The following is a 288,358-nucleotide window of genomic DNA, read 5'->3' as shown; positions in this document are numbered from 1 at the left end:
GCGGCCATGCGTGGAATCCAGCCAGGTGTTAGCTGCAGTCCTGCTGTGAAAATATGGATGTCAGGTTGGATGAATGTCAGGTGGTGACCTTTCGCGGAGGCCTGGGGTTTGTAACATTAAGCTGCCATCTCCACCTGGTAGACATATTTTGGCCTTGATACAGTTATGCGGAGACACACCTCATTCCTGGAGGAATACAGGGACAGAGGCATTAAAAATAAATGTAGCAGAACTGTAAAGTTATAAAGCGGTATTTGTGCAGCCCGTCTAGGAGCTGAGAATCAATATATAACATCCTCTGCTTTAAATCTGGGCTTTGTGAGAGAACTGAGAAGTCTCCGGCTACAATGTTCACAACAAAAGAGCAACATATTAAAGATGACATCTTAGTCATATGACATTTTTTCTTACAGTCACACATCATATTCATACAGTAAATATGCAGCAAACAAAACCTCATATGAAAGACTTAATAATCATTTTAAATCCTCTGTTTTTTGGTCATTGCATCCAGCTGAACTCAGAGGCCATCATAGTAAAAGATGCTCTAAACAATGTATAGATCCAGCACCATGGACAGAGACAGCAGACACTGTCCACCTGAGAGACTGAAATCCATTCAACTGAAGTCTGTAACTGACCTCTGATCTGTTTCACTGTTCATCCATAACCACAGCGGCAGAATCATATTTGACCTCAAGATATGTGAATGTAAATGGGTTATATGGGTACCCACGAGTCTCCCCTTTACAGACATGCCCACTTTATGATAATCACATGCAGTTTGGGGGCAAGTCATAGTCAAGTCAGCACACTGACACACTGACAGCTGTTGTTGCCTGTTGGGCTGCAGTTTGTTATGATTTGAGCATATTGTTTTATGCTAAATGCAGTACCTGTGAGGGTTTCTGGACAATATCTATCATTGTTTTGTGTTGTTAATTGATTTACAATAATAAATATATACATATATTTCACATAAAGCAGCATATTTGTCCACTCCCATGTTGATAAGTGTATTAAATACTTGATAAATCTCCCTTTAAGGTACATTATAAAACATAAAACTAACTATGGACAATCATGGGAGATGTGGGGAGTCTTAGCAAAAACACTAAATGTTTGCTATTAAATTCCTAATGAATGTTTTGTAGAGAAAACGGAGCAATAAAAAGTTACAGGCACAATTAAAAAGCTTAAATTGAAAGCAACTGAGTGTTTAAATGCCACATGCAGCTATTATGAGCAGACTAAATAGCCTTTTTTGGTACTTTTATCCAAACTCCAGTGCTGGAGAAAACCTTTATTAAACATCTTTTTCAGATATAAACCCAGCCGGGGATTCATCGTCAAGTATTGATCTTCTAAATTGAACATGATTTCACACATGGGGATGTTAAAACTGATCATCGCCGTGGTGAACACCCCTAGAAGTCCCACAATGCAACCTATTCTCTCTGCATGCAAAGAAAGGGAACATATGCTTGGCGAGGAACCTCCGTAAAAACAATAAGAAAGCAAAACAAGGACGGACGGAGCGGTGCTTTGAAACACATGTTCCCACCGACCTCCAAGGATACGTCAAGTCGTCACGGCTAACAGAGCAGACGAAAACACATCCTACTCCATTTACTGGACGAGATGCATGAGTAGCTGTTGTATGCAGCTTCAGAGCCTCATCAGTGGTGACCTAATGTCTTAGAGACGATGTTTAAATCTAGTTTTCTTCTTTCCCACCCTGTGAAACAGGTCTATTGAAGCACATTACACTGTCTGTATGTTTAGCTTTGACTTCCCTGTATGGCAACACACCAAATAAAGTCTTTTCCTGGTTTATCTCCATCGCTCAGGCTTCTCCTCTTCCTCCTCTTTCTGAAGATTTAACAGGTAATTTCCAGCACAACATAAGCTTTCAATTATAACTTCAGCTAGCGTGTATTGATGGGGCAAAGATTTGTTGAGCTGTTTAAAGTAAGAAGCCCCTCGGAGCTGAAATTCCATGTAATGTCTGATCTTTCACGGTACGGCCGACGTTTCTAACTAAATAACTCCGACCAGGAACTGGAGAGTTTAGTCTCATTAAAGGTGCATGCATTCATATGGTGTTGAAGGCTCACTATGTGGGATGCAGCCGGCATTAATGTTATGAAACACACCTGTGCTTTTCCTACTATGACAAGTCAAACTGTCTGCTGTGAAAAACGTCTATTGGGTCAGTTTCACCAGACAGGTATTTTTTTATTTTCAGCTACTGAACTTCTTCTTACAAGTACTTAGGTATTTCTCAATACTCAGCATGTTATGCTATACCAGGGGTCTGCAACCTGCGGCTCCGGAGCCAATAAAGTCATAATATTATAAAGTAGTAATTTTACGTGTTATTTTCTTTTTTTCTCGTAAAGTTATTACTTTATTCTCACAATATTAAAACTTTTTTTCTCAGGAAGTTATGACTTTATTCTCGTAATATTACGACTTTTTTTTTGTAAAATTATGACTTTATTCTCACAATTTTACGACTTTTTTTCTTGTAAAGTTATGACTTTATTCTCGTAATATTACGACTTTTTTTTCTTGTAAAATTATGACTTTATTCTCGTAATATTACGAATTTGTTATCATAAAGTTATGACTTTATTCTCGTAATATTACGACTTTTTTTTCGTAAAATTATGACTTTATTCTCGTAATATTACGAATTTGTTATCATAAAGTTATGACTTTATTCTCGTTGCTGACCCCTGTACTATACCACACTACCCTCCTATTTAGTATGCCAGAAAAAGATTTAGTATGTCCCAAATACATATATGTCAAATGCAGTATTGCAAAAATACCAGGATGTACTTCTACATCCGATCGCATTTTGCAGTATGCACACTGGCATGCTTTTCTGGCTATTCTGACCCACAATCCTCTGCACAGCGGATACACCGGACAACAACAATAATATCAATATCATGTGCAAAACTACTTTTTTGATTCTCATGTTCAATATCACTGTTCATGGTGTGCAATATTAATGTCCAACATGTGCAATATTACTTCATTTTCAGTTTTTTTTTAGCTTACTTTACCTTTTTTATTTTACTTATCTTATTTACTCATTTTAGTAAATGTATCTTACTTAATTGTTATTCTATTAGGCACTGGTGCTAGAAATAGTACTTTTTTTTATACACTTGTATTTTATACGCTTGAACTATATCTTATCTTATATGAACAAGAGGGTCAAAGTTCAAGGAACAATATCATGACGAATGTCCCAATTGTATGCATACTGCATGCAACAGTGCGTACTTTGTAAGGGCAGCTGCAGTATGTACTAAAAGTAAAAAAGAAAAAGTATGCTATTTGGAACGTAGCCTTCGTCTGTACAGTAAAAATGAAGCGAGCACCTGCAGCTTAGTTTAGCACAAAGACGGGAAACAGGGGGAAACAGCTAGCCTGGCTCTGTCAAAATGTGACGAAATCTGCTTTCCAGCACCTCTAAAGCTCACTTATGAACAAAAACGATGTGTACAAACGACAAGTTGGCTATTTCTTGGCCAGGTGCCGTCACTTCTTGGAGCCAAAACTGTTTTTTTCATCCAACCATCCAAACAAAAGCACACATAACATGGACTACAATGTACAACGTCTGGCAACTATTAGACAAGCTGGGGTTCACATGATAAAATATATATTGGTTTTGCATTATTGGCTGCTAGAAGATGCGGTACCGTTATATCTGTAGTCCTTTGTTTCCCTGCTTTGTGTTATTGTTGCAACATGTTGCTGAAAGAACAATGTCATCCCACTATATATACAAATGTGTATTCAGATGGTTTGACAATAAATATCTTGACTTGACATCCTTAAATCGCAAAACAGACCAAACAAGATTTTTCGAACAACTTCTTTTTTGTTAAATCTTTCATCTTGTGCATGAAAACTCCTCAGACACCTCCTCAGCCTCTCGCCTGATGGCAAACCCCACGATGGCTGCCGGTTCCCTCTGAACCTCCTCGCCAACACTCACAACCACAGACCGGCCCCGCTTGGTGATGAGCCACAAGTCTTTTATCACCTCCAGCTCGGCTTTGAAAATAATCAAATTTCCATTTCTCCTCTTGTGTTCCTCTGCTGACCGATTCCAGATGGGAGGACTCGAGAGCTCGATAAACAAACGATGAGGAGCGGAGGCGTGTCATTGCTTACAGATACGGGTGCCATGTCTTAATTGCTCGTGGTCAGGCCTGGCTTTTGTGCTTTAAACTGATTGCAGAGGGTCTTTCTTTTCCAGTGAGAGCGGGCAGCTGAAAACAAACTGACACCTTCTTATTGAGGGTTTGGCTTTCTATAAAATACGCCTCGAAATAATGCATACAACTCTTCTGTCAGTGCAGTGTGAAAACGTTTAGACACACAAACACAAAGGAATGCAGCGATCAGCTGACAGAGGTAGCGTCAGCGCCAAGACAACATCTGGGGAATGCACCTGTGTGACTATTTGCATGCATGTGTGAGTGAGTTGTTGCTGTTATTACCTGACTTTTATAAGAAAAACACTCCACCTCTACTGTTTTATCCCTTGTGCTCACACTGCAGCTGGAGCTTCTGCAGGCGAGAGTCACGAGAGATTAAAGATGCTTTTTTGGAGATGAAAAACTGGCATGTCCATTTTCAAAGGGGTCCATTGACCTCTGACCTCCAGATGTGTGAATGTAAATGGGTTCTATGGGTACCCACGAGTCTCCCCTTTACAGACATGCCCACATTATGATAATCACATGCAGTTTTGGGGCAAGTCGTAGTCAAGTCAGCACACTGACACACTGACAGCTGTTGTTGCCTGTTGGGCTGCAGTTTGTTATGATTTGAGCATATTGTTTTATGCTAAATGCAGTACCTGTGAGGGTTTCTGGACAATATCTGTCATTGTTTTGTGTTGTTAATTGATTTACAATAATCAATATATACATACATTTGCATAAAGCAGCATATTTGTCCACTCCCATGTTGATAAGAGTATTAAATACTTGGCAAATCTCCCTTTAAGGTTCATTTTGAACAGATAAACAGCCCTAGTATTTGAATATTTCTGCATACTGAGGTCCCTAAACAGTCTTGGGATTGCATACATTCTTTACAACTTGATGTCACTGTATAAAATGACCTAAAAAGCAATACAGAATGACGGAGAGGCTTACTTCTCCATTATATTCTTGTTAATATTTTGAATTGTCACCTGAATTTTGTGTTTTTCTTTACATAATTTACGACATTTCCACCATAACTTGATGCAGAAAAGACATAAAATTGGTGCATAAGAATGCAAGAAATTAAGTGTTAACGTTAAAGCGATAATTAAAGAAAGTGAGATTAATCGCGATCAACTATTTCAATCAGCTACCATATTAAAAATGCTTTTCAAATATGAGGATTTTCCGCTTTTCTTAGATTCATATGATATTAAATCAAACATCTTTGAGGTCTGGAAAAGCATGCAATACTTAGACATTACCTTGAGCTCTGAGTACTGATGATGAAGGAGAGTTTTCACTATTTTCTGACATCTCATAGACCAAACGATTTTATGTTATTACGTGTTTTTATCCTTCTTGTTTTTATCAGTACAGTTACAGTATCCTGTATCTTTCTGCAGCCCTGCTCCTAAATACACAGTATAACACGGTTTACTGTAGATGCATCTTTCTACAGTCGATGTAAAGGAATCACTTTTATAAATAAAAACATTTAGACAGCACATGTCAGACAAAGAAGTTATGAATCTCACTGCTAATAAAGCGAGCAGTGAGGTTCAAAAGAGGGCACCAAACTCTGTTTTTGACTTGGGAATTCAAGCCATCAATACTTGTATCAGTCAGTGTTGTTTACTGGTGTTTTCCCCGGACTGGAACGTGCTTCCAACGGCAACAAAGACCAAATTATTCTGACGTTTGTTGGCCGACTTAAACCCCTTTTGTACGATCGGATTTATTTTGTTTTTGGTGTAATTAATACGGGACGTTGTGCATCACGCCTGCCATTTTCCATCTACAACAGCCTCTTACTGCGTTATTCTCACAAACCACAAGTCATATTGAGAATACTCTGGACATGAAGCTGTTTTTCTTTGTCTCCCGAGCAGGTGATTTATCTCGCCTCAATCATCAAGTCTTCGCGCCACAACTCAGGTTATCACGGAGGGGAGTTTTCCTCGTCTGCTCCGGTTCCTCTGCGACCTATTTTACAGCATTCCTTCACACCTACTCGATCTCTTTGCAGGGCGAACTCCCCTTTTTTGGAGGGCGTCTGCAGCCTCAAACACGGCAGACGAAGGGTCAGCTGACATTTAGGCGGATTGAAAAGCCTCGTTTTGAGGCGGGAACACATTTGATGCCACGAGAGGAAGTGGCATCCAGATGAGTTTCAACCGCAGTGTTTGCTTACTGCTGCTCTGACCTTTGACATACACGTACGTACATGCTTACACCTCCTTCTCACTCACACACACACAGTCTAACCGACCTCTTCACCCATCTCATTGACAGATTTTCTCTCTCCTACAGCTCTGGGAACCACAAGTCACCCAATGTCTGGCCACAATTTTCATTTCAGGCAAAATATCGGAGCAGGAAGGGAATTATTTTCCTATTAGCTTTGAGTTCTGTCAAAACAGAGTATCTGGTGTCAGCGGATGACGGTTTAACAGCACTTCAGAACTAAGAAGCACTTCAGGTTTTTACTGAAGTTGTTTGGGAAGATTGCACTTTTAAATGTGAATGTTTACTCTGAAGACGTCTCGCACAGCAGGAAGGAAACACGCAGACTGTTCCAAACTTCATCCAAGTTTTGTCCTGAACGTCATGCGGTTTCGTCACTTTTTTTTCCTCTCGTATTTGCACTGGCTCTCAGAGGGACACTCCACTAGTGAATGATTATTTTTATAGGCAATAACAACGTTTTGGCCAATAATCAAATCTGATCACTCGCACTGTGTTTAAACCACAGACTCCAGCGGGGAATTGTGCAGCTGCATAAATATATTTTATGTACTGAACTGTGTAAATCAGCAGAGAGCAGCCCACACTCTGCAATGGGCCACATGTTGTCTTCTTCTGTACATAAAGTACTGCACATAAAGTACAATTTTGAAGTACTTATTGTGCTTTTTACTCCACGACAGTTATCTGATAGCTTACTATAGTTACTTTCAGATTAAGATCTTTTGTCGACTATTTTGACGACTAATCGATTAGTTGATTTAACCGACAGATCTCATAAGTTTCTTGGAAATAAAGCATAAAAAAATTACTTATCGACTGAAGAAATCTTAGTCGACTACGACCAAAACGGATGGTTTTATTAAAATCATTGCTTGAAGACCAAAAAAGTAAAAAAATATCCAGTATTTCCCAACAAATTTATAAATATAAATTAGTTTTTTTGTTCTTTCAGACCCCATTAATGATCTCACGACCCTTCAGATTTATATTGTGACTAGGGCTGTCAATTGATTCAAATATTAAATCACATTTAATCGCAAATTCAATTCAAAATGTACCATAAAGGGAGATTTGTCAAGTATTTAATACTCTTATCAACATGGGAGTAGACAAATATGCTGCTTTATGCAAATATATGTATATATTTATTATTGGAAATCAATTAACAACACAAAACAATGACACATATTGTCCAGAAACCCTCACAGGTACTGCATTTAGCATAAAACAATATGCTCAAATCATAACATGTCAAACTGTAGCCCAACAGACAACAACAGCTGTCAGTGTGTCAGTGTGCTGACTTGACTATGACTTGCCCCAAACTGCATGTGATTATCATAAAGTGGGCATGTCTGTAAAGGGGAGACTCGTGGGTACCCAGAGAACCCATTTTCATTCACATATCTTGAGGTCAGAGGTCAATGGACATCTTTGAAAATGGCCATGGCAGTTTTTCCTCGCCAGAAGCTGCAACAGTATTAACAATCTAATAATGTCATATATGATAATACATCAGTCACTCTGGGCTATTTTACTGCAAAATCACTGCTTTTACTGTTGATACTTTTAGTACATTTTGCTGTGATTACTTCTTGGTATTTCTACTTGGATAAAGGATGTGAATATTTCCTCCATCGCTGCCAATTCATCTGATAAAAGGCACAAAAATGCCAAAAAAGCTCCATCACAAATTGACCACAAATACCTTGTAAGATTTCCAACATCCCTAAAATGAATGCTTTTGGACATCAAAAATAAAGTGGGCAAACCTTCCAGAGGAGTGGTAATTGGTGAAATTTGGAGGGTGAGAGTGGTTTTAATATAAATAAACGACTGGGTGGTGATTATATGTCGCTTTGAGCGAGAGTTTTTTAAAGTTTATGACTGACTTTCACTTTGATGGTGGTTTCCCCCGGAGCGTTCTCTAACTATACGTAATGCACGGAGTGACTGGGCTTCTCGGTCGGCTGCATTTACAAACTTTTCTTACACACATATCAGTTTATTGAGATCATAAACTGGCCCGGGATCGTTTAGTCCTCGCTGCAACATGCATGCGTCGTCTGACCGGTGACAGTAATGGGATATGACGACAGTCCCGGGAAGCTTAATGCGTTATGCAGTCACACCGTAAAATACGCCACTCAGAGAAAAAATACGATCCTCCCTTTCCCTACTGTCCAGATGTTTTTGCAGTGGAGTATTTACGAGGGATAATAAGAGCTACGACTCTGTCTACTTAGGAGTTTAGATAAGAGATACTTTGCAGTAAATCTGCAGATTTTAAAGCAGTAATTCAAGAGCGGTAAACTACGATACCACACTACGACGGCTAAAGTGAGAGATTAATCGCTTGCAGAAACATGATAAACAACCGAAATGCAGTTATGAAGTGATTTATATTTCATATTCAGAGGCGTTTCTTAAGGCTGCAGTGCTCTGCACGGTAGCAGGAGAGTGTTTGGACACATGGCCTCGAGTCACAGAGGCTGCAGCTGCAGGATCAAGAGACACATTCCCTCTGAGCTACATAAACACTTCCTGTTCAGTAGGTGAGAACTGTGAGGGAGTCTGAGCGCGAGACGGAGAGAGAAAACACCGTCTAGAGACATTAACACAGTGACAAATATATAAAATCACAGACTGCTGACGGAAGCATCTGGTCCGCTCCCTGCACAGATTTTCCTTCACAGTCTGGGGATTCAAACGTGCAACTTTGACGCAGGTTTGCTTCTGCAACCGTCACCGTTTCGGCAGCTTCTGCAAGCTTTAAAAACAAACTTTAAACGAGAGACATTCACGTACTCTGAAATGCTGAGATTTTGGGAAATAAGCTTATTCACTTTCTTGCTGAGAGGTAGATGAGAGGTAATACCACTCTCCGACAAGCGGACCCGGCTGCTATTCTGTCTTTCAGAGGTTGTAGCGGGCTCAGTCTTATATACATGGTATCGTACGAAAACTAGAAAACAAAAGGAATCGATTAGTACCAAGCATGTTATGTTAGTTTGTCGGAAAGAAAGCTAAATAACGCTCCAAAGTTACGCTTAATTTTGACGAGGAAAAACAGGCATGGCCAATTTTCAAAGGGGCCCCTTGACCTCTGACCTCCAGATATGTGAATGAAACCTCTGAAATGAACAGAGTGAAAACTGTATCTGATTACACAAAACAGATGTTGCATAATTTGCAGTGGAAAAAAGGTAATAAATCGCAATACTCTAATACTCTCGATACTCAAGTATGGTGATAATATCGTATCGTGGGGCCTCTGGTGATTAAACTACCACTTAATCCACCTACCAGCACCTCTAAAGCTCACTCATAAACATATTATATCTTGTTTGTTTATTCTGCACAAAAAAATGAGACCAACATGTTCCTGACAAGCTGATTTGGTGTTTGCAGAAACATGTTAAACATCTTGGAGTTGTGAAGCCGTTCTGTTGCCAAACCTCAGAGTTCACAGGATCCAGCTACCCTCAGGCCCTTGGACACAGAAACACAACCACGCGAGTGTACTGCAATGACCATGTTTGGTGAAGACCGGCCTCCAAGATTCATTCCTGACCCTTTCGGTAACTTATATTCAAAAATGCACGCATGCATCTTGGTTGGTCCGGGCATGACACCACTGCGGATAATAACTTACACCAAATGTGCTGCCTAAACTCACAAAGCTGTAGATTTTCGGAGCTGTTTCGTGACCTCCTCACATCTGCACAGCGCTGTTTTGTGAGTTTCCACAGTGTGCTGCTATACCACACTTTGCTGATGCCAACAGTCCTCTCAGAGCAACGAGGATTACACTTATACCGTAATCAAAAACCATCAGCGACTTAATCGCGCGACTTGTTTAACCTCAGCTATGTCCGCTTAGCCACATTTTCCCCTAATTAAGAGTTTTCTCTCGAAGACGGGGAAAACATGATCGACTTTAAACTGCAGTAAAGAGCTGAAAGTTATAAACAGATGCAAGTAGTTCCCTAAAAATCTAACCGTTGTGGTGGATCTAAAGTTTTATTAAGACACTTATCACCTCAGCTCATCAGAGGCCTGTGAAGCTCATTAGCCACCTCTTCTACTCCGAAACAGATGCTATTGCGAGCTACTATTGCATGCACTTTTCCACCCACTTGCTTGTTGAACATTGTGATAAATCCACGTCGGGTGTGAAACAGGGATTCCCAACTGTTTTCCTGGCAGGTGCATACTCAGATATTCTGTTATCACGTTATAGAGAGGATAGAGAGGTGAAACATGTGGCTGCTTTGGAGCTTTTGGTCAGTTTGCATGCACACAAGTTTGTCTTTTTGAACATTAGGGGACACAAATGCCTGACTCAACTTCTACATGAGAACAGCAAAGATTGAAAGCACTCCCTTCTGCATGTTTGAGGTAGAAAGAAAGATTTCCTGAACCCCAAATTTTCCATCTCTGACTCATTTCTCAGTGCTGCCAGAAAGCCTCTCTCTAAAGCCCACTTTAATTTAATCCTGTTTTCTCTCATTTAAATGCAGGGTAGTTAAAACTACAATAACCTTAACACTGGATATTTTTCCTTCCTCAAACACTGGATGAAAAAGCGCCTCCACCTTTTTTCCCCCTCTTTGTTGAAAGACGTGCAACTAAAATCCAAAACCGAAATGTCAAGACATTCCATTAACTGGTGCTAAATCCTGTCAAGACGCTGCACCGTGCATTTATTTTAACAAGCTTAAGCCTGAGTTATACTTCCCAGGTGTCTCTTTTTGGATGTTCTTTGCATTTGGAAAACTGTTATATCTGCAGAGGCTTCTGTCAGCACAGCAGAGAGCTTTATGAATGTCTTATGAAACATTTTGGAAGGTTTTTTTTGCGCATGTTCTTTTTCCTCACGTGCATCCATCCCAAAAGAAAGAAACAGGACGTGATTTGTCCTGTTTTTCCAAGAGGAAAGGGAAAATGATCCAGTGCAATCGGACGCAAGAAAAACACATTAAAAAATAATCAAATCTAATGAGTGCTCGCTGACCTAAACATGCCAAACAAAACATCATCTAATCCAGCTGTTCCAGTGGTGATGCATCTCTTACCTTTGTGTGCTGCTGCTGCTGCTGCTGCTGCTGCTGCTGCTGCAGGGTGGAAGTATCACAACGCTTTGAGGAGTTTGGGACAGACGCTGAACAGCAGCTCTGGTTGAGGGTTTGGCTTTTATCTGCAGGTGGGTGGAGCTGAGAGAGGAGAAACACTGGATCTGTGCACGAGAAGGAGGGAGGAAAACAGAAAAGAGGATAACAGGATCTGTGTGAGAGAGAGAGAGAGAGAGAGAGAGAGAGAAACCACCACTGGAAGACGTTATTAGAGACAAACTGGAGGCCCAATCAGCTGCACAACTGTATATCACGAGGAGGAAGATTCTCGTTTGACTTGGACGTCTCGCTGCATTCTTTGCATGCAGAGAGATTTAAGGGCAGGGTCTCACTCCGCTCTGAGGTCAGAGCTGAGAGGACTACCACAGTACACACACAGTAGTTGATAAAATCAGCCAACCACGAGGCCCACTTAGAGGCTGTTCTGTGGAGTTTCCGATTGTATCTTCCTCAGGAGACGGAGTTTTCCCAGCATGTTTAAATTTCCACTTTAAGGACTATTAGGACAATATGGACGAGGGAATGAACCTTGTTATTTCAGGGTAGAGTATTACTTTACTCTCGTTCTTTCTCCCTTTATTTGAGCAGTAAAATAAGGCAAGAATGAGACAAATCCCTCAAGACAAAGAGTTTAGAGTCACGCTTTCTCTCGCAAGACTCGCTGCCGACCTTTCCTAACCTTAACTATTCAAGGTCAAAGCCTAACCTTAAGAATCTCACAACAGTTCCCCCAGTTTTCTGGTTCCCTTCTGGCCACTACTGTATATTGTTAACCATGTTCACCATCTCGGCGTGATAGCAAGGCCTGCAACTAACGATTATTTTCATTATCGATTAATCTGCCAATTACTTTCTTGATTAATCAATTAAACAATCAATTAACCGTCATCGCCATCCCTGGAGCCACTCCGGGAATGCAGGATTTGGTTCGTGCGTACATGCAGCTCTCTTGTGCAACTCCTTGGGGGTAAAATGTTGAAAATATTCATCTTTTGTCAAGTCCTCGCTGTGTGGAAGCAACAAGCCGAGGCATACTCTGAACAGCTGGTTCACATTTAGAGGAATTATTCTTTGTGTTTTTGTTTGTGTTGCTATTTCAGTTCTTTAACATGTTCTCGCCCTGCAGGAACTGCTTACAAAGAAAACATTTGGGTTTCCAGAAACCCCCTGACTGATTTTACTGAAATTCGCCGTGCTAATTTGTGCTTGTTAAAGTAATTTGCCATTCAAATAATCATGACTTCGCTCACTGGTCAGTTAACATGGACAGAAAAGAGTCATCTACAAACTTGACTACTTTTTAAATATAATATATGGACCTATTCTTAATTTTTTTATTGTCCGTCTTGCTGTCATTTTCAATTTGACAGAGTCCAGAGCAGCAAATTGTTTTCTCAACATCATACACCAGAGAGAACAACAAGCAGTCAGCTGCGTGGAAATACTGACCTCATACCTGTCTGCATGCAGACTTCCTGTTCATGTTATTAACCTGCGACTCAGATCTCAAGGCCAAGTTGCCTCAGCAACACGAAGAGCGCAGAAAACCCTGCCAATGACTCTTATTGCTCCCCGTTTCCTGTTCCTCAATCAGCTTCCTTTCATCTGTGGATTGGCAGCTCGCAGTCGTGAGTAATGCTAACAGGCTGATGCTCTGTTAAACTGTGTGTGCCCTGATTCCTCGTGATGTTTTTCATACATTGGTCAATTTTGAGATTTTGGGCTTCCTTAACATGTCTTCTTTCAGACTCGTGGATAAAAAACATCCAAAATACATATTTAAATATTTATTGTACTACTTTCTCTATTTGCGTCTGTAGATTTCTCCTAAATTCATCAAAAGTTATCATTAGATAACGCCTCATTTGCATAGGTAAACATAATATTTCAGAAAACTTGTAATTCTAAAAAGAATTGATTTAATGAAAGTAATCAACTGGGGAAGTTTCATGGTGATATCTATTAGTTACATTTTTTACCCTATTCACCTATAGTGTCTTCAAAATGTATGAAATTTTACAAAATTAGTTTTTTCTCAGACTACGAGCCAGAAATCTCCACTTCAGCAGCACTTACATCCAACAAACTTTCTAGTTTCATTCCTCTCTATATTCTGAAGGGTTGTACAGAGAGTATTGTTCATATATCATTCATAACCTGATTTACAGAACATTTTAGTCCTAAAAACATGGCGGAAATTGTTTTTTTTTAATCGCTGTATACGGTATTTTCTGATTTATGATGTGATGAAAATAGATTCCCTTATTAAAAACCTTTGACTCCAATATGTCAACAAAATGAAACATGAATTTTGAAACTGGCTTTATCCAATGTCACAATGTTTGTTCAGGAAATATATGAAAATTTGCATATATTTCACAAGATAATGCCTCATTTGCATATTTAAACATACAATTTCTTCAGTAATGCAAACTTGTAATGCAAAAAATAATTGTCTTAATGTAAGTAATCAATTAGGGAAGTTTCATGGTGATATCTATTAGTTCAACTTTTTACCCTATTCACATGGGGTGTCTTCAAAATGTATGAAATTTTACAATCCATATCTTTAAAGGCTGTTTTGTAAAATTCGTTTTTTTTCTCAGACTCTGAGCCGTAAATCTTCACATCAGTAGCACTTACATACACCACACTTTCCAATTTAATTCATATCTCTATTCCAAAGGTTTTTTCTTTTCTGGAAATGTATGAAAATTAGCGCATATTTCATAAGATAATGCCTCATTTGCATTTTTAAACATAACATTTCAGAAAACTTGTAATACAAAAAAAAAAAATCAATTAGGGAAGTTTCATGGTGATATCGACTAGTTAAACCTGGGGTGTCTTCAAAATGTATGAAATTTTACCCCATCAAAAGTTGGACATTTACATTATTTTCTGAAGTTTATCCACGGTTAACTTTTTCCTAATGTTGCAGCAGCTATGTGATCCATGTGATTGACTGAAATGTGATTAATCCAGTCATCATAGCGCGGGTTTCATCTACCATTTGGCAAAAAGCTAGAAGTATGTTAATGCTCCAAAAGCAACAAAACACTGAAATGAAGTGAAGTGGACATCGGAAAAAAACTATCAACTCTTCGTGGGCGCTCTCCTCCTTTATTTCCTTTCCTGGCACCTCTCCCTGACATGATCGTCGGAGGGTAACGGGAACATAGTCGGGGGCATTATACATGTAGTTTATCCTCGATCACCTCGCTAGAGCTTGTTTCTATTAACGGTGAGTAAAGCTGTCCAAACTAAGGCCCCAGATTTAAACCTCCACTCTGATTTGGCTGCCTCGAAAGGTTTTAGAGTTTGCATTTAACGGTTTCTTTTACATGCGGCATTAATAAACTTATTTGCGATATAAGACATTTTTTGTGAGCGTCTCTCAAAGGAAGAAAAACAAGCCACAGATGCAGGAGAAGGGAGGAGAATTCGACAGTGTACCCTGGCTCCACTCCTGTCACCACAGATTTGAGTACCACTCAGATCGCCTGACTTTCTCCCATTTAGTAGACCCACAGCTGTCGATTTTGGACCCGTCTGCTATAGAACATCTCATAAAGTCACCTAACAACTCAGAAAAATGCAGACCTTCCCTTTCCTCCGGTGCACCTCTTGGTTATTTGGTAGAGAAAGGAAATAATTGAGCATTTAGGAGAGAGGAAGGGGAAAAGATGTCTATTAAAGACTGCGTCTGGCGTTTCATTGTAGACTAGAAAAGTGTGAGAATTCAGACTGGAGCCAGTGACCTATTTCACAAGCACAGCCATTACAATCTTCTCATCAGTCGGGTTTCTGTAAAATGTGACCACTGGCTTGGCAGAAGCAAAGTGAGGAAGAGGTTTTTTTTTTTCTCTTTTTGCATTTTAGTGAGTTGAGTCTCAGTTCCTGCAGGGCCTCATTGTTACTCTTGCAAATAAAGACAATGTAATCTTTAATTTCTTGCTTGATTTATCTGCTTTAACAACCTGCAAACATGCTCGGCTAACTTAAAGTGTTTACCTCTGCTTGCTAAAACGCTAAAGGGAACTAGAATATTTGCATTTCCTGAAGAAAATACATATGATTGCTTCAAAACATATATTGCATTTTCACAGTAAGTACAAGGGACATACAGTAGGTACACTTTTGCTGAATTTGGGTACCATAGAATATTACATTAAAGAGATACGACAGTTAATAGTAGAAGTAGTAGTATGGTAGTATGGTGTTTTACTAATGGCCACAAGGTGGGGCTATTGGTGCCATGCTTAAATATGCCATGGACATGCTCAACATTATTGGTTTTATAGATATGCATTGGAAATTAACAAAGAAAAAAATACATAATTCAAAACAAAACATTAATATTGGAAAAAAAATACATAAAATAAAAATAATGAATAAATAAAAATTAAAATTAATTTAATTAAAATCCACAAAATTGTAAAAAACATCTTGTTTTACTGCTACTGTAGCGCCCCCTGCAGGTAGAACTGTGCACACACTTGTGCAACGTGGCTGTATGTACAAGATTCCCAAATTTGGTTGCAATCCAATTTAGCATTGAAGAGCTGTGGCCCGTTAAAGGTGATAAATGCGAGATTTCTATTGCCTCTTCTTGGCTCTCAACATGTCGACAGCTGAGCCGGCGGAGTCGTGTGTAGAAGGCAACCCACAAATTACGAAAACTTGCAAAAACATGCAAAAATTCTCGCGTGACTCGCTGCCCAACGACCTATCGTAAGCTTAACTATTCAAGGTCAATGCCTGACCTTAACCATCTTGCAAGAGTTTCCCAAATTGTGGGAGCTGACGGCTCATAGCTAACGAGGCTAACGATGCTTCTGCAACAGCGCCGTTGGTCGGGACGGCGTTATCAGCTGTAACCGCCGTATGAGAGCAGTGTAGAGCGGCGGCTTTGAGGCAAACTCACATGCACTAAAAGACACTTGCAGCCGGCCCGGTAATGTAAACAAAGCAGGGAGAAGATCAGATTACATATATTAATGCTCCTAACGTCATATAGAAAACCTCTAAGTGCATCAGGCCACGCCTTCAAAAGCTCAAGTTCAAAAGACAAACTCAGAAGTTTTGTTCGGGATCATCTAAGGATAGGGTGCACAGAGTTTGCTGAAGATTACATGAAATATGTGCCGATAGAGGTAAAAAACGTGCTCCAAAGTGGAGGAAGAATGTGCAGCAATCACACGATAACTATCTGAGAAACCTCCGAGTCCTCATCCATCATGCAGGACCTCGACTACGATTAGTCCCGAAGCCTCGCGGAGAGATTAATGAACTCTCTCAAGACTTTTTAAATGTTGCATACATCTTTTGTCACCTCTTTTTGGTAGCTTTTCCAACATGGAAATGTGACTTTCCTCATTGCCTTGGTAAAAAGGTCTGATGTGTGTACATGCAGTAATTTGTAACAGAGCTCTGTCTTACGTTCTGGATCTGTTTTTCGTCCGTTGCCGAGTGCTTTTGTGCTTTTTTTGGCTCGAGATGACTTTACAGATGCGACTCCTGACTGGATCAACACGAGGTCATTACATGAAACAAACTAAATACTAGTCACAGCTGCGGGGCAAGAAGACTAATGGTCCTCAGAACTCTCTGTACCAGTCACAACATACATATGGTGAACAACGTAAAGGTTCTGCATCAGTCAACACCGTCTGCAGCACTTCCTCGCTGAGAAACAAGCTGATTCCTGCTGGAACCGGTTACTTAATGCGGTGACGACTCTCTCCCTCTTTCTCTCTTTCTCTCTCTCTCTCATGACCACCTCTGAATTTTTCTGTCTGGCTGTTAATCCGCTCGTCTCAGAGGCTGCTTTGAGTCGGAGCTGCGACTCCAATGTTCCTCTCCATCTTTGGTGGATGGTTTGAGAGTTTGGCAGCCGGATACGAAAAAAAGGTTCTGGAGACGACAGATTGTCTTCATCCCTTCGCTAAAGCCAGACGGCACAAGGTCTGGCACGGACCAAGAAAATCATTCAGCCCTCTCGCTTCTCCTTTGAGCTCTCGACTGTGTTTTACTGACAATACAGTGAAGTCATAAAACAGCTTAATTGGCTGAATATAACAGCAAACGTGTAACTTCTCAGATTAATCTAAGAGGGCTGTAAGAAAATATCAAAAACATCAAGTATCGCGATATGTTTTGTGATACTGTATCGACTCCCAAGTTCACTGTATTGATTTTTAATTAATAGCGTACATGCAAAGATGAACTCAGTCAAGTTAGTTATTTCATTTGTAAAGAGATGTGAAAGTAGCTCTGTGATGTTGGATGTTACTGTGATAAATGCAGATGCAGATCTGTTCTGATTGCATAAAAAACTTTATTTTACTCAGATTTTAGGTATATGGCGGTTAGGGTTGGGTGATATGGGCATAATTTCATATCTTGATAACAATATTTATCATGATTTAGCATGTTTTATTCTTCTATTCATTTTGTTGGTATTTTTCGTTGTGATTTATTATCACTTGTTTCTCTCTATTTTTTTATTTTATTTATTTATTTATTTATTATAATTATTATTATTATTTTTTCTTTTCCCTATTTATTTTTCTCTATTTATTTTTTATTTATTTTCACTTATTATTATTATTATTATTATTATTATTATTATTTCTATTCAATTTTTTTAATTCTATTCATTTTTATTTTATTTGTATTCATTTATCTAATTAGTTTTTCTTTTTCAATTCCTTTTATATACTTATCTTCTCTTCTCTCCTAATATACAGTAAGTATAAATAAACATGTTATTTTTCAGTTCGCTTTTACTTTGAAAATGAAGGGATGAGTGAAGCAATAGCAACACGAAAACACCAGGAGCTGTTTACCTTCTTAAAGCTTGCTTCACAGGTCTTTTTCACAGCAGACATGTTGACTTGTCACAGGAGGAAAAGCACAGGTGTTACTGATTAACATTAACGACGGCTGCCATCCAATCAAGTGTCCCCAAAGTCATGACCCTGAAACTGAAGCAGTCATTTATCATTCATTTATTTTATAATTTACACCTGTTCTGTTCCTACAAAAAAAAGCTATGTTTACCTCTTTTGTGTCATTGCCAATTAATTAATCACAGCTCTTATTCCTCAGATAAACTTGATGGGCTTAAAATGAGTCTATTTTTGTGCATTAAAGTAAGAGCAAAACTCTGAACCATCTAACTCTGTGCTTTGAGTTAACAAAAACCAAAAACCCAGAGTTCAGAGACAGTGTCACAGCTGTCTCACTGCTCTGAGAAAAAATTTCCAAGAACATGCATTAAATTAAATCTCAAGAAATCTGTTTTTGATGAACCGTAACCATGTGCTCGTAATACCAAAGTGTATTTCTACGCTGGCGCGGTAACATGAGAATGAAGAAGGAAGTTTGGAAAACTCTGTGGTCACTTTATTTACTGTTTAGATCCAAAATAAGAGACATAAAAAGGCAGTAGAACAGTTTCAGAACACTTTTTCAGCTGAATCTAAGATGCATTTCTTAAACAGAATTTGCTATTTGCACACAAAATGCATGTAAAATATTACCACTTGAGCTTTAATTTACAGTTGTGCATGGTTTTGAGAAAATAAAGTGCCCTTATAAACACCAAACCTGTGCTTTAAAAAATGTTAATTGCTCTCAGTGAGTGCGTTCACCGCAGCATGCGACAGCTTGTGAAAGCATAAAACATAACAGTGGTCGTGCCACTTACATGTCGGGTTGGAAAGGCAACAGAATACTGTTTATTCATTTTGTCACCGCCTGTTTTCCTTTCGGTGAAGTCAGGCCAATTACAAACCGAAGCACGCCGGTTCCACGTGATATCACAGGAAGAGGATCATTAGACGCTGACCAACGTTTCCTGTGGTCATTAGGTCTGATGTGAGGGACAGAAATCACCTCCACTCCTGTGCTGTGCTGCTTCGTCCGTGTCACTGCGCTGGAAATATGTCGACGTGTGGAATGTGTGTGGATGTTTTCCTAAGTATGATGCAATCGTCTAGGTTTCAGGAGACCAGGAATAATGAATCGTTTCTACACCAATTTGCTGGCTGAAGTAGATGGTTGGATTAGCTTCGGCTCTGGGAGTACTGCAGTGTCATTTTTAGGGCTGTCAATCGATTAAAGTATTTAATTGAGTCCATAGTTAATCGTGATTAATCGCAAATTAATTGCACATCTGTTCTCGTAACTCGTGGGTATCAATAGAACCCATTTTCATTCACATATCTTGAGGTCAGAGGTCAAGGGTTTCTCACTTTGCTGTCAGGTAATCCATATTTGGACAAACAAGACTGGAAAAAACGGTGGTGGAAGAAGTATTAAGACCTTTTACTTCAGTAAAAATAATAATACCACAGTGAAATAATACTCTGTTACAAGGAAAATACTTTTTCTTAAGTAAAAGTACAAAAGTATTAGCATCAAAATATACTTTAAGTACCAAAAGTAAAAGTACTGGCCCATTAGAAAAAAAAAAAAATTCTATTATTGTATTATAATTATTGATGCATTAGTCAAATGCTGCAGCTAGTAAAGGTGGGGCTTATTTTTTAATTTATATATTTTATTATTGTGAATAAATAGGATATCTTTATCCATAATAATACATCATCATTTATTTGTTTATTATATATTATTATTATTATTATTATATTATTATATAATAATAATAATAATAATAATAATAATAATAATAATAATAATATTATTATTATTATTATTATTATTTATTATAAATGCAGTGCAGTAAAAAGTACAATATTTACCTCTGAAATGTAGTGGAGTAGATGTATATAAATTAGCAGAAAATGGAAATACTCAAGTAAAGTACCTCAAAATTGTACTTAAGTACAGTACTCGAGTAAATGTATTTAGTTATTTTCTACCACTGCTATACAACAACAAAACAGAAAATGCAAAATAGTAACACACTTCCATAAAGTTTTCCAGAGACAGATTTAAGACGTTGAAGCCGCTGACGTTGAGATATCTCAACTTTTACTCCCTAGTATGAGCCAAGCTGCAGAGATCCAGCATCCTACACTTCCCATAATGCAACTGTTCTGTCCTCATGAGGAGAGAGCAGTCACACGGTTCATTCACATATCTCAAAACGTCTCCATCAATAGAGCTATTGTAGAGAGTTTTACGGCCGTGTGTTAATGTGTTTCTGGGCAGGAGTGTGACGGGTTACCTTCAACAGGATTAGAGTAATCACATTATGAAATATGGTGAATATGATCCATACATGTTTACTTTTTCTGCTTCTCGGCAGTCCGTCAGTCCACTCACACACACCTGAACACACACGCCTGCCAAAAACCCTTTATAATTAAATCTGACTGCACCAGACGGTATTTAGATTAAAAGTACCGGAAAAAGATAGACAACACAAAGATATTCACTGTACAAAGATAGATGACACAAAGATATTCACTGTACAAAGATAGATTACACAAAGATATTCACTGTACAAAGATAGATTACACAAAGATATTCACTGTACAAAGATAGACGACACAAAGATATTAACTGTACAAAGATAGACGACACAGATATTCACTGTACAAAGATAGATAACACAAAGATATTCACTGTACAAAGATAGACGACACAAAGATATTCACTGTACAAAGATAGATAACACAAAGATATTAACTGTACAAAGATAGACGACACAGATATTCACTGTACAAAGATAGATAACACAAAGATATTCACTGTACAAAGATAGACAACACAAAGATATTCACTGTACAAAGATAGACGACACAGATATTCACTGTACAAAGATAGATAACACAAAGATATTCACTGTACAAAGATAGATAACACAAAGATATTCACTGTACAAAGATAGACGACACAAAGATATTCACTGTACAAAGATAGATGACACAAAGATAATCACTGTGCAAAGATAGATGACACAAAGATATTCACTGTACAAAGATAGACGACACAAAGATATTCACTGTACAAAGATACATGACACAAAGATATTCACTGTACAAAGATAGATGACACAAAGATATTCACTGTACAAAGATAGGCGACACAAAGATATTAACTGTACAAAGATAGACGACACAGATATTCACTGTACAAAGATAGACGACACAAAGATATTCACTGTACAAAGATAGACAACACAAAGATATTCAGTGTACAAAGATAGACAACACAAAGATATTCACTGTACAAAGATATATGACACAAGTATACTTATTACATGAAGTATATCTGGGAAACATACTATAATCTATCTCTGTATCTAATGTTCAAATCAGTTTAGACTTCCTTTCTTTAACTTTTCAGACTGAAGATAAAACAGTGACTGGTATGTTTTCCGCGGCATATGCACAGAATTAAACTTTCCCCACTTTCATCCCCATTATGTCAACTCTGACTCGGAGCACTCTTCTCCGACCTTGGACATGAAGGTAATCTCTGTCCGTCAAGATTACTGCATGTATACGAGAGAACACCGCAGCTTAAGGAGAGGCCTCGCTCTCCAGTGTTTTATTTATTTGGCTGCACGTTGGAGCCAAACGCTTTGGTTTTCAATTCTCCGCTGCCGTATGGGAAAGGTTCTTGAACGAGGGCCAAATATGTGTGTGACTGGAAATCACCCCGGTGTTTGATGGTGGGAAGTTAAATTAAATCAATTTTTAAGGTGGATCCAAAAAAAAAGAAGCTTGAAAAGCCGTCTGAAGTCATTGTCTGTGCATGTTGGGCTGCAGTCTGGCCAAAGTCTGGGCTCACTGGGTTTGAGTTTGCCCTTCAAGTGAAGCTTGTTTTCTTGACACCTGAAATAACTTCCAAATATAAAAGAAGACAAAGCTCTCAGTGCTGGAGAAACATTTTCTACACATGCAGTCTATTGAATTTGTTTATGTCAGAAGTTTTTAAGTTTATAAGAAGACATTTTCATTTCAGTATTTAAAAACAGAGCATGTCATACTCGGGGAAACACCAAATTAGTCTCGGTAAAGATGAACGTTACTTATTTAGAATACTCCGAATCACAGCACTGAAGCAAATAACAAATAAAAAAACTAAACCCCCAGATTCATAAAATGGAAAAGTTTAATTCAAGAAGTAAAAGTTATGGAAAAGGGAACTCACAAAATAAGGAATACGAGGATGATATATTGCAGTTTATTATCTTTTTTCAACTGTAAATCATGCAGTTTGTCAACATCTGTATCTTATCTAATATCTAATAGGATAACGTTTTCAGGTCAGAGGTCAAGGGACCCCTTTGAAAATGGTCATGCTAGTTTTTCTTCGCCAAACTTTGCAGCGTTATTTAGCGTTCTTCCGAACAAGCTAGCATGACATGGTTGGTACCAATGGAATCATCAGGTTTTCTAGTTTCATATGATACCGGTATCTTTACGACTGAGTCCGCTACAACCTCTGAAAGACAGAATAACGACCGGACTGTTGGATTGTTAAGAGGTTAATAGTTTACATAATAAAAGATCGATACTTGATCCAACTCTGTGGGAAAATATTTATTAAATATGAAAAAAAAATGCCTTTATAATGATCTAAATTTAGAAAAGAATAGGGCTGTTGAAATGATGTTTTTTCATTCATGTATCATGATTCTTGCATGCAAAATCTCTGCAGGCTCTTTAAGTGGCGTAGTTATTGTCTATAATAGCTTGGGTTAATATGTAAAGTATATAAATCTTATAAATTTACCCGAGGGGACTTTTAACATTTCCGACACATAAATAAGCAGGAGACCAGAAAGTATTAAAGGTTATAACACAAAGATGTGATTCTTTCTCCCTCATACTAGTATTTCTTTTGCAATGCTCTTATAAAACGGATCCAGACGGCATGAAACAGAACATAAACATGAGTTTAATAGCGGTGCCGCTGGGAGTGGTGGCAGAGCGGTACAGTGTGGATTCAGGAATAAGCCTGCAACAAGAAGAAGAAGAAGAAGTCATGTCCAGGGGATCGGATAAATGTTTGCTTTGAACTCCGTACAAGTGTTAAACTCTGCATTCCCACACTCAAATAAACTTAATATGGCTAAAAGTAAGATGGATTAATAACATGTTATAGCATATTTGTCTCATGGAGGCTTAGACATAGATTCAGAGTAAAGGTGAAAGTTTCCAAAATGAAATAAAAAAACTTTGGTCTGAGCCATTTTGGCCCGGTTTCTGCTTCTACTAGAGGACTTTACAGCACAACAAGCTGGAGTTTGACTTGAGTCCTACTTTCAATAAATACTTGGTCCCAATTCTGACCAAGATATGCACTCAGCGAGTGTCATGTCCCAAGTTCTGAGAGGTAAAATTACCGTTTTTCTCAGTGGAGTCTGGTGGCTCTGAGAGACAGCGATATAATGGCTTCAATACCCCGTCCTAAAGGAGTGTCTGACGGCGAGATAAACCGCCCATATCGCCCAACCCCTACGTCAGACAGCCCTGAACTGAAGCCGTAATATCGTTCTCTTCAAAGCCACCAGACTTCGTTGAGAAAAAACTTAATTTGACCTAATTTTACATTACTTCTAAAAACTACAAAACTTCAAATATAACCCTGCCTTGCTGAATAAGAAGCAACACCAACACATCTTTCCTCTTCCTCTAGTACGACCCAAACTACTTAATACATCTCCAAACGTCAGTACCAGCTGGACCACTGTGCCACTTTTGGGTGTGACCAGACAGTAATTTTATTTTCTAACGTGAACAAGCTCTCTATTCTGCAGTCAGGAAAGGCAGCTGTCTCACTGGAGGCAAAGGTATGAAATATAATAACCTAAAAACACGAGACAATGAGCCAGAACCTTGTCTCTTTTCCATGAAAACACGGCTGTCAGAGCCGTCCAGACTAATTAAAGGATCGTTTCCACATAAATGATGGATTTCTTTTCTTCCACCTATCCTGCAGGTCATGCTGTAGTCAGTGGTTGGGTGGGAATTTACAGCCACCTCTTCCACGGGCAATTTGCAGCACACATTACCCGCTTTGAACCAGGAGGAGCACCAAACCACAGGTATTTCAGCCCCATGTTGTGAAACAGTTGAAAGTATCATTAGAGAGTCTTGTCGTGTGTTTTCGGGAACATTTGTCAGAGTGATGTTGAACAGAAATACTCTTTTTTGTGCATGTGACTTTGAGCTGAATTCCTTCCTGATTGTGTGTCAGATGAAGCCACAAAGCCCTGCTTTATTTCCGCACTTGGCAAAATATTTGCATTAATATCTTCAAAAACAGGCTCACTTTTACGCCTCTCAAAACCAGACCGCCAGAAACCGAATGTTGATCCCAGATTCTGTCTATTACGGGTTCAAAAGCACACACTCAGACGTGATACAGAGACACACACAATAGACTGTTTCCATCCAAAGCTACTCAGACATCATTAAGACAAACAGGCTGCAGCCGTGACACCAAAGGGCTCTTTACAGGGTGCAGCATAAAACACAGATGCATATCTCGACAGGCAAAATAAAGGAATTTATATGTGTGTTTGCGTGTGTGCATCCAGAAACAGCAAAACTAAGCTGGGCAGTAGCAGCAGAAGTTGAAGCAGACAGTGCAAACAATTCCCAGCATTCCTCCGAGGAGCAGAGTAAACTGACCCCGGCCTTCTTCTGCCACACAGGCTGAGACACCCGCTATCACGCCAAAGCGTGTAACAGACCTGCCTGTCGACCAGAGGACAGCGTGTCAGTATCACGTTTTACCTCGCCGAGAATATTACAAGCTCGTTTGAAAGTGCATTACCAACAAAACCACTTAGGTTTAGGAAAAACGTCATGACTTAACCTCTTAGGGTGCTGCAAGGTGTGGTTCGCCTACAGACATTCCCAAAATAAATCAAGAATAGCTCCACAACTAGCAGGTCTATATGCATGATCTTGGTCTCTATGGATAGGTAAGACCTCAGAGAATTCATCCCAAGTGTGAGTAACATTGTGACTGTTACTATGCCTGAGTAAACTGTGATGAACCAAAGGAAAAATGTACATTTTAATCCTCGCCTAAAATGTTTTCTAGATTAAACAGTGAATAACTCCATTATAGCAATGATGCCATGCACAGAGATAACACTGAATTCATTCAGCAACTCCTTGACTACATCTGTGCCAAAGCAGATATAAATAACACAAAGCAGATAGATTCTACAAAGGTTTTAGTCAGGATAGGACCAGGCGGACTCTCCATTTGGCCACTTGGATACCCAAAGTGTGCCAAATGGGTTTTCTACCTCTTGAAGGGAATCTGGCTCTAAATTACTGCTGATATCCACTACAGGAGGCTATGTGCACACAATGGAGCCTTTAACCATGACATTTACCCTGTGAGTCATCACATTCTACCATTGTGCACAGTATAAAATCAATAAAAAACAACTTAATTTTGACTCCAAATGGAGCAGTTTTATTATAATAATGAAATATGATCAAGTACGAGGCGTCGCTGACGGGGTGCCTGAGCTACATGTGTGTGTAGTAAGAGATTTGGATATTCAAGGGGTATAAATTCCCATTGGATACCAAACATCCCTTAAATACTTAAAGGAATATCCCTTAAGGTTACACTGACATCTCACTGTTCTTTATTATCCAGCGAAATGACTTCCAGGCATGGAAACAGCTGAAGTCAGCCGTCTCTGGGAGACTTTATCAACTCCAATATGTCTCACAACTCAGTGCTACAGTGTTGATGTATTAATCTCAAACCTGCCTCACATCAAATTGATGTGAAGAGTGTCTGGAGCAGGAACAGAGATGAGACTGTAGACTGTAGTGTGAGAGTGAAAACAGAGACGGAGTAATAATAAGACCGTAGCCAGGCCAGAAAAGGAAAGGCAGAAGACTACTGTTGGTCTTCGCAGTGGGTCTGTGCCTCCTCGGCAGCTCGGCTCGTCTGGACCCTGTTTGTCCAGCTTCGACGGACTCTCTCTCTTCGTTTGCCAGGAGAACAAGTTTTTATTGGCTCGTTCGAGTCGCACGCAGAGCGATTACACACAGACTGTGTTGACTGAGAGGGAAGTCGCAGCCTGAGAACCGACGACGGAGGTTCGTCCAAGTTTACAGAGCTTGTCTGCCTGTCTCAGCCACATGGACCTTATTGACACATTACATTAATATCAACCTTACACACACAAAAGACGGAGTTCCTGTCCAACGTTTTGTGATTTTGGGTGATATGACCCTTTAAAATGAACTCAATTCCTTCAAAACCTGAAGACCTCCATAGTTCCCCACCATCATGTAAACACCAGTCCACCTGCAACCATCCAGTCCATTAGTGAAACACAAGAGTAACTCTACAATCTCACACTCATTGTGTTTATTATCCACTATTGCCCTCACGGCCCATCCGCCACTTTCTTTCCTCTTGATGTTGTTCGAAAGCCTGCTGCTTTTGCCAAGTGCTCATCCACAGATGGCGTTGATTTCCTCTGACAGTAACAGCAGGAAAACTGTAAGAAAAGTGAGATGCACACAAGATATGATATTTATCCTGCTCCCACAAGATAATAACTTCTGTCTTGCGCCATCTGCTGGTGTTGGTGCTCGCTGTGAATTAACCTTGAACACGTCCAACCTCACAGTTTAAGTTTAAGAGACAGCAAGCATAGTCGTGCATAACTTTATATTTAAGTTGCCAGGGTTAACCAGAATATTTTGTGCTGAGATAATAATGAGCAATAACCAATGACGACAAGCCTGTCACTGTAACCCAACGATTATAACACTAGGTGACTCCCACCCGTCCACTTTGTGTGGTTTTCTCCATCTTCTTAGATTTTACAGACGCCCAGATGCCGATTCCCAACTCAAGCAAGTAGAATGCTACCATCATTATCACACCTGGTATATGGAGAGCCATTGTTGACTAAAACTACAAAGGTCATTGGTACTTTTCCATTAATTCCCCTCTTATTGGTAGAAAGGTCAGAGTGTTTGTCAGAGTGTCCCTCTGTTGAAATTATTGGGTTGGAGTCCTGTCTAGAGGAGCCACCGTTATCTATACAGCTGTGTCTGTAGTGGGGACAGTAGAGCCAGTCGCTAGGGCAACCAGGGTCAGAGATGCCAGAGGAACGGAGTAAGTCAAAACATGATAAGGGGTAAGACACTGAGCACCAGGGAGGAAGGGCAGAGTTGTGAGGCCTTCATGCAGGGAGCACCTCAATGTGGAGACCTGACAATTGCTCCTTGATCAAGCTTCAATAAACCTTCTTTGTAAGACATCATCAGCTCCGGGACCTCTTCCTTCCTTAAGTTAACTTGTGTATCAATTATTCCATCACACTGTGTGCATGAATGCTCTACATTTACAGTTTTTAATGACCCAGATTAACTACTGCTTCCACATTACTGCCCACTAATCACAGGGGGCGGCACTGGCAGAGAAATGCTCACAGAGGCACTGTACACCATATTTCTTTATTAGGATAAAATAAAAAAAAAGGTGCTTCTGAATGCATGACAAACAGTAAGAAAACTTGGTGTACAACTGATACGCAATTTATTTGATTATTTTCCACACATTTCCATTTTTCTACAACATCAGGTTTCCTTCAATGTCAGTGCATTTCATAGGTCAGCAAGAATACCAGTAGAATCCAAAAGTCACTCAACATGAAGCACTGATTCTTAAAAGGAAACACACACAAATAATACATTTGCCTTCTGTCAGGTGGAAAACGGATGAAAACGCTGTGCTCCTTAGCTGGAAGACACACACACAAAGAGTTTGCATAAGGCACCAAGACGTGAAGGGAGTAGCTTATCAATGGCAGGGTGGAGAGAATAGGAACTGTGTCCTACTTGATGCTCGGATGCATTGAGAGTGTGAGGCTAGAGGAGAGGGATGGGAGACAAAGAAGAGTTCATCATATACATCACAGATTGGAATTAAGATGATGAAATGAGAAATGTTAACGTCTCTATACAAAATGTGGCTCTAAAAATAAGAGCAATTAAAGCGCAAAGATGGGGATAAATACGCATTCGAAGAAAATAATATTTATTTGTGTTACAAAACAAGCAAATTTGGTTAAAAGCTTTTACAACAGACGTTTATAAATTGAAGTAACGCAGACACAGGAGTAGTATACTTGCTGCAATCAATGTGAACAGAGACTTTGCCATCATGCATGTAGGAGTTTTTCCATCCACTGCAAAACCACAGGACTAAAAAAAGGAGAAGGACATAATGCATTCACGTGACTCAATCATTAGTTCAAATTTGGTTATTCATCAGCTAGTCTACGTCTTCGTCAATACACCAATATCAATATCAATCGAATAAATGAGAATTTAGAGATAAGCTGCATGACTTCAGATCAATAAGTATATCTAAATGCACACAATTTACTTTAATATCAATGATGAAATTGTCATAATCAAGGTTACCTGATGTTTAAGTGATGTCATTGGGGTGATCTGCTCTCGGGCTTGGAGACGGAAAGGCTGCGTTACAAACTGAGTGTGTGGCGGTTAACTGGCTCTCTCGCAAGTCCACCAAATTTAGGACGCATTTTTGGTGCACCGATTTCAACACATAACTTTGACATTTTGGGAATTACGTTAGACGAGAAGATCGATACCACTACGCCGAGAGATCAGATGATTGTGTGCATGTAAATGTACTCGATGACAGTGGAAGCAGCTTCTGTTTTAGTATATTCAACTGTTTTGGGGTTTAAAGTAAGGATGCACCGATACCGATACCTGGGCTTTGGGTATCGCCCGATACCGAGTACCGATCCGATACCAACGTTTAATTAATAAGCTGTAACTCCTCATTCTGTTATGTGTAAGGAAACGCCAAGCTCGACTTAAACATTGCTAATCTTAATTTGTAATTGTTATTATTTATTATTAAAATAATAAATTGCACACCAGCATGGTAGTAATATATCTTCAAAATGAACAGGAATTAAACTGTAAACCTTTTTAATGCAGCAACAAATTGGTCAAAACGTAAACAGGAATTAAAATTCCAGTATATAATGTCCAGTATATAAATATAGAATTTAATTGAATAGATTGGCCCCATTGTCACTGATACCCGATCCAGCTGTTTTGAGTCAGTATCGGTGCATCCCTAGTTTAAAGGCCCTGAAAATGTATTTTAACTTCTGACTGTGAGTGATAATGGGTTCCTACATGAACACAAAATATGAATTTTTGCTTACTTTACAATTACGATTTTAGTTTTCCCTCTTTTCTTCGTGCTCTCCTCACAGATTTGAAGTTGATGTCACATTCTTCCGTGCACCAAATCAGGATTAAACATCTGAATCTGATGGTTTGTTTGATTACAGTCAATCAAATCTGATGAAAACACAAGCATACAGTCCTGATGAAGCAGATTAGCCGAGTTATTTGTTGTTAAACTCAAAAGTTAGTACCTTAACAGTTTGTTTTTTTTATTTGATTGCTTATTTAGTCATGAATGTTTATATTTGTTAGAGAGAAATACTTTGATTTGAAGCAAAGTCTCCAGGCGGTTTAACATAGATGAAGATCATATACGGCAAATTTACATTCCAGTACACTAAATCAAATTTACAACATTTTCACAGCAGTACATTTATCAGGCAGTATTCCAATTATTTAGGTTTTTGTTAAGTTGGATATCTTATTGTAGGAAGAAACTCCTCAAAAGTCACTTGACCTTAGTGTGATACCACAAGCTTGGAACAAAAAAAGAAGAAGAAAAGATATCCAGGTTGATCAGCAGATCGTTCATCAGACTATCTTAAGGCTGTGTAAATAGAGTACCATTATTACCTGTACAAGAATATGTTTTCACCGACATTGGATTATAAAAAAACAACTGATCAGCAGTACAGAAGCTTGTACTCCTCCGAGGCTTCGTGAAAATTATGAGCGAGATTCGAGAACACTTTCTGTCATGCTGTCTCTCGGTCCTCCTCCCCATGTTGCATTCATCTGTACGTCAGTGCAGGTCATCCTCTCATTTCATGACCGTGTGTGTGCGCTCACACAGACACACACACTCTCACTCTCACTCTCACTCACACACACACACACACACATACCTGAATCTACAATATCAACATCCAAGATACGGACTGAAGAAACTAGGATTTGAATGTAGAGTTTTTCCAGAGTGGTTTGTGATAGTTCCAGCCTTCACCCTGAGAGAAGAGAAGAAGAGACTGGTGTCAAAATATTATCATTTATCAATAAGGTCTTGCTTTTTATTTTATGCAGCGAGTTAGCATGGTTATTTAATCCAATAAAGTTATATATCCCATCATGTTTAAGGTTGGAAATGATTTGTTAAAAAAGGAGAAAGAATGCTTTGCACTTTTTTGGCAATTAGGACACAACTTATAGAGTTAAATATAAAAAAAAAAGTAGAAAAAAATCTATGCCGGGAGACAAATATATCAATAATCACAGAAAACTGCTGTACAAAGTGTTGTTTATTTAAAGCTACTATGAGGAACTTTCATTTTGTGTTGATTTTGGCGGTCTCTGTGGACAAAAGCGGTCACCAGACTCCCTTTAGAAATCCTCTCATTTTACAGCAGCAGCGTCTGACAGTCTGTCCCGCTCAGTCCCGATTCTGGTTCTCCCGTGCCCCCATTAACTAAAGCGGGCCAAGCAATACGGCCTGGGTCTCCAGCAGCGTGGTGTCGCTGTTGGCTCCCAGCGGGGACCGGCGGAGCAGCGAGGTGAAGCTCTGCTCCCGGCTGGAGGAGGAGCCTCCGGTGCTCCGACTGCAGGTTGAAGGCGGCAGCGAAGGCGGATCCGGGTCTGTCCGCGGCGTGCTGGAGGCCCCGCTGGAGTCTGAGCTGAAGGAGTTGCTGGTGAACCTGCATGATTTCGTGTGATTTTGCCAGAATCGGACCCGGTGGTACCAACGACGAGCATTAAGAATAAGTATATAGAAATAGCCAAACTGTTCTTGTTTGCTGATGTAGGTCATATAGATGCATCAGTATTAAATTGACAAGTTAAAAGTTCCTCATAGTACCTTTAAGTGACCCAGATTCTTGGGAAATTGAAAATAGGATAGTGCAAGGTGAGAACACTCTGAAATGGAGAAGCTCTAACAGGAGACAGAAATTATGCTGAAGGTGATTTAAAATTTATTTAGAGTCAACACAGGTGACTTTTCACAGCCTGTGCGTCCTCATTCGTGTCTTCAGCTGCAGCATCGAGTTAGAAATGTACCAGGACCGGATTGCTTTGCAATAATAAATGTATGACAGCTCTGTTGTCAAGCATTTATGATGATAAAATAAATCACTAAAGTTGTAATTCTACTGCGGTTAACTTGCTCACCTCTCTGTCAAAGTATCTGGTCCTCCAAGCGGTTTCGGTCTCAGCCCGGTGCCTCTCCTCCGTCCTCTGCCTTTCCTCGAGAATCCTCTTGTGCTCCGTGGCTTTTTCGATATCCTTCTGCCGTAAGGACTCCGTCACGTGCTGCCACAGGCGCCTGAAATGCAGCGAAGTGAGTAAGACGTCATAGAGGCAACTGATTAACTTCCTGTTGTATGAGAGCACAAACTCTTCCCAGTCTTCCCAATAAACAACTGTTTGCATGCAACAAAATAAACCCTGCCACTATCCTGACCTGGATTCAGTCGGTCCCTGCTTCTCAGTCGGCCGAACGCTCTTCTTCGTAACAGGCAGCTTGGTGACGTCGACCACCCTCGTCTCTCCGCTGGTGTAGCTGAACTCCAGGACGCCGTTCCACTCGCCCTGCACGCGACACACCACCGCATTGGTGGTGTTGTGCTTCACCTCCCCTGTTACCCTAAACGCAGGCAGCACAGTTAAATTAATACATTTCATATTGTTTGTTATTTTAAGCGGCTGCTTGAAGGAAAAGTATTACAAAAATGTGTTCAAAATAATTTGTCCAAAAAGTGAAGGTTGCATAAACAAGAGGAACTCACTTGTGTAATTTGCCACCGTAAAATGGTTTAGTCTGGAAAGTGATGACGGCCGAGTAGCCCGACTTAGCGCAGTTGATGTTGACTTTGCCGCCCAGTTCCACCCAGGGAACAGTGAGGATGGAGCGTGCGTATGCACAAGGCAGCGTGAAAGTGTACTCTTCATCGTGCTCCAGCAAATACAGACAACCTGGAACGATAGATGAAAACAGAGACAGTCATTTTTTTTCAATGTATTACTTCTTTACCAGACTGTTCTGGCGAGGAAAAACTGTCATGGTCATTTTCAAAGGGGTCCCTTGACCTCTGACCTCCAGATATGTGAATGTAAATGGGTTCTATGGGTACCCACGAGTCTCCCCTTTACAGACATGCACACTTTATGATAATCACATGCAGTTTGGGGCAAGTCATTATGCTAAATGCAGTACCTGTGAGGGTTTCTGGACAACATTTGTCATTGTTTTGTGTTGTTAATTGACTTCCAATAATAAATATATACATATGTTTGTATAAAGCAGCATATTTGCCCACTTCCATGTTGATAAGAGTATCAAATACTTGATAAATCTCCCTTTAAGGTGCATTTTAAACAGATAAAAAATGTGTGTGGACAATCATGTAGTATGATTTTGTGTGCCCCCTTTGTAAAGCGTCTTTGGGTTTCTGAAAGGCGCTGTATAAGTCCAATTTATTATTATTATTATAATGTCATTAATGCCGATTAAATACTTTAATCGACTGACAGCCCTAATCAAATGTAATTCTTGAGATTCCTGGTTACATGCCAGTATAAAAACCATGCTGGCTTACCTTCCCCTATCATGGACACGCCGATGGACATCCCCATGAACTTGCTCTTGGTCCACACATGCGTGTTCACACACATCCGCCTCTCTTGGCATTCAGCGTAGAAGCCAGACACGGGGGGGTGGTGGGACACCTGCTCTGCCACAAAGCGCACTTGGTAGGGGTCCTGGGAGGTGGGCGGTTCGGGGCTTCCCTGCGAGGGCTCCTTGGAGTCCTCTGGACTCCTGGGCACCTTCCAGGAGCAGTGGAAGGTCTCACCGATGATGGGGTTGTAGGGCTTCTTGGCAATGGCCCCCTTGCGGCCCTCGTGGAAGGAGGTGAGGTAGTACTCCACAAACCGGACCATGCGGTCCTCCGGGCTGCTGCCGTCGGTGATGGCCACAAAGAGGTCCGGGTGGGACATGAAGTCGGCGTACATCTCCAGCAGAGAGCGCTTCTCTAGGATGAAGGTGGGGAGGACCACCTGGGAGGAGATTCAGAGTTAATATGATCACAGAAACACAGGACGCTGGGTAATGACTTCATAAAACAGCGTGCCTTCTTTTCCATTTGGTGCATTATCACATTATTCACCATCAGTGAATCAAGCAAGTGACGTACACTGAGCATGACCCCGGGCTCACGGTGTCTACTAGATCTCCGTCAGAGGTGAGCCAATGGATCCACCAGATAACTGTGATAAATCAGAAACCCAAGAGGAGGCTATCCAAATACTAGATCAAACTGACACTGGAAGATAGGATGACGATCCAGGACTCAAATCTCAGTGTTTTTTAAGTGTGTGTGTGTTTCCAAGATTAGTAATTACAAAGAAAGAAGTGCTTACTTCAGCCTGGAAGGTCATCACAAATCAGACTACAACAACCTGATCTCAGACTTTCCATTCAGACAAAGTCAATTTCAAGTGACTCTCAATGTAGTGGCCGTCAATTAGGGGCGTAACGATACATCCAATATCGTAGATGCAGGGTGAAAATATCAATACATATCGTAATCTTTAAGATATTTTCACTCAATCATTGTATATATTGTCCTTGTCCTGTGAAAACATCTCCAAAAAATACACTTTCACTGAGATTTCAACAATGTGACAGTGCATTTTCTACATAATGAGATTTAAATTGTTTATTTATTTAGAGTTTTACAATGACTTACTTTCTTCCTCCTTTGTTTTCCTTCATCGTCGTATTCAGTCATTGTTCTTACTGTTGGTTTTAGTCGTCGTTTCAATTATTTGGTTGTCTCTATACAGTGTGATCTGTTATTTGTCTTTATGTTTGTATTGGATTACGTGTTTTAGAGAGTATATGTGTTTTAGCATAACCAGGAACAAGGACTGCAAAATAGCTACGGCTAGAAGTCGAGAGAAAGACCGATTAGTCGACTAAGAGGGGGCAGTCCTAAATCTACTGACCCCTTCGTGTTTCATAGGTTAAACAATATGTTACAAACTGGATTAAATCCTACGAGCAGTGATCATCAACATCTGGAAAATACCTTTCAAACGTCTCACTATGGGATCTGAAATTACCAACATGATCCATAATCTCATAATCCTCCTCTAGTAATGACACAGAAAACCTTATCGAACACCTCGATAGTGTAGGAAGGGGGGTTGTTTTGCTGCTTGGGGGTACGTGGAACTCGACCTACCCGCGTGAGGTCCATACCCAGCTTCAGCTGGGACAGCAGGTGTAGGATGACGCTGCGCTCCTCCTCCACGGCGCCGAGGTCCTCCTCCTTGTCGGTGAAGGAGTCCTCCGCCTCATCCTCCGCATCGATGTCTTCCTGTTCCTGAGAGAGGGGAGGGAGGGGAATGTGATTCATTCAACAACCTGCTTGGGAAGTAAGTGATTGTTTATGTTTTTCAACAAGGTTAAACATATAAACTACATGGTTTTATGGCTGGATTAGAAAGCCTAAATTAAGTCAAATCAACTTCCTGATAACCAACAGGAACTCCTGGGTGTCGTCCCCGTGCTCTTACCCCAGAGAAGCTGCAGGACTCGGGGCTGCTGAGCTCCAGGCGGCTCCCCTCCAGCGCGCCCTCCCCCGTCGTGAAGCTGCCCAGGGAGCTGCTGCCGTTCTTCAGGATGTCCGGCAGCTTGGGCTCCAACCACTCGATGGTGGGTCCTGCCGTGGACGGGGAGCGCACAGCGGCAGGTTCAGAGGTGCTCATGATACTGTCCCCCCCTCCCTCCCAAGTCCCCCTGACACAACACTACTACAGGAGCTCTACACTCGGCCTACTATTCACCAAACAACCCGCCTGGCTGCTGCCTGGACAGATGGCTACTCTCTAGATGGCTGTCCTAGACCAGGAGAGTGTAACCCGACCCCTCCGACAAGCCAGGTATCAGGATACTTTGGCCCCGCCGACAGGAAACATCCCCATCCTCTGATTGGTTGTGTACGGCGTGGGCATTTTTTTATGTATGTTTAGAGGTGGGCAGATCTCATTCAAATTCACCTTGTGCGTCGTTGGACAACCTAATCTGATTGGCTGCTCCGGCCTAATGAAATATACATTGAGTAATGAGATCTGCTGTGAAAAAGTGGGGCATTAGCTGGTTGTTTTCAAATCGTCCCGCATAGAAAGTGTCCAGATATCAGCAAGTTAGACACGTCCCTTTAGGTTCTACCTAAAACTGGGATTATGTTTTTCAATATGAAGCTGATTCAGGACTGAATTCTGTCCTCAAAGCGTTGCTGATGGATATTTTAACCATCTGAGATCTCATTACCTTCGAGACAGGTGGTAAGAATAGGTACGGTTCCCTATCAATAATGCAAAATAATTCCACTGTCCGGCCAAACTGTTAGATTGGGTGCAGGCCTGCATGTACAACACTATGATTTGTTTTCAGGACCACATGTAGCCTCACTTACAGCACAGAGGCGGCTTATTTAAAAAGACACTAAATCTGCTGAGTGATAGCAGAAAAACTGACTTCTAAAAAACATTAATTAGGAAAATAAAAAACATTTTCTCCTTGACAACAACGTTAGAATAACCTGCAAGTATATAAACAAACCTAGAAAACAACAACCCCCATATTCAGACACACAATAATCACACCACCCCCTCCTCCACTGACCTCCCAGGGAGCCTCTCTGCCTGGCCACCTGCTGCAGGTGCAGGATGTGCAGGCACTCGTTGAGGCAGTTCATGGTGGCCATGGAAGTGGCCTTGAGCATCAGCAGGTCCTGGTCTAGAGGGGAGAAGCCGGGGACTGGAGGCAGGCCCTCGATGCTCTGGATCAGGTCTCGGTGTTGGCCCTGGGCCTGGCTCATCATCTGGAGGGGATTGTTTGGTTATTTAGGGCAATTTGTAATGACATAAAAATTAAAAACATGCATTCTTTCTTACCCTCTTTTCATCTTACTAAAAACTCAAACATTTGAGGAACTGTAAGAGCTGAATTGGAAGCTAATATGGAGGTCTTTAATTGTAGCTCAGCTCAAAAATGTATATCAAATCCCTTTAACTAACTGCCATGTTCTGGTTAGTACATAGGACAAATATATTGTTTTAAAAGGGAGCTGAGGAGAGAACAAAATGCTGGTATTGAGCCAAACTGTGCTGCTGTAGTCTACTGATGTGAAGGGAAAGACAACAGCACCCTCTTGTGGACAAACTAGGGCTGCACAATTAATTTAAATTTGATCTAAATCCCTCTAATATCGCAAATCATATCACAAAACTAAGTGTTAAATATTTTGAATTTACCACTCAATGTCTTGTAGGAACATATCTATCTATTATATAATTATAATAATGTTCCATCCGTATATTTGTGTGCATCTATGCTGACAGGAGTGGGAAGTGGATTTTCAAGATGTACCTGGCTACAGCTCGGTTGCATAACAGATGCATCCTCAAATCTAACAGCGTTTTGATTGGATCAGATGCAGATTTTCTTGATTTCACTGCCAAACAGCAGACTAAAAGCTTGGCAGAATGCCCTGAATTCATTTTTTTGCTTGTGTCCATTACAGGAAAGTGTGATGACGTAAGCTTTAGTGCTCAAATGTCTTTTCTTAAATTCATCTTAAATATATCTTCAGTGAAAACGTGGAAGTCTCTCTTTACAGCCAGTGTTTATCAGCCCATAACATCATGGTTAAGTGCTGGTCCTGACTTGTCTATGATATGTTAATAAGTGTTAAGAAAGGATCAGAGTCCTTCCAGTCAACAACCCATGTGTGAGTGAGTCTAACATGCTAGCAGTACCTCTCTGGCGTCCATCAGGTGGTCCGGCAGCAGAGACCTCTTGCTGGAGTAGAGTGACGAGCCCTTGTTGACCTGCGGCCAGCCGAATAAGGAGGCAGGGTTTTGGCTGGGCCGGCGCACGGACATCGGGGAACTGCCGCTGCCTTGAGACGCCATCGAGTAGCTCCGGGACTTGGGTGGGGGGTTACTCTGTGGAGTGCAAAATGATTAGTCATTTTTTTTTCCATACAGCTCCTGCCTGTTTCCAACCAACGCTAAAAAGAGTGTTTTCTGTTCTCGTGTATCTCAGGACCATTAAAATAGAATGTGGGCAGCATCGTAGTCAGTGGATCCATATCCAGATCAATACTAGATATTACTGTGCTTACACACAGGGTATAACCGGATACAGTTTTAGATAAGCATTAATATTTCACAGCTCTCCCGATTTTTGGTGCAACCAGCTACACAGCAACTCTTCAGCATAGCGTTATTACTATTACCAGTTATTTAAAGTGGAAGTTCGGAGACAGGTTTCAACCTCTTCTCTTTACGCTGTTACCGTCTATGAGGGATTGTTTTCCCCCAAAAGGGGGCGTGGTCATGTGAGCCTACTCTGGATGACGTATTGCCGGTCTGATGTATAAGATCTTTGCATATTTGCGTGCAGGCTCCATACAATACGCCTAATGCCAAGCACACCGTCTTACCTTCCCCATGGCCTCCGTGTGGTGCTGCGTGCAGATCTGCAGTCGGCTCACCCAGTGCTGTCTCTCTTTGGCGTCGGTGGCTGAGAGACACACACACAAAAGAAGGAAAAACAAGAAAGCAAAACCACGTTACTCTACTATGATGATCTTACTCAGCATCGATCCCCGTGTGCTTCTGCTTCACCAGCAGCAGATAATGGAAAACATCCAGATCAATATTGTATGAACCTGATGGATGGTGATTACAGAGGGCCTGGAGGTAAAAATGGGAGCTGACAAGCAACGATAAGATCGGTTCAGTAACAGTAAAGGGCTGAAACAACAAGCTAACATGATGCACTGTGGTCTGAGGGATGACGAGAAGAACCTACGTTAACTTTTATAAACGTTAATAAGTCAGTGTGTGCATTTAGGTACCCACCCCTGAGCTTGTACTGCTCCCCGCTGATGGCGTTGACAGTGAAGGTATGCGAGTCCTCATCACTGGGGGAGATGACGGCCCCTGCCAGGGGGAGCATGCCACGGGGCTTCTGGGACCGCGACTGCTCATTGACAAAATACTCCAGCAAGCCCGCCTCATTGTTCAAAACAAAGAACCTGAAAACAACAGCCACCACGACAACATCAGTCTCCCGTACAAACCACCATGGCATTACTTAGATTGGATTAGACTGGATTACAATAAGGAACTTGGCTTGGGAGTTCCTTGTTCACCACCACACTATACATTTTAGTTTAGATATCATCAGGGTCTGAAATTAAGCTTTTTCCTCACCTGCCACTTCTGAAATCTATGTAGAACGCTTTAGAAATGTAAACACTGAGTCAGCGGTGCCAGACCGTAGATTTATGGAGTATATGATGTAACCTTAATCCATGACTACATTTGATTTAGGAATTGCTTTTTAAAAATAATATTACTTAATATAAGGAAAACCTTTCTGCCATGTTGGCAGGTGACCTGAAATGTTTCCTCAGCCAACATTTACCCTGTATTTGGCAGGTGACAGGTGCTAATTTCAATCCCTGGATATCATATTAAACAGGTACACAACTCACCTGTATTGCCACCCTGTTACAAGGTTGGTGTATTTCATCAAGTAGCCATCAATATTCTCCATGTGATCACTGCCATGAGAGGTTATCAAGCAAAAGGAGACATACTTGCATTGAGTACACACCCATGAACACACAAAAGGTGAATAAACAATTCAATCACAGGGAACAGATTTGATCATGTGATCTCATTGTTACCTGTCAGATTAGAAAGCAAAATTAGTCAATCATTGGAGAGTCCAAACACATGATGGAAAACCTTTTAATTGGCAAACAGGTTAACAAAATACACCTTAAACCTTAAATGTATGAGCATCAGCATGATAACCAGCCACCCACCTGTACTGCCAGCTCTTGGCACTAGCTCTGCCCGAGCTTGGGGTCCTGTTCTGGGGTAAAACATCCAGCTTTCCCTCGTTCTCCGAGCTCCGTACAGCTGTAGTCTCTCCTTGCATAGTCACCAGCAGCTCAGCCTCCTGCAGACTGCAGACTCTAACTCAGCTAGCCTGAAGCTAAGCGTGAAGCTAAGCTAAGCTAACAGTATTAAATGGACTAGTTTCTTAATTTATCATAAAGTAAAGCTGTCAGTTCATCACTTATCTAAATACACCACTCACCCAGCAGACGCCGGACTTTAAACTGGTTAAATATTAAAGAGAAAACATGTTATATTGCGCTGATAGAGGGAGTAGCCAGTTAGCATGCTGCTGCTAGCTCAGCTGATGTATTTACTGCTCTGGCAGGAAAACAGTCATGTGACCAGCGAGCGTGTGACGACTTCCGGTTATCGATTCATTCATTAAAATAAAAAAAAACAAATAAAATAAAATAAAAATAGACAGATAAATTCACCAAACTGTATTCCTCTTACCCCGAAAATAAAATAAAATAAATATATATATACATAAATTTAAAAAGTAGAAAAGTAAAAGTTGAAACATATCTAAACCGGAAGTTGAGCTGTTAACAAATAAACAGGTAAACAAACAATCAATAAATACACATTTAAATACATGCATTTTTATTTGTACCTACTTTTTTTCCACATATTTAAGCTGAATAATAAAATAAATAAGCAAACAGATTAACAATTATTTAAAATATATCTTTTGCTTATACTTTTTAAAATATTTTTTACATGTATAGTGAGTTTTTTTATTTATCTATTTATGTGTGTATTTGTTTGTTATCATTGTTATTGCTCAATATAAACATTGTTTTGAAAAACATCTGGACCGGAAGTCTCATTAAATATGTTGTCTAGCTTGACTAAGAAAAGAAATGATGGGTGTGCCCATATTTACAGTCAATGTTTATAATAAATGACAGGTAATTTACTATTTTATTTATTTTTTTATTTATTTGTGCACTCACTGAATTCATTCTGCTTTATAAAATAATTAAAAAATATATATAAAAAGCATGTCTGTGATACTTGTTGCTCTGCCTTATAATAAAGAGGTGTATCCGTGGCGAGAGAGGGAGGGCTGAACTGGTGGTAGACATTTATAGGGCGTATGAGGAAGTTACTGTATAATAGAAGGGAGAAAGAAATAAACACTAAAGGGTCTTTTTCATTTCAGCCGAACAGCACGATTTAACACTTTAAACATGCCTGCAAAGAAAGTCTGCATCGTCGGATCTGGAAACTGGTAACTTTTCATCTGTCTTTTAAATGCATCTTTATATAAAGTGGCATGCAATAGAAAAAACTGAACGTGGAGTTTGTAGTTTAGCAGATTTAGACATATATGTAATGCAATATCTTTATTATCACAATTTAAAAGCAAAATATTGTTTATTTGTTTATTTGTTTAGCACAATTTAAGACTATACAACATAACAAATAAAAAATAAATGAATAATATACAGTGCAGAAAGAGGCAAAAAAACAACACACTGGGCTTATAATATGACTACATAATAGTGATAACAAACAATAAGAACAAGGTTAATATAAAGAAATAATATGACTACATACTAGTGATAACAAAACAATTAGGACAAGATATATATAATAACAAAATAACAATACAGTAAATATATCAAAAAAGACAAGTGTGTGTGTTGCATGGAAGTGTATGGTTAGTGTTTGTGAGGAGGATATTGATTTAAATATCTATAAAGACTTCTGGGCAATCATAACCAAACAACATTGTGAGTGGGAAAAAATAAAAAACAGATACACACAGCTGCTATGAGTCTATCCCTCCTCCCTTTAGACAGCAGCTCATACCAACTACAAGCTGCAACATGTTTTATACTCACATAAAAAGCAAATGGATTCTGGTGCCTTATTAATAATGACCTGGGGATACTTTATGGAAGTTTTACCTCCAAATGTACCCATGTGTCTCTATTATATAGGCAGGTTGATTTGTTCCCCATTTTCCTGCAAATCAGACATGTATTTCCCCTGATTATAGAGTAAAAAAAACTTGCTTTTCAACCTGTTCAGACCCACCCTTACCAAATAGAAGTGTGCTATTAGTATACTTACTTTAAACTTAAAATAAGAGAGTATACCTTCAGTTTACTTTTTATGTACTTATCAGAGATAAAGCTTATACAGACAAGTATACAGAAAAGTCTAAGTATACAGTATAAACTAAACAGTGGGGCAATTTAGTCCCAAGAAGTATTAAATTAGTACACTTACTACATGTACTTGAACTTTACTTAAGTATACTTCATAAAATAAACTTGAAGTATACGACTTTTGCGTCTGATTCCTAAAATCTGGATCTGCAGTGTTTTGTTTGCTGTTTGGATTAAATGAGTTTTTCTTCTTCTCTGGTTTACACTCATTGTTTACACTCGACTCCCTCCAGGGGCTCTTCCATCGCCAAAATAGTCGGCCGCAATGTCAAAGCATCCAACCGGTTCGACCCCATGGTGAACATGTGGGTTTATGAAGAAATGATCGATGGGAAGAAGCTAACAGAGATCATAAACACAGAGCACCAAAATGTCAAATACCTGCCAGGTCACAAGCTGCCCAGGAATGTGGTGAGTGCTGTGATTTTTAGAGGAGATCTGATACATCTCGTGTCAACAGGTGATGCAATTCACTGCAATCTGGAAACATGCTTGTACAGTGAGTCATTACACTGATGAGATAACTTTGACCCATTACTGTCTTGCATGTAAAGTTGATCTACCTTTGACATCTGCTCACCTCAATTACATAATATCAAGTGCAAAAGAAAAGAACTCAGCCCTGTTTGTTCCTCACATTGTCCCTCTGTGATCTGACTCTATTTAAGGACTAACTTTGTCCCACTAGGTCGCTGTTCCAGACATCACGGAAGCCGTCAAAGGAGCAAAGATCCTCATCTTTGTGATCCCACACCAGTTCATCGGCGGTCTCTGTGATCAGATGAAGCCTCACATCACGGAGGGAACCATCGGGATATCGCTCATCAAAGTAAGATCCTGGTATTGTTCTTCTTCACGTCACATTTCCTCACAGCAGAAAAGGGGAAATAATTGTCATGATTCATATTATTCTGTGGCCACGACATCACGGGACGTTGTAGTTGAGCAACACAGACAATGAAACCTAGAATACCTCAAGGCCACCACGCTCTCCAGGCCACTATAGTACAGAAGCTGTCTCTTATTGTCCTCCAGGGTATCGATGAGGGACCAAATGGACTAAAGCTCATCTCCGACGTCATCCGAGAGAAACTAGAGATAGAGGTCAGCGTCCTGATGGGGGCCAACATCGCCAACGAGGTGGCAGACGAGAAGTTCTGTGAAACCACCATCGGTTAGTTTTTATTCGGCACTCAGCTGCACAACATCTTGCTGACGTTGCTTGCATGCAGAGGGTGATTTAAGATTTAAAAGAGGATGCTGTGTGGTGACAAAAACACAGCATTACTTCCCTGTTTTAGAGGTCTGTTTAGTTTTGTTTTTAATAATCTGCTTTCAATACAGGGGCAAAAAATGAGGCGAACGGCCTCATCTTCAAAGAGCTGCTTCAGACTCCCAACTTCCGCATCACCGTCGTACAGGAGAGCGACACAGTGGAGCTGTGTGGAGCTCTAAAGGTAAAGACTGACACATATTGTGAATATTAAGTAGTTATTAATTAGGGCTGTCAATCGATTAAAATAACGAATTGCGATTAATTGCATGATTGTCCATAGTTTACTATAATTATCTAATTAATCACACGTTTTGTATCTGTTCAAAATGTACCTTAAAGGGACTGTTTGTAACTTTTTAAGCGTATAAATGTACCGGGTCGGGACACATGCGCGCTTGCATATGCGCGTTCGCGTGTGGCCGCTGCCTCTCCTCCTCTGCCTGCCTTCACTCAGACAGCGCACGCGTTCTCGCTCAGCTCGCTCCACCTCTAGACGTGAACGCACGCTCACTCCACACTGCAGAAGAGTTAGTTTAGCTCTGAGAATATCTAGTGAATGTAGAGTGGATGTTTGTGCAGAAATAACTGCTGCAGCTCCTCCAGACCAACAGAGGTTTCCCGTGTCTTGTGAAGTGACGGAGCTCTGCAGAGAGACACGTTGTAGTCTCGTTACCGACCGGGTGCCGGTGTCTCCTCTGCTCTCTCCGGCTGCGGGCGGAGAGAGCAGGGAGACACGCTGCAGAGCCCCGCTGCCTCAGCCTGCGCTGAGGCAGGAAAAGCCAACACTAGGATCAGATCTAAATCATGTTCATGGAGAGACCTTCGTCTGGTCAGCTAACATTACTGCCAAGCAGCTGAAATATAGAGTGATATTGTGGTTTTAGCTGACGTGTGTCGCCTCACTGTTTTGAGCGATGCTTGTTCAGGTATATTTAGAGCGAGCAAGCGCGAGCCCGACACTGACTTTCGTTGATTTCACGGCCACAGGTGTCGCTGTTAAGAAGCATTTCTGAAAGTTACAAATAGTCCCTTTTAAAGGGAGATTTGTCAAGATTTTATACCCTTATCAACATGTGAGTGGGCAAATATGTTACTTTATAGAAATGTATGTATGTACATATTATTGGAAATGAATTAACAACACAAAACAATAATAGATATTGTCCAGAAACCCTCACAGGTACTGCATTTAGCATAAAAAATATGCTCAAATCATAACAAACTGCAGCCCAACAGGCAACAACAGCTGTCAGTGTGTCAGTGTGCTGACTTGACTATGACTTGCCCCAAACTGCATGTGATTATCATAAAGTGGGCATGTCTGTAAAGGGGAGACTCGTGGGTACCCATAGAACCCATTTACATTCACATATCTAGAGGTGAGAGGTCAACAAACCCCTTTGAAAACGGCCATGCCAGTTTTTCCTCACCAAAATTTAGTGCAAGTTTGGAACGTTATTTAGTCTAGTATGACATGGTTGGTACCGATGGATTCATTAGGTTTTTTCTAGTTTCATATGATACCAGTATCTTCACTCTAGCTTTAAAGGTAAGCCTGCTACAACCTATCACATTGACTTTGACAGCCCTAGTATTAATACAAGAGGTTCCAACTGTTGAATCATCTCTCAATGTATTAATCAAAAGCAAAATGTTGCATGGCAGAATATCGTGGCAGTAGGTGCTGGGTTCTGCGACGGACTCGGTTTTGGCGACAACACCAAGGCGGCGGTGATCAGACTGGGTCTGATGGAAATGGTCGCCTTCGCCAAGTTGTTCTGCCAAGGCCTGGTGAGCTCCGACACGTTCCTGGAAAGCTGCGGCGTGGCCGACCTCATCACCACCTGCTACGGGGGGCGAAACCGCAAAGTGGCCGAGGCTTTTGTCCGAACATCCAAGGTGAGTCCCATAACATGACCTTCAGAAACATCATCACCACCTCTACTTTTTAACTATTTCAGAGACATCCCAGTTGATTACTTACATTAAGACAATATTATTATTGTATTACATGTTTTCTGAAATGTTATGTTTAAATATGCAAATGAGGCATTATCTAATGAATTATGCACTAATTTTCATACATTTCCAGAACAGAAATATGAACACTGGATAAAGCCAGGTTCAAAATATGCAAAATAGGCTTTAATTTATGCTAACTTTTGGTGAATTTAGGAGAAATCTACAGACACAAATAGACAAAGTAGTAAAATAAACACCTAAATGTGTATTTTGGATATTTTTCTTTCCAATAGTCTGAAAGAAGACATCTCAAACTTGATCAGTGCATGAAAAATAATGTTTTTTCCTGGGGTGTCTTGCCTTAAATAGTTACAGCAATTGTTCACAATATTTATCCCTGGAGCGAGAGCGTATCTACGTCCCCAGGGTCCCATGTTTCCCAGCTCAATATCCTCATAATATGACACATAAAGGAGGCCTTTCAAAGGATTTTATAATCTCAGCAACTGCTTTTTTCCTGAGGTCAAATATTCAATGTATGTTTCTCTGACTTAACATGTAGAAATCACCCACCTACAGCTTGTATCCACCTTGAAACCTACACCCTCAAACTTGCAGACAGTTTTCTTGACTTTAAACGTCGATACCTCCATAGTGGCTGAATGGATTTTTACCCTTCAAACTGCATGTCAAACGTCCATTTCCCTTCGTTTTTTTGCAATTTGAACTGCGAAGATGGCTTAATCTCTTACATTGAGGACCCTGGGAACATAGGGACATCTACTGGCACACTACATCCTAAATTTCCTTCAATCAATTAAGTATCTATCTATCTATCTATCTGATTTGGTGTACTCCTCAAACGACAATATGAGAATATATGACAATATAATGAGAAAATATACAGAATATGTCAACAAAACAACATTGCAGCTCTTAATGCGTGTCTTTTTCTCCAGTCTATTGCTGAGCTGGAGGCAGAAATGCTCAACGGGCAGAAGCTGCAGGGCCCGCAGACCTCCGCTGAGGTCTACAAGCTCCTACAGAAGAAGGAAATGATCGACAAGTGAGTCCACAAAAACTGTTTAACACTGTTATCTAGTCAAATGTTGTTATATAAAGACCTATAGCGCTAACAAAACCACATGAATCAAGCTGGACCAACTCAAACACAGCTTGAATGCATACTCATGTAATAATGTGGGAGGAACAGTTAAAGTACAGTTATATTGTGCACCTCACACAGGTGTTTCCACTGTTGAGTAATTGGCTGTGCCCAGCTCCACCCTGAGCAGAGGTCTAATCAGCCAGATGTGTGAAAACCTATAACAAACATCCGATAATATTGAGCTTTCTTCTCCAGGTTTCCACTGTTCTCTGCAGTCTACCTGATCTGCTTCGAGGGCAAAGAGGTGAAAGAGTTCATCACCTGTCTGCAGAACCACCCAGAGCACATGTGATGTTTCTGCCAACATGTCCACTGCTGCTCCTTCAATAGCAGTTTACTACCACTAGAGGGCGGAAGAGATTCATCAGATAGAGACGCACAGTGCAACAAAACACACCAACAACCAAGCGCACTTTTTATTGGTGACATTTCCTAATGGAACCTTGGGTTTTCTCAACTTTAAAAGCACTTATGTTATTGTGAAATGTCCTTTAATATTCATTTGGCTGGTAGTAGCAGGTGTTAAGCTGTAGAGCTTTTAAGGCAGACCACTCAACGTCTGTTATTACCAAAATAATGTCATACGTTTGTATTTCTTATTATGTTGTTTTCGCAATAAAATCAATTCATAAGAAACTGGAAACTCTTAAGAATCAGCAAGCAATAACACGTTGTCATTTTGTACATGTCAATTTTAATGCTTTGTCTCAAGGGATCATTTAGTGTTCACAGTGCACACTCCAGGGTGTTCATCCGGTGGAGAAATCGGCCTGTGGTGACCTCTGGGAGAATCACAGCCTCATGAAACTTTACAACCACAAACTAGAGACCTAGAGCATTCAGAGGATGGATGGATCAAACTAGAGACCTAGAGCATTCAGAGGATGGATGGATCAAACTAGAGACCTAGAGCATTCAGAGGATGGATGGATCAGACTAGAGACCTAGAGCATTCAGAGGATGGATGGATCAGACTAGAGACCTAGAGCATTCAGAGGATGGATGTTTCAAACTAGAGACCTAGAGCATTCAGAGGATGGATGGATCAAACTAGAGACCTAGAGCATTCAGAGGATGAATGTTTCAAACTAGAGACCTAGAGCATTCAGAGGATGGATGTTTCAAACTAGAGACCTAGAGCATTCAGAGGATGGATGGATCAAACTAGAGACCTAGAGCATTCAGAGGATGAATGTTTCAAACTAGAGACCTAGAGCATTCAGAGGATGGATGTTTCAAACTAGAGACCTAGAGCATTCAGAGGATGGATGGATCAGACTAGAGACCTAGAGCATTCAGAGGATGGATGGCTTTCCTAGCTAGATTAACGGGGATGAATTTTTATATAACTCACCTGTTTAAATTATATCGACTGTATTTTATACAGTCTATGCTCTTAACTGATGTGGTGATTGTTTGGGAATTGTTCACATCGTGCCAAACAATTCCACATGTGTAAGAGCTGCCATGCTCTTATTACACTCACCGCTGTGCCTCCGTACTATACGGGAAGTACTCCTCCTGTTGCAAGGCCGAGGAACTCGGCACTAATGCCAATCTGTCATTTGTCACAAACTGGTTAAAAGCACCTGAAGCTCTCGGAGGCTCAAAGTTCACAATGCTGAGGAACCTGCTCAACCAATAAATAACACAGGTTTGTCTCTACAGCCTCATTTCAAGTTCAAGTTTCAAGTTTCAAGTTTCAAGTTTCAAGTTTATTGCCATATTCCCAGTAGGGAGAATGGGACGCAACCAAACTCTGACGCTCACATGTCCATTAGATCGCTTGGGAGACCAGATGACATATTGATATGCTTTTAGGACAGATTTATCAGGAATAGGTGATGAAAGAATCAACAGTGAAATGACCAGGAAGTCTATGAGTTCTTAAATATCGGGAATGAGAGAGGGCTTTTCAAGATTTAAAAACATTGATTTCTTTAAAACAGATTTGCCGTTTGGTATAGGCAGCCATCATGAACAGTTAATCTGGAAAGAGTTCATCTTTTCCTGACTCGCTGACTTTGATAATTCATTGGAGAGCTCAGATGTGTGATTCTTGTTCATGTAATTAAATTCATTAACTGCTTAATCTTTAGCTTTAGAAGGTGGAACTGTGTCTTTGTTTTGTCTTTTTCATGCCTGTCCTATAAATAAAACATTTGTACATTTGTGGGATAATGATATAATTGTAGAAATGATAGAAAATGTTCTGAAAACAACCGTCTACTTTGAAGACCCTGTTCGACGGAGTGAGAGGAAACCACTGGTCCAGCCTCACGTTCTTTTTTTTATCATTATTGTTAGTGGCTTTTGTAATTGACCCTTTTCTCTAATCCTTTGAGGTAGAAAATCTATTAAAAAAAGTCACAAATAAAAGAATGTTCTAAAAGCAAACACCTGCTTTGCATATAACGAAGGTATCTTTGGTATGAGAATGCAGATAAGTGCACCTGCTACCCCCTCAGGATAGAAAGGCCATGTCATTATGAAGAAAAGATCATTTTGAAAGATTCTTCATTGACATGTGAACGTCAAGGAAAGATTTAAGAATGCAAGCAAGACAGAGATGAAAGAGGGGACTGATCACACAGGGGAACCTGTTCAACTGAAATGGATTTCTACAAACTCACCAATTAAAAATCTGAAATTAAAGGAACCAGAAACTAATAAAAATGTCCCGTCAGTTAAAAAAGAGCTAAATGTACAGTGATGCTCTGTTCATTGATAAAGGAGCTCAGAATAAAGTGTGAATCATTCACTAAAGCATCATAACCAATAAATAACACAGACAATTAGCTGATATAACATGCTGTCACGATCGGGAGTAGTGGTTATGTTTTTGCTTTACTAAGTTATCTGTGCTTATGTGCTCTTGTATGTTTATGTTTATGTTGCAACACTGTGACACCCTGTGACACCCTGTGGCACCCTGTGGCACCCTGTGGCACTTAGTGGCAAGACTGTGACACCCTGTGACACCCTGTGGCACCCTGTGGCACCCTGTGGCACCTAGTGGCACCTAGTGGCAAGACTGTGACACCCTGTGGCAACACTGTGGCACCCTGTGGCACCTAGTGGCAACACTGTGGCACCTAGTGGCAAGACTGTGACACCCTGTGGCAACACTGTGGCACCCTGTAGCACCTAGTGGCAACACTGTGGCACCTAGTGGCAAGACTGTGACACCCTGTGGCACTTAGTGGCAACACTGTAGCACCTAGTGGCAACACTGTGGCACCTAGTGGCAAGACTGTGACACCCTGTGGCACTTAGTGGCAACACTGTGGCACCTAGTGGCAACACTGTGGCACCTAGTGGCAAGACTGTGACACCCTGTGGCACTTATTGGCAACACTGTGGCACCCTGTGGCAACACTGTGGCACCCTGTAGCACCTAGTGGCAACACTGTGGCACCTAGTGGCAACACTGCGGCACCCTGTGGCAACACTGTGGCACCCTGTGGCACCTAGTGGCAACACTGTGGCACCCTGTGGCACCTAGTTGCAACCCTGTGGCACCTAGAGGCAACACTGTGGCACCCTGTGGCACCTAGTTGCAACCCTGTGGCACCCTGTGGCACCTAGTCGCAACCCTGTGGCAACACTGTGGCACACTGTGGCACCTAGTGGCAACACTCTGGCAACACTATGTCACCCTGTGACACCCTGTGGCACCCTGTGACACCCTGTGGCACCTAGTGGCACCTAGTGGCAATGCTGTGGCACCTAGTGGCAACACTGTGATGTTTACCAATGTTTGGTGAGGTAATAAATCATGTGAGAGGTAGGCTCATTTTCTCATCGACTTCTATACAATCAGACTTCTTTCAGCAACCAGAGGAGTCGCCCCCTGCTGGCTATTAGAAAGAATACAAGTTTAAGTCTGCTTTGAAGACCCTGTTCGACGGAGTGAGAGGAGACCACTGGTCCAGCCTCACGTTATTTTTTTTTATCATTATTGTTAGTGGCTTTTGTAATTGACCCTTTTCTCTAATCCTTTGAGGTAGAAAATCCATTAAAAAAAAGTCACAAATAAAAGAATGTTCTAAAAGCAAACACCTGCTTTGCATATAACGAAGGTATCTTTGGTATGAGAATGCAGATAAGTGCACCTGCTACCCCCTCAGGATAGAAAGGCCATGTCATTATGAAGAAAAGATCATTTTGAAAGATTCTTCATTGACATGTGAACGTCAAGGAAAGATTTAAGAATGCAAGCAAGACAGAGATGAAAGAGGGGACTGATCACACAGGGGAACCTGTTCAACTGAAATGGATTTCTACAAACTCACCAATTAAAAATCTGAAATTAAAAGAACCAGAAACTAATAAAAATGTCCCGTCAGTTAAAAAAGAGCTAAATGTACAGTGATGCTCTGTTCATTTATAAAGGAGCTCAGAATAAAGTGTGAATCATTCACTAAAGCATCATAACCAATAAATAACACAGACAATTAGCTGATATAACATGCTGTCACGATCGGGAGTAGTGGTTATGTTTTTGCTTTACTAAGTTATCTGTGCTTATGTGCTCTTGTATGTTTATGTTTATGTTGCAACACTGTGACACCCTGTGACACCCTGTGACACCCTGTGGCACCTAGTGGCAACACTGTGGCACCTAGTGGCAACACTGTGGCACCCTGTGGCACCTAGTGGCAACACTGTGACACCTAGTGGCAAGACTGTGGCACCTAGTGGCAACACTATGGCACCCTGTGGCACCTAGTGTCAACACTGTGGCACCCTGTGGCAACACTGTGGCACCCTGTGGCACCTAGTGGCAAGACTGTGACACCCTGTGGCAAGACTGTGGCACCCTGTGGCACCCTGTGGCACCCTGTGGCACCCTGTGGCACCCTGTGGCACCCTGTGGCACATAGTGGCAACACTGTGGCACTTAGTGGCACTTAGTGGCAACACTGTGGCACTTAGTGGCAACACTGCGGCACCCTGTGGCAACACTGCGGCACCCTGTGGCAACACTGCAACACCCTGTGGCAACACTGCAACACCCTGTGGCACCCAGTGGCAACCTTGTGACACCTAGTGGCAACACTGTGACACCCTGTGTTACCTAGTGGCAACCTTGTGGCACCTAGTGGCACCTAGTGGCAACCTTGTGGCACCCTGTGGCACCTAGTGGCAACACTGTGACACCCTGTGGCACCTAGTGGCAACTTTGTGGCACCCTGTGGCACCTAGTGGCAACACTGTGGCACCCTGTGGCACTTTGGGGCAACACTGTGGCACCTTGGGGCAACACTGTGGCACCCTGTGGCACCTAGTGGCAACACTGTGACACCATGTCACAACCAGTGGCAACAATGTGGCACTCCTCGGCACCTAGTGGCAACACTGTGGCACCCTGTTGCACCTAGTGGCAACATTGTGGCACCCTGTCGCAACCAGTGGCAACAATGTGGCGCTCCTCGGCACCTAGCGGCAACACTGTGGCACCCTGTCTCACCTAGTGGCAACACTATGGTACCCTGTGGCACCTAGTGGCAACAGCGTGGCACCCTTCGGCACATTGTGGCAACAATGTGGCACTCCTCGGCACCTAGAGGCAACACTGTGGCATCCTGTGGCACCCATTTGCAACCACTGACATAATTTTTCCCTCTCAAGTTGTTAATGACTCTGGTGTTGTGCCAGTCACATTGAAATTGACCCTGGTCCAACCCACCTCTCGACCTGGGTCGCGAAGCAACAGCATATTATCTCTGCCTATATGTGAACAATGTATAACCTTCTGTGTCAGTATTAAGAATATGTGTTCATGCTGAAACACATTTACCATAAAAAAAACATCAACATCCTTCAGAGATTTGGTAGAAAAATGTTTAGGTTGGTCACATAGGGACATATTTTCCTCAGGGCTTCTCACAGGTTGTGAAATGCTCTTACTTTATGAGCTGCTGCATTCTTTTGTGAATAATTACTAAGACAAGCAAGTTACACAACGGATTGCTAAAGATCACAAAAAGCCAGTTTGGGGAGTTTTTGAGAATGTAAGGGGCGTAATGATAAGGAACAGTATAAAAAGAGACAGAGAGAGACACACAGCAGACACATCTGCCCGAGAGCAGAAACGTCCCAGAGTGGTTCATCATCGACCTCCATCTACAGAGCTTCATCTCCCTGCTGCTCCACCCGACCTCCAGACGGTAAGACAAGCTGCACACTCTTCCTCTCTCTGCCTGGCTTCAGGTAGGCGACGCTTAAGCACCAACAGGATGATCGCTGGTCTTTAAAATCATTCTGCTTCTATCAACATGCATCATGGTAACTCTGTGTATCGACAAGAAAATTCATTTTGAGTCTAAAGTGACTTCAGGAAAAAAAAAAAATACTGCACTGCTTATTAAAATGATTTGGAAATATTCATTCTGAGATTCTTTTGGTTACTCTCAAAGTATTTCTGATCTTTTAATTCCTTATTCTGCACCAAATGTTGTTGAGTCTTTTAGTTCGAACACTGGAATAAAGTCCACCTTTGTGCTGCGTTTAAAAAGCTTTCATGTTGTAAAATATTCTTGTTATATTTTATGGTGAAACTGAAGTTCCTCATAACATCAACCACTTTTCAGTTTCCTCATTACCTTTAAGTTTGACGCACTCAGACGCAAAAAGTCTTCATTATCAGTCAGGGTCCATTTAATGGATTTTAGATACAGTAAGTAACATTTTAATAACCCCATGCAGCATGCAAGAAAGGTTTGATGAGCACTATCCCTTATACTGTATATGAATGGAGTTTAGTGTTGTTGAAGGGATTAAATGAAGTGTGTTGCAGTCTCTTACTATGTGAACTGTATCTTTCCCAGCTCGGGGCTCCATCATGAAGCCCGCTGCACTGCTCCTCCTGCTGGCAGGTAAGCAGCCATTGAAATGTTTTCAGTGCTTAAGTATACAACCTTGATTTTAAAGGTATTTGATGAAATCAGTTTCAAAGTAAAATCCTCTTTGCATACATTCCAATAGAAACATTTCATGAATGATACACTTTTAAAACATGTGCTCGTCCATGAAATCAATACAAATGAATGAGGGTACCTTTTAATCAACGTAAGTAAGTCAAGTTGAGACAATTTACTGTCATAGATTCAGTTCATTCCTCCACTTGTTCATGAGGGGCTTAACCTTTAACTACTTACATTTATGAATAAAATTGTGTTAGACTGAAAGCAGCTCTAGTAATTAGTAATTCACACTGAAGGAAAATATTTGGTAACACTTCATGTTACAGGTCTGCGAATTTCATGGTAATTAGGTGATAATTAGCAAGTAACCTATTTGACATCTCATTGGAATTACTGCTAAATTACCCCAATATTTACCTCAAAATTGATCGAAAATTACTTTATCATAAATATTATTTAATAATTCTATGCTAAGATAGCATCTAATGGTTAAAATAGGGCCCTTAGGCTGCAGCTGCTTTTCATCGGAGGTGGAAAACTAATAGAATATACTTCTGATCAGGAACAAATCTCACCATTGTGGGACACTAATGTAACCTGGTAGCTAACGTAATGATTCAGGGAGTTTTTTAAAGAAATTTAAAAGAATTTATTTGCTAATTATTATCTATTTATCAGCAGACATGGAAATAAAGCACATCAATTAACTTTGTATCCTTTTCCTGGAGATGTATTAATTATTAAATAATGTTTATATTATATATTATATATATATTTTGAGGTAAATATTTGGCAGTAATTCCAAATAAATTTCAAATAGGTTACTTGCTAATTATCACCTAATTACCATGAAAGTTGCGGACCTGTAAAATGAAGTGTTACCAAATATTTATTTTATTCATTCATTTAATCTTTTACACCCAGAATTCATGACGATGATGAATGTTATTTTAAATCCGAGGTGTGAATTGGGAATAAACAGTGTAAAGTTGGTCGTGATGGATTGATGTATGATGTTTGTTTTGCTTCACATTCACGCTGTAGTTGCTGCCAGCCAGGTCGACCTCAATCTGTCTGAAACGACCGACATCAGCTCGTGTCCCATCAACTTTTATGGACGCAATTACACATACATAGATGTGAGTAAAATTTTTGAGTAATTAAAAAACACTTAGAGTTAAACACGGAGCAATAAATGTAACTAACTAAATGTTTAATGAGATGAAACTATGCTGCTGTTGAGTCAAAGTCTTGAAAAGATTAATATTAATACTTCATCAATGGTGTCTCTCTGGTTTCACAGGTGACCTTCAGTGCAGGTCTTTTAATGTGTTTTAAAAATGACCAAAATGAAACCGCACAAGACTGTCTGCAGTTACCACAGGGAACAACAATGGACGGTGCGAATGTGGTGAATGTCTTGAGCTCAAACTCCATCACAGTACTCCCAAACATCAAGGGCGTTGAGTCAGTGTGTACAGTTGAGCTGACATTAACCCAATCTGGTAGTCCGGTGGTGAGTAATCATCAGTTCCATGTTTTTACACTGATTGTCTGTTCAGCCTTTTGTACAACATGAACATTTGAAAGACATTGTGTGGCAAAGGGAACTTTGTTAACTAAGTTAATTTCTAAAATATGTTGGAAACCATTCCCTAATGTTTTCTGTCTCTCTTCTGTTTATGCTTTCAGATGTACTTGAAATACTACAACCTTGTGAATCAAGGAGCTGTGTCTATATCTGACGCTGGTTGGAACAACACCGGTGGTTTTGTAAGTATAGATATATCTTCGGTCCCAGAGATGACCCTGAGTCTGTTACTATGGCGACGTATGTCCTCAAACCAATCTGCTTTATGACAAGTGAACTTGATCCTGACCTCAGGCTGTGATTTCAGAAGTTAACCACTGCAAAGTTCATAGCATCTGGTCCCTGAGAGTAGAGCCAGTTGTTCCTCAGTATTTGACCTTTACAGTTGAGTCTGTGAGCCAGAAGGTCGTTTAACAGGAAGCCTCAAAGACTCAACAACCATCTCGACAATTTACGCATCTCTGTGCTCTATTTGTACAAACCTAAAAATGTTATGCTTCTGTGTAAATGTGTTAATATTTTGATAGCAACGTGTCACTTTTGGCTACGTAGCAACCTGTGAAATGGGTTTCAAAGTCTTTTCTGTTGTGCAGTGGATTCTGGAAACATTTTCCATATGACCTTCTGGGTTTTTCAAATGTTGCTGGGTATATTTGGAAAATGATCTGTGACTTGAATCTAATTGTAATATATGAGATCTACTAAGAGGGACATCATCAGGGATGACTAGCACATAGAAACAGTCACTCATTGATAATATACAATGCAGTGATATACCAATAATGCAGTGACACATGTCTGTAGTATTTGCTCTGTACTTCCACACACTGATTTAAATGAACAGTGACTACGACATCAAAGTGCTTCAGCTTTTATTTTTAGGGTATTTACATCCACATTAGATGAACAGTGTAGGAATTATGCTTCTTTTTACACACAGTCCCACAATTTCAGGTAGTGTAAATCCACAGAGAGTTATCACTAACTCTGGCAGCTGTCCTCAGCAAACAAGCTGTGATAACCTCCCTGTGCACGACCTGCAGCACCAAACCGCATGAAGAAAGTGTAACGTTTAGCAGCTAACAAGGAGCTGGTGGAGACCAACCAGAGCTAAAGGGAGAGTGAATATTGGGCTCACATGACCAGGGGGGCTGTTTGTTTGGGGGCTCTTTTTGCCCTCAAGTGGCCAAAGACGTTGATTAGAAATAATTATCTTTAATAATTCTGGAGGGGCAACTTTGCCTCCTCACTCAGATTCATCCTGCCAGTCTGGTCATCTGAAGCTTAGGCCACCACTGCTCTCACCGTCCCACTGGCCTAAAAGTGGAGGAAAATATGTAAAAAGGGGGATTCAAGTCTAAACTGTTCACTCAGTATTACAGTATTAACCTTGATGTTTGTCTAATCCTTTTCTAGAACATGACTGCAACGGTCAACGGCACACAAATGATTAAATGGTCTTTCACAATGTCTGATCTAGCTTCTACCCCTTACTTGGATGTAAGTGGATGCAGAGTATCAGGTATGCAAATCTGGTGATTCCCAAAGAAGGGACTGAGACTCTTCAGGGATCCTCTGAACAAAAATGTGATATTTCGTATTTGCTGTTATACTTCCTTCTCTTAAATTCTGTTGAAGTTTAATATTAAACTAATTTCATAACCCTCCTATCACCTCCCAGATGTTGCTTTCGCAGCCGGTTCAGATATTAAGACGAGCCCAGAACCCTGCTCCAAAGTCATCTGTGATGCGTATGCAGCCGTCAGAACTGTCAGTACATGTGGACCCAAGGAGGTTTGCCAGGGCAACAACACGTAAATATGTTTGCTTTATATTTGGAACAAAGTTTGAATAAAGGTTTGACTGACTGATTTAAATGAAGTGCACCATGTGGACTGAAAGCGACTTGTATTCAGACAAACGTCACAAAACAAAGACTTGATGAGAAAATTATGATATTATTCGGATTAGAGCTGCAACTAACGATTACTTTCATCATTGATGAATCTATTTCTATTTCTAATAATCAACCAAATTAGTTTTTTTTTTTTTAACATTGTCAGAGTCACGATGGACTGTTTAAAAAAAGATCCAAATCGATGCAGCAGAACCAGATCTTTTACACCGCTAATATGATTATTATTATTATTATTATTATTATTATTATTATTATATTATTATTATTATTATTATTATTATTATTATTATTATTATTATTATTATATTATTATTATTATTATTATTATTATTATATTATTATTATTATTATTATTATTATTATTATTATTATTATTATTATTATTATTATATTATTATTATTATTATTTTCACACTTTAGACATACTGAAGTCATCAGAGAGGTGCTCCAGCAGTATTGTAGTATTGTTCCTCCTTAAAGTAGGAGACTTGCACAGGACAGATAAAGAAATGGTCAAGATGGAAGCAGCGGAGGCTGAGATATCCTGACAGACCCAAGTAGAGTCAAGCTTAAAAACACGGGATCCTACATTTCCCATAATGCAACCCAATAGCCTAACTCAAGATATTTCTTATTCTAGACTCATTTATTATCTTAGAGTGATTAGAGAGATATTATTACAGATGATACAAGTGTTTTCACAGGCTGAGTTACCAGTAAACTGACCTTTATGAGTCAGATTGGTGGAGTATCCCTTTAAATTTCAAGTTAGGATTAATTTTCCTCAAATGTGTATTAACTGGAAACAATGTCTTCAATATCTTTCTGTCTTCGTGGTCTTTGGGTTTTGCTTTCAAAAATAAAGACACTAAATATCTGTCCCTTTCCATCTCCATCAGGTGTGTACCCATTTTCGTGTGCACTGTGACTGGCTCCACCGTCATTGATTTCCACGACAGAGTCCACTCTGTCCAGGATCGGTGTGAGTACAGTCTGATGATGTCTAATTCAAGTTTCTCCCTCACGGCGGGTTTCCGGGAGCAACGCCGTAAAGATGTGTCATTTTTGGACCACTTGATAATCTCGCTGCGAGGGCCACGTGTAAGAATGTATCTGGAACAAGGTGGAAGAGTTCGGGTAAGCTACCACAATCCATCTAAGAGCAAGTAACAGTGTATTTATGGGCTTGTTTGATCAGTCACTGATGACCGTTACTTTGTGTGGATGTATTTAAAGTTAAGACACTCTCTGAGATGTAGTGGGGTAGACGTACAAAGTGCACAAGTGCCCATGCAAAGCACATGTATGTGTGTATTTGTGATGTTTAAGCCAGTGTTTCCTTCACTTTGCCTATCTGCTGTGATGTAGGTTGATAACAAAGCTCTGATGCTCAACGCCACGGCTCAGCTGTTTCACGGTGTGGAGCTCTCCAAGGACCACACTGGAGTTACTGCCAAGCTGCCTTTCTCCAACATGACAGTCTTCTTTGATGGCAACACCGCACATGTGTCCGGTACAGAAAACTAAATCCTATCTGGACTAAATATTTCATATTTACATAAATTAGTGTTTGAGTTTCAGAATGACAGCTGTGCTTATTAGCTTGAAAGTTCATTGATTTGTCTTTAATTGTGACATCAACCAGGACCTGTTGAACCTATAGGGGGCTTGTGTGGCAACCCCATTAATCCCAACATCACCACCACCCTGCCTAGAGAGAAGAGCTCTTACAGTGCTGTTGGGTACGACTTATTCTTAATGTAATGCACTGACTGATATTACCTGTTTATTAATGTTGTAGAGGTTTCAAGAGTAATGATCTGTGCTGTTTGTCACCCCCTAGCTGTGAGATTCAGCACAACGACACCGTCAACAGTACGATCGACTGCAACCGCTCAACTGAACAGTAAGAACTGACCCATCAAAACTCTAACCACTCCTTTCATCCTTCAAACAGGAACGAGTCTTCTTCATCATACATTTCTATGGTGCCACGACACGGTCATATGAGCAGGGATGATTCTGGAAGCTAAACACACATAATACTGTTCACAAAACTGGTAATTGACTCTCACTCTTCCTCTCTGCATGGCTGGAACAGCTGTAATCTCACGAGGCAGGCACCCTTCGCTGCTTGTCACGACAGCATTGACCCAGAGCCGTACATAACCGCCTGCACCAACACTTTGTGCAATTACCCGTCGGTGGACGGTCTCAACTGCCAGTTTTTGGAGGCTTACGCCAAGGCCTGCAGCCTGAGAGGAGTCGGCATACTGGAGGACTGGAGGTCAACGGCCGGCTGCCGTAAGATCCTCATTCACTTTCACTTGTTATGTTTCATACGATGAGATGGGGCGAGACACATTTATTTATTTAATCTAGTATTATGTAGTTGTTTTATTAGTAGTAGTTTTTATTCAGTGTCATGACGTCTGCTCTATAGAGAGCTGTTATATAAAATATATTCATCACAAAACTTTAACATGTTATTGTCATGTCATTCATCGTTCATTTGGAAGTGAAGCTCATGAGTGTGTGTGTGTGTGTGTGTAGCTCCTGACCCTAAGGCCTGTCAGGACCAGTACTGCAGCGATCATGAGTTCTGCGGAGAGAAGCCCGGTGGAACTCGCTGCTTCTGTCGGGCCCTGTTTGCCTCCAAGTACAAAGCAAGAAACACTTTAGGTACAGTGCAACAACTGTGTGATGAAGGTTGTGATGTTCACATCTGGCATCTGGCAGAGGCACACAGCTGTTTGGATTGTGTGGTTTGGTGCAGAGGCTGTCGTGCCTCTTCAGTCTAATGTCACTGAAGCAGAAAAACTGATTTTTTTTTAGCGTTGAATTAAAAACTGGACGTATTTCTGCCTCCTTAACAGCTCAGAATAAAATCAATTTTATTAAAAAGATAACATCAAACTAGCTGTTATTTATTGAATAGCTCAGTTTCAGATGAATCCATATTGATGTGGTGATATTTTTGGGTGTTCAGGTGAGCCGACAGTCTGCACGCAGAGCTCTGCCACTATTACTCTGGCTGGATGTCTGATGGAGGACAAAGCCATCGACTACTCCGTCTTACAACTCAATGACCCCAACTGCAAAGGTCACATGGACGACCAGACCCACATGGTGACTTTCAGCTACAACAGCAGCAACATCTGTGGGACGGAGGTTACGGTGGGTACCCTGCTCTAGTTTTTTGCTCTCAACAAGCACAAAACAACATGCTGTCTTTGCTCATCACTTCCCTGTAGACTCAAAGTAACAAGTCTCAGCCAGGCATGCCATATATTGTTATTTTCAGGACACGTTAGGCTTCCTTGTGGCATGTGAGTGACTCCACAGAGAGTGACGAGGTCCATTTTAAAGCTGCATTAAGTGATTTGTTTGCCACTTGGAGGCAGCAGACGGTTGCCTATTTATACATCCAGCACACAAAAGAGCTGAACAGGTTTCTCCACCGATGCTGCCTCTCTGTGATTGATGGGCACATTGGCTCACCTTGTTTAACTTTGGCTAAATACTGGAAGGACATTTTCCACTAGTTTTCTTTATTTATGATAGAAATATAGATGTGATTTATGAACTGGATGGTAAAGAGATGGACTCTAAACCCCAACAAGGGCTGTGAAAGCACTTTGTTCTCTGTTTGTAAATGTCACAGGTGAATATGAAAATAATCTGCTGTGATTACATGAACTCTTTGGGTTTTCTTCACCTGAACAAACGTCTGTGTTCCTGTCTCAATCTAGACAAACAACAGCCAAATCATGTACAAGAACAGCATCGTGACGAGGAACAGCTCCATGAACGGCTCCATGAACAGCGTCATCACCCGCAACGACCAAGTAAAGATCGACTTTTCCTGCTTCTACACAAAGCCAGAAATCAAGAGTGTGTCCTTCAGGATCAAAGACAGGTGTGTGGAGGCCGGGTGAACTTCACCTGGCTGTCAATGTGCAGCAGCTTGTTGGAGTTAAAGTTCAAGACAGCTGAAGAGTGTGTGTGTTTGTGTGTGTTTCCTCTCCAGCTCTGTGGTGCAGAAGATTGTATCTGGAGTTTGGAATTACACTCTGATGATGAACGCCTACACCGACCCCGGCCGCATGCAGCTTGTCGGGCCGAGCACCGAGATCCAGCTGAACCAGAAGATCTGGCTGGAGCTGAAGACGGAGGGGCTGGACGGCAACATGGCTGCCATAGTGACCGACTCCTGCTGGGCAACCAGCCAGCCGTCACCTAATAGTAGTCTGCGATACGACCTCGTCATTAAAGGGTGAGAAAAACCTCTGAGACTTTGTCAGCGGCTGTAAGAATCAACTGATGATGTAACTGATGTCATCATGTCTGTTTCCTGTTTCTGAGCAGATGCCCGAACCCCGCTGACCAGACGGTGACCATGGAGGGAAACGGACAGGGAACGTCCAACGTCTTCTCTTTCAACGTGTTCCAGTTCTCTGGGGAAACTAGTGACCTCTATCTGCACTGCCAGGTGGAGCTGTGCCCCACACAGGGTCAATCCTGTGCTCCGGTAAGCAGGGCTGCAGCAAATACTGCTTTACTTCAATAACAGTAGTAATACAACAATGTGAAACTTAAAGTAGCAAAAGAAAAGTACTCATTACAGTATGCTATATGGTTCCTTTCATGGTGATATATATAGTAAAGGATTATTAGCACTGATGCTTTAATATGTGAGCAGCATAGTTGGCTGAGGTGGAGCTGAGTACTTCATAAAGTGTTGCACAGTTTAACCTGCAAAAAACTAAAACGTGTATTTTGCAGTGCATTAAGAGTATTTCACCCAGCCTCTAAATTCAATCAACTTGTTTAAAAAGATGATTCAGAAATAAGTTTCTGTATCTTCGATTATAAGAAAGAATTATACCTGTAAAAAATGTATACTATATAATTAATTTATATAACTAAATATTCACAAAGTGTTGACCTTCGTAAAGCCGGCTGTCTGAAGTCTAACCATCCTCTCTGTGTTACAGTCCTGCGGCGGAGGTGCTGTCAGGAAGCGCAGATCTTACAGGTCTAAATATGCAGATGGAAACCCAGCCCTCATCACTATGGCCTGGAGTAATTAGGTAGAGAAAGCTCCCCTTTAGATTGATTACATGGTATGTATGAATTTAATTTGTTTTTAATGAATGAATTACTTGTTTAAGTCAGAACGTAAAGTTTGTCCTGTGGGTGGCGCTAGACTAAAGGTCATGGGGTCATTAAAACCAAAAGGGTTCATATCATCTCAGTAGCAGGAATGTGATCAGGAAAGTTAATGGCAATCTGACTCTTAGATATTAGATGATTTAATCTAAAGTATAAATGACTCATCACAGTTTTGTTTTCTCAGGTGATTCCTGATTTAAGCTTCGTCCCGACAAGGAGCCTGAAATCTCGCTGCTTTTGAAAGAATGTTTGACGTTATCGTTGCTGTGAAGCAATGCTGGCAGATATCATCTTCATTTGATCCACCTGAGATGATGGCATATATTATTCCTGCAGAACCTGTGGGGTGTTGATTCAATCCAATGGTTCATGCAAATTTTATTTCGGTGAATTAATAGAAGTGAAGTGTGCAATGAAGAATCAAAGAAGGGTTCAGGGTTTTATTTACTGAATGCATTACTTCCTAGGGCTGTGGGTTCTTTTAAAATATATATCATTTATTCTTTAACATAAGGTTAACTGACTACTTTGAGCCTAAATGCTACCTAGTGAACGCAGAAACTGAATTTCTGTGTTCTTGTGACATGAAGTTAAAAACGTTGATCAGGCTCAGCTGAAAGAAGCTTCGCAGCAAGAAGGTTTTGAGATCCAGCAGAAGGAAAATACTGATGTGAAACATTGAAATGGTGATTATCAGATTGAAGTTACTACAAATGAAGATTGTCAGTTAGAATTGAGGCTGTTATTACACTGAGGCATGCTGTTGTACCATTATTGTGTTATTATTACTACTACTATTACTATTACTATTACTAAGCAAAATAAAACCCCAAAAAATATAATAAAGGGATTGGGAAAACAAACATGAGTTTCAGTCATTTATTCATTCATCTTGTTTTCTTGAACCTTTGGCAAATTGTGTGTGTGTGTGTGTGTGTGTGTGTGCATGCGCTGCGGTACAGAGTCAGTAGAATACCATCTGTGGAAGCTGAAGGTCCAAATTCGCATGTAGTTTTTGCAACTAATTTCCTGTTTCCGCATCGATTTTTTAAGCATTACAGCCCAATAGTTCCGATTTTGTACCAAACATTGTTTTTTATCTAGACAGCCCAGTTGTTTTATGTGCAAAATGTAATTTAGTTGGATCAAATTTGCCGGATAATTTGAGGAGAAATAGCGGGAAAAACGTCTAATACACAGCCAAGACTCAGCTCTAACCATGTGTTCAACCTTAACTAACGCTGAAGTAGGAGCAAATATGATTAAAAAAAGGTTATTTTTATAAAACGGTCGCTATATCGTGACAGTAGTACATGAAACAGGAAAAAAATCATGTGCCTCCAGTGTCCTCTGGTGCTCCTAACGGCATCTGCAAGATTTCACAGACCGGAGGAAAACAAGCAGTCAGAGCTGATCTGTCTGCTGTCCATCTGCCGTGTATGAGAGCCAGCTGTCAATCACTCGTGAACTCCGACCAAACGGTCAAACTGGGCAGCGCTGATCAAATATGAATCAATATTCTGTTACGTTAATGCCTAATACTCTCCTCAAATGTTCTCGGAATCATCTTGTAGTGCACGGTTTAGCTGTAAAATAAGAAAGTTTGTGACGTTGCCGCCATTGTGATATCTGGTGAAGGAACGCCAAGTTCTGGTCACATGACCGGAGCACAGCCAATAGGAACGCTCTTTCAATGAAATGACCTGTGATTGGTCAAAGTCTCCCGTCACCGGCTAGACTTTCTTAAAGCCTGATAACAGAGCCATGAGGAGGTGCAGAAGTCTAGTTTTCTCTGAGAACACTTGAATTACAATATGCTGAAAGGTTATTATGGAATTTTTGCCCAATGATGCCAAACATATGCGTCCTACTGCCACTTTAAAAAGAAAAAGGTCTAGAATAGAAACGTGTGATTCCAGACATGACAGGAGGCATTATTGGGTTTGTACTGCGGTGCATGGAAAGCATTCAGAACCTCTCTGTTATTTGATGTGCCTGAAGACACGTGTGAGAAGAAAAATTCAGAAGCATTCAGTTTTATTAGTTGGCTATGTGAACCCAAAAGCACAGTTTCTATATCATGGCAAAGACGTTTGGTTTCGTCATCAGTCCTGTATCGTCGTGTGTTGAGTGGTCGAGGCTACTGAGTGGCCTGTCAAGCTCTTCTTCGTCTCTATACCAACAGAAGGAGAGGAAGGGCGGTTCATTGGGTAACTTTTCACTTAGGGAAACCACTCAAATGGTACAAAAAGTGACCCACACGTGCAGCATCACTAAGGTTTGATCACCCTAATATCCCCTTTTCTTTGTGCTTTCTCTTCTCTGTCGTTCTGACAGACGTAAAGTTATATTATCACCTTTTTTTCTCCAGACATTTACTAGCACTTGATTGGATCACAAGCCAAGACAAGCCTTGTCATCCTTCATAGCTTTGATCAAGAACAGTTTGAGAAACAGGAGTGAGGACCTATCAAAAATGAACATCTGCCAACAATACAATACAAATTTCCATTGTTCTCTGCAGTCTACCTGATCTGCTTCGAGGAAAGAGGTGAAAGAGTTCATCACCTGCCTGCAGAACCACCCAAAGCACATGTGATGGGTCTGCCAACATGTCCACTGCTGCTCCTTCAATAGCAGTTTACTACCACTAGAGGACGGAAGAGATTCATCAGATAGAGACGCACAGTGCAACAAAGCACACCAACAACCAAGCGCACTTTTTATTTGGTGACATTTCCTAATGGAACCTTGGGTTTTCTCAGCTTTAAAAGCACTTATGTTATTGTGAAATGTCCTTTTAATATTCATTTGGCTGGTAGTGGCAGGTTGTTAGCTGTAGAGCTTTTAAGGCAGACCAATCCACGTCCGTTATTACCAAAACAGATGTCAACATTTTGTATTTCTTATCATGTTGTTTTCTCAATAAAATCAATTCATAAGAAACTGGAAACTTGCTTTTAGAGGTGAACTGGACCATTCACATGAGAGTGTTTCGGTAGTGATGGAGGAAGATGGTGCATCTCCATAAACAAGACAACACAGGACTGATGTGTGATCATTTAGTATTCACAGTGTGTCCTAAAGGGTGCACTGAAATGAGAACTTATACCTAGAAGCACCCAGGACTCAGGGGGGACTGACTGCCCCCCTTGGTGCCACCATGTCCGAACAAACTGCAGCAAAAGTGCCCTCTTTGATGCTCCTATGGTAGATAAAACATGATAAAGTGCCATGTAGGGTGCCCTTCCAGTGGAGAAAATGTGATTAAGTGCCCTCTAGGGTGCCCTTCTAGTAGAGAAAACGTGATAAAGTGCCCTCTAGGGTGCTCTTCCAGGAGAGAAAACGTGATAAAGTGCCATCTAGGATGCCCTTAAAATTTAGAAAACACGATGCAGTGCCATATAAGCAACCCTACATGCATGCTGGTGCCCGTTTTATCTTTTGGCCCCTGCCCCCTAGACAACCCGAGTCCGCCACTCCCTAGAAGCTGATATTCCCTTCTGTGTTCGCAGCTCTGGGATTGAGTCGTGTTAGATCCCACAGTCCGGCTGTGACAGGCTGAAGCTGATTCCCACGAGGGCCGCAGTAACTCGGTATGAGAAAGCAGATTAAAGAACAAACAGCGTCCTTGTCCCTCCATCTCAACCATGTTACAGGTCAGACCGGTGAACCCTTTGATAGTCTCCCACTGTCTGTCTATCTGTCTCCATCACTGTTTCTACGTCATCTCTGCATCTATCTGTTTAAAAGTACATTATACATAGATATGGACATCAAGTCTGTCTTTCTCCATGTGTTGGGTAACTTTCCAAGCTGCAGGCTGACAGGCCTACATGTCCTCGGCTGCAGATCCCAGGACATCAAAGCGCTCTCTGGGAAGCTCGGGGAGCATGATGGGAGAGTTTTAGAGGGGCCACGAGGAGCTTCCACAGGTTCCCATGGGAGAGCCGGGTCTCAGGTTGATGTCCTCTTCTCATCTCCCAACAGCTACTGTCATCGGTGGGTTTTTGAGCGAGCGCTGAGACCCTTGCGGTGGTTTGACACGAGCCCGGATTCTCTGTTTCAAAGAGAAGACCCACCTTCAGGTGAAGTTTGAAAGAGGAGCTTAATCACCACGGTAACTTGTATGTTGGCGCCCCCCGACCCTGACCCCACGCACATATACACTGTCCTCCAGTAAGAGGCCCTTTGGACAGCGGAGGATAATACCATAACAGCATGGATTGAGGTCAGTGTTGTTTTTGATCTACATGCCTGCTTCATTACCCTTAAAGCTGCACTAGAGACAGGTCCATTCATGCTTGAAGGAATAGTTCAACAGTTTTGGAAATTTCTTTCCATCGATAAACTCTTTCTCTTAACATAAAGTCCTAAAGCGAGCTTGGCTCCGTCCAAAATGAAAACCTTTCAACTCCTCTAAAGCTGACTGATTAACACGTTTTATCTCTTTAGTTTAACTTGTATGGAAAGAGAAAAGTGAAAACAACAATTAGTGGTTTTAGGGAGAGTTATGTGTTGAGTTAAACTACAGAAGAAATAGTCACCACAAAAGCTGTTGACAGTAAAGTCTCCCAGAGTAACTGGAGGCAGATATTTCAAAGCTGCTCTAATCCATATTTTTATATTAACAATGGTTGAAATGATTATGTGTATGTGAAAGGGAATCATGACAAACCCTCAGAAAATAATCACTCGACTCTGCAGTTATACTCAGACTTACGGAGGTCTTTTAGCGTCTTTCAGCTCATTTTATTTTGCAGCTCATAACTTAAATGTTGTGGTTCACTCCTGCAGCGACCAAATGACAAAGTTAACACCTAGCTGGCGAACATAGTGGAGCATTTAGCAAGTAAAGAGACACATATTTCTCTCAGGAGGTGGTGGAGACCACAGACAGAGCTAAAAGGAGAGAGAATATTCAGCCTGGTCTCCTAAGAATTACGCTCCCATACAACGAAACAATTACGTTTCAAGGGAAAAGTATTTTCTCCCAGTGAAACGTTTGTTTTTGACGTATCACAAATACATTTCTAATCGTAGTTTGCAGCGGTCCATGTAGGGAGGAGCCGCAGCCGGAGAGAGCAGGGAGACACCGGCACCCGGTCGGTAACGAGACGATAAAGTAACTCTCTGCAGAGCCCAGTCACTTCACAAGACACGGGAAACCTCTGTTGGTCTGGAGGAGCTGCAGCAGTTATTTCTGCCCAAACGTCCACTGTACATTCACTAGATATTCTCAGAGCTAAACTAACCTTTCTGCAGTGTGGAGTGAGCGCGCGTTCACGTCTAGAGGTGGAGCGAGCTGAGCGAGAACGCGCGCTCTGTCTGAGTGAAGGCAAGCAGACAGAGGAGGAGAAGCAGCGGCCACCCGCGAACGCGCATATGCGAGCGTGCATGTGTCCCGACCCGCTACATTTATACGCTTAAAAAGTTACAAACAGTCCCTTTAAATAACGTAACAAACATATTTAACTTATGTTTTCACTAAGCCTAACCAAGTAGTTTTGTTGCATTTTGGTTTTGTTTCTTTTCACAACGTTAACCACGTGTTTAAAACTGCGACTATAATCCTGGAGAAAATAAGTTTCCCTCGAAACATAACTGAGAATGCAGTGTAGTTGTATGGGAACGTAATATTGTAGGACCGTGTTTCACACTTTTTAAAAATTGACAAAACATCGTGACCTAATTCAAAATAGCCTATAAATGAAATTTGTGCATAAATGAACTTAAAACAAACAAACAAACAGAATGTACGCTAGCCTTTCATATTAGATTCAATCTTATACGTAAGCTACAATAATATGTCAATGTTGTTTTCACAGCTTCACAGCGTGCCTGAACTGTATTAACCTGGATTTAATCTCCATTACAGCGCTGCGTTTTCTGGATGATACCAACCCCAAAAAAACTATTAAGACACTTTCAGCACATTCCACACTGTGATTTATGAGGTGTGATGAGACGGAGCTATTATTCACAGTCGGCTTATCACACCTGTGTCTCCCGTGGACGAATGTCTCAGTTGTGCATCCAAACTTCTCCCCTGAGTTTTAGATATGTGGGCCACCCCTGGGCCAGACCACATGGTTCACGCCTTTAGATTTATAGCACCCAGGGAGGCTTTGGGTCAGTGTGAAACCTCACACGTAGGCTAATAGATAATATTACCTACGGGCGAGTTTGGAGTTGTGTTTATACTGTACATATATATGTGGATACATGTATGAGTGTGTGTGACACGGAGGGAGTCTATCCTACAGCTAATTACAGGCCGCTGATCCCGTCAGCTGTCACCGCCACACTCTTTTTACATGTCAATGACAGCCAAATGGGACCTCATATCCTTCCTCCAGCTCGTACAAAGCTCCCATTGAAAGAGACGGAGAGAAAGCGAAGGATGCCACTCCTCGTCCCAGCTGGTGTCGGCTCGGTGGCGGAGGGCACGGAGTCTTGTCCGTGAAATAACAACCACTCCTCAAATCCTCCCCTTCATCCTTCACCTCTGCCCGGCCGCCTTCATCATCGCCTCGGCCTAATCTGGGCACGTTCGCGGGGGACGTGCACCCCAGACTCCTTTTGTGTCCGCCAGTGCTTTGAGGAGAGAGAAACGGGAGGGTGTTAAGGGGAGCAGAAGGAGGGGTGGAGGTGAAGGCAGCGGTGGCGGTGGCGGTGGTTGCTCGGGTTTTGCTTTTGGGAGAAGAGGAGGAGAAGTTGGCAGGGAGCCTGGCCGTGGCACTGCATACAAACACGGGGTGAAAACACAAGGCCTATTTGTTTGACTCTCCCATCCTCTTACCTCAGGGAGAGTGGAAAAAATTGCACGAGACAGCCATAAGATATGGTCCTCGCCCGCCTCCTCCGGGGCAGCCATCGATTCTGCAACGGGGAATGGAAGACAAATGGAAAGGAGTCCACGTCAGGAAATCATTCACCATAATTCAATGAAAAGACTTGGCGCTTTGCCCAGCCTTGTTTGCTTCTTAAAATAACAGTGAAAAAGCACTTTGATTAAATATAAACTACTATCAGACATTACGTGAAACAGCTGACAAAGTCAAAGCTGCATGTCTCCCACAGTTTTTATATCTTAGCTTGATCTCCTGTGGACTCAAAGCAGCTGACATCAGCGCAAACGCCACAATTCTCCCTGATTTGTGGAAGATGAAGTCTTTACTGTATGTACTGTACTCGTCTCTCTCTGGAGTCCACGCTTACATGCACATGAAGATGCTATCTGGTGTGGAAGGGGGACGTCGCCGGGTTCCCAGTGCAGCTGCAAATAACGTTGATGTGGCATTCCGACATGTCGGTGTAGCGTGGGCCACGCACAAAGCCACTTCCTGCTCCGAGTAGCGAATATTCACGAGGGAGGCTCGAACCAGACGCCTCTACTGATCAGATATGTTTTCCAGTATTTTGTGTATGTAAATTAGCTCTGGGCCACATTATTATCAGCCCGTATCAGCAGACGTTAAAGAGTTTCATGTCTATGTTCTTCCAGTCTTGACAGCGCTGCAGCACATGCAGACCTTCGGGATCGTCTGGTGTTTCCATTACACGTGTTCGTGGTAGTCTCGTTCAAATCGTCCCATTGATAGGAGACAATGCTTTCCATAAAACAGGTACACCGAAGGAGCTGTAAGTATCGCAGCGAGCCGCAGGGTTGACTGCTTTATGACCGCTCTGGTCTTAACCGCAGCTCCAGCGAGCAATCCTAAAGGGAGGCTTTGTGGTTGAATGATAAAGCAGCCTGACACGTCTGGAAGGAGATGGGCTGATGCTGAAATGGGTGTTTATCTATTTATGCATCTGTTTGCGTTTAAGTACGAAAGTCTTGACATTTTTGACCTCATCTTTGGATGTTGAAACAAACGTTTTTAGGGAAGAAAATTCACAAGAAAGGATATGATTGTTTGTCGTTGAAGGAGTGACGGTTTCTTCCACCAAACGACGTAAAGGACTGGAGCTCCATGCACACTAAATGCTTTGACCCGTCTCCTGGCATCCTCTCTGAGCTGCTGCAGAATATATACGGCCTTCCTCTCTCTGGTGCGCCACACCAATTGTTTCCTCAGCGCTCCTGCAGGGCTCTGACCTGTGACATGAAAGAGTCGGACCTCTTCTGGCCTGGAATTGATCCGGATGTGCCGCAGGTCAAGACGTTATGTTCGAGGATCATTAGCCATTAGCCTCCCTGCTGCACAAACACATGTGCACGTCAATGTATGTGCAAGGTTTTAACCAAAACTGCAGCTGCTAACAGGTAATAGACCCGATTCATGCCCTAAAACTTGCCATTGTAGGTTTATTTTGATGCCAAAATGATGAGTTCAGCTCCTTCACAATAAAAATAAGAAGAGATAAGAAGCTTCAAGATAAGGGCGTATCAGAGCGAGTAGAGGAGGCAGATATGGAAGACCGGACGTGATTTAGGAAGGACGGGGATTCAAACCATTTTTTAAAATAACATGGGCGCACAAGTGTTCACACATGCTCACATGACACACACAATGCTTCAGGTGGCAAACTGCACCTGTGACAGACCTGTAAAAGATTTCAAACTAAGATTTCCATTATCAAATGCTAACTGAAAATGACATGGTCATTTCCCTCATGTTATTACCCTTCTCCGTCATAACATCTGATGCCAATCAGCATAATACAATTCTGCTTTTTATCTGATTAGCGTCTGACATTTGGATTTAATCGAATGCTCATGATGGACGTTCTTTGCTCGGTCTGGCTGTTCGCTTAGCATCAAAACAGCTCAGAGATTGTTTTTAAACGAGAAGAAATAAAATAGAAATATTAAGACTGTCAAATAGTAATAACGCGTAAATTTGTTTTAATGCCACTGATTTCTTTAACGCATTAACGCAATCAATCTTCCGGAGGTTGTACCGGGCTCAGTTTTAAAGCTAGAGTGAAGATACTGGTATCGTGTGAAACTAGAAATGGCGAGGAAGAACTGTCATGTCCATTTTCAAAGGGGTCCCTCGACCTCTGACCTCAAGATATGTGAATGTAAATGGGTTCTATGGGTACCCACGAGTCTCCCCTTTACAGACATGCCCACTTTATGATGATCACATGCAGTTTGGGGCAAGTCATAGTCAAGTCAGCACACTGACACACTGACAGCTGTTGTTGCCTGTTGGGCTGCAGTTTGCCATGTTATGATTGGAGCATATTGTTTTATGCTAAATACAGTACCTGTGAGGGTTTCTGGACAATATCTGTCATTGTTTTGTGTTGTTAATTGATTTACAATATTAAATATATACATACATTTCCATAAAGCAGCATATTTGCCCACTCCCATGTTGATAAGAGGATTAAATACTTGACAAATCTCCCTTTAAGGTACATTTTGAACAGATACAAAAGGTGCGATTCAAAAATACCGATAAAAAACGTGTGAATAATTTGTGATTAATCATCGACAGCTCTAATAAATATAAATTAAAAAATATGAATATTTAAATATAAATGTAATATAAATAAAAAACAAATAAAGATATTTTTAAAAATAATACAAATATTTTTAAATATAAATAAAACATTTTTCAATGAGATTAATTACATCTTTTATCTTCCAGCTCTTCACAGCCCAAAGTCTTGCAATGTCGTCAGCCCACTCCGTCTCTGTAAGCGAACAATGTTGTAATGCAGTGATCTTAGAGGGGAAGAATGCGACAACAGAATGGAAATACGGGAGAAATTATTACATTTGAGACCGCGAGGAATGCACCAGAGTCGAGCTGAAACGGAGCATTTGTTCACAGCGGGTTAGCGTTGACAAACAGTGGGCGGCTGATGCTACATAGCTGAAGGGCTCTGACACCCGAACAGCAGGCTAGAAAGTTTATTTGAAGTAAATGCATTTTATAAAAAAGAAAATGCAAAAAACAAACTGGGTTGATTCGACATCTTGTGGGCTGCGAGGATGGGTGGCAGCGAGGAATGTAGCGCGCTAAGGAGTGCCCAATGAAAAGCAGAGCGCCGGTGGCTCCCGGCCCGGCGTAGAGACTTGGCAGTAAAGCCGGGAGTCATGTGCCTCCATTTAAATGAGAAGGCAAGAAAAGGAAAGAGAGAAGGGGAGGAAGAGAAATACTGAGCTAAGAGGCTGGGGACTCTGCCAAGCCGAGACACTTGAGGAATGCATCAGCAGCAGCTCCTCGCTTCGCAGTAATACCATTACAGTTACTGCTGTCTGAGTCAGGGAAACAGCCCTTATAGTCCACTCAGCAAGTCTCATAGCCAGGGTAAACACATGACAGGTATCAGACCAAACACTGAGGAATCTTGAGGAAGAAACAAGCATTTTTTATTTAAAGCGTGCATCCACATGTCTGCTTTGCACATCCAAGTGCTCGTTGTCGTGTCTTGTCAATGTTTGTGTGAGAGCGTGAGGCATGTGGTGTGACTACAGCCCTGTCAGTTAGTTAATAAACACAGGCCTGTCAACAGCTGCTGGTGATGTAATGTAGATTCTCCTCACTCTCCTTATCCTCCCGCCTCACCCCGCCTCCCTAACTCCCTCCACCACCACCACCACCACCCTCCCTTCTATTTACAAGTCTTACTGGGTGTTGCTGCAGACTTCCAGCAACCGGCAGCACAGATAGTGTGTTTAAAGAGTGTGTGTGTGTGTGGCTTACCCCCCCCACTGTGCAACACTACCAGAGGGATTTTTTTTTACGACAGCATGTTTTCAGCTGCCATCAAAGGAAATTCCACTTCAACAGGTTGTCTTCCCAACCAAAACACCTCTGAGAGTCTGGGAACTACAGAGCTGGCTGCAAACCTGTTGATTGGAGAGGATCCGGCCGCCGGCGCAAAGTAAGTCTGGATTCCTGCTTGTTTTGTCTTCTGAAACAGTTTCACCTCCATTCAGATGTCTATGAGAAGTGTGCAAAAGTGTGGTGCAGATGATGCATGATGGGATGGCTGGCAATTAAGGCTAATTGCCTGCAATGTGTGCAGGAAGAGCTTGTGCAAAACTATGGAAATGGTTGGTTTCCCTGGTGAGTAATAAGTATGGCTTCATATATTTTAGTGCTTTATGTTAATGTTATATGCTGTACTGTAACTGTCAAGCAAAATAAATGTGAGCTTTAGATTTGGACTGCTTGAAACATGACAAAATGACACTGCTGAAGTAGTGTTAGCTAACCTCTAATTGGGAATTTCAACAGCTTTTTCCTAAGAAATGTCCAGCAACACGTGACGCACGTGTCAATTTCCACTCCAGTCTTTTCAGAATAAAACTACTTAGTTAGGTTTAGGAATAAATCATGGAAATTTAGTTATAGATTGGAACACACTCTTAGTCTACGTACTTACTTTTATGTTGGCTAGCTAACAGGTGTGGTCACTTAAGGCTAATTAGCTAAGCCAGACGCTGTGGTTGCATGCTTTCCAGATTTAAAATGCGTATAATTATGTTTAGTTTAAGCACAGTAAAGTGTCATATTATGTGAACAAGTAATCACAATCAAAGCCACTTCTTTACCAGAGGAAATACCCTTTAAATGTTGACTTTTAAGGTTGAAAAACAACCGCTTGTGCTTTGTTTTCAACGCTAAACTGTGCCAGCTGATGTTTTGCAGGACGTTTCTGCACACAGGAAAACATGCAGAGAGATAAACACACACAAATGGACTGTTGTTTCTCAAGCTGTCAGCAGCCTGCTGGTGAAATGCCTGTGTTCAGTTATTTAGTGAGCTGCCAATCGTGTGATGCTCAGCATACCAAAGTGAGAGGGGGGGGCACGGTTGTGTATTTTGATAACGGTTGGAAAATTCCTCTGCCCTCTCTTGGCTTGCTTCATCACCCCCTGGGCCTTTGGAGTATATTTTTCTACCTGTAGCGTTATCATGAGAGAGTTCAGCAGCGAGTCGCGCTGTCGGACGAAGCACGCTGGGCTTCGGCGGAGGCTCCCTCGACAGGAAGCTTTTTTTTTTTTTCCAGGATGTATATTAAAGCATCCTACGCATCTGGTGGGAGAAGCGCTGGGAATTGCAGGGACTCCCCTCATGAACAGGATGACGACATTGCATTCATTGTTTTTCTTTTTTTCCACTAGACCTCCAACCCCTCCCGCCTTTTTAAACCCCCACATTAAATTCCCAAGTACTGCTGACTGAACAAGATTTAAAGCCGCTCAGACAAGTCCGGGCTGGCGTCTTTATCATTAGAAACAGTCTCTTGTTATCTTGTTTGACTTGATTTTGGTTCGGAAGTAATTTAGGTGTTTGCGTAGTATAACATCTGAGAACCAGCGAGTGCTGATTGGTTGGACTGGCGTCATGTTTGACAGGCTTTCTTGAACAAGTAGGCTAAGTCAAATATTGATAATACACCCTTCAAAGAGACAGACTGGCTGAGAGGGCCTCATGCAAATTTTGTCAAATGTATCACAAAAAAATCTCAATGTTGAGGACACTTAAGAAGACAGAACTGGAGCGTCTGGTGATGAGTCGATTAAAAATGCAGAGGTGTCACATATCTGTCTTCTTATTGCGAAACAGATGATGTATAAATGCCTCACGGTCCTCCTGCATGCCTCACAGCTTTGTGACTGTCAAAACATAATGAGGAGCTCCATTTGTTCCTGATTAAATAGCTCAAGCTTCAGTCACGTAGTCCCTGCCTTTCAGCAGCCCGTTCACAAGGCGTTTAGCGTGCAATGAGTACGCCTTTCTTGAGCTCCTCTTGTCATCTGTACGCCATGTAGTCTGTACTGACTGCACAACACAGTCTCACGGCAGTTTGTGAAATAGTCACGAAATTAATCCATTTGTTTTGTGTACATAGACACAAATTTCCCTTTTTTTCCACGTGATGCACGTGTCAATTTCCGCTCCAGTCTTTTCAGAATAAAACTACTTAGTTAGGTTTAGGAAAAATCATAGAAATTCATGTCTATATACACGAATAAATACATAAAATTGGACTTTTAACAAGGAGACCCACTTATTTTTTAGTGACGTTTGTGACGTGTTTTCCGTAGTTGTGTTACGTTGACTTCCGTATGTATTTTTCTTAGTCTACGTACTTAACCATGACGTTTTTCAGACCATTGCAATGTATAACAGACTGTTTCTATGGGCGCAGTTCTGATGTCAGACTCTGGTGGTCCGTTTTTTGTGCCAAATTATTGATTTCTTAGTTAAGTAGCCGTCTAATAAGAAGGATAATCTACAGCTAGCGGGTCATTGTTGTGAAATAACGGCCGACTTGCTGTACATTATCCCTTAATTAGGGATTTTAAAAGGCTAAAATGCGTACTCATGACGTTTAATGTCGTGGTATTTATGCGCCTTCCTGTAAGACCGGTTTGGCAGAAGCATGGTGGTCTTGTAGCGACAATAAGTAATGGTAAATTCAGTACGTTTGGTTGGACAAAACACGCTATTTGAAGACGTTAATTTGGGTGCTGGGAACTTGCGATTGACCTTTTATTAACCATTATTGTCAGGTTATAAATTAGGAAAATATAGAATAAAATAGCAAAATAACTTCAACAGCTGTACTCATTCTCATTGTGTTAGAAAGACACGTGGTACATAATGGTTGTTTATTCAGCAATGTATAGGCTGCTATAGGAAACTAAAGACACAAGCAAATAACCATGTAAACGGACACCCAGTTATGCAGACAAAGCTTCTACTTATACCACAATAATGTGGCTGGAACAAGTCCATACTTTCCTTAATAACCTGGTTTTAATGCTCATGCAGTATGATGTGCACATGTTCTGTCTGGTCCTAATTAATGTGATCCTCCCTTACTTGCAGCATCATCATTAATTTTAAAGGGTCTGTTAAATTGACCTATTAGTCTTGACGGTAAGCCTCTCATTTTCACACCCATGTGATAAATACTTAAAAGTTGTTATGATTACCAGCATGCTCTGTTCTGGCAACAGTTATGAGTGAGCACACAGTGGAAAAATTCAGAAAAAAGAAGCTTAATGATTGGTTTGCTGACAGTATAAAAACAACAGTGTAAAATATGGCTTATTGTTCGAGGCTCCCAGACGCAGTAATTCCATGTTAGGCCTCGCCAGGCTACAGTTGGTCGTGCCAACTGTACCGGGACACATGCAGAGACAGGATCAGACAGACCGGCCAGCAGAGGGACTCAAAACATCCGATCAGCACACACCATCTGTGCTGCTAGAATACAGATGGACCTCCGCACATTAAACCCCACATCAGACACTTGCATGCTTCAATTTGCCCCTCAATGAATGGTAATAGCACCTCCCCTCCCAACGTCCCCTCCCACTCACCCCCGCGTGTAGCAGGCGAATTAAACGCGAGACTCAAACGTATAATCTTCATTCATTCTCCCCGGACATGGCAATCTGGGTGAATCATTCAGAAGAAAAATAAAGAGAGGACGAGGCTCTGTACCGGTGGGGGGATGCCTCTGCGCTGACCCCGTTTCCCCCTCATTCACAGGGCATGGAGACAAAATGAATTGGTTCCTGGGGCAAAAGGGGGTTGCACCAATCAATGTCCAATCCCATCCACCATCCATTTTCAGGCCCTGGCACTTCCTGGCATTGCTCTTTTTTGGGGCGTATTGATCACAGAGGTCCAAGCTTTTCTTTCTGAGACCTTTCAGTATATAATAGATGTGAGCGCTAATTGGAAACTCATGCAAAAAGCACGCCTGGAATCCTCTTCTCTTAAGTCCTTGGCTCCTTCATTCGTCTCCTCCAGATGGCCATTTAAATATTTGCTTAAATTTATCGTATAGTTTAACCCTCGGAGAGATCCCGACCGACTTTACTGTCTTTCAGACGCTGTAGCAGGTTCAGTTTTAGAGATAGAGCGAAGCTACTGATGCCATCTGAAACTAGAAAACCTAAGGAATCCATTGGTACCAATCATGTCCTAAATTTTGGTGAGGGGTCTCTTGACCTCTGACCTCAAGATATGTCAATGAAAATGGGTTCTATGGGTATCCACGAGTTATGTTATTTTGAATATTTCTGCATACTGGGGTCCCCAAACAGTCTCTGAATTACATAAATTGGGTCTCGCTGTAAAGCTGAGACTCTTGTGGATCCAATGAGCCCAACTGTATTCATGTGTGATGATGTTAGTCCCCATAGTAGACCTATTTTCTGAACTTTGACCTCACTGTATAAAATGCATCCTTTAGGATAATCACAGCCTCATGAAACTTTACAGCCACAAACTAGAGACCTAGAGCATTCAGAGGATGGATGGATCAGACTAGAGACCTAGAGCATTCAGAGGATGGATGGATCAAACTAGAGACCTAGAGCATTCAGAGGATGGATGGATCAAACTAGAGACCTAGAGCATTCAGAGGATGGATGGATCAGACTAGAGACCTAGAGCATTCAGAGGATGGATGGATCAGACTAGAGACCTAGAGCATTCAGAGGATGGATGTTTCAAACTAGAGACCTAGAGCATTCAGAGGATGGATGGATCAAACTAGAGACCTAGAGCATTCAGAGGATGGATGGATCAAACTAGAGACCTAGAGCATTCAGAGGACAGATGGATCAAACTAGAGACCTAGAGCATTCAGAGGATGGATGGATCAGACTTGAGACCTAGAGCATTCAGAGGATGGATGGATCAAACTAGAGACCTAGAGCATTCAGAGGATGGATGGCTTTCCTAGCTAGATTGACAATAAGGGGGTTTCTGAGCAGTTTACACAGCACAGGTGCTCGCTATCCGATCGCCGAAAAATGCAATTCTTGCAGAAATCTCCAAATGTCAAAAGTCTTTGATCACAGCATGTCTTTTTCTATGGTGTTCCTCAAGGTCTTGGTGTCTTAATGTGGTATTTTGGAGGGATTATTGATCATTTTTATCAATTCTCGACTGGTAAAAAATGGTTAAATTTAGCACAGAGTCTCTGTAACAAATGGTATCAACCCAAAAAGGGCTGCAACAACTTATGAGAGGTCTCAGAGGGATAATGTATAACCCATGACTAAATCAATTCACAATAAGAAAAGCAAATGTAGGACATTCTTTTATTGCAGATTCCACTGCAATTATTCCTCAATGAAAGGTTTTGTTTCATGAGAAAGGGGGCAAAGTTTAAGCCACACACTTCACCCACTTGATATCTGTGTTTTGAACTCACCATGACAAAGATTTCTTACTTGTGGCGACTCTTTGCACAGTGTGAAATGAGCGTATGCGTGGGTGAATGCCTGACTGTATTAGGTACAAAGGACAGTATTGTCACTTGTGGCAGAGTGTGGTCTCTCTAACACTGCCGAGTCAGAAAGCCAGAGGGTGGAGCGGCAGTGTTTCTTTACTGTATGTGTAGGATTAGTGGAGTGCCAGTAAAAAGGCTGGTGATTGCAATAAACGCACAGCTGCCTAATTCTTCTCTTCGCTTACAAAGGAACAGTATCAAATCCGAAGCCATGACGATCCATATTCATGGACAATCTGGGCTTATTATCACCGTTTATCCACAGCCTGTTTTTCTGTACAGCGATCTCTCAATGGGTTTAAGTGTTATCATTAAGCTGTTATCCCCTCACATTATCCCTGCTGTAGTGTGGAGCTGTCTGGGTGCTGGGTGACCTCAGCTGGGTCCTCCCTTGTTCCTGGAGCAGATGTTAAAGAAGGGAGCCCCCCCCTCCTCCTCCCCACCTCAAACAACCTCCCCACTATCCCAGCGCGCCTCCTCCCTTCACCCTGGCATCTAATTAGGCCTACAGCACAAAGACTCCCAGATGTCAGCGTCCTCCTGGCCTCCTTTGATTATATCCTTTCCACCCGACTGGCTGGCTCGCCGACTGGCTGGATGGCCGGCTGGGGGCCGTGTGGACTATAGGCGTTGACGCGTGTCACTCCGCGTAGGTCAACACCGAACCGGTTTAACATATCAGTAATTGCTTTTGGTGTAAATCACTGGGAATATGGAGGGAAGGAGGACAGTCCTGAACGGGTTGCAGTTGCAGACTGGATTGTCATAGGCAAAGGAGCATTTACATTTTGTCAAGATGTGTAGCTTGATCCAAGACAAAGTGACATCTTTTGAGGAATATTGTATGGCATACGTTGGTCATTGGATCACTAGTTAGTGCAACAAGTGCAGTCCAAACAATCCAAAGCAATGACACCATGGTCTTACACCAGCTGTGACAGTTTAAGGCGACGCTCTTTAAACGTCTCAGGTGAATGCAATGAGTGATGAGAGACTAATTGTCTCTGGCTTTGACTGGCCATGTGCAGAGGGGTGTAGCACGGAAAAACTATGAATAACTTCTTTTTAAAATGAATCTTTATTGCATCTTAATTGATTTTGTTATCTTGCAGGCGAACTCTGTTTGCCCTTAAGCTGGTTGGAGCTTAAAAGGGATAGTTGGGGTGTTTTGAAGTGAGGTTGTATGAGGTACTTATCCGTAGTCAGTGTATTACCTACAGTAGATGTCGGGAGCAAACCAAAACGTATTTTAGCCAACTAAAAAGAAAGGCACTGGTGTCAGTTTAAGTGTATATTTAGAATATTTCCACTGCTTTACTTTGCCATCAGACAGCCCTTTCCGACGGGGAACTGAAGCTGTTATATATGCTCTATTCAAAGCCACCAGACTCCATTGACAAAAACAGTCATCTTACTTCGCAGAACACGGAAGTGGAGTCTGGTGGCTTTGAAGAGAGCATAGATAACGGCTTCAGTTCCTTGTTGCTGCTGCCTCCGTCCACAGCAGTACGTTGCTTTGCTCTCGTGCTGATACTCCTGTCCTGACTGACTATGGATAAGCAAAAAGACTAATCACCATTTGGTTTATTTAACTGTCAAAGACAGGAGTTGTATCTGAATACCCCAGATATCTGACTTTTAATGTGTTTGTTTAATCTTATCACTTCCGATCCATCCGCTACCTCATCCCTCGCACTTTCTATACCCTCAGGAAAATGGTGTCTGTGTTTTCTACATCGGGTCTGCGCAATCAGACATAATCCATTTTAATCATTTACTCAATTTCCTATAGCTCCCCTCCTATCTCACAACCAAGGGAAGCCATGGGCTTCACTTCCTCTCCTAATCTCCAGCGGAAAGGGACCAAACTGAAACGCAGTCTAAACATGGAGCAGAGTTTTTCATCTGATGCAATACACTTGCAGAATTAGCCTTTACAAAGACAGACTGAGAGACAGGCAGCAGTCTGATTAGGCAACTTCCTCATAACCCGAGGGTATTATTCAGAAATGGGGCAGAGGGAGACGGTGTCATGTTAAGAAATATGAACGTAGAGACTGATCCTGCGTGTTTGCGGCTTCGTGTCGATACGTTTGGACTTCCCGGATTGGCGTCGGATGTAAAACGTCACGTTGATGTGTGGGGACGTTTTGACAAGTGCAGTCACGCCGCTCAAGCTTCAGACAGGGTGTAACAGATATAGCCTGGAGCAGAGGCAGAAGGCACTTTAAGGACGCCGTTTGGGAAGTGCTGTTGCATAAGTAGGTTTGTGAGGCAAGTAAACACAACTGACCTGAAAAGAAATGGGATGAATACACTTCAGCCTCATCCTGAAGCTTTAGCCAATAGTGGCATTTAGCAGGCGTGTGGTTCGCACCAGCAGGTCTGTCATGAGATGATGTTGGGAGGTTTGCTGTGATCATTTCTAAAAACAACTTGAGTTTACTGTGAAAAAAATACTCTTAGATAATCTGAAAAGAATAAAGGTTCATTATCCTGTAGTGTTTTAACACAAAGTTGCAAGAATGGTACCATGTTGTTGATTAAAATCCTCGGAAATAGTGTTTTTTAACTTCGCTTTTGACGAAGGAATAAATTAAACTCTTTAAAATTGTAATCTAATTACTTTACCATTACTTTGATAGGTTAATTCTAGGGCTGTCAATCAATTAAAGTAGTTAATCGCGATTAATCGCAAATTAATCGCACATTTTTTATCGGTTCAAAATGTACCTTAAAGGGAGATTTATCAAGTATTTAATACTCTTATCAACATGGGAGTGGACAAATATGCTGCTTTATGCAAATATATTTATATATTTATTATTGTAAATCAATTAACAACACAAAACAATGTCAAATATAGTCCAGAAGCCCTCACAGGTACTGCATTTAACACCCATAGAACCCATTTTCATTCACATATCTGGAGGTCAGAGGTCAAGGGACCCTTTCTTGGCCATATGAAACCAGGTTTATATGATGTCCTTTAACACGAGTATGTAGGTGGAATCCCTACCAGGATTAATCCACGCATACCTGCACATGGTTTTACAAGTTGTGTTGCACAGATAGAGTCTCTGACCCCTGTGGTGTCCATCAGCTGACCTTTGGCCCCGTCCTCGCCAATGAGGAAATGGTGTGCTTACTTTGTGCACCACCACAGTGACTCTAAAGCCCGGGCTCTTTGTGAAGGAGTAGTATGCGTGAAGTGAAGTGTTTATCTTCTGCTGTGGCCTCAGTCAGACCAGGTCGGACTGGTTCCCAGCACTGTTTGGAGAGGCCTAGAAAAACAAAAGGGCTGAAGCTTTGGGTTGGAGGGCGGGAAGCCTGGGTGACGCCGAGAGCAAGCAGTAAGATCTAGCTGGAGCTTTGTCAGGCCAGAAACAGTCTCACTCCCAACTCGTGAAATATGAAGCTTGGTCCGTGCCCCTACGCTTCAAACTATGACGCTATAGGTACCTCAGTTTTGGACGTGTCAGGGACGCCGTGTGAGTTTCTGCTTGTTACATGCATAGTGTCTTTTCAAAATAAACTTCCAACCAGTGTTAATTTTGGCAGCTATTTTAGATTTAGCTTTAGTCTTAGTCATTTTTAATCTTTCATAGTTTGTCTAGTTTTAGTCGACGACAGCTGAGAACGCTCCTGTAGTGGCTTGAATTTCAAGAGAAGGTTTTGTAATAGAAACTGAAAGAAATGTTAGATAAAGGATATAAAGAAGACCGCTGATGTAACTGTGTCTGAAACTGCTGCCGCTGCTGCTCTGGACTTGGACTCTGATCTCCTGTAAAAGGTGAAAGCCCCTCTAGCAGCGGAAACGTGACCGATCGGACATGAGGTGTTCCTTGTTGACTTTCTCCCTCTGTCCTCCACTCCTCCCCCTTTCCCTTCCCTCCCTCCCTCCCTTCCCTCCCTGCAGGGCTGCCCAGGTGTGTGGATCGCCGCCGGGCAGAGGGACCATGATCAGACACCTGGAGAGGAGGGAGCAGTTAAAGAGATTGTCTCTTGACAGCAGCCTGCCGGTAAGTCAATCCACAACACACGAACGTCTGTGAGATTGGTCACTTAGTCAGGAAGCAGACAAAGTGGAATGTCCTCATTTTGTCTTGATGATCTATGGACTTCATCCCCACAGGGAAATATGTCTTGCAACTTCTATTGGTTTGGACTAGAGCAGATTTCTAGGTGAAACACATTCATTTAAAGGTTTAAGGATGTTGTCTTTGGGACCATGTTGTCATTGCTGCGGGTTGTTTGGACTGCTGAGCATTTGTTTGGCGCTCTTTTGTCTCTTCATGCTGCTCATAACTATCCACTCACCCAGGGTTTTGTTTATTCTCATCTGCTGAGGATGAAAAATGCTTCACTTCCTGTGTTCAGGCGACTGTTTCCCAGGAAATGTCCACTTAAGTTGAGTGATATATCTATTTTATATCAATCAGACAACAAAATACATGTATAAAAATGCCACAGACGCCATGAGATTCAAGCTTTAAGAGTCACATTAAAGTGCACACATCCACGTGTCAAGCAGCAGCAGAGAGAGAAAACAGCCTCCCCTGACTGTTTATATGAAACACACTGTGGCCGCCGGTGATTGACAGGCTTATCTCATATGCCGGGGCCGCTGTTGCGAATCACAGGAGTGGAAACTTGTTTAGACTCAGGGTTAACTGAAGGTGAATCTGCTCGCGAGCAGCCTCTTTGGAATGTCAAGTGCGGACGTATAGTGGCTGCTGTGTTGTGTCTGCGCGGTGGTGGAGAAGCTTAATTCCCCCTCAGTGCACACACAGTGCAGTCACTGCACAGGAAATAATGAATCAAAGGGTCTTAAAATAGCATTTTAATATAGGAAAGGGCACATTTGTTGCAGATTAAAAGCATCTGTTGGAGTGCAGTGTCTCTCTAGAAGGGTGTTATTCTCTAAAGGGAAAATACACCCTTAAAACACTGTTAACTATTAAGTAATAAACAGTTAAAAGCTGGGGAATCTTGTTGTTTATGGTGCAGTCTGTTGCTATGATCTGTTACTGACTGTGAGGCTTTAATGAAGCCGATAGATGTCAACACCCTTTATTGACTTGACCTGACTTTATGACTTGCAGCTGACCTGTTTTAACCCTCTGCTGACATGCAGGAGAGCCTCTGTGATTAAAGGAAAACTACATTGACGTTACATAGATTCACCAAGAAACCATAAATACACATCCCCAAATAACTTCTGCAATCCACAGAACATTCAAAATTGATCAGCCAGTAAAAGAAATCTTTGATTTGGGACACAAACCCCCTAACCGTCAATCATTTCCTCCAACTTAAACCGCAACATGAGAGTGAATCTAGAACTTGAATCCTCTTGGTGAGACGAGACAACCGCCTAATTTATAATTCATCCTCAGTGGTTTAGCTTTGTGAATGAGTAACTTAATGTGACGCAGCGGGCGATCGCTTTCTTGTGCCGTTTCTTATCCTCCGACTGTGTGATTCATAAAGGCTTCTCCGAGCGCTATCTCTATCATTACTGGTTGATATGAGGTTTAACTGCGGCTTTAATTGCTTTAATTGGAGACACGGCGACCTGATTTACAGCGAGGAAAGTGAAAGTAGGTCATATTTGTGATATGGGTTTGTGATTCAACATGCTCACATTTGTCCACTCGACTATCCATGCATGCATCCCCCCCCGCCTCTTCCTCCTCTCTTGTGCACTCATTTGACTTTCTCTCGTTTGTCCTCTTCTAACTCACTTTCTCTCCTCTCCGTCTCTTTGTCTTACTTTCTCTTCTTTTCTATCCTCACTCGTTCCTCCCCCAGTGACTTGTTCTCACTCGGGGCAGCAGGAGCAGAAGGGTGCTGGGTTGTTTTAATAGTGGGACATGAGGAGGCCCGGAGCGTTTTGGTAAAGGTCCAGCATGGATCTGGTGGCGGTGTGCAGATTTGATTCCATGGCATGAAGAGAGCAAGCTGAAGTTTGTTACCCTGTTTCATTCAACTTAAATGAATGTAGTTGCTTAATATATGCACTGGGGCTGTCAAAGTTAACACAATTATAACGTGTTAATGCAACGTGCAGGTTTTATGTTGTAGTGGGCTCAGTTTTAAAGCGAGAGAGAAGATACTGGCATCATAAGAAACTAGAAAACGTAATAATCCATCAGTCATCAATCGAAGGAAAATAAATAATGCTCCAAACTCGTGATTAAATATTTGAATCGATTGACAGCCCTAATGTGCACACGTCTTTCTTGGTGTTAGTAAAGGAAGGAAATATCACTTCCATGATTGCTAGATCATCTGCACACACATGACACGGTAATTTGTAAGTTATTTTGCCTTGAATAACAACGCTTTTGTTGCTTTTGGCGTGTCATGTCTACGCCATGTAGTCTGTATCGATTGCAATGCAGAAGCATCACAGTAATCAGAGCTAGTGACGTAGAATAAAAAGTGAGAAAGACTGCTAATGATGGGCGGGACTGGAGGTGGACGGGTCCAACAAACACAGGACTTTCAACCAGGAGACCCGTGTTTGTATCCTAAAATGTTGTTGATTTATTTTACGTTATGTTACTTAGTTTATGTATTTCTTTAACTCAGTGGTTTTGACTGCAGCCGTTACTGTAGTTTTGTGTTTCATGGTAACAACGTGGCGTGTAAATTACACACAAAAAGCCTAAAATGCATGAAATGTCGTGCTATTTATACGCCTTCTCATGAGATCGGGTTGGCAAATCATAACAGGCAGATTCCCTGTAAAAACACTTGATTTAAAATCATTTTATTGCATCAAAAGAAGCATTTATTCATGCTGAATCAATGCCACATATATCACCATCTGCATCGTTGTGGATGTGATTTATTTACTGTGGATGCTTTGTGCTGCACTTTGTGCTCTTTTATCTTGCTTTTATATATGTAAAAGCACTTTGAATTGCCTTTGTGTATGAAATATGCTTTATAAATAAACGTCCCTTGCCTTGCCTTAAAGTTACAGATGCAAATTGTGCATTTACTGGTTATTGCCCATGCTATAAAACCAGCCTTTGTTCAGTTTGAGGCCACTGAGTTTGTGTCTAAACTCTGGGTCTTTATCCTTCCAGCGCTGATGGGGGACTTGATGTCTCAGGCCCTCGTGGCCCTGCTGGCCCTGGCACAGATAAACCTACTAAGTCCTGTAAACACTCCTTTTCCTGGGAGGATATGAGCCTCCGATACATTTATTTTTTCAGGCATCTGAGAAAACACACGAGGCCGTCTCTGATATTCCATCACACGACAGGCATGTTCAGAGCTTTTCCCCTCGGCGTCACCTGTGAACCAGCTTTCAGCCTGAATTTACATAACGCAGCGTCTGCTCACAATGTACATGCCGTGGTGTGTGACCTGGACAGATGTGATCCAGAGCGCTGCTCAATCTTTTTTTTGCGGTAGATTACACTCATGTTTGGCCTTGTTTTGTTGCACTCACAAGCTATTCCACGTGTTTCACGGCCTGTTAGGAAGAGAGATTTTCCACCGGGGACGCCCCTGACAGATTTTCACTTCACACTAGCACACAAAGCTCGAGACAAAATACCATATGTCAGCTGAGGAGCAGGTAAAATATTTATGTCTGCTCCTCTTTGGATGGATTACATGGCCTAGCTTCATACAAAGCTTCTATCAATCGTCTATGGGTAATTTGGTGAACATAGGGCTTGAATGTCAGTCAGGACTTCTGCCTCACACATGCATAATGCATCGAGCCGGCATATGTTTCCTCAATGTGTGCAGGCGAGGTTTGAGGGAATTTTTCTGGTTGATTTTTCATCGACTTAATGTATTTGTGTGTGTTCGATGTGGACACATTTGTAAGTGAAGTGGACCCTTAGTCAGCGTTATCGGCGTCCTATCGATGCGCTTCATTACAGAGCTCGGCTCCTGCAGCAGCAGCAGCAGCAGCAGGATGAGTTAGACCATGTAATCTGGATCAGGTTATATGGCCCAGCAGATACAGCAGCTACTCGCTGCCAGAGTAACTGGGGCACCATTTGCATTACATAACCGCCCGTGTTGCTGGGTTGATTCTGCGCCGCTATTTATTTTTATCATTTGATGCCCGCCTGCGGATGAGAGACTCTCTTCGTCATGCAGCGACGCGCACGGTGAGCCCGGCGGCTGTGGACGGTCTGTGAGCTGTTGCTAGCTGCTGCCAGCCAGCTTTAACTAGGTCAACGCAGAGGCTCTGTCAGGGGTCTATCCTATATAGTAGAGGCTATCGCAGTAGTAGCATCTGTGCTGCAAAATGTTTCTCTTATTCCACTGAAAATACATTTTTACACAGCGTGTTCTGCTTTAATTAGCAGGAATGTAGAGAGTGCTTGAAGCTCGGCCCGTTTTCACACCTACATGCACCTGGTCCGACTGTCAGATTGTGTTTTTGGAAAGTTTGGCGCAACATCCAATCCGACCTGTGATGAAAGGCTCCTCTAAACGGGCTAAACAGCACGTCTCAAGTAGTGTGTTATCACCTTAAGGTGATTCAACATCAATGGTGTCCACAGGGGTGTTTTTGGATGCTTGATGGGCTCCATTACGGCGGGCGTCTCAACGCTTTCCATTCATCTGCTATGGAAAGCAGGAGAAGCAGTCGCCCAGTGCATTGTGGGAGTGTTGCAGCGAGTTGGAGAGGGTCTTACTTGACTTTATGTAAATGAGCCCGTCAAGCGTGATGCGTCCGGCTCACAAAACTTGGACCAAGCTGTCAAACTTGGCGATATAGTTCTGAAATGAAACGAGATTCAGCAGTGGCATCATCGCCTATTTCTCGCTTAAAAGTAGATTTTGATAGTTAAGGCAGAATAACACAAAGTTTACGAGCAGGCCGTCACGTTGTTTCCTGTTTGAAACGACGAGCAGAAAACCAGGGAGCAATCAGGTGCATTTCAGGATCGGGTACGTCACCGATTGAGCGGCCAGTTGAGTGGCCTAGTTTCCCCTAGTGTCCTCGCTGGACCTGGTTGACATTTAGCTTCAGGCATGAGGCACCTGATTTCACCCAGCTTTCAAACCAACAAGGCGGCTTGTTTGGAAACTTTTTTGTTATGTATTACAAAAATAGAAATGTGTTTCTGAAAACATTTGAAGAGTGAGAAATAAGCCTGAATCCATCTTCATTTTAGATCCACAACGGTTAGTTTAAAAGTTTTTTCGGAAGTTTCCTCCAGCTGCGAGTCATGCTGGACTAGAGATGTCACGGTGAAGACATTTTTCCACTTGATTGGATGCTCATCATTGCCAAATATGTCACCCCTCCTTGTCCTCGTCTTCTTAGCTTCGTCTTCCTGTAGCAAATGTCTCGTTTCCATCTAACAAAAGAGCCACACTTCTATCTGAGATGTGGCGGCTAATGCATTTCCTCGAACCGTGAAGCCATCAACCCAAGGATGCCTAAATCTGTCCTTGTTTTCTCCTCCACACCCTTCGTCCCCGCCAACATGTATAATGTGTGCAGCCGTGCAATCATGCTGCAGAGATAATTGATAACAAAAGGCCAAATTGAAAACACTCTGCAGGGGAGGGTTAATAATCAAGTGCTCCACATTACTGATTAAACGCTCGCTGCATAGTTGTGAGTTGTATTGAATAAACAGCATGTGGTAGTGCTTTCCTGTTTATCTCCAAAGTATTTGGGTTTAGCTAAATCCCCCTGGCTTTTGTCGAGCCTCCTCCTCGTATAAACTCTTTTACGTGCTGATTTGCTGCCATGCTGTTACAGCAACTTGTTTCACTGGCGCATTCGCCACCGACAATAAAATTGTCCCAGAAACAAGCTCCACAACGGACAAATTACTTTGGTTTATGCTAAATTTAAGTGCAAATGAATTAGACGGTAAGCCAGCATGGAGTCCACTTGGCAAGGCTGGATTTCCTCCGTCGTCCCCCCCCCCACACACGGCCCATTACAGCTGGTATGGAGACATAAAACTTAGCAGGGGAGCAGCTCCGGAGCTGGATGGGAAGAAAATCTCCAGCCTGATCTGATTGGCTCCCACATCATCAGGCAGACAAATGGCGGGGTTTGATATTATTACTGAGCAGCTCAAACTAATTGAGTGTAATTATACAGTAGAAATCCACCGACAATGGCGTCCTCAGCGCGGGCCCCCGTTCTCACGCCATGTGTGTCACAGGACGCTGAGCTCAGGGTTGCTCAGTGTGTCTTGAGTAACGGGTGTAAAGTGCGGTTCTGAAGCTGATTGGACAATTTGGGTGGGAGCCGGTTACATAAAAAGATTTCTCTCTCGCACTCTCTCACACTTCATCTCGAGCGTTTAAATCAAGTTTCTCAGCGGGGCGTTCTGGGTCTCTGACAGCTCCCTCCATGTGCAGGTGACATACCACACATACCTGGGCTCACCGCGTGGGTCGCCACGGGGCCGCGGGGTGTGGGAACCCATCAAACTCTGAGAGGCAGAAGAGGTGGCGTTTATTCCCTCCTCTTGCCTCATGGGAACCGTCTCCTCTCTCATGAGGAGCGATTACAGCGTTGGCTTTTCCCTACGGCTTCCCCCATATCCAACCACACGCTGTGGATAACACTAAGCGGCCTCCATTCGCTTGTAAAATTGGTTTAATAATTGTTCAGGCTGTTTTGATATGAGCCACTCGTCTGTTTTTCCAACCTCTAAGTAATGAGATTTGGCAGTCCCTTGTTAATACCTAGCCTGTGTTTTTATTGGGGCAATTATATAATATTTTATGGATCTCGGCACCACGTGTAGCGGAGTTAAATGCTCACAACACTTTGCCGAAAAAGGAGGTGAAGAGTCATTTGCACAACATGATGTCAGAAAATTAGGCATTTGCAGGGATTTGAGTGGAGTTTAAGGATTTAATTCAGGAGAGTGAAGCAAAGTTTTACCACTACGGCTGTCGATTGATATATAATCAGGATTAATTAATCACACCTTTTTATCTGTTCTAAATGTACCTTAAAGGGAGATTTGTCAAGTATTTAATACTCTTATCAACATGGGAGTGGACAAATATGCTGCTTTATGCAAATGTGTGTATATATTTATTATTGTAAATCAATTAACAACATAAAACAATGACAGATATTGTCCAGAAACCCTCACAGGTACTGCATTTAGCATAAGAAATATGCTCAAATCATAACAAACTGCAGCCCAACATGCAACAACAGCTGTCAGTGTGTCAGTGTGCTGACTTGACTATGACTTGCCTCAAACTGCATGTGATTATCATAAAGTGGGCATGTCTGTAAAGGGGAGACTCGTGGGTACCCATAGAACCCATTTACATTCACACATCTGGAGGTCAGAGGTCAAGGGACCCCTTTGAAAATGGCCATGCCAGTTTTTCCTCGCCAAAATTTAGCGTAAGTTTGGAGCGTTATTTAACCTCCTTTGCGATGGTGGTACGGATGGATTCATTAGATTTTCTTGTTTCTTATGATACCAGTATCTTTAAAACGGAGCCCACTGCAGCCTAAAAATTGCGTTAACACTTTAAAGAAATTAGTGGCGTTAAAGCGAATTTGCACGTTAATATGGCGTTGTCTTTGACAGCCCTACTTACCACATTGTGCTTTAGGTGATATTGAAGCCAAGCATTGCAGCTGACCTGCTTATTCTCAGCTTAGCATGTGAACCATCTTCTCTGCCTGCCAACGACATACTGATGTGTGCTAACGTGCGCTGAAATCTCTGACCCGTGTCACAAGTTGCATGCATACGGTACATGCCTCGGTAATGATAATGCATAACTTGTATTTGCCTGCTGAACATTATCTCTACTGATTAAAGGTTTATTGCTTGTCGCTTAATCAAAGACACTTTCATACTGAGTCGAAAATAAAAGAGGAAGCCGTTGGGTCCGTTCCAAACTGATTGAAGAGGCTTTTACTTTGTAGTGAGAAGGACAGTGTGTGTCCGCTCTCAGCTCTTATAATTGGACGTCCAATGAGAACGTCCTTTGTGCCCTTTGAGTTGAGGGACTCTCTTCTTCCAATCACGATGGAGATCAAAGTACCGCGTGCGGTCGGAGTCACATGCGTTGTTCCCCAAACATTAGCGCTTTGCCCCGATCTCTATTCACCCCGTGGTCTCCCTCGGAAGAGCCCGATGCCGGGAAAACAGAGGCCTTCTGAGAGGCCTGAAGTCTGCAGGGACCAGACGAAGACAGTCTTCTTTATCTCAGGATCAAACACTTCAGTGTGTCCTCAGATTATCTTTATCAAGATTATCTCAGCTCAGTTAGAAGGTAAAAACATGACGTGGTTATATTTAACTGTGAATAAGGCTTTCATTATGCCAGTTTTACACTATAAAGTGTGATCACATCAGATGTCCTGACTCGCCCTGAAGAGAAGACGTTATGTGTTTGCTTTTCTTGTGACTGTAATTCATTTATTTCCCTGCTCTCGCAAATTAATCTAATTAGGTTAGGCTTTTTTTAACCTAAGCAAAGGTTCTTCAGGTCAAGTCTCCTTAACAGGTGCACAAAGAGAACGATAAACAATACGAAGAGAAGACGGAGCAATAGAGCTGCAATGATCAGTCAATCAACAGAAAAATAATCAATTGATTAATCATTAATTTTTCATACACATATGTCAGAAAATGCTGTTTCCAGCCTCTCAAATATGGAGATTACTTTCTCTTCTCTGTTTTATATCATAATAAACTGAATATCTTTAGGTTTTAGACCGACAAAACTAGACTTTTAAAGACGCCACCTTGAACTTTGACAAACTAGGATGGACATTTTCTCACTATTTCCTGACATAAGACCAAACAATTAATCCATTAATCAAGAAAACAATCATCAGATTAATCGATAATGAAAATAATGATTAGTTGCAGCCTTACAGAACAATACAACAATGATGCAAAATAAAGAATTGAACTGTTTTATGTAATTATTCTAGTAATGCATGTGGCTATAAAGTGCTGCTTTCTTCATTTTATATTGCAAACGTAAACAACTTTCTCCGATGTGAGCGATCTACATAACATCTGGTTGTAAATTTGTCGCGGAGGGATGCAAAAAGTAAAAACAATTTAACTTTGGAGAGCAATACCGTCTACCGTTACTAGTATTCTCTGTCAGCCTCACCTAATTTTACCATCCTGCTCTCGTCCACTAACATGATATCTGGTTTGCCGTCTACCGTCTGCCTGATTAGTCCAATCAACCAATCACTGCATCTTCGTTCAAATCATCCTCAATCGTCAAGTTTCCATTTATATTTAGTGTGAATTTTAACTAAAATTTGTGACAACCAGCAGCCGGCAACATAAAATGATGTTAAAGTAAATGTTGCTTTTGTTTTTATAATGTTTTATAATGTAATCTAGTATTTTTTTTGCAATAAATTGACAAAGGTAAGCTGGGAAGTGTGTAAAAACAACACCTCGCTCCCATTGAAGTGTTATTTTTTGAAGTAGAGGCCTGTCTCAGCAGAGAAACCTGATCCAGGAGTCAGTAGAGCTTATCTCAGGGTGTTAACCCCGTCCACCTGGCGTGGAAGCTCCATCCCAAGAGATGTTTGTTTATCATACTACGCAGATGAGGCTCCATCTTCGGATCCAGCGTTGGCACTGCAGGTTTGGGTTTGAACAAACTGGCAGAGGACGGCTAACAGGATTGGACGTGCAGATTAAGACCCCACCGGTGTAGATAGAGGAGGCTGCATCTGTCAGCAGCACAGGGAAGCCCACCTCCTCACCTTGCAGCTGGGGGGCGGGACAGGCTCCCTGTATGGTGTCCTGGCAGACCGGGCGTGGGCGTGAGAGGCAGAAGGCGGCGTGGCGGAGCGTCCTGTCTATTCTCTTTGCACAGTGGACGCCCTGTGATCACATCCTCCTCATCAGGCGCAGAGCCAAACCCTCAGCTGGGATCTGAGAGAGAGCTCTTTCACACTCCGGTTCTAAGACCACGGCTTGTCGTAGATGTCTGTCTATAAACTCTTTTGAGGGTTTTTTAAAGCGGGAAAAACAATACTTATATGTGAAATTGGGTCGCTTGTAGAAACCCACAAAACCCTCAGTTCTACGTAGTGTTTCAGCCTCTTCCCAGTGTCGGTCGGTGGTCTGGGAAGTGCCATGACGGTCCCAGAATCCCTCCCTGCCCAGTCCAGGGAAATATTTACATGTTTCCGCATTAGCTGCGACCGCTGAGTAAATACATACAGAAACCACTTTAAAACTAACATTTGACATATGGCTCCACATAAGTGCTCAAGACCTCGCTTGTTTGTTTTGATTGATGACGACGTTTTCTGTGTGTGAATATGCAGATGTGGAAACAAGCATTTCTACATGCATTTCAGCTTGTGTGTGTATGGGAGTCTGTAGACAACGTTATAGAGTCTTTGAAGGTATTTGAAGCTTCGGGACAGCGCCACTGCCGCACTACTGTACGCAAACGCACTTTATACACATAACAAACAGCGATATCTGTCAGAGAATAAGTAAGGGATAATGTACAGCTAGCGGGTCATTGTTGTGCATCGTCCTGTCGGGGTTTATTTCACAACAATGACCCGCTAGCTGTACATTATCCCGCTTATTACACAGCTACTTACTTAAGAAATCAATAATTTGACACAAAAACGGTCCTCCAAAGTCCGAGATTAGAATTGCATAGCGACGGTCTGTTATCCATAGCAACGGTCTCTTATACATAGCAACGGTCTGCTATACATAGCAACGGTCTCTTATACATAGCAACGGTCTGTTATACATAGCAACGGTCTGCTATAAAGAAATAACAGACCATAGAGCGCCATGATTGACCAATCAGAATCAAGTATTCAACAGAGCCGTGTAATAACTAATAATAATTAATGTTGAATATGAATAATGAATAATGTTGAGGAATTATTCCTTATTTCATTTTACTATTTACTATAATAATTTTTTATTATTATTATTATTTAGTATTTTTGCTATTTATTGTCTATACATTATTATTATATATATATATATATATAAAAAAGCAAAAAACAAAGCATTTGAATACAGATTTGGAGGTCGATTACCATGGCAACGGTCAAAGCTTTGAAGCATTCAGGTCAGCCCTACTAAAAACCGGCTGACTTCCAGACGGGGGAACAGGAAGTGCTAAAATGTGAACTCATTTCCAGGTTTTAGGACTCATTCCTGCAGCTCTCTATTACCACACGCGTTCATGCCTGAGAGACTCGTTATATTGGGTCTAAATAGATGCCTTCAGGGTAATCGTCTCACCCGGCGGAGGCCATACTGGTCGGGCCTGTATGGTGAGTTCCTACCAGGTGTTCACATAGAGGAGTGGTGCTTCCTCGCACCTGGTGACCTCTTTGTTTTTAAAGGGGGTTGGGGGTTAAAGGGTTGGTTTTTATTTTTGCTCAGCACATTCTCACATACGTTGACGCCACTGCTTTGGAATTTCTTGTAATTTGCAAGTAGTTTGACAAATGGTAGATGTTATTTCTACTTCGTTGTAGACTTACGGCCATTCCAAACCACAATAATTGCACTTAATTTGTTATATTATATTTATATTATCTCATCATTAATCTCATTGAGGCTTTGACGAATGGGCCATTTCACTTGCTGAGGATGCATTACCAAAATAGTCCGTCATTCCAACCTAAATTCAATTTTCTGGCCGTCCCAGACTAAAATCATTATATGGGTATTAGCGTCTTCTCTCTGACAAATGAAGCATTCATAAATTACCAAAGAATGCATTATTAAAGTCTTCTTTTATAGACATGATTGCTCGTTTAAGTGATATAGTGTTCATTATGTCCTTGACTGCCATTATATAATGGTTTACATTGGTTTGATGCGCAGATGACTGGTTCAATAGTGAAAGCACAATAGATTTCAGAGTCATTTTCTATTTAATAAAGGTTAAGGCGGGTCCTGCTTTCACGGAAAACAATTAGTCACCTAGAGGAATGCGGTTCGGGGCAGGGCGTTGACTTTACACCTGCATTACCTCAGCATCGGTGTGAAGCAGCGGCGTCTGATGTCATAAATTCCTCCTCAGCCCAGGCGCCTGCTGCTGAATGATGGGCTAGTAATCTGCGTTTGAGCAGGAGCACCACCTGTCACTCAGCGGCCATCAATCACAGTGATAGCCACGGGTCACGGGCTCAGTGCTCTGCGGGAGAAAACACGGCTTATGTAGGTCAGCGGGAGCAGGAGAGTCATAGTCAAGGTCTGGGAGATAGGACTTTAGGATTGCATGTCCACTGACATAGATCATGGTGTAGATTATATGCACTTAACTGCAGATAAAGAGCCTCAAACTGCTTTGTGTCTTGTCTAGAATGAAGATACTGGCATCATATGAAACTAGAAAACCTAAAGAATCCATCGGTACCAACCATGTCATACTAGCTTGTTGAGAAGGAGGTTAAATAACGCTCCAAACTTACTCTAAATTTTGGCGAGGAAAAACTGTCATGCCCATTTTCAAAGGGGTCCCTTGACCTCTGACCTCCAGATATGTGAAAGAAAATGGGTTACTCAACCACCCAAACCCGACCCGCAAACCGCCAACTAGTTTGAGACAGACAGAGGGGAAGTGACAACAATAAAGAGACACTTTGGTAAAGTCTTTATGTTTTTAAACTACATTTTCGCCTTGTCTTTTTTCGTCAACGATACTGCATGTTTGATATTGTCACCGTTACTATTTAATGATGTCGGTGCCATCTCGTCATCGTGTCGTCTTTGACATGGAAAAAAAGGTTGTCAACGTCGTCATAGTTTTCTAAATCAACACCGTTCATTTATCCCCCATTGACCCACACGTCTTCCCACTAAAAAGTGTATTGACTAGTACAAAGCAGCTGGATCAAGATCCTCTCTTTCCCTGCCAGAGCTCACGAGTCATACAGCATATTCGATGTCAAACGGAGGTGCTGCGCTCACAGTGAGACGGGGGGAAATACTCCCGAGGCAAATGTCAAGGAGCCCTTTCATTGGCTGTTTGATACTCCTGTCGCTCCGCCAGTCAGCTGCATGAACACACACACGTCTTCTCTCGCTGCCAAGTCCGTCTTTACATCGTTAGATCTCCCCGAGTGGCAGCAGCAGCACTAGTTTCAGTGTTCAGAAGCCACATCGTGACTTTGAGTGTGAGTTTTGGACGGAAACAGCCAACCCGGAGTCTGAAATAAACCTCTCTCTTGACACGTGTTAATGTTTTATGTCTTGCACAAATACAAGTACGCACACACTCGCACGCTCTCCTGGGCAGCAAACCACAGCAGGTCTTGCCCAGGTGATTTAATCCGACCTGACTCGCTGGTTAAATATTGACAAGAGCTGATGTGGCCTCGCTGAGGAGGATTCAGACGAGGCTTTTCGCTGCCAACGCTGCGTGCTGCATCATCATTCACACACACACACACACACCGCCGAATGCAAACATACACACAGCAGCTGAGACTCAGCAGTTAGGGCAGAAGTGGGGAACGAAGCGGAAGAAGAAGGAGCAACGCAGGATGAGCCAGTTCGTGGACCACGGCGTCGTGTCGGGGATCCGAAACGTCCCCCTGCTGGAGCTGCTGGCGGTGAGTCTCGGTCCATACGCTTCCCCTCCGGTCCCCTCCATCCCTCGCAGCGCTCCATCCGTCTAGGAGGTATCTGGGGCAGGAGGCAGGCTGTCTGGAGCTGGAAGTAGGTCTGACTGGGTGATAATCAGGCTAACATCCTGCCCTCCAGTCCGCCCAAATCCTCTACCACCTACATCGCTAGTGGCCCAGACAGGAGACAGGAACTGCCCTGGGTGAGAGGTGCAGGGCATGCGGGGGGAAGGGTTACAATGCATCAGGAAGCAAGTTTGTATTTGGTGTGTGCATGCAGTATTTGTGCTTTTTGGTGCATGTTGTGCTGAAAGGAATAGCTGACAATTTTGACAATTGACTTTTTGTTGAAGTCAAAGACAAATATTTGCTGGTTCCACCTCCTGAAGTGTGAGAATTTGCTGCTTTTCTTCAAAAATCTTTGGGCTTTTTGACTGTTATTTGGATAAAACTGGTGCATTCCACAGACTAAATGATTAATTGATGAATTCATAGGAAAAGTAATCATTATTTGGAGCCATTGCTTTGCTTTTTCTGTGTGTCCATGCTTGTGAAGTGTATGGATGAATGTGCTTCTTGGCTGTATGTGGCGCATCCAGCGATCTCGCCATGTTCCATATGTAGGTCACTAGCTGACAAGCTGCGTCTGCCACTAATTACATGCGAGAATATGGTTTGTTTCACGTTTTCTCCGATGCATCTCCAGAAGGTCTGAATCAGGGGGATCTCTGCCCGCCATCTGCACGTAGACGGATTGTGACATTTGACAGTTTATTACCTAACGAGCGCTGTGTATGTGTTAATGTATGCGTGTGTGTATACTGGCGGCATTTGAATGTGTAGCAACAGCCATATCTAAAAATATCACCCCGGTTTGAGGATGCTGCTTTGATTCTTGACTCTGTTTTTTGGTTTTGTTTTTAGCAGAAGTGATCCTATAAGTATAGGGCTGATATGATATGTATCATGATACAGGGGTAACAATTCAATATATTGCGATATATTTCAATACTGTAAGCAAGGCGGTATATTTTTACTGCATGGTTTTTGCCCCAAACTGCATGTGATTATCATAAAGTGGGCATGTCTGTAAAGGGGAGACTCATGGGTACCCATAGAACACATTTTCATTCACATATCTTGAGGTCAGAGGTCAAGGGACCCCTTTGAAAATGGTCATGACAGTTTTTCCTCGCCAAAATTTAAGTTTGGAGCGTTATTTAGCCTCCTTCCCGACAAGCTAGTATGACATGGTTGGTACCGATGGATTCCTTAGGTTTTTTAGTTTCATATGATGCCAGTATCTTCACTCTAAAGGTCGTGACACACCAAGCCGACGGTCGGCCGTCAGACAGTTTGGGCCTAGTTCTTTTTGTTTATATCGATATTTTCTTCCACCCCTAATCCTCAGTGCTTCGTCTTATTGGATTGCCTAGAAAAAGTGATTTGTGTTCTTCTGGAAACACTGCACAAGATAAAAAAAGAAAGAAAAATGGATTATTTTTAGGGGGGATCTGTCTTTTCTCTTCTCTTCTCTTTCTTTCTTCTCTTCCCTCCACTTCTTCTGAAATATCGAGAGGTGTTTTTGTGGAAATCCAGGGGTTCTTAGCCTCTGCCACCGCATGGACGCAATTATGCAGACAAATGTCTCCGCCGAGCTCCGAGGCTCCATATATCCTTTATCTAATTACATTAACAGGAGCTGGATAGTGACTAATGGCTCGTGGAGGAGAGAGGAGGAGGAGGAGGGGGGGACACGACGAGGAGCTGGAGAGGCCCGGGATGCATGATTGCATTTTTCCATCTTATTTCACTCTCTCGCTTCTCCTCGTGCCCAGATCGCTCCCTGAGCTCCGTTTAGAAATCCCCCCCCAACAACCCCAAACCTACACACCAAACACACACACTGACCCACTGAGCCTTTTTCCAGCCTGAAAGACTTCCACAAAAATACTTTCTTTCTTTCCGTCTTTCTGGCTGTAATGCATTGCGGCATGAATGTTGGCATTACGGCTGATGTTCTGCACCGTCCGTCATATTTCTGCGTTGCACTCAAAAGCCTCAAACGAAATAAAGCTTTGTCAGGGGCCACAAGAGACTCGCTCCTGTTAACATCGCTTTGAATGGGATGAAAGCGTTACGTGCACCGAGGTCTGTTTGGCGTGCAAAACCACCTTAAAAGTCCAGGAGTGCTTTTTCTTTATCATCCTCAGCCTGCCAAAATAAAAGCCTTATCAACCTGCCTGTGGCAGAAGAGGAGGGAATGCACCGCTCCTCATGACTCAGTCACCCGTTTTAGTCATCGCAGAGCAAATCTCTTTTTAAGAGGGTGTTGTACATGCTCTAACCCAATAGCTAATAAGTACATAATCCAAAGAACATACATTTAGGTTTTAGATTGATTAAGTTCCTTCGGGGCATCTGCTGGTTTACAATTATTTTAATATCAACTTGCACAAACTTGCGCGAGACAGGTGACATCTTTCACAACTCTTCCAAGTGATTTTATCTCATTGTGGTGAGCAGACGCTGTTTCGAAATTCCAGTTCACATGGGAAAAGTGATCAAATTAAAGGATAGATTCACCTTTTTTCAAGTCTGTCTCAGAGCAATATGTACGCTGAAATAGTTTTTGGTTGCTGCAACGATTAATCAATTAACCGCTAGCTATTTTGATAATCGATTAATCGGTTTGAAGTCTAAATTCTCTGATTGCAGCTTCTTAAATGTGAATATTTTCTGCTTTCTTTACTCCTCTATGACAATAAACTGAATATCTTTTGAGTTGTGGACAAAACAAGACATTTGAGGACGTCATCTCGGCCAAAGAAAGTCTTGACTGAAATTCGACCTAATCGACTGGTCGATGGGGGAAAATGTTATCTCTTTGTCTGAGACCAAGACAAGACCGTGTAGAAACGCTGACGATTACGAGACCAAGACCTTCAAAAAGTGGTCTTGAGACCAAGACCAAATCTCAAGTACTTCAACACTGGAGCGGGTCAGGGTTTTTTAATACCTGATCCGTTATGAGAGCCAATCTGCACCGCCCAAACTACCTGAACCCGACTTCCTTCTTTTTCTTACTCTCTCTCCATCACAGCTCAGCAAGGAAACAAAAGAAAATACTAAGTAGACATTGGTATCTTGTTGGGAAGAGAGACGGCCAATACAGACTGGAGGAATGATTACTAACGAGCCCAAGTGCGTCACATTTTATAGATGCAAAAATGGATTGCGTTGCGTCAGTACACCTGGCAGTAATGACGCTAAACGATGATTCACAAGTGTCTGAAAGTGTCTGTTATAGAGAATAATGAATGACTTTTTGTTTGTGCTGTTGAGCCACATTGCAAAAAACAAAAAAAGAAAGATGAGCAACTCACAGCTGTGCAGCATTACGGCTAATTACAGACGGTGGCGAGACGGCTCGAGGAAAACAAAATCTTTTGGACAAACATTTTGCTTTGTCTTTGTGAAGTTTAATTGGCGGTGGCATCCGAAGTCACAGCTTGATTGATGTCTGTCTGCGTGTACGGCGTCATTTCATCTCATGTGAATGCTTCCTTGACGCCTCGACTGAATTATAAAAAGGATATTTTTTTTGTTATTGTTATTAATTGGTGCAACATCGGCAACTAATCTGCAGTCTTTTCAGTGCTCATTGAATAAAGCAGGTGTCAGTAGTTTCCTGTTTTTTCCTCAGAGGTTTGCAACAGGCCTACAGGAGCTCAGCAGTCTGCTGGCTCACATTACGTTATGCTAATATCCCCCAGCTGCAACCTGCACCACCCTCCTGCTTCCTCACACACACACACACACACACACATAGAAAACACACTCTCACAAGCCCCCGGGACAGTCATGGGAGGGCCGTGAAAAGGAAGCCGAGATGATTAATTAACTCTGCCCTCATTTTGATGCCGCCTTATTGGCTTTCAACAGCCCAAATTCAGATTCAGAGCTTTGCATGGATTATCTCCCCTCCACCACCACCACCACCACAACAGCTACCACCCAAAACAGACTTCTGAAATATTGAGGTCATGTTGTTACTCATGCTACGGTGAATGCGCAACATTGGTTTCTGGGCAGGTTGAGTTGCTCAGCAGAGAGAGAGAGAGAGAGAGAGGTGTTCCACTAATGAGAAAGAAGCGTCTCTTTACAGGAAACTGGCTACAGATACCGACAGATTTATTGGTCGTAATTATAATTGTTGAGGTTGACGTGCAGGAGAATGATCCGGTTTCACGTATTGCTCAATTTTGCATCACTTTCCAACGAATAAATCACACACACGTTTATATGACGGCTCGATAATGTGCTCGTCCATAGACAATAAGAAGTCGTTAAAAACATAGTTGCTCAATTGAGCAGTTTGGGTGGCGTCAGTCTGTCAAATCGTAGACTCATCTTGCTTGCAGGACCTGCCAACTTATTACAGTAACTACATAACCACAAGAAAATTAGGATTTGGCAACATATTTTGTAGTTTTGCTCGGAAGTTGAGATTCAAATTATGTGAAATAAGACTTGAAGTTTGAGTTTTCACGTTAAAAAAGTATCTTAATAAGCTATATACAGTATATATATATTTTTTTGATACATTGCACAAACTACTGTATCTACTAGGGGTGAGGGAAAAACCAATACAGCACAGTATCACAATATTTTGCCTGGCAATATTGTATTGATACACAGAGGTCATGTATTGATGTTTTATTATATAAACTATTAACCTCTTAACAATCTGACGGTGGGCCCGGACCATTTCTGTCTTTCAGAGGTTGTAGCGGGCTCAGTTTTGAAGCTAGAGTGAAGATACTGGCTTCATATGAAACTAGAAAACCTAATGAATCCATTGGTATCAACCATGTCGGGAAGGAGGCTCAATAACGCTAAATTTTGGCGAGGAGAAACTGGTATGGCCCATTTTCAAAGGCGTCCCCTTGACCTCTGACCTCAAGATATGTAAATAAAAACTCTGAGGTGAACGTATGAAAACTTTATCTTATTAGATAAAACAGATGTTGACAAATTGCATGATTTGCAGTTGAAAATAGCGTATAAAAATAGCGACAAACGCCGTGTAGAGAGGAGGTCGTGCATGAAAATACACCAGACTTTCGCCCAGGAGTCCGACGTTTGTGTCCCGTGTGAAACCAGAAGTCAACGTCGCCTTATTTGTCACGTAACTTCCGTACTTAAGTAACGGATGGAAGCAGATGGAAGTTTATTTTGAAAAGACTGTATGCATGTCACGTAGCGGAAATTGACACGTGTTGATGGACATAGGAACCGTTGTATGAGGACGTTGACCCCAGTGTATATGTGATAGCATGTGCATTCATGTGGACTCAAATACACTAATGCTTGTTCACGTGTAAGCAAATCTATATGCTTAACAGGCCGGGTGAGCGTGTGCTTCCATTTGGTCACCTCACATGGCTTTTAGTTGTCTTTGTGTGTAACAGCGAGCACCAGGTGCTCCAGCTGGTCGTGTCCCTGCAGTGTCCCGGCCCTGACCCAGCGTCCTCTTGTCCCCTGTGCTTTTCTATTGATGACAGCCTCTCAGTACAGACAGCTCTGCAGCTTTAAAGGGCCTGTCAGCTCCCTGCAGCACCGATAGACACAACACAATAGTGCTCCTGTATATTGTCAGGGGAAAAGCCTGCAGCACAGCTGTCTTTCATGTTATTCTTTCTTTGTTTTAAACTCTGTTTGCTATCTGCTTTTCTCTCTGGGAGTCATCCTCATCTTCCTCCCGAACAAAAGATCACCTGCCTGGCTGTGTGATGTGTCACAGGGTGGGAGCCCCGAGGGAAAGCCTGCAGCCTCGTGTGGAAGTTTGTTAATACTGTGTCATAATGGGCTCTTATTATCTCCCAGAATGCACGCAGGGCAGCTTTAGAAGTGTTTAAACTTGTGTGTCACACTTTTTTTGTTGGAAATTCAGTGTTTATTTTGTACTTTCTGTGTTGCTCATCAGGAGAAAATGCTCGTAATTCTGTCTGACATGTTTTAAAGAAAACGGCCAGTGGTTATTTTCATAGTATGAGCCATTCCCTGCTATGTTTCTCCACAATATCCTGTGCTGGAGCTCGCCCTCGTATGCAAACACAGCAACAGAGGCGGACGCAACGAGAGCTGAGAGATCTGCCTCGCCTCAAACCGCCGCAGTGTGTTGCATTATAATAAGGTGTTGTCTGCAGGGAACCTGATTTCGTCTGACGTGGCTAATGCGCTCTGTCAGAAGCGTTTGCGGCTGATGCTAGCCTCGTCTCCGCTCGGCGCAAAAGCCGGCGAGAGGGAGTTGAGTAGAGTCCAGCTCACCACATCCGCCTGCCGGCTACACTTACCGCCTCGCAGTCAGGAGGCAGTGACCTTCATACCACTATTTGAGGAGTCGGGTGCTGTCAGGGCCGATAGGTAGACTGTGTTGATCTTTTCCCCGCACTGCTCACACAGAATAGTTTCCTAATCTCGCTGCAGGTTAGAAATCAAGCCAGCAATTTGCACTTCCACATGGTGTTCCACTGTGTTATCTCAGGGCTTTACAGCGCTCATCATAACGCGGCCACTGTCGCCACATTACCTCAAATGCCAAGTATCAATATGAGGTGCAGAGCAGAGCTATTACTATGATTAGAAGGAAATTCATGCAGGAGCTGCACCATTATAGAGAGGCAGCGGCTGGAAGATTGGCCGCTTCTGCAGATCCAATTATACGCTGCAGAAAGTCCTTTGGTGTCGACCTCATCCGACCGGATTCAGGAGATATTTTGCAATAATATTTTGCCGTGCATTTCCAGCCTTTAATATCACTCATTGATTGTTGAGATAAAGTCATTTGAATGCTTGGCTCTTTGTCATTAACCCTCTAACAATGGGCCCATTTTAGTGTCTCATAAGTTGCAGCAATTTGGGGTTTGATATCATTTGTTACACAGATTTGGTGCCATTTTTACCACTCAAGATTTAATAAAATGATCAATAATCCCTCCAAAATACCACATTAAGACACCATGACCTTGAGGAACACCATAGAAAAAGCCATGCTGTGATTTGGGATCAAAAACTTTTGACATTTGGAGATTTCTGCAAGAATTGCATTTTTCAGCGATTAGATGGCGAGCACTCCTGTTGTGTAAACTGCTCAGAAACCCCCTTATTGTCAATCCAGCTAGGAAAGCCAACCAATCCTCTGGATGCTTTAGGTCTCTAGTTTGTGGCTGTAAAGCTTCATGAGGCTGTCATTATCCTAGAGGTCACCACAGGTCATTTTATACAGAGAGGTCAAGCTTTTTAAAAATGGTCTCACTACAATGAAATGGCTCCTATGGGGACTAACGTCATCACACATGAATACAGTTGAGCTCATTGGATCCACAAGAGACTCAGCTTTACATGTCTGTAAAGGGGAGACTTGTGGGTACCCATAGAACACATTTTCATTTACATATCTTGAGGTCAGAGGTCAAGGGACCCCTTTGAAAATGGGCATGACAGTTTTTCCTCGCCAAAATTTAGAGTAAGTTTGGAGCTTTATTTAACCTCCTTCACAAGCTAGTATGACATGGTTGGTACCAATATATTCCTTGGGTTGTTCTAGTTTTATGGTATCAGTATCTTCACACTAGCTCTAAAAATGAATCTGCCAGAGCCTCTGAAAGACAGTAAAGTCAGCCCACGATCCTGCGGGTCTCAGAGGGTTAAAACCCCGGCTCCATGAGAGGAATCAATATCATCTGCATGTAGTAACATTTGTCTGTGTGAGTCGTCCGGCTAGCTGGAGCCACTCGCCATTATTGAGTCCCAGTCACTTTCTAAAGAGATAATATGATCTGCATGCCTTTCATGAGTCCATAACTCAACTTTATGGTGATGTGCTTGTGGCGCTCAATGATTTTCCGGGACCCTCTCTCTCTCTCTCCCTCTCTCCGCGGCGAGACATCAGAGGAGTGATTGGGGTTTTATGAGGCGTGCTGAGCCTCAGGTGAGCGGGATTGAATGAGGGATGCGTTGCACGGGGGCCGTTTGACCCTCGGGGCTGATTGTCTGCGGTGTCAGTGGTCAACGATGTGCCTTTGTGTGTGGTCACGGTGGTCACTGAAGGGCTATTGTGGGAGCTCGTGGCAGCCAGCGGGCTATCGAGCCGTCGACCGGCATCCATCTGGCACAACAGCTGGAGGAGCTGGAGGTTTCCACGCAGGAAATTATGCACAGCAAACAAGATTCCTATGATTATTTAATTATCATTTCTTTGGGATTCAAATCATTTAGCAGGAAACGGGTCCAACTAATTGCTCTGTGTTTACTCTTTGTTAAATATTGCAGCACAACTCTACCCCTCCGATTCACTCACACACAACAACGTTTATTTTGGAGGCATTTCCTGGTGTGATTTTCTGTCCTCCCCGCCCTTCCTGTGTCTCATTCCTGCCTGAGTCTGAGCATCGAGGAGACTCAAGTCCAACCAGCTGAATTAGTGCATTATTAAGCCTCCCCCCCCCCGACCCACTTCCTCCAGCAAGGGCTCTGTGTACACTGGGAAAGCATTTGAATGGTCTCAGGATACGTTTCACTGTAAATGGACCACTTATGTGCGGCAGAGAGGATGCTGGAATGAAGCGATGCTGAAAGCTCTTCATTTTCTCATCAGGCCTCCATTCAGACGGACTTAGTGAGTCCCTTTCAGACCTCGGAGCACTAAAAGTGAGATCAGGTATCAAGTTGTGACGTGCAACACAACAATACGGAAAAGAGCAATTTGTTCCCTCATAAAGGCATGGTGAAAGATACATGATTGATGGTTAAATACTCCCATAATAGAGTGCTAAAGGGTTTATTTGTAGACCAACTAGGAAGTTAGCATCGCCCTGGTTCCCTCGACAAAAAGTCCAATGGGATTTTCCACTTTCCCAGCTCTGTGTCAAACAAACGTTTATGTAATCTCCACAAATGAACACCACTTTTATGATTTTTGAAGCCAAATGCAATCACGAGAAGGTGTACGAATGGCACGATAATGTGCAAAGCATTTAGCGTGCAATAAGAACGCCTTTCTTGCTTTTGGCGTGTCATTTGTACACCATGTAGTCTGTCCTGACTGAAACGTAAATGCATCCGTGTAAATACGATCAGAGCTAGTGATGTAGAATAAAAAATCCGTTCAACCAGGAGATCGCTGTTTTGTTTTGCAAGTTATGTTAGTGACGTTTGCAGAATACCATCTCTGAACGCACAACACGTCGAACCTTGAAGCAGATGGGCTGCAGCAGCAGAAGACCACCCGGTACTAGCAAGGTGTACCTAATAAAGTGGCCAGTGAGTGTATATATATACTGTATATATAATATACGGATCTCACACAAAAGCAACACTTTAAATCTTGTTTATCAGAGATGTGCTCATAAGTTTCTTGGAAAGAAGTCATTCAGCAGGAGAAAAAGCATTAAAAAACGACTAATTAACTAAAGACTGCACAGCACTACCAAAAATCCATTAAAAAAAAACGTTGACTTCCAGACGAGGGAACCGGATGTGCAAAAATGCTACATCATTTACGGGTTTCAGGACTCATTCCTGCAGCTCTCTATTGTATCTTCAGTTTCAGTGTTTAGATCGAGCTGCAACTGACAGTTATTTTCCATTACGGGTTAATCTGTTGATCATTTTACTTTAAAAATGAAGAATGCAAAACAAACTAAACTAAAGATATGTGACAGTTATATTTTTAGCCTACCATGGAGTGGATATCTTGTCTGTTGACCTCCATAAATAATCTGACCGATGTGGTCGTTCCAACTTCTGACCTCCAAGCAGAACAATGCAGAACGCTCTAGCGTGCCCCGTACAATGCCATGGTATTATACTGTACATGTGCTGTATAATACCATGAAGGTAAAGCTTTCAGTGGTCAGGGGTCGTCTGATGGGTGAGCCATTGTGACCCCTCAGAATGAAGCCGCCACTCACTTCAATCAGCCCGTTGGTTGAGAAACGGCTTCCACAGGGTTCAGGGAATGAGCGAGAGCGTTGGCTAAAAGGGGCCTGCCCCAGATAAAGAGGGTTAGCTGGGTAAACAAATAATAATGATAGAACAGTGTTGTTATTGTAAGAGCAAATAGCTGGCCTAAGCAGAGGAAATTCAGGTCCTTGCACTGCGACATTTTCCCACAGTAGCAGAATTATCACTTCTGATCCTAAAATATCTCAAACGTCTCCGGATATGGAGCCCACATTTCAGCGCAAACAAATATGTGAATTGAGGCTCCTGTTCGGTTATAGTAACGAAGGAAATCTAATTTATTTATCAGATAGACCTTTGACACTTATATTTTTTTGGCGGGGGCCTCAACAGTTCTTTACACAGAGAAATCCAATACGTTTCAATCCCGTGACAAGAGAGTATTCAAGTCCACTGATGTCACCCCGTCTGAGAGGCTTAAACAGAAACTCATGTCAAATTCCTCCCCGGCTCCCATCTGGAAGAAATAAAACAAATATGGCTGCTAAAAATAAGACTCCACTTGAGATGATAACAAGGATTTAGTGCCATTAACTGTGTAAATACAGCGTGCGGTTGGCCTCAGATTCATATTAAAATTCCTTCCCAACCTGGATGAGCCCCGACGGTAAAAATAGGCTTCAATAATGCCTTTCAGAAGTCGATGATGGTCGATTTAAATATTTTATGCCGCTGAGTTATTGGACTCCCAGTCGTCTCTCAGATCACATGACGGAGTGTGGCGAGCCGCCGCACTGAGAGGTCTTTGTTCACATTAACCCGTGAAATGGATGCAGCCAAAGTAGAGGATCTCTTCAAGACGAAATTGCTCCGCTGAAATATAAGAACAAAACAACTTCCTGTGAGTCTGACTGCTGTACAGGAGCCGGTTTTATATGCAAATGATGGCGGCGTCACGTTTCACAAATGATTGCTGCTCGCAAAAGTGTAGATACACGTGGAAGCCCTACAGGGCGGTTTCATGCTTACGTATGGGATGAAAGTATGGGGTTTGTTTTTAAGTTATACGTGTCAAAATGAACTCAAGAAAGATTTTATGTTCAGCTTGTACTTAACTTTAAAGCTGCGCTGATCAAGATTTGGTTAAATGACTAATGTGAAAGGGGGACAAATGTACAGATATATATCTATATAGAGATGTATCATATGAAAGGTAACAATTACATTGCTATAGATTGAAATCACTGAACCCTCTCCCTGTTTCTATTTATTCACGTCATCATTTCATTACAAAAACCTAAATAAGGCGTCAGCTGGCTGGAGGGAGATCATTTATTTCCAGTAAATATCACAATAAAAAATGTGTGTTTTCTGTACAAATGTACGATAAGTGGTTACGTCTCCAGTCTGATCTCGAGCGCACAGCTGATAGATAGCCTACTGACTGTACGTGGTTTGTTTACATGACGTAACAGAAGTGCATGTTAACGGATTCAGCGTCCGATGTTATAGACGGATGCACGCTTGCTGTTAGTGCACAGGCGGTTTGTGGGCCCCTGTGCTGCTGCACCAGTTGCATCGTTGATATTTACACCATTGGTCGGACGCGACACACCAGAAAAAAACATAAAAGACATACTCATCTACTGACAATGGGAAAGGAGTCTATATCGCCTATTTTTAGCGTGTTTTCTTGTGATTAAAAAACTTGCATTTGCACGCTAATTTTGGTGAAAAAATAGTATAAAATTCAGTAACTGTGATCCTCAAACTGTGTTTTTTTTCTTCCAAAAGCACGGCAATTTATGACTGGAGCTTCAGTGAGCATGCACAAAACAAGCCTAACATGTATTATTTAACAAGGCAAGTTCACTAAGGACATTCTTATTTACAGCAATGCCTCGGGGGTGGAGGTTACCTAGATTTACACCACCTTTGCCAGGGCTGTTGTGTGTAATATAGGCTACTGGTTAACTCCATTGGTCAGGGGAACATATCTGTTTATGGAATTGTGTGCATTCACTCCCCCCCCACGCACAGTTTTAGATTCAAACAGGCAACCCTTTGGCCACCAGCCTGTTGTGTTAACCCTGAAGCTGCCGCCACCCCCGCAGTCTGTCTGGGAGGATGCGCCGAGCAACAACACGGCGATCAACCCCAGAAATAATTCATGACCACGGGAATACTCGTTGCACCGAGTCCTGCAGTAGAGGTCAAAAGTCACCACAACCCATCTCTTTTCACCGCTCTCCTTATTATTCATCTACCTCCCCCATTTTTTAAAAAAGACCTCAGCGTATCTCCGTCGCTGTCGGCTCAGATAGGAAATATGGATCTGATAAGCATGAGTGGCACAGGTGGGTTCGGGGATGACAGGTGCGCAAACAAACAGCGTCCTCTTGTCACATTACCATTTCCCCGGTTATGGTTCCCTGCATGCCTGTAGGCGCTATCTCCACTCCCCATCCCGAGGCGGGAGAGAAAGGAAAATCAGAAGCTGACATTAATGCTTTGCTTCGACATCTGCCCGGCACCTGGTTCGGTAGACTCGGCGCACACTCCGACAGGCCCCCGTCAATAAATCAGCCTGTGGATTAAACAGAGGAGAAGCCGTGATAAAGCCGAAGCCTGGAGCTAATGCACGTGAAATGTCAGCGAATCTGACAAAGTGACTCAGGCAAGAAATATCTCAGTGAAAACACGCGCTTGGAGGTCACGAGATCGTTGCTGGATAGACTTTGTCGTCCTCACAGCTGAACTTTACCACAGTAGGTAAATTTCTACACTATCTAAGTGTGATTCTTAACAAACCAGTGAGCTGGAATAAAAACTACTACGGCCAACGTGATGCCACAAAGCTCGCCATCAAACTGTAATGAGAAGAGGCGAGAAGCGCTGGAGAGGCGAGCTGTATAGTGCAGATAAAGCTGAATGGATCCTCTTGAGGGCCTTTTACTCAATCTATAACGTGCCTAATTTCCCGTGAAGGAACACAGTCGCTGCTACTTGATCAGCCGACTCTCCCTGCGCTCGCTGCAGCGTGGCTCGGTTAGGTGCGGCGCCCGTCTGTCAAAGCCTGCATAAACAGAAGCCCGACTTCCCCTCTGTGAACCAACCAACATCTGTTTAGTATCAGGCCTCTGCTCTGATCTGCCCCTTCACAAACTCTTATTCTCCCATGCCCTTTGTCTCTTTTTCTTTTGGTTTCGGGGATTACTGATGTCTGGACGTTGTTGAGAAAGTGTTTCAGGTATTATTGATTGATGTTGTCATTGATTACACCTTAAAATATGAGCACAGTCATGCTTTTGGGCTACTTTAGAGACGTGCATAGCCTTATATTGTATCATCGGGGCGTTAATTATGCTAATTTACAATTATCATGGATGCACTTATCATGTTTACGCAGGTCATTTACACAGTTATCTGAAGTTAGGAGCGTTTGCTGAATCTAACGTGGCAAACTCGTACGAATTATGAGAAAGTTATTGATCGTTAAACCCAGATTTGTAAGTGTGGAAGGAGTTTCAATGCTGCGATTTCAACATGAAACTGGATATGATGATTCCGTAACTGTATATTCAGAAAGTCAATAATTTGGCGATCCTCTGAGAGGATTTATCTTCTTTCCAATTATTGATGTCCTCCCTTCTCTTTGTTGCATTTGTCTCTCTCTCTGTCGTACAGCAGCCTCTCTATTTCCCCCGTGCTCCTCTGGGTTGCCAGGTCTGTCACCACCACTCTCCCTCCCTTTCCAAGTACACCTGGCTGAATATTGGCCCCCAGATGATAATAAAACCCAGCAACCCCCAGGCCTGTAAAAAATCTGGGCAGGGGCCGCGTCGCACCGCAGACTCCTACCTCCACCCCCCCCGTCCCCATGTACGCTCCCTGTTTCCTCGATTCCCATCCTGTCTGGAAACATCAGCGTGGACACACTGTGTATTTGTTTTTATTCCTGAAAGCAGCATTCCTCGACCGCTCCTCCCTCGCGTGTGTTTTTGCAGATTTAAAACTGAGGCTGAGAGCCAAAGAGATAGTAGAGACACAGGAAACAGACAGAGGGAAATGGAAAAATAAATATTTGTGTGCATGAGAAATATTAATAAAGATAAAGAGAGAAAATGAAGCAGGTTTGGGGCTTTTATTTTTAAATATAAGCTACTGCACATTTGATAAAACCGGCTAAACGATCGATTTAAAGACTCAGAACTGCACATACATGCAGTCGTGTAGGTCCGCGGTACCGTCCCTCGCTCCTCCACACAGGTAGCTCTGTGGAAGTGATCGAATAGCGATGTCAGCTCCGATGTATTTCACTCCTCGGCTACTTTTTCAACCCTCCCCTGTGAGATCTGCGCGGCGAACAGCTTCGCCACTGTTCCCAACAGGCATGAATGGCCCACTCTGTCAGACCCATAGAGCGAAGGAGGAGAAGCCCGAACAGACGGAGGGCTATTTGAGCGTTGGACGTATCTTAATGTTTGGAAAGATAATCTGCGGGGATTTGGATTCCTGACGGTGGCGAGGTGTTGATGTTTGGGCTGGGTCGGGCCGTAGGTGCTGCTGGAGGAAGAACATCAGATAACTGCTGAAACTCTCCTTAGATGATGAACAGGCGGCCTTTTGTATCTCCAGTAATCCATATTCCCCGACTCTGCTCCGTTCGGGGCAGGTAGGCAGATGAAGAATATCCTGCTCACTGGAGGCATTGGTTACACCGATGTCCTCCACTCAATAAGGCCACTGTGTGAGCCTCCACAGATTCTCTCATTGAGGTTCTGGGTACAATTAAGCAGTGTGATGCTCAGCTCAGTTTCAGCTTCATTTACTGAGAGACGGTTCATTAACTGAGAGGTATTTAGTCGTCAACATAGATTGATTAATTGAGAGATGATAGATGATTCTGTGCATTACTTTGTGTAGGTGTAACTAGTGTGTGAGAACAGCCTGCTGTCTGAATATACCTGTATTCACCCTCTGTCTGAAACGCTCTGTTTTAGCGCCTGTCTCTTTAAGACTGCCTCCCGAAAAAAGTCCAGTCTGCTCTGATTGGCTTGTGAGAATAATATGTTGCACCTTTGCAAAGGTAGATCTCAAGCTGTGGGCGATGTACCCTAACGAGCAAATGCATTTCATGACATGCCCCCTTTAACGCTGTGTCAGATCTGTGTTAAGATGCTGCTAATGCAAGCGGAGCATCATACTGCAGCGGCTTCACATTAAAAGCATTCAGGTGGCTTTTATTGTGAAGCAGCAACAGGAAAGGCAATGTATTTATCTCTGTGTTAAGTAAATGCATCTAAAAAACGAGACTATAAACATAGAAAAATACAATATGTGGCTCCTAAAGTTAAGGTTAGGTAACTAAAACACTTCGGGAAAGATTGTGGTTACGGTTAGGCAAACTTTAATCAATCAATTTCCTTTATGAATCCATCAACTCATTGTGATACAGGAAACATTCGTCGTCCTTCTTTACAAGACTAGATGATAAAAACATCCAGGATCACCTCCATCCCTGACTCCATGTCATACTGTTCAGATCAAGCTGACAGATCTCAGTATCTTTCTTCCCCAAATTGAAAAATCCCACGTATTAAGCTGAACATCTCTGCCCTCTGCGCTGATAAAAAGCCGAGTTATCAGGCTCTGAGGATATGAGAGCTCGATGGCCGGGCTGATACGGTGACACCAGGTCTTTGTGAGTGAAGCACCATCAGCACCGAGCCTCCAAAAACATGCTGATAAGACTAATGAATTTAACCGAGGCTGAGATCAAGCAGAGGCAGGTTTCTAGAAAGCATTAGTCATACTGATTAGTTCATTACCTCGCTACGATAGCATCACAGTCATTCTGAATTATATTGGCATACGGGAATACGTTTTTCACTGATGCTGATTAAATTTGCTCCGCATACGTCTCTGGTAACGGCGTGCACATAAACTTCGGAGGATTTGGCTGCCGTATGTTTGGCAGCAGGCCAAGACTAGCAGTCATATCAGATGTGATATATCTCCAACACCTTGAGAGGTCGTTGTCATAATTCACGCTCAAAGTGTGTCATAAAATATACACCCAGAAAGAAATCTTACATTCTATTGGCATAACCTTTGACCGGCGGTAGTCCGTGTGGGAGCTCCGCTTTCTGTCAGACCTGCAGCTCAGTTGGTTTTACGGTCCCAGAGGCCACGCTGGCATGTCATCGGTATGTGGCGAGCAGAGCTAGGCTGGGGATAGAGTGGGTAGAGGTCGTGACCTTGTCTTTGGCAGAGTCCTATCCCCAGAGCTCTGCAAGGTGTCTTATCTGTAACGCCAGCCTCTGATCTCTGGACACATCAAGGTGGCGGAGGGAAGTCCTCGCAGCGACGCACCCTGACCTCGACACCAAGAGGTCACAGCTTTATCTAAGCTTTAGGTTTATTTGTTTTTTTGCAACTCCAAAGAGGCCTACATAAGAACCAGACACGTCTAGGATGTGATTCCAGCCCTCTTAGTCTCCAAGAATGTGTGAAGAGCAAAGGAGGATGAATAATGCATCTGATGTTTTATGACTGAAAAATCTGGAGCATTGATCTTAAACAGATTTGGTTCGTCAGTCTGTCTGTTTGTGTGGCTTTTAACGGGTTTTCTTTTTTATCCCCCTCCCTGCTCCTCAGTGCCAAAGCAGCGGGGGGACGGCGCTCATATTTTAATATTTGATGAAGGCACATGAGCAGTTGGATGGACTGGATGTGGGACTGGGAGGCTCTTTCCTCTGCAGCTACCGAGTGTCTCCTTATCAAACGCTCTCACACACATGAGTAAACACGGCCGGATAAACATCAGCCGGGAAGCTGCGGTCACACAGAGCAGCAACATCAGCAAACACATTACCTGCCAGGTTAAACCGAGCTCACGCCAGAACTGCAAAAATCTATACCGTGTCAAATACTGGCTTTTAGTGAAATGTTGTGAAATGATACCCTGCCTTCAATCTTATACCTAAAAATGGCTTTTGATATTGCCATTACAGAGGTAAATAGTGTATGTAGGCAGCTGGTAGAGTGTCTATCTTGCAACGCAGCTGGATTCTTGCGATGCCACAAGATCACGCAAGAATTGCTGGATCACATTACACATGAAAATCCATGGTCTAGGTGTCTTGGAGGGAGTCCGCAAACTGGGGAAACAATCGCAAGATTGTTAAGGTTAGACGTTGACCTTGAATAGTTAAGGTTAGGTCGTCGGGTAGTGAGTTTTTGCAAGGACCAATCAGCGCCCCGTGAGGAGCTACTGGCGCTACGGCGTGGTTTAGGTGTGTGTGACGCGACACGGAGAGGCGACTTGTTTAACAGCTTTAGAGATGTTTGCACCCTGAAAAATAACAATTATTGGAAATCAAATCCATTTCTTTGGCATGAAAACAGACACATTTAAAGATTGAATTCAAGAAAACATCATTGTTATATATAATTAACATGAAGTGTTCGATCAGAAGCTAATTCAACTTCATTCACCACAAAGTCTCCTGAAGGTCGATTCTGTGAGTGCACGTCGTCTTCTGCAAAAGCATATTAGGATCGTCATGATTTAGTGAACTTTGGAGGTGATTACGTACTCCTTGAGAGCTTACAGCTCTCCGGACGTTTTAACCACTGTGAGGAATTGTTGAGCCTCGGTCCTGAGAAATACACCTCCGATAAAGTCAGTAAATTTGTTTCAGTCTACACGTGAGTACCTGGGCCTCGTGGGAACGCCGCAGCTTTCACTCGCGCCATAAAACCATCAGAAATAATGCCTGGCTGAAGATATAACACGCGGCATTACATACGTGCTTTAAATCTCCGCTTTAAATACCCCCCCCCCATATATTTCACATGACAACAAGCACGCCGCATTCCCAGCATTCCTCCATGTGCGCCGGGGATTATTTCAGTGCCCTGTCATTAGGAGAGGTCTACGCGATGACAACACAGACTTAGGCAGCTTTACTTCACGTTTGATGTGGCCTGTAAATATTTCCCCTGACATGAGGCCTTCACGAAGAAGGTTCCCCTTTGTGCTGCAGCCGGGGTCATTATGGGATTGTGTTGCTAATGGTCCTTCGGAGACAGACGCTTTACCCCAGACGGTGACACATTTTTCTTGATGAGATGGCGAGGTGAGAATGAAGCAACTGTGTTGTGTAATTAATAATGCACAAAGCCTCGCTGTTGCACCATTGTCTCTGATATTTCTGCAAAACTCACACAGCAACCAACTTCATCCCATCCAGCCAGGACGAATTCAGAAGAGCAACATGAGCATGATTTGCAGTGGTTTGTCAGTATTGATTAACTGCAGTTGGAGCCGACAGTGTAAATTTAACTTTGGGAACTTCTCTGAGCGCTAATGGCTTTCCAGCTCGGGTGTGAGTGGCGTCCTGGCTGCGTGCTGTGGCACTCCGAGACGAGCAGATGGCTCTGGGGCGCCGTTGTTTAACAATTGGTTGCTTTCCAAACACGAACGATTTGTCGTAAAATTATTGATGATGGAAGAGATGATGAAAACATTAGGAGTTGATGTTTCGTTGTTGAATAGTGGAAAGTATGACAGGAATTGGAAAACGTGGCACCACGCTGTTAAGCATCGATCTGTTGTCTGCTGCTTTGGCGTCGGCCCGATTTGCCTAATGGTCACCCAGAGTGCCCTTGACTGGCCTCGCGGCAGGACGCCTGGGCCTCTGCCATGTTCTGCTGGCATGGAGGGGCGAGCTGGTGGTGATGGGTGTTTTGGAGTGGCGGTCTCAGATGTGGGATTAAGTGCGATAATTGCTTGAGAGGCAGCGGTGGGAGAGCGGCACCCTGGGAGGAGCGGGGAGACAAAACAACGGCACTTACTGTATTTAGACCGGCCGCTTCTGAACATCTGGACTAATGTGAGTTTACTCTCAAGGCCACAGGTTAAAAAAAGCTCATGTAGTGATAGCAGGAGTAGTTTAAGTCTGGTGTGTCCCTGTAGGCGGGTTGTAGGGAGGTCAGATCTCTTCTAAAGCTAATTATTAGAAGTTCTTCAGCTGTGTTAAAGGGCTTGAAGAGTGACCTGTAAACCTACGATGAGGATGCATTTTAAGCTTTTCGTATGTCGTTTGTAGGCCACGCAACAAAACTACAGTAACGTCTGCAGTTAGGTTTAGGCAACAAAACCACTTATGCGGTTTCACTTCATGAGAATGAAACAGATTTTGAGCCCAATCCCCGACAATCGTCAGCAAAGCCCTGATGTTTGATGGTTCTTAAGATTATCTTTCCAGATGTTCCTCTGGTTTCAGATATATTAAGAATGTTTTTTACATCCCCGATCGGCTCAGAAGTCCATCCTGGACGCACGGATCTCAAATCGTACATATTAAACATGTTCAATATTTATGATGGGATATCCTGTTGTGTGTGGGGAACCCCGAGGACAGCTGATGACGCCATGGCGGCCGCGGCTAATGCATGATCGAATACAAAACGTGAAGCAGAAATGGAGGACCAACACGAGTGAGAGACTTTGCGAGATTTTTTTTAGTCGGTACTCTTGTTGTTCCTGGATGAATCTGTTAGTGTGTGGTGTGATGTTTTGTCTAAATCGTTGCTCTCCTCACACTATATAGGAACACAACTGTTAAACTTAACAGAACGTGTCGTTATGTGTGGCCTCTCTCACATTTTACACATCTGGTAAGATTTGAAAAATCTTTCAGTGTGGGCCAGCCTTTAGTTTGGTTTTGGGAAAAACATCCTGGATGGGCTAAAAATAAGTAAACTAAGTCAAATATGGAAACAAAGTAACATAAGTACAGAAAACATGTCACAAACGTCACTAACGCATTCACATTGCAGTCAGAACAGACTACATGGTGTACAAATGACACTTCCTTGCACATTATCGTGCCGTTCTTTCACCTTTTTGTGCGACCAGAATGCATTTTTTGTAACGAGGCTGTTGTTGGTTGTGTTTCTGTTTTTGGTAGTTTTATGTCTTGTTATTTTTATCCACGCAATCCACAGAAACTCCCCTGAAATATGCATTGTTTTGTTTTGATTTGTCTCGTTGCATTTCCATATAGACCTCTAACTGTTATTTGTGCTCATGCACGTCAGGGTATAACAACGGGGGTCCTCTGAAAAGTTGCTGCAGGCACAGTGTTTGTTTGTCGATTTCCTGCCGTTTCAAAAGCTCTTTTTGAAAAGAATCTGTTTGTGTTTCACAGACGGGTTTTTATCTTCGCCAGCGACTAATTAGAGACGTGAGATTACAACAGCAGCAAAAGGAAAATAGATGCTCAGGCAGAGGGCTCAGAAAGAAACGGCTCACAGATACTTCTTTTTTTCCTCCTGGCCTGATGACCTCTTCATGGGAATCCCCATCATTCAATTACACTGCGAGCACATGACCAGACTGTCTAGAAATCAATGGAGAGCATCTGTCCCACCGAGATAAGCGTTTACTCAGGAGATGCGTCACGAGCCGTCACGCTAACATCTCATTAATTAGTCTGAAACTTCGACCACGCTGATCTGACAGCGTCAAGTCACAACTGGCTGTGTTATGTACTGTAGGTAGACCTCAGATGTCTGGAAACCCAGATGGTTGAGGTATGGTGCCTATGTGGCCTATTTCTTACAGTTGCACTTCCCCCTTCTGCTTTATGTAGTCGGACCACTAAGAGGCAAATCATTAGGCCGTAGCCAAGAAATCCTGACATCTGTTTTCCCCATTCTGCTCTTCGCCTTAGCTCATTTCGTCCTCGCTGTAACTCAGTAGCGCACGTTTTGTGAGTGTGGGCTATTCCCAGCTGACATTACACAGCTGTGCTCGCTTCTGGGCCAGCCGTTAGAAGTTACCAAGAGGTGCTTCTGGAGTTACACGCAGAGAGAAACTGATTAATCGCACCTTTTCAAACCTACTTCTGTTCCGCGTCACTGTTCTTCACACATCTATGAAAACAAATTGGAGGAAATACACAGTCCAGACATGATTTTACCGCATCATGCTGAATCTGCCTGTGTTTGCTATTAACCTGGACACTGACTCCATTGTTGACTCTTCCTGCAGGAGTACATGGACGCCAACAAATGCATCGACGAGCTCCTCAAACAGCTCGACGAGGAGCGGCGAAACGTCCGAAGGTAAGAGCTTCTTGTTTTTTTGGGGCAGATGTTTTATTGCCGGAGGACTTCAGCAGCTGCCTGCAATCCATTCCCGACCACAGGCAGCAGAACAATGTTGTTTGGTTTTGAGCTGGAGACAAGCTTTGTACGCTGTTCTTGAGAAATGCTTTTTGTGCTGGAAGAGCACTAAAAAGTGGCAGACAAAAGGGGGAGACTCTGGTCCCAGTGAGGGGTTGACTGGGGGCATTTCTCATGGAGGTCGCCCACACAATGGGAATGAAGAGCTTATGGAGATGCCAATCTAATGACCTTGTCCCCTCCGTGCTCCTATCGTCCTCAAGCTTCCAGTGAGGAGACAATTTTTTAAACTTCACCCTCTTTTGTACGAACCTCTCTCCATCTCAATGGAGCTGTAGTCCCCCGGCTCAAAGTAATTTTCCCCCTGAGTGAGCAGAGAAGGGCTGGGGGTTGGACACAAGGGTGTAGGGGTCTTAGGGTGGGACACAGGGGTGTAGGGGTCTTAGGGTGGGACACAGGGGTGTAGGGGTCTCAGGGTGGGTGGCTGGAGGGGGGGATGGGTGACCACTGACCAGCCCTTTACTAGGCCAGGGCAGCGCCTCAATAAAGGAAGTGATGTGTAAAGGAATGACCCTCCCCACCCCTCTTTATAAGACAGGGGAGTCATCTTTGGTGACACCCGGAGTGACCTAATGACCACTTAGAAAGACCAAAATGTCTGAGGACCAAGTGGTTTCAAAGCCATGAACTTGTAATGACTCCAGTTGATTGGAGTGGCTGTCTATCAGCTCCATCACAATTTTAAATAACGTTTCTTGAGGCTGTAGATTTGTGCAATAGCATCATGGTATCTTTATCTCTTATTTATGCTGTTTTATGCAGATCTTGTGCAATATGTTGTAATGTGCAATATATGTTGTTTGTGGTTTACATTGGTGTATATGTGGATTGTTTTTAATGTTTTTATTTATTGATGCTGATGTGAAGGCAGCTGATAATGTGCAGCACTTGAGTCCAAGATAAATTTTCCCACAGGAAAAGACAATAAAGTGTATTGTATCGTATTGTATGGTATCGTATGCTGTGATGTGCGGTGAGTGCAGCTCAAATTGCATTGTGTCACGAGTATCTCTTCCATCGAGAAACGTTTAACGTGCGATTTCAGATGTCGGTTATGTGCCTCTGCCTCGCCGTCCTGAGGGTGTTGTACTGTCACAATAAAACTGGATTTATTTCCACCCAGAGAGAGAAGCTGTCTGCTGTAAACTTCCTTCAAACTTCCATTTGAAGTGCATCCCTTTTAAACTGAGGATCAGATAAGAGTCCATCACATGCGGGTTAGTGCTGAGGGCTAAACATGAAGACAGCTTCCATTGAGCTTCCTTCTGTCTACAACTTCTGCACAGATGCAACTGTAAAGAAACCACCACATATCCAGACAGTGCTTTGAAACACACAGTTTTCAAAAACAACAAACCACCAGGCTGCGTTTGTACTCATTTCTTTTTTCAGCGTTGGTCAATTCAAAGCATCGACAGTGATAAACGACTTCACAAAGGCTTTTGTTCGGCTAAAACATAGACCGCAACTCCAAAACAACGCCTCCTTCCCCTTATTAAGCAGCATCTCACGGCGCTGTAGATGTGTCCCTCCACCCCTCAGAATATGGGGCCCATCAATCCGTCAGTAGGAGAAAGAGAAGCCCTCACATTCCTCCGGTTCCCTGCATCCCTACTTCATGACCCAGTGACCCACTGCATTCATGTCTCTCATTGTAGCGTATTATGGGGTAGTTTCACACTGGGGAAGTACACAGATTTGACAATCATGACCTCTTTTTACTACTTTTTTTGATTAGTAAGGATATATCAAACATCCCTGTCGTGTTAAATGAACATGCAGGACTTTCTTCTTTATCGTGGTTAGTATTTTTTTTCCTTTTCTGAGCCTTAAAGGGATAGTTCGGGTGTTTTGAAACGGGGTTGTCGCCGGTTTACCTTGCCGTCAGACAGCTATACAGTTTGTTTCCAAGCTGTTATCTATGCTCTCGCCAAAGACACCAGACTCCATTGAAGAAAACAGTAATTTATACCTCGCAGAACACGGGGAGTTGCTGTTCTACTGTTTCTTCGATCGGTTAGTTTGTTTGTGCTATTGTGTGACTTTGGTGTTTTAAAGGGTTAGTTCGGATTAACCAAAATCACACAATAGCATAAACAAACTAACCGATCGAGGCAGCAGTGGACCAGCAACCCCCTCATATTAAAATTGCTGTTTTTTTAATGGAGTCTGGTGGCTTTGACGAGGGGATAGATGGATACAACAGCTTCAGTTTCCCGTCGGACAGGTTGTCAGTGTTTAATAACGGAAATATTTTGAATCACATGAAAACGTGAAGATAGTTTCCAGCTTTTTTTTTATTGTATGTCAGAAGCATCTGCTGCATCCTCAACATCCTAAAGCCCCCATGCACACACACACACACACACAGACAGTCCCTCGCGCTCGGTCGCAGCATCGCTGCTTGACGGAGCACAAAACCCCAGTGGGACGTTGGCCGGGCTTTCCTGCTCCCTCTATTCAACGCGGCCACGTCCTTGACAGACGGAAACAAAAGCTCAGCGGCACAGTGTCAACATCAGATGGAGCAAATCCAAATTTGGCAACGGCAGGAGCGGCGTACAGTAGGACGCTGACCCCGGTAATTCAGCATTTGTTTGCAGTGCTTCTAAATATGATTAAATGTCTTCTTAAAGCTTTCATTAGTGGTGGCCCTGACACACAGATGGAAGTTAGATGGAAAAGGGAGTTTATTAAAGACTTGTGCTGAGTGACAGACATGTCGGAGGGACATATGGATGTTAAAAAGCATGACAGGCTGGGAGTGAGTTTGCATGACCTCTTTCTGACAAGCTGCTGTGTCAAGGCACCGTGACTCTGTAATCTTCCCTGTGGATTAAAACAATGTAGATTAGATTTTCTCCTGCTTCCATACTCTTCTCCCCCACTCTTGATTTGTGCTGAGCTGGTGTTTGTTTTCCCCTGAATCTTCTCCTGACCTTGTTTTTAGTGGGTCGAGCGTGGTCGGTATCAGGTCACATGGCCCGAAGCCGGACTCACCTGCCTTTTTTCTGCCTGTCGGAGCAGATGGCGTTTGTCTGTGACCCCTTCCACACCTTGGAGGACAGGGAGGGTTGAGGAGGTAGGCAGGGGGGCCCTGCTCAGGGTGACTGGGAGGGGGACTCAGCTGGAGATCCAGGGGGCTTAGGACAGGTTGCGTGGAGCAGGCGGAGCAGGCGGCTGCAGCTGCAGCCCAAGCCGAAAGAACATTAGCGACGACATCTGCTGATCAATAAGCTATTTGTCATGTTCATAGAGCAACGGCGCTGCGAAGACGGCAGAAAGTAGAGGTCAGATCAGATGAGCGCTTAGCTGAGGGATTATAGGTAATAGGACTTTCTTTGTGTAAGTGAATTTGCTTGTGGGCTGAATTTAAAATGGACCAGTTTTGTCCCGTAAGTGCAGAGGTGGAAGATCTTTTACTTGAGTAAAAGTAGTAATTAGGGTATTAATTAGTATTTTTGATCTGTTCAAAATGTTCCTTAAAGGGAGATTTGTCAAGTATTTAATACTCTTATCAACATAGGAGTGGACAAATATGCTGCTTTATGCAAATGTATATATTTATTATTGGAAATCAGTTAACAAGTGGAAAAAAAGAGAGAGGAAAAAAAATGTGCGAGTGTATACCTAGGAGAGAAAAAGACCACAGGAGCACAAAGCTGGCAAACAGCTTTACAAATCTGGACCTTGCTGATGTTACTACAAGGCATATCTTGCCTCAAAGACGCCTGTGTGCTGCCGGCGGTCTGAGTCAGATGAAAGGCTGTAATCCTCAGCCCAAGTATGTGGCGAGGCCTGTTCTGTCGATGAGGAGGCGGATAGCCTCCCGCAAGCCCTGCAACGCCCCGAGGATCCGCCGTCTCGCTTGGGCGAGAGCCGTGCATTTTACGACTTTAATTGGATAAGTTGACCGGTCTAATGCAATAATTTCATCATGCTAAGCTCCAAAGAGATCTAATACACCCCCGAAGTATGTTTGTGTGCCCTCTGAAGTGAATGACTTTGCCTAATCCGTCCATTAGAGGTCACTTTACGGCCCAGGAGTCCAGACTCTGACATATCTCAAAGGAGCCGTCAGGGGGTAAATAAATCAATCCGTGAAACCTTTATCGGAAACCTTCAGGCACTACTGGAATTTAGAGTTTTTGAGAAAAACAGTTTTTTCTTCTTAAGACTTTCTTTGTGTTTTTTCCAACCAAATCTCACAGCAAGGACATTCCTTGTCTCATGAGGACGCAATTTTTTTCGTGTGTCATTTGTACGCAACAAAACTATGGTAACGTCTATAGTTAGGTTTAGGCAATAAAACCACTTAGTTAGGTTTAAGAAAAACGTCATGGTACAACACATTCACATTCCCAACTCTCCAAACACCGCTGCTTGGTCAGTGCCCAGTAAACTAAGTAAAATACGTGCGGAAAACACGTCACAAACGTCACTAAAAACACCAAAAAACAGGTGACAAACGTCCACTAATGCAACAACAAAAACAACGATCTCAAACACCGGTCTCCTGGTTGAAAGTCCTGTGTTTGTTGGAGCCATCCGCCTCCCCTCTTACCCGCCATAAGCGATCTTTCTCGCTTTGTTCTCCGTTACTAGCGCTGAACGTAGCATATTTACCAAACGCCAAATGCGAGAATGGCGTCCTTATTGCACACTAAATGCCTTGCGCATTGCAAACACCATGGCGTAGCATCTTGTTGATGATGATGAGCTCCCTGAAGCAATTAGTTAAGGAGGTGACTCCGTCGCTTGCTAGTTTATCCCGGCGAAGACTCACTAAGTCTGTCTGGCTTTGGATACACTCGTCTCCCGAGTCCCGTAAACGCCATTCCTGATTCATGCGCATAAGTCCGGGCCCGGCTAAAATACATGCATCAGTTTTATGGAGCTTATGAGAGGACGAGGTTAATCGAATGGGTTAATGACGCCTTTTACTGACGCTCCCTCAAGGTCGTTTCATAGCTGCATTCCCATGCACACTAAGCTCTGCACTGCCTCCTTCTCCACACATCATTCATGTTTCTTCTCTGGTGCATTCAAGGTTAAATATAAAGCTAAGAAGCTGTCTACTGCTCTTATTTTAAGAAAATACTTAGCGTAATGGGTTTAAGCGTTCCCTGCAGACATAGTGTGTTGCAATCAACAATTTTTGTTAGTGGTTTCACAACATGGATTCGCGGTGTTTTATAGCACTTGTGACACGTATTCTTGGCATTTGGATTGAATGGCGTATTATCTGCATTCCTCGAAGCAATTAGCTGTGTTTAAGAGCTGAGCCTGTTTCAGTCTTGCATAATAGCTAATTACCACTGTTGTTAAGTGAGTTCTCAGGCACTAATTTGTCTTGTGCTGCAAGAACAGCAGTTTTTATTAAAGCTTTATTTCAGAATATTACATTTTCTATCTGATCTCCAGTCACAACAGTCAGGTCTATTAACTTCCATTGAGTTCCTCTCCATTGTGCATTGAAAAAAATCAGCTATCGGAGAATGTGCCACGATTCCTTTTGTGCTCATGAAAGCGTGCAGTTATTTTGACTAATGTGTGCTGCAGAGAGTTTTGGAAAACATCCTCACGTTAAGATAAGAAGAGAGATAGATCCCGTGTGGTTTGGTTTGTTGATAGATCCTGTGTGGTTTTGGCTGGTGGAAGTCACAGTGGTTGCATCCACGCTATTTACCTCCAGCTCAGGGCTCTCTGGGAAACATCCTCTCATCTCTCTGAGGAAACAGGAAGGAGTGAAATACATAACATTTCAGTCATAAGTACAACAAAATCTGATGTTTCTTTAAATGCACAGTATGTCATTTCTGCCGTCTCTCAATCAAAGAAATAACAAAAGATGGACTTTGTGAGGTAGTGTGGGATCATGGGAGCTTTATCTGATGTGACTCAGGCAGAAGTTGCTTTATGGTACAAAACAAGGATTATACAACTGTCTTGATAAAAGTATTGCATCTAAACATCAATAAACCACATTGAGGTTTAGATAACATAACTATTATAAAAAAAATGACAGCATCTGTTGGTCGGTACATTGTGTTTTAGATTGTGCACTACGAACTCTGCTTGGTTGCTTTATGGCACAAAACAAGCATTCTATAACTATTGATAAAAGTATTGCATTTAAACATCTATAATCTACAACCAAATTGATTGATTGATTGTTTTAGATAACTATTATAAAATAATGTCAGCATCTGTTGGTCGGTACATTGTGTTTTACCAACTCTGCTCGGTTGCTTTATGGCACAAACCAAGGGTTATATGACTGTCTTGATAAAAGTGCTGCATTTAAACATCAATAAACTACTAAATAACATAAGTAACATTGTGTACCATCTCTGCTTGGTTGCTTTATGGCACTAAATAAGAGGGTGTTCCTTCTGTTAGCAGTGAAATGAGTAACTACTAATGGAAAAACGCTAAAACCAGGACCTCCTTGTGACAGGAAACAACATGCTTTGTGTGATTGTAAAAACGTGGTGTTAATTTGACTACAACTAACAGTAGTGCTGGTGTGAGATGGAGGATACCACTGAAATTAGTCATGCTATAATAGCCCCATTTGTTTACCATAATCACACAAGGAATGTTGAAGTATTTTACTGAAGATTAATTAAAGATTAACTCCAGCAGCGTTAATCCGGCTCATTCCAGACTTTTTTTTTTTTCCACGAAGAGGGAAAATCTCGCCTGCAGATGATGTCTCGCTGGACCACCATCCCGACTGCCGTTCCGCCCCCCATCCCCGTGCTTAATGAAACATGACGGAGGTGCATTATCTCGTTCATTGTATTACACTCCTCATCTTGCCACACAGAAGTTAAATGACAACACACGTCGTCTCTGGAGGGGCTCGAGCAGCGTGACCCATCATGTGATTTGCATCTGTCTGAGCTGTGTAGATCCTGAGTGGGCTTGTGTTGAGTAAACAAACACGCTGCCTGTCTACAGCTTGGCATTTCCTTTACTCGTGTTGATGCAGAAAACACCCCCTAGCCGTGTTGACAGCTAAATATCTCCTGAATGGATTTCTAACCACACATAGTACCTCTGATGTGTTTCCAAATGATTTTACACCCCTCACTTTTCCTCAGTTGTATCAGACATAATAAATAGCTGTTCTCAGCAGCACGTCTGAGCTTAAACACAGCATACAGTCGTCTTTAGGGGTGCTGGAGAGACGGGAAGGAAACAAAGTTTTCCTCCTCCTGTGTGATTAATGTCTGTCTAGGAACACACACCTAGACGACGAGTAATGAGCTCGAGTGACGCCGCACTTGGTCGCTCATCTGTGATCAAGCTGCAGGGGATTAATGTCACAGAGGGAAAGTGTGCCTGATGGCTGCAGCCCTGGACAGGATGTTTGTACATTCATATACACAGAGAAACAAAGGACATTTACTTACTTACTTTTAGGGACTTTCACTCCACAACATTTATCTGACATACAAAACACATGATAAGCTCATAAAATACAATGCATTGCAACAGATTAAACTATCCACCAGCAATTTAGCTCCATCTGGACAAGCTGCAGCATTAACATGCTGCCTACATGGTAGTGCATCAATAATTTAACAGACTGAAAGAGGCCAGAATAAGTACTTTCAGTCCGTCTTTAGACCACTGTGATGAAATATGAACCGTGAAGTCCAGTTTGAATAATACATCTATGAGTTTGAAGGCTTATCTGACATCAAAATACAACACTACTGTTGTTTCAACAAAAAAGTTCAACTTCTTTACCAGTTTAAACCTTGATTATACTTACTGACTTACTTATACATGTCCGCGAGTATACAAGGGTCCACTAGAGTCTGAGTGACTTTAATTTCGTCATCAGAGGGTGTATGCGTAGGCTCTCTACGCATGTTCGTTCACCGCCAATTTGTTGTGCCTCCAAGCGGACATTGTAAAGAGAACTATTACGCATCTGTGGTGTCTGCAGTTGTCCGTGTACACGTCCGTTCGGGAGTATAATTGAGGCTTTAGTCTTTCAATTAGTCTTTAAAAGACTTGAAAAATAATAAAATGCACAAACTTGCACCCAAAAATACAATTTAATAAAGTAACCGGATCCGCACTTGTAATTTGCCATTGTTGAATTACTACTTTCACTTCAGTAAAGTATCTAAATACTTCTCCCACCACTGCACACATACTACCGCAACCACTAGCATCCCATTTAACCGAGGCCACGCCACACCACAGTTCAAAGGTGCTTACACTCACACGTCTCACACGCATGTGCACGGTCGCACGCTCACAACCACGAGCTTCCCCTTTCCCCTCAGACCACCCTGCGGCCCATTACAAATCCATATCGACCCGCCGTCCCTGCAGCCACTGTCCCAGCACCGTCCTGTCTCCCCCCCCTTCCTCCTCCCTGAGGAATGCTAACCTAGCCTAAGTGTGTGTGTGTGTGTGTGTGTGACAGTGGTGGAGCCAGGCTGGCTGTGTGGGCGGCCGAGTGTTTCCAAACAGTGGAATCTGTCACTGACACCCCTGGCAGAGCAATAAGCAGCGCCTTAATGAGCTCAGCAGATCACTCAGCACACTGAGCCGACACACACACACACACACGCTCATAGGCGCACGGATACTACGAATACAGACCAAATGGACACAATTATGGTCGCGAGAACCGATATACACCCATGCATGTATGGGCTGTAATGCACACACTCCTACACAAGTTGTTGCATGCATGCACAAACCCACACAGCTTGTAAACCCATGCATACACACACACACTCTCATCTGAAACACGGGCTGTTTCCTGGTTGGATGAAAGTCTATTTGTCGCCCTGCAGACCAGAGCCATTGCTCAACGATCGCCGCTCTCTCTTGATCAAATTAGATCGAAACACTTCCCTCAATATTTCTTGATTACGCCGCGCATGTATTGCGTTAATGCTGACTCAGCATGCCATTTGTCTTTTTTACCCGACTCACACAATAGTGTCTAATTTGTGACCACCTGCCCTTAGAATCAAATCACGCTCTCGCTCCATATTCAGATTTCGCCATGCCAGACAGCTGCGCTTATGATAAACACAATTACCCCCTCTGCGTGACATTTCGGTCACAATAATCAGGCATCGTGAATCTTTTCTGGAGTTTTACGATGACAAATGGGGAATGTGGCAGCCAGCTTTACGAGATAACGTGACAGGACGTGTCAATTTTTTATGATCTCTGTTGGGTGATGCCAGATTTCGCAGCGTGAAATAATAATCCAACCCCGCGAGTGACAACTCATCCCTGCATGTTTACCACCTTCCCTCAACTTCCCCCCCCTTCCTTCTGCTCTCCAGCAAACTAATTTTCTCACATGGTTAGTGTCATTGTTCATTTAGGACATTAGTGACAGTGAATGTGGGGCAAAGTGGCAGCGATGGCCTCGGCTCTAAGTCAGCCCTGTCCTTTCTTTCCCCTCTTTAACTGAGCGCTCCTGTCACCGGGACCCTTTTAATTCCCCCTTTCACCCCTCCGGTGCCCGCCCCCTCTCGCACTGGTCCTATTGGGGAGCAGACAATAGAGAGTATCCCCCCCTCTTCTATTCTGCCTCTTCATCCCCCCTTCTCATCTCCCTCGGCCCTCGCAGGCGTCCTGCCTGGTCGAGGGTTCCAGGCTGCAGTTTGTCACAGCCATTCAGCTGAGACTGATTGTGATTGCGGCAGATGGGCTGGAGCCGACTCCGGCGCTCCGTCCAGGCGAGCACTTCTTCCTCAGCTTTTTTCTTTTTTTTTCTCTGGCTTTCAGATTCTGTCCTTCGCCCTCTTGATCTTGAACTCTTCCTCGGTTGTCTCTATCTGTCTTTTGTCAGCGTCTGCTCTTTCTTTCTCGGCGTTGTTTTCCAAAAGCTCTGCACCCCTTGTCCAGTGCTTTCAGAGTTATCCACTGGAGATTTCAAAACGTTGGCTTTGTGAGGACGGAGGGCCAAAACGTAGCAGCAAAGATCCGTCTCAGTATCATTCAAACAAAATGCTCTTCATATTATACCCACACCTTTCTGACCAGATCAGAATTGGGGGGCTGAGTCTGATTTGTATTAACTTTCTGAAGTAGACAATCCAGCACAAAACAAGGATTATATAACTGTCTTGATAAAAGCATTGCTTTTAAACATCAATAAACTGTCCTTCGCTCTCTCCATCTCTTCCTCGGTTGACCCCATCTGTCTTTTGTCAGCGTCTTCTCTTTCTTTTGCTGCGTTTTTTTTCCAAAACCTCTTGTCCAGACTAAAATGTGTGGCTATGCTTCCAGATTTATCCATTGGGGATTTCAAAATGTTGGCTTTGTGAGGACGGAGGGACAAAACTGAGTGATAAAGATCTCGTTTTCCTTCCCAGGGCGTAAAATACTGACGCTTTGTCACTGCAGTCGGCGTTAGATACCGCCGAAAGGGTGCCGCAAAAGGCACATTTTGGGTGGATGGGTCCAACAAACACAGGGCTTTCATCCAGGAGAATGCTGTTCATGTCCTGTACGTCAAGTCACATTTGCACTGTAACTGTTTTTATTGCCTAATCCTAAGCAAGTGTTTTGTTTAATTCACGACATTAAGCCCATGCTTGCGAACAAAAAGTGTGCCAGTATGTGACGAGTTGGGATGAGAACGTATTCTTCAAACAAAGTGCTTGTCATATAATACCCACACCTTTCTGACATGAGAATTTGGGGGGCTGAATCTGACCATTTTTATTAACTTTATGAAATGGACAGCCACTTTATGCAGTGATTAACCACGAGGTGCATGATCCGAACTTTGGGCAGCGGAGTGCAACACTATGAAGGCTTTTGCATCATGACCCTCTTTATGATGGCAGACTTTTTGCCTTCCAGCATGCCTGGATGACACATCATACCTAGTTTGTTTTAAGCTTACTGAGACCTTTCTTTTTGCCACCTTTTCTGCCTCTGTCTCTGTACTAAAAGAGCCCAGTTAGTGGAACATCCCAAGCTGCATCCTCACGTCCCCTTGTTGGAGTTAAACCCCCCTCAACTCTGTTGTCACCCCCCAAAAACTCCTCCTCCTCCGTACAAACCCCCAACCCAACCTCGCTTCTCCTCCCCTGAGGAAAGAGCCACCTTCAGAGAGGCAGCGGAGCGGCCGTCTCCCTGAACACATGTTAAACGTCCTGCAAGCCCGAGGAGGAAGAGGAGGAGGAGGAGGGACGCAGCCAGAGAGACAGACAGAATGAGAGAGAAAGAGATCGAAGCAGAGACAGACTGAGGAGAGGAATATTCAGAGGAGAGATAAAGCCAGGAGGCGGGGTGGGCGGCGGAGGGGAGGCACACAGCGCTTGCTGTGTGTGAAGAGGAGCCTCCGAGCGAAGTGTGTGTTAGTGAGAGAAAGCATAGCGCAGAGGGAGAGCGTATGCAGCGTGAAGGAAGAGAGTCAACGCATGTTGCCAGATTGAGAGAGACAGGGAGGGTAGAGGACAGACGCAGCGAGGACTAGGAGGAGGAGTGCTTGAAGGAAATAGAGGAGAGAGAAGAGAAGGAGAGGCAGTCAAGTCAAGAAGCAGGAAGCGGTGTAGAGCAGGCAGTGCTGCATTGTGGATGTAAACTTTATCATCTGCGGGATCAGTGGGTAGCAGCTGCGGAGCAGGAGGAGAGCGTGCTGGTGGATTACCATGTGTGTCCTCTGAATGCACCAGGATGCTGCAGCTCCACCAGGGTAAGAAGCGGACAGTCGTCAGCATATACGACATACCAAAATTGCATTATTTCTGCTGCAGCTGCAAGATTTGACTGTCTTATTGGATGATTTACATTAACATTGTTTGGGGATTGGGGGTATCTATATATATGTGCCATACTTTGTTGTCAGAAGAATACATGCACATTATTCAGTGCATGTTTATTCACGCAGCTGCACCTCCTGAGCTGCAATTTTCTTAATAATCCCCAGAGGAGGGGACATATTTCATATAGCAGCATTGTACACATGTGCAGGGGATGATCTCTGATTTGCACTGAGCCCGATTAGCCAGTTGCAAGGGGGGAATCGCGTGTCCTGTTGCTAGTGGCAACAGCATGGGGCCGGGGCGCTGCGTAAAGCACTTTGATTCTGATTGATAACAGAAGCAAACGGATACCTGCCGTTTAAGCAGAGGTAAAATAATCGGGTGTTGCAGGGGATTTGTATGTGCAGGAATGCATCCTTTTCTTTCCTTGTACTCTCTCTCTCAGGCAGATTAAGATTTTCTTCCCACTAATCCCACACTGAAATGACTGGTGTTGAACTGGGTGTGGGAACAGCTAAGTGGTGTGCAATATGGATTATGGGGCCTCTCTGTTATGATCAGCTTCTCTGCAGCTCCTTGTTAATGTAGCGTGAAGTGCTGCAGTGCGAGCGTCCATATGTCAAAGTCACAGCAGGTCAGGGGTCTTTCCTCATAGTCAGCCATATTTACAGTACACAGATGATGCTGGAAACTGAAAAACCAAGGATGCCAAATGCGGGATTCAGGATTCACTGGCTTGATATTTTTAGCCGGGTTTGTTATCTCTAAAAACAGAACTGCAAGGGAACATGAAAATGAGAGCATGGGAGAGTATGGGAGGTATCATCACTCTCTTGCTGGTGTTGTCAAAGTGCCAGAGAGAAATGCCATTCCCTGTCTCTTTTTAGAGTTGGAGTTGAGTTTTTTTTTTGCCCTGGGAACTGGTGCTTCCCAACCAGAGAGCAAAAAATAGCTTCTGCCATGTAGTGCATGCTTTACAATGGGAAACGCCAATGGGATGTTGGCAACAGTAGTCACATAAGTAGGGCTGTGTATTGGCAAGAATCTGGCGATACGATACGTATCATAATACAATGGTTGGTATATCTTACCAAAAGTTATTCCTCATTTTTTCGCAAATCCATGTTCAGCAATACATGCATATAGTCTTTTCAAAATAAACTTCCATCTTCACAAGAAAGTACTCGGTTATGTTTAGGCAACAAAGTATATATACGAGCAACAGCACATTGCTTTTCGTAGATATAGATACGATACGTATCATGATACAGGGGTTACGATTCAATATATTGCGATTTTAAGTAATATTTCCTAGTATTACTTTACAAATCTAACATTGCCTTATAGAAAAAGTTATTATTACACTGTCCTTTAACCCAAAGTGTTTAACAGTGGTACTACTGGAAGTCAAACTCACAATAATGCCATTGTATGTAACCCAAATTATGAGATGCTCAGGCATTTCATAAGGTTAACAGTTATCCAAACAAAGCCACATCACTGTTAACCTTGCCTGACCTTACACGCCAATGCAACAACAAGCATGTGACTGATCATCCCTTGAGTGTTTTGGTCAGCAAATCTATGACATGTTATGAGGGAAATTCCTCTCCTCCATGATATGCATCCCATCATGCACTATTTGCATCTCATTGCATGCACAATAGCAATCATTACTGTACTTCCCAGAGGCTACCCATTTGGTCCACTTTCTGTTGACACATTGTCCATTTATTGGGAGCAGAGCAGCAGCCGGTGATCTCATCCCGCCACCAGGGCAGATGTGTCGCTGCTCTGGGCAGTTTGAGCCCGCTGCCCTCTGAAACCTACCTGGGGATTACTGCGTAAGAGGATTGCCAAGTGGAGGGATTTGATTTTATAGAATTAAAACTGTAATTCTCTCCGTCCCGACCACGCTGTAGTGCAACCATTTCTCCACGTTATTATTCCCCCTTCTGCTGCCATGTTCTCGTTCAACCAACACGTCCCATTATATACTACATCAAGCGTCCTACATTTAAGCATTTAAAAGCCACGAGAGAGCGGAATGGAAGAAGTCTATGTGTTATTGTAAGCTGTGTGATACCCAGAAAGCGTGCACTGGGACATTTTAGATGCCAGTTGGCGTTACTAAAGTGATAATCATTACCCTAAACTAAATATAGACCTCTCCAGCAGATCATACTGATACGTGTGCTTTCGTATTCCCTTCCACCCCTCCAACCCTTTGCCTCTCACTCCTCTACATCCGATTTTTCCTCCCCGTATGTGGCGCTCTGTATTCAGTGACCCTCAGCTAGCATATTGGGTACAGGTCAAACTGAATTACTGAGGAATGTTCCCCTGTTCAATGGCCGGCCCAGTGGGCCTCAGCATGGGAGCACTTCCCCTTCATTGACAGCCAGGGGACTTTCATTTTGAAGGAGGGAGGTGGGGGAGCTCTTTCCAGACAACTTTCCCATGTAATTCCCACTGTCTCTGCAGCGTTCATTGGTACGGTGGAGCCGTGAGCCAAAGCAGCCGGTTTAATGATGTGTACGTGTGAGGCACATCTCAGGATCTGGCCTCGTTGAGACGCTCTGTGACTGCAGGCCATCCAGCTCAATTAAGGGTGCTTTGAATGCATTCCTCCCCTCAGCCTGCTCTACATTTATCTTCCCCCACGAACAGCACGTGGGAACTCTTTAAAGAGTCCTGCAGAGCTCTCTTAGGCTAGTGCGGACCTGTTTTTTGCAAATCTGAAAATAGCTCAATAAAGGATTTTGACTTTTTGCCAGGCTGCGCATTTTTTGATGCAAAGAAGCCAGAACGCATCGCATTCATGCTTCGTGTTTCACTGAATGTTAACAAGCTAGAAAGGCAGAAAAATGGGACTCTCAGATGTCTTTTCTTTCTGTGTCTCCTGTTGGCTCGACTTGGAGTAATGTCACTCAGGAAAAACATAAAGTTTTATGGTCCGACACAATTTATAACCAATAAAGAGCTTTTATTTGCTCGCTATCAATGGCTTATTGCATGCACTGACTGTTTTGCCTGGAGACAAAGCTTCGCCCAGACACCCTTGCTGACTGTTAAGTGATGTCATTAGAGACGGAGCATTTTTGTGGTTTCTAAATGGATGAAGTCGCTCCATGTGAGTTCACCAAGGTGCGAAGGCTGTTTTTGCAGTTAAACCGCCTGTTTTCCACTCAGAACTGGTTTATTTTTCTTTGTATAATAGCAGATTTTTGTTTATATCTCTCATATTCATGCCCACAAGTGTTTCAGTTCTTGGAAAAAAAAAAGAAATCCCCCAAACGGGATTAGTTTTTTAGGTCATAGAGCTGCATGCCAACAGTTTACAAGATAATACGGTGTTGTCCTTGTTTGCTATACATGCCATTCATGCTGACACACTTTCTTATCACAAGATCAAAGCAGTCAAAACCACTTTCATATTTCTCCCCTCGCCACGGTGACGCTTTCAACGGAGCGAGCCGTTTACGAGGTTGGAAGAGGGGGTCACGGCGTCGTATTCGAGGTTGCGCAGGGCGGGGAATGTCAACAAACTTCAGCGCCCCGCTATCTGGGCTGTAAATCATGGGATAATAGAGGGAGAAACATGCAGGACCGGGTCCAAGGGGCTGGAGGTGTTGGCGCAGCTGTAGAGGAAATAGATGGAGGCTGCTGGAGAAGCTCACCTGCAGTAAAACTCCTGTCCAAACACCTCTCTTGTTCTTTTAGCCATTTGGTGAAACTCTTTGCTTGGAGGGAATTACAATGAGCGCAGTCACTTTGAATGACTTTATTAGCAGCATGCCAGAGTGCCAGAACGGGAATGCTATTTTCCCTTTATCTCTATCTGTGTATCTTTCAATTTACACCCATCAGTAGTAGCTAAAATAGTGTATGACTTCTGCACCTGCTGCCCAGCAACTTGTGCACCCAGCAGTAGAGATGGCACACCGGCGGTTTCGAGTGCTCCTATTTACCGTATACCTTTGTTTCTATTGTGTGTGAAGCGGTCGTTTGTCTGCCTCTGTAAAGGGCTACTGTTTGCCCGCCTCTCTGAAAACGATGTGTTGACAGCTGGCGTAAAACACCCTGCAGCCTCTGCACGGTCTCCATGAGTCAGCAGAACCTTCCAGTATTACTGTACAGTAGTAAATGTGAGTCCCTGTTCCCCAATTACTCCAACCCAGAGCAGCCAGGGTGTGAAAGACAGAACAATGGAGGAAACGTGTGACTTGCCTTAAGTATGTGTGTGCCTTTTTACCACTGAGCATGTCGAGGTGGCTGAATTAGTGCTTGACTTATTTTATATTGAGCTTCACAGTACCATGAAAGTACACTTCTTGATTGGGTCTTATCAGTTAGGATTCGTCGCGCCACATCATGTGAACCTTTTCCAGAAGAAAGCAAACGACCACCAGCGGTTCTTTCAACATGGATAACGAGTTACAAGCGTTGCTGACCTTGTTGTCTCTGCTAGCAGCTGCATTTTATAATGCTACTACTGCCTACATGTGCAGGAGGAAAGCTATTATTGGAGCGCTTTGCGACAATTCCCGTGTCCAGCGCTGCTTCGTGTTTACACCGGCATGCACATGCCCAGTGTATGTGAATGGTCATGTGATATGCGTTTTCAGGCGTGGTAGTATGGACGGAGATTAATTCTGAAATGGCCCTAAAATGCTGTGGATGTAGCCTAATTTAGGATAGGAACATTGATTAATTCACTCGTTACCATGGTTACCAGACAGTTAAGATAGGATATGCAAGTTAAGAAGTTTCTGTAATACGGCCCCAGCTTCTCTGACAACCTCTGCAATCGATAGATGCCTATAAAGTGTCTGAAACATCCTCCTCAAACGCCTTTCCAATGTCGTAATCAGGGAGACTCCATCCGACACTTGAAGTAACTTTGGCCACGTCTACATAGGTGAAAAAGACTGCCAGATTTCAAGCACACCCTGGCGTTAACAGACATCTAAATGCATCTTGGCAGAATACCCGAATCAGGAGAAACAGTCTTCGTGTCTGAATGCACCTCAAAAAACGCAGGTAAATCACGAGGTAATTGTAGTCCGGCGTGAAGGGAGCTTTTACTTAAACTCAATTATGTGTAAGAGTGTGTGATTCAAGCGAGACAACCATCACTGGAAAAACTTAGACACACGCACAGGATTATTACCTGTAGGAATGCGAGCGTGTGGCTGGGAATGAGTTCAGAACAAGGTGTGTCTGGAGGCTCTTTCTCTTCGTTGTGGGGCGTGAAACTTGCCCTGCATCCTTTCAGTTTGGGAGTCATCTCTCTTTTATGATTTGGGACATAAAAGATTCAAAATTGTGTGAGTGTGTTTGGATGTCTCTGCGTATCTCTGCCTGTGTGTTTGTACATGTGTGTCCATGCGTGTGTTTTTTGAGTGCCCCTCGTGTGTTGGCGTCTAGCTCCGTCCTCGCTGGTGAGTAAACCCCTCAGACAGGCGGGGCGGTCATTTTTAAAGCACATCTGCTCATCCGCGATGTTTCGTTTTCGTCTGGACAGGAATGCATCTGCGGCTCGGGAAAACAATTGAGGTCAGGGCCGTGCTCGCAGGATGAGAAAACATTTAGACAGACAGACAGTCAGGGAAGGGGTAATCCACGCATTCCTCCGAGCTCAGGAGGAGTCTTGGAGGATTCCTCATGTCTGATTTCTGCTGCTTCAGAAGTTTGTGCGCGTTTGATCCGATCTTGCCCTACAAAGTGATGCATTTAACTCATTACCCCTCGCTCTGATTCTGCAGATAAGTTGTTTACAAATCATTTTCACCCAGATTGCATCCATCAATCCTGCGCTCTGAGATCATACAATATGTAAACTACGATAATGTTGCAGCAGTGTAATTAAGACTCTCCTGATGTTATCACAGAAGGAGAGGATAAACAACTCGGAGCATTCAACATGTTGTTGACTTTGGATAAATCTCGCTTATCGCGGTCATCTCAGCTCGTTTGACTGCATTACTCAGAGCGGCGCACACGTGTGCAAACAAAGTCCCATACTCCATATATTAGAAGGAAGTATGAATAAGGGGGAAGTTATGCCAGGGTGTTTAGATGACTCACATTGTCACAAGACACTCAAGGAAAACAGTTTTTTTTAAATGTTTTTGTCATAAACATCCTATTTTTCACAGTTTAATGTGCATGTAAATGTGATCCGACACACTAGAAAACACAAAGAACAAAACATGTTGATTAAAAATGTCCCTTTTCTTCAAGTGAAGACATTTCAAGGCCACGTGGCAGCATGAAAATACGTGTTCTTTGTGTGCTCACCGTACAACCTCATCACATTTCACCTCGTCAATAATTGATGGTCTGCCGTGGTGAGGTAAAGCTCATTGTGCCTGGCTGGCTGGCTGGATGGGTGGGTGGGTGGGTGGATTGGGTTAGGGTGTGTGTGGGTTGCTGACATGTGGCTCCTGTTTTTCCGCTGCCCTCCGGTGCAGACGGGGTCCGTGGCGGGAGACGGGAGGTCAGGAACCAGCTGTGGGTGAGGCGGGGGGAAACAGGCGCAGGTCAGGTCGCCGTTCGGCATCTTCTTGGTGATTGATTGGACCTGCCTTAATGCAGTGGGACCGATTGAGCGGTCGCAGATGTGCGACCCCACCCCTCAGACGCTTGGAGCAGTGTTTACACTGAGGGCTCATTTGATGCCATCTCGGTGTTTGACTGAAGAAAGGCTCATTAATTTTGTAGCAAAGTACGTATGTTTTAGTGTCAAAATGCTATTTTCCCAAGCCCTGTGACCTGACGTAGGTTTCTGCATGATGACGTTCTACATATACAGAATACAGTATATACATCCTTATAGTCCGTACATGCAGTAACTTAGATGGCGGTCGCCATGCTCCTTTTTTTAGGTTTCTAAAATATGTTCAAAAAATCGAACTAACCCTTTCAGTTATATCCAAACTTAGCTTACTTTGGTCACCTATGTCACTGCTTTTTGCAAACGACTGAGTGGGCGTTTCCATTTGAAAAAAATGGAACAGTACGCAGATGAACCTGTCCTTTAACGCCTTAAAGAAACAACACAATAATGTTGCATGAGTTATTAATACAGGGATTAACACAAGATGGTGAGGTGTGACACAAGGTATGTTTGAAAAAATGACTTGTGCAACACTTCCAGGTTCTTACGAAACAATAATGAATCCATGTGGCCCCAAAACAAGGTGTAAAAATGCTCCGTTTCTGATCTAAAAATATGATCTCAGACATTTTTAGAACCTCGAGTAGACAAAGCCATTTTTCATCCCATCTCCTGGCAGTTGTAACTCTGTTTTCCTGTCAGGCTGGGTTGGATGTTATAACTTATCAAACGCCTCGCTAAGCTCATTGTCCAACACTGGGGTGAAATTTTGGATGGGTGCAGAAGGTTACATAACACGGCCGCAGGAGGATTAAGGATGGGAATGACCGGTCCGGAGTCGGAGCCAGAACGTAGCCAGAGTCCCTCTGAACAGGATGCCCTATGTGGGCCAGGGGGATTGCGTGCGTATCAGGGCTCTTAACCCAGCAGGAGAGCAGACGCTAATACATAAATGCATGGCAGTGCTGCTCTCATCCAAACATTTATGCGTCCCTGCCGACCACTCTGTGTACATTTGTGGTTCAGAACGATTGAAATGTTTAGCTCCCCGTAAGCCGCGATGACAATACAGGAAAAGATGGTTTGCATCTTTTATATGTCAGTGAGTAACTGCTGCAGGGAAGAGGCTGAAGCATTATGTGGTGTTTAATCTGTTAACATCTTTCTACACAGAGGAGAGATTAACCACACTTGATAATAATAAGATGAACAGTACTGGAGGGAAATAGGAAACCAACAGACAGCACTTTTTATTCTCTTTCATTATGTGTTTAACAGCAAACAATGTGGATTAAACCACCTGTATGCAGCAGCCGTGATAACAGTGATGAAAACGCAGCTAAACGTCTGCCTCCCACAATGCAGTTCAAAGCACACGAGTCCAACGTGTCAGCTCAGGTTGGCGATTGATCCTCCCTCAGCCCTGACAGATCGTGTCTTTGCACGCCGCCGTGACGCTCCGGAGCAAACAGCCGGCGCGTTGTCTCAACGTGAGCCGGAAGAAAAAAAAGCGTGTCTGAGTGCGGAGGAAACAGGGTTGAGCTGCTGCGAATGCAACAAGGCTGCTGTCATGATGTGCTGTCTTATCTCAAAGGGAGGGATGCAGAGCTTTTGATGCTGCTGGATTTGCATTTGAAAAGAAGGGAAATGATTTTTGAGGTGTGTGGGTGGACAGCAGATGGTGTCAACTAAAAATATGAGAGGGAAACTTGTATTTGTGTGCAAGCAGGGGTACACACTTACTATGTGTTCATGCATAACATTGCTGCTAAACCTTAAAGAGGACCTATTATGCTTATTTTGAGGTGCATACTTGTATTTTGGGTTTCTACTAGAACATGTTTACATGATTTAATGTGCAAAAACGCTTTACTTTTATAACCACTGTTGTGATTGGTGAACCAAACCAAACTCTTCGGACTTGAAGGCTTGCCAAACTAGCCGTTATGCAAATGTGTTACTTGATGACATCACCACGTTATAGAAGAAAAGGCAGGACTTCAATCACGCCGTTTCAGGAAGTTCAAGAACCGGAAGTACGGTAGTTAGGTAACAGAAACTACTTAGGTTTAGGAAAAGATCTTGGTTTGGGTTAAAATAATTACGGAAGTGTCGTAACATAAGTACTGATTACGTGACAAATAAATCAATGCTGACTTCTGGCTTCACACGGGACACGAACAGCGGTCTACTGGATGAAAGTCCGGTGTTTTCTGACCCACCCATCCGCTCCAGCTCCGCTCTAACTAGCTTTGTTTGAGGGCGTGCAAAACTAGCTGCTAGGCAGGTATTTCACAGATGTGTTACTTGGTGACATCACCACGTTACGGAAGAAAAGGGAGAACTTCCAGCGAGGCGTTTCAGGCAGTTCAGGAGCAGTGTTTATTCCTTTGGCGTGGACTCAGATAAACTACATAACACACTAAAAGAAAGGGAAAATAGCTCAAAAGCATAATAGGTCCCCTTTAACTTGCATCTCAAGTGTACATTTTGAAAGAAGTAAGGACGTTTTTACCTTAAATTCCAGGTATAATCTCATATAAATAAGGTCCTTGCTGCATTCACTTTTGATGCATAGAAGCAGTAACACTAGAGGAAATGTGTGGAGGAGCAGGGGGTTGTCAGCTGGTTTGGCCCGCTCCACTGAGGCTCGGCGGGGGTGAGGCCTCCGGTGCTATCAGGTGATTCCAGGTCACTGGGAACCGCTGGAGGTCCACGTCGACACTGCTCACGATTGGCTCCAGGAACTCACTCAGCCGAGCTTTATGTTGGAAGAAAAACAGAAGAAGGAGGAGGAGGAGGAATGTATACACGGTCAACTGTCAGCTTGTGCTTTCATCACATGCTCGGATGTACAGGATAAAGGCATGGACTGGGGCCTGAAGTAATTCCCGTTTAGTCACAGCCAAGTGTGAAATATACACAACGTATTGCTACAGCTTCCATTTTCCTTTGCAATGGTTCCATACTCCAAACGTCCAAATAAAGTTTATGTAATGTGGAAAAAGTGTTGGCGAAGCCGTCTAACCGCTCATGTTTCTCGCCCAGCAAGACTTTATTATAGCGATGCCGTGTTGCCAGATTTCACTAATTACTTAACCATTAGAAACAACGGCCACGACGGTAATTACTTTGTCAAAATCTGACTTTCAGCTGGCAGGAAGGCCATTACAAGAAAGTGGCTTGTAGCAGAAACCACCCACACGTAGACGGTGGTTAGATATATACTACAGGAAATATTAATGATGGAAAAAATGACTTTAAGAGTGAAAGAAGATGAAACAGAAGCAATGGCCATAGCTTCAAAAAGAAGACCAGACCAGTAAGATGATGCTGCTCTGACCCTTTTGGTGACACATTAAAGGGATAGTTTGGGTGTTTTGAAGTGGGGTCGTATGAGGTCCTTATCCATAGTCAGTGTATTACCTACAGTAGATGATGGTTGGCATGCCCCCCAGTTTGGAGAAACAGACAGGAGTACCGGTACGGGAGCAAAGTAATGTACTGCTGAGGACGGGGCAGCAGCAAAACAGATTTTAGACACCTAAAAGAAAGGTTACCTTTCCGTGAGACAGCCCTTTCCAACGAGGAACTGAAGATGTTGAAAGCCCTGATGAACCCTTACAGTGGTCGAACATTATTTAATGATTTAGCCACTATAATAAAGGCTTTTTAATATATTTCCTTCCTCGTTTTCCACTTGTTTTAATATTTTGGATTGCTGGATTACCTTCCTGTCTATCCTTATTTCCCCCCCTTTTCTAAGAGCACCCGACACATTTCTGCCTTACAGTTGAGTACACAAAGCAACCAGTTATCTGTCTCCCAGGCGATTGAAGCCGTTGTATACGTCTTTGCCGTTGCCACAGCCACCAGACTCCATTGAAAAAAACAGTAATTTTACCTCGCAGAACACGAGGGTTGCTGGTCTACCACTGACTCGATCGGTTAATTTGTAGACCAGCAACTCCCATCATGTTCTGTGAGGTACAATTAATGTGTGCATGCTCATCGTCATCTACTGTAGGTAATACTCTGATTATGTATAAGTACCTCATACAACCCCACTTCAAAACACCCAAACTATCCCTTTAATTATGATGTCTCCACTTTTTTTTTCCAACAACTAACATCTAATACAGAATATAGCAGATTACAGATGACTTTACATAATTCCACGTCAGCGCCAATTGGATGCAAATGTCATCCTGCGCTAAGATACTGTTTTGACTACCGCTTGTGCCAGTTACTATAATTATGTTTAACACAGAATGTCAAATTGCTCTATATTTGGCGATGATTTTCTCCGGGCGCTTTTGGCTCATGCTCCGCTGCTCCTGGAACATGCCTGTGCATATAAGTGGCCTGAAACTTAACCCCTTACAGGGCCGACGCTCAGCCATAACACAGACTGGAGGAATGCCAGGCCGGTCCTGTTAAACAAAACAATATCTGCAGTGAGAAGTCCCAGAGACATTTCTTTCCTCCAGGTAGTGTAATGGTTTGAAACATCCAGTATGTTGTAATGGGAAGAGACACATTGTGTAACTGGAACATGATTAGTCAGTCAGGTGTGGAGCATGCCGTCATACACTTTCACACCGTAGTTATGAGTGGTCACACATAAACAACACCTACTGAATGCATGTTCCCACACCCACATTTATGAATGCACATAAACCAAAAATGCACACCCAAACACACACCCCTTGTCTCGCAGCCTCGCTTGACTTCCTCCCAGATTTGTCACCGGTTGTTTCACAATCGGCGTGCCAGCCTCGGCTTTTGCCTAATTCAGTCCCATTAGAGCGGCGGCGGTGGGAATAGCTGCCACCGGCTCGTAGCTCAGCCAGACGGTCGATTCATCCGTCAACCATACATCCACAGCTGCCTCTTAATCACCTGGGGGGGGGGGGGGTTTCCCGACAGGTAAGCCGCTCAGAAACAATGATGTCTTGTCAAAGGCGACGAGAAGATGTTAGTCATGAGTTATTTTAGGGTGTTGGGGGAGGTCGGCGAGGGGGTTTGGGTGTCTGCACCACGGAAGAAATGTGAAAAATGTGCAGGTGATTGTGATTACTTGTGGCTGTCTGCTGTATACACTCCTTTATTAGGTCCCGTGGTCCCATATCAAGTGGCTTTGTGTGATGTATTGTGAGCACAGAAAGTCTGGAACAATACGTTGACAAAAACTTTCCTCTCATACACAATAGATGTCCTGATTTTATCCTGGAACATGCTTTAACCCTTCATTTTCATAATTTTAACGTGCTTAACACGTTATTTTCTTGTTTTTTGGAAGCTGTCTGTGAGCTTCACCTGAGTCCTTTGGTACAACAAAGTATGTCTTATGTTAGTTTAAATATTTGCTAATGAATGCATCAATCAGCTTAATTAGTGACTTGATTAGCATACCTAATGCTATGTATGTAAGGGTGATAATTGGCGGACACCATGTGCCTCAATGTTGACATTTAGAGCAGCATATTTACATGAATGCTAATGCAGGATTTGACATTAGAATGATTTTTTTGGTCTTGAACCAGCAGATTGTGAAGATCCAAACATGTGTTACACTGCCAGAGGAGGTGTTTTTTTCTCCTCAACATTTTTTTTCTGTACTTCCAAACACTTGCAGAAACGACAAGATTTCAACAAACGGCTGTCAGATGCAGGCTGGGTAGTCCTGGAGCAGCGTTTCAGTTGTTGTGATACCTCAGGAGAGGCCATGAAAGAAACTAGGTTCTTTATTATCCGTGCTAGTGTGCCAAGATTTACCCCATTAAAGTCTGGAATGCCCTCACGTGGGGAACGGATTGGACGCGCACAGTCAATTTCTTTGTTTTCGCCTGGTTCACGTGTGTGTGTTTGTGAGTGTGTGTGTGTTATGAGTGTGTAAGGTCTGGCGCGAGGATGCCCTGCTTTTTTGTTTCCTCTGAGCTATTTTTGTCTGGACAGAACACAGCTCTCTGTTTTGCGTGGTGAGCGGACGACCCCGTCTCCTCGCTGTGTGTTTGTGTGTTTGCTGGCAGGCCTGTGAGGTTTCTCCAGTTAGGCAGACAAAGATGAAGCTTCAAAAAGAAGGGAAAAACTGAATTGGTGTTTCTATAATGCAAAAAATATTGTCGTCAATCTCAGGGCTGCCTGTGTCACCCGCTAAACAACAGTCACACGTTGACTCACTCTTTATTCTCTCTCTTCCTTTAGGGAAAAGCTGGCCGTGGCTCGCCTGCAGAGGGAAGTCGCACGGAGCAAGAGCGAAGGAACAATGGTAAAGTACAGTGCAACTGCTCGATCACTATAATCTGCGCAAAGCCAAAAAAGCCACAGTGTGCTCACTTCACACACCCACACACACACACACACACACTGTCAAGCTGTGCCAAGCCGCCAGAGTCAGCGTTTAGTGTCTCAACACTTGAAGAAGACAATTCTGGAGAAATGAAAGCAGAAGTTTGGAAAAGGGCAGGCACTTTCAAAAAAATACTTAGCAGGTGATTGGATGAACCATCTGTCAGTCAAACTCAGCCAGTCGGACTTGGGAGAAGAGCGGAAACATTTTTTTTCCATTGAGAAAAGCCTTCAGTGTTGTTCTTTGCTCTTCTTTCAATGAAGAAATGCATTACTTAAAGCATTGAATCACGAGAATTCAACTGCCATGCAAGGTTACTAAACAATACCAACTGTATAAAAGTCTCAAATGATCAAACTTAATGCTTAAAAGTAGGAAATATCTGATAAAAAAAACAAGTAAAAGAGACAAAGAATCCAAGCATTTATCTGTATTTGTCAGTTTTCTATAATCCGTGCTATGGAGAAATATTTGTACTTGTCCTGTGTTAGCAGCAGGTTGGATGAACTCCAGCCATCCTGCAGGAACAACAGGTACTCTGATGCCTGGTCAGGTTGTGTAACATTATAAAGCTCCAGCTAAGACTTAATCTGTCAACACTGCATTGTGTTCGGCTTTACTGCAAATTGCTGATGTTGTGCTTTCACTTCTTTTTCCAAGAGATCTTATGTAAGCAGGGGAAAGAGTTCAGGTGGAGATATATACATGTGTACATAAGTGCATATCTTTTGTGTCTGAACGTGTGCACACTGTACGGTATGTGTGTCAGGGAGGTCAGAAAGTGAACCACGTGACGGAGCTCAGCTGATTGCAGCCTCCGAGCAGAGGCTTTAACCACAGGCCCAGCTGTTTGACTGCACCCCAGTGACGCCTCTCGTTCTCTTTATGGCAGCAGGCCTAAAGCAACAGCACACAAAGGCTGATACACTGCGAGATTCTCGCACAGTTTTGTGCGATTTTTCTATTGATCCCTGAAGGAGGAGCGCTTGCTTTTTCTTCTCGCGTCTCCCCACGGTCCAGGAGGTCAGATATCGGGGTCGGATCTAGAACGGCGCCCCTGGAGCTGGACTCAAGGGTGTGAACTTATTTTAAACACAGAGATATGTTATGGGTTGATGGAGAAGTGAATGTACCATGTGAACGGTTCTTCTTGTGGAAAATTGACATTAGTTTTGCATCAGTTCATAAATGTAAGCACTGAATATAACAGCATCTAAATCAGAGTAAAAGGAGTTACCTGCAGACAGAGATGACCACATCCCTGTCCCTTTGGCCTCTTTGTGACCCTTTCAATACTGCCATCCTAGTTATGAATGTGTACGTGGAACCAGTATTGATTTCCACGGATACTAGTATAGATGCTGGAATGCGTGCATCCTCCGATGACTCCTACATATCACTGCGTGACCATCAGAGTCATGAGAGCAGCTATAGCGTCACTGCATGATGGATTGTAGGAATAAACAAGGCTAAACTGATCAGTTAAGGACACGGGAGCCGAAGGTTGGTCGTAAGGGTCGAGTTTGGTGTGATGATTGGGTGAGGGTCGTGTTCGGTTGGATAAAGGGGGGACGAGGAGAGGGACGAAAAGGGGACAGTTACCAGAGGATGAACGGGAGCTAAAGATTGGTCGTAAAGGTTGTATACTGTCGGATGATTCGGGTCGGGGAGAGGGATGAAAAGGGGTCGGTTATCGGAGGAGGAACTTGAGCCAAAGGTTTGAGTTTGGTGGGATCATTTGGGGTCGTAGAGAGGGATGAAAAGGGGTCGATCACGTGGGGATGAACGAGGCCGAACGTGGTTGTGGTGTGGCCGGAGACTACGCCTCAATGAGCTTTGTGCTTCATCATTTCTCCGGGTACAAGTCCAGGACTTGGACTGAGCTGCTGTGCCGCTCTGCTGAGAGAGGACAAGACAAGAGAAGAGGGTTTGACATGCCTATGCAGGTGATTGAGTTAATGAGGCACAGGTGGAGGAATTAACCAGACACAGGTGATTGAATTAGTGAGGTGGAAAAGCATGGTCTTGTTCCTGAACCTTATAATAACCTGCGTTTCCATAGTTTCACTTTTCCCTTCTCTTTGGTACCTGTGTGTGTACATACTATAACTCAGCTCCTCAGTGTGTCAGCACCTCCTCCTGTAACACTAACCTTGCATCCTCCGACATAAACACAGCCCGAGAATTATATATATCACTCGGCACGCTGCGAGACTCCTTGAAGGACCTGGCTCTCAGACTCACGCGAGTAGTGGATGACATGCTAATTATTACTTGTGTGAATCGCTGTCTGCGCATGCACTGGGCTGAGAAAGAGAGAGAGGGATGAGTTATCTGTGCCAGACAGGAGGAGGGTGAGGGTTGGGGGGTGGATGGATGGAGGAGGAAGAAAGGGAGGAGGGGGATATCACTAAGCTCCATTTGAAATTGGGATTATCCCCGTTGGAGTCCCCTTGCACTCTCTCTCTCTGGCATTCCTGGGAGGCTTCGGAGCTCGGGCACGGATCTTCAATGGAAATGAAAAAGAGACTGCTGCATCAAGGAGATAATTGTCAAAGTGCTGGCGGTGTGCAGTGGGAACTGCTCACCAGCCACAGCCTGCTGTGCCCCTCACCCCGACGCCCACTTCTATGCCCACTCCCCAACCCCCCATCCTCGCCTGCCAAGGGGCTAACCTAGAGAGACAGATTAAAACAGCCACAGACTTTTGAAGTGGCTCTACCCCTCCTCTGTATCTGATGCCTCTCTGTTCCCTGCCTTGGTCTGTCCTCTCTCTACATCCATTAGTGTCTTCTGTGTAACGCGATCAGAGACACAGAAATCGTCGGTGCCACCCATTGCAGTCCTGCGCCGGTTCCTTCCGCGGGGGACGTGTTACGCGGCACCATTACCAGCGCTTTGTGCTGGAAAAGAATGCATCTTTATGACTGCGCAAGGAGCTATAAGCCTCAAGGTCTTGCTTGCACAGTTCCACAGCCCTGAGTGTAAATGAAACAGCATTAACAACGCAGTTTACTGAGGAGCTTGTGTTTTTAATTGGGTCTCCTGTTGTGAAACACGACGGCTACTGGCAGTGCAAAAGTACAACACTCTTTTGTTATGGATCATTTGGGAGAATCGCATGAATAATTTGCTGGGCAATCAGCGTTTAGGCTCAGGGTATGAATCCGCGGAGTATTTCACGGCCACACAAGATGCATTTGGAGCGATACGGTCTAACAGCCACCAGATCTGTCTTCAAACTTTTTATTAGGGCTCGGACATGGTGCTTTTGGCGTGCGATGTTTAAAACTCTTACAAGAAAAACAGTGTATTTCCCGTCAGGTGTTTGATAGAGCACAGGTCATGGTTTATTCTGTGAGGGCCTTTTCCAACAAGCCTTCCCTGTTTGTCTGAAGTGAAACCGCTCATTCACGGCATCGACGCTGCTGTAGGTTTTCTCTGGAATTCCTCACACCCAAGCCCAGAGGCGTGGTGCAGGGCAGGGCCGCTCTCCGTCTGCCGCTCGCTTTTGATGCCACTCTGAAGTGCAATCTTAGTCCGTCAGGAGCAGGATGCCGGGTTTCCTGTCGGGGAGAAAAACAGAAGTGGGCTCGTAAAGGCAGCAGTGCCTGGCTGCACCGCTGAGGGGGCTGGGCGCTCCATTTAAAAAGGCATTTTAAACTGTTAGGTAAGATTATGACCGCTGGAAACGGCTGTCTAAACAACAGCTCGCTTTGAGAGACTTTATTTTTCTTTGGGTTTTTGCGGACGCTCTCTGATATCTGAGCTTAAACAGATACGAGTCTCACACACAGGGACTTAGATTGGTTCATGGCTGAGTGAAGCATACAGTATATGAACGATAAAGGGGAAATGTTTTTCGCTTGAACTTAATTGTGTAACTCGGCTTATTTAAAAATCTGATTTCTCCAGAGTGTTTCAAGATAAGAGCGGAGCTGCTGAATTCGTGAATATAAAGTGGGAGCGGGTGGCACAGAATGGTGAAATAGGCCCTCGAGGCAAGATAGGAATCAGCTAAAAACAGATTTCTCAATGTGCTGCAGTCTGCAAGATTCATGTGACATAGTTTGAAATGCTGCATGAAGGGAAATATACACATTTAAAGGAACAATGTGGGGGGATTTATTAGCAGAAATTGATATACAAATGGTCATTTTGTGGGTGAAGTATTCCTTTTTAGTAAACAACTAAGAACTAGCGTCTTCTACACGGCATCTTTTCCCCAACTGGGTTGAATCTTTACAAGAAATCGTCTGGATTGCGAAGACAACAGATGTTCTTCCTGAGCCAGAGCTTTCCTAGTTGGACAAGCAGAGGAGCCACACAGGGACAGCAACTGATTGGCATTGTTAATTTGGTATACTGTATTAGTTCGGGCGTCCGCATGGTTTAATTAGTTTGTGGTAATTAGACCGTATCATGCTTTATTTGACATTGATTTATGAATGTTTAAACTACCGTAAAAAGCACCTTTTGTAGTGTGCTTCCAGCAGATAAAGAAAGGTTTCAAGGGGCTTAAAAGACTTCATGGAGAACGCGGAGGGACCTTCATAGAGTGTTTCTGACAGCTGTTTGGAGGGTGTGTGACAGCGTGGAGGTCTGGGGACCATGAGGGGGACTCAGGTGCTGTCTCTGCAGATTGGCCTTATCAGCCACGGACAGTGGCGACGGCCGAGATGGGGTCCCCCCCCCCCCAGCGCTCGGCACATTCACCTCGTGACGAGCGCTGACAGCCGGGCCCAAATCGCATCTCCACACCGTCCCTTTTCACTCACTCTCCAGAGTGTGTTTGTGTGTGACTGAATGACTCGGACCGGTGCGTGGGTTGGGTGGGTCGGGCGGGCGGGGGGGACGAGCTCCCTTGGCAATGATAAATGGGCCTCTCGTATGATTTAGCATATTCCTGGGGTGTGTGTATTATTTGGTATAGTGCCTGCGGCTGTCTCGGAGAGAAGTGCTACACTCTAATGTAGTGGCTCTCCATGATAATTGAATTGATGGAGCCCTGGGGACGCAGATTTTTAGTGAATAAAACACTGTATTATTCCTATAACAAGTCACCTCAGTAAACACATGTTCCAGTAGACATATTTAATATTATATCATGGAAATACTTTGAATGACATTTCATTTAAACACACTTCTGTTATTGTGTCTTTGTGACCTGGCATCACATATGTGTGCCATGTGGCCAAATCCTCCTCATGTTACACTTTCATTTGAATTGCTGACGAGCACACCGACACACACACACAAAGTGACATGTTTTATTTATGAATGAAGAACCTGCGCGGTGTATTGTGTCCCTGATGTTTGCTTTAGCAGCGAGCCAGAGATCCGCTCCCGGCCCTTTGATTAGGCAAAGAGCTCCAACTGAGGCGGAGGGGGGTTTTCTGTGTAATGAAGAGATTATTGAGCCCCCTGAACTGTACCCCCAAACCCTGCACGAACACATATACATACAGTTGCAGCTGCAACGTACAGAACCGGAGCCACAGCGATGCACACATGCACTTAACCTGCAGCTTTTCTTTTATGGGAGGCAGCACAACAAGGAGAGGCAGAGGTCTCTAATTAATTTAGCGTCCTCTGTGCATCTTGGAGGGTACCAGGGGGGTTTGAGTCTTCGGATGAATACCATTACCATCTAATGCTGCCCAATTACAGAGTTCATTCTAGGCTCCACTGCAGCTAATATGATTTCAGACATATGTCGATACAGAGGAGGAAGGACATAAGTTTGGTTTCTCTTTTATCCCTGTTTTTTATTTATTGAAATCGATAACATCCATTCAATCTCTTTACATGATGGTGATAAATTCGGTCATATCCAGATCAACCAGGAAATGAAAGAAGCCTTTGCACAGAGGTCATATTTAATCCTGAAACACACAATCTGGGCTTGTCTCAGATATATGGCTCCGGTATAAAAATCCTACCCGGGCCATTTTATAGATTACTCTGCCTATTCCATTTGATATTGCTTTTTTTTTTCTTGCTTTTTTTTTGCTTCCACTGTATTGTTTGTTAGCGCTGGCTTTGTTAGAGTTGTATTCCAAGGAAATGTTGCCCTCCACAGGACAAACAGGGTAGTGCATGTCATCCAGACATGAGGGGGATTATCTCCTCAGTAGCTGGATTAACTAAAGTAAATGTTCTCACAGAAAGTTGCATGTGTTCACCACATCTTATCTGTGTTAAGATATCTTCCCAGGGCGTGTTGCCTTTTTTATTATTTAGGAATATGCTTTCAATTAGCACGCTGAAGTTTGTGCAGACAATAAACATTTCAACCGAGAAGAACTGTAATGTATTGCTCAGGGGTTTCTGGCCACATAAAGATATGGTAATGTTTGATTTAATGGCCTCAGGCCTTGTTAAATCGCTGAAATTATATACTGAACAAAAGCAATAGAGGGCTTTTTTTTTTACTACAACGTGCACCATAAATCCTGCGTTGTTATTGAGGTTGCTGGCAAGGCTCTGTCAGCAGACACATAGTGGTCGGTGGTTTATGCCGGGGGGCGTTATAGTTAGGCCATGTGGGCAACAAAAAAATCCGGGCTAAAGCTACCGTGCTTTTGTGAGAATCCAGGCCAAGTTGCTGAACAATACTGTACACATTAGGTGCAGTAAAGAAAAGCCCTTTGTTGCTCTTGTAATTAGCAGCTTTTTATGTTTGTATCGTTAAAATCCATCCTTAAGGGAAAAAAATGGTTGCCATGTAAGTAAATATTAGTAATCGTGCAAACTGCAGGGATGACCTTCTTTACATCATCTCTTTCCGTGAAGAAAGAAGGTGAAGAAGAGCCAGAAAGTCATTGGTCTGGGTCCAGATATATAGGTCCAGCTCTTGGCAGGGGGATGAACTACTTTATACCTCTGTGCGGCTGGATTTACAGCGGCCATTACTCCTGACAGGGAGCGCCTCCCTGTTGTGTAAAGAGCCGCTTCGCATAGTAGCCGTGGATTTATAGCCACGGCGAGGACCAGAACTGGTTTTAATGGGGGACTCGGGTTTAATATTCTCCATTCGCCCAGTTACAATCTGCTTTTGTGACAGAATTCATGCCAAGGAACAAACTGTAATGATTGCATTCAAGGCAGCACGGTCACAGTTTCTAAAATACTCTGTGATTTACAGACTTTCCAGTTGATTTGATGCTTTTCTTTGCAGTTTAATTTCACGGTGCAGCTTTAAATCATGTTAGCAAAAAGATCATCATGAGGAGGTTTTGTCTCACGCCACTAGATGTCCTCATAATGCTTGTGTGTGAAACAGCATCTCTGTGGCCTCGCACTGAATAATGACACCATTATCGGTGCTTAACGCGGAGAGGAAGACGTAAAGATGAGCTCTAGAGTCAGAGACATATATTCATTTTGTGTTGCCTACTGAAAAGGCATCACAGACTTTTTCTTTTTCTTCTTCTCTGTCACTGATCTCACCTTTCAGATGATGATTTATAATCTTTTACTAAGGACTGACAGGATAATCCTCCTTAATTTACAGCCAGAGAATGACAGTGTAATGAAAAATGTCTGCTCTTTGTTAAGCCAAATAAATAGTGCAACTCAAATTCAAATCTCTTACTCAGCAATAACTGCATCTTAGTTTGCAACTTTTTCCATTTTTACTCTTTCGCCTCGAAGCAATTTCCAGCAATTTTACAGTCTTGTATTTCCAGCTGATAAACCTGACAAGATAGTGACAGCAGGCTGATCACTTATCAACCTTCAGCCAAGAAAACGGAGCCAATTGCATTGTCATAAATTGTCAGTCTGTTGTGTAGAGACCGTGAGACGAACACAATGTCAGCTAAAATCCTCAGCCTCAAAGCTCCTCCGCAACTTTTTCCTCACTCGCAATGCCAAATTCTTCCCTCTCCTGAAGGAGGGAGCGTGCCAGCACAGGGCCACGCTCTTTTGAAGTCGGGGTTTGAGGCGAGGACGTTTCTCTCTTCGGGGAGCAGGTGGCCGTCAGACGGAGAAGAATCCAATTAAAAAAAGTGAGAAAAAGAGAGCTTTCATTTTGGGATTGTCTCTGGTGAAAAAGAGCAGATAAAAATGGTGATCTGTGGAGACCTTGCACACCAAAAAAAGAAGATCCTCATGAGGAGGATGACGGGGTTAACTTGCACCAGAGAGAGCGGCCATGAGCAGGAGAAAGGAGTGAAAGGCGAGATGGTGTTATTTAGTGACAAAGGAACCTCTCCACTTCTACTACCTGCCTCTCACTTACTAGTTCTAGTTTCTGAATTCATAATCATTCAAAAGTTGAGTCAAGTGAGGTCATATGTACTCTTAAAAAATACTTTTTTTGCAAAGTTACCAAGCAACAACATTGTAAAACTAAAGAAAGCATGCAAGAACAGAGCACAGTTTGTGTGTGTGGGGAAGATGTCATCTTAAGTCACCTTTACCAAACAGAAGTTAGTTCAAGCATGCTATTAGTATACTTCTTTTAAAATAAGAGAGTATACACTCAGTTTACTTTTTATATACTTAACAAAAGTATATATAAGTATACTTGTCTTATACTGACAAGTACACAGAAAAGACTAAGTATACTTGGCTTATAGGCCTACTATCGTTGCATACTGTTAGCCCTGAAGGAACTCGCGAGTGTGCATGACGTTGCATTTTCCTGGAACAACAGGCCCAGATTCTGCACATTAAAAGCAGTCTAGGTCTCATTTTTTAAGGTTAGGTTAAAGCCTGTTCATACATTGGCAATACAAACGGATTAAAACACGTTTATACGTGTAAGAACGTACATACTGTCCCTTTATTGTTGCCCTGAAATGAAATGAGAAGAGCACAGAGAAAGATTGAGGTTTGTTTGTTTGACATTTAGTGTGAACTTTCTGTCATAGCAACAGTTCATTAAAGCAACAACAAACTGTGGAAGTAATGCCGTCTTAAATGTCATCATGCTCTTATTCTCTTATTCTATTTCATCCCTAAGGTATGAGAGAAAAAAAGGATGATTTTAGACAAAAGAAGGATGTTTCTTTTGATGATCGTGATGTTGACACATTGTGTTTTCACTTGCCCTTTTCCCAAGGAGCGTCACAGCAGCAAACATCTTAGGGATTGTCAGGGCTTTACACTCAAGGACCAGAAATATGTTGGATGATCTTTTGAGCCTTTAGGCCACACACCACACTCACTGACAGGTACTTATTTTTGCGTCCCGCAGCGAGAAAAGCTGATCCACGAGCTAGAGGAAGAGCGACGCCTGCGACTGGAGGGCGAGAAGCGTCTCCGGGAAGTGACGGAGGAGTCCGAGCTGGGACGGGCGCAGATGGTTTCAATGCAGCAGCAATTCTCCAGGTAAGAGAGCCTGACACTACGCAGACTTTCCTGCTCTTTATACGACATCAATTGCTCATTCAAACATTGGAGTTAAAAGTCCGGTGCGTCTCATATAGACGCTAAAGGGTGCCTCGGTGCGTCGGTATCAGACGCCAAGGGGCCACTGACCAAGCAGCAGTATTTGACGAGTTGGAACGGGTTTTCTGTGACCCTGAGTAGGTATATTTACTAAAGTACTTTATTTATACAACTGTTTAACAAAGGTATTACAAGCTAGAAGCTAGATAAACGCTACGTCATCTCTCTCGCCCCACGTTTCCTGTCATCTCTCTACTTTTATATTGCAAATAAAGGCATAAAAAATGCCCAAAAAATACTAAAAATAAACCTCTAATAAACACTTTGAACTGACAAATCAAAAACAAAAGTTTCCGGGACTCAACTTCAATCTCTTTTCAATAAAAGTCATTGACTTCTGGCAGTAGTTTCCTGCAATCAGCACTTTGTCTTTATACCATTAAGAATCAATATGGCGCTCTCGCCCTTCTTCATTTCTTTGTTCTGGCCATTTCGTCTGAGTACTTGAGTGATATTTCTCTCAGTCACTTGACCTTGTCGTCATCAAACGGTGGGTTGATGCATTGCTTTTGCTTTGAATGGGAGAACAATGCTCTTGTCATAACTCCAGTAACCTCTAATTCATGAGCTGCTCCTCCATCTCGCAGCCGCCGAGGTGTGACGGAGAGGGACGGCAAATCGGGAGTCGGAGCCGACTTGATGCCTTAATTAGGCGATAGGCATTCAGTGCTTTACTCACGCAAAAGTCCAGAGGATTTCACATTAACTGCTTATCTTCTCATTAAGTTGGTGAAGAAAATCTTGTACATTTTAATGGTCCCAGTGCTATAGTGCAGACGAGGGCAGAGCCACCACCAGGGGAGGAATGAAATATTTAAGAATCGTTCCAAAGATTTATCACATATTTAAAATATCCCACTGATGCCTCTGAACTTCACTTCTCGCTTATATTCAGCTTCCTAACATCCTCTTTATTAAAGCAACTCCTTACAGTCCAGATACAACAGCTTTTTACAGTTCACAGCAGGAGTTGAAGGTCCTTTAGTCACAGTTTGTTCGGGTATTTCATCCAATTTCTCTTTGTTTGGTGTGTCAGTAGCAGTTTATACAGGATCTGACCTTTTGAAATGATGGTTTACAGGTAATTTCCAGTTGGTATATCATGACTTCCTGTTCAGTCGGAGGTATATTATGGAGGACGGAACCTGCCAAAATGAAAAATAAAGAAATAAATGACTCAATAAATTAATAAATATGTTTTTAAATGCAGCAAAATTAATATAAAAAATAAATTTAGCTATTAATTAATTGATAGAATGTGACATAAATTGATATTTTTGTATTAATTCCCTTATTTATTTACTCTTCTGTTTAATTTTTATGTACATAAAACGTATATATTTATTTCAAAATTATTTATTTATTTATTTAATGCATTTATTATTTAGTTTTTAATTTATTTTTAATTTATATATCTATTTCAAAATTAATTATTTATTTATTTAATATATTTATTATTATTTTTATTTATTTATTTTTACATTTATTTTTATTTATTTTATTCTAGCCTGTTCTCTCCATCATAATTATCATCAGAAATAAATTAACGTCACATTTTATCAATTAATTAATGGTACAGGAAGTCATGATATACCATCTGGAAATTACCTATAAACCATAATTTCAAAGGTCAGATCCTGTATGGACGGATCCTGACATACCAAATAAAGAAAAATGTCCGAACAACCTGCGTCTAAAGGACCTTTGACCCCTGCTGTAAACTGTAAAAGGTGTTTGTATTTGGACTGTATGAATGCAATGCAAGGAGTTGCTTTTATAAAGAGGATGTTAGGAAGCTGAACATAACTTAATTTCATATCTATCTGGCTACATCTGTCCACGTCTCCACACTTTTACTGTGCAAGACTGGTGGTTCGCCACTAGTCTGACCTGTGTGTAGACTTATTGTGTGTAGTACATTCCCTGCTCGGGTGAGACTCTTTAAAGGGGGCGGATGTACCGTAGTGGTGAATTAGATAGAGGAGCAGCAATATGAGAGTCCAAGAGAAAGCAGTTCTATTAGCTGGGAAACATATAAAGCTTATCCCTGATTGGGTCCTGCACAGGTCCCCATGGAGACAGATGCATTTGTCGCCATGGCAAGGGGTCGTCCAGATGGATTGTTCTCATTGGACGCCAGGCAGCTGCTGGCGAGACTGCGGCTCTGCATTATAGACAAAGATTCCATTATGTCCTCAAAAAGCGCTTATCGAAGAGGGGGACAACCTCGCCACCGCCACCGCCGCCGCCACCTCACTCAGCCGTTGTCATTCCAGCCGCGTTTGCTCATTGTCATCATGCTGGATTGCTGTAATTTCCTGCACGCTGTGTCGTCTTTGTGGCTCCTGGGGGGACGCAAAGGTTCTCCGCTTCTCCACAAAGATATCTCCCCTCCACCTGTGCACAAACACGCTAACAGGATTTCAGTCTCACTGTCAGAGTCTTAATCTTTGTTTAAGCGTCGCCGAGTGCTTATCTGAATGTGAATGAGCCGAGCGAGCCGTCTACTGCGCATGTTGCCAACGTTTGTGTGTGTGTTCACGGTTACCTGGCTCTTCACTGGATTAACATGCTTACATGGCAGCCAATAATCGGTGGCTCTGTGCCGTGGTGGCAGATGGGATACCAGTGAGGTCACTTTAATTAGCCACTTACAAGCCAGGAGAAAAAAACTTGGTCACTAGGCTTCCCATGAACCTTTGCCCCACTGCTTGCTCTGCTGTTTTCAGTTATTGGCTTATGGATATACATCCCACACATGTGCACACTTCTTGTCAACCACCAGTGTTCGTGCTGCTCGTGCTCAGAGAGACCTTCATCCACATCTCCTGATTGATTCAGCCGCGTATTTGTCGCGCATTAGGGGAATAGAAACCCCAGTTAATCAAGAGTGTCTTTTGAGATAACGCCCTCAAATCATGTTAAGTGGACGTCCAATCTTTTAAATAGACTGCAATCTGTTTGACCTCAGGCAACAATTGATTTGCGTATTGCTAATTAATTGAGGTTGTGCTTTGAATCACGAGAATCCGGCGGTTTGATAGATGAAAGCCAGCCAAAATGTTGGAGCAAAGATATCAGACGCTATGCAAATGAGTGCGTTAAATGGATTTTTTTTTGTTGTTGCCAAAAATAGCGTCCAGCTTTTAGCTTGCACCGGGAGACAGAGGTGTTCTGTGATGATATGAGACAAAGGTAATGAGCTGCTTGTTGGAGTTTTGGTATCACACACATCAACAAAAAGGGAAACATCAGACAGCCACTGTGGGGAATCTCAGCTTCTTACAGACGTTTGTTTGTGTGGGTTTCACTTTTTTTTGGCAGAGGTTGAATGTAAAGCAAGAATCGCCAACAACTGCCTTTTGTTTTTCTACTTTCATCCACTAAAAAAAACTCTGCAAGTTCAGACAGTCTGCATTCCTCAAGAATGGCCACTTAGCTCGAGACATAAAAATAAAAAATAAATGAATAAATAAATACATGAATCAATAAATGAATAAATATGTGATTAAATGCAGCAAAAATAATATTAAAAATAAATGTAGCCATTAATTAGTTGATAAAATATGACATAAATAGATATTTATTTTATTTATTTATTTATTTTATTTATTTTTTTTATTTTTTTTATTTTATTTATTTTATTCAACAACTGTCTTCCTCTACTTTAATTCACTAAAAATTAAGGCTGTCATTCAATTAAAATTATTTTGTATCCGTTCAAAATGTACCTTAAAGGGAGATTTGTCAAGTATTTAATACAAATATGCTGCTTTATGCAAATGTATGCATATATTTATTATTGGAAATTAATTAACAACACAAAACAATGACCAATATTGTCCAGAAACTCTCACAGGTACTGCAATTAGCTGCATGTGATTACTGCATGTAGTACATGTGATTATCATAAAGTGGGCATGTCTGTAAAGGGGAGACTCGTTGGTACCCATAGAACCCATTTTTATTCACATATCTGGAGGTCAGAGGTCAAGGGACCCCTTTGAAAATGGACATTACAGTTTTTACCTCGCCAAAATTTACCGCTAGTTTGGAGCGTTATTTAACCTCCTTCTGGACAAGCTAGTACGACATGGTTGGTACCGATGGATTCATTAGGTTTTCTAGTTTCATATGATATCAGTATATTCAGCTTTGAATCCAGCTACAATCTAAAAATTGCAGGTTGAGTTAATGCATCAGCACTACTAAAAAGCTCTGAGTGTTTCCATGTCTGAGATCACAAAGTCTGCATTCCTCAAGAAGTGACTGGCCACTTAGCTCCAGACATATAGGTGTACACACACACACATGCTTCTTGTATCCACACACCCTCCCCCCCAACCAGCTCTTTTAGCCTGGCGTGGGTCACATGCCCAGCCCCTCCTGACTTGGGTCAACCCCCCAGGGCTTCAGCACCACCACTAGCAGCGCCCGCCGTCATTAAACTCCCAGCGGATTAGTGGGAGTCTCCAGCCCACAAACCCAGCAGCCCACCCTGGACGTCCCACAACTCCATATGGGCGAGAAGATGGAGACAGGGAGTCTTCTTGTCCTTCAACAAATAACTTCTATGTAGAAATATAATCCATCGAGTGGGACGTGTATCTTCCTGTGTTGCCACTCAGACAGGATGACCGGTGAGCCGACAGGAACATGGGGGCCACTGGGGGCCCTACATGCCCTGAAGATGAGGGAGGCAGTTTCCAGGTAATGAGCAGAGCAGTGATTTGTCTGAGCAGAACTTTTTAAGGCGAGTTGTTTGGTTTCTGTTTTGCTTGCTTATCCTCTTAAAGACCTTATTGTTGTCTTTCCTCTGCCAGCTATGGAGATTAGTCACTTCTAGAAAGGGAAAAGTGGAGGCCTTTTGTTGGCTGCTGCTCACACAGAAGCTCGATATCTTGACGTTTGTGCCGCTCGGATTTATCTTGTTTTGTTCTCTGTAAGACATTCACGGCAAACCTTGGAAATAAATTCCTTGTGCTCGGCGGTCGTTGTCACCCAGAACACATGTGCGCTCATCAGCAAAACCAGGGCGTCTGCAGCCGACCCGGTCCACTTGACTCTGAATCATTGCCGTCTTGAAGGGCCCTCTTCGTGGCAGGATATGGGAGACTTACGGCTAGACTAACAACAACAGCAGACGATGACTGGTGCCTGCAGATTTACGGCCGTGTGTGAGAACATATGTGTGTGTGTATGTCGGATGATGTAAACAGGCAAGAATGGCAGCGTTTTTTCAAGCGTTGTTTGGACAGTCACGCTCAGGTTGAGCTCCCTCCACGCTCCGCGGAGTAAAGTTTCTGCATGCATTCATGTGCTACTCTCATTACCGCCGCGCTACCCTGGCTGCACAGCTGGACTGGAGAGCGAGCTGAGTGATTGCGCTCTGTTTTGCAGATCAATGTTCTCTCTTCTAATCATCCAACCACGCCCGGACCAAGTGTTTTAATTTGGCGAAATGGTCCCCCCCTGCATTCTTTTGGCGGCTTAGCCGGATGAATCAGGGCCCTGTTCAAGACGACACATCTGGGGTCATTAACAGGAAGGAGGGGGGGTCAGGCGTTTGAAGTTACTTCCTTGCTCCTGTTAAATAGATAATAGGTGTCTGGACTATTTTGGGAGCACCTCGTATTTAAAGGATTTATTGGTCCATTTCAGCTTCTCTTTAACTCCCAAATCTGAGCGTCTGATTGAACTTAATTTGGGTTGTTCTACTCTATCACTTGCTAAATTACCCACAAGAGAACAAAGTCTGCTAAGCACCACGCTGGGTTTTGTGGGTCAAAGTGCGACCCATTACTTGCTTGTAACTATGTCAGACAATCACAAACACTTGTATACACACACACACACACACAGTTAACTTCCGCCTTGGATTAAACACGCTGGTTATGATGTTTATAGGCCCGCTGAAAGAGGTCAGATTACAAGCTTTTGCGGAAGTAGGGCATCCGTCCTCACATCATGATAGCTCGCCTGTTCTCTCTGAAGCTGGCGCTCGCAGATTGTAGCCTAAAGCCAAACAGCGTGTAATTCAAAATGACCTCATAGTTGCAGTATAGATTCGGTTGTCTGGCAGCTGCTCTAGTTGACACATATACGCTGCTATAGAGTGCTACATGCATGGATGACGTATTTTTGTAGGCCAGAATTGCCCTGGTTCCCTCGACAAAAAGACAATGGGATTTTTCCATTGGCTTTTTGGATTATTGTAGAAAATAAACTCCAATCTTCACAAATGAACTCCACTTTTATGATTTGTGAAGTGTGAATGCAATTGGCAGAGGTAAAAATGCATTAGTGGGGTATTTATTGACCTGAAGGACACTGTAGTTCTCCGACATGCTTGTGAAACTGCGGTAACGCGAGCCTCCGAGTGCAAAACCGTGGTACCGCCAGCCGCCGTCTGACTTCCTAAAGTAGTGTTATCATGGTAAGGTAACGGTGTTACCACAGTTTTGCACTCTGCTACTTCAGGCTTGGAAAGGGAGGAGTGAGTGGTGGGATACTCAGTTGGGTGCAATCTGCAACCACACCACTAGATGCCACCAAATCCTACAAACTGTACCTTTAATCAACTCATTTCAGCCCTACATACAACTTGACATTAGGTTGTATCTATATGATCCGCCCCTACTCCATCTTCCCGGCTCCCGGTGTTAGTAACGGACTCCATGCTGTCATTGTGACTCAGGTTTCCCGCTGGGATGTCTTCCTCCGTCTCCGTCTCACATGTGGAACACACATGCCTGTTAGTAACCCATTGGGGAGACACTAGTCGGGATGCTCTCGAGGACCAACGGCTTCCTCATTGCTAACTGCTTCCTCTGGCCAGAGGTGAACATGTGGCACGGCCATCATGAATTTGCACTCTAAATCCTTCCAAATGTAGTGGGACTGCTGGAGGGATGAAAGAGAAAGAACCTAAATCTCCATATGTCTCTTTTAATTTATGCTCTCTACAGACTAGTCCTCAGTGGCACCCAGGCGGCACTGCACATTTTAACACTTAAGAAGCATTTTTTAATATCTGCTATTAGAAACTAAATGGTATTTTGGATAAAAGAGTTAAATAAACCATTATTCATTTAGATTTAATGAACTATTCGGTCATTTTGGTCTTATTTCTTTAGCCCATTAGTCGTTTTTTATGCTTTTTTTCATGCTGAATGACTTATTTCCAAGAAACTTATGAGCACATCTCTGGTAAACAGACTTTAAAGTGGTGCTTTTCTGTGCTTCTTTGTCGACTGAGAGTTTCTTTGGCCTAATTGTAAGTGTATTTTCATAAAGCCTTATTGTGTTAAACGAGCAAGAAAAACAACCCCTAAAAGTCTTTTTTTCACAGCAGTTGGTCAACAAATATTGGAGTGAAATATGCCTGTCAGGGAATACTAAACACTCTGGCCTCTTGATCTCTTTTTCTGTGGCATGTGTGCCTTGTTGATAAGGTCAAAGGTCGCTGGGCGAGAGTCAGCGGTCATGAAGGGGCGCGGACCTTTGTAATGCTACCCCGCTGTAACACGCATGACTGATGTGCACGACTTTTACAGCTCTGAACTGTCCTCCAGGCTCCAAACTCTGACCGAACCCCTTCACCAAAAGAGTCTCTCTCTTCATTTAGGTCACGCAGAAGAAGAAAAGGGTCTCCTTGCATGTTTTCTGCAAAACAGCTCTAAGAGGATAAGAGTGGCTTAGCGTTGGGTTAAGCTAGGCAATCATCCGGTGGGCGTACATAAGTTATTTGCTGGAAAGGAGTCTGAGAAGAAGAATGGGATACTCTTGTGCCAAAACGGACAGTTTCGCAGGTCAGATAAGGCGATTGTAGCCCGTCGATGCAGCAGTCACGCGAGGGCCCCCGGTGGCCTCGATTCAGCCGCACAACCAGGTGATTGTTCTCCCTATCATTTCAGCAGCTTAAGGATTTTCCAATTGTTCACTGGTCAAATCTGATTAGAGGATCTCGGCCAACCTGAGCCGCTGACAGCGCTGATAAAGTGAGAGTGTGACCGGAGTCAGACGGAGAAAGGAAGCATCTCCGCTGATCTCTGGTTCTTTTCCATCATTTGGCAGCTTCTCTCTTGTTAAGGTGAAACGTTAAGCGGTTTTGACTCTGATCTAAATAATGTTAAATCTTTGATTGGGCTTTTCTGTGGCTGAAGGATTTTTATGTTATCTTCATCTTGAGTTTTCTGTCATAAAGGAAAAACACAAAGGCTTTCATTTTGAATTCAGAATATAGAGCTCATATGATGCTGCCAAGGAATGCTGGCAGCCTAAATATCCAAGCATGGCAGGGGGGGGATCAGCAACTCCTGCTTAGTCCGAGCTGTGAAACATGCAAAGACGCAGGCGGTCATTGGCAGGAGAGCGCCGACTAAAATAAACAAGCGAGCATCTAGAAAAACATTAATGAAAAGTGGCACGTTTGGAGAGAAGATCGTCGAGAACGGCGTTTGCAGAGATTCTCCGAGTGTCCTGGCACGCAGCCTCCAAGAACACGGAAAGTGTTGATTTTAGTGAAGCCGAAGCCTCTTAATTGCCAATGAAGAACCACACGTACACACACAAAACAGGGGGATCCCTGTCCTTAGTCGAGCTTCATCCATCCCATTTCTGTCTGATCCAAGACTACCGGCCTGCTTGCCTCCCAGCAGGCGCCCTTCTCCTTTGGAGAGGGCTTAGTGTGGGACATATGGGAAAGTCTTTGCCTGCCAGATCACTGTCTCTGCACAGAGCCAGTGTGGGATAATGACACACTGGAGACACGGCAAGTAGAAAATGAGAACAGGAGATCTGCTGTCAGGCTGACTCGGTATAACCCGGCCACGGGACACACCACGCTGTCTGTCGATTGAGCGAAAAGCACTCAGGCTTATATGATGACTGCATGGCCTATTTTAGCCTGGAGACCCACATTTCAGCAGTAGTGTCTAGCTCGCTTTATAGAGCAGAGTGCTGGCTGTGCATTCGGATGCCTCTTCATATGGAGCTCAGGGACGTCTGCACGGTGTTTCTGGCTCTTTTCCGGAAGAACGGCGGCGCTAAAAATGGGGAGAAACTCAAGATGGGGTAAGTTTTGAGCAAAAGGTTGTCAGCTTTTCAGAGAGAGGTTTGGAGCTCTTTGATCACTTCCAGGTCTGTGAAGGAATTTGCCGTTGAAGGCTGGAGCTGTGTAAAGCCACTGAAATAGTTTGGAATAAAACGCCGCTGCGTTTGAAGTCTTGATGTCATTGTGGCTTTTGACAGCTAAACGGCGAAGAAGAAGAAGTTTTTCATATCTTAACCGCAACCAGTCACACACAGCATTTCACCTCTAATTGTCCTGATGATGCATCACTTTGTTTGCCGTCACATCAAAGCTGTAGGCATCATGTGTGTGTGTGTGCGAGAGAGGGGTGCATTGGCCTGAAGATCATCAGGCCTGCAGGCTGAAAATTGATTGGACCCTTAATTGTATTTCCTGGACTGCTGACGAACGTTTGAAATTCAGCGTGTGCAACGCGAGGGTCAGGGAAGTCAGAATTTGCTTTCGCCTCCACATACGTCCCTTCAAAACATTCGTCCTTCCTTCCTTCTCTCCTTCCCCTGAATGATGCTTTCAATAGGTCGTCGGCGAGCACTTTGAGATTAATCACGCCATCACACCGAGCAAGTTTTTTATGTAAAGTAATGCTCTGTCATCTGAGAGTTATAGTCCATCCATCATCAGCATTTAGCAGACTCTCTCTCACATATAAATGGCTTTTAGGAAGCTGGATTTACAGTAATGACAAATCACACTGTTTATTTTATGGGATGTTTTGCTGGACACTTCCGTTCTCGGCAGGATTTACTGCTCAGATTTCATTATTTAAATGTGCTTTTTGATGCTTTTGGAGCCACCTGATAATTATCTCTGTCTCTTTGATTGAAAAGAGGTGAATAATGGCGTTATGAGCGGTTCGTTGGTATTAGTAATCAGTGCAACATGATTACTGGGAGGTAATTGTGTTGTTGCACTGCATGAGTTGCCAAAGAAAATGAGATGATAGCTAGTTCACCATAGAGATAGAAACTTTATATTGTGAAAATAGAGAGTTTTTTCGTCATTCTTTGCCCAGAAAGGAATAAATCTTCCTAGTCTTTCTGTCCACATTAAGTATCTCCACTCCCTCAGCGCCACCGCTGAACTTCAAAGTCGTTCCCCGCTGTCAAAAGCACCAGAGTCTGTCCAGCGAGACGCCACACATCTGTGCTTTATGTGACTTTGAAATGGAAGTGGTATGGAAAGCGTGGCAGCTCCAGAGCTCCGTAGATCCACAAAGGGTCTCATTCAGGTGTGCCAGAACGCCACAGAAGCACCACATCCAGACCCTTCGTCCTCCTCCTCCAGCCAAAACATGAAGAAGCAGACAGGCCGAGGCATCAAAGTGTGCCACTCTGTAATTTAAAGGTCACTGAGGTCATGCCGGGATGTTGATTTGGAAGTTCTGCAGGTATATCTGTGTGTGTATGCTGCTTGCATTTGCCTCCCTGGCTCATTTGGCACATGTTTTCATTCGTGCCGCATTAGAATAATTTTGACTCCATCTGTCGGCTCGCCTAATGATATTTATGCTATTTCTCATTTCAGGTTTAATTTTCACATTTACATATTTACCCTGCATGTATCTTACATTTATTCAGCTGGCAGCTTGTTGAGCATTTTTAATGGACCAAATCAACAAAGCTGTGATTTTCCTAAACAGTTCCTCTCAGGGAAATCTTTTTTTATTTTGCAGAAAGTGGACAGAGGAGTCTCTAGAAGTAACAACCTTCTGAGTTTTTGCAAGATCGCCAGGGATTTATCTCTCAGAAAAACAGATGCTCACCTCTGTGACCTGAATGTTATGATAATACACTAGAGGCATCCACTGTGGCTATATCTGTAGGTGGTCACCTGCCCAAATCCCCTCAGTCCATGAACTACCCCTGCTCGCCATGCTGATCATGCCTGCCGGCTAGTCCTTGACCTGATGTCAGCGTCTCCGGACTTTAAAGCCGTCCGTGTCACGTCCTCTTTGCTCTATAGGTTGTGCTGATTAAGGGCAGCATTTAAAGCAGGAACTGGAGCAATCTGCCACCAGCTCTGCCTGCCTGCACGTCTCCTCGACTGTTCAGTCAGCAGCTAGCAGCCTGATTACAGCCGGCTTTATGGCTCAGCCTGGACAGATGGTGTGGCTAGTGCCGTCCTGCCCTGCCCTGCCCGCCTACGCTCATTCAGCCAGGGCCGATCACTGCACAACTACCAGGAAATTACTATCTAAACATATGCATACTGTAGTCAAATGATTTCATTCAGACACTAAAAAATGTGTTTTCTTAAAGCTTAACATCTCAACAACACGTAGTATTACTGGTATTATTGATACAGTATTATACTGTAATCATACTGCATCTCCTCCCCTCTTCATGCACCATGAAAAATACGAAAATATGAAAATACGAAAATGTAACCAGAAGTGACATGAGAGGGTGGAGCTACAACTGAACGCTGAATAAGACATTTTTAGTTGACCAAAAAGGTTATAATTAACTTTAATGAACTGAAAACACACTGTGAAAGGATTAAAGTTCGAAAAAGTTGAAAACAGGTAGCGACCTGTCAATCACAAGGTAGCCCCGCCCTAAAGCATCTCCTGCTTTATGGTCTATTTGACTCTAAATGGGAGCATAATTTACTAAATGAACATCATGCTGTATTGAAGAAGACTTGAAACTAGTGATTGAGACCATAAACTCATGTTTACAATGTTTACTGAGGTAATAAATCAAGAGAGAAGTAAGCTTTTTCTCATAGACTTCTATACAATCAGACTTCTTTTAGCAACCAGAGGAGTCGCCCCCTGCTGGCTATTAGAAAGAATGCAAGTTTAAGACACTTCAGCGTTGGCTTCACTTCTCAGACTCGGAGTAGCACACTGGTTTAATGTAAAAAAAACTGATCTGGTAGTCCATGCATGCAGTTTAAGGACAAATGCAAATGTATAAATGTGTAGAGGACTTGCAGAATGTTGAACTCTCTTTGGCACTGGTTTGATACGTAGCATAAGGCCGTCTGTCACACAGACGAGCACATAAGTCATGGGTTTGGGACTGGAGAGAAAAGGAGGTGATTGTTCTTGCTAATGCGAATGATATGTGACAAACTGGGTGACTTCTACTCTTAAAAATTTGCATTTTCAACCACGATTTCCTCTTTCAACGTAAGCCTTACCTTTGTTTAACTTCACTGCGAATCAAACCAGTAAAAGAAGAAGACAGAGTCATGAAATTCAGATGATTCCCCACCTGACTATGCCCAAGAAAGCCCTTCTTTTGTGCAGATACTCCTTTCTAACAATACCTGGCTGTCACTCCCCGTCCGCCGGTGCTCCTGAATGTCACTTTTATCTGATCATTTTACGTTTACATGATCCCAGCGGGGTCCAAGATCATCTCCTGTAGCTTATCTGCTGCTGTGGTAGTCTTACAGAAGCAGAAAGTGAATGCATGTAGGGGTTAAAGTTCACCCTGCAGCTCCGGGGATAAAGATGGCATGTGGCTCTTATTCAGATGGAAATAGGCAGTTTTCACACGCACTGTTTGCCACCTGTTTTGCATGCAGCTTGCGGTGTTAGCGGCACAAAATAGAAGCTCAGATTGTTTTTGAGCAGACCGGGACTTGAAGGTCAAGGTCACTCGCTCTGTGTTTGCTGCTGCTGTGATTGCACTTAATTCAAGCTATCAGCAGACACACACACACACACAGACATACGCCTACAAAATCACACACAATAAGTCAGTAAGTACTGTGTTTGCACATTTTTTGTACTCAATCTAGTCATTTGGACAAAGTGTTCGCAGCATAGTGAACTGAGCAGAAGTTGGGATTCAATCCAGAAAAAATACCATCATCCATCTTTCGTCTCTGGCACTGACTCAGTCCCATTCTCGTTTCATTATCACTCTGTGTGTTTGTGTGTGCATGCTTATGCAAAAAAGAAAAAAAATCATAATTGGAGGATGCAATGATCCATTTCAAACAACAAACATCTCATAAAATTGTAAAACAGCTTGAAAATAGATCCTGTTTTAGATGTTTATAGTGGTGCTTTCACTTCCCAGCAGCTGGTGATCATTTCAGACATTTTAACCCGGTATAACCCCGAGGTCCTCGGGCTGGTTTGCGCCGGTTGTTCTGCAGATGAGATTAAAAACGAGGCATGTTTGGTATCTTACACCTCGGAGCAACACGCCTGAGGAGCTTTAACTTCCTAAACAACAAGAAACAATGTCCCAGTGATTTGGGATAATCCACAGCTTTTGTTTTATTATCTGTAAGACGTGTGTGAAACCAACAAGTCATCCGAATAAAATGACATTGTTTGTCCGTAACACAGTGATATGTGTTCTGTTGTTGCAGGATGGAAGAGACGGTGCGGTCGCTGCTGCAGAATCAGGGCGTCGTGGAGCAGACTGCTGTGGACACGGTGGACATCATGAAGGCCTACAAGGTAAACTACAAATCCTGTTATCATTCAATGAGAGTAGAGTTGTTCCTATACCAATACTAGTGTCGTAAATGCTCTGACCTTGAATAGGTAAGGTTAGTAGAGGTCGTCAGGCACTGAGTCTTGCAAGAGTTTTTTTGCACAATTTTTGGACTTACCTTCTGGACATGACCGTGAGCCATCTCGCTTCTTTCTCATTACATGCATACAGTCTTTTCAAAATAAACTTCTGTCTTCACAGGAAACAACTTGGTTAGGTTTAGGCAACAGAACTACTTAGTTAGGTTTCGATATGCCAGTTCAGGTATCGGAATCCAAATGGTATCATAACATTTCTACTAGAGGCAGGTAATGAAAGTCTAAAGGAGTCTGCAAGTCCACTGATGATATACAGTCATATTCTCTATTTCCTCACTGATAAGGCAGTAATCATTTTGTAGGTATCTTTGTATCTCGCTCCTCGTACTCGTCGGCTCAGACGGCGTTGAATAAAGCTCGACTGAGCCAAGGTGAGGGCGTCCATCGCCGCCCCCGTTACATAAGAGAAATAGCCGCTGGGACTGAGCAGAGTAGGCAGAAGGAATACCACATATTTCTGAAGCACGGGGTCATCTTCAGGGTCACACTTCACAATTTGGAGCTCGACGGTGTTGCAGCGCTGAAGTGCTGTAGCCTCAGTCTGTTTATCTTCTGTGTGTTATTCACTCCCAAACTTTCCAACTATGTGTGATGCATTTTATTTGCAGACACCTCTTCAAGTATTTATCCAGCTGCAGCACCACCATAAATCTTTCTTTTATGTCACACGAAGCAGATGATAGTGTCCATAAAGCGGCGACCGCATTATTGTCTTTAACATCCAGCGGTAACATGCCTCCAGGGAGCAGGAGAGAAAAGGGCATCGCTAGTTCAGCAAGTGTGCAATAAAAAGAGTGTCTTTATAAATGACGTTCATCACCGTGAATAAAAGACGGAAATAGACGCTGAGTGAAGAGAGCAAGTAAAAGATGAAATGTCAGGCTGGTGAAACACGGGATTAGCAGCCATGATAAAAGACTGATGTGCTGTAAATTGTCCTGAGGTGCAAAAGCTTTGTAATGAAAATATGACAAGACAGCGCGGTCGGGAACATTACGCGACATGAATACAGTGTGTCAGTATGCAAATAATGTTCTCTGTGCACGCAGGGTAATCCTTCCCCACCACAAACAGATTATGTTGAGGAGAAGCAGAATGACGGAGGTGATAGGAAGTGGAATGTGAAGTGGTGTGTGGAGGCGTACAGTTTTTAGTTTTGGGTTCAAACCCAACTAATTCAACATTAGAGTGAAAATAAGGAAAAGTTTTCTGCGGCTTTTTTTGTATTCACCCATGTCTGAATCCTCAAATTCACAATAAAAACATGCATGTATACATAGTCAGTGATGTACAGTACTTACTGCTGCATGTAGACATACTTTGTTCTCATGTTAAGCAGTCAAAGAGAATAAACGTAGAGGGTTATTATGACGGTATTCCCGGCAGCTGTGTGCTCCGGCTGCAGCTGTATTCTGTGTGTTCAGCAGACAAACTCAATAACTTGAAAGGGCAGCGTGAGGGACAGGGTTTCCTCCCCTCTCCCTCTCCACTCTCTCTCTCTGCGGAGATTATTACGGAGCCCTTTTGACGCCGTCTGATGAGCAGCCTCTCAGAGCAAACCGCACACTTCACAGGCAAACAAAAAGCAAACTTAAAGAATTGCCTCGGACTCGATTGTCTGATGGAATCAAGCAAGATTGAAAACCTAATATATGTTTAGAGGAGATTGGATCAAGCTGAAAACAAAGAGCCTTGAAGGACATTATTTCCACTTCGTATTAGGAGAGAGAATCTTTGATATATATATATAAGAGAGGAGTTGCAGCCATCCATTAGTGCTGCTAACCTCAGCTCTGTCAGGTTTGACAATCATCCGTCAGAGCTCCGCAATGAATGAAGCATGAGGTGTGTGTGCACGGTGATATATCACACTCTGAATAACTCATTTCAAGAAAAGATACCGTTGCTTCATTCACAGCACTTGTTAAAGTTAATTTAGATCCTTTCTTTCACAGTTTTCTCTAATCTTTTTAAGCTTTTTCTTGTTCATTACCGAGAGGTTTAGAGGAGAAAATCACTCTTTGGTGCGACTCATACATGGTGAAAAGCAGACGCTACTTCATTTTTAAGGGATCACCAACCAAATTGAACTATAAAATGAATACAATACTAATATAATATAAAACAAAATCAAAATGATTCTTCTGCTGCTGAAATTTAGTTCCTTTTTTTCCGCAGAATCTTCATCATTTCTTGTACGATAGTGGAAAAGTTTGACCTCTTCTGGCCTCTTGTGGGTATTCAAATGAAACCATTTTAGAGTTTTAGAGGAGAAAATAATTTTTTTGTTGAACTGCTATTAAATCATAGACATATTCAACCTGTGAAGAGCGATCACGGCCACAAGTTTACTCTATGAAATGCAGAAAATAGTGAAGAATGTCCTTTCATAGTTCCCCAGAGCCCAAGAAAATGTTTTGAAATTGCTTGTTTTCTGTTACTTACAGCGCGTAAACCAAAGATATTTAAGTTAAGATAAAATAAAGCAGAGGTAAACAGAAAATCCTGAAACGCTGGAACAATTAAATTTGGCGTTTTTTGTTTTAAAACTATACTACTGTACGTTAAAACCTTAAGACTTTTTAAGTAATATAGATGTAAAATAAGATCGTAGCAGCAGTAGAAACCTTTTTCTCCTTTTTTTACCCCTCTTGGTTTGTTTGTTTGTTTGTTTGTTTATGTATGCAGTGTTTTATTTGTAGGTGAACGATAAAAATATATAAAGATTTGAGTCAAAATGTTAAAAAAACAGAAAGGAAAGGAGATTATTTACCAATATGTACTGACAAAATGTTAAAATATAAAACCAGAAGATGCTATTGCAATGACCTAATTATTATTTCCACTACATGTTGATATTATAAATAAACGTTCACTAAAGTAGTTCATACTTACTGGCTCCAAAGATTCCTTGAAAAACTCTGAATAATCTCTGGAGTGCGACAGAGAGCTCGTTGTGTTTTTGCAGTTTGGTGCTAGCCAGATCTAGCGCCTAATTAGTGGCTAATTATTACCACTAGTTACTTATCGCAGATGCCAGGAAGAACAAAAAAGAGGAAAAAGATATCTGGCAGAGAGACTGACAGAGAGACGGAGCCCCGTCATCCAGACGAGACGAGAGCCCTCAAGGTCACCGCCACTCTTTGGAAAACAAGTGAAACATGATTAGGGATTAGGGGATGTTTTGGAGCTCTGTTGTCGGAGCTGCCTCCCTGTTGTCCCGTCTACCCATCTGATCCTCTCCCCTTTCTTCTCTCTGATTCTTGCCTTTCACGGCTCCTTACCCGTCTTCCTGCCCCGAAACATTTGTCATACCTCGCTTCTGAACGCTTTCTTCCCATCTGCTCAGGTTTCTTCTTGCCAAATTTCCCTCCTTTTCTCTCTCATTTCTAACTTTGTCTTATTTTCTGTGCGTCAGGATAAACTCTCTGAGGAAGTGCGGAAGCAGTTCGATGGCCCCGAAGAAAACGGCTCCCCGCCGTCGACTCAAACGGAGCTGCCGCCGAGCGCCGATCCCGATGCCAGCCAAGCAGAAGAGGACAAAGACAAAACCAAACCCCTTCTGGATCGCCTCAAAGCACTGGAGGTACACCACCTTTACCGCTTTGTTTCTCTCTACCTACCTTCTTTGTTCTTCGTTCCTCATCTTCATGCACACTTCCCAGCCACCCCTGGCTATCCTTTGTGGTCCAGCCTGTCTGCTAGTTGTCAGAGTCCTCGCTCGGTTGTGTCTGAAAGCGTGACAGCTCATCAAATTCTCCTTCGTTTGGAGAGCAAAGTCATCCTGTGAGAGTCGCCGCCGGGGGCCTCGGGCTCTTCTCCAGCTCCGGTTTGTTTTCCTCTGCGCTCGGGGATTTGAGCTGCACTCCGCCGCCAGCCCCGAGCAACAGTGATCCACCATGATTGTTTTTTTATTCAACAAAGCCACCGGACACATCCTCTCAGATCTCTTCAGCAATTAAAGGACTCAGACTTAATTAAATTAGGCCACCAGTCTTACCTTCTCATTTCCAAGTTCCTCCTCTTGATGCTTATGTGGTGGACGGCGTGTGACATAAAGTCTTTACGTCATCTCAAACCATGGTAGATAATAAAGCTCCATCTAACAAGGAGCTAAAGCAGCTTCTTTCAGTGCACACACACAAAGTAACATTACACTAAGGCCTCCCTGATCGACTCTAATTACAGCAAAGTGGCAGGTAATTGCCTGTTGCTCCTCAGCTGTACGTTATCTTCCGCTGCTGGCAGGAAGTACGGTCAACCCGTCCCGGTGATCCATCGGATGAAGCGCATTACCTAAACATTACATTTTAAACGTCTTTATCAAAAAGTTATCTGCCATTTTATTCCATTCAGCCGGCGCGGCGTGATGGATGCACCCGCCCGGCTTAAAGCAGGCAGAGCGAAGCAGAGGCAATACATCACTGCCGCGCGTTGTGCATAAACTCCAGCGACACTAAGTAAGCACTGCCCGGCTCTTATTTCTCCGTGCTGTTCATTAAGTTGGCAGGCACGCACTGTGGTCTATAACTGGGGCTTAAATGGAAACACCAAGACTTTGGGAGAAATGCCCGTCGGTCATCTCACTCGTTAAGTGATGAGAACATAAGTGCTAAAATTACGCACAGAGGGTCATTTATTAACGTGCTTCATACACAAACTTCTAGGTTTATATTCTGATCTCTTTCTCCTTAAAGGGATAGCTCAGGTTTTTTAAAGTGGGGTTGCATGATGTACTTATCCATAGTCAGTGTATTACCTACAGTAGATGACGGTCGGCACGCCTCCAGTTTGGAGAAACAGACAGGAAGCAAAGTACTGCTGTGGACGGGGGCAGCAGCAAAACAGATTTTAGCCACCTAATATTAGTGTAAGTGTACGCTATATTTAGAATATTTTCACTGCTTTACCTCGCCGTCAGACAGCCCTTCCAACGGGGAACTGAAGCCGTTATCTATGCTCTCTTCAAAGCCACCAGACTCCATGAAAAAACCTGAAATGAAACTGAACGTTGTGAACAAACAGCTGATTGTAACGTGACACACGGGACACCAACAGCGGCCTCCTCGAGCCTTGTGTGTTTGCTCCCGTGCTGGTACTCCTGTCTGTTTCTCCAAACTCCATCTACTGTAGTTAACACACTGACTATGGATGAGTACCTCATACAACCCCACTTAAAAACACCTGAGCTATCCCTTTAACTGGTGTTGTAGACCTCAGGGCCTTCTTCACTTCCCCTTTATTCTTGCTCAGTATACTAACAAGTTCTACAAGCTTGAAAACTGCCACGGCGACATAATCCATCACAGTAAACATGTTTATTTCTTTACATTTATCTGTTTGTTCGCTCCCGAGCTGACTGCTCACATATCAGCGTGCATTGCATTGTGCCGTCTCCTGACAGCAGCAGAAAGAAATGGAAATAATCCCTCACAAGCATGTCACCTCACAAACTGAACCGTCTTTCTACGTTGTGTTTGTTAGCCGGGGGAAGCAGTTTATATATCAAGGTTTTCCAGAGGACAATGATAGAGGGAAATGTTACGGCATGCATTGCAGCGAACAATAATAAACCCATTAATAAATCCAGATGACATTGGGATTCTCCGTTCAACCTTTTAAAGGCTTTTGTGTCATTGAAAGCAGCATAACATTTATGTCAGGGCTCAAGTAACAAAATACCACTTATGTTGCATTCTGTAACGACGGCCTGGAGAGTCAGATAACGCGTCATACTTCACTTAGAAAGAAAGAGCTGTTGTGTAGGTGTACTGCTGACCGACAACACATATTAAAAAAGTGATGAAGGTTGAGCTTGTTCAGAGGGGTTATCTCCAGGACGATGCTGCAGGAAACGGGACTATATATATGTGCTCTGATGACTCACGTTAAATGACAGCCCCCTCATTTGCATAATAAAGCATAGATGCATAAAGAAATGCAGTGGTAGAAAGTAACTAAGTACTGTACTTATGTATAATATTCGGGTACTTTACTTGAGTATTTTCATTTTCTACTTCTTTCCACTTCTTCTCTGCTACATCTCAAAGGGGAATAGTGTTATTTTTACTGCACTACATTTATTTAATAACTTTAGTTACTTTACAGATTCAGATTATTAAATCAAAATACAATCAACTAATAATAAATTATAATATTGTAGATTAAGCTGTAAGTATTTAACATTTTCCACACCATAACCAGCTGCAATATTAATACATTTAATTTATTAAATGATTTATTAATAATGCATAACGAGTACTTTCAATTTCAATACTTTTTGATTGTAATACCTTTGTACTTTTACTTGCAACAGTATTTTTACACTGTGGTATTACTACTTTTATTTAAGTAACAGCACTTCTTCCACAACTGAAGAAATGTATAAAGAAAAGAATAGAGAAATAAATAAGTTTGGGGAAATAAATAGGAGAAGAAATGCAAAAATAATCATGCAGAAATAAATAAATATATACAATTTAATAAGGAATACTTACATTTAAAAATAAATTTAAAATAAATACAAAATAAATAGATACAAAGATATAATGTATTTTAAAGTTAATAACAAATAAATAAATAAATTTGAGGGGAAATGCAAGTAGATAGGGGAATTAATACAAAGGGTAAGATTTTATCAATTAATTAATAACTTCATTTATTTTTAATATTATTTGTGGTAAATTAAAAGTCATTTATTTATTTAATTTATTTAATTTATTTAATTTATTTATTTTATTTTATTTATTTATTTTATTTATTTATTTAATTATTTATTATTTTGTCAGGTTCTGTCCTTCATATTTTAGTTGCTGTTGAGTAAGATAAAGAGATTTTATCTTTATTTTATTTATTTTTTTCAATTAATGATAGGAATATGGTCCGTGAGCAAATTTTAATTAATAAAAGATGATAAATAAGATGACAAGGGATTAAAGATATCTCCTAAAAATAGAAATTCAAGGACACATAAGACACACAAGATTGTTTTAATTATCCCAATCAGGCTTCAAGGCTTTAATTAGTTTACTTCGTTTCTTCCTCGATGGCATCGTGAGAATGTTTTGGGTTGTAATTATGCTTTCCATGTTTTCATCAAGGCATTGGTAGTTTCTACTAAAGGGCAGAGGGCGAGGGAAGCGAGGCTGGCTGACAGCTCCTAATATGCTGCCTGCCACTGACAAATTGGAAACTCCCAGAGATCAATAGGGCGCCGCCTCATCGCTTGGCAAGTGGAGGAGATATTCTTATTAGGTCCAAACTCCAAATGGCTCCCTGCCGGCCCAAAGTTCACCATCATAACTTCCATCCCCTTGACCTTTCTCTCTCTGCTACTTTGTAAATTTTTTATTGGCCATCCTGGACCAGCGTTGACATCTGACCTTTCGCCAAGCAACTCTCCTGTTAGCTGCAGCTCTGCTTGATTGCTATTTCCGTCTCCACTGTTGTTGTTTTGTTGCATCACATGTAACCAACGTCCCAGAGAGGTTTGAGCTGCGTTGACCCTGAATGTGTGTGTGTGTCCTTTGCAGGAGAAGAACTCATCGTTGGCCTCGGAGAACACGAGCCAGAGGGAGCAGTACGAGCGCTGTCTAGATGAGGTGAGTGTTGTTTATCAAGACGCTTTCAAGGACGCCAGATGTTTAACTTACCTTGGAAAGTCCACATAATGTTTGTTGAGTTAGTCTGAGTGAGCAGTATTGTTGAGCTTCAGATTAAGGTTTTAATGAGGTCCTGCAAAGCACACTGTGTTTCCCACAGGTTGGCAATTTACTGGAAACACAGCTTGAGGGAGGCGGAGGTGAAATGGTGATATTAACAATTAATTTAGAAAACAGTGTCTCATTTTTCAGGCGCTAAAATCTCTCATGTCTCACTTTAATGAAGAGGCTAGCATGTTTCTAGTGAAGATACTGGCATCATATGAAACTATTAAACCTAATGAATCCATCGGTACCAACCATGTCATACTAGCTTGTTGTGAAAGAGGTTAAATAACGCTACAAACTTGTGCTTAATTTTGGCGAGGAAAAACTGTCACGGCCATTTTCAAAGGGGTCCCTTGACCTCTGACCTCCAGATGTGTGAATGTAAATGGGTTCTATGGGTACCCACGAGTCTACCATTTACAGACATGCCCACTTTATGATGATCACATGCAGTTTGGAGCAAGTCATAGTCAAGTCAGCACACTGACACACTGACAGCTGTTGTTGTCTGTTGGGCTGCAGTTATGATTTAAGCATATTTTTTATGCTAAATGCAGTACCTGTGAGGGTTTCTGGACAATATCTGTCATTGTTTTGTGTTGTTAAGTGATTTCCAATAATGAATATATACATACATTTGCATAAAGCGGCATATTTGCAGACAGGTTCTTCAAAGCAGACGGTTGTTTTCAGATTTAATGCAGAAATACAGAGTCTTTAATGTTAGAAGGCCTTTTGTTGATGCTTGTATAACAGCTTTCTGCAGGTTGACTCCTCTGCACTAGCTGTTGCTAACTGTATTAACTGTATAATATACAATACCTATATTCAGTGGTCAAAACAGCTTATTGTTGTTATTATTTGTGGTCAGCCTTACAGTCTAGCTGTTAAATAACCTTAAGCTGATGTTGAAGCGGTGTTGCTGAAGCAACGCTTTATGTAACAATGGCTCTTGTGTGCCCTCTGGTTATTTGTGAGAGCCTGATAAGTGCTGTTTAGGGAGCCACATGAGGGGAATGAAGCAGCCCGGCTCGGGGCTGTGCCTGCTCGCTGAATCACTCCAGGAGGGAGGGAGGGCAGTGCTGCTACGGGGAAGTATGTCCAGCAGGGACAAGATGCCCAATTTGTCCTGGAAGCAACCGGCTCAGCAGACTGAGCAGATCTGCCTGGAGGGTGGGGGCGGGGGGGAGAGGGTGAGGAAGGAGATGGAAAGTGAGTGATAAAAAAAGAAAGAGAGGGGAGGAATTTTGTCATGATTAGAGTTTCCATGGATTGTATTTGGGGTAAATTCAGTCCTCGTCTCCTTCCTGCTCCCCCGCCCTCATTAAGATGGCTCAACTCGGCTTTGTTGTGTTTACTTGTCAACTGTGTGGTTGACTTTTGTGGAAGGAGGGCCTGGTAATGATGCTATTTTGATGATGGAGGCTGTGTGCGCCTCTCTAACGACTGCACACAACAACAGTGGAGAGAGCCCGACGTTTGCTCTGCAACAGAAGGGATGATTATTTTTTTATGTCAGCCCAGCTGCTTGTCTATATTTCAGTGTGTGTGCAAACTCATTTGTAGTTTAATTACTTGTGTCAAAGTCATGACAATGTCTGCAATCAGAGATCAAATCCATTAAGCCGGGGTTTTTGTTTGATCACTCGAAGCGGATCTGTGAGTTGCGGTTCCAGGAGCGGAGGCTCATTTCACCATATTTACTCCCATCTCTCCTCATTCAATAAACCAGAGCGAGTGCACTCAAAAGAGCCGATGTGGCTTCACACGGTATTAATGAGCAATCAATGGGCGGTAATCGGAGCTGCTTCTCCATCGGCGTTGTGGTCTGAGAGAGCAGGGCGGGTGTGAGACCAAAAGCCCAGACGCCTCTGCTTCTACATCAGCCCAGCGCTGTCGATACCACCGTGAGGAAGTGAGAGCTAAACATTGTAAAAGGCGTGTTTGTGTAAAAGACACACCAGATACTAGGTCCAGCAGCGTAACATAATTGTGATGTGCAAAAAAAATAAGGAGACACACAAGCACTCCAGAGCATTGCTACGCCACCTAGGCTCACCATGCAACTCCTATACTGCAATCCAGCCTTAGATCAGCACCACGGACAGCAGCCGCAGCACCAAATGCACTGTATAGACACAGATTACAGTAGGTGTGCATTTTCCAATATATGAGAGGTAACAGTTACATTGCTATAGATTTAAATCCCTGATCCCGCTCCATAAGAACAAAAAGAAACCTGTAGTCACCCATTAGAAGTTCATCCTACGGGCCTTGCTCTTGTCCAATGTTCTAGTCGCTGGCTTGCTGTTAGGGCCCCTGTGCAGCTGCACCGGTTGCACCGTCGTTATTGACGCCATTGACTAGGTCTGTAATATATTGTATTCACATAAGCTCATAATAATTCATCTTATGTGTAAATTGGCTGAGGAAGTGCAGCGTTAGCGGTGCAAAGACGGTCTACAGAGGCCTGTAAGGGGTCATATGAGGTTAATAACACCTTGTTTTTCTTTCTTTCTGTCTGTTTCAGGTTGCCAATCAAGTTGTGCAGGCGCTTCTCACCCAGAAGGTTTGTTTCTTATTACCTTTATTGAATAAATCTCTCATACAAAATGCAAAAACTGAACTTTACATGCACAAGGCGAGTGTTTTCATTGACGCTCCCCGTGTTGCTTCTCCACTCAGGATCTGAGAGAGGAGTGTCTGAAGCTGCGGACTCGAGTTTTTGACCTGGAGCAGCAGAATCGTGCGCTGGGTATGCTGTTCCAGCAGCGGATCAAGCCGGCCTCGGACCTGCTCCTCCAGGTAGGCTGCCCTCTCAGAACCCAACACACTGACCCAGTTCTTAACACTGCTGTTATCGCTTGAATTAGCATATCTGTACTCACAAGGAAGCAGCATCTCCTCCAGTAAACAAGCCCGAGTGCTTATTTATTCACATGCATTTGAAGTTGTTTTTCATTTTGGGTTGCTATTAAACTACTCTGGGGTCTCAGCTGGAGACAGAGGCTGCAAAGAAGACTTTTATAATACAAAAAACGTCCTCTTTTACATCAAGCTGGTCTGTTTTGAAGCAAAAATAAAGACCTTAAAGCACAGATCCCTTAGTAGTAGTTGTTTTGGTTTGTTTATCGTGCATGGGGGTTCAATCAGAGGATGCACATGTGCAGTTTTAATGTATTTTTATGGACTCTGTGGTGCACCGAGACGTGCATTTAAACTCCCTAAAACTATTTAGGAGAGCTTCAACAAAGGCAAACTCCAAATTTACCCCCCCAAAAAAGTCAGCATCCTCCCTGGTGCCCCCAAAAGAGTAACACCATCCTCCAAATCAGGATAAAATATGCAGTTTTATGCCTCCAAAGCACTCTGAGAAATGTTTGCAGCACTAACTATAATCTGTTGCATGAAAGGACGACTTCACATCCGACAAAAATAACAAAGATTTGAACCAGCAACCATCCTTCTTCTGTAAACTTTATTTATATTTTCCACATTCTCTTATTTGGAGTGGCTGAAAATTGGCTCAGTTCATCTTTTTGGTCCCTTGGAAAACACCAATTTAGTGAAAACTGTCTGTGTGTGCTCCAGCTAGCTTTTCAAGGTGTAATTATGACACAGACGTACCTGCCACTTTATGTGTCCTCATCTATTGTCAACAGTGATATACAGAAGCATCGCAGGCCAATAAGGTCAGTTTGGAAAGTAGGGCGTCACGTAATTGTGCAAATTGTGTCTCGTCGCTGTCAATATGAAAATAGCAAGCTGCCAAAAAGAGAGGAGAGGGGAACGGAGGATGAAAAGAGAGCGAGCAAGGGTAGATAAGAAGGGGAAGGACAGGACGGAGATGAGATAGCAGAGAGTCGAGACGACAAGGAGGTAGAAGTGAAAAACTAAGGGCGAAATAAGAAGCGGCAGAAATGAGAAAAGGAAAGAGAAAATAATATGGCTGTGTTGTAAAGCTTCTTCCAGCACCGTTATTAGACAGGCAGGAACATTGTCAAGTGAAACAGCAATATAAAAGACTGGAGGAGGGATATTGATGATATCACTGTGGGGACCGAGAGGTGCAATTTAGCTGGGGACGACAATTTAAGCCCAGACTACTTCTGTTTAAAAGAAACTCACAGCTGAGATGATATACTGTATCAGGTGGCGTTGACTTTGAGGTTTCTGCGTCCACATTTGTGACGCTAAACATGTAGGTTTCCCCCGCTGGAAAGTCATTTCCCTGCTTGCTCATTATATAAAAATAATGACCTTTTCACCACCAACTGGTGAGTCAGTGTAAGAATTAATCACGATGTGATCACGCCGTGCCGGAGGTTGTGTGCGTCCGTTATGAGCTCACCAGTCATGTGTGGGAGAGCTGTTAAAAACAGCTATATTTATCCGACAATATGTAATTCAGAAATAGTCCTTGATTTATCCATCTGTAAACAAGCAACACATATTATAAAACCACCATAAAAAAAGAAAAAGGCTATATTTTCTTAAAGGGAAAAAGCAGGTGACTGCTAACTTGGCTCACATACGTCTAAATACCCTTCATTTTTTATAGAGATTAAACAAATTAGATATTTATTAGTAAGCTTTAAAGGTACTGGTACGAATAATTATCTTTCGACAGACCCAGGCTAGCTGTTTCCCCCTGTTTCCAGTCTTTATGCTGAGCTACGCTAACTGACTGTTGGCTTTCCAGTGTGAAACCAGAAGTCAACGTTCATAGCTCGAGATAGGGCCATTCACGTTTTCACGTCTTCGCTTCAGCCAGCATAGTTCTTGGCACATGGGAGAAGTTTCAGTTGGTTGCAATCTGCGTTCTCACCACTAGATGGCGCCTAATTCTACACACTGCACCTTTAAAGTAAAACAAAAAAAGCACATTTAATTGTTCCAGTATCTCAGGATTTGCTGCTTTATTTCATTCTTTGAATCCTAAACTATAAAAAAAGCTACAGCAGCATTATTATGGCACTTCTGAAACCAAACCTACACTCTTGTGTGATTACATTTCACATCCCACTTACTAAATCATCCTCGCAAAATTTCTCATAAAAATCTGAAAACAACGAGGGTGAGTTTTCATCTCTTCTCTCTCCTGGAGCCTCGAGCTGAGGGAGCTGTAATCGCCCGTACGAGTGTACTGTTTCCCATCTAGCTCTGGACCTTTTGCTTATCAGTAATTAAACGTTCTCCAGTTCCCCGAGGGCATCTTGAGTTTCTCTGATAACGAACCGTAATGCTTTTAATGGGAGCAGCCGCACCACCAGTTGAGCACCTTCGTCGCCTTCAGGACGAATTGGTTTGATTCCAAAAAAAAAAAAACGCCACGTATTCATTTCAGAAAATTCAGTTTCAAAATAACAATGATGGTTGTTTTTCTCAAACCGTGCACTATTTGTGAGCCGAGGGGAAATAACCGGTGTGCAGTCCCGTCCACTTATGCTGCCTATCAAATGTGACAGGCAAGTGGCAACTGAGTCGCCCATTACCGGGACAAATACTGTGTGTTTCCTGAGGTAGCTCAGGGCCCCAAGGACACAGCATGAACGCCATGGCCTCATTACTGCTTCTGCAATTTTGCAGTTTGTGCAAACATGTGCCATGGACTTCTGCTAAAAGTTTCTGTGCAAAAAAAGTTTGAAATTACTATTTTTTTTTCAACTTTTCAAGAATAGTGGTAAATTAATTTAGACACTCTAAAAACTAATACTATGATGTACTCAATTTGTTTGTAAAGTAGTAAATTTGAAAGCTGCAAAATCATTTAAATTTACCTGAATTGTGTAAATATAAGTAAAAAATTCACATATATCTGAATAACTATGTTTAATACCATGATATATAAAATTGAATAGATATAATTAAAATTGTAAGTCAATGCAATAGTAACCTTAAATCAAAACTACTAAAAAAATGAGCAGATATAATTGAAATACTAGGTAGATAATTGAAAATGAGATTATTATTTAACAAAACTAAAGTGCTACATTTACTCAATATGTTTAACTACATTTAATTAATACTGGACTATCAAATCTCAAAAAAAAATTGTTACATTTACTTATTTTTTTTAACTGTATTTACCCTTTACTCCAACTTTACTTGAAGTTAATATATCTAATGAAACCAAATGATAAACATAAAGCAATTTTACACATACAAATGTTATCACATAGGCCAGTGGTTCCCAACCTCGTATTTGTATCTAAGAAAAGCCTTAATTTAAATAAGGTGATTTAATTCATTAAATGAGTTAGTCTTTTTTTATTAAACCAACTTTCTTTGGTCGTTAAATATATATATATATATATTTTTTTAGGCTAAACTACAACAAATAAAAAATAAATAAAAAAAATAAAATAAAAAACATGTGAATTTTGGAAATTTTTACAAATACATTTTTTCTTAATAAATATTGACTTTTGGACTGAAATCTAATTCTACAGATAATACCAATATTATTAATTTAGCCTGATCTTTACCTGCAACCGTGCGGAAATACCGGATTTAATCAGATCGTGGCCTTTTAATTAGCAAAAAATGCACATTTTTAAATAGTTTTATATACAGATTTTTGTATAGATTATCCATTAAGTGAGTAATTAGGATTTTTTTAAATGTGCAAATCTAATTTTGACAACCTCAGAGCAGACAAATCCTGGCCCGATGTTGGGATCCACGGATATAGGCTATGATTAAATTTGCTGAGTGGAGTTTTTGAGATATTTTTCAGTAGAACTCCAGATATCTGACCTTCGTCTTGTCATATTACAGCTGAGCCTTTGTCTCATATCCTGGTGTAATTTAACGGGCTTTGAGTAGCGGGAGCTTTAGGATAAGCCTTTGTGATGAGTCAGACGTATAGATCGGGTCATGCAGGTGAGCGTCATGTGTGGGCGTCCGTCTGTTCTCTCTGACTGCTTGCTGTGGTGTGTGTATGAGCGGGTGCGTTGACATTCAACCGATGAGTTTTTGACAGCGAGTGCCAATACTGATGAAGCTGCCTATTGCTGTTATTCTGGGCTGATATTCATTATCTTGAAATACGATCACTGTAAAGCCCAAAAACCACAAAGAACAAAAGCTTCTTCTTCAATACGACACACAAAGCTTCCTCATTGGCTTCCAGACTATTAACTAATAGTTAATAAAAGGCCACATTTGCATGATATATTACAGTTGTGCACGTATTAATTTATGACTTTGATCTTGGCCTTGATCCTCAAAAAGTTCACTTGTCATCTGCCATTTCCTTCGACTATCTCCCCCCCTCCCCGCGACCCTGTGACACTATTGACTGAATCCTTGATGAGGATGCTGAGGAGGTGAAATCCAGCACCCAACGATAAGATCAGAGCCTCCCGTGACACCTCGGCCACTCCCATCATCCCCGGGTGGACAGCAGGGAGGCCGAGAGGCGATGCGGCATCGGAGCTGCATGAATTTCAATTTCATGAGTTTAAAACTGAGAAGCCATCTGGCGCTTTGAATCCAAACTAGTGAAACTAAAATGGCACTGATACAGCTTAATGTAGGGCTGCAACTAAGGATTATTTTCATTGGCGATTATTTTCTCGATTAGTTGTTTGGTCTATAAGATGTCATAAAATGGTGAAAAATGTGGATCAATGTCCAAGATGACGTCCTGAAATGTCTTGTTTTGTCCAAAGATATGCAGTTTACTGTCATAGAGGAGTAAAGAAACCAAAAATATTCACATTTAAGAAGCCGGATTCAGACAATTTTGACTTTTTTTGTCTTAAAAAATGTCTCAAACCGATTTATCAGGTCAGAAAATGTGGATCAGTGTTTCCCAAAGTGATTAATTTAATAATTTAGTTGACAACTAATCGATTAATTGTTGCAGCTCTAGCTTAATGCAATGTTTAATTTTGAAAGAATAATGCCAATGAAGCTTTATAGTGAGTACAACAAAGCACTAAAAACTAATAAGTCAATTTTGGTTGCAGTCATTTATTAAATGTCAAATTGTTGTAATAATTCAAAACATTTTAACAGCCTGATTTTTGCAACAACTTTGAATTAAATGAAACCAGGTTTTAGCATGCAGAGCTTGATGTTTTATATTTTATGATTACTTATCTCTGTGCTCCTGAAAGTGGGTATCGATGTGTTTCCACCTCGTCACTGAAGGTGAAAAGTCTCATTCACATGATCGCACTGATACAAAAAGAAGCTTTTTTTTTCCCTTTGGATGTTTTGCTGAAGAGAAAAAACGTAGGATGGTTGTGTTTTGGCCACAGGCGAAGTGATGCAGGTTGTTTGGTCTTAAGAGACAAAAGAAACCGTTAAGTTTTGGTATCATTAGGAGCTGTTTTCTTTCTTTTTTCCCCCCTCAAACCAAAATGTTCAGAGGACGTCTTTCACAACACAGAAAAAGTCAATACAAACTGTCAGCAAAGGGTTTTTATAGAAAGCAATAAAAGTGAAGATGAATCTACCTGTTTATATTTGAAAATGTTTATGATAAGAGCTGGTTTTCAAAGCTCCATTTGCTGAAGGTGACTTTCCCTTTTATAACTCACAGTTTTCATGATAGATATTGTTTCTGCTGCAGGTGCCCAGCATGAGAAATTTCATTTAAAGCTGGGTCCACCCCCCTGTTAGAAATTAACAAATCGCCTACTGTATATACATATACTCCCTGAGTGAGCATTAGTTTTACCCTTGGCAGGAAACGCAGCATAAGATCAAGTGTTTTGTTCCGGCATATTTCCAGTTTAAGTTAATTTGAGCGCAGGGAGCGCAGTGTAATTAAGTTCGGAGATTAACACTTGGAAATGTATTTGGTTTTGTATCCTTCCCTCTTAAGCACAAGAGTTAAATAACAGAAGAGACTGCAGACTAGCATATGAATAAAAAAAAAAAAGAAATCAAAGGAATCCCTTACTCCCTGATGCAATTATTTCCTATTCACATTAATTTTTTTTTTTCCGGCCGATGACATTAATGACTTTGAGCAAGGAGTATGAATCAGGGCTCTGCGTGGCGCCAGTGGAGGGAATCTGATGGGCCGGCAAAATGTTGCTCGTACTCGACACACTGAGATGTTGCAAAAACTAATTTAATTTCTAACTTGATAGATTTACTGTGAGGGATCACTGAGTGTTGCAATGTGTTGAATGAACAGTATAGCTAAAAGACGACTTCTAATGAAAACCAACCTACCATTCTGCTGTTTAATTTCTTGAAATCCCTGCAGTCAAAACTCACTCTAGTGTGTCCTTCCTTTCAGAAACTCCACTCTCGGATCATGGATCTATCTGCGGCAGATTTGCTTCTTGAGCCGGAGAGAAGCAAGGCCTTCTTGCTTTCCAGAAACACCGACTCTCCCTCCAACGTAAGCTTAATGGGAAACATGCAATGTATTCAGCAATATGAATCGTCCAGGTAGCATAACCGCAACCCCCCTCAAGAAATCATTACAAGATATTAAAATACCGACCCAACTATCTGAAGCCGTGACCCCTCCTCTGCTCCCACCAGGAAGAGCTGGCAGTATCACTCGGCTCTAAGAGGAATAAATCCTTGTCATATTACCAGAAAACCATCGATTGAGACCCGCGTCAGTAAAAATGACTCCATAGGACACAGTGGTACATTAGTCATCTTATGTATTATGCATTAAGGCTTGAAAATGAGTTTGCTTCCTTATTTTACCCCTCCGAGAACGCCAGCTGATGAACTGTAATGTGTGCTTTGAGAGCGGAAGACGAGGGAGAAAATGAAATAGTAATGGCTGAGATGTGAGTTATAATAAATCAACTTATCTAAATGTGCAAAAGTATCACATCTCTTTAAATAGGTTGTGTTAGGTTATACTCACAAGCGGAGGTGTGGACTCGAGTCACTTGACTCGTGTCAGACTCGAGTCATAAATTTGATGGCTTTAGACTCAACTTCACAAAATCAAAAAAGACTTGCAATTCGATTTGGACTCTTAAAATGGCATTACATTTGGTGAAGAGCGCATTATGACTTGTTTAGGACTCGGAAGTCAAAGTTTAGGACTTATTAGTCTTGACTTGGAACTTAACTTTGGACCTAATAGTCTTGAATTGGGGCTTGATGTGGGACTTGACTTTGGTCTTTACTTGGGACTTGTTAGTCTTGACTTGGGACTTGACTTTGGTCTTTACTTGGGACTTGTTAGTCTTGACTTGGGACTTAACTTGGGGCTTATTAGTCTAAACTTGGGGCTTGACTTGGGTCTTTACTTGGGACTTGTTAGTCTTGACTTGGAACTTAACTTGGGACCTATTAGTCTTGAATTGGGGCTTGATGTGGGACTTGACTTTGGACTTGTCTGTCTTGACTTGGGTCTTTACTTGGGACTTGTTAGTCTTGACTTGGGACTTAACTTGGGGCTTATTAGTCTAAACTTGGGGCTTGACTTGGGTCTTTACTTGGGACTTGTTAGTCTTGACTTGGTACTTAACTTGGGGCTTATTAGGCTTGACTTAGGGCTTGACGTGGGACTTGACTTTAGACTTGAGTCTTGATTTGGGACTTAACTTGGGACCTATTAGTCTTGAATTGGGGCTTGATGTGGGACTTGACTTTGGACTTGTCTGTCTTGACTTGGGTCTTTACTTGGGACTTGTTAGTCTTGACTTGGGACTTAACTTCGGGCTTATTAGTCTTGACTTGGGACTTGACTTGGGTCTTTACTTGGGACTTGTTAGTCTTGACTTTGGACTTGACTTGGGACTTGAGTCTTGACTTGGGATTTGACTTGGGACTTGACTTTAGACTTGTCAGTCTTGACTTGGGATTTGACTTGGGACTTATTAGTCTTGAGTTGGGACTTGAGTGCAAAGACTTGAGACTTACATGTGACTTGCAAAACAATGACTTGGTCTGCTCACAGGTGACACTTATATGAGCTTAACGAAATATCTGATTTCTCATCTTACATAAGAGAATGAAATAATGTATTAGTGAGTGAGATGCTAATTGGAGTACCATCTGCTGCGTTGTGATGACTGCACATGGAAATGTGATTGATATTATTAAATTAAGTTTGAAAAGTGCATTGCTCTAGCATTTCTAGGAAACTTTCCCAGAGCATTTCATTGGTCTGTCAAGTCTTTCATCACAAAATTAACGAGATGGCAATTAGATACGCAACACTACCCGACGACTTGCACGTCAAATCCTCTCACACTCAGAGCGCTAACAGTATAACTAATGCTAAGCAAGTGATTCACACTATAGCATCATGTCCTCTCCTCTCACACCTCTCACAGGAGGTTCAGTTGAATGGAAAGGCAGGTCTCCCCGTGGCCAAGTGTCTGAGCCAGCTGAGTCTGACGGTGCCAGCGCCGGTATACCCACGCAGCAGCTGTAGCAGCAGTGAGTTGTCCCTGTCAAGTGCGTGCAGCGAATTCTCCAGCGGCTCTTACACCTGGAATGATGGACGATCCTGTGGGAAAATGGTAACTCACTCTATAATAGACAGTAGCTGTAGTGTCTTTCTTTTGTTGTTATCCCTCATCTTACTGTAAGAGTGCCGATTATGACTCCAAATGGAGGTAAAGATAATTAAGGCAAGACACTACAGGCAAAACCATGGTGATATCTATTAGTTCAATTTCATACATGTTGACCCACTCTTTCTTTTTGCCCTGCAGTCCTCTCTGACCTGGGAGAAGAGGCTGAGTTTGGGTTCGTCGGCCCCGAGTAACATCTGCGCCCCCCTGGAGGAGGAGCAGCCCACGAGGCGCAAGGAGAGCAACATACTGGAGGGACTGAGGAAGCTCCAGAGGAGGAAACACAGGAGCTCTTCTGCTTCAGCCAAGGTCTCCAAGTCAGGCGACAAAGACTGCATGAACTCCAACGAGGGCATCTACTCCCTGGGGATCAAGAGTGGCAGTAAAGGGGTGTCCAAGCCTACCCATGTGGGTAGACCTGCAGCTGCTGGGGGCAAGAAGTTTGCTTATGATTCTGACGATGCTGATGATGAATTGGCACATTCAAGTCGAGGAGATAACATCCCCACCAAGGACAGCTGGTTTTACTGTAAGAGGCTCTCTCGCAGCATTTCGGACAGTTTGTGTAGCTGGGAGGGGATACAGGACAGTGGAGATGGAGGTGGAGGCGGAGGTGACGGTAGCTCAGGTCTCGTGGCTACAAAACACCCGCTTGACTGTGACTCAAAAGAGCGTCCTGAGAAACTCATGAGTTTCATTAACAGTTTTCTCCCTGAGGGAGGGCGGAAATCAGCTTTTACTAAACCATCCTTGCTGCACTTCAACCCCTCTGAGGGTCCCAATCACCTCTCTGACGTGGACGATCCAGAGGAACTCAACTCTGAGTCAAGCGACGTCCGAATGTCCTTTAGCCAGCCACCAGAGCAAGCAGAGCGGGACTCCAAGAGGTTGTCAAGAGATGCCGCCAAGCTGCTCGCACAACAGTGCTTGCGACGAGAGCAGGGACGCACCCAGTCTGCAGATGGGAGGCCCAGGCCTTTCAGCCTAATTAAGGAGCCAAAAGCAGCAACATGTAGTCAGTCTGAGGAGAGCATATTGGCAATATTTGATGCAGAAGGAGAGCCAATTGAACTTTGTGCTCAGAAGCTCACAGCATGTGCTCGAAATGACATTCAAAGTAGCAAGGTAGTTGCTGATTACGCAGAACTAGTGCCCCGAGAGAGGCCAACGAGGCAGAAATCAGCAAGAAACTACACTGTTCTTGAATCTCCAGAGAAGCCATCTGAATATCAAATTAGGTCTAGCAAAACAAGCAATAGCAGGGAGGGAAGTGCGGAGAGGCTGTCAATGCAGCTGACTCCACAAAGGAAACTAATCAAACCACCAAGCAGCCGACCCAATAAAGGCCTTTCCATCCCTCCCATGAACGATTCTGCTGCTCCCAAGTCCGGTGGTTCAAAGATACCCGGTCGTAACAAACCTTTAGGATCCCCTCTGAGATTGTCTAAGGGCTCTTCCACTGAACCAACTAACAGTGGAAACTCAGGACCCTCTGGTCAGGAGAAATCCCCCTCCTCTGCTGCAGTTAAAATGTCCAGGTTCATCAAGACGCCAGGAACCTGCTCGCAGAGCCCAAAGGCAGTAAACTCCAAGCTCCCCAGCAGGGCCGAATGGAGCAAGGGCTCCTCTTCCAGCTCCCCACACCTCCCAAGGAGGCACCTGGAGTATGCTGACAATGGTGAACAGCCTACCAGAGACAAACACTGTGAAACCAGCAAAAATAAACTCAGGTCCCCGTCTCCTCCCCCTCCCCCAGGCCGCACCACCTCCTTACTGATCAGACCAAATTACGAAGGGTCGCCTCAAGCACATAAAACATGGGTGGCTCAAACATCCACACCAACCACTGTGAGGGGCCCTCCCCCGAGTTACCACACCTCACTTTTACCAAATATGCAAAGTACGCTACCCATCAAGGATAAAGACTGTTTAGACTTGGATGCAGGCTACGGGACTGCACTTGCACCTCAGAAACTGGTTGAGAAAACCAGTCAGCACCTTCAAAAGTCCCCCGCCATGACTCAGACACCTACTAAAGGCACTTCCAAGAGGATGACCACGAAAGACTACCTCCCTTCTGCAAACTCAGGGTGTGCTCCAGAAACTGAAAATGCACCTAAAAGCTCAAAGAATGTCCCTCCGCCCTACAGTGCCCTCAGAGGGTCCTCGCTTCAGAACTCATTTGCAAATAAAAGAGGATCAACCCATGAAATTGTCCATCAGACAGCGCAGAAGACTTCTATTAGTTTACCTATATCGCTTCCGGACACCCCTCAAGGTAAAACAGAAAACAGTAAAGCTGTTGTCAGCCCACCCAGCTCAGTGATGATTTCCCCCAACGCTGCAGAAAAAGCCTCAAAGACTCGCATCCCAATGGGGTTTAAAGCGTTTTTAAAATCTCCTCCCAGCCATAAAAATACTCCCTCTATACCAGGCAAGCAAGAGAAAGATCATATCAACTCAGTCTCCAAGGAGACTGTGACTTCAAATGCGTCTACCCAGTGTGACAGCTTGCAGCAAGAGTACAGTATTGATCCACCGCCCAAGAGGTCCGTAACAGAGGGGAAAGGTGAGGCCCAGTGTAGGTTACTGGAAGAAGCTGTGTTGCCAGAGGAGGGGGAGGTTTGCGATAAAGGGAAAAGGAGTAGTCAACTTTTTTCTAGATCCATATCTGTTACAACAAAACCTCATCTAAAGCCGGCCTTGGGGATGAATGGCGCCAAAGCCCGTAGCCAGAGTTTCAGCACCAACTACATTGAGAAACCCAACATCAATGTTCTTGAAGGACCGGGAAAGATCAGAACTCAGATCATCACTAACTCAGGTGGGAACTCGTTGTCAAGGCAGAGTTCCTTGGAGGTACCAAGTGCTGGGTTGGTGGAGAGTCCTGTCCATTCCCCCAGGACGAGGCTGAGCCACTACGGAGGCATGACGGTGTCAAATAGTCACAACATCATCCCTGAGAGAACTTCTAAATCAGGCTCCAAAGGTGACGGGTCGCAGGGCACAGCGAAGGGGGACGCAATCACCTCGCCTTCTCAAAAAGAGGCGCGTAGCTTACCCATCAGCGATAGAATTGGTTTGAACAACATCCGTAAGCCAGCAAAAGTCGCCTCTCATCCACAGTTTCATCCTCCCTCCTCTTATAGCTCAGAAAACCCAGTGCGAGAGGCAGGAGGCATGGCAACCACCGCTAACGAGCCAGACTTTAGCAGGGAAGCGAAAACCCAGACAGACTCTCTAGATACAGAGGAGAAAAAAATCAGCCCAACAGCCTGCACTATTGAAGAGAAAGTCATGATGGGAATCGAGGAGAATTTGCACAAATGTCAAGAACAGGAGAAGGTCGCTGCCAGCGAGACCAAACAGAAAACGGGCCCCTCTCTGGCAAACTGGTTCGGCCTCCGTAAAAGCAAACTCCCAGCTCTGAGTGGCAAGAAAGCAGACTCCCCCAAGGGAAAAGATGAGAAGAAAGAGTCCAAGATCGGATCAGTGCTCGCAGGCAAACAGATGAAGTCTGACAAGAAGAAGGATAAGAAGAAAAATGATAACCAACAGAGAGACAGTCAGGAGGTGCAGAATCAATCGGAGATGAACAACAAGCTGAGCTCCATCATGGACCACTGCAACAACCAGATGGGCCAGATCGCCAGTCAGATCCAGTGCACGACAGCCTTTATAGGCAAAGACCAGTTTGTGAAAGAGCTTCTTGGCAGGTGGGTGAAACAACATCTTTGTCATCAAGAAAATCAAGAATGAATTACCCTTAATTGATCGGGTGCTATGCGCTGATTACTTCCTGTCTCAGTTGTCAAGTGAATCGACACTTTAAAACAAATTGGTTGTTCTATTAAATTAAACATGAGCCGGAGAAACTGGTAAATAAACAGCACAAACAGCAGCTGTCTGTTTGAGTTATGACTCTGTGAGCATAAGCAGTTCTCGGACCAGCATCCAGACACACAGTCAGCACACTCTAGGTATCTTTAAGCCAGGAAAAGCTCCACATTTCATACTCCTCACTTTCATTGATTTGCCACTTCAAATCACAGCTGACAGATTTTTATCCAGAGGAACTGCAATCACTTGAAAGGTAGCACTTCATAGAGGTTGTTAAACATTTTGATGGCATTCCTGTGTTATCAGAAGGCTCACTTTATACCTGGAGAGTTGATAAACGGAGTAGCTTCGGCACGCAGACATAAAAAAAAAACAGATCAAATCTTGTTTTCTCGCAGGACTTCTGTGAAGGGCAACTGTGTGGCTGCGTCGCCGCCTGGGATCTCCACGCCCAAGAAACACGGCGAAATGAGGGGCGATATGGAGATCTGTCCAGATACTGCTGTAAGTGAACAACCAATAGACTTTATTACATATATATCTGTGTCGAGCTCAGACATACAAGCAAAATCCCACATGTTTGCACACTTGCACATGTACATGTTCACAAACACACCCACAGCAGCACCGCCTCTTCAGCATTACATCCCCGAAGGCTCGGGTATTGATTCACATTGTGCTTTGAATCCTACAATTCATCGCCTACTTTTTTTTCTCGGTATTGTTGTTGTTGTATCCACGAGGCTGGCGCTTTTTAAATCTCACATCAGGCCATGCATGTAATACAAACTTAAATTAGGCTTCTCCCAGCGGCTTGTTTCTTTAAATCATATCAGCCCAAATGATGACCTTGTGGATTTATTCTTTATTATCCGTCAGTCAAAAAAATGACGGAGAGGCTGAGTGCTACAGAGAGCTTGGTAAAAAAGAGTATGAGGAGTGAGCTGAATGGAGGAGGAGAGTGACACAAAGAGAGTCTCACTGCATAATGTAGGACATTTAATCCAGATGATGTGGAATTTTGATAACATGGAGGAGCCCCTTATCGCAGGCACTCAATTTGACAAAGGGGCCATTTAATACCGTCCTCCAAGCTTTCTCTCTATCTTCTCCCCACAGAAATGCAACAAAAGAGGGACACTTTATGACCTACAAGCTCCTTCTCTTGCACCACACCAAAACCACTTTAAAAAATAAATAACTCAATTAAAGTAAGGCAGGAAAGTATGACAATTGCCTTCTTTTTGAACAAACCTTTAAACACATATCCCAATGCCAGAAGCTCAAAAGTCATAAAATACATGAATCTGCAGATACTATAGCTCTCACTTTTCTTCTGCAAATTGAAGGAAGCTTTATAAATGGATGGATATCAGATAATTTAACATCATCTCCAACAGATACTGTATATTATGGTATTATTTTAGCTGTCTTTTGAGATGTTTGTGTCACCAACATGCTCTGTTAATATTCTAGACTCTTATAATGACTCAGAAGATCAACCTGAGGGCTGAAAACGAGGACGGACGCATCCCAGACACGGCTTGTCAAGACCACATGATAGGTAAGCTTACGTATGACTGCTGGCCAAAGTGAGAAAAAACAACAACATGACCTTGTTGGGGTTAAGTCGCTCAAGCTAATAATGTTTATTTCATTTCATACAGAAACTAACCAAAGTAGTGTTCATATTCTATCTCAACACAGTCGGCAGAAAAAATGTTGTCATTGTGGATTTCTGCAAACCACGGGATACGTTGAATGTCGACGTTTCTGAACCAAAAATATGAATCTTGTATCACGTTTGCAGAAATGCACTATACCACGTGGTTAACATTGTGAAATGATTGATTATATTTAGAAAAAACATTATGGTTTGTATAAAAATAACATAACGTAACAAAGTAAAGTAACAACATAACATAACAACGTAAGATAACGTAATGTAACTACATAACATAAGAGCGTATGGTAACAACGTAAAGTAACAACATAACGCAACAACATATGTAACATAACAATGTAATATAATGTAACGTAACACTGTAACATAACATTGTAACGTGACAATGTAATGTAACAATGTAACGTAACGATGTAACATAACATTGTAACATAACGATGTAATGTAACAATGTAACTAGTCTAAATAAATAACAACTGCCTCTAACAGACTTTCATACGTAACGTTACGTAACAAGCGTAAACGTTGACTTTTGGTTTCACACGGGACAGTGTGAACAGTGGTCTCCTAGGTGAAAGTCTGATGTTTGTTTGACCCCTCCTACCCACCCTTTGTGGATTTTATTGCTTGTCTTACTCGTTATTATACCACGTAACTTTCAATAGCAGTTGCTCGTTTTACTACGTCACTTCCTCGAAAAACGTTGACATTCAAGGTATCCATGGTTTGCAGAAACGTACAATGCCAACATTAATTCCTGGCGACTGATCTTGTGTTACATATTCCTTTTTCCCAACTTTGTTCTTGTCACTTTCTCAATGCCGAACATTCATGTTGTCTGTTTTAAGCCACTGAGTTTCACATTTGCAAGTGTTTACCTCACCCAGTAGAGTCTTTTTCAAGTAGCTTACGAAAAGCTGTCACTAACCATCACGAATCAACCAGTGCAACGGAGCATTCACACATTTTACAGTTGTGATTTCCTGATGTGATTGACAAGTCAATTCCTTCAACTAATTCCCCTTACTGCCAGACTTGCCATTACTGTGGGGAAAAAGCAGCAGCAGCAGCAGCTGCAAAAAAATAAAAAACATGTTGACAATGTAGTCAGGTGATTGATGTGCAACCGGCTGATATTTTACAATGCCTGAGCAGCTAAGGAAGTGAAAAAATAGATGCATCAAACAATTTGCGAGACGGGATGATGATTGTTATTATTGCGGTGGGACAAACTTGCATTGTAGTGTGTCATTCGGCGTGGAGAGAGAGGGTGTAACCGCTGTTGAGTGCAGCGAGTTCGTCACTCAGTTGTCACTCAGTTGGATATTTGAGAAATTGTCTCAGTGATGCATCTCAAAGGTCGTAATGACTTATCTCTTGTAATATAGCACCGTAGACAGAGGAATTGATGATAACGTGGGGCCACATACTCGCAAAAAAGGTGCTGTGTTTTCATAGTTTTAGTCTTTTAAATTGGATATCCTGAAGCAAAGTTTTTAAAATTGGACTTACATTGTCCAAGTTTTAAGAAAATGACAAATGTTTTCAAACTGAATGAAGGTTAGAAAGTCTTCTTGTTCATTTAAAGCTGCTGTAATCAATGTTTATGTATTATATATTACTGCAAAAGTTGGTTATAGTACTGTGGGTTTGCTTCACAGTTGGCATTGTTTATATCACGAACACACTGTGTGAAAACATCAGTCGGCAGCCAGTTCTTATATATAATTAAACTGTGTTTCAATAGGTCTGAGTGTTGGTGGGAATAATCTCTGTGGAACCAGAAAGTTTGAAGATTTAGCTGGGAAGTAACTTGTCAAGAAATAGTTCTGGCTCGAGCAACTTGAGTGTGAAAACGATGGGTCACAGCCACGGAGCCCAAAATAAAATGCTTAATTGTGTCTGTATTCTGATTAACACGCTGCCTTTCTTTATATATATTCTGCCAGCTAAGCACTTCCAGACAGCATGAGCTACATATTTCATAAAGGTTTCAGCCGTGGCTGCTTTAATGCCACGTATCTCCAACACCACACAGACACATCAATCATATAAATAGTTTACATCCAGCCAGTTTATGATGCAAGCAGCTTGAGCAAAATCCACATTATGAATGTGGACGTTAAAGTTCATTCAGCACCGGTCAGTTATTGTATATTAGCTGGAGGCAGTATTTCTTCTTGTAAAGGGACGATAAATAACATTTTGACTGGCTCGTAGCACGAATGACCCTAATATATCTGCAGGGGTTTGATGGCGTTGTTCATCAATACCAATGATTCAGCAAGTGTTTCACTGGCTGCTGCTGATGCTTCTGGCTTTCTTGCTTTTACTCTGTTTTGAAAACACACAGGGCTTCAAGCAAGCAACCACACGGTGATACAAAGCACCATTCTTAAGCCAAAAAAAGGCTATTTTTTAATTATTACACACTCCCACAACCATTTTTTGTCACTTTTTATTTTCATTTTTAATTAATTATTTATTTATTATCCTTGTTTTTTAATTTTTTTTGTGTTTTTGCAAGTAGTTATTAATTTTTTATATTATTCTTAGTTATATTTTTTTATTCCTTTTTTATTTTTTCATATTTATAATTGTACATATTTATTTTTATAGTCTTGTTTTCTTAATTTTGTTTTGTTTTTTGCAAGTAGTTGCTCATTTAAAAAAAATATTATTGTTATTTCAATTTTACTTTATTTCTATTTAATTTTGCATATTTATATTTTAATATTTTTTCAGCCTTGTTTTCTTAATTTTGTTTTGGTTTTTGCAAAAAGTTATTCATTTTTTTTTAATTATTATTCTTTTTTTTATTATTCCTTTTTTAAATTGTTGTCCCTTTTTGTCTTCACAACTCTGCTCTGACTTGCTGACATTCCTATATCTTGTGCGGATGCATATGTATTTGATATCGCATCATATGTCACTTCCCAATGTTATGTTGTGTATAAGAAAATTCAAATAAATAGATCACAAACTAAAAAAAAAGCATTATTGCAGCAGTATGCAGCAAATCTTGCTGCTGGATCTTTACTCTAATGATTGTGGTAACATAACTTTACAATAGTGTCAAAAATCATGCTTTTTCATCTGATTGCTGACACAGAAATATCTCCTAGATTAAGTTATGGTCGTTAGTTACGATCCCTTTGACACCCCCTCGTTGCATAAAGCCCATTTCACACTGTGGCGATATGAACAAACCAGCTTCCCCCTCTCAAACCCTGGAGGTTGTAAACAGAAGTGATAGGGAGCTCATGAAAAACTACATTATGTCCAGCTGTTGCTGCCTCTGGCTAGAATTACTGTGGACCTCGTTATGGTTTGGTTATAGGGGGCATTTTCAACTGCCAGGCTTGGCATTCAATTATACAGCTGTGTAATCTATGGCTCTCTCTACCTTTCTCTTTCTCAGCATGTGTATTCTTTGCTTTTATGTCAACTACATCAAGAGACTCACAGCAGATATTCATACACGTAACCGGCCATCTGTCCGATGAACACGGTGCATGTGTACATCCAAACACCAATGAGTCATTTTCACAGGTTCTCCGTGCACAGCACGTCAGAAACAAGTCCGATAGAAAGTAAAAGTACATGTAAACAAGTTGTTTTGAATATATAACTTCTTTATGTATTGCTTTGGCATGCAGAGGAGAATGCAGTTGTTACGTTAGTGCATTACTAATGGCACCCATAGACATAAAGGATCAATAGTTCAAGCTTCAGACCCAAATGTAAATGTGATCCGCTCTACTGTAAAGCCCGACCATAGTCAGAGAGAGCGTTCATTCAGAGAAGGAAATGCTCATGAGTGGACTGTGTTTTTGCACCAGCGTCCCATGGAGACTACACAGCTGAGAAGCCGAGCCTGTTAAAATCGATCCACCTCGACTCCCGGTCTGCTCTCAGAGTTTTCACTCACCAATATTTTGAGAGACAGAGCCGATGGCTGCGGAGGATTCATCGTCTCCAAGGACAAACAGTCCGAGATGTAATGCACTATTTGAGCAAAGATTCACTTTTACAAAATCCTATCTTAGCGAAAAAAACACAAATAATTAGCCGATGTAACCGTAGGCTGTTAGCGTTCAAAGCTACAAGGCCGTCCATCTGTTCCAGTCTGAGTCAAGGCTCTGCAAACTGTGGCTTCCAAACGACATCCATCTGTTGCTACTTGCTGTCATTTCTCCTGATTTACCACACAGCGGGTGCTCTGATGAATCTGAGGAGCGTGTCCTCGGGCTGCAGCTCAACTGTGTGTTTTGTGCAGAATTGCTGGCAGCAGGTGCTTCTCTTGTGTCGTATCGTATTAGGATCATTGCTGTGATAACTGGAAAGGCTTCTAACAAGAGTGTCTGATAGGAACAGTAGACATTAGGGTTGTGCAATTAATCCAATTTCAATTAGGATTTTTGGCTTCCAATGATTCTGAAAACAAGAAAACGACATAGCAATTATTCTGCGGAATTTCGTTTTTGCAAACTTTGTTGAGGAAAAACTGTCATCTCCATTTTCAATTGGGTCCCTTGACCTCTGACCTAGATCTAGACTCTTTATTTTGCTCTCAAAGTGCACCAGATTGATGCATTTACAAAATAAAAATGCTGTCTTTTCTTCTTTCTCCTACCGACCACGTGTTACTGAACCTTTCTACAGACGCCCTCTTTACTCACAACCCTTTCCGTTGCATGTGAAGCCCTCCTTTCTTCTCCTTCGTCGTTGTTCCCGTGCTTCTCCCAGACGTCACACTCCTCTCCCTGTCACTTTAGGCTCCGGCTGTCAGATGAGAACCCTGGACAGCGGGATCGGCACCTTCCCTCTCCCCGATTCCGTCACCCGGGCCAGCGGTCGCCACATCCCCAAATCTGAATCCAGCCCCGATGGGTTGACCGCCAGCTCCTCTGACCCCGATCGGGAGCCTCCCTCTTCTCACCCAGACCCCTCACAACCTGATGTGAAAGTGCCTTCCCTCCCCAAAACCCGCCCGCATGCCCCAACCAGCATGGGTCACTCCCAGTCCGACCCCAGTGTGACCGGCAGCAGCAACGACACCCAGAGCCGCCTGCCCAAATTCGCAACTTCAGGTAATTCTTCTTATTCTACTCCAAGATCATCTTTATCAGCTCATTGTGGCACCACATGACAAATAAGAACCTTTACCTTCTATTTGATTGACTCAATCAACGCCAAAGAGGAACATAAATTGTAAAAGCAACACGCTGGATGGCAAAGTGCCCAGCCTTGAAAGCCTCAGACAGCTTGTTTTACCTTTCAGAAGTGAAATATTGAATGTCACTGAACTTTATGTGCACACATTCCTCCTCCTGAGCGCTCAAGGGCGCCAGACAAGCAGACAAGAGCTTTATTAAGACTCTGATTAAAAGAAGAGCATTGTTTGTTCAGCTAATTTTGAAGCTAATGCATCAACGCTGACGTCTTGATGCTCAGTTTAGATGACTTTGTGTCCTTAAAGGAACCCGTACACTCCCTTTGCCCGGAGGAAAAGTGGCAGATGCAATCGGATAAGCATGTCAACACAGCCATAGATCATAAAGCGCCGTCTGCTTCTGTTTCGGCGTGATGCACAGCAGAAAGGTGGTGGCTAGGATGCAATCAGATGGATGATTAAAGCTACAATAACACACAGGGATGAGCGATCACGCCCGGGGTTTTATGCTTACAGGACATTACCCTGCATCTATTTCACCTCAGTGCTGCGGTGGCAGTTTGAGTCAAACGGAGAGCGGCTCCTGTTGAGTCTTGATACAAGTTGATTAAAGGAGCCTAAACGTTTTCTGTGCATCTCCATCATATGTTTTAGAACCTCTATCCTTTCATTAGAATCACAAAGAAGCAGCGCCGTCAGTCAGTGCTTCTTAATAAGCGAGGGGAAGAAGGTGAAAGGACTTTTATGATCCCGATGCCGAATTTTCAGATGGAGACGAAGCATCGGTTTGTTATTGTAACGCTTCTGCATGTTAAAAGAGACAATTAAATTGGCGTCTGTCCGAGACAGCAGTAGGCAGAGTGATAATAAGGCAGCGCTTCGTCGTTTCAGGGGCCGACAGCTGAAAGCTGTTATATCTGGGCTGCCAGGAGTCATGGCGGGGAACAATCGCGGGGTGGACACCATTAATGTTTGATGGCTTGGATGTTGTGCGGCTCCATATGTGCAGAAAAATGGATGTGGAGGCAGTTTGCTTCATCAGCCGGGGCTACTGAAGGAAAGATTGTCACTTTGGTAGAATTCAAATGATGTTTTTCTCTCCCACTACGTCTGTATGCATTACAGTTCTGTTATTTATTTGTACGCCCCGTGACTCATTTCTCTTTTGTCTCTTTTGACTTATAGATGCAATCAGGACAAAGAGGTTGAGTCTTTGTGCTCCACGCAGCAACGTCTCCACAGAGGACAAAGAGAAGGAAGCAGAGAGGAAGAAGAAGGACCAGGACCACGACATGCCCGGTGTACGTCAGTTACATTATGATATGCACAAAGCTTTCTAGCCTCCAGGTTTACTTCCGGGGTCTGGGGCCCACTGAATATACGCCGTAGTGTTTCTCCCTTTGGCCCCCGCCCACAGGTTCATGCTCGGTCCTTAGACTTTACACTGTGATGACGTTACAGATTTGAAAATGGCTTTTCTTGTCTCTAGGACAGTTTTGCAAATATAAAACCTCCATAGATCAACATTTCAGAATAGAAAGAGTCATAATGGACTTTGTTTGCAGTTCGAGGTGTCTCAAGACGTCTCTTTTACATGGTGGTCAACGAGGCAAGGCTGAGCGGTGGCACCATACCCAGGTCTTAATATAGATCCATGCTCGTATCTTATCTGGTTGCAAAAAAACAAGGTGGTGACGGCCAAAATGCCGAACTCGAGGCTTCAAAACTGTAGTCCACAAACCAATGAGTGACGTCACAGTGACTACGTCCACTTCTTATAGAGTTATGCTCTTAAAACGTTCAAAAAACATTGTTATTTGCAAACAATTGGCTGGAAAAAAGATTGCACAAAGCTGTTTTTATAGATTTTTGTTGTTCGATTTTTTTGTTTCCATTCTTTATTCTCCACAACACTGACAACATAACAGTGCTGCTCTGTATTTTGAAGTGCTTTTTTTGTTTAAACAGGAAAGAGCTCTGCAAGTGTGCACGTACTCGGGGAGCAGCAGCGACACCGAGACCGAACCCGAGGGAACCGGAAGCTCGCCACAAAGGACCCTGATCTACAGATCCAAGAAGAGTGACTCAGGTCTGGTTGAAAGTTTCACTCTATAAAGATTATTGAGAGTCTTTTACCTTATTTTCTATTATAACGAATCCCTCCGTCCACAGTGGACCAGAACGAGGAGACCCTGAAGAGAAGCAGCATGGAGAAATCCCTGTCAATCATGGACTTCTACCAACACGACATGTACTCGCATCTGGAGAAGGACAGCCGGAGGATTTCCCAGTACAACTTGTTGCACAAGGAGTCGTCCCTGGATGGCAAAGCAGGAGACAGACTCAGCGTGAGTATTAAAAAACAACTCATTGTTCACGGCTAATTGGTTTTTACTCATAAAAGATGCTTTACAGGCATGCTGCTGATTCCTATCAAGCGTTTTATCGGTCATTATAGCCTCTTGTGATATCCAGGAAGCTGCGCAGGCTGTGATATTTGAAGACACTTAGTCAGATATTTAAAGTGCTGCTCAAGTTCTTGTTTACTGTAAGCAAGGGGGACATTTTTATGCAATATATTCAAGTTTTTGTTATTCTAAACTGACTCCATTTGAAGGAGATAATGCGCTGTTGTTCTAGAATAAAATGTCCTCATTTCACGGAGCCCACCGGAGGCAGTTTAAAGTGCTAAAAAGCCAGACAGCTCCCAGGTGGAGATGTATGCAACTTTATACAGTATGAAGAGCATGAGAGAGTCAGAAAAAGTAGCAGCTGCCCTCAATGAAAGTCTTCCCAGGATGCAGGGACACTCGCTGTCACAGAGGGTTTGCATAATTCTTCTTTTCCCCCGCGGCGGAGGCATGAAGATGAATAAAATTGAATTTTCACCATTCCTGTATGTCACAGTTTTCGGCAGGAGGAGTTTTCAGATGGTCAGAGCGAGTCTCGTCGAGCTGCAATGTCAACTTTACCTTTGAAATACTTCCCGAGGCATGAACGCGTTTTTCTTCGCTGTAACCGTTAGAGTTGTTTGCAGATTTTCATAGAAAAAGCCGCCCTAATTGCTTTCGATCGCCTCGCCCTCTCGTGTCAGCGGGTATTTGCCTATTAGTATTTAACGCCGCTGAATGACAAATGAGGATCAGAGACCGTGAAATGGCCTCCAGCCTGCGTGGCCCGCCTCTATGGGACGGCTAAACTCTCCTTTTCTTACACCTCCAACACCCACTCTGACACCAAAATCCATACTCTGAAAAAAGGATTTGACTTAATACAAGTTCAAAAACAATCGTGTATGAGAGGGGAGAAATCTAATTATTCTGTGTGCTTTTTATTCTTCACCTTCTGGAGCGCAACATCGGGATCGGATTCATGGCTGTAAAACATTTACACCCATGAATTAGAATAATTATGTAGAGGTGGAATATGCTTCAGCTTTCATTAGCACCATTATATATTCAAATATTGTTTTATAGATCTGTAGCAAGGGCACTGTCCCTTCTGAGGCCAAACTCAATGTGCAGGTTTCACCATTACTTTTCATTATCTGCAAGAAAATGACAAATTTGTCTTGAGGTTTGGCAGCAGGGTGGTGTAGCGAGCGGTAAACAACACCGCCAAAGTGTCCTTGACTCTACCGTCTGACCTCCCCAAAACAAAAAGAGAATTTAAATCAAGTATTTTACTTTTGTATGAGGCAGAAGCTCACTTTAACAAAGCAAAGCTGAGCGCTCGCACTTGAACTGGAAGAGAGATTTTTGATTCTGATCCGAGTCCCAGCGGAGAGGCAGCCGATCAAACAGGACGTTCGATGCGGTTTTGTGCGACCGGGCTGCAAGCTGACATGCAAGAGACAATACACAACCAACTCAAACCTGTGTCTCATTTAATTGGACGCACTAGGATACATATCTGAGGGTAGCGGGGTAGCCAGTAGTGCTCACAGGGACTGTATCAAAGCTGAAAGGTCAAGAGTTCAACTCCCAAAACAACCTGGCATCACGTCCTGTCAAAACAACAAGCAGTGGTGGAAAGTAAAGCACTGACTGTACTCAAGAACAGTTATGAAGTATTTAGACTTCAGCTCTCTGCTGGTTGAAAGTAGCTCCGACTTGACGAGAGTGACTCAAATGTTGCATATATGGTGATGCATCCACAAACGTCCACCTGGACTCAAGGATGAAATGATTAGATTTTGGTCAAAGGTCACTGTGACTTAACAAAACACCTTTTCTGGCCATAACCAGGCAGCAAACTCCGGGTCTGAAAAGTGAAGCCAATGCTGAAGTGCCTTAAACCTGCATTCTTTCTAATAGCCAGCAGGGGGCGACTCCTCTGGTTGCTAAAAGGAGTCTGATTGTATAGAAGTCTATGAGAAAATGAGCCTACTTCTCTCTTGATTTATTACCTCAGTAAACATTGTAAACATGAGTTTATGGTCTCAATCTCTAGTTTCAAGTCTTCTTCAATACAGCATGATGTTCATTTAGTAAATTATGGTCCCATTAAGAGTCAAATAGACCATAAAGCAGGGGATGCTTTAGGGCGGGGCTACCTTGTGATTGACAGGTCACTACCACGGCGTTGTCCGGTCTGGGAGTTAAGTTAATTCTAAGATTTTTGGTCGCCTAAAAATGTCTTATTCAGCGTTCGGTTGTACTTAGCTCCACTCTCTCGTGTCACTTCTTGTTGCAAAAAAGCAAAATGCCGAACTCGAGGCTTCAAAACGGCAGTCCACAAACCAATGGGTGACGACACGGTGACTACGTCCACTTCTTATATACAATCTATGGCCATAACTCAAGAATTCATATGCTAATTATGAAAATTTCACATGATAAAATGATGAAGTGATGACAACTTGACTGGTTGGTGGAGGCATAAACCCATGAGGTGGTAATTCTAGTTTTATGCATATATAATATATGACCTAAAGTATGTGGAAAACCTTTTCCCCCATGCAACTAAACGCCTCTTCCACAATAATGATGAACCCCTAAACTGGACACTTGCTGTACCTTTTTTGCATAAAAAATTGAGTCCTCCTCTTCTTAAAAAGGAGATTATTTCAAACAATCTCCAAAGGAAACTCGCTTACTTTAAGAATGAGATACAAAAAGCAGAAAGAATATGGGAGGTGACCGCCGTAGAACCAAGACAAAATGAACTTGACTTTAGGAAAACTTCCTTTTGTCACCATTCGTAAGAAAACCAGACTTTGAGGACTCAATAAGTTGACATTCATTTTGACAGTAACCTTCCTCCTGTGCTGTGAAGCAGCCGTAATGATGGATGACTGCTGTTGAACCCGTTTACCCTACATTATTCTTTTGAAAAAGACAATCCGTCCGCGTGCCATCACCTCCTCACCCCCTCCTCGGCGCACGTCCCTACCTGCTCGCCCACTCTCCTTTTGTCGTGGCTTCGGCAGACTTGGGAGACGTTGTCATTGGCGTCAGTTTGGGGAAGTTTGGTGGCTGGTAGCGGGCCCATGTCAGAGCCCGGTGATTTAAGCGCCTTTAATAACCTTTCACAAACACTCAGGAGAGTGATGTAAAGCTCAGCGGCTCCCATCAGAGCCCTCACAGCCCGCGCTGGCCTCCCATTCATCATCCTGACAGCACCTGACAGCCCTGCTAACGGCGGCCCCCGCCCCCTTCTGCTCCTATCCTCTCCTTCCTCCGAGTCTCTCTTTCTCCCATGCCTCTCTCCTCGTCTCCCTTTCACTTTTGCCTCTCTCTATTTCTGTCTCTCCCATACAACTCTCTTCTTCTCCGTTGACCTCTCGCTTTTGTTCTAAACATTTTCCTTGAATTCCCTTCTTGAACTAACCTTTCTCTTTCCTTTCCTGCTTACTCACTCTTTTCTTTTTTCCCTGTTTCCATCCTTTGTCTGCATGAAGGAGAAAGAAACTGCTGCAGGAAAGTAACATCAGAACTTGAAGTTAGGGAGAGTCCTGGGGTTTATGTGACCCGGCTCCAAAAACCACTGTACAACAAATCAGCATGCACAGCATCTCCTCGAGCGCGGAACAGCTTGTTACCTCGAGCAATGATTACATGGCGAGGAGACGGGAACATTTCAGCTGACATGTAATTTGAACCGGATAACCAAAACTATATCAGTGTACAAATAAATATAAAACAGCAGACAGCCCGATACAGGACTGAGACGGCGTATAGACCCATATACAACGCCTGCGATCAAATTATTTGCACAATGATGGCGGCGAAGACGACACATATTCTGAGAAAAACAACATATTTATTAGTAAATTCAGAATCTGACTTAGTCTACACGATATCATGGACACGATGTGCAGATTCAGATCTGATCGAGCAACAACAATCAATAGCAGCAATGAGTTTTCCTTCCTCCTAACTTGACAATGGGGTGTGTTCCATTACTATCTTTAAAAAAGCACGCCAAAAATGAGTAATAACTTTTCATAAGATGTCATACGAACCATTGCATGAGAATATGTTGACCCCCGTGACTAATGCATTGTGTTTCCTGGTGCTGCTTCTCAATAAAAGCCACCCGGTGTTGGAAGTTTTCAATGTGAAGCAGGACATTAATCTGTGAGGCTGATATCCATTAGATAAACTTGGTGGTAGATTAGATGCATGCATCATTTCCTGTGAGTCCCCTGCACTCCACCACTACCAATAAAAACGACTAAATACAGAGAAGTAATCACTGAATATAAATATAATGAATGGCAGAGAAAAAGAGAAGATGTGTCTCGCTCAAGTCACAATAAAAGCTGTGAGCTTTTGTAGCGAGCAGGTCTGCTGAATCCCAGTTTAGACATCCCATTACTGACATGCGATGCAGAACCAATTGCTGATTTGGCCCCTCGTGTTTTCAAGTGGGAAGCTTTCTTGCTGAGACGTCTGCCTGCAGCCTCGGTTATGTGTGCAGCCATCATTTTGGCTGAACCCGCAGGTGGTACAGAGACCTGCACCGGCAAGGTTCGATCCGCTGGTAATTGTGTTCCTCCAAAATCCAATCCAATCAGCGATAAGACAGCCGCTCCTTTTCTTTGTTCTTGCTTCCGACCAAAACGAGATAAAAGGGGGGGGGAGTCGGGACCTGAAGACTGTTCTTCACTGTCACACCGCTCTGCTAATCACTGATCCCCATCACATCACGCTCTCTTTCGCTTCCCGAGGACACAAAACATAAAAATAGTGTTATTATGAACAGCAGCAAAATCTGCATTCAACGCTTAATTTGGACTCAACCTCCACACCTGCAAAAACCTACTCAACATTTTATATCCCGTCATCTTTGGGCACTTTTTCCTTTAACTTTTTCTTTTGATTCCGTCTTTACAAATTTATTGTGATCGCGCCTGCTGAGGAAGGTCACATTTAGAGCACATTAGTGGGACTTGGTGGGATTTTCTGAAGGTTGATTCTGCATCAAAATACACCCTCACAGTCTGAGGTGATTAGGTGTGTTTTTTTACGGGTTTGCTTTTGAGTTCAACCTGAGGAGAACGTGAATAATGCAAAACTAGCATTTTTCTTTTATACATTTATACAAATTTACATAAATCTTTCCTCATTTTGTACTTTGCTTAGACTTCAAACAAAGACTCCTCTGACAGAAGCCTCAATAAACCAGAATCCTGTGCACTTATTGGACATTTTGAGACACAATTTCCTCCCTCTTGCTCTTATTGTGCCGTACCAATAGTTCTTCTACTCGGCCCTCTGGGCTCCGAGTCCTGCTGGTTTCATTCCAGCCTCCCAATCACAGAATAGTTTACACCTGGGCTGGCAGGTGAATGCAATTAACTAGCTGGTAGGAGAGGAAACCAACAAGGCTTCAGGCCCTTGAGGAGCAGCACTGAGAACAACAATGAGAGTTGTTTGTGCTCTCTCCACCTACACATGCTGCCTAACATATACAGCCAAATGCAAAAACTAGTGTCAGAAAACATTATGGAAAATACAGGAAGGTAGCAGATTAGGGAACAGTAGATTACAGCACATTTCTGGAATAAACCAAGCCAGACTAGACTGTATGTTACTGATGCAGCCGTGTGTTTATGTGTGCAGTACTTCTGGGTTTAGGTCTGATGGGATGTAAACACCTAGCAGCTAAATTCTAAACGGTCCAGGTTCGGAGCGTCCCAAAAGGTTTCCTGGACCCTCCAGCTATTCCTCAAAAATACCTATGTAGATAACTGCTCTCCCAGGCTGCAAAAGCAAAATGCAGCCACCCAGAGGAATGTGTTTACAGCCTCTGAGGAGGGATGTTGATGCTGATTGCTGCAGTAACTCGCTCCCTAAAGAGCCTTTCGAGACATACAGTAGAAGACTCAAATAGTTGGCACATCATAAACAAGAACGGACTATTTTTAGCTTTATGAGTTTCTTTTTGTTTTCATCTGAAGACTCAGTGATCACAGAGTCATGTGACAAATAATCTAAGTACCAAAGAAGCAGATGGTTGCACTTTTGTCGAGTCTAATCGCTGCTGAGTTGCCTAAAGGCGTGTGCCCTTGAAAGGCCGACGAGAAAACGATCCGGTCTGGTGATAAGACCGGCAATAATAACATTCTTCAACTCTAATACCTAATCATGAGCACATTCAGGATGAAACTGCCCCTGCTAATTGAAGCAGAAGTTGAAAGATAGCAGCATTTCCCCTGAGTAACATATTCCAAGCTAATCTACACAGCAGCTGTACAAGAAATAATACATCATATAATGTAGTTAATATAACGGAGAGAGTGGTGGGTGAGCCCAGATGCACACACATGCATGTCCGCCAACACCCGAGACATACATGGTCCTGGAGCGTGATAAGAATCTCAATATGCTGCAGATCTAGTCTGCAACGCTGCAATCGAGATGAGTTACATGTCAGACTGGAGTTACACGTGCATGAATTAGACTGGGAACTGTTTACAGTGCATACATTCATTTGAACATATTTTGTGCTCTGTATTCTCTCTGCAGAAGGAGATTCCCATGGAGAAAACGCCCGTAAATGCCCAGCCAGGCTCTCTCGACTGCTCCTTCGAGTCCCTGAACAAGCTGAATCACAGCAGCTCCAGCAGCGGCAGCTTGTATCCGGACACGAGCTTAGGCAGCCGCAACGCCGACGCCGGGAAGAGCGGCGGGGAGGACTGCTGCAAGGCGGACGAGCCCTCCTCCTCCAGCTTCTCCAGCAAGCCCGGGGCAGATCCCGTGGGCTCCCTCAGCGACTCGCTGTACGACAGCTTCTCCTCCTGCACCAGTCAGGGCTCCAATGAGGTGTAGGGGCGGCGAGGGAGAAGACAGGGCTGTAGTGCTAGAGTCTGGTTGACATCTTGGACGTGTCAAGTTCTAGGAAACTTTTTTGAAATCTCTTCTTCTGAGTGGATTCATCTCTGTTAAACCTAAGCATTCGTAGTTCTGGCTTTGGTCTAGACCCTCTTTAGATCTGGTCTTGAAGCTTCACCTAATGACTCTGAGTGACGCGGTCTTGACTACAGCCCTGTCCTCTCTACATACAACACGAAGCACTTAGCGGAGCCGGAGACACGAGGACGAAACCTCAACCCAAAACACCAAACCAGGACTTTTAATAGTTTGACTCTGGGTGCGGTGGACTGGACAGCAATACATGACGTTGTCTCATTGCAATTTTTTTCTCTCCCCATGCTGGGGAACTTCTTATCATTGCACTGTAACAAAGACTCAACACAGTCTCTCACAGTTCATGAAATAGTCATACAATTGAATCCATTTGATTCGTGTACATAGACACAAACTCCCCCTGTTTTTTCGTGACGCTCAGCACGACTTTCTACAACGTATTTTAGTATTACGGAAAGTAGTACGGAAGTTACATGCTGATAAATCAACGTTGACTTCTGGTTTCACACGAGACACAAACACTGGTCTCCTGGGCGAAAGTCTGGTGTGTATTGACCCATCCATCCACCCTGACCTTCTCTTCACGCGGCGTGGATTACATACAAATTGATTTCATGCTGACCATCATGAACAAAAAGGGAAATCTGTGCCTATGTGCACGAATCAATACATTAAATCTCGCGACTATTTCACAAACTGCTGTGCGACTATGGTGAAATACTGTACAAAGTTTGTAAGGAGTGTAAAGTGAACGATTTATTCGAGCAGCGATAAGCGAGGCGTCTTCTTGGGGGCGACGCTGACGGGCAACAGTGGCGTTTTGATTGCATTCCTGTTTGCTAGGATTTAAACCTAAGGTGTCATTTTATGTTTTGCTGCTAAGTACGTTGCCTGTTGGAGTTGCCCAAATCACAACCAATAATAACACAACTGGTTCATCTTTGTCTACTCATCTTTTTTAAGCAATATTTTTTTTACAAATGATGACATTTCTGTTCATGTTAAATCATTTTAAAGGTAAAAACATAGACTGTATGTAAAGATGGACGACGTGCCAGCTCCCTAAAAGTGAAGCCAAAACATCTGGATCGCCCCCTGGTGGCTGGCTGCGGTATTAGTCATAAGTCCCGCCCCCAAAGATGAGGTAGTTCTTATCACGCTGATGTTTGTTCAAGTGTTATAATTAGTTATTTGATGCTATACATTACGGCAGCTCCCGTATCCGGGATATTTTGGCTTCACTTCTGTACAGTGGAGATGTGTCGTCCGTCTTTATACACCGTCTGTGGGTAAATCCTGTTGCCAACTTGTCCTTGTGTGTTGTTTTGAGCAGCTATAGCTGCATGCAAAACAGAAAATTGTGCAAAATGTTCTTCATTTAGCTAATACTTTTAGCAGCAGGTTATCTAATGATGTCAACATGAATCAAAGCATATGAGAATACGATGATTTCTCAGTGTCTGACTGGTATACTAAAGCAAAACGACCAACTTTTTTTTGGCTTGACGCACCCCAGTGTCATTGTTGGTAGCTCAGGGAACATACTGGACTAATGTAGATTGTAAGAATTAAACTGCAGCCATCAGGAAAACAAATAACACTCAGCTTTTTTTGTGTTCCTCAGAATCCAAACATGTAGCGTATAGCACCCGAACTCTCCAAACCTCAGTTTTCCTTTCATAGTTGTATATTATGTTGTAAATATATATAAAGAAAATGCTATAAGTTAATATCAGAATGGGCATTGCTGATTGATATATGCAAAGAGGTAAAAAAAGAACAAAAAAAAGAAGATGTAAATTGTTTGCCAATCATTCAACCAAGGTTTTTAAGTTGTATCTTTAGGGGTAAATCTTTATTTTGATCAATAAGAGCTAATACTAAACTATTTTATCACTTTATTTTAAAGACATATTTGAACTTTTAGGTGAAGTTATGCCAAATTTCTATTATCTGGAATTTGACCAGCTGGTGCTAATCAACAGAGCCGACTGTGTTTTCTATGAAACTGTTAATAATAATATTGTATGAAGAGAGTCTGAAGAGGACTTGTGTATTTTTCTAGATGTCCAGTATTTATACCCACATTTTGTACTGTCAGACTGTAGTGTGATTGTCATGCTTCACCTCTCTCCTTAAATGTTCCTTTGTAAAGAGAAATGGTTACCAGCAGTGTTACTTTGGTAATTATTATTAATGTTATTGTTATTATTGTGTGCAATTTTTGTCTGTTACACCAGACTTTAATGCTATATTTTATGTAACTATTTCCTAAATAAATATGAGATTTCCTATTTGAGCTGCTCGCTGTGTGTGTGTGTGTGAGTTTTTATACACACCAGGTGATTCATTCAACGCGGAAATAAAAAGGTTTGGAGGAAACCCGGAATCTCTGCTCCGAGACTGCGAAAGGATTTATAACCATTAGTCCCCTGATGGCTCATTATGTGCGTATAAATAAACACTATTAGTTTACGCACGCTCGGGTGATTTCTCTTTCTGCCTGCCTCTCCATACAGTAATGGGCTTAATATGTTGTATTGATCACACAGTGCAGTCAAAGCCAACAGCAGTAGAATCAGATTAGTGTGTAGAACAATAACGATGCTCATCTATTATGGAAAAGGAGCAGCTACGGAAGAGTAAATAAAATGTCATAAAAAGGTCACTAAAGTCAGCATTGCACCATTATATGAATTTATTGGAGTCATGAAAAGGAAAATCCAAATAAATACATAACAGAGCAACACAAATGTGACATAAATAGTTAGAAATAAGTCATTATAGGCTCTAAATCCCCAAATACTTATAAATATTCTTACTATGCATAAAAACTGTTGATAAAAGGTAACACAAATGCTATATTGTCACTTAAAATATAAAAGTGAATCATTTGCAAGTGAAAAAGCACCATAAAACCAAACGTTTTTGTAGAATTAGGGTCATTTTAAAGGTCACTATTACGCACAGACACACTGAAGTCCTGCAGTACATTTTATAAGAAAAATCATATATTTTAAATAGTTAATATGAATTGACTGAACTTTTCCATCACATAAAAATAATTAAAATATCATAAAACTATAAAAATGCCAAATATCTCCAAATTATTTTATAAGAAAAATCTAATATAATCGGATATTTTAAATAGTCTCGTGTTAATATGAATTGACTGAACTTTTCCATCACATAAAAATAATTAAAATGTCATAAAAAGGTCACAAAAGTCAGCATTGCACCATTATATAAATATATTGGAGTCATGAAAAGGAAAATCCAAATAAATACATAACAGAGCAACACAAATGTGACATAAATAGTTAGAAATAAGTCATTATAGGCTCTAAATTCCAAAATACTTGTTAAATATACATAAAAACTGTTGATAAAATATAAGAATATATATAATAATATATATAATATATAAGAAAAATCGAATATAATATGATATTTAAAATAGTCTCATGTTAATATGAATTGACTGGACTTTTCCATCACATAAATATAATTAAAATATCATAAAACTATAAAAATGCCAAATATCTCCAAATTATTTTATTAGAAAAATCTAATATAATAGGATATTTTAAATAGTCTCATGTTAATATGAATTGACTGAACTTTTCCATCACATAAAAATAATTAAAATGGCATAAAACTATAAAAATGTCTCCAAATATGTGTAAAAACCTACAGTGTCATCACCACCTCTCTGTCATCAGTGCATGAATAAAACCTGACTGAGATATGAAAAAATACCAACTGTGAGCCTCCATCACGTGGTGCACTTTCTGATTTCTGCACTCTGGGTTTGTCTCCAGTCCAGTTGCAGAGTGGAGAGTAGAGGAGACTCTCCAACACTTTGCAGGAGCTTCTTTTTTTTTGTGCTGAGAGTCTCACCTCATCCAGCCAGCCAGCCAGCCAGCCTGAGGAGAGGATGATGAGCGGATCTGTGTCTGGGCTTCCTCTTCATTTGGTCTGATGTTTCCCCTCCGAGCGTCTTTTTGCAGAGAATGCTACTTCTCGTTTTTGCGACTTTATGTGGAGTCCTTCTCGACGCAGGTAGGTCTGCAGCCACGTTTCGGTCTGGAGCACATGTGTTCTGCAAAAACAAGTCCTTATATTGCAATATGTGCAAAAGATATACTTATTTTCTATCTAAATTCGTGCAACAACAGAAGGTAAACGCCAATATGTACATGCATTGCATCCATGCATGATATTTTAAACCATTTATTTTCGCATTATACTGTTCCTAAATGCCTATATGTTGATGCCATTACATCACTTAGTCGTTATGTTGCAATATGTGCAAAAGATATACTTACTTATGGTGCAATATGTGCAAAAGATAAACTTCTTTTCTATCGAAATTCGTGCGCAACAGAAGGTAAAAAACAATATTTACATGTATTGCATCCATGCATTATATTTTAAACCATTTATTTTCGCACTATACTGTTCCTTAATGCCTATATTTTGATGTCATTACATTTAGAAATCAGAACTGTTGCCTTTTGGTAACTCATTTCCTCTGCGTAATTGTGAAGTCTGTGCGTAAAATCGGACATCTAGATCTGTTTGCATAGATCTACAATGCAAACATTTGCCGTATGACTTTGCATACTTCTGGGGAAACTTAAGGAACACAAATAATGTGCATTAATTAACAATCATGTTGTGTTTTTTGGTGCTGGTTGAGGGAGCAGCTTGGAGCTGCAACTCCTCTGGGTTGTTTTGGCACAGAATGGAAACCCAGATTCAATCCAATAACACATTTAAACTTCTGATTATTGAGTTGTTTGTTGCTATTTCCCTGGTTGATGCATTTGCTAGCTTTGCTTTGCTGGCAAAGAATGTGAGGATGCTGCCTTTTGGGGCCATTTTGCTCTTTTTGTAGGAGCTGGAGCTCATATTTATGATTTTACTTTTACAGTATTTTACCAGGAAGTCCCATTTAGATCAAGAAGGAGACCTGAGGGATTAAGCTGCAGTTATTTTGTTGTGCATTGAGTGATTATAGTTAATATGATTGTGATGAGAAGATACTGAATGCTTTCTTTTATATCATCCTCTTGTTTTCTGTTGTGGTAACAAAAAGAAAACAGATTTAAAGCAATCTTGTGATGAAGCTGATAAGCCGTGCTCATGCTGCTGGATCCTGCCCTCCAGTATGACACATATCCCCAAAAAATAAGTCCTTGTTTTCACATAATCTCCCCCCAGGTGATGGATGGAGCTTTCAGGCGTTTGCTTGGTTTAAAGTAATTAGGCTGGCGTTGTGATGTTATATGTGCACCTTTATCAGATGGCGCTGTCGGAGTTGAGATTAATGTTTGGTGCCATTTCAATAATTACACTACTAATATATGTCAGTGGGGACGGATAGTCTGCGTGGGATATTTAGGAGAGAAAGGGCAGGAGTGTTTGCTGGATTTTTTGATTGAATGCCTCCGCATGATGCTGATATCTTTTAGAAATACTAATTGAACTTGGCAGGCAACAATCCAGCACCAATTAACACTGACTGATGCAATTAATTGCAATAAAGAACTTTTCATTACCAGCTTGGTTCAATAAAATGGACAGACATCACCATTACCTATGATGCAATGGGGAAAAATGCCATGCATATTGCATATTGTCTGCAAAAAAATGATCCTAAGACTATAATATGACTTGATTTCTGCAAATGTTTCTGCAGGATTAACTCAGATTAATGAGGCAGCTTTAAAAGCATCAGATGAAATTTGCAAAAGCTGCGAGAAACACTATATATTATCTTTACGAGACGACGCGGCGGCAGTCACACACTCACATTTTTACCACCTTAGGGGATGGCAATCTCTCCACCGGCAGCATCAGCCTCTCCATACTGCCGGTTTGTATTGTAAAAGCAGCTTTATCACCTATAAAAACCCACCGGGTTAAAAGGGAAGTTAAGAGAACCACTCTGTGCTTTGCTGATGTTCTTCCTTTACAGCCTTTTCTCACTTCAACGTGTGAATCTCTGTTGACACTCATGAGACGGCCAATAAAAGCACCGAAGATTAGCTCGTGTGCTTTGTAAAGTCACTAAACCTTGGCGTTGCCCTTCTGCTGGCGGGCGTACTGTCACAACGCTGTGCTGAAGATAGAGAAGATGACATTGCACTCTCGTGGAGTGCCATTAGTCTTGTTTGGAGGTTTAACACCATCAAAGCTAAATCTATAAAAGCCTCTAAGAAAACATCAAGAAGAAGGAATATAGCCTGCATGAGAGCGTATTGAGGACGGATGTCAATAATGCACTCAAATATAATGATGACATTGAACCAGTGCAGAGGAAAACAAGTAAACTGGAGTAATGGATGACTATATATTCAGTTCAAGTCCCAAGTTCTCCACAACAGATAGAATTATATCTTTGAACATAATTCTTCACCCTCATCTCAAAGGAATAGTCCGACATTGTTGAGAAATACTTTATTCACTTTCTTGCCAAACTGAGATGAGAAGCTCAGTCCTGAATTACAAGGAGTTGTCTCGAATCCCAAAGCCTTTTCTGTTGTCACGAATATTAAACTAAACCTATTTTGATTAGTTACAGCACAGCCTAAAATACAAACGTTAAATAGTGATCGCTGTGAAACATTATGATGTTGTCCGTTACCTACATGAATAATGGCTGTTGTAGTTTTTTTTTAGCCGTGTAGAGTCAGGCCACAAATTGATAAACAGCTACGCATAGCAGTGATGCATAGCAGTGATGCATAGCAGTGATGCATAGCAGTGATGCATAGCTATGATGTTGTTGAATTAAAACATTTACAGAGGGAAGTTAAAGCATCTATTGTTGACAAAAATCCAAAACGTTACTGCAGATACTGGGAGAAGTGGGGAGTGGCTAGAAGATTGTTAAGGCGAGGCATTGACCTTGAATGGTTAAGGTTAGGATAGGTCGTCGGGCAGCGAGTCTCGCGAGGGTTTTTGCAGATCTCAGATCAGATTTCGCCCTTTGCGGATAGGGAGGTGAGGAGGGAATATACCCATGGATCATTGCTGCCTTACGAGAGCCAAACAAAGCGTTTTGCAAAGTCTGCTATCTGTCTATTACTATTACTAGGCTACTGTTCGTTGACACTGAATGTAATGTACTGGAAGCCACGCCCACCGTGACCACGTGACCACGCCCTTCCCCCAACTCCGCTGTCCCCAATTCCACTCATTCTCATCTGGTCACCCTACTCTTATGTGACGTAAACCAGCAGCCGGTTTGCTTAGCTCAGCGCTCTGCTCTTACAACAACCGGCTCTAGAGAGAAGGCCATTCGCGTCGGCCACCGTAGCTCTCCAACACGCTTGGCACTGGTAATATGCAACCTCACCGCCAGATCTTACACACTGCTCCTTTAAACAAGCTTTGCACATAAACAAACATTTGTGCAACTTTCCAAAATTCAGCAAAATTGTATTCTGTGTTTGACAAAGATGTCGGTTAAACCAAATTATTATGTCATGAAGGAGGGATGGATTATTTATCTACGTGTTCATCCATAGAAAAAACATTCTTTCGGGCTCCATAATGTCTGCAATGCCACTAATGCTTGAGTATTTTGCCCTCTTGTTCCTGCTGCATGGTGCAGGAGATGCCCTTCAGATCCAGTGCTACCAGTGTGAGGAGATGAAGCAAAACGACTGCTCCACGCCGGAGTACATCGTCAACTGCACCGTCAACGTACAGGACATGTGTCAGAAGGAGGTGCTGGTCAAACCCGATGGTAAGGGACTGTTTGAATCTGTATGCTTGGTGCTGATAGAGGTTTTTGGGTATTTCCAGGACAGCGTCGACTCAGATTGATAGTTGAGGGTGTGAGTGTGCAGGCTGGGTCAGCCTAAAGTACCCAAATTTAAGAGGAAGAGTTGCTATTCATCTGCAGAAGAAAGGTGACCGTCTGGAAACGGGAGACGGAGCTGAAAGCAGCACTCAGAAGCTACGCGACCTCTGAGGATTACATTTTATTTCTTTGCCATTCAGATGAGTCTAGGCAACATTATTAAGTCGCTAAGCGCTCGCAATTTTGTTGATGTGCAACAGGGCAGGCAAACATAAATTGTGATGTCTCAAACTGAGACGTAAACAAGGTTGTCTGGAAACCAGCAGGTCAAAAAAATATCATTATAAAGAGATTTTTTGCTATAATGTGACATTTACGTTAAGCCATGCAAGTAGAGCCTATAAACAGCAGCTGCACTTGTTGGCATTTTAACAGGAAATACTCCTCACCAGTGATCCAACTATTCCTTTTTCCTCCCTTTAAATCCTCATGTTTCTGACATCAGAAGAGGCTGAGTAGGTCACAACATATCTCCGCTGGTTTTCACCATAATAGATATTGTTATCTGTTACTTTGTTTCTTTGCTCAGCTTCAAAGATGGAGCGAGTTGCACTGATTGATGTTATAGAAGGCACAATGTTGCAGACAGTGTAACACATCAGTTACGCCATGACACATTATACACCTACTCACAGATATGTAAGGCCCTCCATTGTTTTTATTTTCACTTTTTATCCGAGACATCTCTGTGTTGTTGTTGTCGCTCTAAAAACCCCCGGCAAACGGTATCTCACCGGACCACTTTATTCGGCTCATTCGTCAAAGAGGAGAGACCTTCCTTCAGCTGCCACCGACACAGCATTAGATTAGTTTTGCACTGTTATAGAAAATAAAATGGTTCAGCCTGTGGGCCGCCGACTGTTTGGGGAATTTGGAAGATGGTGTCCTTTTTTAGTCTTTCCAAAAACCAGAAACACGAGAGAAAAAGTATTCTGAATGGATTGTGTTTAAGCTGCAATCATTCGCATGTTTGGATATCAATTACAAATCCATCTGCTACTTCAGCACCACGGACAGCGCCATGGGTTTATTAATACACAGCACAGTCAGGCTGCGTTCACACCAAATCAGGCGTTGCGGCATTTGGTGCAGGGTTGTGTGGTGGTGTCACATGGATGTATTGGGAGAACTGGATACAGCGTTGGAGGCGGGGCCCCGTTCATTCCTGTGAGAGTTGCTCAGTGGCGCATGAAGCCAAAATGGCTCCGTCTGGAAAAGTACCCGGATCTTTCGCCGATCTTCCGCATCCATTGGGCCGATGGTCACGGGGTCACAGCCGTCACGCTGTCGTCATGGCTTGCTAACTCCGCCTCCCAGCCCTCAGTCCAGCCTCACTCTGGGTCTCAGTCACATGAACGGAGGAAGGGAAATAACTCTGGATTTGGCTATTAGTGCATTTTACAACTTTTAGGTCCTAATGGTTGAATGATCCGCTGAGTAACAGACATCTCTTTCCCAATGTAAGTCTATGGGAAAAAATCTTTTTGGGCCCAATGCATCACGTGATGGACACGGACGTTGCAGTACCGCCATTTGGCCACTACGAAAATTGGGATCAACGACCGGCGCTCTTCTTGGGTGCTTGTAGTATCACTTAAATGGCCCATTTGCTCATTTGATTGACCCATTTGATCACTGTTTACGGGATTGGCCAGTGCAATGTGATGTCAGGTTGCGTTTCTTCAAAAGTTTCTGCAGACTTTTGTCATATTTTATTGTTTTTCTGTTATAATCGCAATTCAATATTTTATATTCTATAATATTTATATTAGATTGACAGCCCTAATTTTAACTTACTGATATTTCAGAGCCGTGGTCGAGGCCATAGATTCTAACTCGCACAAACCTCAGTCAGATAAAGGATCAATGAGTCAGGTAGACTAGACTAACATATTCTGCCACTACGGCGTCTCTGCTACGAGAGGATGGAGATGGGCATCCCTTCTTAAATCGCCTTCTGCTCATAGTTAAAAGTTAAAAGTGAAAGCAGCTGGAGGTCAAGTAGGCTTTCCTGTTTGGTAACTACTTTACATGTGTGTTGTGAAGGATATCAGACAGGTGGTGTTCACGGTTAGACTCACTATCTCGTAATTGGAAATTTGCAGGTCCGATGGCTGCAACAGTAGCTCAGTGGGATGTCCTTGAGTGAGGCATTGAACCTGCAAAGCTACAGATGTTGATTGTATGCTTTACCTTGTGAGACGCAGTAGCTGTGGTGTATGACAAACAGGAAAAATGCTCATTCATAACCTATAATTTCTCCTCCTCCATCTCCTCCACATTCTGCCTGATTGAATGCATCTGAATTTGATTTAATCAAAATGTATCTTGTCCCGTACGGGGGAATTTAATTTGCAGAGATAAATAACATAATAAGAAATGATAAACCACCATAGCTGCTGTAACATGTCATAGAAACACATAACAAATAAGGCCAATATACCAGATGGAGAAACAGCTCTTGAGAAGGGAGTCGGCGGCTCTGGAGTGCAATAAAAAGTTACAGAATATGAGTTTTCCTTCTTCATACAAGCATACAGATTGTTGTAACATATACCACGCTGACAAACATCAGTTAATAAGAGCAGACAGGAAGTCAATAGCTCCATAGCCCTGTAGTGCAATAAAATGCTGCAGCATTGCAAAACACACCGCTCTTATATGTTACAATCTAATTACAGCAGGGGGAAATTAATCACTTTCAGTCTCAACATCAACTCTACTTTCTCTGTCTGGACACTTAAAATGTGTGTTTGTTGCAGGAATACATTATCGTAAGTCCTGCGCGTCCTCCGGGGCTTGCCTCATCGCCTCCTCCGGCTACCAGCAGTTCTGCACCGGCAGGGTAAACTCAGTCTGCATCTCCTGCTGCAACACGCCGCTCTGCAACGGGCCCAGGAGGAAGCGCCCCGTCAACTCGGCGGCGACGTCCAACCGGCCGCTCCTCCTCTTCTTGACCTTCTTCCTGCCGCTGCTGACGCTCCTCCATATGACGTAGACTGAGGATGTCATCATGTCTCCGCTGTACAGTTTGTTTTCTTTAGTCTAAAACCACAGAAAAGAAGAGAAACCTCACTTTGTTGCTTTTGTTTCGGGTTCATTTAATTCCACACTAACTAAATTTAGAGCTTTTAATCTTGGCATGTCGTATTGTAAAGTTTAGAGGGAAATCAAACCAGGTTGTCCTGGCAACTTCAGCTAAACAGGATAAACCTATTTGCACTTTTTGCTGTAATTAACCTTCTACTGTACGGTGACCTTTTGGCTACATGAAAAAATAACTGCTTATAAACTTTGCCAGGCCTCCATTAAAGGACAGGGTTGACATTCTGGGAAATACGCTTAATCACTTTCTGGTGGAGAGTTTGATGAGAACCGCTCATCGCTCGTTGACTTCAGGGAAGTGAAACAGAGTTGTAACGCTGTAAAGGCCCACTGCGGACGACATGCTGGACAGTCTGCAGAGTCCTGAAGCCCCGCCCCTGCTGCTGCAGAGCATAGTTCGCTTGTTTATTCAAAGTTTATTAATATTGAACGTGTCCTGTGCACTCAAAGCACTCCATGGGGTCGGCAGCAATACACCCGCCAAGTGTGAAGTCCATCCAATGAGCGGTTCTCGAGATAAGCAAAGGACACACGGAACGACAGAGGTGATTCCTTGCTTTATTGTTAGATTACTACAGTCTGTAACTGGTTAGCGTAGCTTAGCACAATGACTGAAAACAGGGGGAAACAGCTAGCCTGGCTCTGTCGGAAGGTAACAAAATTACCTGGTTGGATGCAGTCGCCTGGCAACCAGTGAAGACTCAAAAATATCATATTTTAACCCCCATAAAACGGCAAATTATTATATTTTGAAACTTCAGTTTTTGCATGGATTAAACAAATGAGATATAATATGTTATTTAGAGAGGTGGGAGGTGGAGTTTGTTATCCTCAGACATACGTAACCATGGTAGCTGTTTCCATCTTTGTGCTAATAAGCAAAGCTAACTGTATTATTAACATGAAATCAATATTTAATTTTTAAACATCATGGTTATCGTTAATATCGTTATATCACGACACCCCTATAATTAACACTTTATATTGTAATAATAAAAAAATTGTAAAAACATCAATTTGCCGTTTTACAGGCGGTTGAGTACTGGGCTATTTCTTGGCTGGATGCAGTTGCCTAGCAACCAGTGATGACTACACTGGTCCTGACCAAACAAATATCATATTATTAACTCCATAAATGTTGAATTATCAGCGAATTATCATTTTTAAATGTCATTTTTTGCATGGATTTAACAAATGAGATATGTGACGTGTTGTTATCCTCAGACACAACCAAGCTAAGTGGCTGCTCGCTGTATAGCCTTATACTTAATGGACAGATGTGGGAGCAGAATCAGCGTATTTCCCAAAATGTCTACATGTCTTGCATACAATGCATACAATGATAATTTACGCACATTTTCATTGTCAGAGGTTCACCCTGGAGCTGTGATACACTAAAGGAGCAGATTTGGACACCACACTGGCTTCATATCCACTCAGCGTGGAGATAAACTGTTAATCAGATCGATATAACACCGTAACCACTGAGAGTGACACTGGAAAACTGGAGAAGTGGAAGCACATCAAGCTTTCTGAATCATTTTCTGCCATGAAGGACCATCCAGTCTGCAGTCCAGGCATCTCTCAGTGTCCTTTACTTGTTTGTGAAGTGGAGCGTTTTGTGAGGAAGCGGTTATTTTCTGGTTATTACATGCTGTAAAAGGTGCTGGTAGAAGTTATTGTGGAAAATGATATCTCTAAGCTTTTAGTTTGTGGGCTTTTGTTGAGTTATGGTTTGAAACAGCGCTGTTGGTTTTCTTTTAATGCTGTTGTTGCTCAGAAAACACAGATTTTGACAGAACTGACATTACAAACCCAAAATATACTTATACTGTACATCATGATGAAGCGTTCTGAGGTCTCTTGCAGCTTAATAATTATCATATATATGCATATTTTCCACTGCCGTACAGTATTGATTGACATTTACTTGGAATATGAAAGATGCTGAAATGGATTTGGAAAGACTATTTGCGTTATTGCTCATTAATCCTCGCTCTAAAAGTCGATTCTGTCGTACAAGAAGCTGATTAAATGTATTAATTAGACATTAATATCCCACCTGGTACAATGATTTATATGACATAGACATAGTGCAATATAAGAACAAGCTATAAGCACAAATACATTCTCACTAGAGAGATGCTTCAGGGTGATTTCAGACATATTTAAGTTAATATTCCTTTAAAATAATTAAACATTTGCCCAAATCATAGCTAATATTGCATGCAGCCAAAGCTGTAGACCAAATACTGTATTTTCAGAATAAATCTGGCTTACTGTATGATGTTATTTCCATGTCCAGATGGACTCATAAAGTTTTATTTGACTGCTTTAATTTGATTGTTTTGTTCAATCTGTACAGTATTCTATTTATATGTAGTGAATGTGCTGTAGAAGACAACAATGCAGGCATTCTCTAACTGTATTTTAATGACGGTATTAATGATATAGAGCCGAGCAAAAGCAGAGCAAGAATGTTGTATATTGATAAATATTATATTTCAGAGCATTATTTAACTGTTCTGGACACAAAAATAAGAGATGCGATAAATGTTCATGGCAGTTTTCTGACTGGTCTTCTGTGAAGAGTAACTCTGTATTCTGCTGATGTGTGATGTAAATAAATGTTGCAGAAAAACTGACTACATGGCGTGTTTTCAGTCAGGAGAAGAGCTCTATTCATCATCAGTTTCACTGTAATTTAGTGGTAATTGTCTAACGTGGTTCCAGGAAAGAATAATGTAATTTAGAGCTGATTATTGTTATATAATATCACATTTTTGCAACATGTTTTGCTGACTTGAAAAGACTCTCCAGGTTATGATAGTAAATAATTGGAAGTAATTAATTGGAAGTATCCCAATTAACTCCATCTCCATTTACCCTAAACAGTCATTAGTGTCAATTTAGATCCTTTAAAGAAACCAACCTACATATTAGTTTATTCTAAGGAAATTATAGGGGACTATAGGAGCTTTAAAGTTTACAAAATAGTCCCAAGAACGGGGCGTCCCTGTTGATTAAGTGCAATATTGCAATATTAACACATTTTCCTTCATGATAAAACCAAAAATCAACATTTCCATCAGTGTCGACAGACAACTAGACAAATGATTTGACTTAGCAAAAGGAAGAAGTTGTAGCATTTTCCGATTAGACTGTTGTCAGGCCATTAAATATGCATTATTAGCCCCATAGATATGGATCAGAAGGGACCTACTAGACCCATTAGAAGGTTTTATCATCTATGTACATAGTAGATCACCGAATGAAGGTATACAAGTGTTTTTTTATGGTCTAAACCTAAAGAAGCCTTTATGTTTGTGCTCAAAACGTGATGTTTCATTCAGTTTTACATGTTAGAACGCGTTGCATTTAAGTTTCACTTTCACTTTTACAACGTAGTAGGTGTAGGAGGCCCCTCCTGACCCACATCTATGGTGCTTATAGCGACTGATAATGCCTATTTAATGGCCTGATAACAGTCTAATCTGTCCTCCAGCTCGACATTAGAATTCACCTCAGATATAATTCATAAACTTTGTGAGGTTTGGAGGGAGACGGCTTTATTTGCCTCCAAGGGAAATGAAATCCAGCGCTGCTGGTGGTCCCTGGGAGGTTATTTGGGCCTAAACGTTCTCGCCGTGTCTTTAACCTTCACACAGCCGGGCTAAAGGACGCCGTGGCATTTTATTAAATTCGCTACATTTCAGTATGCATCACTCAATTACTCATCTATTGATTATTTAGTGCGTTGTGCACCCTCTGCGGTTTCCAAATGAGCATTTTCACCGACTTTCTCCCGCTATGATTTATGCATTAATGAGCAGAAAGTCCACATTTTCTTTACTGTGCATGCTTGACTCTACCTGTTTGCATTTTCAATTACTGGAATGCCGCCATCGCCTGCCTGCACTGAAACTGATAAAAGCGTTATGTGAAAGAGAAGATTAAGGTTTAGTCAGACTGAGCAGTGAATACAGATCAGACGTAATCCACTCTGTATTACACCCGTCTCACAATGCCTGCTTTTGTCTTGTGTCGGATTCCAGTTAAACTCAGGTAATTCAGCAAAGATGAGATATGAGACGTCATGTATTGTGATATTTAAGATCCCAGCAAAGACACCCAGCATGTGATCAGCTCTTTAATATTGAAACTGGAATAATTCCTCACAATTTGAAAGAGAGAAACAGAATTTGACAGTCCAGTTGCGGCTGTGATGAGTGTCAGCGATGATCGAATTGTAAGTGCCATAATGGTGTTTCCAAGTAACCATTATTTCCCTAACAATGCAGCGGTGCATTGTTAGAGCCACAATAGAGCAGCTCCCACATGGATGAATCCTGCAGTAAAATTTACTTTGCAGAGAGATGCGAGATTTCACACAGCTCAAATGACTTTTTTTTAAATGTGTGAATTTAAACTTTAAGGTCTGTTAGCAGCCAAAGCATCCTGCAGTGTGAGGGCGAGCCTGTATGACAGAGCATCATTAGGCCTGGACACAGAGGAGGAGGAGGAGGAAGGAGTCAGGACTGACGATCACAAAAGGGGGAAGTGCCGACTGCAGATCTCCCAGGATTAAGAAGCAGCAAAAAACAGGAGATTATTAAAAATAATAAGGCCCACCTCTGCCTCGCTCTAATGACATGTGCGTGCAACCGCAGTCGCATTAGGGCTCTGGTGGTGGAAATACTTCAGTTGATGAGGGACCTCAACTCATCTACTTTGTTTACTGTGTAGGCCAAGTGTATTGGAAATGAGGGGGAAATGATCTATTCTGGTGTGGGCGGGAATTTTTCTGTTACAGATCAAGAAACCTCCAGAGAGTCAATTACCCTCAGCTCAGCTATATAGATACTGTGCATTATATATATGGAGCTAGTCTATTTAAATGCATCTAATTATCTATTTCCATTTATTAACCGAAGCCTATTTTTGCTATTGATTAGGCTAATGAAATTCTATTAAATTACAACTTCCATTAAACATATTACATTGGATATGAACAAGCCCGAGGAAAGCGTTCAACAATTATCCTAAATCTGATGACTTAGCAACCTGATACAAGAAGCTTTACTTCACCAGACTTTACTTTCCCTCCAATCCACTTTAGAGCACTAACACAAATCTTCATTCCAGTAAGTAGGGCCAATAAAGAAAAGTAAACACAATTAAATACCCCCCCAAAGTTACAGCGGTGCAAAGGGGAAATTAATCTGCAGCTGTGGGAAAGTTAACTAGTGTTAAATACGTTGCACCTCTGCAAGAACAAGTGAAGTGAAAAGAGAACTATGGTTGTTAAAATCCCTTGTTACTGTGATTATTCGGTTCCAGGAGGGATGCAGAGGTGGGGTTGCACGGCTTGAAACATTTTGTTTTGTCTGTTATTACAGTTTAACCGGCTCAGTGGTCTCTGTTGTTTCTTAAAAATGAGAGCACTGGTGCCCTCTAGTATTCACAACAGAGACACACAGGGATGCAAAGCTCTGAATAATGACAGAGGATGCAATTTTAAAGTCTCTGAACTTCAAATAACATATGCAATTTGTAAACTCACAATGATAAGAGTGTTATAAATAAAGTTACATTTATTTATTTATTTATTTATGTATGTATTAATGTATTTATGTATTTATTTAATTATTTATTTATTTATTTTCATTTTATTTTATTTTATTTTGTTTAATTTAATTTAATTTAATCTAATTCTATTAATTTAATTTAATTAAGTTTATTATTTATTTTGTTGTTGTTACTAGTATTATTGTTGTTGTTGTTTATTTATTATTTTTCTGTCGTTTTATGTCTCAATTTTAATTTTTTTTATTACTCTCAGTGAAGCAATATGTAAACTCACAATGATAAGAGTGTTACAAATAAAGTTCATTATTTATTTATTTTACTGTATTTATATATTTATGATTACTTTATTTTATTTTATGTTATTTTATTTTGTTTAATTAAATTGAATTAAATGTATGTATGCATGTATTTATTATTATTATTATTATTATTGTTATTATTATCTTTATTTATTTTCTTTCAGGTAGCTGTAAGACACTTACTCCACAGCTTAAATACCTAAATACCTGCAACTGAAACTGATGTAACCAAGTTCACTACTAGTGATACACATGCATTGAAAACAATAAAAAGATGTTATAAAATAAAATAAATAAATAAATAAAGTTCATTGTTATAGTGAGGATCAGTTGGTCTGGATAATAGCCTGATAAGACCAGTTCTAGTGTTTTTACAATCATTATAAGATGATGTTATTGCTCAGTTCAACTGAAACGAGAGGACAGAAGACACCACTTGTGTTCTGTTCAGTTCATCTCAGTGATGTAAAAGGAAAGGCCTTCTGTGATAGCGGGCTCCTGGAGGATATTTTGCTGCAGCACTGACGACGCTGAAACAAATTGTTTCTCCCACAGTTCCTGATGGAGAGTTTCCATCAAGTGGCCGAGGATTGTTTCTATCAGGAGCAGCAGAGCCGAGGGCCTTTCTAGCAGACTCGGCGTGGTGAAGAGACTCTTGTGTGAGTGATGAGTCTGCTGGAGGACAAAGGGCCAATGTTCTCAGGCCCTGGGATTGGTTTTAATGTGGTGAGGCGCTCTGAAGCAGGAATCAAGCCCTGAAGCTCCTTCCTGCTCATATATCGTCTTTATCAGTGGCCCTGCATGCAGTCATGGAGGCTGAGGACCATTTTGTCTGGTGCCTAAATCACTGATATCATCTGGTGGAGTCAGCAGGGCGAGATGAGGCTGGCTACTATTTTTGGTTCAATGGAAACACACTGTAAAAACACAGAAAATATCATTACAGATGCTTGCAATGTTGTTTTTAACATTGTAAATATAGATTTTATTCATATTTTATATGTGTACACAACTTATATTTTTAATTTAATCCTATATTAATGATATTGTTAGTTATTAAAAATAGATTTAAGGAGTTAGAGGAAGGTACATCAGGCTGTAGATGCTTTGTCTGAGCTATTTTCCCCGATGTGATCTAAAATATGAGTCTTATGAGTCATGCTGTGACCTGATTTTTTTTATATCTGTAATTAATCAATTAATTAAATTAAATAGATAATATAATAAAATAAATATAATAAAATATAATATAATATAATATAATATAATATAATATAATATAATATGATATAATATAATATAATATAATATAATATAATATAATAAATAAATAACGTTATTTATAACACACATATCATTGTGACTTTACAAATAATCTATAATAATAATAAGTATGTCACCCTGCATTTGACTGCATATAATAAATCATGTAAATTTAATTTAATAAAAAACAAATATGTTCAATTCAATTCAATTCAATTCAATTTATTTTTATATAGCGTTAATTTATAGCGTTTTTAATGTTAAATTTCTTAAAATTATTATTAATAAGCAATTATTTATTTTATTTATTTATTTATCATTTAAGAAATTACCAATTTAAATTATTATGTGGGTGTAATACTCATCTTTGTCCACCAGGCGTCAGTGTGGCGCTACTGACGCTGTTGACGCTACTGACGCCACTGACTTCGCTGACGTCATGACGCTGCTGACGCTGCACTAGAAGAAATCCCACCACAAACCCGGAAGCGTTCTGACTGCACCGTGACTGCTCTTCATTCAGCTGCCAGCTGCTCGTTTTCACTCCGTTACCGTACAGATAGCCGTTCATACCGGGAGCCTGATATATCCCCGTGTAGATAGACTAACGGAGAGCAACTATGGCTGGTCGGTTACCGGCTTGTGTTGTTGACTGTGGAACAGGGTGAGTGACAACAATAGGATGCTAGTTAGCTTAGCATAAGCTGCTGTCAACGCCCTGTCTGGCTGATCAGCTGCTAACGCTGCTTAGACACATATGCATGCTTTTGTATTGCTATAATGTCTTTAAATGCTGCTTATTAACATGCAAAAGCACCCAAATACGTTATATTGCATGCTTTTTATGCACAAAGCTGCTTTATTGTTGCTATTAGCTGCATATTTGCTGAAGCTAATGCTACTTCCTGGACATTCCTCCCTGCAGAAAGCTCAGTATCCAGATTGTTTTGGGTGTTACCTGGTTGTTTACCTGTCTATGGGTGCCAGCAAATACTTTAACCACAAAGAAGCAACTGTAACTTAACCCTTATCATCCTTTTTGTTCCCTTTATAGGTAAAATGCAGGAAATGCAGAACCTTAACGTCACTTAGACACATCTGATTGCTTGTTTATTCTTATATTGTCTTTAAATGCACAGTTAATGCTGCTTATTAGCATGCAAAAGCACCCAACTGCTTTATATTGCATGTTTTTTATGCCGAAAGCTGCTTTATTGTTGCTATTAGCTGCATATTTACTGAATCTAATGCTACTTCCTGGACATTCCTCCCTGCAGAAAGCAAAGTATCCAGATTATTTTGGGTGTAACCTGGCTGTGTATCTGTCTATGGGTGCCAGCAAATACTTTAACCACCATGCAACAACTGTAACTTCCTCCTTTTTGTTCCCTTTATTAGGTACACAAAGCTTGGTTATGCAGGAAATACAGAACCTTAACGTTACTTAGACACATCTGATTGCTTGTTTATTCTTATATTGTCTTTTTAAAAGCTGCTTATTAGCATGCAAAAGCACCCAAGTGCTTTATAGTGCATGCTTTTACACAACAAAGCTGCTTTATTAGAAGCTAATGCTACTTCCTGGACATTTCTCCCTCCAGAAAGCTCAGTATCCAGATTATTTTGGGTGTTATCTAGTTGTGTATCTGTCTATGGGTGCCAGCAAATACGTTAACCACAAGGAAGCAACTGTAACTTAACCTTTATCCTCTTTTTGTTCCCTTTATAGGTACACAAAGCTTGGTTATGCAGGAAATACAGAACCACAGTTCATCATACCTTCATGTAAGTAGATGGAAAACAGACCAAAACAGGAATTTGGTTTCATCAAATTATGTTTTTTTATGATATGTTTATTGGGTTTTATTATTTTCACAAACACACAAAAAAACAACAACAAACAAAAAATTGATTAAAAAAAAACAAAAAAAACAGTGATATAGACACCAACTTGAAGCAAAATTTAATTAAAAGGTTTAATGGTTTCCCAGAGGAGAAAAATATTTGTTTTGTTATATGAATTACGTGACATGGAGATGAAGTCCATCTCTTGTTTCATTGCTCATTGTATCATCATTAAGTTGTAGTTAAATGTCCTTCATTTCAGAGTTGTGTATTGTGGTACTGACTGTAAATACTCACTTATACTGTATATTAATCCACAGCCACGCTAATTTAGGAAATTAGTGCACTTTGAAAACCTTCATTGAAGCCAGACATTTGTGACCTGCTTTTAAAGGTTTACATCTTCATTAGGAACCAATACGCTTGGGTTTGAGTGTCACAGAAAAAGTAGGGAAGTCAGAAAGCACTGAGAGATGAACAAATGTTTACTTGTTTTTGGCCTTATCATGAGAATAAGTTGACAATAACAAACATATAGATTAATAATACCAGCCTTATTCTTTAACATGATGGTATATGAGAGTGAATATATGGTTTAAAATATCATGACATTTTTATGATCATCTCCAGGTATCGCAATCAAAGAATCGGCCAAGGTGGGAGACCAGGCCCAGCGCAGGATGATGAAGGGTGTTGATGACCTGGACTTCTTCATAGGGGACGAAGCCATCGACAAACCGTCATATTCAACAAAGGTAGACTCCAACAGGAAGGTTGAAGATGAGCCAATGAGTCTGATTTAGAGACTGACATTTCCCTTCTGTTATTTCTAGTGGCCCATCCGTCACGGGATAGTGGATGACTGGGACCTGATGGAGAGATTTATGGAGCAGATCATCTTCAAGTATCTGCGGGCAGAACCTGAAGACCATTACTTTCTTTTGGTAAAACCAGAGCTGCATATATTACCTTTTACTAGAAAACAAAATGTAGAATAGAGGCTTAAAGTCATTCTGTATTCACATCAGTTTTCTGTGTGTCTCTCTCCAGACAGAGCCTCCCCTCAACACACCAGAAAACAGAGAGTACACAGCAGAGATCATGTTTGAGTCGTTCAACGTCCCGGGTCTCTACATTGCCGTTCAGGTACGTTTCCAAAACATCCCAGCACCTGAAATGAACACATGCCATCAGCCACATTGCCAATCAACCAACCAGTATTTATCTCCTCTTAAGTCTACCAGACATACGCAGCTAGAAAAGCCACTCTGGGCACATGTGAAACTAAACTTGTGGGCTGTAAATGGAATTAGATTTGACACTGTGATTCAGAGGCTCAATGGGGAAATGACAATTTTCACTTCTTCTTTTTAAGTTTCACAGTCTGTTTTTAAATGTTCCTCTTGGTTTGAATCGTGCACAATGTCGTCATTCAGTATTTCTAATAGATGTTGTCACCCTGTTAACCGAGGCAGTTTTTAGTGGCATTTTGAGCTCTACTGGCTTGCTTGACCTTAATTTCGTCACCTTGTTCTTCAGAACAGTGTCATTGTTCCATATTTAGTTTTATTAAACGTTGTATTTTCTGCATCAGGCTGTCCTGGCGCTGGCTGCCTCCTGGACATCCAGACAGGTGGGAGAGCGGACGCTGACGGGGACGGTGATCGACAGCGGAGACGGAGTCACACACGTCATCCCGGTGGTGAGTTTGTTGCCTTTTTCGGGGTCATCTTTTTATTCCTACCTCATTCTCGACCCTAAACCTATGCTCGTTTGTACTCCAGGCTGAAGGCTACGTCATCGGCAGCTGCATCAAGCACATCCCCATCGCCGGTCGAGACATTACGTACTTCACTCAACAGCTGCTGAGGGAGCGAGAGGTGGGGATCCCTCCAGAGCAGTCCCTGGAGACGGCCAAAGCTGTCAAGGTCGGTGTTGACATTTCTTTAGAAACGTTAAAAGCTGCTCAAGCGGGTGGTTCACTGTTTGTTTTAAACTCTTAAAGTGATGTTCCACCCAAAATCATCATCAAATGTAGGCACTGGTGGACTATTTTTATTGCAGAGTTAAAAAAATGCTGTGTCCTTGAATGCTCTGTTTCTTTACTGAAACCTGCAAAAAAAGGCCCCATAACAGGAAGTGATACCCTCAACAGATTATGGTTGTGTTAATGTCCCTGTCATGCATTCCTCAGCCTCGCCACTAGAGGTCAGTGCAGCTACAGAAACACATCACTCCCCTCTAATAGAAAGACGTTCACCTCAAGCATTAAAACCAAAAGTTCTATATTAGTTTTGTTGTCTTGTAACACTGCTAAACGTATCTTCCATTGTTGTGTTTTTTTTAGGAGCGGTTCAGCTACGTCTGCCCCGACCTTGTTAAGGAGTTCAGCAAGTACGACACAGACGGCTCCAAGTGGATCAAACAGTACACGGGCATCAACAATATCTCCAAGAAGGAGTTCACCATCGATGTCGGCTACGAGCGCTTCCTGGGGCCGGAGATCTTCTTCCACCCTGAGGTATAAGAAATAGTTTTTATGATACATTGCTGCTGCTGGTGATGATAGATGATGTAGCCTGAAATGTCAGCCTGTCAGAGTGAAAAATGGGATGTTTAAAAAAAATCATTCTTTTAGATTGTCTCTTAAATTGAGCACTTTTAAGGCAAAGTTTAGCTGCAGTGTATAAATGTTTTTATTTGTTCTCGTCCAGTTTGCCAACCCAGACTTCACCCAGCCGATCTCAGAGGTGGTGGACGAGGTCATCCAGAACTGCCCCATCGATACCAGACGTCCGCTGTACAAGGTGCAGACACACACGCCTCTACGGCTGCTATAACTGTAAGTCTGCGTGTCTGGTCTTTATCAACGTCTACATCCTCTTTGTGTCGCAGAACATCGTGCTCTCCGGAGGCTCCACCATGTTCAGGGACTTTGGCAGACGCTTGCAGAGGGACATCAAGAGGAGCGTGGACGCACGGCTGAAAACCAGCGAAGAGCTGAGCGGCGGCAAGTTGAAGGTGAGGAAAGAGGGAATGCATTTAAAGATTGTTTTGTGTTGTTAATTGATTTCCAATAATAAATATATACATAGATTTGCATAAAGCATCATATTTATCCACTCCCATATTGATAAGAGTATTAAATACTTGACAAATCTCCCTTTAAGGTACATTTTGAACAGATAAAAACTATGGACAATCATGCGATTAATCCTGATTAACTATTTTGACAGCCCTAATTTAAAGTATATAAAAGTACTTGGTGTTATTCAAGCCTCTTATATACAAGATATGTATTTTAAAAAGTATTAAATAAGTAAATTTAGTCTGTACAATAATACAAACGACCACAAACAAAAAAGCACTTGAATAATACAAAATGCGTCCCTTATTTCTGCAGAAACATTCACAGGAAGTGGTGTTTTTTGTTTCAATATTGACGAAGTTATCCTCTTTTTCTTGCAGCCGAAGCCGATCGACGTGCAAGTCATCACTCATCACATGCAGAGGTACGCCGTCTGGTTCGGAGGATCAATGCTGGCGTCTACTGTGAGTATTAAAACTGTATTTTCAGCTCCTCTAATAGCACATAATCATCCCTCCTGCGGTTTTTTATATCATAATTGGAAATAGAAACTTGGGAATGTTCCTTTGTTGAGAGTTTTTACTTCACAAAACTGAAATGCACCAGACTTTGGTCCACATTTGTCAGTTCTTTATTGACTAAACATGAAAATGTGAAGGGAAATTACACTAACCTCGTCCATTTCTGTGTCTGCAGCCTGAGTTTTACCAAGTGTGCCACACCAAGAAAGACTACGAGGAGTTCGGGCCGAGCATCTGCCGCCACAACCCCGTATTCGGAGTCATGTCTTAGGCGCCGGGCGGAGAGGAGGAGCGCATTCAGCGGAGGCCGAGGAAAAACACGGGAGGAAGCGCCGCCAAGACCTCACATGCTGTGGAAGTCCTATGAGCCTTTGCACGGATGCTCCGACGGATAAAGCGACAGTGGACCAAACAAACTGCCAAAAGAGCAGCAACATCCTCACCAACTAGAGGAACAAGAGGTGACTCAGCCCCAAAGGATCCTCCAATAAAATGTTTACTGCAAGTAGGTTAATAGTAGGTGATACATCTTTAATTTCTGCGTGCCTCGTATACGTACTTATAATATCCTCACAGGGTTGTAATATGTAATTAATCAACATGAGTCCTGTATAAATGCACTTCTCTGTGTATAAGGGTTGGGTCCTTTCTATCTGTTATTTCAGCATTAGCTAGTTCATCATCAAATGGGTGCAAGCATACAACAAATCAGTAGACATACTCACCATTCCTGATTTTCTTTTTTTGTGTCTTATATTGTCCCACAGTACCTGGAAGAAACATTATTTGAATTTAGATTAATTTCAGGCATTTAAAACATATTATTAATCTGTTCAAATAATCCTCCAGGTTTCACTGACGTCTTCTTACTCGTCACTGCTTTCCTTTTTTTTACTTGTATTAATCATCTCTTGACCAACCTGTCTTGAAAAAAAAGAAAAAAAAAGAAGTGGTATTAATATATGAACATGCAGTTTGATGACTGTTGTTGGACCATCACTGTTGCCTAGATCTCAGTTATACTGGATAGCCTTGTACTGTACCAAATCTGGATTTCAATGCTGGCATTCCAATAAATGCCAAGGAGATATTTCTACAGTTGTGATTTCTGTTTTTGCAACCTCAAGATATGTGAATGAAAATGGGTTCTCTGGGTACCCACGAGTCTCCCCTTTACAGACATGCCCACTTCATGATAATCACATGCAGTCTTTTGCATGCAATATACAATAAATGTGTTATTTTCTCCTATTCTAAAATGGTGTTTGAATATTTCTGCATACTGGGGTCCCTAAACAGTCTTTGAATTACATAAATAGGGCATCACTGTAAAGCTGAGACTCTGGTGGATCAAATGAGCCCAACTGTATTCATGTGTGATGATGTTAGTCCCCATAGGAGACATTTCATTACAGTGAGACCATTTTAACCTCTCTGTATAAAATGACCTGTGGTGACCTCTAGGATAATCACAGCCTCATGAAACTTTACAGCCACAAACTAGAGACCTAGAGCATTCAGAGGATGGATGGCTTTCCTAGCTAGATTGACAATAAGGAGGTTTCTGAGCAGTTTACACAACAGAAGTGCTCGCCATCCAGTCGCTGAAAAAATGCAATTCTTGCAGAAATCTCAAAAGTTTTTGATCCCAAATCATAGCATGTCTTTTTCTATGGTGTTCCTCAAGGTCTTGGTGTCTTAATGTGGTATTTAGGAGGGATTATTCATCATTTTTTTCAATTCTCCAGTGGTAGAAATTGGTTAAATTTAGCACCAAAGCTGTGTAACAAATGGTATCAACCCAAAAATTGCTGTAACAACTTATGAGACATAATAGAGCATGGGGATGAACATCACAAACTTATATCACCATGTTCTAAGCCCTTTTTAGGATTTATGACTAGAACAACTTGACACACAGTGCTGAGCCACAGCTCCAATTAATCTCAGGTTCCAAGCTTTCAGATGATGTACACCACTTGTATATGAGATATACTGTTGACCTGCTATCTCCCCCTAAAGACCCCCTGTACCCCCCTAAAAAAGACTAAAACATGTCTGTGAAAATGAAGGGTGGAGTGGAAAAGGTTAAGGAAACACCACTGCCTCTGTTTACTGTCTATTCTCAACATAACAGCGCTATATTTGTGAGGGTAAAGCCCCTCTACTGTAACCGTATCCCTTCAAACTGACCAACACATGATGCAACAGTTTATTTTCACTGAAGCACTTCATGTCCAGAGGCTTCGTCACTTATTTTCTTGCAGCTGAAGAGGAGCAGCATTTTAGTAAAAGAGAATTTATTCTGTGTGTTTGAACATGAAACGCTGCAGAAAGCAGAGACGACGGAGTGAGAAATGGCTAAACAGAACAGATTTGCAGCTTTAAAGTCTGGAGCGACAGACTGAGTCATGTCTCCTGCTGAGAGGATGAAGGTGCTCGTCTTCTTGGCGTTGTTCTTCGGAGCGTTGGGGTCTCTGTTCACGCTGCTCTGCTGTGGGACGGAGTACTGGCTGCTGGCTGCTGAGTCCTGCAGCCGGAAGCAGGAACACCATGGAGGAGCTGACCTTAGAGAGGGGAAGAGCACCAAGGTACTTTTATTTTATTTTATTTCAATATTACTGTTTATTGTCTCTATATATAATCATATTGTGTGCAATAGTTTTTTTTTGTTTTTTTTAAATTGCAGCAATAGATCAGCATGTACACAGAAAAAAAGTTTAACAAAAAGAAATAAAATCAGAAATACTTACAGTTGCTGTTATATAAAAGCATACAGAAATATATATAAAAAATGTATGGAGAATATGTAACATGTAAATTATGTACATAATGCTACAATATATAACAATATATGTAGGGAAATATAAATAAATAATAAAAATAGAATAAGAAATGAGAAAATCAAAACCATACAATATATAACTACAAAATAAGTAAATAAAAATACAATATACAACCACAAAATAAGTAAATAAAAATACAATACATAACCACAAAATAAGTAAATAAAAATGCAATATATAACAATATATGTAGAAAAATATAAAGAAATAATAAAAGTAGAATAAGAAATAAGAAAATACAATACCATACAATATATAACCACAAAATAAGTAAATAAAAATACTGAGAAGTGGGATCTATTAAGTGTGTTAAACATACATGCAATAGTATAAATAAGAATAAAATAAGAATATTTATTGTACAATTTCTTGTCCTGTATTGCACATAAGAATAATAAGGAATTATTGCTGACAGAGGTGAAATAAGGTCAAAATCAATCAAATGCAAACACATAAGTGCCTTCTATTCATAGACAGTAAACATAATGTGCAGCAGAGGTCAAACAGATGACCTTTTATAGTCCTTCCTCCAGTTATTAGAACATTCCTGAAAACTAGTGAATGCATGAAAGTGGAGTAAAATCCTCCAGTTGTCCCTATAGAGTCGTATTATTTCATTAGTGCACATGTTATTTCCTGCTGTCTTCACTCGACACCATCAATCAAACACTATACTGTGTGTTTACAGACAGCTGACGGCCGCCACACATTCTCTGCAATCTGCTGTTGTAGCTCTGCAGCAGACTGACGACGCGCTGACACCTGCTGAGTCTGGCTTTTATTAGTATTATTAGTATTATTATTATAATATTATTATTTCTGCTCCATCAGGCTGTGAGGATCTTCCATGAGGGTTTGTTCTGGCGCTGCTCCTTCACGGCTGTTTCACAACAACTCTCTATGTGGGACCTTTGGATCTGTAAGAACATCATATTTACAGTATATAATGCTTCTATATTAGACGAACATCACCATCATAACTGCATCTTTCTCTTCAGCAAATCAGCCGTCATCAAAGGTGTGCCAGGCCGCTTTCCTCTTCCCGTTTCCTGTTTATGAGCCACACGGTTTCCTCACAGAACCGTATGAACATCACTCCGCTATTGGTTGGTGTTGTTTTTTATGTTTAGGTAATTTATTTTCCATGATGTGCATTATGATTTATGTTTTCTCTCAGTTTTTAGGACCTTCTGGAGCATCTTCCTCATCGCAGGCGTGGCGGCTGTCGCCATTGGTGGATTTGTGGTCGTCTGTGCCGCCCCGCTGACCAGTCACAGACTCTATAAAGTGGGTGGGGCACTTCTGCTGAGTGGCGGTAAGAACACATCAGCTAAAAATATTGCTTTTCTAGCTTTAACACAAACAGATCTCCCTTATATTATCATTACATACCTCTCAAAACACAATTTTCTTTCATAAAGTATTTTTATTGATTGTCAATAATGAATAAAACAATATTTTTCTCACTCACCCGTGTCACAACACATCCAAAAAACAAACACACAAGCAACCAGAGCTGACCACAGGAGATATATTCTAAATTATGGATAAATAAAGTTAAATTATAGACAACAGAACAGAGAAAATATCTATAATACACCTTAATAGTAAAAGAAAAAATGAGTAGAAAATGAATAAATAGGTTAGGAAAATAGAAAATAAATAAATAATTAAAAAGATAAAAAATAAAATAAATAATACAAAATTAAATTAAAATAATAGTAATATAACAAAAATAAAATATATTTTTTTTAAATAAATAATCATAAATCAAATAAAAATAATTGTAATTTAATAAAAAATTAAATGAAATAATAAAAAATAGCTTAAAAATAAATAATCATAAATAAAATAAAATAATAGTAATATATTTAAAATAAAATGATAAAATGTAGCTAAAAAATAAATAATCATACATAAAATAATTGCAATATTAAAAGAATAAATAAATAAAAAAAAAATACTCTAATGCTAATGCTTCCTCTTTTTTCTCCGAGTAATATAACAGATTTTCTCTAGATTCATACAGGATATAATGTCTCTAATCAATAGAAACACCATTTTAATGAATGATTGATATGAATATTTATATTGAATGAGGCTCAGTTTGGATTTTATTGTGGAAGTCTGCTGCTGGTCAGACTCCACTCGTTAGGTGTCATTGATTACAGCTGAGCTCATTAGGTGTCAGTTTGCTCCGGCAGCAGCTCAGGTGTGTCTGAGAGGAGATCATCAATCCAAAGCTTTATACACAGGAAATATGTCAATTATCTGTGAGGCAAAGCAGGTTTATTTATATAGTTCCTCATTCAAAGTGCTTCACAGGCATGAATTTCTCATAAAGGCCGTTACGCCAAACAGAAGTGAAACATGTCGTCTGCAGACAAATAAAACTAAGTGCAGTAAAACAAGAAGTGGAGGGTCTCAGCTGCTGGTCAGACCACCGCGTCTACCGGCTCCTGATGGAGAAAATCAATAGGTTAGAAGAAGAAATGTGACCTGAAGTGTTGCCAGCATTTGTGGTCACATGTGCTACGGCCAAAAAATATTATGCATGCTGTGTAGTAATAATGGAAATGAGGAGTCCAACTGTTGCCTTGGGGGTTTCTGCTGCAGCTTACAGCCAAGAGTTCACATTCTCATCATACTTTATCACCCAAAATATGTTTATTCATATTAATAAAACAAAACTGAAACACCAAGTTTTACACTTAAAGTAGCTTTCATCTTATTCCATACTGTCTGGCAGTATCATATTTAGTATTAGCTTGTTTGCAACTCTTCACTGAAGCCATATTATTACTTCAAACTCAAAACTCCATATTTTTATTAATGGTTGCACAATTTAGATTCTCTCTTGTGCATCATTTTCTCCACATTTTCTCCAAATTCACCTTCACATATTTGGAAACTTTGGAAATTTGGGATTTTTGCTACGGTTTTAAATAAAATAATGTTGGATTGAACAATGTTTTGCTGCATGTCAATGGAATTTAAGAGGTTAAAACACAATATATAAATAAATATCTTCTTTTTCTTCCCAGAAAAAGAACAAGGCAAATCTAAAGTGGCTAAATATGGATTTAATTGTGTGGGGGGAAATGCAGTTAAAACTACAGCACTATATTTATTTTATTTATTTTATCTATTTTATTTATTTTATTTATTTTATTTTATCTTTATGTTTTCCCTTCAAATAATGTTGCTTTTTTAAAAAATATTTATTTTTCAATTATTTTTTCAGATCTAACTCAGTTTAAACATGAATAAGAAAAGTTGCTCTTTAAAGTAAAAAGAAGTCACTGATTGTGATTGAGCTGATTTCAGGCGGCTGCTGCTCGTCAGGTCACATCACCTTCAGCTGGGCAGAGATTATGAAAAGCCTCAGTTTGACTGAGCACATGTGAAGAGGAGACACCTTCAGTCTCCCCTGCTGTGTGTTTGTGTTTGTCCCATTTTTCTAGATCAGGTTTAAGTTTGTTTTCATTAAAGTTTTAGATGGGAAGGTGGCTGCTTTTCCTCTCTCCCCTGAGCTTTCCTTTCACTCTGGGTTTCAGTTTGGGAAAGGGTGAAGATTTCACAGAGTTTACACTCTAAACATGACTGAAAATGTTCAACAAGGAGAACAAAGTTGACAGTAATCTTTTGAAAAGTCTTGAAGCTGGCCTCAAAACCTCACTACCCCACCACCCATAATCAATATCCTCAGATCCAGACATCTGCCAAACCATTAGAATGAGATTGCTGTCTCTGACCATAAACCAAATAAAGGAAGAACCATTATTTGTGAGCCAATGCATTCTCTATGTAAGGGATATTGCAAAATAAGCCCAAAGAGTTTTAAGGAAGGGCGTTTACATCTTCTTTAAAAGCAGTTACAGTCTTTCTCTGTGTGTCTGTCAGGTCTGTGTCTGCTGGCCGTGGTGCTGATGTATCTGATGTGGGTCCAGGTCCTGGACACTCTGGAGCAGTTCGCCCACCATCAGAGAGCCTCCTCTTGTCCCTCCTTCCACCTCAGCGTCCAGCACGGCCCTTCATTCCTCTTCGCTCCGGTCGCCGTCTTCTTCTGCCTGCTGGCCGGCCTCCTCTTCCTCCTGGTCGGCCGCAGCGTTCAGAGGATACAGATGGAGAAAAGAGACAGGACTCCTGAACTTACAGACTCTGACGTTTATGTGTGACTCCCTCCTTAAATATGGAGGTTAAAGCATGGACTCTTCTCAGTAAACACGACCACATTTGAAGGCACCATAAAAATCAGAACAAATGTTTTTGCATTTTTCTTCGGGCACATATGAGTTGTGGTCACACAGTGTGACTGACAGGTGGTCACTCAAACCGTACGTGTGGATCTTTCCATCAGCGAGGATAATTGGAATCCTTCATTTGAAGTTGGTCATTACAAATGATTTTTCTAACCTATTAAACAGATCCCAATGTGATTAATACTCTCCCTCTGCTTTTATTATAATTGATAAATCAATTTTGACAAAAGTGTGGAGAAGGAGGATTGAGTAGATTGAGAGTGAGCGGCCTGCCCGTCATTAGGACATCAGGTTGAAGCTGTGAGATATTGGGTCAGAGCGGGATGGAGATAATAATAAATTAGACTGTCATAATCCATTTTGTGACAGGAGGGCCACTTCAGGGACGCCTCGCCGAGTGTGTGAAACACACAACCGCCACCAGAGAGCAGTGTTGACTCAGGATCACTGAATCATCAGTGATGTCCAACAGCAGGATGCAAAGCTGCAGTCAGATCAGGCCTGCAGAGGGTACATTTGTAAGTGATAATTAATTCCTGTAATATTCCTGACAAACAAAAGATTCCTCTTCCAAGTTCAGTAACATTACATCTGAAAGAGGAGGAGGTAGAGGAGGGGTTGTGGAAGCCCACAGTCACACCTTGATAATTGGAAAAGGCAAACAGAAGTGAGACCTTGAGATGTAACAGTGACAAAAGGGAGAGAGTTGACGCTGCTCATCAGCGACTCTTTCAATATTCTTTCATGTCTGACGCTCCCTCTCCTCTCCATCCCTTCTCCTCTTAATCTCCGCTGTGAACTAGGTGGGTATAATTACACCGGAGCGTGTCACATTCACTCCCCTGGCCCTCGCCGTGTTTAAACATCCGTCACCCTCCTCTACCTCGCCACCAACAGGCTGATCTTTATTTTGTGAGAGGATCCAGTCATATCGCTGGGTTTCAATCTGTGGTGGCAGATTCATTACTTCGTGGTCCAGGAGAGGATGTGGTGCTCACCTTTTTATATCCACACTGACTCTACTGGTTGTCCTTTACATCACATCATCACACCGGGTCTTTGTCCTCCGTAGATAGAGCTGTCTACTGCAATTACTGCCGGGGCCACAAAGACAGCAGGAGAAGACAACTCACCTCTTTCACGCTTTTTAAAAGACATTTTACCATAAAGTTTAATTTACTTGTGAATTTTGGGGCTGTAGATAGAGAGACACTCTGCATTTAAAGAGTTTGTTTTCTAGCTATTCCAAAACCAAAAACACAAGAGCAAAAGTGTGAAGCTTTAACTGTGTTTACCTGCTCTAAACTGCAATTAGCATGTCTGGCATGCTATTTATTTTCCATGAATTTTCACTGTTCTTGTACGTTCTGCTGTACGTGCTGACGTCAGCATATCAGACTCATATGAGCTTGGAGTAAATCGCTGCGTTACTTTGGTCCCACTTTACTTTGGTCTCGAGTTAGTTTGGTCCCACTTTAGTTTGGTCCCACTTTAGTTTGTTCCCACGTTAGTTTGTTCCCATGTTAGTTTGGTCCCACTTTACTTTGGTCCCACTTTAGTTTGTTCCCACGTTAGTTTGGTCCCACTTTACTTTAGTCCCACTTTATTTTGGTCCCACTTTACTTTGGTCCCATTTATTTTGGTCCCACGTTAGTTTGATTCCACGTTAGTTTGGTCCCACTTTACTTTGGTCCCACTTTAGTTTGGTCCCACGTTAGTTTGATTCCACGTTAGTTTGGTCCCACTTTACTTTGGTCCCACTTTAGTTTGGTTTAACTTTACTTTGGTCCCACTTTACTTTGGTCCCACATTAGTTTGGTCCCACATTATTTCCCCATTATTTCGTCCTGCTTTACTTTCGTCCAAAATTACTTACGTTCCGCTTTACTTTTATTCTCCGCTGCATATTTAAGACCCTTTTCACAAGATCCTTTTTTCAAAACAGTCAGGTGGAAAACAACAAGAAGTCAGTCCGAGTGTTTTCAACTACCTCATGGAGCTAATGTTTGCTGTACAGCAGCTAGCTACAGCTGATATAATCTGCCAATGACGACTGTCACTTCAACCAAATGGCCAATTTCACAGCTGCTATTATCTATATTTATATTATAAACAATTGACCAAAGTATGTGTAACCTGAAAGGAGTTTGCTTGTAGTGACGAACACATAGATTTATCACTCGACTCTGCACTACTGTGAAGCTTTGTGGTGTCTTTTAGCTCACTGTTTTGGTTTTATAGCCCGCAACTCTACTGTTTTGGTTCACTCATTTTCTACTTCACACAAATCAGAGCTCATAAAATCATTGATTTTCTAAATATTTTAATAATCTGTCTATAGTTAGAGAAAGAATACTGGTTCTTTTTGGCACCTGGAGAGTGATTTGTAAATCTGAACATGTCCAGGTTGCATCTTACATGCTTTGTTATGCTGTTGATGTTGCCCGCATGTAACTATAATAAGCATAAAAGCAGGTTCATGCATGCATATCATGTCACGATGTGGTGTAATCCACAAATAATGATGCTTTTACTTTCCTAACATAAAAACAAATATAATGAGCATCCACTGAAAGCTGGACACAACATTTTCTGTGATCCACCGCCTTCCCTGAACCTCCCCCGTGTTGGCTCTCCACGTTGGTACGCTCTGCTCTACCTCCACATTACCCAGAGGCCAACCCAGGGGGCGCAATTATTCAGGCCTTTGCTCAGCCAAGTAGAAGAAATTAGCCTCTTCTCCCGAACCAAGACCTTCTAACCTGCACCAGGACCCCGGGCTGCCTCTCTGACTAGCATGACCCCCTGTGACTTCCCTCTCCAGACCTTGTTTTCCATACATATGAGCCCGAGCTGGCCGGAGCCACGCTTGGCTGCCATATGGGCTCCCCTCGCCCCGGCTGGCAGAGCGGGCCGTGGAGCTGCGGGCTATAAAAGCCGACACCCCCACACCTCGGTGCACCCCTCCTTGGAAGGATGCTGCTGTCCTCGGGCCCACGATGCGCTTTTACAAGAATTCAACAAAGAAGATGAGAAGCTGGGCTGAGATGTGTCATTCTTAAAAGCTGCCATTACAAAAGCAATATCAGAAATGTAATGTTGGAACAAGATTATAAGTTGTGTTACCTATAGACTACATTTTATAATAACTACAGGTCGATATATAAATGAGCAAGTATGGAGAAGAAGAAAGAGATATAATGGATGACAGAGCTCCTTTTCCTCCGTTTCATTAAAATCATTTTGAGTCACAGGTGATTTCATTTCCATGTCTGTGCCGACAGATCCTCCTCCTCTCCTCCTGTCTGTCTGTCTTTTCCTTTTTCTTCCATTTCATCTATTCCGACCAGTCGGCGGTGGGTAATGAGGTCTGCGGCCTGCCGCTGTGCTCCCCCTCTGACTCTCTGAGTACAGTAAGAGTTTGAAAATTGTCAAAGGTTTGCAGTTGCATCACAAAATAGTCCTGCGACCTTGACTGCTGTTACAAGTACACGAGGTGATGAGCTGTCAGTTGGCCCACCACAGTATCCCTCATTACAATCATATTAAACTAATCTGCATCTCAGGATTTTTGTCCAGTGCTAATGTTGGAAGTAGTAAGCCCTTTATATAGCGAGAGGGCTAATAAGGGAGGCTATGATGATGGAGAGTGTAAAGCACATCTGACTTATATGCAGGAGACATGAGTTTATGTCCCGTCAGAAACCTGCAATCATACAACGTATCCTCATACAACAGTTCGTATGATATCTTACAAAAAGTTATTCCTCGTTTTTTGTGTGTTTTCCTACAAATGTCCAGCAACACGTGCCAATTTCTGCTCGTTACATGCCTACAGTCTTTTCAAAATCAACTTCTGTCTATTTGGTTAGGTTTAGGCAACAAAACTGCTCAGTTAGGTTTAGGAAAATATCGTGGTTTGGGTTAAAATAACTACTGACGCGATGTTACTTAAGTTTATTACACGGCCGTGTTGAATAGTCGATTCTGATTGGTCAATCACGGTGTTCTGTGGTCTGTTATTTCTGTATAACAGACCGTTGCTATGGGCGCATCTCTGATGTTGAACTCTGGCGGATCGTTTTTGTGTCAAAATATTGATTTCTTCAGTAAGTAGCCGTGTTATGAGCGGGATAATGTACAGCTAGCGGGTCATTGTTGTGAAAGAATCTCCTTCAGGGCGATGAGAGAACCCTTCGCTTCGCGTCTTCTTTCACAACAATGACCGGCTCGCTGAACATTATCCCTTACATGGAAGTTACATGATATGCATGAGCCAAATAGGCGTTTGCCTAAGGTGCCATCTTCTGCTGGGGCGCAGGTCGCCAGTGGGTGCCCTTCCTCATTTTCTGCATTGATGTAACAAATGAACAAATACATAACTAAGTGTTGTTGTAATGAAACTGACTAAACACTTTCAAAACAACAATATCAGTTTGGGGGTTTGACCCTCGACCTAGAGCGGCGCCGCCGGCTCAACATCCTAATTTCGCCTAGGGCACCAAAAGGGCTTGAGCCGGCCCTGCGTGACAAATACATTTGACTTCTAGTTTCACATGGGACACAAACAGCGGTCTCCTGGGCAACAAATCTGGTGTTTTTTGAGGCACTCATCCACCTTGACCGCCTCCTTATGTGGCATTTGTCGCTGTTTATACTTCTTGGTTCACGATTACGTGGATTAATCGCCTTTGCAGGATATATACGAGTTATGAAAACTATGTTGACTTACCAGTTCCTCTGGTCATCACATCATTATTGTTCAGAATTAATGCCAATATGTCTTTACTGCAACTCCACTGACACATTGCAGCTGTAATCCATCTGCAGTATAATACCTGTATCTGGTTCTGAGTGGATCTCTTATTGAAGCTCAGACCCTCCATGTGTGACATCAGGTGGATTCAGTTCTTTCATATGATGAGTGAATATCCCTCCTCCACCCTGCATCCTCTCCTCCTCCTCCTCTCTGTAGTCTCTCTATCTCTCTCTATGACAGCCCTCTTACCTTGTGACTACAGACACCTGAGAGCTGGAGGCCTTATCGTGGCCGAGGCCAAATGAGGCGCGGGAGGGAAACGATGGCTTTTCTTTATCTTTTCACCCCTTCTCCTCTCCAGGCCACTATTTCATCAGGTCACCGTGTGTACACTGGGAAGGGTAAACTGCTTCTATTGAACTAGTCCACCACCTCGCCTCACCTGGGCCTCGTGGCTCCAAATGGGCTTTTCTATTTCCTCCCCATCTTCCTCATTCCTCCCGCGATCAACAGCGTGTACTGGAGGAGAGAGCGGAAGAGAGATTAAATCCAAGTTTCTTTCATCCATGAACGCTTTCATCTCTTTTTTTTCAAACAGAGGGAATTATCAGCGAGGCTTCTGACGAGGGCGAGGGAGGGGGAGGGGATGAAGAGGAGGCGAGAGGCGGGGTGGGAAGTTATAGGTGGTTGCCGATCGGAGATGGACATCCCGTGCATCCTCGGGGTTTATCTACTGAGGACCAGGGTGCTCCTCTTTGTCTCGCCTCGCCATTTCCTCTACCTGAAGAGCGTTTGATATTGAATTACTCTTAAAACACCATTAGGAAAGTCGCTGCACTTCCACAATCCGACTTAAAAGAGTCAAAACAAGCGAGTAAGACGTAGACCGACCGTCTACGGCGCTAATCCACCCTTCCAAAAATGTAACCAAAACTAAATAGATGATTTTCTCCCCCCCTCCTCCCTTCTGCGACACTTGGCATGACGTCTAATCTCCACTATTCGGAGTGTTTTTTCATTAAATTTGTGTCAGGACTAATTTCGAGGGGAATGAATACAGATGTCAGGATGCCATCGAATCCCATCGCGGGGCCTTTAATGAGATAACAGGCTTTAGTCAAAGAATTAGCGCTATTGAAAAAAGAAAAAGTGAATGAGATTAGTTCAATGGGATGTGGATAGAGAGTGGAACGGGGACTGTTCACAGGGAGAGAGACCAGAGTCATATCAGACCTGCCCTGCCAAATCACAAATCTATTTCCGACACTGGTATTAATTATCAAACTAAAGCTGCTGTTGCATATTGATTCATCGGGGTGCGCTCTTGTATTATCTCCTATTAAGCAGGAAAAAAAGGAGAGATTATATGAAGCCTTCGGGGGCGTTTTATGGATCCTGTGAGACTGTTAAACCGTGTCACGGACTCCAGAGCAACAAGCTCCCTGTGTTTGCTTCTTATGTGGGCTCCAATGCATTCTTAAGCTTTAAATTTGATTATTTTGGTGAACATTTTTCAATTAGCCCCACGATCGTGGCCTGGAATACATTTCTGTGCACAGAAATATGTCTGTGTGCAAACATGGAGTGCAGACAGTATTGTTTAAAGCTCAATGAGGCGGCTGTTTTTATATGTTGGTGGCTCCAAATGGCGAAAAGCTGCAACCATACTACAGTCTAAGGCCCTCTCCACATGTGTCGGGTTTTGTCTTCACCCCTCAGGTGAATTGGCACCCACTTGTGTCTTTCCATTAAAGACGCACAAACTGTGAAATAAGACAACCCAGTCAGTGAATACACCCCCCAAAGCTTGGGAACTCCCTTTGCAATGGTGCACCTTATTTTTCTCACAAGCCAATCAGAGCAGACTGGGCTTCTTAAAGAGACAGGCGCTAAAACGGAGCGTTTTAGACAGAGGGTGAGTACAGGTATATTCAGACAGACAGTATGAGGATTAAAGCATGTAAACAGGTTCTAGTAGAAACCCCAAATACAAGTATGTACCTGGAAATGAGCACGATACATCCCTTTTAAGTCCCTATGCAATCCTCCTGCCTCTAAAATTCCAACCCGTCACTCCCAACTCATCAAATACCAACACACAGAGGAACCCTTTAGCGACAGTATGTGACGAACTGGGCTTTCAACTAAGTGAGTCGGTAGTCAGTGAAGTTAACAGGCTCGTTTGAGAGGAGCCAGGCCTGCGCAGAACACATGGTAATGCTGCTACGCCCCTATCACTTTGGTTGCTATCGTGCTTAAATCGCGCATAAGAAATTTGCAGTTACCACAAGTTAAATTAAACACACCAACCCTGAAATCTATTGTCCAAATGTCCAATTCCATTTGTGCAAACTGCAGGAATTGACAACATTTTTAGATGAAACATCTTTGACTTTGCAGTTTTTAAATGAAAGATGGTTAAGCCTTCAGAGATCCCAGTGTTGACCTCCCGGTGTCTCCTTGAAAATGGCAACGGTGGAGTCTGGATCCAAGAGCAAATATGTAGCAGTCACCGAGTGGGAGAGCTCGGAAGTCCTCTGAGTCAGGCTACGATTCAAAGTGTGAGTGTAGTGGGCAGTGAGGCGAGCTCTGTGTGATAACACCACAACAATTGTCATTTATTTCTCACCCAAAGACAACTGAAGAGCAGGCAAGGTGTGAACAAACCTCCATCTACTGCTGTCCAGAGGAATGATAACTCCATCCACGATGACCAACGTGTTCCCAGAGGGAGGATTTGTTTCGCACCTCGTGTCCAACGAGGATTGTTGGAAATAGAATCCGACGCTCAGCATGCAAAAGATTATGATCCGAGGAGGTGTATTACATAGTCACTGTGACCGGTGTGGGTGGTTGAGACACACACACACTTCACGAATAATGAGACCTCCAACGGTGTGACACCCATTTCACACATGGATGGCATCTGTGATTGGGAAACATATGTTTGTATTGATGTATAATTATGAGCATTGAGTTCCTCTACTTCCTCTAAGTTGGTGGAAATGACTCTGTGGTGTGTATGATTGTGTGAGATGTAGAGAGAAAGACAAAGAGAGCAAGTGTGATGGAGAAAGAGCATCAACACCCCGCTGACTGCACTCAATCACTTTCTTAATTATACAGCGAGAACACAAGTCGCTGTCTGTCCTGAACCAAAGTCATAAATTCGTTGCGAGAGATATCATCTATATCACCTCGCCTCCTCCCACCGTCGACTGTTCAGGTGTTACACAGGTAGCTGGAAATATACTGGAAGCTGGAAATATACTGATTATACAAGAGGCGTGAAGATTGGCGTCCGCCCCGCCGTTGTGATTGGGTGCGAGCGACTGTAGGTGTCTCCTCTTTCGCCAGGAGAAGAAGGTGCAAGAGAAACAAAACCTGAAAGATTTACAAATTTGAGAGCGAAGTGGGATGGAAATGGGAAGAGAGATTGGAAAGGGGGAAGGGTGGCGGTGGTTAGAAAGGGAGGAGGCGGCTGAGGGGAGGAGGGGGAGGCGTCGAGGACGAAATGAGACCAAATTTTCTTTGGCAATCTCCGTGTTCCTGCTGCAGGTGCTGGGGCCATTTCACTAAAGCAGGGCCAGACGCGAATGTCATTAGTTCCTGAGCCCCAGGTGAATTTGCCACAGTTCCACATGATTAACCCAGATAATTGTGTGTTGATAGCGAGCATGGTCGATGGAATACAATTTTCGGGCCCAGATTCCTAAACAAACAGCTCAGCAGCAGCAGCGGCGAAGCCAGCTAGGGAGACGGGATAACGGCGGCGGCAGCGGCGGCGACACTTGTGATGCCTGCCGCGTTCACGTCCAGAGGTTTACAAAGAGAGAGAGAGAGAGAGAGAGAGGGAGAGAGAGAAAGGGGGAGGAAGCTTCTTGAAGAGGTGGGAAAAAAGTGAGGTCAGCCGTGGGTGACAGTGAGAGGAAGTGGCCACAGTTTCATTTAATTCCCTCCTGTCATTTTATAGACATCAAATGCATCGTGACTTTGCAAAAATACGGCTAGATTGTCCAGATTTTTGTGTCTATTACTGGAGGTCATGAGTTCAAAACCCCTCTGCCCAACATACTTTAATAAAACACCAACAGTTACGTCTCTGAGATTGTTTATTTCAGATTTTTCTTAAATGTTTTCTTTGTTAATGGCTTAATTATAATGCCTGTGACTTTACATCTCAAAATGAATGTTTGGATTGTGTTTCAAAGCCTTCGTTACGTGTGCACATACAAGGAATTTGACTCTGTTTTTTGCATCTCTTTCAATGTACTTGCACAGAAATAGAAATAACAGCTAGGAACAAGGACAACAAATACAAATAAAAATTGAGAGGAAAAATACTTCATTTATTAATTTTGATCAAATTTAAACCTGCATCAACTGTTTTTTGTTGGCCACTAGGGGGCTGAAACACAACACATTGACATATTATCACCTTTAAGTATGAGTATGTGAGGGTCCATGTGACATCATCATCAGAGGGTGTACGCGTAGGTGCCCATTGACCTCGGACACTCATGACCCTCGCAGAATCATGCCTGTTTACACACCTAGAAGATACAGATCGGTAGCTACATCCCTGATTACAGGTAACACAAAAAAAAGAAATAGATTCCCACAGCGTTTGCGTGGATTGTCAGATGTCTGTTTTTATTTTGCCGTCTTTACTCGCCTTCGCAATTTCCTCTCAAACTTGCTGAGCGAGCATGAAAACCACGATATACCTACTGTATATTCTCAGGCTTATACGATTTACAGCCCGATGTGCTGCTGCTGTATGGGATTCATCAGCGGGGTGTGAGAATTAGCTGGAGGTGAGAGACGGAGCTGAGTAAACAAACACACACATATCTGAGAGGTGAGAGAAAGTTGGTGGTGTGAACGTATAATATCGGCTCCCAGGACTCTTATCTGCACTCACTGATAGAGAGGTCTACATGTGGCTGAGCTTAGATGGATGGTGGCTTCCTGAACTGTAATGTCATTTCCCATAGTGCCTTGGGGTTGATGGGACATGTAGTGGAATATTTAGTTTGGATCAGGGAGTACTTTCTCCAGAAGAGTGTTTTTTAACATTAAAACTGTGGCGTTCATCAACCAAATGTTCTTTTGGAGTTAACTAGAAGTTCATGCATGTTAAAGAAAGTCAGACTTCTGCAGCTGATGCCTCCTTAAAAAGAAATACTTCTGCTTCCCTTGTCCTGATGAACAAAACAGCCGGCTCAATCTCGTTGCTGCTAAACACCAGTCTCGTGAGGCATAAGATGAGGATTGCATCAGGTAAGAATAAAGAATATTCAACCTGTTAGATGCTGACAACACCTGTTTTACCAGAGGTATATGCACCTTAATCTTGTTTTTAGGCACCCGCATGCCGCCATGAGTCCCAGGAAGACAGCTCTGTAGCCTGCCAAGTGAATTTGTAAAACATCATCAAAGAAGAGGATGAGGAGAGCGAATCACTGGGGTTTGTGTTCCCACCAGCAGAGAGATAAAACAAGTCAGGGAGCCAGGTATGGAGGAAGAGAGAGACTGGCAACACGGAGAGAGAAAGAAAGAAAAGAAGCAGAGACAGCCAATCTCCCTGGTGCATTCTGGGAGTTGAACCTGGCAGGAGAAATTAGCGGCGAGCGCACTAAGTGAAAGGGATAATCCCTCTCTGACGGAGAGGAGAGGAGTGCAGCGCAGCAATGATCCCTCCTGTGTTCCTGTGATTTTAGGTTCCAGGTTTATTTATTAAGAGGATAAGCCCTTCCTCTGTATGCAAACCTCAGAGGCAACCGTCACTCTTTGGCGCCAAGACGGCGTTGATCTGAGGGTCTTTCCGTGATGCTGGCTGCAGGCCCAGACCAGCCATTCACTGGAGCTGAGGGTGGCTACAGGTGGAGTTACTGTAGATCCCCAATGCAATGAAACTTCATTTAAACTCTGAATACAGGACAGAAAAAAACAATAAATCAGTTTCTTTAACACTTGATGATTGCCATGGTGATGTATTGATACTTTAAGGACCATAAATTGAAAATGTAAAGCTGTTACAGGACAGATTTGTGCCAAACCAAAGTGCAGGTCCATAAAGATGATGATGTTTTTATGTGATCTATATGTTCGCCAGTTCCTTTTGTCTTACAAATAAAGACGTTGTTTGTTTTTTCTTACACCAAGGTCAGTATTCATCAAATTAGGGTGGGAGTGCTAATCTTAAATCACTCCCACATCCAATATAATCTTGTTTAAGATATGAAAAGGTGAGGACTGAAGTCGCCATACAGAGAACGACACTATTCAAAAGGATTCACATACAGAGAGATGAGCACCAAGGCGACCAGCTGTTCTGTTCTGTACCTCTCGAAAAGCCCCAAAATGTCAGATTTGGACCGACTTTAAAAGATAAAGAAGAAAAGAACACCCTCCTTTAACATCCCACTTACTCAGTGTTGATTGAATGATATCAAAGGCTAACGGCACGAGATCAACCCTCCTACACACACACCTCATAAATAGATCTCGCTCTTCAAAAAAGATACAAGCCACTGTATAAATTACGTGACAAGAGAGAAATGAAAAATGAATGCACTGCTAACACAATCTATTGAAACTGAAAGAGCGTATCAATTGCATAAATATGTTTACTTGCATTCTGTTAAGGAAGTAATGACATCAGAAGCTGTGGATGTGTTAGCATATACTCGTGTCCATCTGTCCATGTCTGCTCTTCATCACCACGACGACGACTACAGGCACAGAGGTACTCGTAGAAAGTTTGTGGATGTTATTATCCACCCAAATGGAAACATTAGTCAGTGGAAACTGTGTTGAAATAACAAATGATCATATAAACACTTCCTTCCTCTCGACTTCACATACATATTCATGCTCTCCCTCCGTTGATGAAGCGATATTTAGTTTGTTTGAAAGCCTGCGAGCAGCTCCACTCATGTGAAAAAACATTGTTTTAATGAAATGTGACAAAACTGCTTCATCACGAACCACCTTTTATTCTTTTAAGTTTTTAACAGGAAAGAGCAACATCACAAAAACACTACTCAAATGTCAGCATGCGTACTTTTGTTACGTAAATTACGTACTTATTTTAACCCCAAAACCACGACCTTTTCCTAAACATAACCAAAAAGTTGTATTGCCTAAACCTAAGGTTGTTTTGTTTCACTTTCATAATGTGGTAGGTGCAGTTTGGCCCATCTGAAGCATTGGAATGGTAGTGATAACCACTGATGATGGCCATTAAATCAGCTGATAATATTCGAAATGGTTGCACCTGTATGAGCTATAGATCCACCACTTCTGGAGACGTTTGTCCACGCAGGGCTGCTGAATGCATTCAAGTGTTTGTTTGAGTGAGAGCCTCTGTTTGCCTCATCCACACGTCCCCCCACCACCCTCGTTCTAGGCCAATCTCTTCTCCGAGCAAGCGCTCTCCGATGAACATCCCTGGGCTAACGAGCGCCTCATCGATTCGTTCAGGACAAGCAGAGATAAGAGAACAAACAGGTTGAGAGGCGAAGGAGGGGGATGGTGGGGGTGAAGAGACGCAGACAACGAGGCAAAGAAGAAGAGCAAGAACCGAGCATTCAGCCATGTTTGAGAGCTAAAAGGTCTTCGGTTCGTTCCACCCGCAAATGGCCTCCCAAGCAGATCCGGATGAAACACCTTATTATATGTTAAATGTCAGGGCTGTATCATTAACAGGCTGCTCACTTGTATGACTGAACAATGATTCACTGGGCTGGAACTGTTCCTGGTGACACCTAAGTGTGGTGTTCGTGTCACATTACCACTGTACCTGCAAGGAGCATTCACGCCGCTGATAAGTTCTTAATGACATCATCTCTCCTTTCATCCGCAGGGAAGCCTCTCGCTAACAGTGAGCTGAAAGTCTGTCGTACTGAGTGATAAACTTTTTATTTCAACTGCTAGCAAGTTGGACTTAAATGGCAACACAAGTGTTCTGATATCAAAGGCATAAAACGGGCCTTAAAGGGAATTTAGTTTGGTCAGGAGTCAGGAATTGGGCATGTAAACTGCAAACGTTTGTGCATTTCCCTTTACTCAAACCCTTAATTTGATATCACACTATAATACCAAGCTCTGCAGATATTCACTTCTTCTTCTACGCTACAAGACTAAAAACTCGCAGCTTTGCTTTTATAAGCATTCGGAAGCTAATGTGACTAAACGGGAGCTGTAAAGGTGAAAATAGCCTTTGTATTGCCAAATGTGTGTATGAACAACCTCTGAAATTTCCAATTAATTGGATGACCTTTTGCCCTTTTACATAATTATCTATTTAAGGAAACTTAATTCTTATTTTGGGTTACATCCTGCTAATTAGTATGCATGAGTAGTATGCATGACCTGGTATCATGAGCCATTTATATCTACATTGGAAGCATGCAAAAAACGTATATTGCCAAGAAGTGAAAGTCAATCGTTCGTTCCATTGCAACATCAGCGCCCAGCAGCAAAGCTATGCTTCCATCATATTGGACTGTAATCGACTACCGGACACCAGTAAAACATCCACCTAAAAAGTGGCATACAAAAGGATTTCTATTCTATTCTCATATTCTACCAAAGTTGCCTCCGTTGAACAATAAAATATTATAAATATATTAAGCATTGTCAGTCCAAAATGACGGAAGCGGCTGTTGTCAAATAAACACCAGAGTTTCGTCTCTTTGCTTCTATACTCTTTGGAGCAGGTCCTCTTCACGGAGCCGCAGTGTTTCTACAGTAGCCCAGAAGGGACAAACCAAACACTGGCTCTAGATAGGAACATTCACGTTTTCACACCGGCCATCGTAGTTCTTCTACATGCTTGGCACACGGGAGAAGTTTCAGTTGGTTGCAATCTGCAAGCTCACCACTAGATGGCGCCAAATCTTACACACTGCACCTTTAAATTATTTAAACTTTCCACATGTTTTTTCATTTTAGCTTGAATTTAGCTAATGCCTCCACTAATGGATCGTTTTCTTGTTGTTTTCATGGCACATGGCTATGGATATTAAAAATGTTTTTATGCTGAAATTAATGGTACCAAGCCTGACCTATAGAACTGCAGTACACAAACAGCATATGGGCAAAATAAATATGTAAATGACATAGAAAAATGAACAGCACTGTCTTTTAAGCAAACGTCAGAATCTCATAACTAAACACAACCAACAAAATGATTAAAACCAAAAATCTATTTAGTCCTTTTCCCATTCAGGTGGATGTAAATGAATTAGTACTCCACCTTGTTGGAACATGTCGAACCTGATCCTTCCATTATGCCGCACACATCCACAAAAGGGAATTGAATCCTTTGTAAATATCAAACTAAGACCTCCCCGTCACAACAAGGACTCTCCTTGATAGCTGTCTCACAAGCAGAAGCTATCAAACGAGGCGGGTTGCTTGTTTGGGGGTGGCGGAAGGAGGGACTAGGACGAGGGCCAATTCTTCTTAGTGTCAGCGATAAAAATCCATCTGATTGAAATTGCAGGCCATTATGATATGAGGAGTAGAGTGCCGGAGAGATGGGTAGAGACGGGGGAGAGAAAGAGAAGAAGAGTGGCTGCACAATTGCTGAGGTGCTCCTTTCTTTTCATTTTCAGATGAAAGCTAATTACGCGGTGTGGCGAGAAGACGGGACGGCGTGCGCGATGCAGGAAACGGGGAGCCGAGGTGGTTAATTGGGGTATGTGATTACACAGGGCTGTAGTTAGAGGGAATTAGGCAACAACACACTCTGCAGCACAGCTCATCATGGGGAGAATGAAAGGAGCAGGCGATAACGCTGATATCCTCGGCACTCAGCAGACCTCGCCAGCAGTAGACGCTCTACTGTAGGAGGCCGGCACGCTCACATCTGACTCTCAGTTTTGGTTACTGCACTGAACCATCTTCTCTTGGATTTCCCACCAAACTTATCCCACTTTCAAGATTCAACCTTCCACTTATAAGACAATGTTGAAGTTCCTCCCGAGCTTTGAATCCATCAAAAAGAACATTTGTATTGGCGCTCTGACACAACTGCACCTTCACTCTTATGTGGTCAAATCAGCCGTACAGCGGATGACGACCTACGGCATGAACCCTCTCTCACCATGAGCACTATCGATGACACTTCAACGACCCGCGCTCTAAATTACCCCACATTACCTCCATGCTAGATGGTCTTTATTGATCAGCATGTTATTCAAAGCGTCTCGCTGCCTCTCCATGTAGAGCCTTTCTCCTTTTATGTTGAAGAACAAAAGGGGCCGGCCATGAAAAGACGTTGGACGGGTGAGTTAAGGGCCGTTACCCTTCTGCTACAGAACCAAAGGGAGCGTTCGACTGGGTGTCAACTGGTTATAAGTTCTTCCAAAGACAAGAGGAGGAATTGTAACACCAGGAAACATCCATCTTCCTGCGTCTTTATCTCTTAGTCTCAATAGGTTGCAGCATCACTCAACTCGGGTCAATACAGATCACCTGCTTGAGGGAACGGTTACATACATAGAACAGCCAGAGTTTGGATGGAAAGGCTTCTTGAAAGATGTTCAATGCAAAAGTTTGGGAAGTGTTGAGGCGCTGTTTTTTTTATTTTTTGGAGTTAAAAGTCTCAGTCTTGGAGAGTTGTGTACCGTCCCAGGCTGTTCTCACACACCGTTCGTATCTACAAAACGTAATGCACTGTAATTAGTGTATATCCCACAACATAAATGTGTGTGCAATTCATGTATTCGTGAACCAGGAAGTATACAGAGGGACGCGTAAGAAGGAGGTAGGGTTGGATGGGTGGGTCAAAAAACACTGAACCTTTGCCCAGGAGACCGGTGTTGGTGTCCCGTGTCAAACCAGAACTCAACGTTGATTTATTTGTCATGTAACGCCACTTGTGGTGTTATTTTAAGCCAAATCACAATGTTTTCCTAAACCTAACTAAATAGTTTTATTGCCTACTTCCAACCAAGTACTTTTGTTGCCCAAACTCAAACAAATACTTCTGTTGCCTAAACCTAAACAAGTACTTTTGTTGCCTAAACAAGTACTTTTGTTGCCTAAGCCTAACTAGTCGATCTTTTCCTAAACCGAACTAAGTCTTTAGTTATGAAATTGACACGTGTTGCTCGACATTCGTAGTAAAACGAACGAAAAACGAGGAATAACCTTCCTAAGATATCGTACAAACGGTTGTAGGACAATACGTTGAGCGTCAGTCGACCTCCAACATGGCGGTCAGAAGATGAGGTTAATTCACCTAAAAGCGCTCTATTGTCTCTCCAGCTACTGTACATGCTGTGTGATCTTTGCATGAATATGAATCGCTGCCACTTCAGCGCTCTAATGTCCCGTTCTTGCTCTTCTTCCTGTTGTGGGACCCTTCTCCCAGAGGCCCGTTGTGTCCGGTATAAGCCCTCTTGACCACGAACACTGACCTCTCGTATCAAAGCAGAAGAAGCAGAACACATCAAAGGTGCCGCGCCTCCTGAAACGAAACCGTCGCCGGACGGCCGTTCGCCTTTGAATCCCCCTCTCGCCCCGATCTGCGTTACAAAGCTTCAATTAACCACAACATAGGACGCGTCCGTCCTTCCGTCTCTCGTTCTTGATTCGCTTTGTTTTTGGTGAATTATTCCTGCCTAGTCAGCTGCTGTTATTGTTAATCAATCTTAACCACCCACACAATGATGAAGGTAACGCACACATGAGAGCAAACATAGGCAGATTAGACTGAATGCATTAGAGGCGCTGGTGGATGTATGAGAGGGCGGAGAGGTGCAGCAGTTGTGGGCTGTTTTTAGAGGTTTTAAAGGGTATTTTTGGTTGATTATTTAGGGAATACTGAGGGTGAGAAACAGATGGGTGGCACATGTGTCAGGTACAAAATCTTTAAGTGCTGCACGAGGAAACTGCAGCTGTTTGAAGGAGATGTGCTTTGGATATATAGAAAAACAATAGGACAGGAGTACAAAATGCTACTAAACAATTGTCTAAATAGGGCTCTCAATCGATTCAAATATTTAATCACGATTAATTGCATGATTGTTCATAGTTAATCACGATTAATAGCAAATTAATCACATTTTTATTTGTTAAAAATGTACCTTAAAGGGAGATTTGTCAAGTATTTAATACTCTTATTAACATGGGAGTGGGCAAATATGCTGCTTTATGCAAATGTATGTATATATTTATTATTGTAAATCAATTAACAACACTAAACAATGACAGATATTGTCCAGAAACCCTCACAGGTACTGCATTTAGCAATAAAAATATGCTCAAATCATAACATGGCAAACTGCAGCCCAACAGGCAACAACAGCTGTCAGTGTGTCAGTGTGCTGACTTGACTATGACTTGCCCCAAACTGCATGTGATTATCATAAAGTGTGCATGTCTGTAAAGGGGAGACTCGTGGGTACCCATAGAACCCGTTTACATTCACTGATCTGGAGGTCAGAGGTAGATATCTGGAGCTGTAGTAGACTGTGGACTTCATGTGGTGTCATGAGACGAACAGCCACTAGATGTCACTCTAAGATGTGATAAAAATCTAAAGCTCGGCCTGCTGTGCAAGCGTCGCCTTAGTATATTGATTCTCTAATGAAATATCAGCAAAAAAAACACTTTTGTTCGATTTTTTTAATGCTTCTGGTCTAAAAAAAAACTTAATAAAAGAGAAAAAATACAAGCACAAATATTGTTCTTTATAGTTTTAGTTAAATGCTTCTGTTTTTAACACTTTTGCTTGCACTTTTTTAGGTGAAAATCTCACAAATCGTAACAATTTTTCAAAATATGTGAAGAGCTGATGTTAAAAATAACTGATTTTTTAGCATTATTTAACATTTAACACCTAAAATATTGAAAGGAAGTAAACAAAATGTTGTTATTGCAAAAATTTAGAGATGCAATTTAGCTGTTGGTCAATTTAAAACACAAAAAGCTGGACACCTGAGAGTCATTTTGTGTCGGCCACTCTAATAAACAGCTCTAAAACCAGATGCTTTTATTATCCATTTTTCCCTGCGAACCACCTAGCGCTCACAGTGAGCCACCTCTCCTCAACAGATTGCCATTCAACCTAATTTATGCAGGGTAACCTTTTGTAAAATGTCCATATGCTTGATATGCCTCCCTTCACACAGGCGTGTGCTAAGCAGCTCACTGTTAACACAGATGGACCAAACTGCTGCAGAAATTGAGGTGAACATCTGTATGGAAGAGATCTAATGTGGCCTATTGCTATTATATGGCTGTCCCATATGGAAACAATCCATACAAGTGTGTGTATGGAGTAGGAGGCGGTGAGGGAAATGTTGTTGTGCATGCACAAAAAATTGTATTTATCTTTATAGCTCATTTCTATTAAAGGAGAATATGTGTTTTATTTTATTTAATCAGATTTTTTTGTCACTTGCATTGCATGAGGAGGGACTACTTTGTGTGTCTGCACATTCAGTGATGATTGAGTTCAAACAGAAAGCTGACTAACGGAGCACAAAGGCCACTGATGAGGTAAACGAGTCCCCGACAATCCCCTTGTTTTGCTGCCACTCTGAAAAAGACATTTGAGGGGCTCCATTCACACCTTTTTTTTTACCTCGCTGTATTATAATTTGGCCAGAAAATTATTAGGCGATGGATTGGAGACACCATGAATGGCTAGAAATGGCATTATCTCAGCCTTTTCAAGGAGCTGCAGGTTTCAAACTGCCAGCTAATGAGTGAATTAATTCAACAAAAGCAAATGATGTTTCTCTCGCTCTCAATGGCGTCGCTCGCCGGGAGAATTCAAAGAGCAATTCTTCAGGTGCCATGTCATCTTGGGGAGGGAACGCCGGGTAAATAAAACAGAGAGGAAGGAAGCGTTTACAATTTAAATAGGCATTAGTAAGTCATAACCCCTCGGAGCACGTCTCTCATCCCGGCTCCCCGCAATCCATGTTTAGGATTCACCAAATTTAATATAATAAATGCACTGTTTGTACATTTAGATGAACCCATGTGACATTTAAGTGTAATTCTCATTTAAATGGAACACTTTGCCTCCAAGTAAGCAAAGAATAACATGCATTTTATTACACACACCGAGTGCCATTGAGAGCGTGTTTTACATAATTTCACTGACTGTCTGAGAAAATGAATAAACAAAGAATTATGTAAAATGTTGTGATCTGAATTACTGAAATAATGCACATGATTAAGATGCGTGGAAGGGGGGGGGGGGGGGGGGGGGGGGTGCTGGCGCTGGCGCTGTGCAGAGTGTTGGTGGAAGTAGAGAAGCAGTGCAGATGTACAAACTGGAAACTCATATTTATAGAGAGGAAATCAACAGAGCCATATTTCATTACTGCTTTCAACTAAGTTCCAGCAGTCAGACTCAATTTATTACTCTGTAAACTGGATGATAAGGATTCATGTCATCTGCAGAAAGGGAACAGGCTTGTAAAATGTGTTTTTGTTTTGTTTCATCCTTTGAGAATGAATGTTTGCTAGAATATTTATAGTCACTTTTGCACACTTTTTTGAAAGGTATAAAGCATTATTTTAATTTAATTTTTTTTATTATTTTTCTAAAATCATGCTTTTTATTGTTTTCTTAAGACAAATTACTACAACAACCTAAACCATAAGTAATAGAAAAATCAATAATGATAACAGATAGTAACTATAAATTGAAAAAAGTATTCAAAAACAAAGGAGGAGAAAAAATTACAATAATAAAATAAATAAATAACATAATAATAATGATGATAAAATAAAATAATAAATAAATAAATATATCTATATAAGAAATATAAAATAAAACACACATATATATATATATATATATATAATTAATTTAAACAAGATATTAATATCAATAAGTTGATGTGAATAAAATAAAATAAATAACTAAATAAGAAATATAAAATAAAAAGAAAATTAAATTTGAAAAAATTATAATAAAAATATAATAAATAAATAAATAAATTCACATACCAGACACTATACCATTATCAATTTCCTTTTATTTCCCTTTATATACTGTTTTACAACTGTTACACCTCTGTTTGTACAGTACATATGTATTGTTATGATCAGAGGGATCGTGACAGATCTGGGCTGCAGGTTTCTCTCTCTCCTTGCTCATCACCTGTGATCAGCCTCTGCTGGGAGGCTCTACGAGCAGGTTGGCTGCACTCTTCTCATCTGGTTGCGTGTCTGCAGAAGGTCAACACCTCCTCTCTGTGTTTGCATTGTGTTTAGTGATTCTGTGTGGGTTTCTTTCGTGTCCCCTCTCTGTAACTCCCAACTTACATTTCATTTGGGTCCGATACCTTTTTTGTTGGTCTGTCATTTCTGGTAGATTTAGTGGGGAGTTATATTCCCTCAGTCTCCTTTTAAAACCCAAGAGACCCTTTTATTATTATTTCTGTGTGCAGTTTATTTTTGTTAGTCTTCTCTATACATACTACATTACTGTCTAAACCTCTGTGTACATATATTCTCATTATGCATATACATACTACATCCTGTTTTACATTTACATTACTATTTCATATTCACTTATTTTACGCCTCTGATTATCATTTTGCTTTTACATGTGTGATTTCCCCTTTTACATATTTTATGAGCGTTGTTGAAGGAAGCTGAGACCAAACATTTTCACGATCCCATCTGAAGTATTCTGATGTTTCTCAGAGGTTTCTGATATCCAAACGAATGTTGCTGCATCAGCTGGTCTCTTTCTGAAATCCTCCCCTATACCTGTAAAGGTCTCTGTGTGTGGCAGCTGGACGCGAGCTGAACTTGTTGTACTACATCAAAGCGACATCCAAAACAAGATGGTTGAACTTTGCCACTGGCCCCCTTTCTCGTTGTTTTAATGGCGACGCGTGGATTTTCTTTAACACGCTGCCAAGAGACTCCCATTAGCATGCCATTTAGAAACCTGCGTTCTTGCCTGAAATAACACTTATTGCGTAATATCCCGATTGAACGAGCTCCGGTAATACGCCACAATTAAGCTGGGAAGCGTTTTGCATCTGCCAACCCCTCCACTAGCCACAATTATTTGGCAGTAGGTACACAAAGGGTTATGGGCAGTCGTTTGATGGACACGCAGGCCTTTTGATTTTTAATTGTAATTGTAATCCTCTCCACTTGAGGACTTGGAAATGCATCGTTTGAACCCCCCCTGCTTCATCCCTCTCCTCCTCCTCCTCCTCCCATGGTGATGTGGAGTATTCAGCGGCTGCCCACTTCTCGCCCGCGTGTAGCATTAAAAGGTGTAATCTCACTGAAATGTAAATCACAGTTCTTGAAAACAAATTATGCAGAAAGATAACAGGGCCAGCGCTCTATCAATAAAGGAATCAGAAAGCAGCTTCTCTGTCTGTGTGTGTCTTTTTTTTTAATATATATATTTTCTTTGGGGTCCAAATTGCAGCAGACCTGTTATCAGGGGTAATGGTGAGCTGTCAGCCAAGCCAGGTTGATTACAAGGTTATAGTAAACAATCCCGTCTAACTGCTGTGGACAGAGATGAGGAGCACACATCACATTCATCAAGCAGATTTAAACGAACGCTCAGGGGTTCGATGGGCGCCGTCGCCGGCTCCCCCGGCCTCTCTAACTCATGATAATTGCCCCTATTTCTGCGTCTCCTCTGGTGATTTCTCTCTGCAGGCCTTCACTTAGTTATCCCATCTCTCCATCACCGCCGGTTGAGATGAAATTTGCGAAAAGTGACTGTCAATTTGTCAGCTGCTACATGTAGGTCTCAAAAAGGATGTTGAATATTGGACAAACTCCATCTGAAAATGATGAAATCTGATGAGACAGAAAGGTGTAAACACACGATGACTGTATGACGACTATTGGGACGATTGATTCATTTGACATCTGCTTATGATATACCTGTCTAAGAGGACATTCATTTCCTATCCTACATGTCTTCTCTTTAAATATGTCCTGCCACTTTCCTACATCCACACTAATACGTTTTCGGAGATCGCTTTAAAACGAAAACAATCTCCGTTTCGAGCGGTTTAGGGCCAGTTCAGAATTAATCTCCGTCCATACTACCATGCCTGAAATCACACATCACATGATCATTCACGTACACTGGGCATGCGCGTGCCAGGAAGCAGCGCTGGAAACGGGAATTGTCGCAAAGCGCTCCAATAATAGCTTTATAAATATTGAATTTACCTGCACAACAGCTGCTAGCAGAGACAACAAGATCAGCAACGCTTGTAACTCGTTATTCATGTTGAAATAACCTCTGGGTTTTGTTTCCTTCCGGAGAAGATTGACGTGATGGGGCGTGACGAATCATGGAAGGACACATCATGACTGATAGCAAACGTGGGTGTCTGCGTTATCGTTTCCAAAGGTCTCCGTTTCGGTCCGTCCAGACTAAAATGCAACCCTGAGTTTTAAAACTATAACGGCGTCAGCAGCGTTTCCAAACGTCTCTGTTTTAGGGGCTCAAAAACGCCGGAGTAGTGTGGACGCTAGGCATAAACATAGCAAAGGTTATGTTTTAAATAAAAAACGTATCAGTGTGGATGTAGCTTAAACTACCTTTTAAATCATATGAAAACTAGAAATCCTAATGAATCCATTGGTACCAACCATGTCATACTAGCATGACGTGAAGGAGGTTAAATAACGCTCCAAACTTACGCTAAATGTTGGCGAGGAAAAACTGTCATGGTCATTTTCAAAGGGGTCCCTTGACCTCTGACCTCCAGATCAGTGAATGTAAATGGGTTCTATGGGTACTCACGAGTCTCCCCTTTACAGACATGCCCACTTTATGATAATCACATGCAGTTTGGGGCAAGTCATAGTCAAGTCAGCACACTGACACACTGACAGCTGTTGTTGCCTGTTGGGCTGCAGTTTGTCATGTTATGATTTGAGCATATTGTTTTTGGTTTCTGCACAATATTTTTCATCGTTTTGTGTTGTTAATTGATTTCTAATAATAAATATATACATACATTTGCATAAAGCAGCATATTTGCCCACTCCCATGTTGATAAGAGTATTAAATACTTGACAAATCTCCCTTTAAGGTACATTTTGAACAGACAAAAAATGTGTGATTAATCGCGATTTCATATTTGAATCTCAATATATTGCATCGTTACCCCAGTATCATGATACGTATCGTATCGCCAGCTTCTTGCCAATAAGCAGCCCTGTTATAAGATGTGTGTTGTTATCCAGAGAGAGTGTGTATTTAAAGGGGCCTCTGCTGCCATCAACAGTGCCATTATTGAGCTCAATCAGCTCCTTGTTAGCGCCAAAGTCATTCAATTAAAGGGAGCTGGAGAAACAAATTTGTTACAAATGGAGCTCGTTGATGTCCTGTGAAGTTGGAGGTGGGGAGGGAGGAGCAGCTGGAAGGTTAGGAGGGATCATGGATTCATTTCGGCGAGGTTGCCCCCCTGTTCCTGAGTCCTGATAGTGAAGATACGCAGGCTGCCGGGCTAAGAGGCCAGGCTTTCTTGGGCCCTCTCCATTAAGGGTTGGGTGGAACAATCGCCCCCGTTGTTCGGGCCGGGGAAAGTGATGAGGTTGCAAATGGAATCCCGCAGAGGGAAACAAAAGATGAGGAGATCGTTTAGTGCAACCGGACTCTCGGGTAGGTGCCCCTCTTGGACACGTTAATTGATCTCATTTGTTACCTATACCTGCCCGATCAAGCTGCTATCATTGGCGGGTAGAAGGAGGGGCAGCGGAGCCGTGCCTGTTAGGATGCAGAAAAGATAATGAAGGCATGCTAAAGAAAGCAAAAGAATGGGTTGAATGTGAGGAAAATAAGCAAGAAAAGAGGTGAGAGGAGAGTAAAAGTGAGACACAAAGCGAAGAGAAAGCGAGTAGAGGGCAGCCTCTGCTGCCAGTCAGACGCTCTAGTCTTACAGGCTTCATTTCACCGCAGCTCCGATGGGCCCTGAAACTAGACACTCCCAAATATCCCAATTACACCTGCACTTCTTGTCCTTTTGTAAATGGGAATTCTGCTTTTTTTCTTCTCCTCCTTCCCCTCCCTGAATCTCCGCGAACACAAAGTGGACAATTGTCCAGCGTGGAGCTGAGACGACCTGCTCAAACATCCATGTCTGTTTTATTGGAGGCAGGCGGATCGGATGGGCTTTTAATGGCCCTAATTGGACACTGTATTAGTCCGCGGTAATGAAAGTAATAAGGATTTAATTCGCGTTTTATACGTTTCGGGAGGAAGTTCCTGCCGCCTTTTGCGTGATCCCAATGCTGATCCCTAAACTTGCAGACAAATGTGGACTTTTCCTGTAAAAAGACGAGAGAATGAGGGCAACCCGGTCTCACGGGAAGGCGTTTAAATAGCACGACATTTCGCGTGTCATAAGGACGCATTTTAGGCCTTTTTGCGTGTCAATTCTAGGCCACGCAAACGTCTGCAGTTAGGTTTAGGAAAAAGGTCATGATTGGGTTTAAAATAAGTACGTAAACTAAGTAAAGTACGTACAGAAACCAACGTAACACAACTACAGAAAATGAGGGGCAATATGCGGCATCATTGATATTCTTTCCACATTCCTATTCGTCATCGTGTTCAGTCCAACCTTTTTATTACTCACTGAAACTGATGCACTGACGATGGACAGGTCAAGTAGGCAGAGAAAGTCTCCGAGGACTTGGACCTCCAGTGTTTTGGTGAGCCGACTCGCTACCTTCCGGTTGAGCGATGACGTGCGTATCCTCTTGCCCTCAGCGAGACAAAGTGCCAGTTTGTTTGTTCAAGGTCTCCGAAAAAGTGAGCGTGCTCTTTTGTCTCGGCGTGTCTTTTTGCAACTTCGCCCCCCCCTTTCCTCTCCTGCCGGCGTGTCTTCTGAGCTGGCATGGCGGGGTGAGAGCTCTCCAAGCTGCCCGCAGCTTCTCATGCATCCTGCGTGGCTGTCACGAGGATGAGATGGGCGCCATTCAACCCAATTAGTGAAATCCACTCTGATGTTGGTAGAAAGAAATCAAATTTTTATTTCGCCCCCTGTCCGTCATCTGCCAATTTCACTGGAAGTAAGAGAGTGGCACCAATTAATGACCGTGGGCTGGAGGCGGCACCAGCACTGGCACAAGAACAGCATGTTTCAAGCGTCGGGTGGCATCATGCGAGGCCTGCTTCTCTACCGACGCTAAAGCAAATGAAATGAGACTAATAGGGAGCTTGTTTCCAGCCGCTGATTAAAAGGCCTGGGAGCTCCTGAGGCATCGCCCATGTCCAGGTCTAGGCCCGGCGTCACGGGGCCTTCACATTGCTCCTGTAATGTCATTTTGGACATCAGCACGTCTGTCTCCCTGAGGTCATCCTTCTTCAGACTCTCTCGTTTTGTTTGTTCTGCCGCAAAAGGCGGGCTCGGAAATCTACGCTTTCCTTTGGGGTGTTAATTAAGGGGAGCATCCAAAATTAATCAGCAAATTCACTAGGGCGAAGGGCGATGTGTCTGAAGGCCTGGAAACAAAGTCCGTGGAGCGCCCGCGGAGAAAGGCGCCCTCGGCTATGGCCAGGCAGAAAAACAAGCGCACAGACGGCGATCTGACACAAAAATTCATGTAAGTATAAAATTTTACACTCATTTTCCCTGTCAGCTTGTCACAATGAATTATAAAGGTTGATTCGCTTATCTGGCTAAGGGAGATCACACACGCCCGGTCATCTGAACACCATCATATGGTCAACGTCTGCTGGTGGAGACCTGTGCTAGCCAGCGAGCTAAAGCTACATGGATAGCACCGTAAGATGTCGACCACTTATTGTTTCGATGATTTTCAACCAAAAGTGAGCACATCATTTCACAAATAATCCACGAATTCTTTTGTTTTCTTGTTTCTACCTTCACTAAAGACTTTTCTTTTGGAAGGTTCAGCCACTTCCTTTCTCCTTTCATTCACCTTATCCCCACTTTCATTACACCAGCATACTTAGATAACTCTCCATTTTTGTCTTTCAATTTATCTTTGGAGTTTTTTTTGCCACATTCTCTAATTAGCACAGTGCCTGCAGGCTATTTGTGACCTTTCCATATGTAAATAGATGGATGCTTCCCTCCCTCTCCCCTCTTCCTCCTCTCCCCCCTTCTTCTTCCTCCTCTCTCTCCGTCTCTGACTTGCAGTGACAGGATGAGTGCAGTCGGAGTGAGCCAGTGCTCATGTGTGGATGGATGACACCACTCAAGGCATGTTTGGCAGCGGCTCCGGCGATATCAGGGAGCGAGGTGTTTCGGGGAGCGCGGTTGCGGTGATTGACAGCTGCCAGGTGTGACACTGCCAGCCTGACACAGTGTGTAGCAACTGTCTCCTGTCACTTCCCCTCTCCTCACCGCGCCGAGGCGCCGCGTCACTCGCGCCGTCCTCGAAGCCCTCTCGCCCAGGGTGCTTCAGCTACCGTGCAGCTGGAGTGCACTAACTGCCGAGTGCACTTCGGAGAGGCCTCGCCGCTCAACAGCTATAGTTTCTTGATCTAGGACAGGAGTTTGTTTAATACGCCGGAGTGGTTATTTTTGTCAAGTTGATATTGACTAGTGGTGGGGAGAGGCCGCAGCTTGAATTCTGTTTAGACTTTGTTTCTGTAAAGAACCAAAACTTGAGTCTTTTCTTGCTTCTATCAAGAACCAAAGTCTTTTTAGATTCAGAGATCTGCCGTGTGTGATGTACACTTGGGCAACGAAATTGGTAGAGAACCTTTTAAGGCTCCTGATAGATCCAGTTAACCTCAATGAACCAGCACCAGCCAGCAAAGGTGCAACAAAAACTACTGTATGCGTGATGGTCGACCACATGACAATGCCTTATTGGAGGCCCCACTGCAGCCAATAGTTGGCTTGGTGTCATGACCTTAGAAAAGCATGGTTAAAGTTACTTTAAGGAGTTTTTAACTGGTTTCAATGTAATACTGATGCCTCTATATGACCGACATTAGTAAACGAGACCATCAGCAAGAAGTTGGGCTATTTCTATTTAGTTATTCTTAATGCTTGTCACCTATGGAGGATGGAAACCGCCAAAATAAATGCATAAGTAAATAAATTACATGATAAATAACAAAATATGAATTTAGATTTAGCAAAAGTATTATTAAAAATATATGTAGCCATTAATTAATTGATAAAATGTGACATAAATTGATATTTCTGTTTTAATTTGCTTCTTTATTTATTTCTCTTTGTATTAATTCCCTAATTTTATTCATTCTTCTGTTTATTTTTCCCTTTTATTTATTTATTTTTATTACATTTTAAATTATTTCATTTCTTTTTGCATTTCTTTTTCTTTTTATTTGTTTTTGCATTTATTTGTTTTATTTATTAATCTATTTTTGCATTTTTTTATTTATTTAATATTTATTTTAAAATATATATATTAATTTATGCACTTATTTATTTATTTCTGCAGGATTTTCCCTTTGCATTTCACCCCTTATTTATTGCCCCAAACATATTTATTTCTGTATTATTTTCTCTCTACATTTCCAATGACTTATTTATCCATATATTGAGTCTTTTATTTATTTATTCATTTATAATTTATTTTGGCAGGTTTCGTCATCCATAGTCATCGGATCCGATTCCGATGAAATCATGCAGATTCAGCTCAGACTCCAGTGGGGCCTCCGAGGCCCAGGCCTTATTGCTGGGCCTGGAAGGGGGGTACAGGAGAACCAGAACCAGGACTGTGCAGGGCAGACTGTCAGACCCTGCTGCAGTAAAATGAGAGGTTTTCTAAAGGGACTCTGGTGCTCGGAAACACTACAGCTTTTGTCCACAGGGACCGCCAAAATCAGCACGAAATGAAAGTTCCTTCTAGTAGCTTTAAGCAAAAAAAGTGACACTTTGAAGAGTTTCTTCGTGTTGGATATGATTTTTCTGTTACTTAGAGCTGATATCTTTATTGTGCATCCAGTGCAGCTGAGGGTGAATGAATTAGGTTACATGGAAAACACATATCAAAGTACGTTGTGAGTAGCCAACGCTGGCAGAGGCCTCGCTGAGTTTGGGGTGAACTTTAACAATCCCTCCTCACATCTGAAGTTACATGCGAGTTAATGTAATTCAGCCTATAAACTGGTGTCAGGACCCCGGTTTGAATAATGGTTTCTCTGGCTACTCACCAGGCTCCGCTCGCTAAGACAACTTTGGGGAAACAATATGAAAAGAATATGAAGTTGGTGAGACACGCTGGCTGCTGGAGAACTTTTCCCAGCGCCAAAAATGGAGTACGCTGCCGGTCTGAATCCCAACACGGATTCTTATTCCTCAGAGACGATCCAGAGTGTTTTTACTCACATTAGCATACATTACTGAGGAGGCGGCTAGATTGCCAAACCAGATCACTTTAAAAGACAAATGCATACAGCGAATATGAAAGTGAACCCAGTTATTATGGCATATTAATTGATGATAATCTTTTGTGCCGGTTCACCGCTCAGAAATGGGCGACCTCTGACCCGCGCTGGTGATAAATATAGATACAGAGCACGCACGGCAAGGAGAGTTGTCATCATCTGTGCACACACGCCGCGCAGCAGACAAGACAAGACACAGCAAGTAAATAAGGCTGAAATATATGCGGCATAATTGTTTTACATTTAATGCATGAATAATGTCTACAAATGGCAGGTCTCTTCCTTTCATTTTGCGAAGAGAAGTGTATTTACGGCCCGCCGGTGGTCCCTGGAGGCCCCCTGTCCCCCCCTCAGCTCTATTTAATACCTCTAAAGTGCATAATTGCTGATCAGAGAGTCTGCGATGCTGTGTTTGGTGTGTAAAGGACTTCTTTTAACAAGGAGTGGAGAAGGAATGCTACACCTCTGGTATCATATTTGTGCACAGCGGCTGGTAGGAACACAACGGCGGAGTGGCGGTCTCAATAGCGGGCTGGTATCTCTTTACCGGGTCTTTTTGTGCGAGGCTTGGTTGTCGTGTAGCGCTCGCTAACCACTGGGTGCACAGAAAGCCACTTAATAAGTAAAGGCTCAGTGTGATTGTGATCTGGCATGGTGACCTCTAGAGAGGCACACCCACAGGCGCTCTGTGTCCCTCGGTGTCCATGTCCCCCCCGACCACAATGGACGGCGGGGACGTGACATCAACATCCCACTCCCTAACCGAGCACCTGCTCAGCCGCCAACCACCACCGACCCCCTCCCTCCTCGTTCGCCAACCCCCAGAGTGGTGTCCCCGGCCAGGGCCACGGCGCATTCCAGCCCGACACTGATGCGAGGTGACCGGACTGGCCGGTTCACACGGCCCCTCCAGTGGCACTGGGGCCGCAGCCAGAGTCGCACGCAGACAGCTGGAGGAGACAGCGAGGAGGAGGAAGAGGAGGAGGATGCAGGGCACAAACAGCCATAAGAGAGAACAAGTAGAGTTAAAGTTGACAGGTTCAACAGAGCAGCTGAATGTCAGCAACAGAAAGTGAATTGACAAAAGTTGTTCGAGTGGCAAATCCATGAGGTTTAGTTGGGTTTGCATTAAACTTCCTGGTGATCTGTGTCTCTCCTCGGATCTTTTGTTGATAAAGTTTGAATGTCATGTCGCTAAATACTCAGCTCTTTTTTTATGCTGATAATGAGTGCATCTGATTTGTAAAAACTTTCATGAATTTGTCATGAAGTGGATGCATGTATGCACAAATCAAATTTACTTGTATTTAATATTTTCAACGTGTCCTCACACAACGGTTCGTATGATATCTTACAAAAAGTTATTCCTCATTTTCCATGCGTTCTCCTACGAATGTCCAGCAACACGTGTCAATTTCAGCTCGTTACCTGCATTCAGTCTCATCGAAATAAACTTCCGTCTTCACAGGAAACAACTTGGTTAGGTTTAGGAAAAGATCATTCAACATTGACTTCTGGTTTGTCCCTCTTTATACATCCTGGTTCACAAGTATGTGGATTAAACACAATCTCTTTTTCTTGGGAGGTACATGAATTACAATGCATTACTTTTTGTAGGTAAAGCTAAGAACGGTGTATAAGAAAGCTAAAGTTCAAAGCTAAAAACTCTCTATCTCAAGCAAACTTTCAGCTCTTTCTTTGTCTTTGTTCTGTTTATACTGCAGAAAAAACAAGACTTTTGAAAAAACAAAAAAATACAGGTGATTAGAATAGACATCTTTATTGTCCACTTGCATCAAAATTTGTCTTTGGCTTCACAAACATGCATACACTTAAAAAACTTCACAGAAATACCTACACTTTCAAGCTTCCTTTGCAATTGGTTAAATTACATGAGATAAACAAAAACAAAAACGAAGTAAGTAATCGCCTAAGTGGGCCAAACAGTTGGGATGAAAGTGCTAAAATATTTACGATTAATACATATCTTAAATAGACTAAAGCAGCAGTCACTAATATCTAATAAAATCATTTAAGTTAGATGACAGAGGATGGAAAAAGATTTTTTATTCCATCCTCCATTCACTTGTATTTTAAAAAAAAGGCAAGCTAATGTTTGTTTCTGTGCTTTACTGTTGATCAAAGTCAGTTTCAAAGCTAAAATGTCAAACTTTCAACTCTTTCTTTGTCCTTGTTCTTTTAAAAACAAAAAAAATAAAGGTGATTCACATTAAATTTGTTACTCTACTTTATTGTTGAATAAAATAAATAAATAAAAATGTCAACTCCTGAGTATGAAGGGGACAGTAATGATAGTAAAATGAACATTCATAATTAATAATTATAATTTCAAAGCAATAGACATAGTTATAGATGTCAAACTTTCCCTGTGTCCTTGTTCTTTGTCCACTCCTGGAAAAAAAGAAAAATATCCAAGAGGACAAGACTTTTTTTATTGCAACTAATTCCCCTGAATCTTGAAAACCTGGTGCTCGTATGGTGAGCTTCACTGTTGAATAAAGAGTTGTTGACTGGAGAGGATAATCTTGGGAAGAGGTGGGAAGGTGCTGCACTAAAGTAGCGCTTTGATTCAATGGTGCACTTAGATATTTTAAATCAGGGAAGGTTTATTAATAATTTATAGAAAAGCTCACATGTTAAATATAGTCACAAGTTTCACAATGAAATTAAAAATAGTCGTTTTTGTTTCTCTAACACCGAAATTACCAATTTATGGTAACATTTGAATAATTAACAACTAATCTAAAATACAAAAGAAGCTCTGTGTCTTAATTAAATATAACCGCTCTCAGGCATATTCTGTCACCCCCGACAAATATTTCACTCCTTCTCCAAAGCGAAGATGGGTAGCTTGTGCTACGAGGAAAGTGTTAATTAATGAAAGACAAACCTTTCTTCAGCTCGGTGCACATATGCAGGCATAACCCCGGCTCTCGCCTCGCACTCAGGCTGCCACTTACACACTCTCACACAACCTTATTAGCCGCCGTCCTTATGTGGGACCACTGTTTGTCGGTGAGCCGTTGCTCCACTTTTTTTTTTTTGAAGGAGAATGAAAGAGAGAGGCCTGAAATAATTTGTTTAATTTGGAGCAGCTCCCAACTCAGCAGGTGAGAGGAAGGGGGAGAAAGAGTGTTTTCTTTTTGTCATCGTACGGGGAGGAAAGGGGGGAGTTCGGTGGCAGATCAGGGTCTCACTTCACTTGCCCCAGCTGCAGACCCTCGGTTTGTTGGTTTGGGTCATGATGACATGTGGAAAGCAACCCCCCTCACAACCCCACCTCCGACCCCTCCAGCACCCCCCTTCCTCCGCCACCACAACTCCTAATTATCTCTGAATAGCAATTTTATTGAACCCTAATTTGTAGTAATGAATTGTGATAGGTGGCGAGGCAGAGAGAAAGAAAAGAAAAACTTCACCCCCCCTCTACCCTCCACCCCTCCACCGAACACATGCACACACACACCTCCCTTTGTTAATTGTTAGGGCACTCGCTCTCACCCGGAGCTGTTGCAGATAATCAGTGTTATTCTGCGTGTTTGACCCTCGCTGAAGATGCTCAGTTCAGGTTTAGTTACATAACGTAATGCAACAGAAGCATGACTTTAAATTTGCACCACAACCCCTGCAATAAATATGTGAAAGATGTGTTTCTTCATCTCAGGGCACTCCGGACTTTACATCTCTCTTTGGGCAGAGCTTGGCCTCTTGAAAAGCAGCGAGTGAAGAGGTTGGAGGGCACTCGAGCCGCGGCTGCAGCCCAGGACGATGATCCAGCCGGCATGCAGGGACCCGCCGCCCGCAACGGAAACAAGAGTTCTCATCAGACGGGGCCGGGGTCACGGGGGTCAAACCGGCCGGCCCCGGCGCGGATGAGTCTGTGTTTTCACTAATTCTCTCTGAGGAGCAACAAGGATGCATGTACAGTCATTTTTAAGACTTTATTTTAATATCTGCAGCTGAAATATGTCATGAATGAAGAAATTAAAGATAATTCTACATGCATATAAGAGTTTGTTGTAGAGTTGATGCATTACAGATTCTTCGATTCGTGCACATTTACAGCTTCGGAGCTGGTTGTGAGCTCATGTGCAGGCTGTGCATCCAAGATTATAAAGAATTTTCCAAGTTGGCTGTGCAAATGCATGCAATTTATGTGCTGCACATACATTTATTTTTATTTTTTGTTAAAGCAAATAACAAGATAAACAAATGATAGCAACATGGGTGCTTGTACAGTCATTTTTAATACCGTGTTTTGCTCAAAAATGTCATGAATGGATAAATTAAAGGGGTAATATATAAAATCTTCCACATGCATATATGATTTTGTTGTAAGTTGATGCATCACAGATGTACTTGGTCTTTCGCTGACATTCTTAAAATCCTTTTGAGTCATGCAAATTTGCAGCTTTGGAACCGATTGTGAGTTCATGTGCAGGTTATGCATCCAAGTTGTGCAAATGCATGCAATTTGTGTTCTGCACATACATTTATTTTTATTTTTTTGTAAAAGCAAAAGCAAATAAAAAGATGAACGAATGATAAACAAGATACAAAAGCCCCAAAATGATTGATTCTCTGCATGTCAACTGGTAATAAATGCAAATGTTCACTTTTACCTAACCTTCTGACCCTGTCTTATAGAGGTGATAATTTAGTTTTAATATTCTTATTATATTAGCTTACTTTTTGCTCACATGATGCATATTCTTTAAGTTGCTATGGTGCATTTTTTCTGTACTCTTTGGCCCCTTAAAGGTGAAGCCACATTCTGACTGTTCCTCATTCAGTTTAATTTAAAGAAAACATCCCTTTCTTTGCCAACCATATCCAAGAACATTATCCTGAGCTATGTCATTTGTGAAAACAAAATAATGCTAAAAATCATTTAAACAGCAGCTTTGTTTCTTTTCCTTACCTACCCAGAGCGAACAAAGCCCCGCCGTGGCCAACTTTCTGCTCCTGATTGAAGGGATCTGCAGCCTATATGTGCTCATACAAACACTGTTTGCTCTGGGCTTCCTGTCTGTGGACTTACATTACAATGTGTAGATTTAGAGATTGGGAAACTAAAGTCGCCGGGCTTTTCAGTTGGATAACGGCTTCCTCTCTCTCTCTCAGACCCCCCTCCTCCTCCTCTTCGTCTCCAGCCCTATGTCTGTCACACTGTCGTCCAATACCAGATGGTAGGCGTTCAACACGCACACCAGCACCGCTAAGCTAAAATACCTGATTACAATTCACCAATACAATTCAAATATCATGGGCAGGCTTAAGGATAATACCTCTGTAACAATATCATTTATTTTGTTCCCTGTTCCCTTTATCCTTGTTTTACTGGGAGAGGAGACCGCAAAGCCCTTCCTCAAACAGATAAAAGAAAAGATAACCTTTTTTTCCTGTGTTCCTCGGGGGGATTATTTATTTCTTTTTGTGCCGTGATCTTTCTCAGAAAGTGCCAATAAAAATAAAAGAATATAATATTGAACTCAACATTTTAGGGAAATAAGTAGACAAATAATTAAAGGTGCAAATATTTATAGGATGTAAATTGTGCCCTGGTTGACATTTTAGAGCCTTGACAATAATGAATTAAAATGTTATGCCGAATTCATATTTATGCTGTTTATTCATATTTGACGAATATATTCAAGTGTCATACATATACATTGTGTTCTTGTGAATGCAGGCTGATAATTATCACTCGCATTAGTGGTGGCTTATTAAACAAACCTAAGGGCAGTTTGACTTCATGTAAAAATAAAAATAAATTATATATTTAACATTTTATTATAATTTTATATAATCTGACCTAGAATTAGACAGCCTGATGGAAATATATATTAAAAGTGTTTTATTGAACAGTTTGTATTACTACAAATTTAGACAAAAAAGATGAGTAAATTGAAAATATTAATTTTATTTTATTTTATTTAGTTTAATTTTATTTTACACACTGTGGTGGATATTTCATTATAATTTAATAGTGAAAAAAATAGAAGAAGATTTAACATTTTCTCTTGTCTCCTCTGCTAAAAGGCTTTTATTAATAAAATTAATTGTAATTCATACACTCATAATGCTGTTTCTCTATCTTGACTTATGCAATAATAAATACATAACATCTAATATAACAAACAGTAAAATTAAACAGATTAAATGCCTCATTTGCTGCACCAAAGTTTGATGTTATGCATGCAAAACATGCATACATATCACACTGTTTGCATGCAGAATAAGTCATCCTGTAGTAGTGACTGTAGCTGCAGACATGTTCATGATAATACAACACATTATCTGCAAATTCTAATAAATAAAAAAAGTTAAATTTAAGGAGGTTCAGGGTTTTAAATAAGTTGTTTTTTCTGCATCTTTCCTCTCATTTATACGGTATAAAGTGAGCTCATAATGCATCACTGTAAGTAATACCAAACAGAAGACCTTTACTGTATTTTTACCACAAATTAAAAGAGGAAAAATGTGAATTTGCACCATTACATCACTGGATATAAGCGTTAAAATATGATTACTACTCTGAACACTGTACATTACTCTCACAGCAGTGATAATAACTTCATGTCTAAACTGCACAGATGGAATTAATAATAAACCTGTCAGCGTAACCTCACAGCAGACCTTATGTCCGAGCCTGAATTTGAATATTTTAAAAGTACACATCCAAATCGATGTGACTCGACCTCAACTTTTCCAGCCACTTTTCAGCTTCAAGGAAATAACAAATCTCAGCTCTGCGTGTGAAGTAGCAGCCTAATATGCATATACAACGCTGCACTGTTGTGTCGCTGCGCTGGTGTGGAAACCTCGTATATGCAAAAAGAGGGATTTCAGCTTGACCCCTGCGTGCATGTTTTTAAGTTTATCCAGCTGGTTTTGGAAACTGTTTTCTGAATCTAGGGGTTGCAGGAATTCCCCATCACCCAGAGGAGCATGTTCAACCAAATCCCCCTCAAATTTCCCTCAACTGACTGCAGAGAAAGCAGCGGTTGCTCGCTGTTTGGAGGCGAGCATGTTATTCTTCCACGGCCAGAGAGTGTTTTTCTCTGAGTGTGATCTCTGGTGTGGGCAGAGGTGCGTCTAGCCGCCCACACCACTGGCACTCCTGCCCATGTAGCACCCATAACAGCGAACCATTAGTGCCATGGCAGTCTACCCACATCTCCACCACCTTCATTAGTCATTCAGCTCCTTATTTTTGTTTGGTTTCCCCTCTGGCTCCTAATTAATGCTTAATCGAAACTGCTGAACTGAGCTGGTAGAAAATTCATGAATATTAAAATCGACCCTGACGTTTTTTCTCGCTTCTTTTTCCTTCTTTTTTTTTGGCTCGTCTACAGTAGTAGCCAGGCGCCATTTATTTTTGTTGCTGTCAGAGATTTAAGGCGTCATGTTTCTTTTCCCACTTTTCAGCGCAACAACGGCGGAGGATAGTAAGCAGAAGAGCCGTGTTTTGCCAATTTGAAGTGTTTTTCAATGCAGGGGGTTTCACTTTGATGGTGGCCTGTAAGTGAAGCAGACACAGAAACTGAAGACCCTCAAGATCACCATAACTAGATAAACAATCTGAAAAAGATATTTCCTTAATTCACAGAGGAAACTTGTTATAGAAGTTTTGTTTCAAATAAAATAGATTTGTATTGACCCGTGCTGACAGGGCTGTTTGCAGACTGGAAGCTGCACGACATCCCACGACCCAATATTAGTTTTTATATGTTTTAAAGTGCAGGCTCAGCATTAAATCTGTTATATGACCCAGGTTAAATCTGCTCTAATATTAGTTGATCAAGTTTTGAGGACCACTCGGATTAAAGGAAGCAGTTTCCAGACTTGAAACAACATTCAGAGAATGATGTTTTAATATTTAATAGCATGTTTTGAAAAGTTACAATGCGGTTTATTTGGGAAACGTAGGGAAATTTAAAGTTGTGATTCGATTTTTATTAGGGCTGTCAATCGATTAAAATATATAATCACATTTTTTATCTGTTTAAAATGTACCTTAAAGGGAGATTTATCAAGTATTTAATATTCTTATCAACATGGGAGTGGGCAAATATGCTGCTTTATGCAAATGTATGTATATATTTATTATTGGAAATCAATTAACAACACAAAACAATGACAAATATTGTCCTGAAACCCTCACAGGTACTGCATTTAGCATAAACAATATGCTCAAATCATAACATGGCAAACTGCAGCCCAACAGGCAACAACATATCGTGAGGTCAGAGGTCAAGGGACCCCTTTGAAAATGGCCATTCCAGTTTTTCCTGGCTTGGAGTTTGGAGTGTTATTTAACGTCCTTCGTGACAAGCTAGTATGACTATGGTGGTACCGATGGATTCATTATGGGTTTTAAGTTTAATATGATGCCAGTAACTTCACTGTAGCTTTAAAACTGAGCCCGCTACAACCTAACAATCTCAAGTTGCGTTAATGCATAAAAGAAATTAGCGTCATCAAAACAAATTTATTGTAGCGTTAACTTTGACAGCATTAATTTTTATTTAAAGTTACAGTATCTTGATTTGCAGTGATGCATTCAAGGACTTAGAAGAAAACTTATGTTAACATATTTACAATTATCCAGCTACTCATGCAGCTTCCAGAAGATCACTTGTAAATGTGTTTTCTTCTTAATGGAACATGATTATTAATGTCTCCTCGGAGGACGCCCCGTCAACTCTCTTGGAGGAGCAGAAAATCATTTAAAAATATACACTAACCACTGCTGCTTATCATATTTTATTAAAAAATCTGGAATGAATTTATTCAACGGGCGCAACTTTTTCCCAACCGTTGCACAACATGTACTTATATAATAACATGTGATTGTTGAGCAATGCCTCCCCACAACAGCACAATCATGCTGTAAAGAAATAGATTTGTTGTGACTAAATTGATGGTGGCATCGCAGCCGAACCAAATTGAAATCTTGTGACAATTTCTCTGAAGTTACTCAAATACAATTTGACTTCTGACAAGGGGGTTGCAATTTATAAAACAGAACATGCCATCAGTGGAGGCCGGCATTTGCATAATGAGGATGCTTCCATTTCCGCCAGCAATGTTTTTGACAGCCTCCAACTAAAAGCAGCGGTGGAGAGGAGTGAGAAATGTCGATAGAAATAATCCAGAAGAGGCAGAGAGAGGGGCGATCAGGGCAGCCACCGGATCCATCAGAGAGCTGGCGAACAAAACAAAACAGGGTGCTCAAGCTGCAGTAATGCTAGGTGACCCTGGCAGAACAGGGACGCAGGGGCCGTCCCGCCCTGAGCTACAGCCTTGACTTTGAACGCACCGGAGACGAGTTGGACCGCAGGAAAAACTACTCCAGAGGTCGCTCTGATAGGTTGACAAATATGGCTGCACTGACGCTAATGCCATGTAGCTCTTTTGCTCTAATTGTTGATTCAATTTGCTAATGACTAATTTGATTTAAGTGGCAGGCACATCTCCATGTGTGCAGGACGAAAAAAAACGGACTGGAGGTGGCGTGATGGCTTGTCACGCAAAGGCTGCTCGCCTATGAATATTCCATGAGAGTTCACACTTAATTGTTTCTGATTTGTTTATTTTTTTCAATACAGTGCTTTAGCGCACACTCCATCAGTCCCTGTGTTGACACCCCGTGCACGCCGCCCCCACCCCCTCCTCGCCACCCCACCCTGCCTCCCCGCTCATGCCACCCTCTCCTCACCATCCCCCACACTTTCACAAGTGGTGCTCAGATGTCCATCAAACGCAGCAATGAAGGATCACTATAAGTTGTTGGAGCCTGTCAACAAAAGCACTCTCGCCACTTTGTTCTCCCTCGTTGAGCCCGCTGGAGATCTCTGATGTGAAGGAGCAGATGAATTTCTAACCAGACATTTTCGGGGGGCCCCTATTGAGCGCGCCGCTACCTGTTGCCAATGCAAATGGACTCCCAAAGATCCAGCATTGTTCCACCGCTGAGTGTTTGAGTCCGTGTTGTTTCGACTAGATCAAGAATAAAGGTCGAACGTGACCCCGCGGTTGCACCCGAGCGAGCGGCAGCACATGGCAGTTCAAAGTGACTCTCTTTCCCCCAGTTTCCAGCGGCGCAGAAAGGTTTGTGAAAACTGTTTGTGCAAACGCTGATAGAAATGTCTTCCAATATGGAAACTGTAACATAAATATGAAGAGTACTTACCTAGATGAAAGTCATGAGGGACCAAGGAGTGAGCTTACTGGAAGCGCTGGCGTCCAACCGTTTGTTTGTAAGCGCTCCAACCCTGTCGAGTGTACGTTTTTTTTTTTCCCGCTCCGGCTCTCCTATACCTTTGTACTCGCCTCGTTCTGGCCGAAGACGCAAACCTCTTTCCTTTTTGCCTTTTATCCTCTCCCTTGATAGGCCTTTCTGCGCTGCATGACTTGCAAATCATGCCGTGATATTGAATGGGATTGACATTTTCAGATGTAAATACATAGAATATTTCATAATGGGCGATGGAAGTCTAATTATCCTATAATGATATTTTCTCAGATCTGCTCGGGCCGGTGTTGCTATGGAGATTATGAATAAATATGTCCATGTATTAATTCATCTTGTGTGTATGTTTATTTGCTCATGTATTCATTTATTAATTTATACATTTGGGTCGTTGTCTCGTCTGGGCGAACGAGGCCGCTGTGATGTTTGAATCGACCGGATGTTGGAGGGAAACAGCCAATCAGATGAGATGACACACGTTTTAGGACTTCCCTTAAAAAAAACACAAAAAGAAAAGTAGTTTCTGTAAGTTTCTTCTTCCTCTTCTTCCCAGATGTGACTTGCTGATGCAAAGCCTGGAGAAACCCGCGGCAGGTCACAGGAGAGTGACAGTTTAGGGCAGTTTATATTAGTATTGATAAATAAACATTATTTAAAACATCTGTCAGGCCCGGTTAAATATCTGCGGTGTGGTTCAGTAGCTTCACCAACCCAGGGCATCGAATATTTAATTATTGTACTAACTGAATAATGAAAAAGTCAATTTCCACACCGACGCCCCGTATGCAGAAGACAATTGCATTTCTAATATCTGCATGTGGAATCTTCTTCCCACACCCTCCCCTCGCTGCGTCCCGTCTCGATGCCTCACAGGGCTGCGGAGTCTCCTGTATTAACATAGCTCTCCTCCTGACTAAGTCTGTTCCTCATATTCACTTGTCGTGGCTAATTACGTGTTTAACCCTGTGCTGGCGAGCTTGTTTTACATTCAAATTTATGGGGGCCCTCGCTGATCTGAAGAAGCGGGAATGAGCGGGGACACGTCGGCGAAGATCAGTCTTCTGGTAATTGATTATCCTCTTAGAAAAAGGGACAGCTTCCAGAGGGGCTGCCGTCCTGGAGCTGTTGACCTTTGACCTCTGACACGGTTGGAAATATATAACGCAAAGGTCACAGGTGGATGGCGGGTGGGAGTTGTGTAGATTTATATTTGCTAAATGATGGATTTAATTTTCTTATATTTGGACATTATTCTTATATTGTATGCTATTATTATAAATATAATTTATATATTATCATTATTGTTATTATTATAATTTTTTTTATTTCATTTTATTATTAATATCATTATTTTTTCATTTTTAATTGTTATTATTTGTATTTGTATTATTATTTTATTGTTATTATCATCATCATTGTTTATTTATTTTTCATTTTAAAATTTTATTATTATTTTTATTATTATTATTTGTTCTGTAATGCGATTTGCATTTTTATTACCAGCAAATGCAAATATTTCTGTTTTCATATTAACACGATGCTGTAGCAATAATTTTCCGATCTTGTTGCTCGTGGAATAAATAATTATGCATATGTTGTCAATATTTACATTTCCACTGTTTAATTTAATTCTAATGGAAGTCCCTGGGCGATACGAGCAGCAGCTAATAGAAGAGAAATGATTAAAGCTTCCTCCGTAATAACCCTGCTGAAACACAACTTGCTGCACCGTAATCTAATGTAGCATTTCGCTGTTTTATAGACTACGGCAACTTTGATCACTTCTATTGTTGATTTAATTTCCCAATGTAATTTCTCAAACTCTCTTTAAAGGACATCTCCTCTGATAGGTTTTATTAGTTTGGGAGCAAAATAAAAGCAATTGTTTGTGTGTGTGTTCCTGCATTGTAAATACACTCCTTGGATGTGTGTGTGTGTGGACTCGCTTTTTAATCATTACCACACACCCTCTCCTCTGTACAGTGGTTCCATTGTGCTGTAAGCGCTGTGTACGCTGTGTGTTTGTGTGTGTGTGTGTGTGTTTGGCATGCAGTACCAGGCCGGGTCAAAGCAGCTTAGTTCCGATCTGTTGGGTGACCTGCCCGAGCCTTGCCGGCCTCACTGACCCGCATGATTTCATTATAGCGAGGTGAGGCGCATGGCCTCTGCACACACTCACGGTCACATACACACACACATGGAGGTATAGCTATACATGTGCATAAATACAGTGGAGGCATATATACGTACACTCGGGCGCACATCCACTATACACACACATATACACACATATATACATAAAAACATTGTGAAGAAAAGTCACTGACATTCTCTTCACAACAAGCCTTTAAGTGCAACCGCCTGAAGAACTATAACAAGGCGGTTTTTGATGATTCTCATGTTGTCACTTATATTCAAAGACATTTCAAATAGATTAAAGGGTCCATTCAAATCTGCATTGACAACAAAACAAAAACAATATTGTAATTCTGAAATATTTTTGGAGATCCAAAGCTGTAACAAAATGAAATGCCAAAAACAAGCGATATATTCCATATTAGAAATTGCATTGACAGGTTATATATTAATTAAATCCTGAACATTTTGCAGAGAGTGACAACATGATGCAACAACAAGCTATCTACCTATCTGGTCCGTTCAAAATTGCATTGAAAAAAAGGTTGTATTCTCAAAATGTTGCAGATACAAGACAGTGAGGACATGATACAAGACCAAAAACAAGCTACAGTATCTGCTACATTCAACAAAATGCCAAAAATAAGGTTATATTTCTCAGATCTTAAACATTTTGCAGATACAAGACAGTGGCGACATGATATAAGACCAAAAACAAGGTTTTTTTCATTGATAAAATGACAAAAAGAAGGTTGTAATAATGAACTTTTAAACATTTTGCAGACAGTAAGGGCATGACACAAGACCAAAAATAAGCTACAGTATCTGGTACATTAAAAACTGCATGAACAAAATGCCAAAAATAAGGTTGCATTTCTGAAATCTTTCATTTTGCAGACACAAAACAGTAAGGACATGCTACAGTATCTGCTACATTCAAAATTGCATTGACAAAAACAAGGTTGTATTTCTGAAATTGTAAAAATTTTACAGAGACAGGACAGTGAGAACATGATACAAGACCAAAAGGAAGCTACAGTATCTGGTACATTCAAAATTGCATTGAAAAAATACCCATAAATACAGTTGTATTTCTAAAATCTTAAATATTTTGCAGATACAAAACCAAAAGCAAGCTACAGCATCTGGTAGATGCAAAATTGCATTGACAAAATGCCAAAAATAAGGTTGTAATTGAACATTTTTGAAGATTAAAATGACCAAAAACAAGTTATCAGGAAGCAGACAAATCTCACAGTTGCATGCAATTTCGCAACTAATGCATCAATTGTTATATTTCCTAGAAAACCATTCTAGGAAATTAGTAATTTAACTGTCACCAGAAGCAACGAGGACGTATTGATCTTAACAGCGAGTCAACTTTTCACAATGATGACCACATAAATACACCTTTTCAAAGACAGATTTTACTGATTATAACATGTCAGAACAAAAGCTCTGCAATTAAGCTTCAACACGCACTTAAACATAAAATACCTAAAACCCCAAACGTGCTGATAGTGATTGTTTATTCGATCTGTTTCAATATGTGTCTTATGTGTCAGAGGAGTTGTGCTGAACACGATCACTAGATGGCGATCTAGGTTAAAGCAGTGTGCTGCTGTTGAGCCCTGAATGGCAGCAACACAAGGCTTGTCAGAAGTCTACGCTCCTGTGGCAAGTGATCCTCCTTATTGAAGAGTACACACTCATAGCATGTAGAGCTGTGGAATAGGATTTGGTTTCACTTTTGCTGGGGATTGAGGATTTTCTTCTTGCGAGGGATGCATGTTCTGAGCCTGAGAGCACAAAAAAAACAACTCTGAGATTCAGAACAAATTTGTATCACCCCGGGTGAGATCACTCCACAGCTAGTATCTGATTCTTAATTAGGTAAGATTGTGTTTTTGACCCCAGCTAGCCCAATTAGGATTAAACAAGATCAGGGCGACGAATTCACATCAGGAGTTTTTAGTTCAATTTGTTGATTCAAGATAAAAAAAAATATAGAGGAGTAGCGATTAAAATGTGCATAAATTGAAAATGAATTTGTGTTGGGAAGATGGAACGATAATCTCAAGATTTAGGGGTGAAAAATCCAGTTAATCCCATCATGAGATAGTGTTTCCATTATTCTGTGATGGTCAAACTGCAGCTCTTAAATTGAATGTTTAAATTGGAGATCAATGTGAGTTAAAGACAGGGAGTTTAAGCTGAGAAGCAAATAATATAACTGCTTTAATGGCACATTTTAAAGCCACATATACTGTTGAAACACCAACTTCCTGGTTGCCTGAAATCTGATTGGTTGACAGCTCAGTGCCTGGAGCCACAGGTGTTGCTAATTGAGTTGACGAGCCCAATCAAGCTCTGTTTACCTGCAGCTTCACTAAACTCCTTTAGTGTTTCTTGGAGGTTAAATCCTAAAAAAAAGGACAGCAAGTACGGGATTAACAAAGAATATGCCTTGAGGATTTCCTCAATGACCCAAGAAAGTACAGTTGAGTGTGTTTTAAATACATTTCTAAGCATTTTTTACGATGTCAACAACGGCTATGAGGAAAATAACTCACACTTCTTCTCTAATTCTTCTCACCACAGATAAAAAAAGACCTAAAAGACGGCAACATTAAAAGGTAAGCAGGCTAATGAGGATAACTTGTCCACCTCTTTCCTCTTGAATGTTTCTATGCTGTGTTCAAATGTTTATTTATTACACGAAAGCACTGTTTGTTTTTTTTAAATTATTATTTTGGGGGCATTTTTTAAGCGTTTAATGATAGGACAGTGGATAGAGTCTTGGAAAGGGGGAGAGAGAGAGAGATGACATGCAGAAAGGTCCACAGGCCGGATTCGAACCCGGGTCCACCACTGCCAGGACTGAGCCTTGGCCACACATGGGCGCCTGCTCTACCGACTGAGCTAGCCAGGCGCCTGAAAGCACTGTTTTTACTAACATGACAAACAGCTTACAGAAAAAAAAACACAAACAAGCAGGCTCACAGTTTAGCTATGTTGTGTCCACTTATAGCAGTGTGTTCCAATCCGCGTACTTTCGTACTTACACTTACTATTTTGAGTGCATAAGTGCGTTCATACTGTGAAGTACGGCAAAATGTAGTGCACTCAAAGTACCCGGATGTTGTACTCAAAACGGTCAAATCGTTGAGTGTGGAACGCTGGACACTTTTCACACTCAATTGTCGTCATCTTGGCTACGTAGTGGAAGGGGCGGGACCGCGACCACTACTCAAACATGTAAAAATGGCGGCAGATGATGCAGGGGCTTTTGCGGTGATGAACAGCGTACCTTATAGATGTCTACGGGCTTCGTAGATAACAGAATAAAACAACAAAGCAGGAAGATATTTTGGCGGGTAGTTGGCGGGTAAAAGCTGATGGATTTTGGCGGGTAGCGAGCCGCGGTGAAATGTTGCGATCGGCATTTCCGGTAAGTGCGGCGCAGAGTATTCGATTTGAGTTGAAATTCACGCACTACTCAAGTTAGTACAGAGTGCACACAGTGCACTACATTGAAGTGCACTTCAGGAAGTACGTGGATTGGAACACACTGCAGTTTTAGGACTTCGCTAGCCAACTAACTAACGGTTTATGTGTCTACTGAGATCATTTCCTGTCTTTCCTCTGACGTTTTTCATTGCTGTGCTCAAATGTTTGTTTATCTATCACAGGAAATCACTGTTTTTACTAACATGACAAAAACAGCTCAAACAAAACAAACAAACATTGAAACAGCAGTGTTCAAATGTTTGTTTATTTAAACACAGAAGTACTGTTTTTGTTAACATGACAAACAGCTTTAGTTTGGTTGTAGCTACTTAAAGTTGTGTCCAGTTCTCGCTCTACGCAAACTAATGTTGTCTTGTTGTCGTTTATAATTGCTTCTTGTTGGTAATTGTAATATTTCGTACTAGATGTGGTCTATCTCTTTATATTTAACCCTTTTACTTGTTGTTGTTTTTCTTTTTCTTTGTGGAAACGGCCAGACTCTTAGCGTGATTGGTTGGCAAATGAAATGCAGTTAACGTGGTTTTCTGCGGAGGTTTCACAGCATTTGAAAGCGCTCTGCTGGTCGCTCTGTGGACGCATCCTGTGCATGTTATGTTATTATAAACTAAAACAGGTTTCTAGTTTAGCTGACACATGGAAATAAAACTGAAGGCACAAGAGTGAGAGTTAAAGAAAAGAGAAGAGGGAGACTATGTTTAAGGCCGGAGAATCAAAGCGCTTTTATTTGCATAACATGCATGCCAGCATTTACAACACACACACGCATACATCCCATCACCGTAGTATCTCATCACTTCTATCTCCGCCTCTTTCCAATCTTCCTCGCCTTCTTTACATCAACTCTTTTTTTTTCTCATCCTTTTTCTTGTATCGTGTCCTGCTCTCTACCTATGCAAGTTGTCATTCTCTCACCATAATAGCGCTTCTGTGCCTTCATGTTGCTGGTTGTTTGCTTGAAACGTAATCTGCAGATGTAACAGAGGAAGAAATTGAGTCTAACAAATGGCTTGAAAGGCTCACGCGGCATATCAAGCCCAAACCAACAAAGGCAGACAAAACGCCCGTCTTTTTTCCTCCCCTCAACATCTGAAGTTGATATTTTCAACAGAATAGCGCGCGGCTGACGTTCTCTGAATAAAGAGGGCTGCGTTCGCCGCTGTTGTGTTGTGTTACGCTGTCATTCTGACTTGAATGGGAAAGTTGAGGCCCGTTTGTTTGGTTTAGCTGTTGAGGAGAAATGGGTTTGTTTGATTAACATTTTGCTCGCGTATGTCAGTTTCAGCGGCGTCATTTCTATGGGGAAATGAAAAGAGCTGAGACTGAGGCTGTGTAAACTGTATAGCCTACTTCTATCTATCCGTCTCTCCGTCTGTCTGTCTGTCTGTAATAAAATGGCTTTTTGGTTACAATGGGCGCATAAAATCTATCTGAACAGCAACTATGATTATGGCTATTACTGCACACCATGACCCTCACATTACCAGACATTACCTTCCCTGTGTGTGTGTGTGTGTGTGTGTGTTAGTGCCTGGACCTACTGCGGCAGGAATAATCTCTTGGTTTCACTAATGTGTAGTGATAACATTGTTTTTGCCTCCCCAGCTCACAAAACTCACATTACACATCCATTTAGGCAGGTGCTACCATAGGAAACTGAAGCCTTTCTAACAGCCAGCAGGGGGCGACTCCTCTGGTTGCAAAAAGAAGTCTGATTGTATAGAAGTCTATGAGAAAATGAGCCTACTTCTCACTTGATTTATTACCTCAGTAAACATTGTAAACATGAGTTTATGGTCTCAATCTCTAGTTTCAAGTCTTCTTCAATACAGCATGAAGTTCATTTAGTAAATTATGGTCCCATTTAGAGTCAAATAGACCATAAAGCAGGGGATGCTTTAGGGCGGGGCTACCTTGTGATTGACAGGTTGACACCACGGCGTTGTCCGGTCTGGGAGTTGTCCGTGTTTTCGTCTTACAACTTTAACCCTTTCACAGTGTGTTTTCTCATGTCACTTCTGTTTCCAAAAAAACAAAATGACGACAGACAAAAACCAATATAGCGATGGCTAAAATGCCGAACTCGAGGCTCCGAAACTGTAGGCCACAAACCAATGAGTGACTTCATGGTGACTATGTCCACTTCTTATTTCATCGTCAAATACCGCCGCTTGGTCAGTGGCTCTACGCTTCTAGGTACCCTTTTAGCGTCAGTTTTGGACTGTCATGCATAGTGTCTTTTCAAAATAAACTTTAGTGTTCACAGGAAACGAAGAGTTTCCTCTTGTTACATGCATACAGTTTCTATTCGAAATAAACTTCCAGAGTAGGTTTACTTAGTTTTTAGTTTTACTTACTTACGCAACAAAACTACTTTTTTTTGTAGGTTTAGGAGAAGATCTTGGTTTGGGTTCAAATAAGTACGCTTGTTACCTAACTGGCATTAGATAAGTACGTAACTTATGGAGCAAAACTATGATAAAATAAGTCAACGTTGATTTGGTTTCACATGGTCTACTGGGTGAAAGTCCTGATTGTTTGACCAATTCATCCTCCCTGCACAGCTGTCCTACTTGGATTTTCTCTCTCTTTATACTGCATCGTTTGCTCTGTCCATCCAGTATTGACGTGAAAGGGTTTACATTGAAGTTAGTTGAAAGCTCGGTGCGTCTCATATAGACGCTAAAGGGTGTCTCAGTGCGTCAGTATCCGATGCCGAGGGGCACTGACGAAGCATCGATATTTGACGAGTACGGAGGATAGAGGCGTAGTAATGCACATCCCTCTCCAGCTCCACCTGCTTGTCCAAATAGGGTCACTTCTGGCTAAAAAAAAAAACAAATGGTGACGTCCAAACAGACGAAAATACCCAATGGGTCTGTAGTTGCTACCTGGAATCTCTTGTAATGTGTCAAATAATAGCACAGAATTACCAAAACCGAACAGCAGCATCTTCTTTCCTCCATGTTACAGCTTGCTTCTCACTGTCGCTGCTATACATTAAATGCCAGCTGTTACCAAAGTCTCACTCTTTTGTGTTTCTCAACACTTGTTAAATGTCATCATCTATACATAAATCCGCTCCCTCGTCTGTGGCGTCTCTAATGGCACCTCTTCCCTCCTCTCTCTTACACCTAACTGATTAATTAGCTGTATTCTTAATAGCGAGCGGCGTCACATGTCGTGTTGCGAGGCTATCCGGCGTTGTTGTTGAGCTTCTCTAACTCCGTTGTTAACGAGCTGATTCTAGTTTGTTTACCATCTTAATGTCTGATTGTTTTTCTTTTTTTGGATGTGTGTGTGAGGTTTTAGAAGCCTCTTGGGATCTCTTCTCCTCACCTGTTTGTGCGTACAAGTGGAAATAAGTCATTGCTTGAGAAAGTGTTTTATTTCAGCTCAAACTGTGCATGTATTGTGATTTTATTCTCCATACAGCATGTCAGCCACCATTTAAACAAAGAAATGAAAAAGAGGTTTCTGGTCCATTTCATAGCCATCAGATTTTTTTTTCCATCTGATAACATTTTGGTGAGCTGCTCCTTTGACCCATGAATTTCAATAGCCGGTGGGATGGAGGATGCAGAATGCAGCCTTTAATGACTGGCTGACTGTGCAACAAGCCGAGTCTTGAAGGGTTCACTTAAAGGTGCAGTGCAGCTGCAACCGGCTCACTGCGAGGGAGCGTTATTCTCTGAAAAATGACTGCGGACAAATCTAATGAGATGTGAGCTGCAGCTTTTAAACGTACCTGTTAATATTTGCTCTTTTCTCTGCATGATTCTCTCCAAAACGTTTTGTTACACATCACAAATAATTGCTTTTCTTCACTTTCTTGCGTTTATTTTCTCATTTCTAACTTTGTGTAGTGGAGTTCTGACTTGGTAATAAAATACTTTATCAGCCCTGCTCCTCCTCTCTCCCTTCAGGGATCAATAAAGTTAATTTAATCTTCCAGTCTGATTTAGATGAAGTGTGCACCCCCTCACACACAGGACGTGTTTAGCCCATGTACCTTGTTTCCTTATCAAATAATCTGTAAAATGGCTACGAGGTGACCCTCCCATCACGCCCTTTCGGGGCCCCTTGACCATCTCCCCCGCCCGTGACACAGCGTGCACGACGGGGATCCGCCGCGGCCCTCCTCTCCTCATTAACCTCGTCTAATTAGATGGCAGGGAAGTCCATTGTTCGCCCTAATGAAGCCTCAATGGAAAGACAGGGCCTCGGCTGGCTCTTCTGACACTGCTGTGAAATTACAATCCTCGCCATCCCTCCCTCCTCCTTCTCCTCTTCTTTCTGTTGGGTTTCTCGGAGAGCCACCGCTCATAGTTGTCTATCAGATCCAGCGGATAATCCGTGCGATAGCGCCACACATTCCCATACAGCTAATTTTGCTCCAGCAGTAGAGCCCAGGGTAGCATTAGCTCTGCTTAGTGCCCCCAGTATGGATCCCATCCACTAATTACTGGAGCTGCCGTGGTTCGCTGAGATTTAAGTACCACCTCCATGCCATTATCTTCCATCCCTACAGCTAGCCCCTGTCGCCGGGTCCCTTTGTAGTGGAGGGCTGCGGGGTTATTGATACAGGCCTGCCTCGCAGATAACAAGGAGGAGCGCTACTGTACCATAAGGGAGGTGAATGGACTTGCGCCGGAAGGGGAAACAAAGAGCGCTGAAGGGTTGAGTGCGTGCACCTATGTGAGAGAATCAAAGGTGCGACAGGAGCACAAGGTGGTGATTGGTGGTTAAAATTGGATGGGGTATTATTCGCCCTCCGGTGTTTTTTTTGGTTCTTATTTTTTTGGGGAGGTGGGGGTTTCGCTCTCCGCTCACCCCAGAGCGACTAATTACAATTCACATGTCACACGCTCCACACATAATAAGAGTTAGGAAACAGAATTAGAATATCCCAAAGGCCTGCAGGGGGTGTCATCTCGGGAGAAAGAGGGGAAAGTGTGTCTCTTCTTTGCGGGGCGGGGTGGGGAATGCATGTGTTTATGTGCCATGTGGTGGTGTTTGTAAGGGAGAGGTGGGTGAGGCGACGGAGGGAGTGCGAAAAATCTACAACCCACGCTGTGCATTCCTGCCTACCCCCCTTCGCCGTCCCCTCTCTCTTCACACGTCGGGTGTCGACCGCTTGGCACGCCGGCGCGGCTGCCTGTTAGGGTGGCTGGTGGTGGAGGGGGCGGTTGCGGTGGAGCTCTCAGGCGAGGTGGAGGGCAATTGAGTGACATCTGCTCTGCTGAGACGAGGGGCAGGCGGGCTCCTGGCATTGGCGGTGTCGGAGGCGTTGGCACGAGGCTGGCTGGGTACAGCAGGGGTGGCGGCGCCGGCAGCAGGCGGCGGATGGCCTTAACGGAGAACCGTTTGCTCAAACAGCATGACATCTCCTGGAATGAAAGCACAGAAAATACACACTCCTGGCGACACACACCCGTCTATGCTTCCGTGCACACAAACTGGCACGCCGCCATCCTTCTCCTGCTCTGTCACTTCCCTCTACTTGACTATTTCTCACCTCGCACTTCAGGTTTTCTCAAAGCCGCCATGTCCAGCTCTGAATTGCCGTTCAAAGGCGTTTTCATCTGCAGTCTACTAACGTTGGACAGTGTCAGGGCGACACCAGGGTTCATTTATGTTGCCAATTACTTTTCCCCGCCGCCGAGTCCCTTCCATCTCTACCTGTCTTTTCCTCTTTTATCCTCTTTCTCTTCGGGCGTCTCTAAACCAAACACCGTTAATGAACCATGAAGCTGACATCTGCAAGAAAGCAACAACTACATTAATGTGAGCGGCGGCAACATCCCAAATCTCTGCCTTGTCACCTGCCACCTCCCAAAGAGAATACATAAGTAAACGGGACACGAAGAGGGACGGGGAAGTGGAAGCGCGTTGATGGAATGAGGTTTAGTAACTTTCAGCGGGGATAAACATGTTGATAACTAGCTAGCGCTCTACTTTGGTTGCTATTAAAGCTTCAAAATATATATAAAAGTTATTAGCAGATAGTAATTTCCAGTGGAGGACAATGGATTCAGGTAACCCGGGGGTGACAAGAGAGAAAAAAACAAGATGAGTGACGTTTATTAGATTGTATCTAAACGAATCTACCACTCTCCTCCGTCTTTCTCTCAGAAGTTGTTTCCCTCCTCTTTCATATCACCGCTGTTGTCGAGGCACTGTGACGCTGATGCGGTGTAAATTGATTTCCCGGAAGATGTGATGGATGAATAGAGAATGAACATCTTCATCGCTGACCCCGGCGCCGATTGCTTCTCCCCCTGCCCGAGCAGATGATTGACAAGGCTGCTAACGAGTGCCGTCGCCGGTCGTGTTATAATTTCGCTGTGTTGAAAACAGCCGAGACTCGGTCCCAAGGTAATGAGCTTCTGGGAAGAGAGGGAGGAGAGAGGAGAGGAGAGGCTCACCCTGGGAGAGGTGAAATAAAAGAGTGGGAGTAAATAAAAAAAGGAGACAAAGCACATGAAAGTAGATTAGAAAGAAGTTGAGGTTATCATCGACTTGAGAGGGGCTGTTTCATTGTTTATCTGCTGTCTTGATGGATGTCTTTCAAGCCGGGGTTTCTTCGCTGGGAATGTATTCACTCCTCAATCGCTGAGAGGCAGGAAATTTTCAAAAGCCACCATAAAAACGTGGTATTTGCATTAAAAGTATTTGATGTAAAAGTGCTGCGTGCTGCAGATTGTGAGCGTGCACGCTTAAGCAAAGTGTGTGTGTGGGCAGGTATGCATTGATTGTTTGCATATGCATGTACTGTATGTGTAAGACTCATGTGTTTGTGTGTAATTTATTCCCCCACGTCGGGGCTGAGGGCAGGTCTCTGTTTATTTGGATGATTAGGAGGTGACAATATGTTGCTGATGATCAGGTTTATAATCAGCTACCATCACAGATTATTCTAACCTTGATTAAAGACCTGCAGTCTCCCTATCATCTCCCAGCTCAGCCTAACAAGATAGGACGACGCTCTGATTAATGCCACCGAACGACTAGTCATGACACAAAGGACAGGCCTGCATCACCACGGGAGGACTCGGGGAAACTGTCACGCATCATACTTTCTGATTTGTCTGCTTGATGCAGGACCTTTGTCTTAATTATTTTCCTTTTACAAATTAAGAGATTCAGTTTTCATTAATAAGGACGCCGTTGTTGACGTCTGCCGTGATTAGATATCAAAAAGCAACGCCGGAGTGTGCATCGCAACCGACATCTCCAAGTCATAAACTCGTCAGCAAACTTTCTTTTGTCTTGGCTGACAATCATTAGCGTGACGTGCGCACATGCATGTGTGTGTTTGTGCGTGGGTTTGTGTTCTCCTGGCAGAGCGTTTGATTCATTATGCTGCGAGGTGTTGTTGAGGTCCCGGAGGTGTGTAGGAGAGGACTGAATGAATGAGTCGCTCTCACAGGTTGTCAGATGATGAAGGCACTGATCCAGGGTCTCTGGCAGTCGACGCCGCCGCCGCCTCTGGCCTTTGATTCAGTTTAGCGGTGAACAGCGTGGCCCGGCCTCCTCCGTCAGAGTGGGATCATCACGGACTGTTGGCGAAAACAAACCTCCAGTTTAGCAGCAGTGTCATGCTGAGGAGGAGGTTCAGTCATCCACTATTGTTGTTACCAAGCAAAAGTTGTTGTTTATTATTCTGGTTTAATAAAGGTCAAATATTTCATCTCACTGTTCGACTTTGTGAGGGAGAATTTAATATTCTTGCATTTATTTTTGTTGAGTTGGTAAACTTTAAGATTAATTCAAGTAAACGGAGTTTAATTGATGACCTCTACTCAGCTGTTTTGCATCATTTTGATTACAGCAGCGACCCTCATGTCCTCTTTGAGGCTCTTCTTTAAAATCTCAAATATATTTTTATTGAGCAGTTATATTTCACTACATTCAAGTCTCATTTTCATAGTTTTTACAATTGTGCATGTAGCATTTGAGTCATTAGAAAATAAAATAAAAGGCAGAAAGGTGACATAAAATGATAAGCAGGCAGAATAAGAAATAACTAATTACAGAAAAAGTAAGAAATGTCCGCGTTCCACACGCAACGTTTTGACCGTTTTCAGTACAACATCTGGATAGTTTTAGTGTGTGAACGCACTCAAAATAGAAAGTGGAAGTACAAAAGTACCCAAATTAAGACACAGCATCCACGTTTTATAAATAAAGGCGCAACTCAACCCGTTCCGCCCAACGTGATTGGTTGATGCCTTTATTCGTGGTGTGAAAGCTCAAAATATAATAATTTGTTTTCGCTTTTTCGCCACGTAATATTTGCGTTTTGTCTGAAAGTATTCATGACAAAAACAACAAAAAGGTTGCGTCCCGCAAATTGCGAAAATGTGCAAAAACTCTCCAAGACTCGCTGCCCGACGACTTATACTAACCTTAACCAATCAAGGTCACTGCCTAAGCTTAACTATTGGAGGTCAATGCCTAACCGTAATCATTTCGTGAGTGATTCGCAATTTGCGTGTCACCTTCTAGCCACGGCCTTGAGAAAAATATATTTCCGTGCAAATTAATCACACAAAGAAAAGCCCCCCGGTGTGTGAAGTCCTTTAGAGACGATACAAATTAACAGTAACAGTATTAACTGTACTTTTTACAGTACAGTCTACTTTATTTGTCCGAAGTGTTCTTGTGTCCAGGTGCTGTTTGGACAAGGTGCCTTATGTGGCGCCACACTGCGCTGTGGGACAGTCTAAATGGAGGAGGTCCAGCCGCTGATTGTCTCCTTCCTCTTTGATATTAAAAGCATTCTAGTGCGAATAATTTGTGTTTAGTGCCCTGCTGCGGGTAGAGCCGTCCTGTTTGACCAGCGAAGCTGACCTAATTCATCCTCTCCGAGTGTGCATGTGTGTATTTGTGCTAAATGCAGAATAGCTGTTGTGACTAGCTGGGCGCACACAGAGCCGTGTCGTTGTTGCTGAGAGAGGCTGTGTGTGCGTTTGAGGGCCACTGAGTACGTGACCTCTCCTCCAGCATCCCCAAAGCAGCGGCTCAGCGGGCGTTTAATTCATGCCAAAGCCCGGCCGCCCCGCTGCTCGGAGCACGTGCCCTCCCAGAGCCCCACCCTCCCCCCCGCTCGCCCCCTGACCCATGTCTCCGTGGCGATGGGGTGTCCCGTCACAGGGAGCACCTGGCACCTGGCCACCCCCCCCTTTCTGCGCTCCTTTCTCTCCCCCTCACAGGCCTCATTGGGGGGTCCATAATGAAGTTTCACATCTTCATTCAGGGAGCAACAGGAAGAAGTCCAAGCCTGGAGCGCGGTCAAGCTGCTGCGGCGACGCAGTTTGAAGGATATTTCAGTTCTGGGAGGCGAATACTGTACTTGCTGCTGCAGGACAGTTTTCTTCTTGTTCAGCCTACG

At 42.2% G+C, this 288,358-nt stretch overlaps 8 protein-coding genes across 17 annotated transcripts in view; 6 read left to right on the top strand and 2 right to left on the bottom strand.

Moving 5' to 3' along the window:
• Positions 1-11,726, bottom strand: part of LOC119483514 (collagen alpha-1(VIII) chain-like) — an 18,138-nt gene extending 6,412 nt beyond the window's left edge. Inside the window, exons 1-2 of one of the 2 annotated variants that reach the window (XM_037761692.1) lie at positions 11,570-11,726; positions 1-43 (exon numbers count right to left, since the gene is read on the bottom strand). The exon at positions 1-43 is cut by the window's left edge and continues 133 nt beyond it. The gene's annotated coding sequence lies outside the window, so the exon portion shown is untranslated. The remainder of the gene's footprint in view (positions 44-11,569) is intronic. The other variant, XM_037761693.1, reaches the window with a different exon arrangement.
• Positions 11,727-28,051: 16,325 nt separating this feature from the next.
• Positions 28,052-40,097, bottom strand: osbpl11 (oxysterol binding protein-like 11). 4 transcript variants are annotated; one of them, XR_005205711.1, is made up of 15 exons: positions 39,690-40,097; positions 39,354-39,422; positions 38,716-38,891; positions 38,295-38,374; positions 37,606-37,794; positions 36,470-36,668; positions 35,359-35,504; positions 35,025-35,165; positions 33,375-33,834; positions 32,565-32,751; positions 32,240-32,422; positions 31,948-32,101; positions 30,693-30,791; positions 29,823-29,961; positions 28,052-28,815 (listed from the first exon to the last, which is right to left on the bottom strand). XR_005205711.1 is itself a non-coding variant. In XM_037761694.1 (14 exons), exons 1-13 carry the CDS (start codon positions 39,803-39,805, stop codon positions 30,735-30,737), a joined length of 2,157 nt encoding a protein of 718 aa, XP_037617622.1. In that variant the 5' UTR covers positions 39,806-40,097; the 3' UTR covers positions 28,052-28,815; positions 30,693-30,734. The 4 variants fall into 4 exon arrangements, 2 of the variants coding, with proteins under 2 accessions (XP_037617622.1, XP_037617623.1); XR_005205710.1 differs by having other exon boundaries at positions 29,823-30,791; XM_037761694.1 differs by lacking the exon at positions 29,823-29,961.
• A 712-nt stretch (positions 40,098-40,809) lies between these two features.
• On the top strand, positions 40,810-47,021 carry LOC119483554 (glycerol-3-phosphate dehydrogenase [NAD(+)], cytoplasmic-like). Its single transcript, XM_037761780.1, has 8 exons — positions 40,810-41,002; positions 42,182-42,359; positions 42,637-42,777; positions 42,984-43,122; positions 43,293-43,405; positions 44,890-45,123; positions 46,146-46,252; positions 46,550-47,021. The coding sequence occupies exons 1-8, from the start codon at positions 40,962-40,964 to the stop codon at positions 46,644-46,646; spliced, it is 1,050 nt and encodes a 349-aa protein (XP_037617708.1). The 5' UTR covers positions 40,810-40,961; the 3' UTR covers positions 46,647-47,021.
• Positions 47,022-56,341: 9,320 nt separating this feature from the next.
• On the top strand, positions 56,342-62,817 carry LOC119484009 (zonadhesin-like). The gene is made up of 14 exons (XM_037762565.1): positions 56,342-56,396; positions 56,556-56,688; positions 57,692-57,929; positions 58,161-58,305; positions 58,438-58,534; positions 58,636-58,698; positions 58,894-59,096; positions 59,346-59,474; positions 59,782-59,969; positions 60,545-60,711; positions 60,823-61,068; positions 61,161-61,323; positions 61,790-61,918; positions 62,152-62,817. Exons 1-13 carry the CDS (start codon positions 56,342-56,344, stop codon positions 61,883-61,885), a joined length of 1,923 nt encoding a protein of 640 aa, XP_037618493.1. The 3' UTR covers positions 61,886-61,918; positions 62,152-62,817.
• Positions 62,818-72,615: 9,798 nt separating this feature from the next.
• LOC119483492 (nck-associated protein 5-like) lies at positions 72,616-204,573 on the top strand. 5 transcript variants are annotated; one of them, XM_037761629.1, is made up of 20 exons: positions 72,619-72,815; positions 82,120-82,222; positions 116,828-116,901; positions 141,622-141,685; positions 150,972-151,105; positions 164,655-164,745; positions 168,299-168,466; positions 172,413-172,481; positions 175,120-175,158; positions 175,275-175,394; positions 181,852-181,956; positions 183,866-184,054; positions 184,250-187,824; positions 188,347-188,452; positions 189,425-189,512; positions 194,411-194,725; positions 195,994-196,109; positions 196,777-196,897; positions 196,981-197,156; positions 203,784-204,573. In XM_037761629.1, the coding sequence occupies exons 1-20, from the start codon at positions 72,682-72,684 to the stop codon at positions 204,084-204,086; spliced, it is 6,090 nt and encodes a 2,029-aa protein (XP_037617557.1). In that variant the 5' UTR covers positions 72,619-72,681; the 3' UTR covers positions 204,087-204,573. The 5 variants fall into 5 exon arrangements, with proteins under 5 accessions (XP_037617561.1, XP_037617557.1, XP_037617558.1 ...); XM_037761630.1 differs by lacking the exons at positions 72,619-72,815; positions 82,120-82,222 and adding an exon at positions 95,698-95,781 and having other exon boundaries at positions 203,784-204,086; XM_037761631.1 differs by lacking the exons at positions 72,619-72,815; positions 82,120-82,222; positions 116,828-116,901 and adding an exon at positions 128,136-128,722 and having other exon boundaries at positions 203,784-204,086.
• A 3,422-nt stretch (positions 204,574-207,995) lies between these two features.
• LOC119483577 (ly6/PLAUR domain-containing protein 1-like) lies at positions 207,996-217,811 on the top strand. 2 transcript variants are annotated; one of them, XR_005205729.1, is made up of 4 exons: positions 207,996-208,247; positions 211,810-211,944; positions 214,824-216,056; positions 216,407-217,811. XR_005205729.1 is itself a non-coding variant. In XM_037761812.1 (3 exons), exons 1-3 carry the CDS (start codon positions 208,199-208,201, stop codon positions 215,057-215,059), a joined length of 420 nt encoding a protein of 139 aa, XP_037617740.1. In that variant the 5' UTR covers positions 207,996-208,198; the 3' UTR covers positions 215,060-217,811. The 2 variants fall into 2 exon arrangements, 1 of the variants encoding a protein (XP_037617740.1); XM_037761812.1 differs by having other exon boundaries at positions 214,824-217,811.
• A 4,972-nt stretch (positions 217,812-222,783) lies between these two features.
• On the top strand, positions 222,784-228,869 carry LOC119483546 (actin-related protein 3-like). The gene is made up of 12 exons (XM_037761762.1): positions 222,784-222,981; positions 224,047-224,102; positions 224,793-224,917; positions 224,996-225,106; positions 225,213-225,308; positions 225,757-225,864; positions 225,947-226,090; positions 226,510-226,683; positions 226,877-226,969; positions 227,058-227,183; positions 227,631-227,714; positions 227,947-228,869. Exons 1-12 carry the CDS (start codon positions 222,938-222,940, stop codon positions 228,040-228,042), a joined length of 1,257 nt encoding a protein of 418 aa, XP_037617690.1. The 5' UTR covers positions 222,784-222,937; the 3' UTR covers positions 228,043-228,869.
• A 1,118-nt stretch (positions 228,870-229,987) lies between these two features.
• On the top strand, positions 229,988-235,056 carry LOC119483562 (transmembrane protein 182-like). The gene is made up of 5 exons (XM_037761793.1): positions 229,988-230,362; positions 231,449-231,536; positions 231,616-231,723; positions 231,795-231,932; positions 234,521-235,056. Exons 1-5 carry the CDS (start codon positions 230,183-230,185, stop codon positions 234,793-234,795), a joined length of 789 nt encoding a protein of 262 aa, XP_037617721.1. The 5' UTR covers positions 229,988-230,182; the 3' UTR covers positions 234,796-235,056.
• Positions 235,057-288,358: the final 53,302 nt, after the last annotated feature.

Source organism: Sebastes umbrosus, chromosome 24, assembly GCF_015220745.1.
Source record: "Sebastes umbrosus isolate fSebUmb1 chromosome 24, fSebUmb1.pri, whole genome shotgun sequence".
Classification (NCBI taxonomy): Eukaryota; Metazoa; Chordata; class Actinopteri; order Perciformes; family Sebastidae; genus Sebastes; species Sebastes umbrosus.
The sequence above is the reverse complement of the archived record's forward strand: the minus strand, read 5'-3'. Positions and strand labels throughout refer to the sequence as shown.

Excerpts from the sequence above, each read along its gene's own strand:
- LOC119483554 (XM_037761780.1), top strand. The coding sequence starts at position 40,962 with ATGCCTGCAAAGAAAGTCTGCATCGTCGGATCTGGAAACTG. Across the intron at positions 42,778-42,983 it reads TCGGGATATCGCTCATCAAA|GGTATCGATGAGGGACCAAA; the intron begins GTAAGATCCTGG and ends ATTGTCCTCCAG. Across the intron at positions 43,123-43,292 it reads GTTCTGTGAAACCACCATCG|GGGCAAAAAATGAGGCGAAC; the intron begins GTTAGTTTTTAT and ends CTTTCAATACAG.
- LOC119483562 (XM_037761793.1), top strand. The coding sequence starts at position 230,183 with ATGTCTCCTGCTGAGAGGATGAAGGTGCTCGTCTTCTTGGCGTTGTTC. Across the intron at positions 231,724-231,794 it reads TGAACATCACTCCGCTATTG|TTTTTAGGACCTTCTGGAGC; the intron begins GTTGGTGTTGTT and ends GTTTTCTCTCAG. Across the intron at positions 231,933-234,520 it reads GGCACTTCTGCTGAGTGGCG|GTCTGTGTCTGCTGGCCGTG; the intron begins GTAAGAACACAT and ends TGTGTCTGTCAG.
- LOC119484009 (XM_037762565.1), top strand. The coding sequence starts at position 56,342 with ATGTCTGATCTAGCTTCTACCCCTTACTTGGATGTAAGTGGATGCAGA. Across the intron at positions 58,306-58,437 it reads CAACACCGCACATGTGTCCG|GACCTGTTGAACCTATAGGG; the intron begins GTACAGAAAACT and ends GACATCAACCAG. Across the intron at positions 59,970-60,544 it reads TCTGTGGGACGGAGGTTACG|ACAAACAACAGCCAAATCAT; the intron begins GTGGGTACCCTG and ends GTCTCAATCTAG.
- LOC119483492 (XM_037761629.1), top strand. The coding sequence starts at position 72,682 with ATGTTTTCAGCTGCCATCAAAGGAAATTCCACTTCAACAGGTTGTCTT. Across the intron at positions 181,957-183,865 it reads ACACCGACTCTCCCTCCAAC|GAGGTTCAGTTGAATGGAAA; the intron begins GTAAGCTTAATG and ends CACCTCTCACAG. Across the intron at positions 189,513-194,410 it reads TTGTCAAGACCACATGATAG|GCTCCGGCTGTCAGATGAGA; the intron begins GTAAGCTTACGT and ends CTGTCACTTTAG.
- LOC119483546 (XM_037761762.1), top strand. The coding sequence starts at position 222,938 with ATGGCTGGTCGGTTACCGGCTTGTGTTGTTGACTGTGGAACAGG. Across the intron at positions 224,918-224,995 it reads AACCGTCATATTCAACAAAG|TGGCCCATCCGTCACGGGAT; the intron begins GTAGACTCCAAC and ends TGTTATTTCTAG. Across the intron at positions 226,091-226,509 it reads AGACGGCCAAAGCTGTCAAG|GAGCGGTTCAGCTACGTCTG; the intron begins GTCGGTGTTGAC and ends TGTTTTTTTTAG.
- osbpl11 (XM_037761694.1), bottom strand. The coding sequence starts at position 39,805 with ATGCAAGGAGAGACTACAGCTGTACGGAGCTCGGAGAACGAGGGAAAG. Across the intron at positions 38,892-39,353 it reads GTAACAGGGTGGCAATACAG|GTTCTTTGTTTTGAACAATG; the intron begins GTGAGTTGTGTA and ends TGTTGTTTTCAG. Across the intron at positions 32,102-32,239 it reads CAGGGACCGACTGAATCCAG|GCGCCTGTGGCAGCACGTGA; the intron begins GTCAGGATAGTG and ends GCTGCATTTCAG.
- LOC119483577 (XM_037761812.1), top strand. The coding sequence starts at position 208,199 with ATGCTACTTCTCGTTTTTGCGACTTTATGTGGAGTCCTTCTCGACGCA. Across the intron at positions 208,248-211,809 it reads TGGAGTCCTTCTCGACGCAG|GAGATGCCCTTCAGATCCAG; the intron begins GTAGGTCTGCAG and ends TGCATGGTGCAG. Across the intron at positions 211,945-214,823 it reads GGTGCTGGTCAAACCCGATG|GAATACATTATCGTAAGTCC; the intron begins GTAAGGGACTGT and ends TGTTTGTTGCAG.